General features: G+C 38.2%; 2 protein-coding genes across 6 annotated transcripts; both read right to left on the bottom strand.

The window, feature by feature from the left end:
- Positions 1-23965: 23965 nt before the first annotated feature.
- FYB1 (FYN binding protein 1) lies at positions 23966-190363 on the bottom strand. 5 transcript variants are annotated; one of them, XM_065905610.1, is made up of 20 exons: positions 190031-190363; positions 187487-187537; positions 117690-118851; positions 70809-70965; positions 59617-59663; positions 57416-57435; positions 56932-56966; positions 55863-55983; positions 53099-53258; positions 52439-52583; positions 47840-47862; positions 46726-46792; positions 45576-45713; positions 43963-43988; positions 41962-42028; positions 38994-39084; positions 37842-38004; positions 29502-29535; positions 27026-27057; positions 23966-26245 (listed from the first exon to the last, which is right to left on the bottom strand). In XM_065905610.1, the coding sequence occupies exons 2-20, from the start codon at positions 187487-187489 to the stop codon at positions 26223-26225; spliced, it is 2514 nt and encodes an 837-aa protein (XP_065761682.1). In that variant the 5' UTR covers positions 187490-187537; positions 190031-190363; the 3' UTR covers positions 23966-26222. The 5 variants fall into 5 exon arrangements, with proteins under 5 accessions (XP_065761682.1, XP_065761684.1, XP_065761681.1 ...); XM_065905612.1 differs by lacking the exon at positions 187487-187537; XM_065905609.1 differs by lacking the exon at positions 190031-190363 and having other exon boundaries at positions 187487-187570.
- Positions 190364-205409: 15046 nt separating this feature from the next.
- On the bottom strand, positions 205410-252697 carry C9 (complement C9). Its single transcript, XM_065905638.1, has 10 exons — positions 252545-252697; positions 251980-252124; positions 251606-251753; positions 244647-244785; positions 233173-233448; positions 225276-225516; positions 222338-222463; positions 219761-219939; positions 210640-210868; positions 205410-206327 (listed from the first exon to the last, which is right to left on the bottom strand). Exons 1-9 carry the CDS (start codon positions 252659-252661, stop codon positions 210653-210655), a joined length of 1587 nt encoding a protein of 528 aa, XP_065761710.1. The 5' UTR covers positions 252662-252697; the 3' UTR covers positions 205410-206327; positions 210640-210652.
- Positions 252698-255793: the final 3096 nt, after the last annotated feature.

The following is a 255793-nucleotide window of genomic DNA, read 5'->3' on the forward strand; positions in this document are numbered from 1 at the left end:
TCAGGGGTGCAGGGTGGTGGTCCCTGGCTGTGGGTGGGATTGTTCCCGCGCACGCGCGGGCGCCTGCAGGCCCGGGGAGAGGGTTTCCTCTCTTCCTGGAACCAAGAGTAGTGGCTGAAGCCTCTGTCTGGGTTTTCCCTCTGTGTAGCTCCTGAAACAGTGTCTAGTGCAGATGTTGTGGACCAATATTTTTTATAGATGAACTTAATACTTACTAAGTGTAGAGACTTTAATCACTGTATATGCATCTGGCCACAGACCCAGCAACTTTGTTTTACACTAGACTCACTTTGTTTTTTATAAACTTTTTATTTGGTATTGGGGCACAGCTGATTAAAAACTAGATTAACTTTAAAGAGAGGGGTGAACGTTTTGCCTCTTCCTATTCCTCAGCGCTTTCCTTTCTGTTCTATAAGACTGGGGGTTGATTAAGAGTAGAGATCTTGCTGTCTTTTCCCAGCTACCGGTTAATGCATTGTCCGTAATAAATAAGTGTTCAATAAATAATGAATTATCAGAGTAAATGCCCTAGATTCCTTGTTTCAACGCTCTTTTTGCTGTTTAAAAACAAAAAAGCTATTTGTAGATACCAATTGCAGTCGTTAATAATAGGGAACAATGGAAAAAAATAACTAAAGTAGGGATTATGCAAATTATTGCAGCGTTTGAAAATGACGATGCAGGTCTAGTGTATTTGTAGGAAATAATGTTCATGATATTAAATCAAGAGATTAGTTCTCTTTTTTATAAGCACTTAAAATACATAAAAGTATATAAAATATTTTACATATCTATGTATGGAGAGAAAAGTCTGATATATACATCAAAATGTTAACTTTTTTCCCTTTTAAGTGGTGGGATTAGACATATGGTTTATCTTCTTGTCTGCTTGTCTGTACTTTTAAAATGTCCTAGAATCAGTATCTATCGACTGTAAAATAAGTAAAAATTTTAACGAGAAAAATAAAAGCAGCATAGAGTGGCATCATCAAGAAAATAAAAGAGGAATACTTTTTCCTTAAGATACTATTTTCTGTATATTCCGGGTCCTTTTCTTAGGAGATCTGCAGTCAGATATCTGCTGCTGATACTCTTCTTAGATTCAAGGATGTGATACAATTAGCCTACTTTTTAAAAATACACCCTGACATTTTAGTTACAGCTTAAGGCAAAACTTGAAGTCTAGTTAGGATATTAACATTTTGTATTTCATCTCGTTATGTAGCACATTTCACCATTTTAGAAAACTAGAAATCTAGCAATGAAATTCTACCAGCTTCTTAGGATTGTTCCAATTTTCAACCACCTTTTAAACCAATTTCTGAAATTCTCATCTATTTTGAATTAACTATTTCCCAGTATAATTTAACTTCGTTTTCTTTCTCAGTCTTCCATGAAAATTGAGTACAACCGATACAGTTTTAAGTGACTTAAGATACTTGGGAACCTGAATCTAACAGTCTTTTATCTTTATGACTGTCCATATATGTTCCTATTTAAAGATCATTATTCAATTACTCCATCTCTTTCAGGAGAAAAAAACTCATCTTTCTCCAAGACTTACATCTTAACAATGAAACTAGTTTTTTCCTGTGTTACTATCTCAATCATTTGACTGGCTGTGTTTTCCATGTTTGTTCTTAAGGTGAATGGCATTTCTGGTAAACACAGATTCTTAGTGTTTGCAAATGACATTCATCTAGGAAGCAGGAGTTTTGGTAAATTTTAGTAGAAAATATATTTTACATTGTTATGTTTGCTCTTTAAACTGTAATACTACATTATTAATCTTAGGTTGTTTTAAAATCTCTAAGTTATTTTCTAAACTTGCCAATAGTTAGCCATTTCTCCTTTTGAAACTTGTTTTTCTTCCCTGTTTATTTTAGCTCATCCCTCTGTCTTACTCATTTTGTTTACTTCTTACTACTTCTCCAATTTTCCAGGTCATTTTGATTCTAATCTGGCCATTGAGAATGTGACTTCCTCTTCTTAGTTTTCATTTCCCAACTAAGTTTCATTTACTGTGTGAATGACTGTTTTTTTCTTGTAGTATTAGTCATTGATAAAAAATGTTACATGAGATTAGGTTCAGGACCACGCCTCTGAAAGATAACTGCTTGATTCCAAAGATACAATGACTTCACTGGTAGTCATTCTCTGGGTTCTATTTCTATCCAATTACACACAGTTAATAATTCTAGTTATACACCAAATTGTATCAGTTTCAGATACAGTGGTAACACTGAACAGAAATGAAGCCTTGCCAAAATCTTAGTTCCCTTTATCTATCTGCTTTATTACACAGGCCATATGAAGATAAGTAAGTCAAAAACCACAACATTTGATCAGTCTATTTTTTGGTAATTTCATCCCTTAGTTAAACCACAATTTAACATCCAGATAAAGGCTATTAAAATGACAGATGGTGGTCTAAAATAGATTTTATAATCCTACACAGAATTGACAACTACAAATTGACCTTCCCTCACTACCGCTTTGGAACAGTTCTCAGAGCTATCTGGGATGCTATCTCCCAGGCTGCAGTCCTCATTTTGCCCAAAATAAAACTCACATTGTGCATCATTTTAGTTGACAGGATTAATTATGAAGATTCAGCCTTGTCAATGCACAAAGTTGCTTCTTAGTATTATTCCTTTCAATTTCGATCTCTGTTCCAAAACGTAATGTAAATTTCATTTTTTTAAAAAAATTCTGTAAAGTATAAAGGCCCTCAATGAAAACAGCTTTAAATGAAATTAAGAGTATGTTTGTGAAAGAAGATGAATAAATTCATAAAATCTGGAAGGGTATGGGCTAAAGTTTCAACAGTGATTATCTCTGGTTGGTAGAATTTTGAGTGATTTTATTTTTCTTTTTCTCATTTTAATTGTTCTAAAACAAATTATTACTTATGAAAAACTTTTTTAAAGAAAACTTTTAGAGAAATTTTGTTGGCTTTCTTAACCACAATTATAAACATTTGATTGTAAAAATTTTTTAAGCGTGGACCTATCAAAATTGTTTATGTATCTCATTATATAAAAAGAACATTTCTACACATACTCTAATACATGTATATTAGCTTTTTATTAACTAAAATATAAAGCATAAAGATGAAATTAAAATGGCTCAAAGTAATTTTTAATGTTACTTTACTAATGGCACATGTAAAAGCAAAGGAGCTTGAATATACTTCAGTATTTTATTTTATTTATTTTTTATTTATTATTTTTTTACTTCAGTATTTTAAAAATCTCATGTTAAAATCTTTGTGGTATAGCAAGTCAAAAGTCTAATTCTAAGAAGAGTGTATTTGTATATTGAGTTCTAGTGGCTGGAATCTCACAAAAAAGAAGTCAAAAGTCGAAGAACTATTCTATTGGTTGCAGTTTCTGAATCATAATCCTCGTTTTTTTCAAATTCATCCAAATTCCATTCATTCAAAACTTTTAAAATGTAATTTAGCTAATGAATGTCCATCTCCCCTCATGTCAATTCGTTTTCACAGCAAACAGGAAGACATAACATTTAGAAATATTTATCAATTTCAAAATGGTTTCAAAAATCTTTACCAAAAGATTCTAAGTATGTTAGTAACTCTGTTTCTATGATTTTTAAGTGTGTAGATATAAAATTTGTTTAGGTTACGTATTTATATTTGTTTTCAGAAGAAAAAAAGAATCACAAAGCTATGAGCTTCCAAATACCTGTTATTTAAATGCTCTCTCCCTAGCCCACAGTTCTCTGAAAATCAATAGCTTTATTAGTTAGTCTCATCATGTCTACCTTAAAGGAAAAGATTAAATTTAATGTTTTTTAAAATTTCTGATAGATACAATGCTACTGGACATAATCAATCATCACACACAAAAAAAAAAACAGTTTGGCACTAAATAGATATCAAACACCTGCATGATACAAAAGCTCTTCATAGTCACTCCACTTCTTGTTTCAAAGCGTGTGAGAACCAAACTGTATTTTTCTGTTTATGTGTGAATTCCTTTAAAATTATAATTTATAGAAACCTCTCTTGCTTTGTTCATAAAACATTGGTTTTTTTAAGGTAGTTGTTTACTGATAAGGATATATGTTCTTTGGTACATCTTTGCTTTGGTGCTGCAAAAAAAAGAGCAGTTATTGGTGTGTTTTACCAATGAGCAGAATTTAGCAAACAACATAAGCTGAGACAAGTGTCATTTATGCTTCCATCCAAGTGCACAGGAAAACTTCCATAATTCCTATTTGTTCAAGTACCTTTTTCTTCAAATTGTCAGTTTGTTTTTTCTTTTCCTTTTTTTGTTTTGGTTGGCCAATAGGACTGCATTTAAGTTTTTTCAACAAATTATTTTCACTGTGTGTTTTTTAAGCTTTTTTTTTTTAAACCATTGCAGGAAATGCCACTATATGATATGGACCTCTTTGTTGCTAAAAAGAACTATTTTTTGCAAAGCAATGAATTCAGTGCTTTGTTGTTGTGTTCAGTTGCTCTGTCATGTCTGATTCTTTGTGGCTTCATGGACTGCAGTATGCCAGGGTTCCCTGTCCTTTGCTGTTTCCCAGATTTTGCTCACTCATGTCCATTGAATCAGTAATGCCATCCAACCATGTCATCCTCTGTCACCGCCTTCTCTTCCCACCCTCAATCTTTCCCAGCATCAGGATCTTTTCCAATGAGTCGACTCTTTGAATTCAACAATGTATAACTTCTAACATTACTGAAAACAAAATAGAAAATTATTTTCATAATATCTTCAATTATCTGCATAATATTTTTTGAAATATTTTTCTAATCAGATAGCTTTATACTATAATTAGTTAACATCCCAAGGAACAGTGTACACTTAGATTTAAATAATATTAAAGGATAATGTGCATAAATTCATATTTCACATAATCTTAATCATTTCAATTTTTTTAAATGTTGACTGACACTGATATCCGATTACATTCAGTTCCGCTCACTCAGTCTTGTCTGACTCTTTGCAGTGCCATGGACTGCAGTACACCAGGCTTCCCTGTCCATCACCAACTTCTGGAGCTTGCTCAGACTCATGTCCATCGGATCAGTGATGCCATCCAACCATCTCATCTGATTACATTATCATTGGTTTTTCCTTATAATGATGTTGATAAAGTGCTAGTATCAGGAGTGGGAATATCTGATCTTCCATATTTTAAAGTCTTGTGCTGTGCTTTCACTCTTTGTCTTATATACACACAGGTCCTTTGCAAGATTCATTGTAAACCATGTATCCACTTTGTGAAAGATAGTTTAAAATATACTCCTTAAATCCACTTATCTGGACGTAATATATGGACATATGATGCCCAAGTGAAAGACTTCATAGGGGAGTAGTGTTGTGAACTCCTCTGAGTTTCAAAACACCTAGTCTTCCCTCAGAATACCTTATATGACTCATGCCAATTTAACCTACTAACCAAATGACAGCTTGATTGTTAATCTGCATAATAAATACCAATAGTTTAATTTATTTTATCTTTTCTTGTTCTTTTCCTAAAAAAAAAAATAATCTCCCAAACTTCCCCACCAAAAGCCTAACAGTGTACTAAAATTAGAGCAACAGTGAACAAATGGAGAACTGGAAAAGCCAAGCTCTCTAGAGGGCAAATGCCAATAGCATACCAGGGCTTTGAAGGCCAAACCACTAGCAGAAGGTAGAAAAGCAGAACATTGACACTTCTGCTTTAAGCCCAAGATCCCAGAAGTGGACCAAAGTGGACTCAGGTTGGTAGTGCCCTCTGGCTTCCAGAAGTAGCAATTACAAATCCTTTCTGGGAAAAAGATATGCTCTATCTAACTCCTAAGCTCTTCTTCACATTTAAGATCAAACAAATAAAAGTCCATTTTAAAAGTTCATTAAAATCATAGGAAAAAGTCACCATGAGTAAGAATCAACAGAAATAAAAATCAGAATTGTATCCCATCAGCTTCAGATATTGATGATCAGAAATGGAATAAAAGGTCATACCTACTTAGATGATAGGTAGATGGATAGATAGATAATTTTTTAATTAAGAATTTCTGATTCCATCCATGATGGACAATAGGTGTTGAGTTTACTTTCCCACAATAAATATTAATCTAGATAGAATATATGAACAACTGTTTTTAGGCATAGGACAATATATATAGTGTGGACCATGACCTTGAGATTAAGAAAGAAAGTGAAGTGGCTCAGTCATGTCCAATTCTTTGCGACCCCATGGACTGTAGTCTGCCAGGCTCCTCCGCCCATGGGATTTTCCAGGCAAGAATACTGGAGTGGGTTGCCATTTCCTTCTCCAGGGAATCTTCCCGACCCAGAGATTGAACCTGGGTCTCCCACGCAGATTCTTTATCATCCGAGCCATCAGGAAAGCCCAAGATTCAGGAGGATATTAAGAAACAAAGTCAACTCAACATTCTCTCTTGCTTTTTGCCTGCTGACACCTTTCAAAATAAAACACAAATCTGTGGCAACAGAATAGAGAACAGCAGTCTCTGAAAGGAGGAAAGAAAGATTAAAATTCAGAAATAATGAAGCAATTGAAATTTGAGGGACAAAATACCAGGAAGGAGGGAGCTGTACAGAGTAGGAATTCCAGAAATCTGTACATGAATCCTTTTGATTATTTAGCTGAACTGAAAGCTGCATAAGTATTGGTACTTTGTGAAACCTGGCAGAGAACAACTCCTAGGGACTCTGAACTAAACAGAGTAGATCCAGAGTTTGCAGGCTGGTGAAAGACAGTATGAGTTCCAGCCAGGAAGTAGAGACTGGTGAACACTCTGAGCATTCAGTTAGAACTTCCCAAATGGCTATTATTTAGGGAAAGGGGTGAGTGGAGAGCCCCCAACACTTATAACTTAGGGAAAAACCTGCACCAATCCTAAGATAAAGAATACTATAGATGCATCCAAACAAAACATGAAACCAAGTCTGAACAGGATCAAACTGATTTGCCAATATATTAGCTAATGACTCGGGGGAAAAAATCACAAAGCCATTAAAAAGAAAACAATATCCCGGTTCTCAAACACATACCTTTTACAATGTCCAACATATAATAAAAATTCTTTTAGATGTGAAAAACCAGGAAAATATCAGTCATCAGAAAAAAAGTCAATTAAAACAGACCCAGAAATAACACAGATGTTGACACTAGTAGAATTTTATAAATATAGTAAAATATTTTACAGTTGGACATAATAAATAGACAAATGGGGACTTTGACTAAAGAAATGTATACTGCTAGAAAGAACCAAGTGAAAACTCTAGAAAGGAAAAATACAAAATTAAAATTGTAAAAATCCATTAAGTGATGACACATTAGATACTAAAAAATAAAGGACCAATGAATCTGAAGAGAGAACAATAAAATGACTAGAGAAGAAAAAGACGAGAAAGAAAGACAAAAGAAGGAAGAGCAAATTTCTGTAATCCACGTTAAAAAAAAAACAAGCACAGAGCCTGAAACATATGTTGTTGGTTTTTTTTTTGAAATCTATGTTAATTGAAGTCCCAAGAGAAGTAGAAAGAGATTGGGACAGAAAAACAATGTTTGAAGAAATAATGCTGAAATGTTCCAAACATTATGAAAATAAAAACACACATCCAAGAAGCTAAAAGAATCAAAAGCAAAGAAAATCATTCCCAGATATATCATAGTCAAATTGTCAAAAATCAAAGATAAAGAGAAGGACTTTCCTGGTGGTTCAGAGGTTAAGAGTCCACCTGCCAATGCAGGGCAACGAGTTTGACTCCTGGTTTGGGAAGAGTCTACATTTTTCCCTGACTTAGGAGGAATCTGTGGGGCAGTTAAGCCCATGTGCCAGTACTGAGCCCATGTGCTTCAATTATTAAAGCCCACATGCCAAAGCCCATGCTCTGCAACAAGTGAAACCACTGCAATGAGAAGCCCATACACCTCAACTAGAGAGTAGCCCCCACTTGCTGCAATTAGAGAAAAGCCTGCAGGCAGCAACAAAGACCCAGTGCAGCCAAAGATAAAATAAATAAATTTTTAAAAAATTAGCAAAGAGAAAAATCGTTGTACCATGCAGCTTGAAAGTGAAAGTGAAGTCGCTCAGTCATATCCGACTCTTTGTGACCCCATGGACTGTAACCTACCAGGCTCCTCCATCTGTGGGGTTCTCCAGACAAGAATACTGGAGTGGGTTGCCATTTCCTTCTCCAGGGGATCTTCCCAACCCAGGGATCAAACCCAGGTCTCCCACATTGCAGGCAGACGCTTTACCCTCTGACCCACCAGGGAAGGATTTTAATTCCCTGACCAGGGATTGAAACCTTAACCTTGGCAGTGAAAGCTCAGAGTCCTAACAACTGGACTGCCATGGAATTCCCAAGAGAAAAATCTTAAAAGCAGAGAAGAGAACCAAAAGCAAATTAACTACAAGGAATAACAATAAGAATTACTGGTGACTTCCAGTCAGAAAAAATGTAAGCCAGGCAGAAAGAATATAAGATATCAATTAAATGACATCTTTAAAGTGAGATAGGAAAGAAATGTCTACAGTCTAGAATTCTGTATCTAGTAAAATCAATTTTAAAAAAATGAAATGGAGACATGTTAAGACTTTAAAAATTTTGAAAGAATTTTTCATGAACAGGTGTATTCTACAGTAAATTTTGAAGGTAGTTCTGCAGACAAGAGAAATAATTCCAGATGGAAATTCAGATCTATATGAAGAGACAAAGAATGCAGACAACAATGGTTAATATACACATAAATGCAAAAGATGCTTTTTAAAAGATAATTTCTTATTTAAAGCAAAGGCAACAACAGTGTATTGTGGGTTTAAATTATAGAAGTAAAATGTATGACAAAACTGACTGTTAAAATGTTCTTGTAGTATGTATGAAATGATGCAATATTAGTTCTAAATATACAGTGATTAGTTAAGATTGTATATAATATAAATAGCTACCTAGGCGATTTCTGCCCTTCCATGTCAATTATTATAGTAAAAGTATGTAAATTATACACTTCCTGACTTTAACACTTCCTGCAAACCAACAGTAATTAAGGCAATGTAGGACTGGCATAAGGATAGATGAAAACAAGAGGCAAAAGCCAAAAGAACTGCAAGGATAAAGAGATAAATACACATTTGCAGTCGAAGACTTCAACTTTCCTTCATCAGTATTTAAGAGAACAAACACACAGAAAATCAGAATACACATTCTTTTTAATGCAATCAGAATAGATACAAGAGAGAGCACAGTCTGGGCCATAAAACTAATTCTAAGAAATCTGAAAAATTGAAATCATATGAAACATATTCTTGGACCATACAAAGTTAAACTAGAAACCAATAACACAAAAAGGTCTAGAAAAATTCCAAATATTTAGAAATTAAACAGAAAAGAAAGAATCAAAGAAGAAAGAGTCAAAAGGTAAATTAAAATGTAAAAATGACAACTTAGTATACCAAAATTTTTGCATGAAGCTAAAGCAGAGGAATTAACAGTATTAAGTGTTTTTATCAAAAAAGAGAAAGATCTCATATCAATTGTTTAAACTATTACCTTAAAAAACTAGAGAAAGAACAACAAATTCAACCCAAACTGAGCAGAGGGCAATAAAAAAGTTAAGTGCGGAAATTAATGAGGACAGGAAAACAGAGAAAAACAATGAAATCAAAAGTCGTTTCTTTGAAATAAATGAGTGATAAACTTCTAGCCAGATTGGTCAAGAAAAAAGAGAGAAGCTGCAAATTACAAATATCAAAAGTGAAAGATGGGACATTACTGTTGAACCTCCAGATATTAAAAGACTACAAAAGGAATATTAACAGCTTGGTGCCAGCTAATTTGACAACTTAGATGAAAAATGAACCAGTTCCTTGAAAGATACAAAATACTAACGGTTATTCAAGAATCTCATTTATAGGTATTAACAAAATGACACTAAAGTTTAGAAGGAAAGGCAAAAATATAGAATAGCCAAGACAATACTGAAGAAGAAAAAAAAAATGTCTATTTTTTGGCTGGGCCATACAGCTTCTAGGGTTTTAATTCCCCTACCAGGGGTCACATTGGAGACCTCGGCAGTGTCTTAACCAATGGACCACCAGGGAATTCCCCAAACAGGGTAATTTTAGAGAGAAGGATAGATGTAAATGAAATGAAGGAGCTCAGATATAGGCATATCTTCAGTGAATTTTTTTACAAAGTTGGAAAGACAATTAAATATTGAAAGGATAGTCTTTTCAACAAATGTGTTGAATACATTGGATATCCCCATACAAAATAATAAATTTTGATCTGCATTTCATGCTCTATGTGAAAATTAACTCTGAATGGATCATAAGCCCAAATATAAAGCCTAAAACTCCAAAACTTCTCAAAGTAAAGAGAAGAAAATCTTTGTAATCTTTGGTGAGGCAAGGATTTCTTAGATATGTTGCCAGAAGCATGGTCAATATGAGAGAAAAACTGTTTGGCTTTTACGAAAAAGAAGAATTTCTGCTCTTAGAAAGACGATTTTAAGAGAATAAAAAGATAAATGATAGCCTTTGAGAAAATATTTTCTTTTTTAAAGTAGTGTATAATTAACAAATAAAAGGATTCCTAACATTGAATTAATTAACACATTTCTCACCTCATAGATTTACCTTTTTTGTTATTGTTGGGAACATGTCTACTCTTTTAATAAATGTCTATGACACAATACGGTATTATCAACTATAGTCATGTTACAGATTAGATCCTCAGAATTTATTCCTCTTGTAACTTAAAGTTTGTATCCTTTTACCAACCTCTCTCTTTTTTTTTTTTTTTTTCCAACCTCTCTTTATTTCCCCTACCTTCTGCCCCTGGCAACCACTAAACTGCTCTCTGATTCTATAAGTTCAGTTTTTCAGAGTTCATATATAAATGAGATCATGCAGTATTTGTCTCTCTCTGCCTGTCTTATTTCACTTAGCATAATGCCCTCCAGTTTGACCCATATTGCAAACAGTAGGATTCCTTTCTATTTTTTATTGATAGTGATGGTTATGTGACTGTATGTGTTTGTTAAACTTACAGGATTATATATTAAAAAGGTCAAATTTATCTGTATATAATTTTGACCTTTAAAAAATGGAAGTAAAAATTACCCCAAGATGTAGAAAATATACAGAGTGTAGTGTAAGCTCTAACATACTTTAGAAGGATTCTCAGAAAGAAGGAATTGAGATATTAGAGAAGATTCAATATTTGAAGAAATTAGGGTTTACCTCTTCAGGGACTTATTAAAAATTCAAATTTACAAATACGAGAAGGATAAAGTATGGCAAGCAGGATAAATAAAATGAAATTCACACCTACATAGTTAAAGTATAGAGCATCGAACACAAAGAGTTCTTCAAGGCAGATGTAGAACAAAAACAGATAACCTACAGGAATCCTCAGCAAAAATAATAGATGCCAGAGGAAAGTCTCTTTAAAGTGGTAGTAAATATGGCTGCCAACCAAATGTCTGTACTAAAAAAAAAACCTATCTTTAAAGAATATGGAAAAACAAAGACATTTCTAGATAAACAATGGGAACATTCACCACCAAAAGACTTGACCATAGGACTCTTCATTATATGCATTTCAAGAAGAATAAAATGGCTTTGAAAGGATAGTCTAAGATACAAAAGAATGAAGAGTAAAGAAATTAGTAACTCACATAAACAAATGTAAACAAAAAGTTTGCTTCTGAAAATATTTTAATATTAGGGATTAAAAAGGAAAAAAATTAAATATCGGACAATATTAGTTTCTTATATAGGAGTGGTGATCTGAATTAATCTGTCCAAAAATGCTTATATTGTTCCAAGGGAAGGGATAAGTAATTAACCAACTTTAGACTTCTTGAAGTATGCTGAAAAAAATGCAAGTATAACAACTAAGAGAAGAACAACGGATTACAAAGCTTACACATGAGTGATATGGGATTATGGGGAATGAACTAACAAAAACAGCAAAGGAAGAAATAAATCGGTCTTCAAAAAAAAGACAAGAAGGAGAACAAAGAAGCATAAGACAAAATGGAAACCTGGCAAACAGAAAATATAATGCAAGATTAAAAGCACATCTAATTATATGTATACAGATGGAATGCTTTATCTATATTTAATTGTAAATTGACCAGTTAAAATTCAGAAACAGTTAAATTAATTTTAAAAACTCAATTATGCTATTGCTATACATTAAAATTTTTAAAAAGTTTAAAATTGTACAGATAAAAAAATGAGTGGCTATATGAATATGAGAAAAAATAGACTAAGTCAAAAAGCGTAATTAGTGGCCCAAGTTATCCCAACATAATGAAAAGAGGCTTGGCCATAAGGAAGATTTAAAATTACAAAAGCATATGTACTTAATAAAATAGTAACAATACAAAACAAAACAAAAATAGAAATAAATGAAGAGAACTTGCTGATCATTATAAGGGGAGAGTCCAAAAATACTTCTTTAACTATTGTTAGTTTAGGCAGATTTCTTTCCTGATGAATGCTGTTAAAACTTGATTTTACTGTAAGGAGTCTTATCAGAAAAAGCAAGCACAGAAGAGGAAGTAAGTAGGATTCCTTAGAAAAGAGCTTCAAAGAGGCGATTTGCTTAGGCTTCCATTTACCTTCAGTGCAGACACACAACTCGTCAGACAGAAGAGCCTTGGGACGTGGCTCAGTCAACTTTAAAAACAAATGTCACGATCTGCGAGACTTCATTTTTTCAAAAGAAGGAAAAATACATGATTGGTGCCAGTCGTTTTCAGACCCTATTTTAGGATTTTCTTGAAGATCACGCTAGACATTCATAAGAATTCTTTTGTGTAAGAAAGCAATTTGTTAAATAGAATAGCTCTTCCAGGGACTGACGTGTCTGTTTCTGCTCTGCTGCAGTACCCTCTTTCCAGATTTACCTTGGAAACTGAGGTTACTTTGTCAGCATGAAACCAGAGAAACAGTTTCTTTACTTTTTAATAATTTTGCTTATTTTATTTTTGGCTGTGCTGGGTCTTCATTGCTGCTCGGGCTTTTCTCTAGTTGCAGCAAGCAGAGGCTATCCTCTAGTTGAGGTGCACGGGCTTCTCACCGTGGTGGCGTCCCTCCTTGCTGAGCCGGGGCTCTAGGGGATGCGGGCTTCAGTAGCTGTGGTGCAGTTCCCAGGCTCCAGAGCGCAGGCTCAGTAGTTGTGGCCCATGGGCTTAGTTGCTCCATGGCATGTGGTATCTTCCCGGACCAGGGATCAAACCTGGGTCCCCTGCATTGGCAGGCAAATTCTTTACCACTGAGCCACAAGGGACATCCAATAGTTGGATTTTTTGAAGAATATTTGAATTTTTTAGGTTTTAACAAATTGTGTCTAATATTCCTCATTAACTTTTCTGACTTATGTAAATTTCTAATTTGTATTTATGCTTTTATTAATTTTTTCCTTTAGTATTCCTGCAAATGATTATGAATTCTTTTAATTTGCTACTATAATGGAAATTTTTAAAAATTATTATGGCTTCTTTTTTAATAATATATTGATGCTATTGAATTCTTCGGGCTTCCCTGGTAGCTCAGCTGGTAAAGAATCCGCCTGCAATGTGGGAGAGCTGGATTCAATCACTGGGTTGGGAAGATCCCCTGGAGGACGGCATGGCAAACCACTCTAGTATTCTTGCCTGGAGAATCCCCATGAACAGAGGAGCCTGGTGAGCTACAGTTCACGGGGTTGCAAAGAGTTGGACATGACTGAGCGACTAAGCACAGCACACTGAATTCTTTAAATTTCTTGTAAAAAGTGCTCAGAGTCTTGAAGTTATCTGGTCCGATAGGAAGCAAAGTTCAGCATGAATTTAACGGAAATAAACGTGAAGCCCTGGGAATGAGACTCACAACAGATATAAACGAGACCTTCGCATATGATGGAGAGTTGGTCTTGCATTTAGTGAAGACAGTTGAACCAGGCAAAAGTGGTCTGAAAGAGGAGCTTAATTGGGGTGGGGGAAAGATTCACATTTCCAGGTGGGTTCAAAGAATTAAAAATGGAAAACAAAGCGTTCAGACTTTTAGAAGTATAGAATAGCTTCATGAACTGGTAATGATTAGAGTTTCTAAAATAAGACACGCAAGGACTTCCCTGTGGTCCAGTGGCTAAGACTCTGTGCTCCCAATGCAGGGGGCTGGGGTTCAGTCCCTGGTCAGGGACCTACATCCCACATCCAGAAACTAATGATCTCGCATGCCAGCGCTAAATATTCCACGTGATCCAACTAAGACTTGGTGCAATCAGATGAATAAATAAACATTAAAATCAAAACAAAACCAACTGGAGATACCAAATGGAGGTTTTTCTTGTGGAAGTATCTATTCTTGTGGAGGATGCCCCATTCTAAGATTTAAAAGTATCCCTCCTGGGTATAATGACAGAGAGAACCCTCATATGTTCTCCCACAGAAACTGACATGAATTTCCACAACAGCATTATCTATGATGCCAAAACCTGGGAATAATCAAACTTAGATGGCAGTTTAAAAACAGAAGTATCTATGATTTGTTTATTCAAAGAATGATATACCTCTTCCAAACATAATGAGGAGTGACAAAAGCAGGTTGCAGATAAGTAAATATAGTATGATACTAGTTATATCAAATTTTAACAAATAAAAAATAGTTACTGATAAATTTTGAAAGAAACATAGACATGTAGTGAAAGTATAAAGAAATACTTAGGAATGATGAACACCAAAATCAGGCACTGTTTTTTTTTTTAAGGAGGAAAGGAAGAAATAAAATGTGATGGGAGTGAAGCACACAGGGAGCTTTAAATATATTTACAATATTTTACTTAATGAAAAAATTCATTTTTAAAAGATGGCTGAGGGAGAAATAAAAAACTGTTATACCATTATTGTAAATGTAAGATTTAAATATTCAATGAAATTTATCTTTAGATACTAAGAAAGGTTGGAGGAAATTTATGATGAACAAGAAAATACCATCAATTTATAGTCACAGCTTAATTGTGCATAGAAGCCTTGCTCTGATTGCTTATCCACTTTATACCCTAGATGAAGTTTAAATGGTTTTAGCCTACTTGTGAAAATGAAATCAACTTTCAAAGGATAAACATTTATTGTCTTTTGATAACAAAGATATTAAAAATAATTTGTTCTAAGTTGCCTTGTTCTAAAGGCAAATTTGAAGTGAATTTCTTCCTTTTTTGGCCTAACAACAAATCTTAACCTCAAACAAATAGTTGAAACAAGTGTAGATACCTAAAATTGACTGCTTTGAAAGAAACGAATACTAGGCTGAATGTGTAAGTTTTGGTATGTTTGCTAAAAAGTCCTTCACTATATATTATCTTTTTTTTCCTGAAGTTATTGTAGACTTTACAGTTAATATTCTTCAAGTTTACCTAACAATAACTACATTTATATTTCAGTCTTGTAAGTCTTTCTCTTGAAACTGGACTCTGTAATGCTAAATTTTCTATTTGTCATCTGTTTTATAATAAAAAAGAACCAACAGTGTTTCTAGTTTCTGACTGGTTTGTGTCCTAGTGATAATTTTTATGTCTGCCTTTCTTCCATTTTTTTAGTGTTCAGGAAACAGAAGGAGAAGTATGTATCAGATGCACATGGAAAGCAGGTTATCACAGTAACGAGAACTTGGGTGCAAAGTGCAAGCCTCAGTGGCCATGCAACTTGGGAAAAGCATGAGTCATCTCCAAGCCTTATTTCTTCTAGTTGAATGAGCCAGATGTAGGGTTGATGATGTAGGTTGATAGGGTTGATGTAGGGTTTAAATGGGACAAAGCTCATAGCATTCAGTTCAGTGTATAGCACATGGGAGTCTTTCAATAAATGCTAATGAATGGTGATGATGATGACAATGCAGCATATATATACTGAAAAAGTTGGCTTAAGTTTCAACATTCAGAAAATTAAGATCATGGCATCCAGTCCCATCACTTCATGGCAAATAGATGGGGTAATAGTGGAAACAGTGATTGACTTTATTTTTGGGGTATCCAAAATCACTGCCGATGGAGGTTGCAGCCATGAAATTAAAAGACGCTTACTCCTTGGAAGGAAAGTTGTGAACAACCTAGACAGCATGTTAAAAAGCAGAGACATTACTATGTCAACAAAAGTCTGTCTAGTCAAAGCTATGGTTTTTCCAGTAGTCATGTATGGATGTGAGAGTTGGACTATAAAGAAAGCTGAGCACAGAAGAATTGATGCTTTTGAGCTTTGGTGTTAGAGAAGACTCTTGAGAGTCCCTTGGACTGCAAGGAGATCCAACCAGTCTATCCTAAAGGAGATCAGTCCTGGAAGTTCACTGGAAGGACTAATGTTGAAACTGAAGCTCCAATACTTTGGCCACCTGATGCGAAGAGCTGACTCCGTTGAAAAGACCCTGATGCTGGGAAAGATTGAGGGCAGGAGGAGAACAGGACGACAGAGAATGAGGTGGTTGGATGGCATCACCTACTCAATGGACAAGATTTTGGGTAAACTCCGGGAGTTGGTGATGTACAGGGAGGCCTGGTGTGTTGCGGTTCATGGGGTCACAAAGAGTTGGACACGACTGAGCAACTGAACTGAACTGAAGTCGATCACATACATAATTATATGTAATTATCTCACTCTTTTAAACAGTGAGATTGGATGGCTTTACCATTTGGATGAATGTATAAAAGACAGAATAATAATAAATAGGCTTATAATGAACATTCACCTTTAACTGCCTCTCAACTTATTTACCCAGTGTACATTTGGTGACAGATGATGCTGTAGTTGAACTGATTCAGGGTGCTGACAGGACCCTGACAAGCCAGGACAAGCCCTTAATGATGTGAGGAGGGCTTGCTTTAGCATTTGGCTCATAAAATACACACTTTTGTATCCCTTCCAATTTGATAAGAGAACCACTATCTGGAGAAAACTGATTTTAATCTACTCTTGGTAAATTTTATTGGCAGGTGCACCCATCCCTCAGCTACTTTAAGAAGTGGCTGCCATAAAAAAGAATGCAACAATACCATTTACATGGATGAAACTAGAGATGATCATGCTAAGATATGATGCAAACAAACTTATCTACAAAACAGAAACAGATTCACAGACACAGAGAACAGACTTGTGGTGCCAGAGGGCGGGTCAGGGGAGGGTTGGATTCGGAGTTTGGGACTAGAAGATGCAAACTATTACACACAGAATGGATAAACAGCAAGGTCCTCCTGTATGGTACAGGGAACTATACTCAATATCCTGCAAAAAACTATACTGGAAAAAATATACAAAAAATGGAATTGCTTTGCTGTCCACCAGAAACTAACACAACATTCTAAGTCAACTATACTTCAAAAACAAAAACAAAAATTTTTAAGTGGCTGCTGAAGTTCACAGCTGTACCTTACTCCAGGGAGTCACCCTCAGCCTGAAGGAACAATGTTCCCCAGAGATACTTTGGAGAATGAGATTGGGAGAGGAGGAAACCTCTGATAGCCAAAGACTGTTGACAGGTGAACACAAGCCCAGATCCCTTGCTTCAGTGAGGGATGAGCACTGCTTCAGCACTTCCTTGTGGCATCCAGCTAAGCCTGGGCTGCACCTGTATCCATCCGTGTCTTTGCCTGCCTTCTTTTCCTGCACTATCCTGTTTCCTTTTCCCTTACAGATTTCTCCTGAGAGATCTCCCTCAACAGATACCTCACAGAAGAATTCCAGTCTCAAGTTCTGTTTCCAGAGGACCCATCTTAAGAAACCTTCCTAGTAAGTCTACCTCGATAGCCATGTTAGGAACAGGAGAGATTTTTGTCTTCTTTCTCTTCTAGATGAATGCACAAAAAACTATGTGTCCTTGAAAGGTTTGGGGTTTTGGTTTCCTAGTCCTGTATGTTTATTTAGTTCTTGGAGGTTAGTAACCAGCATAGCTTAGCATACCTCTTTTAGATCTATACATATTAAAGACGAGAAAGCAAAAGAACTTTGGTCCCCTGCGGTGTGTGGGTGGCAACAGCATTTCAGTGCTTTTCTTAACAGAGCTTCTACCATTTAGGGTGAAACTCTGACAAGCATATCATATTAAAGTACAACAACCTAACTTTCATCATAACTTTAAAGTTTACTTTCAATAGAGCTGCTAGCAATATGATGGTGAGTGAAGCTTCAGTAGCTCATGGCCTGTGTTTGTTAAATCATAGCTTTGAAAGGGAAGAGAGAATGTACATGCCTGAATAAAATTCTTCATCAACTTAAAGTTTTGGAAAAAATGTTAACAGTATTTCAAAGATCTATTTCTGAGAACTGAGATAAGAGGGTTGACATTGGTGGTCATAGAAAGTATTTCTTTGCTCACCTTTGTTTATAAGAATCTGACCACAAATGAAGAAAATAGCTTATATTAGAAATTGAATGTCAGTCTCAGCTGGGCAAATCCCAAGCCACAATTTTGACCAGATTTCCATTCCAGGGCACAGCATTGGCAGTATATCAGAGGCTAGGGAATTTGCATGTGGCAGCATTAGTTTTTTTATGATTGTATTCCTATTAGACCTCTCAATGGCATTTGGTGTTATAATGGAATCTGGCTGTAACAGACACTAAATAAATTTAGTCCACCATTTACACAAAAAGACTCATTATTGGCAAGTTGGGTAGCTATACAGTGGCCTGTGTTCCAACTCATTGATTTCTCATCATAAATGGCTGACATTGCAGATGGACCATATGGGTCAAATCTGGCCCATAATAATTTGGGATAAAAATTAGGGTTAATTTGTTAGGTCTGAATAGTGCTTTTAAGAAAACTTGAATCAAAAGTTTAAAAAAAAAACACAAAAAACCTAGGAAGTATATAAACCTTGACATCACTTCTTTTGAAAAATTGAAGACTCTGTTGACACCAGACTCACAATCCATGGGACTTGAGCCATACCTCAGTAGTGCCCAGGTGAAGATCAGATGTTGCTGTTCAGTTGCTCAGTCATGTCCGAATCTTTATGACCCCATGGACTGCAGCATGCCAAGCTTCCCGGTCCATCACCATCACCTGAAGTTTTCTCAAACTCATATCCATTGAGTCGGTGATGCCATCCAACTATCTCACCCTCTGTTGTCCCCTTCTCCTCCTGCCTTCAATTTTTCCTACCATCAGGGTTTTTTCCAGTGAGTCAGCTCTTTGCATCAGGTGGCCAAAGTATTGGAGCTTCAACTTCAGCATCTGCCCTTCCAGTGAATATTCAGGGTTGATTTCCTTTAGGATTGGCTGGTTTGATCTTGCAGTTCAAGGGACTCTCAAGAGTCTTCTCCAGCATCACGGTTCAAAGGCATCAATTCTTCAGTGCTTAGCCTTTTTTATTGTCCAGGCCTCACATCCATACATGACTACTGGAAAAACCATAGCTTTGACTATACAGACCTTTGTAGGCAAAGTAATATCTCTGCTTTTTAATACACTGTCTAGGTTTGTCATTGCTTTTCTTCCACAGAGAAAGCATCTGTTAATTTCATGGCTGCAGTCACTGTCCACAGTGATGAAACTCCAATTGGGAAATTGGAGGAAAACTTTAAAAATGGATTGATTACACATGTGTGGACAGTGTGTGTGTATGGCAGGGGTAGGGGGACCATAAATTAAGGAGCAGTACCCTAAAACCAGTTACCTTAGGGAGTGACTACAGTCTTGGAGGAAGGAGAGGGAGAAACAGTGGAGCCATTGAGGCAGCACGATGGAGAAGCCTGTCTGGCAGAGCTGTGACTTCTCATGAAGGACACAACGGGCTTGTGGACAATGCCTCAGGGAGGAAACCACAGGAATAAACAGCTGAAGTTCACTCTCTGTCCCTCTGAGTGTCTGCTAGTGCTCCTCATTGGGTGAATGAAGCTACAAGTCAAGGGAGCAGCCCATAAAGGGTAGTCCTGAGGGACACAGAGCAGAATGGAGAAGATTGGAGCAGGAATTTGGATGGCCAAGTAGGAGATACTCGATATAATTAGCAACTCACCCCTGTAAACAGGAGATTCCCCTGTAGCTCAGTCAGTAAAGAATCTGCCTGCAAAGCAGGAGACCCAGGTTCAATTCCTGGGTGGGAAAGATCCCCTGGAGAAAGAAATGGCACCCCACTCCAGTATTCTTGCCTGGAGAATCCCATGGACAGAGGAGCCTGGCAGGCTATAGTCCATGGGGTTGCAAGAGTCAGACATGACTTAGCAACTAAACCACCACCACCTGTGGGCAGAGCTTATATTCCATTATTTGCCACAGGCCCCACCATTCTTTATTGTCCTCACACCAAAGATAAGTATCAGTTGCCAGTGATCAGCATGTTGACATCATGGTGTTTCTTATAGGATAGAACCATTTCTCTATGCCTCTATCAAAAGTGAACAAGGAAAGATAGAAGAGCAAATTCTTCAAGAGAACTTAGAATATACAAATATCTATCTATACATTTCTTATAGAGAAATATTGCTAATGTGTTTAATATGCAAACAAAATACACAGTTGTCTTTTGTATATATAAATGCACACATACATACCATGGCTGCTTTACTCATGAGGTCAGGTTTCCTTTTCTTGGTAGCACTCTGATTTTTGTATTGGGAAATTATCTTCCCCCCATTGAATATAGTCTTGTTCGAGAGGATGATTTTTGGTGACTTTCTTTAAATTGGGAGTCAAAGAAGTAAGAGCCTCCCTGCCCCTACCCTGTAAGCAAGTACACGACTTAACCACAGTCAATGGTTTTCTCTCTGTAGGGACTTTGACTCCATGAGTGAGTTATGCAAAGGCAACAGTTAATTTATGTTGCTTGCAGCCAGGAACTCTAAATTTTTATCTAAACTCGAGTAGGAAAACCATTAACAAGTTGTCATTTAAACATGCCTTAAAAAAAAATTATTCAGTCATTTTTAGCTGCGGTTGGTCTTTGTTGCTGAGCACAAGCTTTCACTAGTTGCAGCAAGTGGGGGCTACTCTCTAGATGCAATGCACAGGGTTTTCCTTGTGGTGGCTTCTCTCATTGTGGAGTATGGGCTGTCGGCTGTATGGGCTCAGTGGTTGTGGCACACAGGTTTAGTTGCTCTGTGGCTTGTAGGATCTTCCCCGACCAAGGATTGAACCAGTGTCTGCTGCATTGCAAGGCGGACTCTGAACCACTGGACCATCAGGGAAGCCCCTTTTTGACATTTGGAAAACTCTTCTAATTCAATAAGTTGTGAAGACACTTACAGAGGAATTGTTGCATGTGGAAAACCGTCCAAAGATGAGAGAGGTACCTGTTGCACATTCATTATTTTGCCAAATTTGCAGTTAAAGCTGAAGACTGTGACTATGCCCCAGCCTACTCTAGGAGACCATATACACAGCCTAATGTTTTCCTCAGTTAAATAGAGGAAACTGTCACTGAATTGGAAAATAGACTTTCTGTTCAGTTGCTAAGTCATTTCCCACTCTTTGTGACTCCATAGACTGAAGCATACTAGGCTTCTCTGTCCTCCACTATCTCCTGGAGTTTGCTCAAATTCATGTCCATTGATTAGGTGATGCTATCTAAATCGTCTCATACTCTGCCTCATCCTAGAGAAAGCTGAGCACCAAAGAATTGATGCTTTTGAATTGTGGTGCTAGAGAAAACTCTTGAGAGTCGTTTGGACTCAAGGAGATCAATCCAATCAATCCTAAAGGAAATTAACTCTAAATATCGATTGGGATAACTGATACTGAAACTCCAGTACTTCGGCCACTTGATTTGAAGAGCTGACTCATTGGAAAGACTAGATGCTGGGAAAGATTGAAAGCAAAAGAAAATAGATGCTTCTATTATAAAAACCAGGATGACTACCTCCCTAGGTGTTTCAGGAGATAATAAATTTTAAAAAAAAGATGTCCACCCTGTAACCTGAAACTCAGATGTAGGAACTGGACCTGGTTGAGCCATTGGGTTTATTATTATATTATTTATATTTATTGTGTTAAATCTTAAGTGTTTCAATGTTACTTTCAAATTTGTTGGTGTTGTTTAGTTGCTAAGTCATGTCCGACTCTTGTTACCCCATGGACTGTATCCTGCCAGGCTCTTTTGTTCAAGGGATTTCCCAGGCAAGAATACCGGGTTGGGTTGCCATTTCCTGCTCCAGGGAAACTTCTCAACCCAGGTATAGGAGTATAAAACAAGTAAGACAGATTCTTTACTTTTGAGGGGTTCTGTTTAATGATGAGTCATTGGACATGAAAAGTGAAGGAGCAGAAGCAGAGAAACTTTTGGGTTTCGAGCTTGAGTGAATGGGTGGTTGATTTGTCATGGAAATAGAATCTATAGGAGGAATCATCAGCTGAAAAGGGAAAAGAGGTTGAGTTCAGTTTTGAGTCACGTGAGTTAGAGGTACTTGTGGGATATCCGCATAACTTTGACTTGAGAGTAATTGTAGCAGAGACCAGACTGTGGTAAGTTGAAGACTGAATATAACTTGAGAATGTAGTAGAGGGTGAATAGGGGCCAGGACTTTGCATTAAATTCATATTTAAAGTTAATTAAAAATTGATTGAAACCAACAAGAATCTATTGTATTGCACAGGGGATTGTACCCAATGTTTTATAATAATTATCAAACAATTATTTTGTAATAGATTATATATATGTATAACTGAATCACTTTGCAGTACACCTGAAACTAACACAACATTGTAAATCAACCATACTTCAATTAAAGAAAATTGATGGAAACAATTCTTCACCAGATATTCTGATTCAGTTGATCTGAGGAGGATGTGTAATTTTACAAACTCTCCAGTGCTACTTTGGTCAGTGCAGGTCTTATGGAAAGCAAACACCAAGATGGAGTGAAAATGCAGTAAAATGGGAGATGAAAGTGAAGTCACTCAGTTGTGTCCGACTCTTTGTGACCTCATGGACTGTAGCCTGAAGGCTGTCCGTCCATGAGATTTTCCAGGCAAGAATACTGGAGTGGGTTGCCATTTCCTTCTCCAGGGGATCTTCCTGACCCAGGGATTGAACCCGGGTCTCCCGCATTGTAGGCAGACGCTTTACCATCTGAGCCACCAGGGAAGTCAAAGTAAAAGATGGGAGAGGGGCAAATACATGTGTCAGAGGAAATGGGAGGAAGGCAGGGAAGGCTGGAGGAGTCAACAGCGAGCAAGGCAAGTCTGAACCCAGAAAGGAAGGAGGAAGAGATGGTTGGGGCAGAGCGTCTCAGAGTACTATGATGGTAAGGAAGGGTTAGCCAGGTTGTTGGAAGGTTTCGTATCTTTCAGGAACAGGCCTGCCACACTCAGTTGCTGGGTACCTAGGAGCAGTCCGTAGGAAGGCTGGCATTGGCAGGACTGGGACCTTTGGTTAAGTTAGCTCTCTGTGGTTGAAGGTCCATGAGGCACATTTTCCTGGCTGCCACACATAATCTACTTTTTCAGGGGGTGGGGGGGCCACATCTCATGCGAGGGTCTTTCTTCCTTGACCAGGGACAGAATCCAGGCCCCAAGCAGTGGAAGCATGGAGTCCTAACCACTGGACCACCAGGGAATTCCATATACCATACCATTGAAAGACAACAAAGTGAGGAAAAGAAGATAGAACAGACTGTAGTTAGAAGGGTATTTGGATGGTAGGCAAGATTTCCTGTTTTTCAAGCAGGAAAGACTTGAGTATGTTTGTAAGCCTAACGGAGGGAATTTGCATAATGGGAGAAAAAGAAAAGAGGAAATGTAGGAGGGAAAGAGGGATGGGGAAGAAGTGAGAGAGGGAGGTTGAGAATGAAATAATTGTGAAAGAAGAAGACTCCAGAGAAGGCAGGAAAATGTGAGATAACAGGTTGTGGCTTTGGCTCTGAGTGGTGACATCTTATTTTCTGGGTTGTGTCTGGATATGGATTAAGGCTGCATCTTGTAGGATATTCGAAGCATTTGCACTTGGTTATCTCAATTTCTATCACAAAACAGGAGGCGGATATCAGGGACATCAGTGGTGGAAGGTTTGGTTTGAACTGGAGGTATCTCATCCTCTGAGGCCGAAGCCAAAAGAGATAAGAATGGGCTCAAACAGTCTTATACAGATATGGGATCAAGTTATGGAACAGAAAGCCTGCTAGACTTGATTTCTCGATAAGTAGGAGGCAAAGTTATCTGCTAAAGGTATTATTTATTTGTCACTCTTCTCACATGACAAAATTCCTTATGTAAAACCAAAACAAATAATATTTAGTATATTAAAATTAATACTTCAGATATTTCCTTTATATTAAGGCAATTACCTATTACATAAATCTTTCACAGGCATGTATCTGTTTCTTTGTATATGAACCAAAGTTCTAAAAGATTCTCTTGATATAATTTAGCATTTTTAAAACTGACATTGTATTGAGTTTATGCTACTCTCAATCAGAAGAAAAAGTTACTGGAAACCCACTGTCAGTGTATTCTGTATATTTGTTACCTGATTTAACAAACAAAAACCACATTTGGATGATGTAATTTTATCTGGTTTTAAAGTAAATTCATCACATGAGCAAATACTGGCTCCCTCTATCAAAAATTAGACATCAAAATATTTCATAATTGGAAGGAGCCTTTTAAGATCAGTGTCTTCTAATCTGGGGGCCTCAGACTCCCAGAATGAATACATGGAACTATAGTAGTTGATAATCTACTTTTACATTTCAAAGTACCTAGTAGAAATCCCACTTAACCCATATGAAGACTTGGAATTCTTTTACAATTACTTGGAATTATTTCAATTCAGAGGGGCTACTCTTCAGACTCTCCAATGGGTGGGCCTTTGAAATATTAAACCATGGATAATGCATTAATCATTATTTCATCACTGAGTTTTAAAAATCAGCAAAACTTCTAAAACACAGGGCTAGGGCAGAGGAAGATTATAGAAGATAACTGATAGTGAAAACATTGGGAAAAACTGACTTAGTCTAACCCTGAAATTTGCAAATAAGAGAACTATTAATAGAAGGAAGGTTAATAATTTATCCAATATCACATCAAGGTTCATTAATAGCAGAGCCAGTATTAGGATTTGCTCAATTCATATTTTGTTTTAGTCATTAAGTCCTGTCTGACTCTTTTGCGACCCCATGGACTGTAGCCTGCCAGGCTCCTCTGTCTATGGGATTTTCTAGGCAAGAATACTGGAGTGGGTTGAAGTTGAAAAAGTTTCCTAATATACTTTTTTCTTGAGTGTTAGGTCTCTTCAGTTTGTGTCATGTTTAGTGTTCTTAGCATTTGGAACCCAAATGATTCACATTTTGTTTTGCGGTTGCTTTTGGTTGAGTATGTACTAATATGAAACACAGCCCAAACGCTAAGATTTATTAATTTATATCTCCTCTGTTGGCCAACTTTCCAGTAAAATGGTTTAAATTTTTTTCCATAGAGGTAATTGAAAAACAAAAACCTTTAAAAGAGCCTTCATAGCAAAGAGGTGCATTAAAGGCTGGTTACTTTCAAACTTCATTCTTCATAATTTTAGGGTAGTCTTCATTCATATTCACTCTACTTACAATAGCACTTTAAACAGAATTATACCGTTAGCGTACAATTCTACAAAAAGAAACATTTTAAACTCTTCCACCATTTTAATCTTAGGTGTGTACAAGAAATGCATACATTCTCATCAAATAATTAAAACATATTCACAATTAACAAATAGAGACAAACTTTATACAAAAGTTCCACTACTACTATCATTTTTAAAAACATTTAACCCACCAATAAGAGAGGAGACAGCCCTGCCTTTTAAAAGCTAAGTAATTTGAATGGAGAATATAAGATATGATCATTAAAAGTACAAACAATAGTTTTCCCTCTTAGGAAAAGTCTAAACATTTCTTTCCATATATTTTTTGTTGTTCTTTATGTTTCTTTAGACAACACAGTCATTTCTTTTCAAATGATTCTTTTAGGAAGAGTTGTCTATTGATGGACTAAAAGAAGTGCCTTTGTGGTAGCTGAGGCAGAACTGGGTTTTTAATATTTCTTACATCTCATAAATGCAGTCTTCTAAGATGTTGATTAGGCAGAGCTATCACTTTCCAAGTGCAAAATTTCAAGACGAATAAAAGTAATTGGAATTTTTAACAACAGTACTAAGTAGCTTTGTGCATTCATCTTCTATGATACTCGATAATACAGGCCAGTTAAAACCCAGACTTCACATTGATGTCAAATGAACAAAGCAGAATGCCCAAGCTGAGAACTAGTCATTGTCATAGATACAACCTGAAAGAAGAAAACAGAAATTTAAATTAGTTACACAAAATACATATCCTCTAAGTGTTCACACATTGGAAATGTAAATGATTCATACTCTCCTAGTTTAGGATTAAGAAAAAGTAGCATTGGCTCATTTTATGAAAAAGCAGTTAAATGGAAGGCCATATGTTTATTTAACATTCATTGCTCAGTGTACTTTTCCAAACAAAGTTTCTGGACAAATCTATTCTCTATCAAAATGCGACTCAGGATTATTTAACCTGAAACTTTATTAAATGTATTTTTTGAAAGTAATTCTGGATGAGGAAGAAAATATTAAGCATCAGTAAGACTCGTACATTTAAAAGGAGACTAAAAGGAACATTACACTATGCTTCATTTCAGGTGAGATTAAATTTTTAGATCATAATTTAGAAGTGTTCAATGCTTAGATAATACTAGTGAGTAATACATGTTATGAAATATTTGCCTATTTATTGTCCAAGCACAAATATTTTTTGTGGATAAAAGCAATTCTTATTAATATTCATGGTATAATGAAAAATTCACTAAGTATTTTTATTCTTTTATTTTCAAAGGAAATGAAGAGATTTTCTCTTGATTTCCAGTCATGTACAAAAATAAGTTTTTTTCATTATACCAAGGTATTTACATTTCCTAACATTTTCAGGTGATTCAAATTCTGATCAGATTGGAAGGCTCTTAAATCCAGTAAGCTATTTCCAGCATCTGTAAGAACAGTAAATTCACCGTTCTTCCCTGTGGTGGGTGCCACATGAGACTTACCATCAGCAATATCATCATAAATCTCTCCGTCACTGTAAAGTAGAAAATAAATTTTACTTTAATGACATAATCTTCTTAATATTAAAGTAACATTTAGGTTAAAAGTTTAATAACATTATTTCATGTGATACAAGACATTTAAGGATGAGAAGTATTATGATGATGAGTATTATGTGTTATAGATTTATAAATGGGAAGAAATTTCGTATACATTTGCATCCCCTTTTATTGACTTAATCTAATCTTCTGTTTATTCTTAAACACACATGCACACACACACACACACAACTTATCCCATATCATAGACATACAGAATAGTGAAAACATGCCCCAAGAGCACAGACTAGCATACATCTGTCCTTGGTTAAGAAATGTTTGGGGACTTCCCTGGTGGTCCAGTGGCTAAGACTCTGCACTCCCAGTGCAGGAGACCCGGGTTTGATCCCTGGTCAGGGAACTAAATCCCACATGCTGCAACAAAGACTTAACTCACCCAAATAAATAAATATTAAAAAAAAAAAAAAGAAATGTTTGTTGAACTGAACAAACTGAAAAATCAAGGCACAGTACTCTACTGGGGAGCCTAATCCAAAATTCTGATGAATTCTTTATGTTTGTTAATATCAGATGTATACTACTTTCATATGAACTTCAAGTGTTGAAGGAAATACAAAATTATTTGGTATAGGAAATGTGTATATCATTTTTACAATATTTCTAATTATAATTTGTAAATATTAGAAGTATTGGTTACAAAATAAGCAGCCAGGATATTGTTCATAAAGTGATTCTTATGTTATATAATTTTAAAAATGCTTGTGGTTATAGGCAGCATCCATAATAATAGTTTGTGACTTTTACACATTTTAGGTTTTATCTGATCCTGAATCTTTGTGACATATTCTATTTCACACACACACTGAGTCCCTCCTATGTACCAGGAGATTTATAAGTAAGACGCAGCCTTTATTTCTAGAAGCTTATAAGCTAATGGAGGAGTGAATGACATGCAAGTAATTAAAACAGAATTATAAATATTAATAGAACCTTGAAACGGAGGACACGGTTTTGAAGTGCAGAAATGTGAGGGGAGTTTGTCACTTAGACCAGACCTCCTCTTGGTTCCCGTACTACCCTTGTGCATTTAGAAGCAGCAGGCTTTTCAAATTGCTACCAACCATGGCAGATGCCGTGAGTTCCCTATGTCTTCTGTTTGAATCCTTTTTCTGAGATTGAGGAAGGATTTGGCTAATGGAAATTTGATACAAATGCAAAGAGGACAGATGTTTTTCCTACCATTCATTCAATAAACATTTATTAACTGTTCACTTCAATAGATGGTAAAGCAATAATTACTTAGAGTACACTTTCTGAATTCTCTCTGAATCATCCTGTAATAATCACTGATGAAGATGTGGTCCCATTATTTGTCACACATTCTTTCCTTGAAATTTGTATCTTTCATAGAGTAAAGCCCATTGAAAAGTCCAATGCCTACTACTGTGATTAATGCTCTGAAGAAAACAAAAGTGTTATGATTATTTTTCTCTTGATTCTTTACTAGTTTGCTGACAGAGCACTTAACCTTCGGTTGTCTCTTTCTGATGGTGTCAGGTTGTTTATGGATACAATTTGTGAATCCTCTTTGATTTCTTAATTATGCTGAATTCTGTAAATCTCTGGACTGGTGTATGACCTACTGTAATAATGGAGTTCATTTCTTGCACTGGTTTACTTGGAACAGAATCTTATAACATTGTGGGGGGCAGGGAGGGGGAGGCGAGTGTGACTCTAATAGCATTAGTACCAGACCGTGACAATGTCCTATTCATAAAAATAGAAGAATCATTGACCTCTATCTTTTCTTTTTGGCTTGCTTCCAAAAAAGGCAACTTAATACTCTACGATGCATGGCGTGAGTAAAGAAAAGCCCTCAGTTAGGAGTCAAACTATAAGCTGTTAACAGGTGACATTTGTATCTACTCTGCAGAAGCTACTGATCTCCGATCAATCCAATCAACTGCATTTTTGTTTTGTTTTGTTTTGTTTTGTTTTGGAATCTTCGCTCCCTGATCAGGGATCAAACCCATACCCTCTGCATTGGAAGTTGAAATCTAAACCACTGGAGTGCCAGGGAAGTCCCTCAACTACATTAATAGCTAGTGAAAAGTAAAGTATTAATGAAAATGCTAGCAATTTTGATCTGTACCAATGTTTGCTATGTCTGTCTCCAATGAATATATAAAACCAGCAATGGTATAATCATGAATGAGAAGGACTCCTCCTTTATATTTAAAAGAGTGACACTTAAAACTAACTTCATTATGGATATACCATATTGATATTAGTATATTGTTTTAAAATTTATTTATGATAGCTTAGTAGATTATGTTATTTAAATGATATTAGGAATCCTTCCTAAAGAAAAGAATATCATTCTTTTTGAGAGTATAGTAGGAGGAGAAAATAGGCTTACTTGTCCACCAAGTAGCTCCGAAGGACATAACCATCTAAGAAAGAAAAAGAAAATATATTTTATTAACAATATAAACTTGAAAACTCTCTACTATTTTTAAAGAAATTGAAATAGAATTAATAATTAAAAGAATATCATATAATATATTGAATAATTATATCCATCTCCAAATATGACTCATTTTTATGTGTCCACTTTCCTTTCTTTTTTCTCTCTCTCCTGTTTTCTGCCATTTACAATATTTCCTCCTTCTCCCTTAAATTAAAAACCAATATTTTCCTTTCTAAGCTACTGTATGTTGTAGCTCAAACTTCTTTCTCAGTTTAATCTATTTCTTCAAGGTGTTACCCATATGGCACAATTTTAAGAATTTATTAAGCATAATTTCTCCAGTTACAAGAGTAGGTCACAGGGGTGTGTGCTTAGTCATTCAATCATGTCTGACTCTTTGTGACCCCACGGACTGTAGCCTGCCAGGCTCCTCTGTCCACGGGGATTCTCCATGCAAGAATACTGGAGTGGGTTGCATGCCCTTCTCTGGGTTGGATCTTCCCAACCCAGGAACCAAACCGGGGTCTCCTGTATTGCAGGCGGATTCTTTTATCAACTGATCCACAAGGGAAGACCAGGTCATGGATAGGGATTTTAAATATCTCAAGGTATAAGACTTAACTTTTCAATTTTTTTTACAGTGAACAGTCAAAACTGTATTCCACTCCCCTTTCAGATCTGCAATCTAGTGGTTACTTGGGGGAGTGTGCATTCTAAAAGGTTTCAAAACAGCTCTTTTATAATCAGTGTGAATGATCTTTCACTATTGCTTTTGCCACTTGACAGAATGTCAATGTTTGCATTTTCATCTTTCATGGAACAAATAATTATTAGAAGAACAGATATCAGAGATTCCAGTGATTCCTCTGTTAAATAGAAAATAGACATTTTATACAGGAAAGCAAACAACTTTTTTCCACTTTATTTTTGCCCCTCTTGAGCAAAATATTCCTAAGAAAAAATATGGACTATTTTTCACAAGAAAATGTCTGCTGACATCTAATTAATTTACTAACCTTTATAGCTATTAGTTTTGTTCTAGCACCTAGTCACTATTGCATGCTTGACATTAGTACCATTTATAGTTTTACCAATCAACATCTAAATAATTTCTTTCACTAAGTCAATTTATAGGTTTTGCTCCACCTCAGATCTGGTTTTGGGTTCTAAACCAGAGTAAACGTGTGAAAAATGACAAAGCAGGAAGTCATAAATGAAAATTAATACCAATGCTAATAAACTTACTTAAACATATTAATATATTGCCACTGACTTAGCATGCAAAAATTTTAAGTTAGAATCATATAACTGAAATTGTGCATTAAAATTTAAGGAAACAAACTTTCCCTTGAAATATCCCAGGGTAAAAATACGCCACCAAATATTCTGTCAAGATTCACCACTCTTTGATAAAAATTGTTTATAAGAGTCATATTTGGAAAATAAAGAATCAAAGTTATCTTTGAATTTCTGTAGCATAGAGGTAATAAAGCATGTGTCAAAATGATAAAGACAGACTAAAGTAATATTTTTCTTGGAATATGAAAAAATTAGACCATGTTTTATCTTCCATTTTACTTCAATTAAAGATGTGGAAAAAGTTAATATAAAGGTCATCTAAAATTAATATCTATGATCCTTGAGTTGCCTTTGATTCCACAGTTCTTTCATTTCACATTAACAAACTTTAAAAAATTTAAGGTTAGACATCATCCATTTAGCATGATTTTTAAAGGGGGATAAGCTCATCTTTAATAAATTCAATTCTCTGTGTCTCTCAAAAGAGAAACTTTGTGCAAATAACAGACTTTTAGAACAAATTGCAGATTTTGTATCAGGGTTTCAATAGTGGAAATCTGTCTTTACCTGTATCTGTGTTTAGGGCTAACATAAAGTGTGAACCATTTCTACAGACAGTAAGAGTCAAAAACTTTATTTTTTCATTAGTTAAAAATTGATGGCTATGTTTTCATTTTTAATTTTCTCTTAAAATGAATTGGAAAGTAAAACAACACAAGCTAAGTGTTCCCATGATATTCATGTTTAAATTAATAATTTAAAAATAACGACTGAAGCCTTCAATGATGAAGTCAATCTCTTTGTTAGTTGTCTGGGCTTTGTAAAGTATCTGAACTAAAATTAGAATGTAGACAATTAGGGAAATATATAAGAAATAAGAAAATATTGCCATAGATTGGAATTATTCTGGCATCAAATATATTTGTTGTCATTTGTAAAAAATATTTAGAAAGTCAAAAGAAACAAAATCCAAAGTAAAGAATATAATCCTCATTTTGGAAATTAAGGGTTTTTATTTTCCTGTGCTAGAGGAGTCTGGCAGGCTACAGTCCATGGGGTTTCAAGAGTTGGACATGACTTAGCGACTACAGCACCACCACCATAGGACATCTATTTTTTTAAAACTCAATTATGCTAAAATTGTGTTGACATGGATAAAACACTATCTGTAATTAGGCGTAAAATAGTCCTTTCAGTGATCAAAGTTAATAACTCACAATAGAGTTTAATTACCTAATTCCACAAAATTAATTATAAAAAATATATTTCTTAGCTTCTCAAACCTCTATTACATTTCCTCCTATATCTTGTCTGTTCAAGAGTTCTAACCACTTTTTCTTTTGAGGAAAGCTCTAATGTTGTTGCTGTTTTTGTAGTTGTGAGATACATAAACATCAATGATTGGGAACATTATTTGAGAGCAAACATATTAAGGGGTTGGAGCAGGGTTGGTCCTGCGCTGCTCTATTTTAGTTCCCGGAAATGATGTGATCATTTAGGGCTCATTAGCTATAAAATTACTATTAAATAGCATTTCTACAGGGTGAACAACTTTTAATACAGCATAGGTTTTGCTTTCTAGTAACTTTAAAAATCTCTGCTAAAACTTCATTCTATTAGAAGCATGATTCATGAGTGTCAAAACAAGTGTCTTACTATGAATTTTTATACAATCTCTCCACTATAGTTCCTAGAAACAAATTTTTGTTTGCAGTAGAAAATGTTCTCTTTGCTCACATGTTCCATGTACAACCATCATAGGGAACGTTAATGAAAAATACAAACAATTGAAATAGAAAATATCACCGTAGTTCTAAAACATGCAGAGGAGCTGCTGTGTTTAGTTAGCTCTATAATATGATGGACACTGGAACACCAGGGAGTCTCATATATCATATGAAATTATTATTTGGAAACTTCACATTCACAGAGCAGAACATAGAACACAGTGGCTTGAAACAAATGCTTTGAAATATGTGGTGGGGTAGAGCTAGTTAAGAAAGTCACATCCACCCCCTATACATGCCAGTTAATTTCTTCCCCTAATGTTACTTGTTACAGGGCAGATGTGTCCTAGAAATAATGACTGACCTTTCTGAAGGGCGTTGTGAATGTAAAATTACCAAGGATATACAAAGCCATCTTTGGAATAAAATCAAAGAGATCGTTGTTCTAATATTTTCGAATTATTTACTCAGTAAAAATGAGGAATTGTATTATTTCCTTATCATTTCATTTGTTGTAAGCAAGCCCAGAAATAAAGTTAAAATTACTCAATTTGGCCTCATGAAGTTTAAAAACAATAAAATCATATTGCATACTTTTACCCAGGCAAGTGAAACAATGTCCAACTTCAGGAGAAAATGCTCATAGTGGAATAGAAATTAAAAATGAAATGCAGTGCATAATACTAAATATAAATTATTATCCTAGTGTATTAGAAATGTTCTCTTTCCTCTCTTTTTCTCTCCCTACTTAGTTTTAGGGTTTCAAATCAGAAGAATTATTAAATTTCTGAATAAAATTTTTTTTCTTCAGTTAGCATGTGTTGTTTTAAAATGGAAAACAAAATTACCTAAGCAAAGAAATGATCAATTGGATTGGAGACATTCAAAGTACCTTTAAAATTCCCCTTCCTTCGATGCCCAAAGGAAACGGAGGACATTTTGACCACAAATAACTCAGCTCATTTCTCATTTCACACATTTTTGTAGGAAAATTTTCTCCAGGAGGTGGGAAACTCATAGCTTATGAGGCATTGAGTTAAGGAAAATGCACAAATATTATCAAGAAATTCTAAACATTTGGGAATGTGCCATCAAATATATATTTAAGATCTCAATGCCTCTACAATATGCTCTTCTACAAGTCTGTGGGCGAGACTTTTTCAAATGTGTTAATGCCAGTAAAAATGACTTGTACTCTATTCAACAGTGAGAAGGGATTACTGTTCATGCTTTAGCCTTGGATTTCTATCATTAGAAATTGTGTTTAAGTAAACTATGGTTTTCTCTCTCTCTCTCTTTTTTTTTGCCAGATTAAAAAAGAATAGAAAGTAAGGAAAATGTTAGGATCACAGTGGTGCTGGATTGCAAATGTTATTACTGCGAATTACATGTAGAAAAAGGAACTGAAAGATTTAGAGTCTCTCAAATGATATACAACAAGTGAACTGAATCACTAACGCTAAGACAGAGAACTTGTGTCTTAAAACAAGTTAAACTGTTCAACAGACTTCTTCCCACAAATGTCAGTATGTCAGATTTTCATCTGGTTAAACAATTGCAGTCTCCAAATTCTTCTACTCAATTCAGCAAGTCCCAAACAAGGTACCAGGCAGTGCAGAATGTGTTGGCAATACAATGTTAACATTTCATTGAAGTTACTCTCAAACTCAGAGTCTAATAAGAGTAATATGTTGGTAAAGCAATAAGGACAATTGCAGCAGTAACAATAGTGGTATGGTGGAGCAAGGGAGAGATAATTATGTGTTAGGGAGGCTAGGGAGGAGGGAGTGAGTGTGCTTCCAATTTTAGATGACAACTGGTTTGTTTTTAATACATAATTTATGGGCATTTTAAATAGAATAAAATAGTATAGAAGGATGAAATAGCATAATTTACTCAGGCAATGACAAGTTGGTAGTCTGTATTTCTAAAGTATCAGCTGCAGATGGGAAATAGTTGATAAGGGGAAGGCTAGATCATAAAGGATTTTATATACTAACCGTAAAGACTTCATGTTTTTAAAAATAATATTCGGGTAACAGTGTGGTGAGTTGACTGGTTGAGAGTAATGGTAAGGGAATCATATCTTTTGAAAGGTTATTGGAATAATCCAGATGAGGGAGGGTTAAATCCACACAGCAACTGTCCCAAATCCTATAGTAATATTTGAGGAATGTTTCAGACATTAAGAAAATTAAAAACGTCAAGGATTCAGTTCAGGGAAAGAATAAGGAGCAATTTTGGAAAAATTAAGAAAGATAAGAGATTTGGGGAAAAAAAAGGTAAATGAAACAAATCTGATCATTGAATTGTGGAATAATGCAATTGAAGATGCTTTTGATGGCCCTCCCATGTACTTTCACCCTCATGATTTCAGAGCTTTGTGGTTCGACTTGCAACTGATAGTAATTGCATTTTCTATTTATTTACTGATGGCTTTTTTTTTCCGGCTTCCAGAACTCTCGTTGTCTGCTTTTTCAGTGTTCTGAATGACTGGCCACATGCCCAGGGGTAGGCTTCAATTCCTGATGGACAGGAGTTGATGTATAAATACCCCTGTTTGTTTCCCACTGGATGGGATAACACTGCTGTTTGAGTCTGCCAATGAAGAAATGAGAGATGTGGGTTCAATCCCTGGGCCAGGAAGATCCCCTGGAGGAGGGCGTGGCAACCCACTCCAGTATTCTTGCTGGGAGAATCTCATGGACAGAGGAGCCTGGTAGGCTACAGTCTATAGGGTCACAAAGAGTTGGACACGGCTGAAACAACTGAGCATGCAAGCTCCACCTACCCAAGTGATACCTCTTTTTGATAACAAGGTTTTATTAGCTGCCTTCTCTTCCCAGTCTACTCTGCCACTTGCCCACGGGAGTTTCCCAGGCTCACCTTCCAATTGGGGAGGCCAAACTAAGACAAAGTCCAGGCCAAAGGAAGTTTTTAAATAAACAACAACTAGTATACAAGATATAATAAGATAATTTTCATTCTGTTTGAGATGAACCCCAAACCACCAAAGAATTGAATTAGCTATTCGTGAGCTTGGGAACTGTAAACTGCATTGGTTCTACACCAAGGGGAAAAAAAAAAAGATAAAAGTAACAAGGAACCCTTGATTTTATCATGTAATGTTTTCACTTCTCATTTTTTAACAGATGATAAATTCTTAAGAGGATGAGAACCCTCCACTATTCATACTAGTATTTAGAATGATTGATGTCCAAATAGAAAATGACAGCAGATTACAAATTATCCCTGAATGACTGATTTTTCTCCTGTTTAAGGTCTGTTGATTCCTAGATAGGAGTCTGCTCTGAATTTCAATTTTTGATGCTGAATCTACATCTGCCCATCTGTATCTATACATGTTTGTTGCTGAGGTCATTTACATCCTGTTACTCAGAGTCTGTTCTGTGGACTAGCAGCATGAATTATGTGAGACCTTGGGAAAACTTCTCACCTCAGATCTACTAAATTAAAATCTACATTTTTAATAAGATCTCTGTGAAGTGTATGTACTTTTAAGTCGAGGAGCATTGATCTAGATGGGGTCTGTTGTTAAGGACAGGAATCTCCAGACAGCAGGTCAAAATAAGCCTGAAATTTGTCCTCTGGAGAAAGGTCCATATAACAAGCATTAGAACAATTGTCTGTTGTGAAAAATGTGACATAATTGGAATAGCAGAGGGAAAGAAACAGGCCCATCACCCTGCACATGCGTGCATGCTCATTCACTTCAGTCTTGTCCAACTTGCTGTGACCCTATGAACTGTAGCCCCCAGGCTCCTCGGTCCATGGGATTCTCCAAGCAAGAACACTGCAGTGGGTTGCCATGCCCTCCTCCAGGAGATCTTTCTGACCCAGGGATTGAACCAGTGTCTCTTACGTCTCCTGCATTGGCAAGTGGATTCTTCACCTCTAGCGTCACCTGGGAAGCAACCCCCTCCATCGCCCTCATCAGCCATTATTAACATTTTCGTTTTATTTACATATTTTTTAAACATGGCTGTAAATAAATCCCATCCTTTATTAAGCAGGCTTCTTGTTTCTGTCACTAATGGATCATGAGCATTTCCTCATGTTATCATAATCATCCTGGAAAATATTCGATTTGGTATATTCATCATAACTTTAATAATTTAAAAATCTTGAACATTAAAAAAATATTTTGGCAGCCCTTTAAAGCATGCAGTTATCTGCATTTAAGACTATTCCTTAGGGTGTGTGTTCACAAATCCTGGATTGAATGGGGGTATTCGTCGTCTCCTGCAGCTCTGTCTTCAAATTATCTCCCATGACCTTCTAGTCTAAACACTACATACCCCTGCCTGTTATCCTTTGTACCCACATTCCATTTTTCCCTTTTACAGTCAACCACACCTTGTCCATAAAAACTCTAGATCCATTTTCCCCACCCTTGAGTCACTGTGTTTTATTCTTAAAAGATCCATTTTCGTTCCTGTCCCTGAGTCACCTTCCTGTCATTAAAATTGAACTCAGAGCTCGTGTTTTCCGTGCAGACTTACTGGGCTGATATGGGACAGCCAGGCTGGCTATTCAGTTTTAAATATAGGACAACAGAATTTTGACTTAACACTTCCCCGGACTTTAAACAAAATAAGCTACCTTTTAAAATTGGACAAAAACATTTCCATCTGTCAGCTTAAGTAGCTGTCACAGAGGAAAGGACTGTCTTGTATTTATTTGGAAGAGTAGGTTATATTAAATGTGCCAAATAGGAAATGAAAACAAGTGAATTTGCAAGGTAGGAAAACTGGAAATGCTAGGTGTGACATATGAGATACAATTTTAAAACCAGACCAGAGCAAGAATCACTCAATTCTTTAGCACAGTGGTTCTCACTTTAGTGTACATAGGAACAAACTAGGAAAGACTTACAATCTCTGACCCCCAGAGCTCATGACTCAGCAAGTCAAATGTGGGGCTAGGGTATTGCAACTGCGATAATCGCATCAGAGTTTTCTGATGCTGGGGGTCTGTGGGACCATATTTCCAGAAACATGAATTTGGCATTATCTTTGCAACTCAGTGCCAAATATAGCAGGTGGGAAATGAAAAAAATTAAAATGAAATACATTGATTCCAGCCCAGCAAGATCTCCAGTTTCTTAATGTGAATTTTCCAGAATTTACAAAGCATGGAATTTACAAAGCATGGATCAAAAAGAGTTTGGAGTGATCACTAAAACTTGTTTAGCTGTTAAATGCTGGAGCGTCATATTTCTGAAGAGTATGTAGTGACTTACATTTTCCTTCTTCATTCCTGCAGAGAACTTTTGTATCATCTGTGTTTTGTATAACTTCCAGAGATTCTCCAGGTTTTATCTGTAGATCTCTGTTGCCCCACTTTTTAGAAGATAAGGAGGGTGCGACTTTGGTGGAATAGAGGACTCTAATTTCACCATCATACTGGAAAAATAAGGGAAAACATTTATTATTGATTGATGTGTATTATTAAAGTAATTCAGTTATTGACAGACTTATTAAAAAATTTTGTTTAAAATGCCAGGAAAATTTCAAATTTTGTTAAAAAACTAGTTAAAAAACTAGTTCCTTGTTATCTTTTCAAAAGAAAACATAAGAAGATTAAAGAAAACTTTTTTGGAGAAAAATCACTTGCAACTCACCAACCTAATATAATAATTATTTTAAAAATAAATAAATTAAGATGTACATGTATTTATTTGTCACACTCATTTTCTGCAAAATGATTACCATCAAAACTTCAATTCTGTTGGTTCGATCACTTTACATAATTACCATTGCTTCTTTGTAGCGAGAACATTTAAGATGTACTCTCTTAGGAATTTTCAAGTATGTAATACAGTATTGCTGACTATAATCACCATGCTGTAATTAGACCCCTAAACTTACTCATCTTACAACTGAATATTTGTATCCTTTGACAAACAGCTCCCCCTGCTCTCCACCTCTGGTAACCACCACTTTACTCTTGGTTCCTCTGGGTTTGGTTTTTTTAGATTCTACATATAAATGATATCATATAGTATTTATCTCTGCCTCTTGTCTGACAATTTACTTAGCATAACGCTCTTGAGGTCCATCCACATTGTCACAAATGGCAGGATTTCCTTGTTTTTCATGATTGAATAATATTTCATATATATATATCACACCATTTTTAATCATTCTATTTTTAGCTTACCTTCTTATTCAGTTTCAAAAGACAGCTAAATTTAGATGATTACCACAGTATATATATTGGGCATGTACAAGAGTTTGCTTAATTTCTTATAGGAATAAATCTAAATCTAAAACAAAGTTTGTAGAAAATAAAGGTGTTGTGATGGATAACTGTGATATTGATTGTTACACAGATAATCATCAGTTTTTTCATTTGGGTTTTGAACTTTGTATGATATTTAAATGTAACATACTTTAAATTTTTTCCTGAAGTCTTTTTCTTCTTTTTCTTGCTTTTTTAGCTTCTTAGGGTCTTTTTCTTCGGCTTTGGTCTTGGCTCCTTGACTAGGATGGCAGAACACACATAAAACAACATTTAGTTTCAAAACATAAAAAGAACAGTGTATAATGGAGAATTCATAGCTTTACATTTTTGTTCAATTTCATTTTCAATTAATTATTTTTCTTAGACTCTAGTACATTCATTGTGCTAAATGATGACTTTTCTTAATGTAGAATATTCTTCAAGAGAGTACAGGCTGAGTTAAAATGGAAGCTTGAGATTATCAGGTTGAACAATATAAAATGACCAAAGTGTAGTTTAAACTTTGTTACATATCAGCAATTTCAGATGATCAACCTATTCTTGAATCCTCTATATTTTTCCACCCTTCCTAGGTAATCAAGTGGTTTGACTAATGTCATAGAAAAAACTTTTTTAAAAAGGAACATTAAAAAAAAATTTGACCATGCCATGCATCTTACAGGATCTCAGTTCCCCGACCATTGATTGAACCCGTGCCCCAGCACTGAAGGTGCTAAATCCTAACCACTAGATCATGAGGGAATTCCCCGCCAAAGAACACTTTTGGAAAGATTGATTTTCATGGCTTAAAAATTTATCTATATATTAATTTTTTTATATCTACTTAAAATGAAGCCAAGTTTGTATCTTATGATACCAACTAAAGTCAATTACTATAAGAGAAGTGAACTGGTCTAAGGTAGTGATTCTCCAGCCCGGTCAGAAATAGGATCACCTGGAAAGTTTTTTAAAGATACCACTTTCCTTGTCTAAATCCTAGAAATTTTAATTACATTAAATTAATTAAAAATTCTAATTAATTAGGTTGAGTGAGGTCCAGGTACCGACACATATATTTTAACAGCTCCCAGGTAATTTTATCTGCAACCAAGGTTGTGAACCATTCCCCAGGATTAAATATGGTTGTTAGGAAAAGGCTGTGAATCTCTGTAGGAAGGAATTTTAAAAAGCAGAATATTTGTGAATAATGACAATTTTTAAACACTGATATTAATTTTTATTTTGATTACCTAAGATAAAGCTTTGTTTGTAACTGAGCTATTTAAAATGTTTGAGTCTTTTTTTCAATCTTAGAATTGAGTTTATTCACTGGGAAGTGAATTAGTATACACTGTCCTGCCCTAAGTTCTGCACTGTCCCTCAGCGCCTTTTGTCTGCAGGCTTCCCTGCTGGCTCAGTAGTAAAACATCTGCCTGCTAATGCAGGAGACACAGATTCCACCCTTGGGTTGGAAAGATCCTTGGAGGAGGAAATGGCAACCCATTCCAGTATTCTTGCCTGGGAGATTCCATGGACAGAGGAACCTGGTGGGCTACAGTCCATAGGGTAGGAAAGAGTCGGACCCAACTGAGCAACTAAACGATATAATCTTCTGTCTGCCTGTGTCCTGGGCAGTGATGGAATCTCTGGCCCAGATTAGCACACTGGAGCAATCAGAACACACATGAATGTTAAAAAGGCCCCACAAGTTCTCTTGAAAGATAATTTATTGAAATTTATTTTTAAAAATGCAATGCTATGTTAGAGAATACACAATTGTCTTAAACTCTGAAAACAAGCAATGGGAAAGAAGAGTCCATATTGCATAATGTTGAATCATCTGGGGCTTATTTTGCTTAAAGAAAAGGGCCAGTGGATGACTCTGGGTTCCTAGAGAGCTATTTAATGGAATGTGGTGGCATTTCTACAGTAATATTAAGCACAAAAATGCATTTAAAACTATCAGGGATAGAGGCGACTTCCTTATGGTGAGGACTATTAGATTTTCCTTTCATGGAGCACTAAAAAAGGAGAATGATTCTCCTTTCACATTTCTGGTGTGTTTTGCCTGTGGAACTTGATCATCATATATAAATAACAACATATTTCCCCCTCAGTTTCTTTGATCTTGACACTGCCTCTTGTTCCATAAAATTAGTTTAACAATGTTGGTAAAAAATAAATATTTACTTAGAGTTCCCTCATGCATTTTTTTTTTACCAGTATAGCTCAGAAGACACCACTTACTATATTCCAGTGATGTTACTTTCATCCTTTAACTGATCAATTCTGAGATCTTTTTATTCATCTTTTTTTTTCTTGAAAAAGTTAAAGGTGTTCTTCCTTTTAGCATGTATCAGATCATCTCCCATACTCACTGGAGCACAAGAAAGCATTCTACCCTGTTACATTCAATTTCAGAAGAATTTTCAAAAGGTACTTGATTTTAGATTTTCTTACAATTTTTGTCTAAAATTAAATTGAAGCCTTAGGGAAACTAAAGAATGTCACGATTGACTGTTGACTGTTTTTGTTGTTGTTAGTTTGAATGGAACCTTTGAGAATCTGATGCTTTTGTAAAAATATGACATAACTGTTAAAAGTCCTTTCAAAATACAAATCCTGCTCTCATTTTTTTCACAGAAAGAAACAATCTTCTTGAGGAGGACAGAGGAGGCTTGAAGCAGGTGGGTTAGGATTTGAGATACAAATTAAGCAGTGTCTTCAAGACAAACAGTGTTTGGGAAAAAGTAAAAATAAAGGGAGGGGATGAATTAGTGAGATCAATTGCTACCAGGCTTTCAGATATTTTCCCAGTAAATGAGAGAATACATGAACATAGACATTGGTGAGTCACAGGGCAGAGGATGACCAGGGGACCAGAAGGACCACTGGGGAAGTGGGGGAGGGGAAGGGAGAAAAGTGGGGGAGGGGAGAGAGAGAAAGAGGAGGAGGACCTGGGCTATCCATCCATTCACCAACCTGGCAGAGACGTCAGAGCCGGGATCAGGGAGAGGAGGACAGAGCCAACAGGATGGCACATAGTACAAATGCACCCTGCTGGGGTTTTGTCCAGTTGAATGCTCTTGAACTGTCTGATTTTCATTACTTCACAGTAATGAGAACATTTTAATTACCTTATCTCTATTGGGGGAGGAGGGAAATCAGAGGCATCCACATCGTCATAAACTTCATCTCCCATGTCTAACAAAGACAGAATAGCAAATGGTGAAACACTGTTAGTGGACATTTTGATATGAGCATTTAATGATGTTTTTAATATAAAGATTGTTTTGAGGACAACAAAATATCTTTCCCTGAGGCCTCTGTACATTTCTCCGGATGCATCACCTTTTCTTTAAAGAGGAAAGATTTTTCTCTTCCTTGATGCTTGTGTTAAAGTTCCCTCAGCAACAACAGTGACAATGATTATAACTACTGCTGTCAGGAAAAAACCCTCAAATAGTAACTGAGATTAGCTGAAGATCCACAAGTATGATGAACGGCAGGATCAGTTGATTGTTGACAAACAAGTCAATATTACTGGCCATCAGCAGCAGGTAAAGATATTTAAAAAGTACTCAAGAAACTTACCTTTGGGGTGCTATGATAATATCTATCATTTTACTTAGCCATAGATATATGGCTATGTCTTTATCTTTGTATCTATTACTTATCTATCGATTTGTCTATGACTCTTTTTTACTCACTGATCTGTTCTTCATTAACTTTTACCTTATAGTAATATTATCTGTGGCAGTACCTGAAAATAAAAGGTGCTTGTGATACCAGAAGGTTTTGAGAATCAGTATTGGTGGAAAAGTGGCTATGACCTTAATTGCCTCAAGGATTTTTCCAATCCAGACACTTTTCTTCCTTCTAGACTTCTTGTTATTAAAGTTAGGGGCAGTGCTTCCTTTCTGTACCTATTAAGTTGCCCCACAGCAAATTAAGCTTACGAGATGGCTTGAAAGGAGTACAAACGTTTTAAGGAATGATTAGCACAGAAAGTTTAAAATGCTCTCTAATAGTGGCAAGAATTTGATTTCCTTTAACTCCCCCTTGTTCTGTATATATGTACACACATATACATGCTGTATTTATATGTGCATATTTTCCTTCCACTCAGATTAACTAATTTCACAGTATGAAAACTTGTTAAGCTACATGAACAATCTAGAATAAATATATAAAAAATAATGACATATCATTGATATTCAGAAGAGGAAAAATTACTGTTCCATGCACATGCACTTAGGACAAAATTAAAGGCAAAAGAAATCAAAACGAGCAATACATTTTTTACTTAATTAATCACATTTGTTCCATTTTATACCTACTCTTTGTGGAGCTAACTTTCTTGAGTACTTTTTAAAAATTATAGGTTAAGATATAAGTTTATCATCAGTTATTAATCAATTTGAGCTACAGCCTTACATATTTTCAAATTGTTAGATGAAAACAAAGTCAGATAAACAGCCTGGAAAAATAGATTATCTTTGTGTTTTGTTTGCATTTTCAATTTATTTATAGAATAAAATAAACTTTTTGAAAACCTCTTAATATTCTTGCAAGACATTTTATTTTGTTCAAATGAAATTTAAGAAAAATTCTTTAAGTCTCAGCAGGGGTAAAAAAATAAGATGATCAAAATTGTACAAAAAAAACCCTATTTTACATTTACCAGTGGAAAAATTTCCAAAGATAATATAAATGATACAATTTTAAAAATCAAAGAAATTTAGATTCAGAAGGATCTTGGTTGCACATAGTGTGGCATGTATTTAGAATTCTTTTTGCGGAAATCTAATAACATCAAACTCTGACTAAATTGGGGTGGGATCCATGAGGACTGTTGGGGCCCATCTCTACTCACTTGTCCCTTTCTCCATAGTGATCCTGTGACTGGAAGAACTGTTTAAAAGTCACAGATAGTTAAAAATTTCCTTTCCCCACTATTTTACTGTTGAGAAACTGTGACCATCCCAGGTGCAGTTACTTGACAAAGTTATACAGTTTATTATTTTCAGAGTCAGGACTTTAATTCGAATAGCGTGACTAAAGCGATCACTTCTGCTACCCTATCTGCAAGAAGCGAGATATAAAATATATTAACACAATTAGTTTTTATTACTTACCCACTTGTTTAGGAGGAGAAGGGAAACTGGAAAGAAAATGAGAACTTAATTATAATCAGACCAATATAAAAACAGAAATTGAGTCTTTTATTTAGGAAGGGCATGAATAAATAACAGCCTTGAGGCTTACAAAGGCTAATTAATCTGTTGAGTATTATTCCTTTCTCATCCTCCATTTCTCTGCTGAGTCCCAAGATTTTGTCAGTCAATTTGGAATTTAGCAAGACTTTTCGTGAACTCTGGTATTGGCCAAACAAATCAAGAATCATGACATCCAGTGGCTTATTTTTCTAACAGCCATTGGACCAATGTTTTTGAATTTGTTCTATGAAGTTTGGGCATATTAGCATACCAGAGTAATGAAATGGTCTAAATATTTTAGAGTCAGTGCAGTGTAGCTTCCGATGAAAACTGACCATAATATTGTATGGTCATATGAAGATCATAGTATGACATAATATTGTTTGATAATATCTACACATATATCCCCAAACAGAAGAATGGTGAATAAGAGAGGAATATCCACTGAAACTAGAGAGTGAGAACTTATTAATAGAAGTGATCTGAAATCAGGATTGGGTGACTTTTAGTTGCAACAGAAAAAGACCTTTGTTTTTATTACTTTCTGAACTTTAAACACACATACACACATAACTGGAAGAATGGTGCACAGTTACACTAAAGTGTGACAGGTCATTAGTAAAAGTGATTTAAAATCAGAATTAGCTGGTGTGTTATTGAGTAAAAAAAAAAATTTGCTTTTATTTCTAAGTGAGGACTACATATGAGTAATTATACATGAAGAGAAGATTTGCTATGTTTACTTACAATTTTAAGTATCTCGTTTAATGAGTATTGTTTTAGTGTCTCACAAAAGGATTTAAAATTAGGAATTCTATGTGTAATTGACATCTTATAAAGACTTCTGTTCAAGTGTGGTGAGTCTATTAGCATATATAAAACAATAAAATTTTGGGTATACTTAAGATCCTTCAAATTTACACACATGGAACTTATACTAAAGGATTATTTTTGTATAGAAAGATAAAATGTATGCTTTAATCTTATTTATACAAACTGAAGATAGTTAGAATGATTTTAGTATAGGACAAACATGTAATTCAAGTGGAATTACTATATCATTATTGTGAAAGTTACAAAGACTTTAGATACTGTACTTAGAGTAAAGGAATTCCAAATTTTGTCCTTTTTTTTTTTCCTATAAATTAACTTTTAAAAGAGAATGTATATTTTGAATAGTCAGTATAAAATATTATATAATAAAATGTAGTGTTGGAATTGTGACCTTTTAGATGTGATTTACAGCTTAAAAAAAGGTCCTACTAAATGGAGGTTGAGTGTATGTATGCGTGTGGATTTGTGCATGTTTGAAAGGAAAGCAAAATACATTTTTGACACATATGATGATTTTACGTAAATGCACGAGTTTAAAAGTGACACAATAAATGAGACTAGAATGACTAATGGAAAAACACATTAAAATTTCTTAAGACTGTCAGAATTTGGTTATTGGTTATAAAATATTAGTAGCTTTTGATTAAATTATTAGTGTAGTTATTGTGCACTGGATTTGGTGGTTGGTTGACTCTTACGATGAACCTTCATCATTGTCTGACTCAGAGTCTTTAGGTTTCTCTCGTATACTTTTCTTTCTGTCATCTTTTCCCTTTAACATCTTCAAAATCCCCCAGGACCAGGTGTTACTCTTCTCTTCAACCTGTAGTGTGGAGCTTTGGAGCATGCAGGCATTGATCAGACTTTTTAAAATTATACTGTGTTGATCATTCAGGTTGTAAGCTACTTATTGTATTCAACAAGATGAAGCTATTAAGTTTATAAGTCATGGTCTTTGAATACTGCTGTGACTAGGTAAATAGTAGGCAAGTTATTTTCTCCTATTTGGTAGATTTCTTAAACCTTGTTTCTTAAACCAGTGAGCTGAGTCAAAAGTTTTAAACATCAATTTAGCTTTGCTATGATTAAAAGTAAGTTGCTATTAGATTAAAATTTTAAAATATGTATTTAAATTTTAAAATGCACCACTTCAAAAGTTTAAACACCTAAAGGATTAAGTTTTCAATATTGCCACACACAGCCACAGATAAACATATGATCTCAATTTATTTGGATTGCTTACAACTATGATTATTATACAAGGGCTTCCCTGGTGGTTCAGATGGTAAAGAATCCACCTGCGATGCAGGAGACCTGGGCTCAATTCCTGGGTTGGGAAGATCCTCTGGAGGAGGGTATGGCAACCCACTCCAGTACTCTTGCCTGGAGGATCCCCGTGGACAGAGGAGCCTGGCGGGCTGCAGTCCATGGGGTCGCAAAGAGCTGGACACAACTGAGCGACCAAGCATAGCACAGCACATGATTATTACACAAAGGCTAGCCATGCAACTATTAACTTCCCAGAGATTGTCACAAAAATGAAGTATTGATTGATAAATAAATGATTGGGAAAAGTTGAATACTAGTAACCCTTACCCCTTTTCCATTTCACTCCTTGTGACATAGTTGTCAAGGTTCCAAGTGGTATATTCCAAACAAACATACCACTTCATTTGAAGTGTGGTATAATTACAATTCCTCATTTGCCATTGCTGTTAATCAAACATTTTTGGTTATGTAACAGGGAACGCTACTTTCTGCTTTTTATTCTAACTAGAAATCAAAACCAGTGACAATTTCAGTATATATAATATTTTGCAAAGAGGCAATTAAGCTGATTATTCTTACCCATCAGCAGCATCCTCCTCTTCTATCCCATCATAAATATCATCATCTGGGGGAGGTGGGAACATCCCTTCATGTGAATTAGGGGGGAAAAAATCTGTTAATTTTGTAATTTGGTCACAAATGCTCACTCAAAATTTGATAATAAATGTCTTATGTGAAATAATATGCAGAGAACATCTTATTTTTATAGCAATTATTTAAATTAAAATAGCTTTATTTTCCCACTCTTACACAGAGGTAAATTAATTTTTTAACATTATTTTATAAGGAATTCTTAGAAGTGAACTGTAAAAATATGAGGGATGATATAGAGTACTATGCACTGGAGGTGACAGAAGTGGGGGAAATAACTGAGAAAAAGTAAAATTAAACAGAGGATGGAGTTAAAATTTATGTGGAAAAAGAAGGGAAAAGTTGATAAGAAAAACTTAATACTAAGGAGACATTCAGAAAAAAGCATTGATCAAGATGTAACTAAAGGAAAGCTAATGAAAAGTGACTGTAAACATTGATGGGAGCTGGGACAAAGAAAAGAACGGAAGATGACTTTTTCATTTCTTTATTTCATTTCATCAAAGTAATATTTTAAAAGTTAAACCTTTGCTTGATTTGTTATCCTATGTTTGCTATTTGACAAATATTTATTTAACAAATGTTTACTGACTACCTTCTTTGTAAAAATATGTGCAATAAAGTTGAAATTAGATTTTTAAGATGAGAATTTCAGCACTGCCAGGTATTAGCAACCCTTATTTTGTTGATGGGATAATGAGAAGTCTTTAGGAGTCATACTATAGTGACTGTAAGGTATCATCCAAATAGGGACATTTCTGAAAGTGAAGGGGGATACTACTAGAAATTGTGCTCAGACAACTGGCACAAATCAAGACTGCCCTGAGCACACTGGAAGTGGAGTCACCCCACGTGGAAGAAAGAAGTGACTTGCTCAGGGTCACTCAGTGGCCAGGACTGGACTCCATGTCATTGATTCCCAGTCCATTGTTCTTTCCACCACATTAAGATCCTCCTCACTATTTGCAAACAAGAGCATTTTGTCATTAATATATACAAGAACGTCGAAGACTTGAGAAACTGATAAAAGTGTGTAGCTTACCTCCACTTCCACTCTGACTGTGGCTAGGAGAAAAAGAGTAGACATTAATTGATATCTTAATTATTTAGCTATCAGGAAAGGAAGTACATATTGAGCAGTTAAATGACAGAAAAAATAACATTCCAGTCAACAGTTATCAGGATGTTATTTACAATTGTCAAGATACAAAAACAACCTAAATGTCCACCAACAGATGAGTAGATAAAGAAGACATAGTGTATAAACACGATGGAATGTTATTCAGCCATAAAAGAATGAGATTTTGCTATTTGCAACAATACCAGTGGACCTGTGGGGTATTATATTTAGTGTAATAAGTCAGAGAGACAAATACTGTATGTTGTCACTTACATATGGAATCTAAAAAATAAAACAAATGAATATTACAAAACAAAAAGAGACACAGATATGGAGAACAAACTACTGGTTACCAGTGTTGGGGTGGGGGTGGGGGTTTAAGGAGTACAAACTACTATGTATAAAATAAATAAGCTATATGGATATATTGTACAGTATAGAGAATATAGTCAATATTCTATAATAACTTTAAATGCAGTATAACTTATAAAAACATCAAATCACTTGTATACCTGAAACTAATATAATATTGTAAATCAGCTACTTTTTAATTAGAAAAAAGTTATTAGATGTTATATGTGAAAAGGAATAAAAATTGTTCCTTATTGTAATAGATAAGTAGTACCTAAGCAAAAAAAAAAAAAAAAAACTAATAAGAATCAAGTGAGATTCAGTACTCCATAAAGTTTTCTAAACATGATATTGTTTGTTTCTAGCATTTTACCATAAGGCAATTTTCAGATTATATAGTATTACATCACTCCATACATGGACTTATTAAAAAAAGAGAGTATTATTCTAGAACCATTACTGCATTAAATTCAATTTCCTCTCAATATCTTACAATTACAGCATTTAACTCTTAGTCTAATAGCATTACATTTTTTACAAAGGGGATACTTAAAAAAAAATTTGAAATCCTATTCGTGGGGCCTTTGTAGAGTGTAGCTCCTAATTTTCTAAACCTATATTTCTGCATTTTACATTTCTTTCTATAACATTCCATACCTCCCCTATCTTATAATTGTTTTCTTGCCCATTTCCCCACTAGACTGTGAATTATAGAAAGCAAAGGAAGTCATTTAGTTCATTTTGCCGAAAAAAATTGAGGCTCTGAGAAATGAAGTGACATGACCATGTCCACTTTTGATTAATTGAAAAAATGACACAAGAATCTCAGTGTCCCACTTTCCTGTATGGACGACATCATTTTGACTACACCTCACTGTGCCCGCCGTGTCATCATTTTTGCCTTTTAGATAATCTTCCAAGAACAGATATCTGATATTACAATCATATAGTATATTTATACATCATATGTGATCCTTAGCCTTAAAGTCAGAATAATTTTGAAGTCTACTGTTGATCTAGAAATAAAAAGTACTTTCACTAATGGAATTTTGGAGAAAAACACACTATAAATGTCTTACTATACAAATAGAAGTGATTTTTGATGAAGCTTAAGTATATTTGCTACTTGCTTACAAACTATTTTCACACTCACTGTCTTCAACACTTTCCTCTGAGCATGAAGCAAGCATTTAAAATTATGAGAAAAACTGCCAATTTGGGTTGGCTGCCACTTCTGGCAAATACAACATATTCCACCTTGGAGATTTCATACCCAATTTCCAAAGAACTGCAATCAGGAACAAAGCCACTATATATTATTTGATTTCTAGAGCAGTTCTTCATTTTCTCTTTGGAATATAAACCATTGATCTGGTGAGCTAGAGGGAAGGGAAGGAGAATGTGAGAAAAGACCAGGAAAGAGAAAGAGGAAAGGATAAATGGCAGGAAAAAGGTTGGAAAACACACCTAGAAGAAAAGTTTTTTATATGACAAAGGAGTGGTATTTGCACTTGTAATTTCCTTTTGTTCAACTTTTCACTTTTATTATAAAAAAAAACAAAACCTGCTTCATTGAGAAGGGAGAAGAACAGCTGCCAGGACCTGTGTTTTTTAAGCCTCCTGTCTGCTCTCAGAGTGTGGGGTATACTGTTGATTCTCCTAACCTGGAGAAATTGGGAAAGAACTGGTCAAGAACCTCCTGATAGGAGCCAGGAGGTATCTGGGGGAGGGAGGGGAGAGGATGGTGCTTTCTCTTATTCTTGCCAGGACAAGCTGCCAGCTATACTCAGCATCTTTCCTTGTTCTACTAAGGACAAAGCATGTTCTGTTATAAGATCTCTGCCAGCAGCAGCTGTAGTTTCAAAAAAAAAAAAAAAACAACTTGTGTAGAAGTGATGTCTCTTCTTATTAAATATGCATAAAGAAGGAATAGATGCTAGGAAATATTGTGGTGCTATACTTGTTTAAAATATTAATCAGTAAAGCTATACACTTCCTCTAACCCCATTTTATTAAATAGAAGGTTCCTTTGCTGCTTCATGTTTACTAACTGGAGATGTCTTGTAGAGCTGTGGTATGTATGGTGGTGGTGATTTAGTCACTAAGTCGTGTCCGACTCTTCGCAACCCCTGGACTATATGTAGCCTGCCACGCTCTTCTGTTCATGGGACTCCCCAGGCAAGAATACTGGAGTGGGCTGCCATTTCATCCTCCAGGGGATCTTCCCGACCCAGGGATCAAACCTGGGTCTCCTGCATTGGCAGGTGGATTCTTTACTGCTGAACCATCTGGGAAGCCCTGTGGTATGTACAGACTAGTTAAAATGGAAATGGTAATAGCATTAGTTTTGGGAAACAGTCACTTGTCATGAAGATAATGCTTCATTTTAAGGATATTATCCCTTTTTTGTGGATTTATTTATTTTTTCAGTATTTTCATCAGTGTAAATATATATATATATATATATATATATATACACATATATATATATATATATCTCACTGGAGTTCCTTAATTCCAAAATGAGAGAAATTGTGTTTTTTTTAAAAAGATAAAAGACAAACATAAGGTGCAGTGACATTGTTCAGTCGTGTCCAACACTTTGCAACCCCATGGATTATAGTGTGCTGGGCTCCTCCATCCATGGGATTTTCCAGGCAAGGATACTGGAGTGGGTTGTCGTTTCCTTCTCCAGGGGATCTCAGGCAGACTCTGCCATCTGAGCCACCAGGGAAGCCCAACATAAGGTATATATGCTGATAACATACATGGTAAGACATACTCATGTTTAGAAAATTCTGTAACTCTCAGAATATGGCCATTTGGAACTCTGACATCAAATTTGACATTTGCTAACTTCAAAGTAGGTCAAGGTGTTTCTTATTACTAAGGTCAATTTACAATCTGTAAACTCCAGTGCATACATGGTATGTTTTGATATATACTGCATAATTTATGATCATAATATGTTAAGACAGCATTGCTATCAGTCATTTTAGAATGATGAACTTCCAGAAAGCAATATAAGTTTAACTGATGCCATAAGCTCAAGACCGTAAAAGGGAAATTTAATTCTTTATATGTTTCATAACTATTAGTATTAATAAATATTAATGTATTTCTATTTTGATCATTTTACATTTTTAGAATGCTTAATCATAAAAACATTTTTTACTTTGAAATTTGACTTATACAGAATGCAGACACATTTTTTTCTCAAATGAAGATCTTGCATAGATCATGTGCGAAGGTTTCCCGGTTTCACCAAGTGGGCATAGAAAAATGAGGATTCTTCGCTGGGTTGGAGATTTTCCTTCTCCTTTTCCTTCCTTTAAGGGGATTATGGCTCTACCAGGAAAGGGAGATATTCGAGGAAAGAAGGAATGAAAGGAAAACAGAAAAGGAAGAAAAAAAAAAAGAACAAGGAAGATCAGAGGTAGGAGAAAGAGACAGAAGAGGAGGCACTATAAAGGGAGCTGGAGACGGAGAAGCAAGAGAAGGAAAGTATGAGAGAGAAGTTTGCCCTCCTCTTTGGTTCCTCTGGAAAGGATGTCTTGATCTGTCCCTCTGCCCCAGAAAGACGGTCCTGTAATTTTTCTGGGGAAGGTCACAAGGTCCAAAGGAAAGTTGAACCCTTAGTTGATTGCTGGAGATCATAGCGGATTGAGCTTTTACATTCTTACTCTTAAAGAGCAAAGATGTCATAAAAAAGCATTTCTATTTGTTATATTTTCAAATAACAATGACAAACATTTATACTCAGATTTCAGAGAAAAATATTTTATATTTTTAGAGCTAACTTTTATATCTCACGCTTCATATTTTACAAAGTCATATGTATTCTAGGCATATCCTTAAAGTCAAATCAGAATGAATATTGCAAAACAGTATATTGTATTGACAACACATCTGCCAATGGCCCATTGCATTTCAAGTAGTGTTCAACACAAATAGCCAAAGAATAAAATGAAAGACTATAGAGTTTCAAATGAGTTATCATCCATATTGAAGTGATTTAATTTAGTGGTAAATTAATTTAATTTACCAGTAGTTTAATTTAGTGATAGAAAGTAGTAGGAAATTAGGAAAATAAAATTCTAGCATCTTAAAACCCACAATCTCTGACAAAGAGATAGTTTGATTTGCTTTCCAATTTGTTTTTACATATACCTGCTGACATTTTCCTGCTCTGCAACGTCATCATACACTTCCTGGTCATCTTCAAAAGGTCTTGATGAAAGAGCACCGAGACAGCCTTTTTTCCGTTTCAAGGAGTCATAGTCAATCTCTACAGCTGTTGTTTTAATATAGCCATCTACCAAAAGGGGAACAATTTATGTTAGATAACTGCAGTTTAAATATCATAGAGTTGTGAATAAAATGTCAATTGTACACTTTCTTTTTAAAATTTCCCTTTATTTCTTTGCTTGCAATTCTGACTTAAAGACTTGCTGACACAATGTCACTGTGCTTTGTCAAAGTCTCATGATGTGCTTTGGGGTAAGTCTAGCCTCTGTTTTCAAGGTTCTAAAGTGATTCAGAAGAAACATTTTTGCTTTTTAACATCAATGAAGAACCTAATACTCTTTGCTCCTCCTTGGGATATTATATTTACATTTTTTCCCAACTAAAAATATTACACCAATGAGGTGAAGATGGAGCTATGTTTGTCATTTAAAATCTCCCTATTTTTGTCTACTCTGTAACATAATGCTACTTATGCTATGTAGCATAACGCAACTTAACACTATGACTAGCTTTGGAAGAATTTTCAGGTTAAGATTGGCTCAAAAGAAAACACTTTGAAGTCATAGAAAAATATGCACTCACATGACCCCCTGGCTGTTCTGCCCAGCCATTTTCCTTCAGGGTTGTCTGTGATGCGAATTATTTCAATATTCTCTCCTTGCTTGAAGCTCAGTTCATTCTTTCCTCCTTTGACATCACAGCAAGCTTTTGCTTGATGGATGACTTGAATAGGACCTGTTAGCTGCAAAGAGGGAAAAAAAAATCACAACCAGCTTCTTACTATTCAGGAAATCCTTAAGGAATGCAGTTTTGAAAGACTAGGTCCACCGCTTGCTAACCTGCTTATTACCAGCATTTACAGGTTTGAACTAGAAGTTGAGGGTGAATGTTATTTCTGGTGAGGGTTCTTATAGGAGGGGCAAGGGGAAAATTGCAGAGGTCAGACAGAACCAGCAAAGAATAGGTACGCACATGCTCAGGGGCCAGGAGAGAACAGCAGTGATCTGTTGACCTCGGGAACTCTGTGAAAGATTTGAAGAGGAAGTGACTGAAAACCAACCACCACTTATGTATGCGACATGCTGGGTGCTATGTGTTTTTATGGGGTATGCTGGTGTTCTGCTTACTAGACAGAGGTTACTTCCCTCTCTGCTTTGTGCAGTTATTCTGATGGTTCTCTGCAGGCTTAAAATAACAAGAGAGAGAAGGATTAGTAGTGGTGGTAGGTCGTACTTGTGAGAAAAACATTTTCTTTCCTTTTTTCGACTTCATGGTACTTGCTATCTATAAACTTGGAGTAGACGTTACCTGCTATAAACAAGGTAACACTTTAGAAATAGCTTTGTGAATAAAAAAAATAGCAAACCAATATTATGTGATGTTTTTATAATTAATATCCTGAATAGTACAGTGGTTTCTTGACAGCAGAGGAGTAATCTAGTTTAGAGTCCATGAATCCTAAAGTCCTAATTTCCTAATCTTTTGTCTTTCAACAGAATTTCTTGAATCTTTTGATATGCAAATATGCATCATGATTTTTGAAGAAGCTCTACTTTATTTATTGAACTTGTGATGTGATGAACTGTGAGATACCATCATTAATTATATACTACCAAGAAAGTAAACTAGCTTGATTTAAACTTTGATGTGCCAACAATGTTACAATGCATCCTAATTTCAGAATTTTAAAATGTGAAATATTTTGTCATAGAATTAATGAAATGTGGAACTGTATAACAGTTCTCACATTTATTTATTTAATTTGAACAACTATCAACAATTTTGTGGAAGGAATATAGCATGTAAAGTCCTAGTCTTGACAAATGTTTGAGTTCATGTTTGGTGGTGTGATTTCATATCTTATCTTTTTCTTACTAACAAGTATTATTTGAATAAATGAGTGAAACCATCCAAAATTGGCTTCTCCAAAAAAAAAAAAAAAAAAACAACCCCACAAGGAAAAGCTTCACCTAATTCCTTCAAAACTATAAACAATCTCTTCATAAAAAGTATCTTATAAAGATTTTCATTTAAGAAATTAACTTTCCACATTTTCCACTTGAAAACTATGAACATTGGTAGCCATACATTCTGTATGAGTAAAATATTTTAATATTCGTATTGCAACCTTACTTTTGCTTATATATAGTAAGCAAAACTGAATGAGAACCTATAATAGACACCATGTATTATTTTATTTAATCCCATAGCAAACTTTCAGGAGAAATATCATCTACTCACTTTAAAAATAAGAATCTGAGGTTCAGAGAAGTTTAGCAATTTGCCCATGATTATATAACTCACAAATGTAGCTGGAATTTGAATCCACATCTGTCCAACTGAGTCTAAGTTTTACATTTTCCCTGCACCCCGCTGTTGCATCTTTGTTTCACTATAATCAATACACTGGGAAATTATATATAAGCCAGATTTTTATAATTCAAACCATATATTAAATGTTCTGGAGGAACTAAATATTTAAAGGAAACTTGATATGAATCCTTTTCAAAGTGAAGAATAGTTTTGTGACTAGATAATCACTCTAAATATAGCTGACATACCAGACCCATACCAGATGGGCCATGTCATCAAAGCCTATCCAAGAGAGTATAGCCAGCAAGTACAGTGGTAGCGGTGGTAGTAATAGGAGTCATTCAGTTAGAATGAAAGATCAGAGAAGACAGAGGTCAATGAGGAAGGAGAAACAGAAGGTATGAGAAGTCAGCATGTACATAGGCTTAAAGTAAAGGCATAGATGTGCATCAGGTCTAGACAGCATCGGTCAGGGTGACTCACGGAGTTTTATTGAGACAGGTCTGCTTAATCCAGAGGCACTTCTGTCCCATGCACCATGATAATACATGCCACAGGGATATGTATGCGTGTAGTCCTGAGCCCATGTTATGAGTAGGTTAATATGAAATGCTCAGTCGTGTCTGACTCTTCGTAACCCCTCGGACTGTAGCCCATTAGGCTCCTTCATCCATGGAATTTTCCAGGTACGATGAAGTGCATAACGAGGAGAATCAGAATGGATTTGAGTAACTGAGTATTCATTCACTCAACTGACATAAAATTTCCTGAGCTTCCACCATACTTTGTTTAGATTTTATCCAAATTATAAGCCATATATTTTATTTGGATTTTATTGTATTGCATTTTTAGTGCAGGGATAATGGAGTGTAGTAGACAAAGACATTACTGTTATGAAGGAAGTTACTCTATAGAAAACAATGATTAAGTAGTTGTCCAACCATGTAAGGTTTCAAAAAATGGTGCCCCTTTTGTACGAAAGTTATAAAAAGAGAGGTTACTCTTTTTCACCCATCAGCAAGCAAGCTCTTACTTTAAATTTCTTCTTTATTTCTTGTTCTTTCTTTTCTCTCTCTTTCTGTTCTTTTTTCTCCAGCTCTAATCTCTTCTTTTCCTCCTTTTCCCTTTTCTTCTCTTTTTCTTTGGATGTGTCTCTGTGGATAAAAATTTGGCTGTTTCAGTATCTGCAGGCATTTATGTGTTAGGGCTCACTATTCAGAGAGGTTCCTACCCCAAACAGAAGATAGTATGTGGAATAGAGGTGAAGGCACAAAGCTAAGTCTTGTCAAAATTCCTCGGTGTGTGAGACTGTTTTTAAAACCTGCCGGAGGCATTCAAAGGAGGATGTCTTCCAAAGGCCCCGCTACCTTTACAAGCCCTGAGGGCAAGTGGAAGTCATTGTTATAAAGGTTCCCGCGGCCTGTCAGCAAGAGTACACTCACTGGTCAAGTTCACATACACATATTCACTTATACTCATAGGTACAAATCTTCGTTTAGAAACTTTACTCAGAATTAGCTGAATTCTGGGTAGGGAAGATTAACATATTTGAATCAACAAAAGCTAAAATAAGAGAACATGCTCATTTTTATTTTCACTCATTTGCTAAGAAATTTCTTAATCCTGGGCCACCCAGAAACCCACTTGGAAACTCTTTTTAACGTCTTTCTTCTTAAGCAGGTTAAAACTTTGGGATTCAGTGCTGTGTTAAATCATCTCTCAGAGGAGAATTTTGAGATAAAGTACTGCCTAGGTGAGGACATTGTAATATACACACAAACTCACTTGCCCAAAGACACAATGAGAGCAAGAAATACAGATTTCTGGCCCTGTAATTCCCTGCCTGTGGGCTGTCTAGTGGGTTGCAGGACTCTGACCTCTCACACAATGGCATTTTAACAGAGTCCTCTGTAAAATCCTTTGACAAGAAAGGAATCTTTAGTCCTTTGTATTGAAGTAAAGGTTATCATTATATGCCTGTCATTTAAACAGTTGAACTTTCCCCCTCCTAGTATTGAATATCCATTCATTTTCCCTCATACAAATTAGTATATTCATCTTAGAAGAAAAATATCATGGTAAAAAAAAAATGTAATTCATACATGTCTTCATATGTTTCTCCTTCACTCTCTTGTTCCTGTCGAGAAAAACATTAATAATGATTAATTGCAATTATTCAATAAAGGAACAAATATATACTACACTGCTCAAATACTCAGTAAAACAAACATAAATTTGTGTGTATGTTTGGCGTGTTTAATTTTTTTTTTTTTTTTTTCCTTTTTGGAGACAGACTGGGAAAGGAAGCACAGGAAGATTTCATTTTATATCTTGCTATGTAATTCAGAGTTATAGCCAGACTTCAGTTTCTGTTTAGCATAACAAAATTACCGAGTCAGTGAAATGACTGGTGCTTAATGTCTCAAGCATTTCAGGTGAAATAAGATTGCAAACGGAAAAATATCACCATTATTCTTAAGAGTTTTCATTTGTTGGTTTATGTCAGTAGAAAATAAATCTCAGCAATTGTTACATGTTCTAGTTACAGCAATATAATATGAGAAGAATAAAAAAAGAGAAACTAACCTCATCTAGATTTCCAGTACCTGAAGTGTTTAAAAAAAGGGATAGTAATTAAGAAGTGCTTTAATAGAGGATTGTTAGATGTAACATAATACTCAGAACAGTTCATAATGTTAACAGAATCTATACTTTACCAAAGGTTTAGAAGTACACAATAGAATATGTGGTTTAGATCCTTACTATGGCTTTTCTAAACCTTGTAACTTATTATAAAATCATTTCATTAGCTTTCACAAAATGCAAAAGTGAAAAAAACTGAAGACACTCTTTAGTCTCTTTACAAATGGACACTGAAAGCACCCATATTTAGTTTTGCGGGCTTGTGTGGAACACAGGCTTTACCAGAAAATCACAAGTTCACACTTTTTGACTCATTTGTTCCTAAGGATCTGCTTTCATGTATCAAACAAATCAAGTTAATTAGATTTTTTTAAAGATATTTTACTGCTCAAGTAAGTGTTTTAATTATATCAACAAATTTTCAGGTATTAAGACATCATCTAAAACAATAACAATAAAAACCATGTGGAACTGATACATGAATGAATAGACCAGTAGACTAGAACAGAGAGCTCAGAGATAAAATTTAAATACACACAAATAGGAACACACATTTGTTGTTGTTTAGTTTCTAAGTCTTGTCTGACTCTTTTGCAGCCCCAGGGACTGTAACCTGTCAGGCTCCTCTGTCTGTGAGATTTCCCAGCAAGAATACTGGAGTGGGTTGCCGTTTCCTTCTCCAGGGGAGAAAAAAAAAACCTAGGTTCCTACTAATTCCTCAAAAGTGGACTGCAAACAATCAAAGACTAACTATAAAGGATAAAGTTCATAGAAGAAAATATTTTTATTTCCTAAGGATAGGAATTCTTAAACAAAACTTTAAAAGTACAAATTACAAAATAACTATTTAATAAATTTGATTATATCAAAACATATTTATGTTCAATGAAGGACAGTATGGACTAAGTTAATAGACAATGGACAAAATGAGAGAAGATATTTGCAGATATTTGCAATCCCTACAATTGCTGCTGCTGCTAAGTTGCTTCATTCGTGTCCGACTCCGTGTGACTCCATAGATGGCAGCCCACCAGGCTTCCCCGTCCCTGGGATTCTCTAGGCAAGAACACTGGAGTGAGTTGCCATTTCCTTCTCCAATGCATGAAAATGAAAAGTGAAAGTGAAGTCGCTCAGTCGAGTTCGACTCTTAGCGACCCCATGGACCACAGCCTACCAGGCTCCTCCGTCCATGGGATTTTTCAGGCAAGAGCACTGGAGTGGGGTGCCATTGCCTTCTCCACCCTACAACTGACATGGTATTAATATCTGGAATACAAAGGAACTCCTGCAAGTCATCCAGAAAAAGACACCAACCCCAAGAAAAAATGGTCAAGGAATTGGAGTTGGCCACTTACAGAAGAGAAAACCACAAAGGCTAATAAACAAATCAAGGTTTTGAACTCAATAGTAAGCTGAGATGTGAAATTGAAACAAGACATTTTATAAACAGAAGATTGGAAACAACTGGAAATCTGCCTCTGCACTGGTGAAAGGCAAGCATCTTGGAATCCTCATGCCCTGGGATGGGACTACACACAGATGCCGCTCTTCTAGAAAGTACTCCAGTACTACTCAGTCAAAATGAATATGCCATAGCTTACAAGCAGTCACTCTACTCCTTGATACACATCTTAAAGGAAGGCTCTCAGGGGTTCACATGGGGATATGGACAAGAAGGTGCATTGAACTATTAATATCATTTTCAGTAATAGTGAGTTGGAGGTGAAATATGCATAGGATGCATACCATGGAGAGCTGTGCAGTAGTTAACAGAAATAAATTAAATATACATATAGTCATGGATGAGCCTCACAAAACAATTAGTCTGAGTGTTAAAGAAAAAGACCAGAATGAGCTATAATATACTGTTTATGTAAATTGAAATATATACATATACACACACAACAATATACAAAGAATGTGTACAAAATACATATACACACTAAGTGCATTAAAATATTTCACTCTGGTAAGAGAAAGAAGGAAAGAGAGTGGGTCGTGAAGAGAAAAGGGAATAAATAAGTAAAACGAGAGGACTTGCATGGACTGATGATGATAATGACTCATTAATGACCCTATGAGAACAATTAACTCTAACTGTCATATCTGAGGGAACAAAAAATAAAACAGCATTTGCCTCTTACCATCAGAGTGCATGACACTATCTTGATTTTCTTCATTTACAGGGCCTCTGAAAACAAGAGAGAGGAAAAAGTGAAAATGGGATAAGTAGATGCTCTTTTTACAATGAAAAAGGAAAAAAAATAAAAGGATTATTTAAAAATAACTCTTGGGCTTCCCTGGTGGTCCAGTGGTTGGGAATCTGGCAGGGGCACATGTTTGGTCTGGGAAGATCCCACATGTTGCGGGCAACTAAGCCTGTATGCCACAACTACTGAAGCCATGCCCCACAACAAGAAAAACCACCACAAGAAGCCCATGCACTGCACTAGAGAGGAGCCTCCACTTGCCACAAGTAGAGAAAGGCTGCGAGCAGCAACAAAGACCCAGTGCAGGCAATAGTAATAATAAAAATAAAAATAATAAAATTTAAAAAATAAGGTAAAAATAACTCTTTTCTCTTTCACATCTACTCTGCTTTAAAACTTCAGAAGTCAGTAGAACAGGTTTTAGCTCTGTACTGATGCTGCTACTGCTGCAAAAAAGTGGAGAATTGGGGAACTTGTGTCCAGCACTGTCCATTCAAAGTGAGCACCTACAATTAATCCATAGTTTCAGGGCAGTAATATGTTTGTCTGTTAAAAATGACAGTATATCAATAAGTCAATTCTGGGTTCTGATGGCAGATAATTGGCCATACGGTATAGATTTCAAAGGCAATTGGTTTCAGTCCTGGCTCCGCCCCCCGTTCTAGGTATTCTCCACCTGCCTTTGCTTCCATCCGTTGTGGCTTGGACTCCAAGGTGCTTCATTTCAAACCACTTCACTCCAACTGCTCATCAGTTCAGTTCAGTTCAGTTCAGTCGCTCAGTCGTGTCCGACTCTTTGCAGTTATCAATACCTGGGCCCCACGAATCCTTAATGATTTATGGACCCATCTATATTTTCTATTTCTATTCTTGGGTTGATCAGCATAGCTGGGGAAAATTGTCATCTTACTGATTTGGGAGATTACAAATAATTGACATTCAGTCTCAGCTGCACTCCCAACACTATCCTATAATCTCATTACACCTTTTTCCTAGTCAATCTTCTCTTACATCATTCTTCTCGATAACTATTCAAGACCTTCACTTCTTCCCTTAAAACTCCTATTTCTCTCCTTCCCTTTATCATTATATGATTTTGTTTCTTATTTCACTATTTAGCTGTTATTGGGAGTGAACTCTCTTAAGAAAATGCATTCCTTTAACTTCCAAGTTTATCTACAATTACATCCATCCTTACATCTCCTGACCAAAGTTCTTCTTTCCATCTGTGTTCTGAATGCTATCTGAATGATCAGCTATTTCACTCCTTTTATTTGTTTTCTTCTGTGTGTCATCATATCATTTATTTTTTTTATTATTGTTCTTCTTTCCCTCCCCATCCCTAAATATCTCACTATAGTAAGTTCTCTACAAACAAATCTTCAAGTTGCAAGCTTTCAAAGATGCAAATGTGTGTATGTGTTTGCATATCCAACTACGTCAGGAGTAAATGAAATTGCAGCTTGCCCTCCATCTCCTATTGCTGATGATCCTTCAGTTCTGCTATCTCCCACCTCTTCCCCCCCCCCCCATTAGTATCTCTCCTTGCCTGTTCACTCAACACCAGCCCCTGTATGCTAGCTATTGTCATGTTCTAGTGTATTTTGAAGATATTGTACCATAAGAGTAAAAATATTTTCTTTTTGTGTTTGTTTTTCTATGTATTATTTATGTGAAAAGTATTATAAACCTATTACAGTAGGTACTATATAGCCCATTGTGTTAGTTGGGTACCGAGGCTTGTAGTTACAGCCTAAGCAGTACTTACAACCTAGGTTAGAACAAATGAACTTATGAGCTTCCTCTTGGAATGGATCTTGTTCATATGTAAGGGACTTATTGTACTGTTTCCTCCCTCGGCCCAAGTTACTCTCATTCATAAAGAACACACGTTTCTCTTCACTTTTCTGAATTCCACACATCGCCACAAGAACATCCTCCTCTTCCCAGTCCGAGTAGGAAAAACTGTCCACGCTCACTATACTTGCTCTCCTCCCCTTGTTTCTTCATTGACTGCAAGCTAACTTCCTTTGCTAGTCCTTCACTGAGACTACTCTTAAGAGGTTTAATTATTGAATCCACTAAACACTTCTCAGCCTGCAGCTTCCGTGATTGCTTTGTGGCCCTTAACACCGTATCGGCTATTTTGCCTTCCTGGAGCCTCTTTTGGTTCCACGAGAAAGCTCTTCTGGCTCACGTCTTGTCTCTCTGGTCTTGATCCCACAATTTTCTTTGTGGGTTAGTTTCCTCTGACTTCTCTTTTAAGTGATGGTGTTCTTTTGTGTTCTTGTCTTGGCTTCCTCATTTTTTTCCTTCTACCTTTGCCCCTAGATGGTCTTATATTCTCATATACTTCCTTACCTTCACAAAGTATCTTAATGTTGGTGACTTCACATTGAAATTTCTAACCCATAGAGAATCTCACATTCTTTGTTTCAGACACATCTATCTATCTATCATCTGCCTATCTATATATTCATTTTTCTATCTGTGTTTATAGGTCCCACTGATGGTTCTACATTAACATCCCTGAAGCTGAGGTTTTCCTTTCTCATTTCAGCCTAAATCTATTTTTCCTGCTCAGTTTCTTACCTTGGTGACTGGCACCAAAAATTCACTTCACCACCCAAGCCTCACTCAAAAAGTGAGAGCCTTTATTTCTCACTCTTTTACAATGCTATGTCAAATTAATCAAGTTCTGTCAGTTCTACATATTTAATATCTCCTGTAATACACTTCCCCTTCCATCTCTCTCCCCTGTCCTGCTAGACACAAGAGCAGGATTCTACCATCACTAGTGTGGACCCCTGTAGTGGCCTTCTGGATAGTCTTCTAGTAACGAGCGACTCAACTAAAGTGAACTGAACTGAACGAGAATTGTGCTTCATCTTTTCTACCCTTAAAGTCCCTTCTTTGTGCAGCTGCCAAAGTGATCTTTCTAACGTGAAATAATACCATTTAAAGAATGTGAACAGGAAAAGCCTTGCTATCACTAAGGCCATAAAAAAGGCTTAGTGGGTGTCCTTGTGACTCTGGAAGAGATACCTTAGATACATATATGTAGTCATAAACTTTTATCTAATAAAGTCACTCAAAAAATTGAACATTTAAATATTAACATATATGCCTAGCTTACTATCTAGGTAAGTGTGAACGGCCAGTGAGATTGATAATGACACTTGTTTTTCTTAGTTGGCGTTTTTAGATCTTAGAAGATTCAGAATTAGACAGAAAGGATGAAGTAATTCAAATCCATGATACAAAAATCTGTGAAATAAATTTTCTAATCATTGGGACAATAATGTATGTTCAATATTTTAAGTGTTTGTTATGTTTAAGAAATTTGTTACATTAGATATTCATGAGTTAGGCTTATTGTTTTAGTTGAAAAGTAAGGACTCTTAAGTGTTGAATGTCTATGATTGCTGGCCTTGCAAAACAGAGTCAGCTAAAACTGTGAGCTCCTGATAAAAAAAATCCACCGTCACCTAGGAAGGAGTCTTATGTCTTACCTAAACAAAGAAAGAAACACATTTAGAAAATAGAACGAAATTTGATCAAACACTTGTCTATATCCAACAGCCAGTTTACAGGGGAATGGGGAGCACATAAGCTTACTCTAAGGAAGCCATCAGCACAGTGTAGACTGTGGGCAACTGTAATGCCCACCAACGACTTGATGTGTTCAACAAATAAGCTGCAACAAGCAAAAAGAAAGTAATACAAGGGGAACCTATAGCTTGAAAGAGAATTGCAAAACATATAAGCCATAGACTTTGCTTGGATTCTTACTCAAACAAAAAAACCCACACAGGATTTAAGAGACAACTGAATAGTGGCTTGATGTTTTATATTAATACAAAGGGTCTATTTTTAGGAATATCTACTGAAATATTTACCAATGTAATTATATGATGCTTGATATTAGTTTCAAAATGACATGAGACGAGGGAAGTGGGTAGTGTATAGATAAAGCAAGATTGGTAGTGAGCTTATAATTGTTGAAATTGGGGAGGGGTATATGGGTACTCATTATATTATTCTCCTTGCTTTTTATATGCCTAATATTTTTTAACGTAAATATGTTTCTTTAAAAGTATCTGAAAAATCCAATTGTAAATGCAATTGGATTATTTAAAGGAACTGGATATGATTTAATGGATTTATGAGTTGTTTACAAGTTCTTGGGAGGGTTTTGCTGAGTAAAGTTATGAAATTTGTTCAGTCAGGCATCAGAAATGCTTAAAAATAATATTCAGTATGTAAATTCATACATGCAATGTCAAACATGTAAAGGAGTTTAATTACTTAAGTTTATTATGAGCACAAGTATTGATATGAAAGAATTTAGTCTGAGTTGTCCAATCATTTATCAAAGATCCCCCTGAAAATAATCAGTTTTATTGAAATAAAAATTACTAGGTGTATAAATAGCATAGCAAGTTATGTGAATTTAAGTACTTAAGATAAATTAGGCCTTTGCACTATTAACTTTAGTGAATTGAGTATTAATTTAAAGCATAAGATGTAAAACACCTCAGACATCAAAATATATTGACATTGTTTTTTTTTTTTTTTTACAATGGAATATTATTCAGTTTTATTTTTTTATTTATTTTTTTCCAGTGGGTTTTGTCATACATTGATATGAACATTGAGATTCTATAGAATAAAGTCTATTATCCTTTCATAGTGTACAGGTCCGTAAGATCAGTCCTGCCCTTTTACAGTTTTATTTTTCATATTTTCTCTTCTTACAGCATCTTCTTTTCAGATATTAACACTGAATTCACTTATTCTCTGAACACTGGTTTCATGTTCCTCCATGCTTAGCCCACGCTGTTGGCTTTCTCTGGAGTAATCCTCCCTTCTAATCATCCGCTGCCGAGGCCCTCCTTAATCTTTAAGATTCTCCTTTAACACTCCCCCCTCTGTGAAGTTATCTCAACTCTCCCAAGCTCATGCAGTTGCTACTTCCATATGTCATACATTGCTCAGTACAGAGGCTATTCTGGATTACTATAATTATACAGCGATTACTTGCAGGTCTCTATTCTTACTATAAGATCATAAACCCTTAGTATGACGAGATTATGTCTTTGTTAGTTAATTTATTATTATGACTGTCATTTTTAGGAAGCTGTTAGAATAATTCTTGTCAGGTATAGGACTTTTGACTAAATTAATGCTGCCTTAGTAACACTAAGAAACTAGCATTTATTACTAAAGCAAACTGTTTATTATTTTTGAAAATAATATTAAGTTAAAAAGACTACTGGACTTGCAGTTAACTTCCTGAAACACAAGGAAGAGTAACAAATATTTGCAAAATGAAGTTCTGTGTAGCATGCTCGTACATATGTACTTGCACTTAATGCAAACCATTTATTATTTGTAGGTAATGTTTACATGCATATATATATTCATGGACCCAACATTATAGCATCTAACTTTTAGTTTTATATAGATCTGAATTCAACACATATAGAACAGCAACATATTCACTAAGTATGAAATAATGTTAAGAATAGGAATAACAGTGAAGAATAAAGGGAAGAAAGATGAGGGGGAGAAGGAGGTGAGTGTCATCGATAGACCCAGATCAAACTGTCACCAATTGTTAAAAAAAAAAAAAAAGTATTACAAGCATTGAGAAAAGCCAAACAGAGAGAAATAGACAATCAACGAAACCAGTCACAACTCAAGTCCTAGAAAATGAAACAGAAGGAGTGGGTGAAAAAGAAAAGGAGGCTTATCAGTTGTGACAGTAAAGACATCTATTCAAGAAGGTCTTTCACTATAGTTCTCTGTGTTTCTACGTTAGCATAAGGAATTAAAAAAGAAAAGCAAAATTAATTTAATGTTATGACTGTCATGCTCAGAAAGCTATTAGAGCTCTATATCCTGACTTTTAAAGATGGGAAGCTATTGACCTTTATACCTTATTTGCCACTCATGACCTTTATTCCGTGACTCTAGCATTTGTCAGTTTGATTTTTAGACAGAGGAAATCTAAGTGACACTTTGTTCCATGCCTGCCCTCACTGAAAATGAAATCCAGTGAATTTTTCTCTGGAACACGTCTTCCTGTATTTAACGCATGAGAAATTATACAACTATGATGACTTGTTTAAGCCAATGGACTTAGGTAAGTCTGTCTGGGAGTGCATGACTGATATGGCAAGTCTCAAATTTCAGAAAATGTTAAATATTTCTAACTAATAAAAAAGTTTACAATGGTGAATAGTTACATTTCCTCTAATTTTAGAGCCAGAAAAATCTCACACTGAGTAAGAATGACCTCAAGGTAAGATCTGGTTAAGCTTTCCTTTTTCAACCTTAGTCATTTCCATTAGTTGTTATTTCTTATTACTTCACTTTTCCTGTCTCATTACTATTAATAACCATGTAATTTGCTTTTTATACTAAAATATTCAACTATTGGTTCTATATTCATATGAAGAAATAGTTACATTGTTAAAATTATAATTAATTTTTTAAACTGGCACCAAGAAATATGTTACCCTAAAGAAGTTGATTTGAACAAAATGATAAACGAGCTCTTCTGACCCATTTCAGTTCCTCTTCAGACAATCTGAATAAAGTAGAAAATGGAGCTAGCTGCTTTCTGACCACTAGGTGGGGAAACAATACAATTTAAAATGCAATATAACTTTGGCTTCAACTACTTTTAAAAAAAATATGTTTATTATTTTAAATTCTCACCTGCCTCCAATTCTTTACATTCTTAAGGCATTCTGACCTGAATGATATAATTACAAGTGACTTCAGGTAATAAAGGCCATGTGATCTCCTGAAATTCTTCCTTTGATCCACATTAGAAGTTCTTTTCCTTGCCTTAAGCAACACAGACTCCACACCCTGGGGGGAAATGTTAACGTTATCAGTCATTTATGCCTCTGGGGAGCTGGTCCCTCACCTGAGCACTGGTTCTTGTTCTAATCCTTTGTTCTAGGAATGCACTTTCTCTGTGATCCTAACAATGTCTGACTTGAAGCATGGGGTATACACCCACGACAAACATATCTTTATAACTCAGAGCTCCCTTCCAGCTCTTCACTTCTCAACATCTCTGCCTGTATGCACACCACAAGCTTTGCGCAGCTGTGCGTTCCCGATTTCCCCCACGCCCAAACTTGCTCACCTTCAGTCAATCTCATTCAGTCATGGACCATCCTTGGAGTTACTCAGGCTCAGAACCTTGGAGCTGCCCTGGCTCCTCTTTTCCTTTCACACCCTAAGTCCAGATTCTGTGGTCTCTACCTTCAAAGTACATCCTGAATCTGGACCCCTGTCATCATCTCCACTGCACCATCCTGGTTAGAATATCTTGCCTGCATTTCTGTAGGATCTGCCTAACTGATTTTCCTTCTTCAACATTTGCCTACTACCTTTTTTCAGACAGTGATTAAGGTAATACTCACAAAACGTGAGCCTGAAAACATCACTGCTCCACTCAAGCTCTTCTGCATTTCCCACGTCACTTAGGATAAGAGTCATCATCTCTATCACGACCTGCAGGGTCTGCATGAGTCTGTCTCTACTACACCTTCCATCTACTCCAGCCTCAGTTACCTCTTTCGGAGCCCCTAGACATTCGAGGACTTTGTTCTGTCTGTCCTCGCTGACTAGAATGGTCTTCCCCCAGATACCTGCATGCTTTAACGCCTTCACTTCCTTGAGTCTTTTCCCAAGTATAACTTCCTATAAGGGGAGCGACCCTCATCTCTCCTTTTAAAACTGCAACACACTGTCCCCAGCACTCACACTGCACCACCTAACCTGCTCTACTTCATCCCATATCACTCGATATTTCCTAACATTCTATACTCTTTACTAGTTTATTATTTTTTCCCTTTTGTCTCTTGCCCCCTGCTTTATGTTAGTAGGGGTCTTTATTTTGTTCACTGATATTTCCTGAACTTCTATTACAAAGGCACAGCGTGGTGCCTCACAAAATAATTACTAGAAGGGTGGTGATGCAAAGAAAAAGCACAGAGACACCCATCTTTCACAATTTTACTTAAAGATCATTCCATAAATTTCCCTCTCACATGAAATATAAATTTGTGAGCCTGACTATCAAGACCCATTTTACTTTCATTTCCTCTTTGTGTCTTTTCTAGCTTCCCCTACTTGGGGGGAAAGTTTCCAATTTAGATATTTCTTCATTTTGGATTTTACTTGGGCTCTCTGATGGAAGACTGAAAGTCTTACACCATATACCACATTTTTACTTTTGAAAAAATAATCATCTTACAGATATCCCTTAGCTTTCATCTTCATCTGACATTTAACTTTTAGATGCGACAGTTCCAGTGAATCTAGGCAATGTAACATCTAAATTCTTGTTTCTCAGCATCTTTTTTTTTCTGAGAGTATACATTTTGAGGAGTTGGTAACTCTTAAATGAATCAGACTTTTGAATTAGGAGTCCTTAATAAAATGGAAATAAGGATGAAGTTAAGTTGATTACAACTGATGCATTTTGCTAATTTCTGATGTAAGCAATGTTACAAGCAAAAATTTGAACCTGATTGGTTGGTGGACTCTTTTTCGACTTTGTAAGAATTTCCTACAAATGTGGGAAATTGACCAGCATCAGTAGGACACAGTAGTCTAGGCTACTGGTCTCTTTGAAATTCTCTTTTCTTTCTATAGCTTTGTATTCCTCACCTTATCACGGTGGATTCTAGGGGGCAGGTTTACAGAAAAGAGTTAACATAACAGGCCTGAAGCTGCTATTTTAAAAAGAATCTTCTACTAAGATAGTCTGTTGGCTTATATCTGGGAACTCAGCTTCTAAAGCATTCCTTGCACTGATAGGAAAAGTTGCCTAATGATAAGAGTGCTTTGCTGTGCCTAGACTGTATAAACAACACGACTTATGGTGAAGACCTGCTTTACTTCTAGAAGTCTGATATTTTGGTAGTTGCTAGGCTGGCTCAGAGATTAAAGTGTCTGCCTGCGTCTGCCTGCAACGTGGGAGACCTGGGTTTGATCCCTGGGTCGGGAAGATCCCCTGGAGAAGGAAACGGCAACCCACTCCAGTATTCTTGCCTGGAGAATCCCATGAACGGAGGAGCCTGATGGGCTACAGTCCACGGGGTCGCAAAGAGTCGGACACGACTGAGCGACTTCACTTTCAGGCAGAAGGTGCCTAGGCGGCAGCTTTCAATAGAAAGATGACTCTAATAGGCTTCCCTGGGAAACAATACCATACATGTATTGCATTTTTGTAGCTAGAGAAAGAAGCAGTTTTACTCTGTCCACTGCCAAGTTTAGAAGAAGAGTATGACCAGGATAAATCTTAGCCACGAGTACTCCTGTATGCTAAGTCTGTGTGTCCTTGCGGTTGATCACCAAACCTAGGACTGGTCTTGAGGACTCTCAAACAACAGGAATAGTGATAAACCCTCCTCCATGATTTCTTCAGTCAAAGAATTACCAATCTTTTTGCCTTATAAATTATCAGGAATTCATACTCAATGTATTTACTGAAATTTCTCACTAGAATTACACAGGATCCAGAAGCCTAATTAAAGCCAGCTGCTGGGATAGAGTCATATAATAAGCCTCAAAAGTATTGAGATCAAAATCTAATGGGTTAAATTCTTCAGAGTAGGATAAAGACACAGGATTTAATACATGTGAAAAGAAACTCATTTATACGGAAATCAAGTTTATATAAGAGCACATATTAGTTATTTTAATTAAGTTAATATTTTTTGACACTCATACGTTAGTAGGCAAATGGCTTATATTCTCCTTTGGTAGCTGGTTGTCATAAACTAGGATTCATAAACTCAAATGCATGGAAGGGCATGTGGTTAACATAAATGTAAAATGCTGGTTTTATGTAAGATAGTAAACTGCTCTAATATCTCCTAGTCAGTTGGAGTTCTGCTTTTAACCAATAGCGCCCCCTTACCCCCCATCAAAGCCTAATAAAGTGAAACGTAGCACTGGCTACCCATGACAAGTGTGTTTTCAACTCCTGCTCTAAATTGTAATTATCAGTATTGAAGGAATGCTGTCAATCAGACATGATATTAATTGAGTCTATCATAAGGATTATGGATATTAAGTACTTTAGATGTAATGAACATCAATCTGGTAGGCGATTAAAGTAAAGGAAAAGCAACTGTAGCTAAATATTTTTTGGCATATTTGTGGTAAAGGATAATCATGCAAAACAATATTTTAGGAGAAGAAATAGAAGATCTACTCTGATTTGCAAACAGAGTCTATGCTTGCCATTGTCTATTTCTCTTTAAAACAATATTTCATTCTATCCGAGTCTTCTGCTTGCTTTTTTCTCAACCAGTTCTTCTGGTAAATCATGGATAAAGAGCTTATGCATAACAACCTACACAATTTTGACATTTCTAAAAAGTACCATCTAAGAAAAGTGAGAGTGGGCTTGAATAAGTTTCCTATTTTTTTAATACACAGTCAGAAATCTGATTACTCAGAAAAAACCTCCATTTTTTTTTTTTTAACTTATAGGAGGTTATTTAGCAGAGTGGTTAAAAGTATACAGTGGACTCAGACTACTACTGACAGTCTTCTATTGAGAATTACTTAACCTCTGTAAAGTTCCATTTACTTATCTGTGAAATGACGAAAACACTATCCACTCAATGAAGTCATAAGGATTATATATGTTAAGTGCCTAGCATATTACAGGCAACCAATAAAATACGGTGGTGGTGATGATAGTGGTGGTGGTATTGGTAATGATGGTGGTGATGAAAATGATGGTGGCAGTGATGCTAATGGTAATGGTGGTGGAAATGATGATGAAGGTTAACGAGATGGTGGTTGTGTTGATCTGAAGAGTGTCTCAGAACTTCTAAAAAGGCTCTAGAAATTTTCCTCAAATGAATTCTTAAGGAAAAACCATTGCCAAAACAGATAAATAAGAATTGCTAAAGGATATGGAGGTGTGAGAGCAGCTTGCCAAGCCATCTCTTCTCCCTGCTCACTGACCACTTTTGTGTTTCCCCCAGAGTCACGTGGAACCCTCAGCACTCAGCCAAGCATAGTTTGAAAATTTCTGACAAGAGATTGACAAAGTAATGGCAAAATAATATTTTGCTTACTTGAGGTCTAAGGGAGGTTTAATGTTTCTGGGAGGTAGACTTGGGGCTGGCAATTGTGTTGGGTGAGACGCTGGCAATGGTGGTTGGCTGGCTGGATGGGACGGTGGAGGTGGTGGTAGGGCAGTTGTTGAGAAAGCCATTGGTCCTTTGTTGGTACCTAAGAAGCAAAATAAAAAAACACTGTGAATTAAGACAAATCTTCATCATGCAAGAACTAACAATTCCAAGTATACAGAAATGAGGATTTTAAACATAATAATGAAGGAAATGCACTGTAATTTGAATTAATGCTTTAAAGAATTCAATACTCTCAGTATCACGGGATATAGATTTTTAAATGTTCCATTTCTCCTCACCTCCCACCACCCAGCTTACTGATGTATAAAAGACAAAATTTTAAGATATTTAAACTGTATAATGTGATGATCTGATGCACATATATCAAAGATTTCACATATGTGAAAGGTTTCTTCCCACCAAGTTAATTAATGTATCTATCACTTCACATATTTGTCTTTTTGGGAAGAGTGGCAAGAATACTTAAGTTCTACTCTTTTAACAAATTTCAATTATACAATATAATGTTATCAACTGTAGTCATCATGTTCTGTTTTAGGTCCTCAAACTTTATACATCTTATAAATGAAAGTTTTTACCCTTTGACCAAACACCTCTCCTTTCCCCCCCAAACTCAGCCCCTGGCAACCACTTTTCTACTGCTTAAATATTATACAAAAAGTTTCCTATTTCCTTTTAGATATTTTTGCCTCTCATATTAGAAATAATACCCTCTCAGGAGCCTGGCTACAGTCCATGTGGTTGCAAAGAGTCAGACACGACTGAGCAACTTCACTTCACTTCACTCTCTCCTCACTATCATAGTCCTCTTGGAGTTTTAAAAATTGTCCAGTCCCTATACCCCTGACTTGTGACATTCCTTGACAGGAGAAAATCTCACAGGATTAGCTCATGTTTTCTATTGCCAGCCATTTTTTGGGGGGTTGAGGTAGGAATAATTAGTTCTCTTATAAATCTGATAAATGAAAATTTCTGATTACATTTATATATTAGAAATATTTTTGTCTTTTTGTCATAAAGTTAAAGTTTTCTGATATTTAAGGCTAGATACTTTTTCTTGAATTCAATTAGCAAATTTTTTCATGGATAATTTGTCACTAGAGTTACATTTAGGAAGCCCTTCCCTACCCTGAGAACACATAATTATTAAACTTATATTTTCTCCTATTTCTCATTGAATTCATTTTTTTGCATTTAACTTTTAAAAATTATTAGTAATTTATTTTGAAATTAGATGTGAAATCAAGATCTATTTTTATGGGTTTATTATTGTTCTTAAATCATTTACCAATGTCCCAGGACCATTTGTCTAATAAGGTATTATTACTTACCTCTTCTTTCATAAAACAAATATTAAAAATCCTAGTGAATGAGACAGATGGAAATGCAGCTTGTTATTTTAATTTATAAATAATATGGTTTGATAGAATCATAAGTGACTTGAAAGCTTTACACAAAGAGAGTAAGCCACTGTGAATGGATATTAATAAACCATTGGTGGTTTAGTCACTAAGTCGAGTCTGATTCTTGCAACCTCATGGACTGTAGGCTGCCAGGCTCCTCTGCCCATGGGATTTCCGAGGAGAGAATGCTGCAGTGAGTAGCCACTTCCTTCTCCAGGGTATCTTCCTAACTCAGGGATCGAACCTGGGTCTCTTGCACTGCAAGCAGATTCTTTACCGACTGAGCTACCAGGGAAGCCCAAAGAGAAGAAAAATTATTTATTAGTCATTTGTGACATCTTTTCACGGGATATGTTTTGACAAGTGGGAGACTCCACCACATGAGTGATCTAAGGCCTGAAGGTGAGAAATCATAGACATGGTTTGGGGAACGCTGAACTGGGTAGACTAGAACCCAACCTACCCTGAACTCCGTGGCTACAGGTTTGTCTTCACACAGGATTAGGAGGCTTTCTGATGGGGCCGCTGGGGCGACCCCCTGCTCTTCTTCTTGCCGGGCATCTACTTTCCCTTCCCTGGTTATATTAACTTGAGCTGTTCAGAAAGTGGTGTGATTGCCTGGACTTGTAACTCCAAGGGGTCTTCAGGGAACTATGACAGCCATCTCACCACCACCCCAGAGGGTGTGCCTGAGAGCGCAGTCAAGCCAGAGGAAAGGAGAGCTGGGAGATGGAGAAGAATTGGATGGGTTGTTTTTTCAAATTACTTTCGGAAAATTGTTAGAGATAATCTGACAGACTAAATGAGAAACTAGACTATAAGTGTCTTGTTCTTCTTTAAGCTTGAGGGAACACACACTAAAGTATTCCTATGTTACAATAGTATTTAGCAATGGGATATTTTGCTTTGCAAATCTATGGTCACTTTCAAATACTACAAGGAATATATTTGCATGCATACAAAATAATACTAAGGAAAAGCATCTTAGTTTTTCAGGGAGGCAAAAAACAGGTAGACTGGCCTTACTGTAATAGGATTGGCTCTAAAATCTTAATGCAAACTTCAAAAATTGTGCCAAAATATAATTAATAATATTGGAATTCTCAAAAGCAAAAATCTAGACTGATGTGATGTAAGAAAAGAATGGATATTGAATTATAATAAAGCAAATAAAGAAGAAATGGAAACAATCTATAGGAAATTTCTGAGATTAATTATAACATTAATAAATCATTTTTTGCTTAGGAACCATTTTAGGTATTTTGCATATGGAATTTTATCTAACTTATATAAAACTTCTTTGGGTATTTGTTATCTAGTTTCCATTTGATAAGTAAGAAAACTACCCAACTTCAGAGAGTCAGTAAGCAACAGAGGTGGAATTCAAACTTAGCCAGAATATAAAACTTAGTTGATATCTTCTGATGTTTGTGCCCTTTCTGCTATGTTCTGTCCATGCTCTTAAAGTCATTAGCTGGAAATTATTGATAAGTTCAAATGGACATACTAACACATTTTCATAAGTCCAGCTTTTCTAATTGGTGCTTTGCCTTTTAGGGAAATATTGAACAACTGTTTTCAGTTTTATTAGGGCAATATTAACTCTGCCGACTATGAAATAATCTATAAAGGAGTTCAAATAAAGTGGTGTTTTGGATATATGTTTCAGAATTTGGCAATCAGATAGCAGGAAAGTAGACATCCAGGAGTTAGTGGAAAATGGGCCCCCAAAGATGGATGACTGATACAGGTTGACAGGGAAAAAAAATGTCTGATGATTTGCAATTGAGGAGTTTGAAATAAAATCATGAAAAGATCTAAAATATATGAAATAAAACAAAGGGAAAGAACAAGTTTAGAATTTAGTTGGTATCAAGAATTAGAAATGTAAAAGTTGAGAGTTAACAACCAAAACTCTGATCAATCCATCTATTTATCTATATATTTGGGTCTTATCCCTCAAGTCTCAGGGATATCAATATTGCCTAGGTAGTCTGTGGCTTTACAAGAATTGAAAAGACCATTTGGAATTTCTTCCTCAGAGAAATGTGCAAGGATATGGGCCTCATAGTAGCAGACAGAGCAAGACTACTGGACAGTACAGGATAGCTCAGTTGCAGTGAGCTAAGCAGGTAAATTTATATCCTACTGCCCACTCTCATCCCAAGTCAGATTCAGGAATTATGTTCCTGGGCCTTTTAATAGGAACTTAAGGCTTAAGGTCTTAAGTATGTTTTCACCCTGCTTATTTAACTTATATGCAGAGCACATCATGAGAAATGCTGGGCTGCAGGAAGCACAAGCTGGAATCAAGATTGCCAGGAGAAATATCCATGACCTCAGATATGCAGATGACACCACCCTTATGGCAGAAAGTGAAGAACTAAAGAGCCTCCTGATGAAAGTGAAAGAGGAGAGTGGAAAAAGTTGGCTTAAAGCTCAACATTCAGAAAACTAAGATCATGGCATCCAGTCCCATCACTTCATGGCCAAAATAGGTGGGGAAACAATGGAAACAGTGACAGACTTTATTTTCTTGGGCTCCAAAATCACTGCAGATGGTGACTGCAGCCATGAAATTAAAAGACACTTGCTCCTTGGAAGGAAAAGTTATGACGAACATAGACAGCATGTTAAAAAGCAAAGACATTACTTTGCCAGCAAAGGTCCATCTGGTCAAAGCTATGGTTTTTCCAGTAGTCATGTATGAATGTGAGAGTTGGACTATAAAGAAAGCTGAGCGCCAAAGAACTGATGCTTTTGAACTGTGGTGTTGGAGAAGACTCTTGAGAGTCCCTTGGACTGCAAGGAGATCCAACCAGTCCATCCTAAAGGAAATACCATCCTGAATATTCATTGGAAGGACTGATGCGGAAGCTGAAGCCCCAATACTCTGGCCACCTGACGTGAAGAACTGACTTATTTGAAAAGACCCTGATGCTGGGAAAGATTGAAGGTGGGAGGAGAAGGGGTCGACAGAGGATGAGATGGTTGGATGGCATCACTGACTCAATGGACATGAGTTTGAGTAAGCTGTGGGAGTTGGTGATGGACAGGGAGGCCTGGCGTGCTGCAGTCCATGTGGTCACAAAGAGTTGGACATGACTGAGGGACTGCATTGAACTGAACTAAGGCTTCAAGTAGATGCTGGCCATTTTGCTAAAAAGCTGAATGGAAGTTTGACTGAGACCTAGTTGTAACACTTGAACTTCCACAAGAGATGTAATAAATTTGATAATAAAATTCTTAATCATAATTTTAAAGTATGACTAATAACAAAAGAGAACTGACTGTACTTACAGTAGGGAGCAGTTCATACCAGTTACAAAAAAATGGGAAGAGTTGTGAACGAAGGGGAGAGAAATTGCAAAACTGTCTAGAACATGAAAACAGCTCTCAAGAATCTGGGAAGTTAACAACCTCTGATTTGAATTTTTCATTCTCTTTAATTTTGGGAGCTTAGTAGAGGCCTTACACAAGGCATGTTCTCTGACACATGGGTGGAACACTCGGGTCATTTTACTAGTAGGAGGAAATGCCTGGCAGGGGCCTGCATGAGTCTGCAAGCAGTGCCCAGGGATTATCTGCCTGAACCTTAAGGGTGGTCCCAGGTTCACTGAAACACCAGCTACCCAAAGTGGTGACATTATGTCGGGATCTAAAACTATAGATGGAAAAGCAGAATTGAGGGGGGAGGGAAGAATGAGTGAGGAGAAGGGGAGGGGATAATTAACGAAGAAACTTTGACAGTGGTAGTATACTTATATAATAGAAAATGGAAATTGTATTATTTCACAAACTTTGTACTTGAGTTTTTTTGTTTTTTTTTTTAAATAAATACTAGTTCCTGGTATTGTGACAATACTCTTGTAACATAAAGATCTATGAGGACTCAGGAAATCTACCCCTTAGATTCTGACATTGATGACTTTGATTAAAAAGGTGCTTGTAACCTTTATGGTCCACAAGGTCTAAGGAGTATCTTGAGTTGTGGTTCTGGATTTCCTTTTCAATCCATGGATTCCTTAAGAAAACCAAAGATACTATGAGGACTTCCCTGGTGGTCCAGTGGCTAAGACACCACACTCCCAATGCAGGGGGCCCGGGCTTGATCCCTGATTAGGGAACTAGATCCCGTATGCCACAACGGAAAGGTCAAAGATCACATGTGCTGCAACTAAGTCCCAGTACAGCCAAATAAATAAAATAAACATTAAAACATCCCGAAAAACAATATATCATATCATCCCTAACTGCCATAAAACCTTGACTGTAGACTTAATTTCTAATTATGATTTTGTTGGGATGTCTTAGAATTGAGTCAGACGTTAGAAAACTTGATTTTACCACCAGTTTTACACCAAACAGTCCTTTGTCTTCAGCAAATCATTTAATTTCTGTGTGATTTAGTTTTTCTAACTGTCAAATGGGAGTGGTATGACCCCAAGTACTTCATAAAGGTTTAAAGATTAGATGAGCTGATATGTATCGACAGCATCTTGAAAAGTCTGAAGCATAGTATAAACATAAAAGATGATCACATAAGGATGAGGGATGCGACAAATAAAAATCATTACTGAGCTATCCTGACTTGAGTTATTCTGAAATCATATTTTGAATTTTTATAAGATCTTCAGTTATTTATTGTGGAACTATTATGTGCCTGCCCCAAGAATTGATGCTTTTGAACTGTGGTGCTGGAGACGACTCTTGAGAGTCCCTTGGACTGCAAGGAGATCCAACCAGTCCATCCTAAAGGAGATCAGTCCTGGGTGTTCATTGGAAGGACTGATGTTGAATCTGAAACTCCAATACTTTGGCCACCTGATGCGAAGAGCTGACTCATTTGAAAAGACCCTGATGCTGGGAAAGATTGAAGGTGGGAGGAGAAGGGGACGACAGAGGATGAGATGGTTGGATGGCATCACTGACTTGATGGACATAGGTTTTGGTGGACTCCGGGAGTTGGTGATGGACAGGGAGGCCTGGCGTGCTGTGGTTCATGGGTTCACAAAGAGTCGGACACGACTGAGCGACTGAACTGATCTGAACTGCTCCAAGATTTAGCCATTGAACTGGCAATGTGGAATATAAACTTTTATCTTCTCTACACTTGCGTAGGGCGACCATGGCTATTGTTCATCCAAATGGGACAAAAAGCTCTAGCAATTGTCTGGTATTTCCTGAGTCTGGGCTGATAAACTCTGCACTAAGAACAATCTAAGTGTATATTTGATGGAATCACTAGCAATGGTCTGCCCATGTACAGTCATTTAAACCTAACTAAATACAGGCTCCTTCAGAATCTGGTCTCACTGAGACCTTATCACGTTTCCCATAATAGTTGTTTAAAAGCTCCCCACATTCCTGGACCCTCTCACTCTGTCCTCGTTCACCATGGATACTTTACCTTTTATTTTACCAAGACCATGGAGAACACTCTACTTGACCATCCCCATTTACCTTTTGTTCTAACTTAAAACCTCCTTACATCTTGCTACCCTTATTTCCTTTGCCTCTGATTTTCTGGAAAATGTCATTCTTACTAATACTAACTGCTGTTCTTGGTTCATGACATGCCTGCTTTCTTATAGACCCTGCTCCATTAATCAATAACTCCTTCACTCTCATCAAGTAAGAAACGATTATTAAGAACTTACTCTGCGCTCTGGATTGTGTTTAAGCCTTTATGATGCACTTCCCATCTTAAATGTGGTTTGATCTCCTGTACGCTAAAGAAACACAAAAATATCCTTCCTCCTTTGTTCCTCACTCTAGTTAACAGCTGCTGTTTCTCGTTCCCTTCATAGCCACACTTCTTGAAACACATGTCTTATGTTTGCCACTTCTATATCTTTATTGTGCTTCAGTGGCTTCATGGCCGAGGGAAGAATGAAAAGTTCTGGAATAGAGAGTCTTGAGTTTGAATTCAGACTTCACCACTCATATTCATTTAATTGTTTATCAGTTTTGGGCCACGAGTAAGCTGCTTGACATCCCCAAGTCTTTATTTTCTCATCTGTGAAATGGTCATATACACCCACCTTGCAGAAGCATCTGAACATTATAGTTCTTAATAAACATTCCTATTCTTAGTTATCACTTAATCTGGCTACATCATTGATACATGGCAGTCATCCCATCTCTCAACTGTAAAAACCCAAACCTTTTCCAAAAACAAATCATCCATACTTTTGGTTCATGTAGGATATCTTAGAATGGAGTAAGAATCAGGAAGTTTAACTCCTTATCCAGCCCTTCAGGTAACGAACAAACAAACGTTGCTTTTACTTTCTTGATTCCTGTGTGTGTGTGTGCTCAGTCATGTCTGACTCTTTGTGATGCCATGGACGATAGCCTGCCAGGCTCCTCTGTCCATGGAATTTTCCAGGCAAGAATACTGGAGTGGGTTGCCATTTCCTTCTCAATTCTTGATTCCTGAACAACACCAGAAGTAAGTTTTCAGCAAGGGAAGTGGAATGGTTTGATAGAAAGAATACTTGTGCTGGAATCATTCAGACCTAGGTTTGACTACCAATCCCAGCTTGTAGTAGCTGTAGGGCATTGGGTAATGTATTTTGCTTTTCTGGGTTTTATATTCCCTGCATGGTAAAATGACACTACTGCTGCCTAACATGCAGGATGGCTATGAGAATTAGAAATAGTATGTACCTACTATTTCTACCCAACACAGTGGGTGTTTTGCTTAAGAAGTATCCTAGCACCTAGAACCATTTTTTTTTTTTTTTTTCTACATGGGACAGGCTCTTATTAAACCTCTAAGGGCACATTTATGTCTCTATGTGTAGAGAGACCAGGATAATCAAACTTACTATGCTTTTTTTCCTTTTAATTTTTGTTGAAACATAGTTGATTTCTAATATTGTGTTAGTTTCAGGTATAGCTTAGTATGATTTCTTTAAAAAGTTTTCTAGGGGCTTCCTTGGCAGTGCAGTGGTTAAGACTCTGAGCTCCCAATGCAGGGGGCATGGGTTCAATCCTTGGTAGGGAAACTAAGATCTGCATGCATGCGTGCTCAGTCATTTCACCCGTGTCCAACTCTTTGTGACCCTACGGACCATAATTTGCCAAGCTCCTCTGTCCATAGGATTCTCCAGGTGAGAATACTGGAGCGAGTTGCCACGCCCTTCCCCAGGGGATCTTCCTGACCCAGGGATCAAACCCTCGTCTCCGGTGTCTGCTGCAGATTCTTCACTGCCGAGGCACCCGGGAAGCCCAAAGATCTACATGGTAAGGCCACACACACAAAAAGTTTTCTAAACTTCCACTTGTGCCTGAAACAACATGCTATGCTGCACTTGTGACCATTTTGCTACAAGCAAGCTTCTGACAAGCCACCTGTTTTTTTGAAGTGTCGTGTGGCTGCCCTGCTTACCCTCTGGCTTGACACCATGCAGCCGAGTGCTGCTGGGAGAACTCTCATCTGTATATAGAGCACTCACACATGGTTTCTTATGCTAATTTTATGTTTTTTAAAGTTCCCATAAATTACTTTGTCACTTTTTAATTTAATCTCTTCTTAGTTAAATGGTAAACCGAGGGTGGGTCTGCTTTGTCGCCATCTGTGTTTGCCCCACAACACTTTACGTCTATCATACGTAGCAGAGTATTTCATGTCTTACTGGTTTGGACTTTCTTTTTCCCTCTCTTTTCCCTTTAGGAAAAAAAAACAAAACTAGTTTAAAATGGTTTATTGTGAGATAAATATATGCCCTTAAGGAAAGATAAGAGGGAATACTGAAAAGAAAAATCTCACATTCTATATCCCATCTCCCATTTCCCAAAGACAACTGTTACCAGTCTCATATGTGTCTTTCAAGAAATATTCCATGCATTTTGTCACATAAATTGGACCTTGGTACAGTATTCTGCACTTTGCTCTTATAACAATTTTTTTGGGAAGATCTCTCTTTACTGGCACGAAGAGGGCAATGAAATTTTCATAACTGTGGCATTCTCCATTGCATAGATTTAGCATAATTTATTTGACCCATTTGATTTATTTGATTTAATTTATTTGATTCCATCTCATAATCGATGAAAATTTTGATTAATTTTTTGAAAATCATTTTATCAAGTAAGAAATATATTGGTTTAAAGAGTACACTTCAGGGACTTTCCTGACGGCCCTGTGGTTAAGACTACCCCCTCCCAAGGCAGGGGGCACAGGTTCAATCCCTGGTTGGGGAACTAAGGTCTGTGTGTGTGGTGCAGACAAAAAAAAAAAAAAAAAAGTACAATTCAGTGGAATCAGTATGTTTGTACTAGTGCAATCATCACCCTAATCTAATTTTAGGATGCATGAATCACCACAAAAATAAAGCTGACCTATTATTTTCCTCACCCCATCCTCTCCCCCTTACTCCTGCCTTAGGCAACCTCTAATTTACTTTTGGTCTCAGTGGATTTGTTTATTCTGTGTTCTTTAGATTAATAGAATCATACAATATGTGGCCTCTTGTGACTGCTTTTTTCTCTTAGTTGTTTTTGAGGTTCAATCATGTTGCAGATATCAGGACTTCATTCTTTCTATGGCTGGTTTATATCCCACTGTATGGATACCACATCTACTTACCTATTTTTCAGTTGATGGACTTTTGAGTTGTTTTCATTTTTTAGCTGTTACAAATAATGTTGGTGTGAACATTTGTGTACAAGTCTTTGTGTGGACATATGTTTTCATTTCTTTTTACTATTAATATATGCCCAGCATAGAATTGCTTAGTAACTGTTTACTATTGGGAACTTTAGTTCGTTTTGTATTTTTTGATATCTTTGGATTACTAGACAAGTACAATTACAAAATTATTCTTGTACTTGTATGTTTGATCACAAGTCTAAATATATCTGTAAGGTAAATTCTTAGAAAGTGGGATTCGTGGATCAAAAAATAGAACTTTAAAACATTTTGGTAAACAGTGTCATTTGGTAAGAGTTTATCAGTTCATGTGTCTTCTAACACAAGAGGATTACACCTGTTTTACTGTAACCTCACTAACAGTGAGGTATTATCACACTGTTTTGGTCTTAATTCTGATATATAAAAAGATGCTATGACATTTTAACTTGCATTTCAATGTTTGCAAGTGATGTTAAGGATCTTTTCATATATGGTTATAAGACAATTTGTGTGTATGTGTGTTTCCTTAATATAGTATGTTAGTGATACAGCACCCTATTTAATTAAATTGCTGAAAAAAAGAATTTATCTTTTCTATGATTGACAGTTGATCTAATACATTGCTGTTTGATCTAAATAGAATATAACTTACAATCTAGGCATTCAAGTAGATATTACCATTTATGTCAAAGCATCTTACAAGTTTTCAGAAGATCTTCAGTAGCTTTCAAAGGTACGGATTTGAAAGTGTTTTTGAGCCTATCTGGGTCATAGGCTTAGAAAATCTAGTTTTACAGAAATTTTTTTCTTGCCTAATTCAAAGTCATCTATTCTTATCTTCAAAGAATTTATAAGACCATAGTGGATGTAAACCCACAGAGGATGGGAAATTTTGAAAACCAATTTAGTTGAAAACAAAGTACTGTAACTATATTAGTGAAAAACTCTTTGCTTTGAAAGCAAGCTACCAAGAAAATGTTGATCAACTTAGAATATTCCATCAACATGGAAAGAAAAGTAATACTGAAACGTTCATGTTTGCATAGATAATTAAGCAGAAATTAAAATGAAGGTGAAGAAGTAGAGATCAAAACAAATACAATCAGTTAGAGGAAAATAAGTAAAGAAAGGCTTTGATCACTATCTTAAACTTCCCCCATCTCACATCTAACTTTAACATTCAATGTCTCTGAATCTTTTTTAATTCTTAAAAATTCACTTCCACAATAACTTTGTTGGATATTCATAATTTATGTAGTTATTTTTATAATTAGATGTAATCATGAAGTGTTAAAAGTTTTTATTTATTTTCAGTTCATAAAATGACATGAAATTCAAATCAGGCAGTAATTTGACTGCAGGTTGCTGACTTCTGAATCTTTCTTTTTTAAAAAAGGTTAAGGGATTTCCCTGGTGGTTCAGAGGTTAAGACTTGTGGCTTTTACTGCCAACCCCCGGGTTTGATCCCTGGTCAGGCAGCTAAGATCCTGCAAGTAGTGTGTGTGTGTTAGTCATTCATTCGTGTCCAACTCTTTTGTGATGCTGTGGACTATAGTCCACAAGGCTCCTCTGTCCATGGAAATTCCCAGGCAAGAATACTAGAGTGGGTTGCCATTTCCTTCTACAAAATATTATCTTAAAAGGAAAAAAGTCAATGTATAGGAAAAGTTTTTTGTCAGAAGCTGGTATTTACAGAGTATCTTTCTTGTTTCTAAGATAGAGTGTATTGGTGCAGAAGACAATGATTGAATTTCTTTTCTTCAAATGCTAAATTAAAAAAAAAATATACTTAAACTTATATAGGAGTAAAGGAAGTCCTACTAGAACTCAAGGTTTAGAAAAGCCTCATATGAACTGGTTGATATGTTGAAAGGATAGTGAATGTTTTGAGTCAATCAACATTTTTAAAATAAAAATCAATATAACCCAGAAACATAACATCTATGAGCAGAGAAGGAGTAAACATTGGTGATGTAGAGATAATAATATAGCTTCAGAATATGAGCAAATAGAGGGACATCTAAAGCGGATGCTCCAAACTCAACTTTCAGAGGAAGCCAGGCAGCAAAATGCATTTGTATGTACTGCTGGGAATTGACTGGTGAGCAGGAAATTCATACTGTCTTGATGGGGTCACTGCTATAAGACTCCAAACTACTGTAAATATATGGAGAACAAGTCTAGATTTTTCCGTGAAATCTTCCAATTTTTTAATGTTGGCAACTAACGAAACAAAACAAAACAGCACATCAAACATACATCCCCCCCCCAAACTCTACACACCAAACAAAGCACATTTTTGGATTATTTTGTGATAGATGTGAAATACTTTGTGAAAACTACTTTTCGATAGATACCTTTTTTTTTTTTTAAATGAGAGGAAGTGTCATGAAGAAAAGGACTATTAAGGGAAATTGCCTGATCATAGGTTCATCCAGGAAGCCAGATTTTTCCAGTTAAAACTGTAAGGTTTTGAAAGGGGTAAATTAGACCATCAGACCAAGTAGATGTGAATTGAGGAAAGAGAACCAGAACAGCCAGTGAAGAAGACAGAACTTCCTTGTAGTGCATGGGCAGAGCATGAAGTGACCAAGATCCAGGATTGCTGTAAGCACCGCTGGGTAGACAGACTGACTGGTTTAAACAGAAAGTTCAATTCAGTTGCATGCTCAGTCTCTCAGTCTTGTCTGACTCTTTGTGATCCCATGGACTGTAGCCTGCCAGGTTCCTCTGTCCATGGGATATCCCAAGCAAGAATACTGGAGTGGGTTGCCATTTCCTATGGGGCTTCCCAGGTGGCACTAGTGGTAAAGAACCTGCTTGCCAATGCAGATGTAAGAGACACAGATTTGATCCCTGGGTTCGGAAGATCCCCTGGAGGAGTACATGGCAATCCACTCCAGTATTCTTGCTTGGAAAATTCCATGGACAGAGGAGCCTGGCAGGCTACAGTCCATAGGGTCACAAAGAGATGGACATGACTGAAGTGACTTAGCATGCCATTTTCTACTCCAGGGGATCTTCCCAATGCAGGGATTGAATGCACGTCTCCTGTGTCTCCTGTATTGACAGGCAGCTTCTGTACCAACTACGCCGCCTGGGAAGCCCCTCAATTCAACTAATGTTTGCTATGACTCTTTTTGTCATTGCTATCTTGGAAGATCACCAACAGAGAAGAGAGGAGGATCCCTGAGTCAAGAGACAGCGGGAAAATATCTTGTGATAAATCAAGACCTGGGGGTGGGGGTGGGGGTGGGGGTAAAGACATAGAAGAAGAGGAGATCCAGGAGAGAAAATATAAAAGCCACAGAGAATCTCCTACTAGAGGTGTGACCTTAGGCAGGTCTTTCCCTCTTTATTCTTTAAAAAAAAAAAATTTTTAATTTACTCAGGGGGCTTCCTGAGTAGCAGATGGTAAAAAATCTTCTTACAATGCAGGACACCCAGATCCATCCCTGTGTTGGGAAGATCCCCTGGAGTAGGAAATGGCAATCCACTCCAGTATTCTTGCCTGGAGAATTCCATGGACAGAGGAGCCTGGTTGGCTACAGTCCATGGGTTCGCAAACAGTCAGACATGACTGATTGACTAACACTTTCATGCTTACATTAATTTTTTTTAGATTTTCACTAAAATGATAATATAATTAAAAATGTATATAGAAGATCTAAGCGACTCTGAGAACGTCCAAAGGCCTCAGGTTGAAATATACTACCTTGACAGTTCACAACTCAGTCAGATTTGGGAATTGCAGATTTGGGAATTCCTCCACCTCATTTATCGCATCTGTATGCTTTGCTTAATGATTCTAACTGATCAAACAATACCAAGTTTTACTGTTCCTAAATCTAATTCATAAATTTCTTCACTATTTTATGCAAAGTAAATAATATATCACATTTACATTGTGCATCTAATTTTGTATGAAGTCCAAATATAATAGTAAATTGGTGAAATTAATGTAATCAATATAATATTTAACAACCACTTATACCGATTCCTATTTTGTGTTTTCTTACTCCATATACCTAGCATGTGAACAATTTCTATCAGTGTTACCCATGAAACATATTCTGAATTCATCTCCTGTCTCTTCCACCCTAGTCCAAGCCATGTCATTTCTCATCTGAAAGTCTTCTAATCAGTCTTCACATTTATTCTTATGTGCCTACATTTTATGCTCCACACAGCAAAGAGAAGTCCCAAAATGTAAACTAGATTATAATATTCTTCTTCATAACGCCTCCAATTTCAGTTGCTTCCTATTACACATTTTGAACTATGACCTTCTAGAACCCAAGGAGTTTGGTCAGTGCCTACTATTACAGCCTCATCTTGAATCACTCTCCCTTCACATAGGTATTCTAGCTGACATAAGGGCTTGCTATTTCTTTAACCACATCATGCTGATTCTTGCCAAAGTAATTTGCACTAACTCCTTTCTGCTCAGATACTCCTCTCCCATATCACTGTGTAATTGGATCCTTTCATCATTCATGACTCTGCTTAAATATTATCTGCTCAGAGACTTCTTCACTGACAATCTCTTCTAAAATCACTTCACCTTGTCTGCTACCTTCTCAATCACTTGGTTGCATTATTGGTTTTATTTTATTCACAACACTAAGCATTCTCTGAATTTGTTTATCCATTTATTTGTGCTTTATCTGCTCTTCCAACTAGCATGTAGGCTATATGAAAGCAAAAATTATATACATCATTCTTATTGTTGTATTCCCAGGCATAAAACTATGGCAGTCAACTCACTAAATATTTGCTGAATAGATAAATGAATAAATAAGAGATCTTCTGCTGAAAAAAAATAGGAAATGTCAAATTCTCTTGCATGTTGCTGTTATTAGAACAAAAGCAAAGATTAAACATAATAATAAAGAATTTATTTTGTAATTCATGTTTATCACTAATATTCATACTAAAGATCATCATCATTTTCAGCATGAAGCAGTGAAATTGAATGCTACAGGGCACTGAACAGAAAGAATGACAGGCAAATATAGGCATAAATAGCATAATTAGTATAAAGAGTAACATTTAACATCAGACTTAGAGCTGGGATAAGAAGTCATCCAGTAAAAAAATTCACTAGGTCAAAGTACAATTAAATTTTAAATCAGTGATTGATTGAAAGACGGTAAGTCTTTGGTAATAAGAGAGTCAGGCCAGTCAGGAGTGCAGGACCGAAAGAAATGATTCTGAACAGATAAGAAATGGACTGGTCAAAAACCATCTAGATTAGGGATATTTATCCCAGTCGGTGCTGGTGCCTGCCAGTGAAGGAGATGTAAGAGATGTAAATTCCTGGGTCAGGAAGATCCCTTGGAGGAGGAAATGGCAACCCACTCTGGTATTCTTGCCTAGAGATTCCCGTGGACAGAGGAGCCTGCAGGCTATGGTCCATAGCATCGCAAAGAGTCAAACATGACTAAAGCAACAGCACACACAGGCACACACATCCTAGAAATAAAAAGGGATTGAGGTGAGGAAACAGGTGGGATTATAGCTGGCTTCAAATACATGAAAGGCTAATTTGAGGATGAGTCACATATTTGAACATACTACAGAGGCAGTATGAACACCAAAGGAATTTATAGAAAGATTTCAGTGGAAAATAAGATTAAAATTTCTAGGAGACAGAACACGCTAAGAAGTGGATTCTCTAGTCACAGAAATTTCAAGTGTAAGATGATGCTTCCAGGGACTTCCCTGGTGGTCCAGTGGTTAACAATCTGCCTTCTAATGCAAAAGATGCAGGTTCGATCCTTGGTTGGGAAACTAAGATCCCACATGCCATGAGGCAAAGAAGCCCATGCTGCAAGTACAAATTCATACAGAAAGATCAGCTGGGAAGGAGAAAAGAGTTCAATATAGGCAGTCAATGTAGAGTTCCAGTCAAAACCATGTATTTGGAGTTAGTACTTGACTTGGAGTCAAGTGCCCTTGACCTTGCCCATAAGTGCTCCTCTAGTCCATTGACTGAGTAATCATTGTTACTTGGCTGCAGTGTGCCTATATATATATCTGTAATAGTTAATCATTGTTATATAACTTGTGGACAATGAAGCAAGATAGTATTGGTAGCCTAGTAAGAAGCCATATGTAAAAAAGTGATACTAGATGCAGATAATATGACTTGCTAAATGCAGATTTTGCAACCATGAAAGTTAGTGATACTGGAGTTTTAGCATGATGAGACTGGGGAGGGAAGGGTAAGGGGTTTAGTAAAGCTCCATTTTGCTCTTTCTACATGTGTCAAGAATTCACAGGTGAAATATTTTATGTCCAACGTATAATGGACACCAACCCAAAGTTATCGTGAGGAACTAGGAGATATAAGAAGTTATGCTCATCTAAACTCCCCCGGTCTGATTTCTTCCGATATGTTTTGCTAACACTGTATTACTTATACTTATCTTGGTAAACTTTAACATTTACAACTTGTGTGATAGTGTTCATTTTGACTAAACTTCTAATGCAGTCTTTTGCAGGACTGTGTCAAAACGGCATACTTAACCAAAAAGTTAGTACACGATGGGGAAGAATCAAGGTATGTACAGCAATCACAGAAAAACTTTCAGGGTACCCTTATTTCATTATAGGCGATACATTAATAAGTTATATAGCATAGCTATATATTTATATATATTTATATCACATGGCTATATATTTATATTGCATAGTTATATATTTATATCACATGGCTATAGTTTAATAAGACCCGGCTATGTTGGGTCTAAGTTGTGGCATGCGGAATCTCTTTTTTTAGTCGCAGCATGTTGGGATCTAGGGATCTACCAGAGATCAAACCAGGCCCCCTGCACTGGGAGCATGGAGTCTTAGCCACTGGACCACCAGTGAAGTCCCTATTATAGCTATTTTGAAACTTAAAATAGTTAATATTTTTAGATGTTTCAACTTAAATATCATCCCTAGTTCTAAAAAGAAATCACCTTTTAGGCTGTTATTAATTTGTCAGAATTTTCCTGTTCAAAAATTGAGTATAAGGCTGACTATTGAACTTGGATCTATAGCAGTAGTTTTCAAAATTTAAGAATAACTTGGTGCATATTTAATAAACAGGTTCTAGGAACCCATTTTTAGAGATTCTGATTCAGATGCTCTTAGATGGGGCTCAGGGGTCTGCATTCTTGCCTAGAATCTCAGGGAATTTTGATGCATGTAGACTATGGACCATGCTTTAAGAAACACTAGTTTTGCTATCTTCTCCTTTAAAGAAATAGTGAAACTCAAGCAAGCTAATGTTGATACTACTGATGCGGTAAAAGGTTTAGATTAAGATAGGAAGAAATGGTTTAAGTAGATTGCCTGAAGAATCTTGAAAAATAACTTAGAGATAGTATTTATGCATTTTTTTCTGCTTAACATTGAACAGTATTTCTTAAAGTGTAGACCCAACACCAGTAGTATCAGCATCATTTGAGAACTAGTTAGAAATATAAATTCCTCAGGCCCCATCCCAGATCTAATGAATTCAGAGATTCTGGAGCTGGGTTCCAGAAATCTGAATCTTAACAAGCTCTCCAGGTTGTTCTGATGCACAATCAAGTGTGAGAATCACTGGTGCAGACTAAATGGTGGCCGACCTGGTGTGATTTGAAGGACAACAGAGTAACGTAGAAGGCTGTGAAGAGTCTGCTAACTTGAAGCAGTCATTGTGCTACTGAGGTGTGCAACCTGTTGCCTGAAGTGTGCTATTACCACAAATTCTCTTTCTTAAAGCACAACTCGCTTATTTTGTTTTTGACCCTCATATTGGCTACTAGCTGATGCTTTCAGTTTGTTCTTTATTTTCAGTTCCTTCTGGTTATTTCTTGTCCTTTCTATGGGAACCAAACCTTATAGGATCCAGCCATAGTTGAAATAAGAGAACCTGGTGATTATAAAACAGGGAAAATCTCATTAAGAGGATACCACACTGAATTAAGAGGTTGGGATTAACATATACACACCATTAAATGCAAAATAGGTAACCACAAAATCACTGTGGATGGTGACTACAGGCATGAAATTAAAAGACTTTTGCTCCTTGGAAGGAAAACTATGACAAACCTAGACTGCAAATCAAAAAGCAGAGATATCACTTTGTTGAAAAAGGTTCATATAGTCAAAGCTATGGTTTTTCCAGTAGTCATGTATGGATGTGAGACTTGGTCCATAAAGAAGGCTAAGCCACAAAGAATTGATGCTTTCAAACTGTGGTGATGGAGAAGACTCTTAAGAGTCCCTTGAACATCAAGGAGATCCAACCAGTCCATCCTAAAGGAAATCAGTCCTGAATATTCATTGTAAGGACTAATACTGAAGCTGGAGCTCCAATATTTTGGCCACCTGATGTGAAGAGTCAACTCATTTGAAAAGACTCTGATGCTGAAAAAGATTGCAGGCAGGAGGAGAAGGGGATGACAGAGGATGAGACGGTTGAATGGTATCACTGACTCAATGGATATGAGTTTGAGTAAAGTTGGGGAGATATTGAAGCACAGGGAAGCCTGGTGTGCTGCAGTCCATGGGGATTCAAAGAGTTGGACATGACTTAGTGACAGAACAACAACAGCTAACCAGGACCTACTGTATAGCACAGGGAACAATGCTTGAAATTTCGAAGTAGCCTATAAGAGAAAAAAATCTGAAAAAGTATATATATATATATATATATGAATCACTGTGCTATACACCTGAAATTAACATGACATTGTAAATCAACCATACTTCAATTAAAGGAAAAAAACCTTAAAAAAATGATGACACCACACTACTCCTTTTATAATTGGATGGATGGAAAGTGAGAAGTAGGGGTAGAGGGTGATAATCACAAAGGCGAAGATCAGCAGATAACTTTAGAAGATGGCAGATTGAAAAGATTGGAGAAAGGAAGGCAAAGTGATTAGGATCAATCTTTAAAGTACAGTTATAGAATACTGACTACCAGTCTTCTCTCCGTAAAGGAAACAGAACCAGGCAAAGGTAGATTCACAAAGGAGATGGAATTTATTTTGACTGCCTACCCTATACCTTTCTGGAGCAAATAGCCTAAGAATTAGACTCTCTGTTTCTCAAGACAGCCATAAAATTGTAGGACTGTAAGTTCTTGTGAGTTTACTATTTTTGTGCCTTTCACATAATTTGGCAAAGAAAATCTATTGATTCTTTATGAAGCTATCTTCCTGCTTCTGCGTAGACTTTGAAGCAGAGAATAAGCGAATCACGTAGCCTTGTGGGTGACAAAGCACAGGATATTCTTTTAAAATATCCTCAATTCTGATCAAAGATAAGAAATCTGAGGTCCAGATAAGTTTAGTGATTCATGAAGGAATGCAAATCTTAAAATCAGGAGGTCCTGATAAAAGAATCTTGTTTTCCTTATTCGAGTCTCATGTTCTTTCTACCATCCCTGGAAACAAAATCTCTCTCTATATATATGTCATTTGTTTCTAAAGCCTAAAGTGATAAAAGTTTAGCATCTTCTTTTTGAAAGTTTTTTCAGTATCTCAATATTGAAATAACCAAAAATGTACATGTTACTATCTGGATGAAAGAAGCAACTAAGGAGACAAAATAGAAAGTCAACAACTAACAGACTTAAAGGCCAACACAGCAGGCAGAACTATTCCCCAGTAAAGAAACAGTCTCCCAGTTGTTTTTTGTGAAAGGGAGGAGTGTTATAATTCCCCAAAGTCGTGAGAATATAGTTGCTCACTCACATGTATGTGTGTGCATGTGCGTGCAGAGATGATTCTGGGCATGAGCAAGACTGATAAATAACTTGCAGGAAAGAAGGGAATTATTCATAGCTAGATCTCTGAGTTGGAAGAAGGAAGGAGGAGCTTAGGACTGGAAGATAGAACGGAGTGGAAATTGACCCAGGCAAACTCTATGTTGAAATGTTGAGCCTTCTTTGTGGATAATCCAAGAAAACGTCAAAGAAGGGACTAGGTTGGTGGGGAGAAGGCCATGTGTCAACAGCAATCTATTTGATGGAGTTTGGAGAAGACCTCAGTTGATCGATGTTGCTGATATAAGCAGTGAGCTGGGTTTGAATGAGTTGAAATTGTTCTGAGTTGAGAATGTCTCACATGGGCTGGAGCATAGGTATGTGATGGTTGGAAATAGTGAGGGACTTCTTTTGACTTTATTGAGCAAAACCCCTGCCTTCTGGAGACAAAAATAAGTACGACAAAAGTTGCTGTGATAGTATATTATGTGGAATTGCCACTCTATAATTTCATAATGAGTTCAACTATTAGTGTGTCTTTTACGTGCAGGTTTCCTACTACATAGGATGTTTCCAAAAGATTTTAAACTGAAGACTCAGACTTAGACTGAAGACAGCAAAGTACTCTTCTTGACCATCCTGATAGGATGCTAGATAGAAGAGAATATCCACATGCATCTGCTCAAGGGTCCAAATGGGGGTGGTTGGGCAGTACCAGCTTCCAAGGAAGCATTTGGAATTGGGCATGGGGGTGGGAGAGGAGGGGTTGATTTTGGCTGTTCCAGCTACTAGTCAGTGCTACTGGCTTTTCAGTAGTTAGAGATCAAGGAGGCTAAAATTCTTGTCCTAGGCAAGACTGTTCTACTTGAGGAGGAATAGTGTGTCTCAGGCTGCTGGTGGCATTCCAAAATTCTGAAGACTTCATTTTATACATGAGATCCAGGGGTCTCCAGAGGCTGGTGCAGAGTACAGAGCAGCCTCCTCTAAATACAGCAGTGTAGCTTCTCTGCCCCATAGTGGCCCCCTCATGGCTGTCCTCTTTCACTCACAAAATCTCAAGTCACGTCTATATCCACCCAAGGATGGTATAAATATAAAGGCACACTGCCACTGCTATGCTCCCATAATCAGCAAAAGCAAATCTATATTTTCAAACAACTAAACATATAATAACTCCCCACTCTGGATGATCATACAATTAGTCTTCATTTGGCATCAATGATTAGGAGTGGCTTTACTATGAAAGTGCCAATTTTTGAAAAGATAAACCCCTCTTATCTCTCCAAATAGTCATAAATAGGAAAAGAAAGTTGGAAACTTGAGAGTTTTTCAGAAGTGAGGCTTTTTGCTCGAATTAAAAATAAAATAGAAATAGCGACACAACTTCCTGATTTTCAGATTCAAGTCATTTCATGTGCTAGTCATTTGGTTTGCCTTCCCAAGTCTACTTTAATTGAGATGGTGTAGGCAGTGAAAAGTGTACCCGTAAAACCACGATGAAGTTTCACCTTGAGAGACAGGAGCAAAAACAGGAAGGTAAGAAGTCAGCCTAATTTCCAGAGGCTGAGTAGTTACAATTTTAATGAGGCATTATGCACCCATGGGAGGGAGGTTGTAATCCTCCTTCTCTTATGTAGTATTTGTGACTTTAAAAAATGTGGACTCTGGCTCAGGAGCTCTGGCCCTGGAAACCCTAGAAGATCACTTTGTGACAGCTGTCATTATTTCCAGCCATTCATGGCCTACACTTACTATTTCAGGCCCATCCTGAATTTAGTAACATGACACAGAAGCCTGCAGACTGGAGCCTAGACACCTATCTGGTTTCCTGAGGGCTGTGGCTAACCTCTGTCGTTTGTTATTTCTGTTGCTGCCTTTTTACTGCCATACCCCTGCTATCCAGACAGGTCCTATTTTCCTTGAGGAATTAACAACCAGTTCTGACATCTGAGACCCATCTGTTCCTTTAATGTCACAGATTTCCAGAGCTGCAAGGTACCTTAGGGATGATCCAGTTCTACCCTCTCCTTTTGCATATGAGAAGGTGGTCAAAGAAATTACTTGTCCAAGATCAACTGAAGTTGATAGAGTTGAAGGGAACTCTTGACATTAAACCCAATTGTTTACTAACTGCAGGTTGATCACAGTCCCTACTACGTACGGTGCTGAAACTGCTGGGCATCATAGAATCAGGGAGCCATTTAGCATGCAAAACTACTTTTTTTCCAGTAAGTTTTTAGCCATTAGCATTGCTTTACTTCCAGCCTTTGAACCTCAAATTTTATATTGAAAATCACTCGCCTCTCTCCTGTCCCTGAGTTTGTGTGTGCACGTGTGTGTTCTCTGAGAGAAGGTGTCTTACAGAGCTGGCTCTGAACAACAGAGTTGCTGAAGCTGTTAGAAGCTGCAAGAATACCCACTTCCTACTTTACTGGTCACATATTTTTGCAAAGTCGTTCTCACTCAGCTTCCCCATCTCAAGCAAATTAAGAGTTAGAACAGTGACTTCAAATTCCTTTTTATGAAGTTTCTGCTCTGTATAGTAAAACAACTTAGCAAACAAAATATTTTTCACCAGTGAATTTGAATTTTAAGTATGGTGTTACTCTGCATTTATCTCATGCAACATTTCCTTCAAAGCAATGTTCCTGGGAACATTGGTCCTACTGAGCTATTTTGAGAGAGGAGGGGGAGAAAAAAGAGGTCTGTGTTCAAATATGGTTTAGAAATTGCTGTAAACTATATTCTCTGCTTGATATTCATAGTGCTCAGTAGTATGTTAAAGATCTGACATTAAAAAATTGCCTTTCCTTGCAATATTTCCCAAGAACACTTGAATTTCTTTTCCCCATAACATTTATTAAATCCTGCAGAACTCTCAGTAAATGGGCAATTCTGAGAAAATATTAACCTTTCAGTATATCTCAGTGTTCCAAGCACTGAATGGGAATTAAATTTTTTTTTAAGGCTCAAATATCAGAATGCAAAATAAGATTCTGTAGTCAAAAGCCTCAGGGTTCAATTTTGGCTGCATCTCTTCTTACTAGTTACATAATTTTGGGTAAATTACTTATTTCTGCTTTATTGACTATGTCAAAGTCTTTGTGTGGATCACAACAAACTGTGGAAAATTCTGAAAGAGATGGGAATACCAAACCACCTGACCTGCCTCTTGAGAAATCTGTATGCAGGTCAGGAAGCAACAGTTAGAACTGGACATGGAACAACAGACTGGTTCCAAATTGGGAAAGGAGTATGTCAAGGCTGTACATTGTCACCCTGCTTATTTAACTTATATGCAGAGTACATCATGAGAAACACTGGACTGGAAGAAGCACAAGCTGGAATCAAGATTGCCGGGAGAAATATCAATAACCTCTGATATGCAGATGACACCACCCTTACGGCAGAAAGTGAAGAAGAACTAAAGAGCCTCTTGATGAAAGTGAAAGAGGAGAGTGAAAAAGTTGGCTTAAAGCTCAACATTCAGAAAACTAAGATCTTGGCATCCAGTCCCATCACTTCATGGCAAATAGATGGGGAAACAGTGGAAACAGTGGCTGACTTTATTTTTTTGGGCTCCAAAATTACTGCAGATGGTGATTGCAGCCATGAAATTAAAAGATGCATACTCCTTGGACGGAAAGTTATGACCAACCTAGACAGCATGTTAAAAAGCAGAGACATTACTACGTCAACAAAGGTCTGTCTAGTCAGGGCTATGGTTTTTCCAGTAGTCATGTATGAATGTGAGAGTTGGACTATAAAGAAAGCTGAGCGCCGAAGAATTGATGCTTTTGAACTGTGGTGTTGGAGAAGACTCTTGAGAGTCCTCTGGACAGCAAGGAGATCCAACCAGTCCATCCTAAAGGAGATCAGGCCTGTGTGTTCATTGGAAGGACTGATGCTGATGCTGAAACTCCAATACTTTGGCCACCTGATGCGAAGAGCTAACTCATCGGAAAAGACCCTGATGCTGGGAGGGATTGGGGGCAGGAGGAGAAGAGGACGACAGAGGATGAGATGGTTGGATGGTATCACCGACTCAACGGACATGAGTTTGAGTAAACTCCGGGAGTTGGTGATGGACAGGGAGGCCTTGCGTGCTACAGTCCATGGGGTCGCAAAGACTCAGACATGACTGAGTGACTGAACTGAACTGAACTTATTTTCTGAGCCTCAGTGTCTTCATTGCAAAGTGGGAAAAATTGGAATGGATTATAATATAATATTGGGAGAAAAGGGAAAAAATAACTGGTAGAATATCCAAATAAAATAAAGGAACATGAGCAATACTTGGGTTTTTTAAACTACATGTTTGCATGCCAAGCTGCTTCAGTTGTGTCTGATTCTTTGCTACCCGTGGACTGCACCCCAGCAGGCTCCTCTGTCCATGGGATTCTCCAGGCAAGAATACTGGAGTGGGTTTCCATGCCTTCCTCCAGGGGATCTTCCAGACCTAGGGATCGAACCCATGTCTCTTATATCTCCTGCAATGGCAGGTGGGTTCTTTACCAGTAGCACCACCTGGGAAGCCCCCCCCCCCCCCTACTTTTTTTAACTACACCAAGATTAAAAAAAATACAGAAGTCCTGTCATTATGTTTCCAATAATTATTTTTAATCTTTAAAGAAATATTTCTTGGGAATTTATTGTTGGATGTGATAAGACAGATTTTTCCCCCCTCAAATCTTTTACCATATTGTAATAGCTTTCTAACAGATAGCTGATAATTTTCTCAAAATTTTAAGAAATCTCTAGGAAAAATATTATCTGTAGAAAATACAGAAAGTTTGCCTAAATCTTAAAAAAAAGAAAATCTCCCTAGTTCTGACTCCTAGTGAATTGGTTCACAGAGAAGGTTGTAAGTCGTTTCCCATGGAAGTGTAGGTTAAACACTTATTTCCATGCTATCTAACAAGAGTCTTTTTACCCAGGCTGATAGCAAATAACATTTGTAGGGTATTTCCTATGGGCCAGGCATATATATTCTCAAAGCTCTGCTTTTGGAAATATTCCTATAATTCCTCAAAAACCTTAGAGGTAGGTAGCATTATTGTTCTGATTTGTAGATGAGGAAACATGCAGATTATTACAACTTGTCCAACGTCTGACAGCTACTGGTGGGCAGCACTGGGACTCACACTCGCATAGCCTGGCTCCAGAAAGCGTGTGTCTAACTGCTGTGCCCCGGCTGAAGGGCAAATTCCTGTCGGAGAGCAAGAAACATGGGGTAGAGTAGGAAAAGAGAGAAGAAAGAGATGAGATCGTTTCCATTTCTAGGGAACCAAGAGCAGTGTGTAGGATTTAATCTCTTCAGTACTTTTCTTGTATTTTCCACACCTCGTCACTTCTCCCACGGATACTCTTTGAGTTACAGAAAAGTCCACTGTGGGGACCCCATCAGCTTTCACTTCTCTCCAGATATCTATATGTGCTCGATCTCCCTCTCCACCAGCCCTTCTTTTCAGCCCCTTTCCTCTTCCCTCACTGACCCGATTGCCACTCTTTCCTGAGAGGGGTGGGGGTGTCTGCGTAGGCGTCAGTTCCGATAGGAAGCCTCCTCCTTTAATTCCCAGGAATGTACGGCTCACAGTACCCAGCAGCCTGGGCTTTCCTCTCCTTAGCGCTTATCAGGGATGGTATATGTGCCCACTGGCTTGTCCATGGCTCCTAGCACAAGACTAGTGTCAGGAGGACAGTGCGGCATTTGTCACCTCTCTGGCAGGTCCCTAGGGTCCCACCCAGCACCCAGCACATGCTTGGTACTAAAGAACTCTTTGTGGCTGTCCACAACTATTGTTATTGTTGTCTAGTTCCTAAGTCCTCTCTGACTCTCTTGTGACCCCATGGACTGTGGCCTGCCAGTCTTCTCTGTCCATGGGATTCTCCAGGCAAGAATACTGGAGTGGGTTGCCATTTCCTACTCTAGGGGATCTTCCTGACCCAGGGATTGAACCCGCATCTCCAACATTGGCAGGTGGATTCTTTACTGCTGAGCCATCAGGGATGCCCCATTCCCCAATGATTTACCATGTCCAAAATAATTATCCCTCACCTACAATTTCCTTCTTCTTTGTGCTTAAACAGAAAAATCATGTTTGACCTTGCATGCCACTGGGATAAAGAGGGTGAGTACGCGTCTACTCAAGTTTTGCCTCTTTTGTCGTGTTCCATTTCATGTGCCTCATCACGCCTCCTGGGCCCTTCACTGATGCTTCCTTTCTATTCTGACCCTCCCATCCTTCTGTGTGACAAGGCAATCCCTTGTAGAAACACTGAGGAACAAATACAGGTTGGGTGTTGACTAAGACTCTTGGGAAAGTTCCTATAGTGACCAGTCCCAGAAAGACTATGTGGCCAGAAGGCTCAACAACATCACGGTTATCTGGCCAGGTATTCTGGCCCTTGAGGGATCGAAACACAGATGCTATAGCAACAGATGCTATCTTTTGCTGTTACTGTCTCCGTGAAGTGGTACATGGTGGTGGGTGCTACCCGCTGAACGCTGGTCTCATTAAAGCTGAGTGTAGTAGAGACAGAAGGCAACTCGGGAGGACACCGTCTCCTTTCTGCCACTCCTGCCTTTCCTCTGATTATGTCCTGATTATGGGTAATAAACCCTCTTACTGAAGCTGTCTTATAAACCAGATTACATTATTCTCTGTTTCCAAATTTCAGTAGTTATCTCACCAGTATAAGAGATTACATAAGTGATTTTTTTCTACATGTTTTTGGAACAGAATTTTAGATATTACCTCGCTCAGTTACTCGTTCATTTAAGCAGTCCTTGCCAAGCACATAGCACAAAGACCTTTGGCTGAGTGTGAGGGCACTTGAGGATGAAGGGTATGGTACTAGCTTTCATAGAAGTCACAGTACACAAGAGTTCAGGTACAGAAATAACTAGCACCATGTAACACGTAACTGGTGTGATACTGTTGGTGATATTAATTCAGTTTTGGAGATGTAACTAAGGCACCATTAGATCAGCATGTTCAGCAGAATGTTCTGGGATGATGAAAATTTTAAAATCTGTGCTGTGTTATACTATAGCCACTAGCCACAGATGGCTACTTAACATTCAAAATGTGATGATTGCAACTAAATAACTGAATTTTAGATTTATTTGGTTAATTTCAAGTTAAATTGCTCCCTGTGACTAATGGCTACTGTCTTAGGCAGCACAGATCTAGATAACAGCATGTCAGACAAGCAGAAATATAAACAGACAGAAAAGCACTGGGCCCCAAGAGTCATATTGAACTATCAACAATGTAGAGAGAGAACTGAAACTGTTATGAGCACCAGACCCTTGTAACTATCTGCCTTTGTGAGGGTTCAAGGACTCTTCTGATTGAAGGTGTTCAAGAGAAAGATCATGGTCTTCTCACATAGCTAACCCATCTTTTTCTAGTCTATATGTCTCTCCAATCCACTCTCTTTTTCCACGTCTATTGCCACCTTTTTAGTCGAAGCTCCTGCCTGGATTAATGCAATGATCTCTTACTTCTTTATATTGCTTCTAGAACCATTATTCCCAAACATCAAATCTAGCCAGGTCACACTCATATTTAGGTAAAAGTCCCAAGTCCTTCACATGGTCTATAAATATAAAGTCAGATCCCTGCCTACCTCCCTGGTCCCCTCTTTCACTGCTCTTATTCCTTCCTTATTATTACTGCTCTTATTCCTCTCCATTGCAATTTCACTTATCCTCTTTTCTTTTTTTTTGCATTCTTTTTTTTTTTGATCAAAATATTTTAAAATAGCATCATTCACTCATTAAAAATGTTTCTTTGATTTTTTGCCTTTTAAAAGGTATTTTGCTTTTTAAAAGGAGTAGCCAAAAACTTAATATTTAGCTACTAGCTGTTTTACACACTTAGGAGCATGTGTCAGAAATCTTTTCTTTTTTATTTTATTTTTTTAAAACTTGAAGTTTTATTTATTGTGGTAAAATGCATATAACACAAACTTTACCATTTAAACCACTTTTTCCCCTTTTTTAAAAGGTTGAAGATTTACAATGCTTTAGTTTCAGGAGTTCAACACAGCAATTCAGTCATACATATCTATATATACATAAAAGATATATATATATATATTTTTTCCAGATTCTTTCCCCTTATGCATGCATGCAGGTTGATTTGCTTTAGTTGTGTTGGACTCTTTGTGACTCTATGGACTGTAGTCCACCAGGCTCCTCTGTCTATGGGATTCTCCAGGCAGGAATGCTAGAGTCAGTTGCTGCTCTCTCCTCCAGGGGATCTTCCAGGACCAGCGATTGAACCTGCATCTCTTACTTCTCTTGCATTGGCAGGAGTGTTCTTTACCACTAGTGCCATCTGGGAAACCATCTTTTCCCTTATGGGAAGTTATAAAACAGGTCTTTCTCACTTACCTTCTTACTGTCCATTAAACAATGCTAGTGTGAATGGAGAGCAGGTGGCCTGTACAGATGCTATTAATATGTGTGTGTGTGTGTGTGTGTGTGTGTGTGGTTAAATTATTATCTCCCACAGCCATTTGGTTTCACTAAAATTTGAGGAAGCTCCCAGAGGCATCATGCAGGTGCCTCTAAGCAATAAAAATAGATGCTTTTATTTAGGCCTAAGGTCTATCTCTGTTTAAAACAAGTTTTAATTAAACAGAAGGCTTTCAAAGAGATTCAGGTCATATACATCATTTTAACTAGGTTAGTGTGACCTATGCAGGAACAATGTGGGAAAAGTGACCTATCTGAGCACCATCGTATCCCTCACTAACTTGTTCATCACAGACCTGCTACTGCTAAGTCACTTCAGTCGTGTCCGACTCTGTGCGACCCCATAGACGGCAGCCCACCAGGCTCCCCCGCTGGGATTCTCCAGGCAAGAACACTGGAGTGGGTTGCCATTTCCTTCTCCAGTGCATGAAAGTGAAAAATGAAAGCGAAGCCGCTCAGTCGTGTCCAACTCCTAGCGACCCCAAGGACTGCAGCCCACCAGGCTCCTCCGTCCAAGGGATTTTCCAGGTAAGGGTACTGGAGTGGGGTGCCATTGCCTTCTCTGTCATCACAGACCTAAATCAAGGTGAAAACAAGGAGCCATAATTTAAGATCTTTGAAGGTCAGAGTATGTAGCATGTGGGTGATGTGAAATATTTAATAAAATAAAGTACCCAGCTGGAGGCAGAAAAATGATTAAGAGAAGACTTTCTTCACAGCACTTCTCTACAGTAGTTGGCACCTTGGTTTGACGTATTTTGTGCTATTGTTTCTTTTATGTTTGTAGTTGTTATTAATTTTTGGGTGCTTCAGGAAATTTTCATTATCCTCAAAAGTTACTCAGAACAAAATTGTCTTCTTAGGCAAAAGGAAACAAGTGTAGGCAGGCCTAGTTTTAAAGCAAAACTGAGTTCACAAAGTTCATCTTCAAAGGTCCCTGTGTCTCCTCTTTGCAACTGTTTCTCCTTTTAGGTACTCTCAAACTCTGGTCCATGAAGAGAAGTTGTTATATCGAAGGTGTCTTTTGCCACAACCAAAATCAAGCATAGTCTATGCCTTTACCTGTTTGGGCCTATCCTAAGAGCACTTGACTCTTTTAGGAAGATTGGCTGAAACTCCTAGCAGGATGGGAGAATAAATGTTGTCCAGAAGTTTTCTCTGATTCTACACAAGCTAACTGGCAAATGCCAGCTCTAGCAGCACTTCCGGCCAGCCCAGCAACTATGACAAGGTGGTGTGGAGTGACGGTTCAGGCCAACTGCCTGGCTTACCAGGTGTCCTTTTCTTTGATGTCTCTACCTTTCCATTTCTACTCTATCTGGGACTTACTTAAGGAAAATGAGTTTCTAACACTGCTCAAAACAAGTCATTGTTTACTTTATAACACCAAAAAAGGCATTTGCCAGTTAAAAAAGGGCTGAATTAAAAAAAAAAAGAGAAAAAACGAAACAAAAAAGAAGGGCTGATTTAAGTTTTCTCTATCGTCAATGTGCATAAGCATTTCCTGGGCAGTCATTAAAAATGGAGATAACTTGGCCTCAAAGCCAGAAGTTCTGATTCAGAAAGGTGGCTATGGTGGTGGTAGAATTGTGAGGAAGCAGTGATTTTGAGTTGGCAACCCACTCTAGTACTCTTGCCAGGAAAATCCCATGGACAGAGGAGCTGGGTAGGCTGCAGCCCCTGGGGTCTCTGAGTCAGACACGACTGAGCGACTTCACTTTCACTTTTCACTTTCATGCATTGGAGAAGGAAATGGCAACCCACTCCAGTGTTCTTGCCTGGAGAATCCCAGGGATGGGGGAGCCTGGTGGGCTGCTGTCCATGGGGTCGCACAGAGTCGGACACGACTGAAGCAACTTAGTAGCTGCAGCAGCAAAGTGTCTAAACCTGTTCTGATGCAGATGGTCAACAGGCCACACCTTAAGAAGTGATGGGTAAAAAGAAAATTTTGTAACAGTTGTCAGGTGAGCTATTCTGAGAAGGTGAAAATTTACTTCTAATGGAAGACCCAGTCTACCACTTAGCAACTTAGAAGAAAACCAAATTTTCAATTATTAGAGAAAACAGTAATGCATTATAAACTGATTTGCTAGGCTAATTTTGTGACCATATGAGAAAATGTGATTATATTATTCATAAAACTATCTAAGGCAGATAGCTGCCTAAGTTTTGAGGTGAATTATAATTTGACAAATTGATCAATGAAGTCTAAAACATTTTGCAATATTGTATGTGAAATAGAATAACAATAAGTTAAAATAATAAACAATTCAAGCATTTTAATCAAAAGAAAGTTTGGTGAGCTTTCTTCTACAGGGAGGTATACTTATCCTAATTAAATCAGTAATGTGGTTACCTGTTTAAATTATTTTAAATTACCAAAAGGTAAAAATTTGAAAACAAAAGTTAAATGGGTTATTTTGGTGAATTTGAATATGAAAATAAACAATTAGATAGTATAGTTAATTCAGCTCTCTCTCTTTTTTCTCTTCACTCACAGAAAACAAAAAATGCCAAGGAAATTTCCAAAAAACTTTTCCGTTGGGTGATTAGTCCATTTGAAGACTATGAAAAGACTCTTCATATTTGCAGAGAATACTAACAAATATGCTACTGCTATTGCAAACTGGGCTTTTACTTAAATATTCTTTGTTGAATCAAGATGCTGAAGTAATTCACATCAGTTCACTGCTGTAACTTAGGGGAAAAAAAATCTTTAGTAAATGCATATATTTTTAGACAGCTCATCCTGTGCCCTAAATTTGTTTAATAGTGCTATAGAGAGATACCTGCTGAATATATGTTTTGAATCAGTGCTCATTTAAAAGTGACAGACTGGGGGGAAAGGCAAGCAGGGATAAACTGAGAGATTGGAATTAACATATGCAAACTACTATATATAAAATAGATAACTAGAAAAGAGCTAATGTATAGCACAGGGAATTCTACTCAATACTCTGTAATGCCCTATACGGGAAAAGAATCTGAAAAACAGTGGATATATGTACATGTATATATAGCTGATTCATTTTGCTGTATATCTGAAACTAACACAACATTGTAAATCAGCTATATACTCCAATAGAAATTTTAAAAATTCCCCACCAAAATAAAAGTGAGAGATGATGCACAACCTATTTTGATCTATACACCTATAAAATCTTAAAGAAATTGTGTCGATTTTACTTACCAAAGATTGATTAATCTATATCCCATGGACATCTTTTGACTTTAATTTGTATGATTTTCCCCCAAGTAAATGGAAAGCACTTCAAGTAAAAACAATTTTGACCCAGCTTTAATTAACCTTAATTCCAGATTATATACTGTTAGCATTTATACCTTAAGTCTGGAATCTAAGTAAAAATCCATTTTTGGAGACTATGTAATTTTTACAATGCCAAATAATGAATTATGTGTCCCTTTAAGGTGCTCAGATATATTTCTCAAAGCTCTTTCTTTAGATCTTATAAGTCCTTATAATAGGGAAGAGTACTTATTATACGTAAACATTGTTTTTCTTGTAAGATAATTCAAGAAGTGAAAGCCGATGTAAACAATTATCTTCTTTAAGATGGTTGTCATTTATTATTACCAGGTGCAAGCTCTAACACATACATACTATCAACACATGAGGATGGTTGAATTTTTCATTGTTTTCTACACTGTGTAAATTCAAACTTTAGATGATTCTTTTTTTTTTTTAGATGATTCTTTTAAGACAACCCATTAAGCACTTTTTCTGATCCTAATGCTTTACGACAGTTAAATGGCTTACTAATGTTTTCCCCTTAGATATATGAGTAAACGTTCCTAGTCAAGTGGCTGGTGGGTTACACAGTCTAGCAACTCTGCTCACCTCAAATCTCTAGAAATGATGGACAAGATTACTGATGAAAACAAAGAAACTATAAACATACTGTAAAGCAAGAAAGTAAATCCACAATGGACCAGCCATGAGCAATCCCTAAAAGCCACGAGGAATCCCTAAAAACAGATTTGAAGAAGAGATCTACTTAAAGAAGAAACAGAGCTCAAATGGACTACCAGAGAGAGGGCTATGAAAGAGTGGGACCCCACTCAGAGAGCTCTTGGCTCAAAAGACGGAGATTGCTGGGAGCAAGAAGGGTCTTTGGGGGAACACCTGGAGGGAATGAAGCGGTATAAGTTATGACCAGAAATCATGGAAACAATGACGGAGTCCTTGGGTGGGAGAAGCCGAGCAGAGCTCCAGAGGCGCAATACCCAGGAGGAAAGGGGTGTCCTGGTGGAGAGCCATCAAGGCCCTTTCCCCCAGCATCAGCTACTCCCACTCCACTGAACTCTGTCTTCCCCCAGAGCCCGCTGCACAACCAGAAACAGCAGTCTAACAAATCTCCACTACCGACCTGCGCACAAAGATTCTCCCTAAATTCAAGAAAAGCCAATGCCAAGAAAGGAGGACTCTATAATGAACAAATAGTAGAACTCACACCTAAGAAGACAGCAATAGTTGGATGCAGGATGATAACTGCATCTCAAAGAGAACTAAGTTAAAACTGTGATAATGAAAATCTTGCATGTTGCATTGAAACAAAATAAAAAGCGATTTACACTCTGCAACAACTGGATGATGTTCTTATTAGTACTGGTTGATACCTGAGGTGACTGCTGATGGCTGCCATCTATTACTCATCTATTTTTCAATGAGGTCTTTATTTGAATATTATCTTCATTTCTCCTTTAATAAATGTAAGTAAATTGCTGCTAATGATCTGAATCTTCAGAATACACCAGGAACTTTAATAGTATATTTTATACCTTTTCATCAAATCCTCACAACAATCCCATGACACAAAATTGATTTCTTATCTCCATTAACAGATGAGAAAACCGGAGGCTTGAGAAGCTAAAACTCTCCTTAGGGTCACAGTAATTAGTGGAGCTTGTACTAGACCCTGAGTCTTGAGCAACAGATCATCTGCTCTGAATTCTCTGTGATGAAAAACAATTGTGTAAACGCTTGCATTTTTCAAAACCAAAAAAGCACTACTGTCTTTAGAATGCATCTCACTTTCTCATAGATCAGAGTGTTCACAGCGTTTTCTGCAAGCTCACGTACCAACTTCAACAGTGAGATTAAAAAAGAAAGTTTCCAGCTTACAAAAATATAGTGACAAGATTGAAAGAAAATCTGTGTGTTTCTTTTTTTTTCATGCCATATCTACCGTTTCTTCTCTCATTAGGCTTACATGAGCAGGAATCTGTCTGCAACATGAAAACTTGAGACAACTTTGCTCCAAACTTGCATGGCTTTGAACATCAACTAAAACAGCATTACAGAGGAAAGACATCCTTTATTTTAGGACAAACGTTTAATTTTCTTTTGCATTGGCTAAAATTCTAAGTACTATGTGAACATAGGCTTATTTTGAAGGTTAGCAAGTTAACATATTAAACATTGGCAAAGAAAAAGATGAACATTGTTACCAAGCAGTTAATTATTTATTAACAGATAAGGTGAGTAACTGGGCTTCCCAGGTGGTGTTAGCAGTAAAGAATCCGCCTGCCAGTGTGGGAGACATAGAGACACGGGTTCGATCCCTGGGTCAGGAACATTCCCTGGAGGAAGGCATGGAAACCCACTCCAGTATTCTTGCCTGGAGAATCCCATGGACAGAGGAGCCTGGCAGGCTACAGTCCATCGGGTCCCACAAAGTCGTGAGGGATGACTGAAGTGACTCAGCATACATAGTATGCACAAGGGGTAAGCAGGCCAGTCCAGTTGCACTTGGGCACGAATCAGATTCAGCGCATAGAAACACCCAATGCTTTTAACTCTGCTCATTCCTTGGCCCTCCTGGTCAGTTTTAGCGGAGGGGACCCCCAGTCTCCAAGCATGGATATCTCCCAAGGAAACAAGTGTGGCCACCTTGGGCAGGACTGTAGGCTCCCCTGTAATTCTGGCCGCCAACAATATAGTGGTAGTTCTTACAGTGATACACAATTATTCAGGTTTCCAAAGTCCCTTTATCTGAGCACTTACATTTTTTCCTCTGCCTTGAGTACCACCAATGGGGCTTCCCAGGTGGTGCGGTGGTTAAAAAAAAAACAATAACAAAAAAAACAGGCCTGCCAAGGCAGGAGATGCAAGAGATGTGGGTTTGATCCTTGGATCAGGAAGATCCCCAGAGTAGGGAACGGTAACCCACTCCAGTATTCTTGCCTGGAGAATCCCATGAACAGAAGACTACTGGGCTACAGTCCATGGGCTCACAGAGCCAGTATGACTAGAACACGCACACACATACACATACCACCAGTAGTGCTAAGTATGGTTTTTTAATTTGTTGAATAGTAACTGTAAGTGCCACGTGAAACACACTGCTGAACTAACCTGATGGTCACTGCAGGGCAGAGGGAAGAAAAGAAGTGGAAAGAGAGGAGAATTGAGAGCAGAAAAAAGGAAGAAAGGAGAGAGAGGGAGCAAGTGGCAAGAGTCCTTGATGACGGGTGTTCTGTGGGGGCGCACTGCACTCCTCCAGGCTGGCCAGCAGCTGGGGTGTACCAGCCAACTGGTGTGTGTGATTTAACCACCAGCCTTTAAAACAGTCTAACTAGTTGAAGCTCCTGAGGGTTCCAAAACCCCCCAGTCACCCCTGGATACCTCTGTTATCCAGCATCACACAGGTTAATGCCCGATACAGCAAAAGACTTTCAAAACTCCAGTACCAGCCACCTAGATGGTAGATATTTGAATAGCACCTTCTCACTTTCCCTAACTAAGCAAATTTTTAAGATCAACACTTGGATACTATTTGTTTACTTAAACAGATCATTCAGTCATTTCCATGTTTTGATGTAATCACTAACTTCTAATATCCTATCTCATTGTTTCAGTATTTCTTTCATTTACAGGAAAATACCTCTGGTTTAGAAATCCTTCCTCTTCCGTTATTCCCCTTACCCCTCCCCTACTGGAACAGTTCTCATAAACCGCGGTAAACCTTAACTGTGGTTCAGAAACAACTTGCAACAGAACCACTTGGTAATGTTGATAACTATTCTGATTCTTGGGTTCCATTTCAGGCTTCTTGAACTAGAAGTTTAAGGGGCATTCCTAAGCATTTAAAGTTTGAGAAACTTTGAAGGACTAAGACCCAACTTTGATGTTCTCTTCGCTTCTTCTGAATATATGACATATCCACTGTTGATCAGAAAGCCTATCCATTTTGGTCGTCTTTTTCTTTAGGACCCATTTAGTATCACAAAGATCTGGAAGGCGTGTAAGGGACATTGGTTTCCATGGCTGTCCTTGTAATATTTTAATTCAGGCAGAAGTCTGAAAACTTGCAAATCCCAGATCTCATAGAAGAAAACCACTCTCTAGCACTCTTAATTTTTAAAGAATCCCTGGTTATTAGACACTGAAAGTAAACAAAAGAAAAAAACAACCTGACTATAATACCAATTTGGAACAATTCAGTTCCTGTACTTCTATAAGGACCAACCAAACTCTCCTGGATATATTCTATTCATCATCAGTTTTTTAAATCTAGTAATAAAATGGGTATCAACTGCAATATAAAATAAAACCATTTCCACTCTCCCCACCCCTGGCCATCCCTCCCTGCAAACTCCTTCCACTCTCAAGAGATGGTGAGATGGCCTTTGAATATGAAACTCCTGCTTATGTGCAAGGGAAGACCCCAGCTGAGTTCCAGACTTTGGGTTAGAGACAACTGAACTTTTCAACTTGAATAAGAAAATGGAAAGAGTGTTCCCATTTTTCTTTGCCATTGAGAAAGAGGAGTCAAAGAAGTGAGGAAAAGAAAGAAGAAGGTGAGTCACTGTGGTGGGGACAGAAGGTTGAGTTGCAAAATGCCCAGCTGTTCTTGAAGAATGATGGTTGCCGAAGTTCCATCTTACACCTCTAGCCTCAAGCAATGTTAACTCCTGTCTCCACACACCTTTACTGAAGTCTGTCAGTCATGCACACTCTTGCCTTCAGTGAGTGATTCACAGTGAAAATTAAAGGAAAGAGCCAGGTCTTGTTTGGGTGTTGCAGTATGGAACAGGGTCAGGGCGGCAGTTGCTAAATGATCCCAGTTAGACTCAGGAGCTTAAAGCAAGAAATGACCTTGAGAATTCAGGTCACATGGTTATTCATTTATCTTCTGTGGGGACCATTAAATTTGTCCAGAAACCTAGGCTGGCGTTTGGAATGAACTTTATCCAGGTTTTTCAGGAGAATGTTAGCAACTTTTTTTATTTCCTACTTTAGCTTTTCCACTTCAAAATCATGTTGACGCATGTATTTAGCCATACTTTCTTAGTAGTTTAGAATTCAGCCACCTCTTTGAGCCTCATGCCTCCATAAATCTCAGTTTTTCTGCAGGTTTTACTCCCCAGGCTTCACTGTCCCCAAAATAAAGAGATTTGTGGTGATGGTGGAGAGGGATGGAAAAGAATAAGATTTTTACAGAGGAAACATAGCTTAGAAGAAGAGAATGAAGAACAAAGCAAGAAAATAGGAGGGAAGCTGATGGCTGGGGGCGCAGTGGGCTCTCATTTGCAAATTTGAGTGGCAAAGAATGTTTGTATTCCTCCAAAATTTACATGAAACCTAATCCCTATTGTGATGATGTTGGAAACTTTGGGAGGTAATTAGGTTAAGAGAGTGAAGCCCTCGTGAATGGGACTAATGCCTTTAAGAAAGAGACCCAAGAGTGTTTTCTAGCTCCTTCTGCCATGTAAGGACACAGAGAGAAAACAGCCACCTATGAACCAGGAAGTGGGCTCTCACCAGACACTGAATCTGTTGGTGCTTTGATCTTGGACTTTCCATCCTCCAGAATTGTGAGCAATAAATGTCTGTTGTTGCAAAGTCACCAGTTGATGATATTTTTGTAATAGCAGGCTGTAATGCCTAAGAAACTATGATCACTCAAAGCGAGGGTCCATTAGACAATCACTCAGAGTCAGTGGAGAAATCAGGCGTTCCTAAGTGGTAGATAGAGATCGAGCAGAAGATAGTGATCTAGAAACCTTGCATGCCACTCAGCCAGAGCAAGACTAACTCCTCCTCTTGAGGCCTGAGAACTCAAGTCTTCAGAGGAATCAAAGACAGCTTCTTAAAGCGTGAGATTTCCTGCTTGTCAAACTGTTCATATCTGGTTTACAAAATCCTCTTTAACTGAGAGTAACATGAATGACTGAACTGTATTTTACAGACTTGCTTAAAATTCCTTCCATATAAAGCAGCATTTGAAAGAAAATGGCTGAGGAGCCAGTCAAGGCTATATTGTGGTGTGTGTGTGTGTGTGTGTGTGTGTGTGGCCTTCTTATCCCTTCTAGATGAACCAGAAGCTAAAGACTGGAGAACAGGGAAAAGTTGTAGACTAGACCCTCGATAACTGAGAACACGTGATGTATCTCAACTTGTTTAAGGTGACAATTTGGAAGAGAAATAGGAACTGTTGTAGGATTTAAAAACAAACCACTGAGAGGGACTCTTTTGGGCATTACTAGAGTAATGCCTAGAAGCTTCTTTCCCCACCTAACAACAGTTGAACAACTTTCATTCTAGATGAGGAGAACAAACACTGAAACACTCCTTGGATCTCTGTGATATTTATCTGCCTTGCTGTTTTGTGGGGACAGATTTTTATCTGCCTGGTTGCAGTAACCCGATCACCACAGGGGTTGCTTTGGAAAATCAGATGAGCTATCTTATTGCTCTAAGAAACGAAAACCAAGAAAAGAGAGTGGTGGGCATTATGTGGCAAGAACTTCCCTGTGCCCCTTTCTACCTCAACAGACCCACTGTGGCCCCTGGAGAAACACCTGCCCGGTTCCTGGGAGCACGCTGGCCAAAAGAGCTGTTGTGGTGTTCAGGAGCTCAGCTGCAGAGAGATGCAGACTTCTGTTAACAAATGCAAACAGCTGATTCTACAATGCAAGTTCTTACTTTGGGGAAAGAAAAACCTCAATTGGGTTTTTATACAGATTGTTTTTTTCTACAACAGATGTCTCATCTTCGGTTACTTTTTCTTGATAGCATCTTTGGGTGTTTTTTTCTACCTGTGCTTTGCCAGACAACATGAAGTATAATCTTTTTTCTTTAGTGGCAATTTAAATGGAAGAGAAATAGGTTTCTTGCCTACGTATTTACTAGTTAATATAGCAATTGGATTCTCCTGCATATGGACTTTTTTTTCTCTTCCTTGTTTCTCATATGTTGGAAAAACAATCTATTGTTCTAGATGGTTCTCTGGGCTTTAGAGCCATGCCAAACCATCATGATTGTGCTTCAGTTCACTTCAGTCGCTCAGTCGATTGTGCTTACTCTATCAATAAAAGGATAAAATATTTTCAGGTACTTTTTTACAAAATCAAGTAGCTGGATTTCTGTTTCTGAGGCATATTTTGCTCTTCTAATAATTGGAGTTATTCTTGTGTTATCAAAGTTAATTCATTTTGTTTTGAGAATAAAATACACATGCACAAAGAGGTATTTTTTGCATTCGAACTCATCATATTCAAAAATAGCTATTATTGGGAGTTAAAAAAGGAGCCTCCAGTGGCAAATGAATATCGTGAAATTCCAATTCTTTGAAAAAAATAAAAAGGGTTTTCTTTGGCTTGGATTGGAAATTATTTTAGCAGATTATATGAAGCAAGAGATCTCTTGTCCAGTAACTGGACTGAATGTAAGTCTGTCCCAATCTTCCTATCTAAGGTTCTTAAAAACTTTAAAGTACAAGTACAATTGAAATTAAGGAAAAGCTGGCAGGTATTTGATTATGAGACTCATATATATTTGTATTTGACTCTTAGCTGTGACTTTCTTTTTTACCCCCTTCTGTCCTCAACTAAACTGCAATTTCATTTTATTGTTTTTATCTCTATGGGTTGCATGTCTAACTTTTGTCTGTTTTATTGAAATATAATTGACATACAGTACTGTGTAGGTTTAAGGAGTCCAACAAAATAATTAGACATATACAGCATGAAAAGATTACCAAAATAGGTCTAATGAACATCCATCATGGAATATAGATAAAAATTAAAGAAATAGAAAAATAGTTTGTCCTTGTGATGAGAACTCTTAGGATTTACTCTCTTAACAGCTTTGTATGTTTATTTAAAGAATTAAATACTGTTGACCAAATTTGTTATATATTAAATCATCTTGTATGCATTTCATACTTTAAGAGTAATGGAGCCAGTCAGTCATTGTAAAACAATATATTCATTTATGTTATAAGTGGCCATAGCTTTTCTGATATAGCACATATATTACGTGAATGCTAATATAATGCCAGTTGATTGGGCAATATTTCCATATTTTGCTTTGTAAGTGGCTTTAAAATGTGCCAATTCCTGCCCCTTGGTCACCGGAAGAGTTATTATATCAGGGTAAGTCATGGCATGTTGCCTCAAACTGGGTTTTACCGAAATTTCTCTTCTCATAACGAGGAAAAGCAACAGTCCGTCTTATAAGCATGGTGACTGTCACTGAAAGGAAAGTTTTTCCTGTGAGTTAAAGGATAAAATTGGATAATTGTGTCAAAATTAACATTAAAAGACTAGCTGGTGCCTGAGCCATTAAGAATGAATTTTGATGGCCAAATGAATTTTGATGCCCCAGCAAGAAAACAGGAACTTCAAGATTCTGAGGGGATTTTACTGGTGACAGTGACCCTGGAGGGGGGACTCTGCCCTCCCCAGGAGTCAGCCTGGTGGGCCTTTCCTTTCCCTGGCTCATCTTCCTAGCCAGTATCTAATTCCTGTCCTAGTCTAAGTATAAACTGATTGGATGGTAAAGGCTTAAAATATGACCGCTCTCAGGGTTTTGTAGTCGGTAGAGGTCAGACGCTATCAACTGTCTGAGGGGAAGCCCCCATCGGGTAGCCCCCTCACCTCTTCTTGAGTGTGTCCTGAAGACTCCTCAGAATAGGAAGCCTGGGGAGGCAGGAGGGAGTGGTCATACGAGTGTCCATGCCAGTGAGCCCAGTCCAGAGGGTCCACAGCAAAGCTCTCCGTAGGCACTCCGAGTCACATGAGTTTCCTTTCTGCCGTCTTGCTGCCTGTCTTGCCAAGGGGTGAACTTCACAAGGTCCCTTTGGAAATACTGCTGACCCCTGGATTACAGCTGAAATACTTAGTTGGTATTGAACAATGAGGGAGGGACTTACAGGGTGTCTCTCTTCTAATTACCAAATAAAATAGGAAAAATGAAATAAAGCAAGATAAATATTCTCCCAAACTCAGTTGCAGCCAGCGCACAAGAAAAGGAAAAGAACTTCATTGAATAAACTTCAAAAAATTAGTGACTAAGGGAAGAAACAGAGTCTGGTGCCACAGGAGGCAAGTGAGGCGTTCCACTTGTTATGTGGGCTCAGAGCGGGATGGCGTGGTGGGGTGGGGGAGACAGTTATTCTAGGGAAATCTGTGGATGCTCCCTGATACACACCAGGTTGGAGAAGTGGACTCGGGGTGAATGAATAGCCTGGGGAAGGTCAAGGCAAAATCTATAGTATGAAAGCCCTAAATACCACAACCGGATTTTCCCAGAGACAGAGTGGGGAATGAGTTGCCATGGTTGGCCTTGCCTGTGCACACGCCCTAAACAAGAGGTCAGAAAATGGAACAGCATTCGTGTCCCCAGCAAGGACTGCCCTCAAGACCAGCACAGCTCACCTTCATTTTGCAGGTGAGCTGATTAAAAGCAATACTCAGAACTCAAATCACAGCTCTGAGGGGAAGAAACATTAATCACACTGGATTAAAGTGAGAAGATGCATTTGTCATCCATTAATCAGATCAAAAGAAGTGGTGACCCCTCCATGTACATGGACCAGAAAATCTCTGAGAACTAAGAGGAATATCATCTCAGAAAATACTGGTGATAGAATGACTGACACAGATACATCTGGGCTAAGTTTTAAACCTTAGTAAAGACAGAAATTCCTTTGGGAATTCAGACAGAAAAGCAAGCCATTTTCAAAGAGGGGAGTTCAGGGTGGTTTCAGATTTCTCTAAAGCAAAATTATATGCCAGGATATAAAAACAAAGACCATGAAAATTGTTTATAATAGTGATAAAAATTTGGATAAAAACACAGAAAGCATGCTGGTGGAATATAATACAGCAGGGAATAGGTTATTCAAGAGAACAGGGATTAGACTGAGGAGCTGGTTTATTTTAGAAGAACGAAAGAGGTTTAGACCTTGGAGAGGAAAGACGAAGAATGAGAAGATCATAGTATTTGATTCAGCTTTTTCAGTGTTCTGAAATAACTCAATTTGTGAAATGTTTCAGAGAAATCGTCCTGGGATGTTTTTAAGTACCTTGTTCTTAGATTCCAAGCACAAAGCAGTGTAGTAATGCTTCTAGAAATCCTGCTGAAAGGATCCACTCAGCCTCACACTTCTTAAATGTGCTTGAGCATTGAATCCCTTTTTCATGCAGTAGTTAGGATCAACACACACCGACACCAAACATTTTTCAAATATACAATCTAATAAGGTGATTTTAAGAGAATACATGTAAAAGGAGAGAGAAAGAGAAGAGACATGAGAGTTTCAGAGCCTGTGATGGGAAATCTTGCCCCTCCTAGAAACAAGCGAGTTGCTGATGAAAATAACCCAAGCACCTTTCGGTTCCAAGTTGGTGCAGGATGGATTAGTTAAAGTGATACAAACGGAGAGGGAATGGGTCAGCCACATCATTAGCCGTTTGTTAATTGCCCACTGGTACCCTGGCCTTACCCCTTCAGTTGTCAAGATGATGAGCTAATCATTCTCTCTCACTCTCTTTTTTTATTTTATTTTTTTTTATGTTTAAAGAGAACTTTATTATGACAGTGAGTTTTGACTTGAAAATCATTCTGTGAAGTGGAAGTGAAAGTGGCTCAGACCTGTCTGATTCTTTAAGACCCCTTGGACTGTAGCCTTCCTGGCTCCTCTGCCCATGGGATTCTCCAGGCAAGAATAATGGAGTGGGTTGCCATTTCCTTCTCCACACTCTATTTTTTTAATATTTATTTATTTGACTGCACTGAGTCTTAGTTGTCACATGAGGGATCTTTGATTTTTGTTGCAGAATCTTTTAGTTGTAGCATTTAAACTCTCAGATGTGGCATGTGGGGTCTAGATCCCCAACCAGGGATCGAACTTGGCCCCCCAGCACTGGGAGAATGGAGTCTTAGCCACTGGACCACCAGGAAAGTCCCTGGGCTGATCATTCTTGAAGCTGACGTGTGGAAAGATGAGTTTTAGTTTCTCTCTAGCTTTAAAAACAAGTCCAGAAAAAGGGTTGGATTGAGTGTTTCCCGGTAGGTTTTATCAACTCCTACATGCACACCTACAGTCAGGCTAGGGGTCCTTAGCAACTCACACTTTGCTGTGAGGCACACACATTGGTGTCTGGGAGGAAGGCCTTTCACTACTGCTCAGGAACCAAAAGGAACCAGAGAAGAGGTTAGTTCAGAGAACATTTTGATATTTGGATTTTTTTTTTTTTAAGTTTAGGCCTTTGTACCTTCAATGATTCAGGAGAAAAGAAAAGCTGTTCATTCCATGCTCAGAAAAGTAACAGGTTATATTCAAGCTGTGGTTACAAGTAAGTAACGGAATAGATCTACAATATGGGCCATTTTGTATAGATATAATATTTACTTTGTATCGAAGCATCATTCAATTGAGAATAATTCTATTGGGATGGGTTATATAGTTTATTAAAAGTAATTGCTAAGCTATAGAGAGTATGAATACTGAATTCCTATTAGACTTTGGTGGGAAGACAAATCTAAACAACTAACAAGAATATATTATTTCTGTGCTCCAAATAGATAATGTTAAACAGACTGTTCTCTGTCTACATGGATCTTATTTCTGGTATTTATAATATTTATGGTGGTATTTATAGCAAAACAAAAAAATGACAATTTTCGACCAAAGGACAGAGAAAGGGAGAAGGATGAAGATTCTGTGGGTTTCATTTATGCTTGATTTATTATTTCATAATATCTTATGTTTCAAGAGAGGGAAAGTAGCAGGGAGGGTAATGAGGGGGTCACAGGCTCTGAAATCACAGAGACAGGGGGACTGTGCCCAATGCCCAGGAGCAATTTCCCTGCCTAGTCACATTGTGGATTTGGGCAAGTCCCCTAACCCCCTGAGCTTTAGTTTCCATGTAGAATTCCCATTTCCATTGGTTTCTTAGGAGGAATAAACAGGGGTAACATGTATCTAATATGTAACAAGGCCTCAATCAATGATAAGCATTCTTTTTATTTTTAAAGGTTTTTTTTTTTTTTTTTTCGATGAGGAACATTTTTAAAATTTTTATTGAATTTGTTACAATATTGCTTGTGCTTTATGATTTGGCTTTTTGGCCATGCGGCATATGGGATTTTAGCTTCCCTAACAGGGATTAAATCCGTGTCCCCCTGCGTTGGAAAGCATAGTCTTAACCACTGGACCACCAGGGAAGTCCCCTTACTGGCTGATATATTGGACAAAGATGATAAAAGATAGAAGGTAGATTTGGAAAAGAGGTTTAAGGAATTAAATGTGAACCTGGAAAGGAAGGAATCAGGTAGAAGGCTAGGAAAAATGTTCTAGAGTTTTGAAAACCTACAGAGTTAGATGAGGTTTCAATTAATTTGAATACTATGATACACTTTCAAATTCTGGTATTCTTTTAACCTTCCTAAACAGAATGCCAAACTACTTAGTGTGGTTTTGGAACAATAGCAGTGGTGGGTTTAGGAGTCAGCAGACCTGACTTTTAAGAAATTCTCTGTGTTCAGGAAATAAGTGTTCATTTTTGTGGCACATATACAAAGTTGTTTTCTGCAGCACTGTTTTGAGGAGCAAAAGTTTGGAAATAATACAAACTGTTACATCAATTAGGCAAGTCATCCATTTACCTGAATATCATGCAGCTCAACAGTAACCTCTTATTAAAATGTGGAAAGATAGACAGGAATTGTATTTTTATTTTAAAAATACAATCAAAGGATCAAAGCAATGCATACTGTATTTTAGTTCTTCAGTAAAAGGCAAGAAGATTAATATCTATATATTTGCTTGGGTAAGCATATAGAAATTTTGGACAGATAGAGCAATTAAGAGGAGTCGTTTCTGTGGACACCCAGCAAATGGTGGAGACTGACTAAAAGTATTTTTCACTATATTTCATTTTATAGTTGTTGTTTTTGAGCCAGATATAATTTCTACTTAAAAAATCAGTTAAAAATTAAATGCTTTTAAAAATCATGAATGCTGTAAAGGGGTGTTACTCAGAATTAGTTATGAACTGGATTGCTTTATACTGACAACAACTCGATGTCAGTTCAAATTAAGAAGATTGAGTTTTGAATTTATGGTTACCTTGGGGAAAAAGCAGCTAGGGAGTTTGGGACTGACATGTATATATACACTGCTATATTTAAAATAGATAACCAATAAGGACCTACTGTATTAGGATAGGGAACTCTGCTCAATGTTATGGGGCAGCCTGGATGGGAGGGGAGTTTGGGGGAGAATGGATACACATATATTTATGGCTGAGTCCCTTTGCCATTCGTCTGAAACTATCACAACATTGTTAATCGACTGCACTCCAACATAAAATATATTTTTTTAAAAATTCAGAATCCCACCTGCCACCAAAAAAAAAAAAAAAGATTGAGTTTTGACTTCTGGAAGAGTTGAATAAAGAAGGAACAGTTTGAAGCATAATATGTATCAAGGGATCAGAGGGTAGAGCTGGAGTATATTGATGAGAAGACTTAGAATCTTAACTGTGTCATGGGACACTTGAGCAGTGGGGAGGCACATCGAATGGGGACAGGGTGGCAAGGAGAAGGAGAAAGAGGGCAAGGATCAACTTGGCTTCCTAAGCAATTTTGCTTGAGTCTCTTGGAGCTGTATTTCACTGAAAATCAGCTCCAGGTTGACCTTGCTGGGACTACAGAGCCAAAAGAGAGCTTCACGGGCATGTCAATAGCACAGCAGCAGACATTGAGTACCACCATTCAAACCAGGTAGTGCACTGGAAATAAAGATGGAGGACATGGAAGAAACCTCTCAAGGATTTCTATTTTGCCCCAGGACATTTTCTTTGGCATGAAGTCAGTGACATAAAATGGTGGTTATGATAGCTCATTTTTACTTGAGGCACAGAAAAATTAAGACAGGAAATTAGAAAGGGTCCTTTAGAAGATTAAAAAAAAAAATCTCTGAGTTATGGATCAGTATTAGAACTAGCACATGATGGATGACATATGAGGACATAAGTGGAACAAGACTGACTCTCTCTAGAAAACAGATGATCGTGGGGTCATTCCAAATGTTTCTATGTGAGTGATTAATGGGGCATTTGATTACTAATCTGTGGTTTGACATAGAGAATATTGATCTCAGGGAAATGACATATTGCAAAATGTTTCTACAGGACCAAAATAAAACAAACTACCTTTATACTCAGAATTGCTTTAAATAGATCACACTCTTGTAAGTAAAAAAAGATATATCTAGTAGTGGTGTGGTCACTTGTAACCATCCTTTTCCTTTTCTCATGATAAACAACAATTGCACATTATTTGCCTAAAGTCTTGATCATTTCAAGCACAAGTGAGCTTCTTTCATCACTTGGAGGGTTCCCAAGCTTTACCAAGTCATTCAGGATCAACTTTTAATGTATGCTATAGCAGGGTGGGAACATCTCTGATAGAAAATTAAACTGTTTACCCAGAAGGAAAATAATGTGTCCCTCTGTCTGGCTTATTATCCTAAAGTACTACTTTAGCAATCAGGAATGTTCAGAAAACTACGCTGACTGAAAAACAGCAGCTAAAATATACAACAGTAAGTGCCATTTCACAAGTCCTGGGCATCTCTTATTTGAATACTGGACTTACGAGACACATGATAAGTTTGTGGACATTTAAAATCATTTGTCACAAGGTTCTCAACCTCTGCACTGTTGACACTCGGGCCTGGATAATTCTTTCTTGGGAGGAGCTGTCCTGTGTGCTGTGGGGTGTTTAGCAGCGTCTCTGGCCTCTACTCGCTGGATGCCAGGAGCACCCTGCAACCGAGAGAGTCAAATGTCCCCCGGGCTCCATCACTTGACTCGGAGGTTTGCTCACCTTCTAATGCCTTTGTGGTACTAGAGGGAACACACCTCATTCTTAATTCAACAGAAATGAAACCCAACAAAGGAAATAAAGGAAATGGTCATCATTAAGCAAAACTACCTAGTAATCAAACGGATGTATTCCTCCTCAAGACCACAAAGCAGACCCCTCAAGGCGCTTCCTCACAGAATAGAACTAAGGATTTCAACTCCCTCAGACGTCCAACACCAGAAAAAAAAAAAAAAGAAACCTGCCAAGGAAAAGTCGTCATACACACAGGAGTACTAGTGATGGAATCATTCCTTGTTACAGATTTTTACCCAGAAGCTATAACACCCTCTGATGGGAAGCAAAACATATGAAATAACAAAGGAGAGAAGAACTCACTGTTTCCAGATGTGGCTTTTCGGAATTTCGACAGGTCAACGTGGGGTGGTCTGCTGGGTTTTGGTGGAGGGGGTCCCAGGGTTAACAAGGAAGGCAGAGGTTTCTGCTTGGGGGTCGCTGAATTTTTGTCCCCCTTTTCCTTGTCTTGACTTTGGCTCCAGGGCCCTGTCGTTGTCAGCTTTGAAGGGGTCTTTGAGAACTTGACAGGAGGAGCCCCAGAGGCCAACTCTTCCTGAGTAATTTTGCTCAGGAAGACATTCTTAGCAGCGTCCATCTTCCTATCTTCTCTCTTCTCTTCAGTATTTTTGGGGAGGCCTCCAGGAGCCCCTCTGTTTGCAGCAGGTTTCAGAACAACTCCAGGAAAAGGAGATACTGGCATCTCACCCCCATGCTCTTTATTCTCTGGGTCTTCCCTGGCTGGTTTCAAAGGGCCAGGCTTGGCCTTGGCTGCCAGGGGGGCCAGGGGCCCTCTCTGGGGAGCCGCAGTCTTGGAGTGGCTCTCGTCTTCCTGGGCATCCTCTGTGTTCAGGGGTGGCTTCTGGCCAAAGACAGGTTTGGGGAAGAGAGGCTTGGGGTCCAGATCTTGTGAGGCTGACAGAAATTTGCCTTTTGCCCCAGCCAACTTTGACAGGACTTGTTTTGGTTCACTCTCCAGGGCTGGAGGCATTGAGCCTGGCTTGGGGCCTGGTTTTAAGTCATGGTCTTGGTTTACACTGGGAAGTGAAGGTTTAGTCCCAGGAGGCCAGGGAAATGCAGGTTTGGCGTCTTCTTTTGGTAAGTTGATGGGCTTGGGGCCTACAGGTTTCAGAAATCCTGCTTTCACCTCAAGGTCTCTGGTGGCCGAGTTAGCCTGCGGTCCAAACCTGGGACTCACTCCCGTTGGCTTTAGAAATGGGGGCTTGGGCTCCTTGTCAGGCTTTTCCTCAGGAGAAGGTTTCACCCCCACAGGTGGCTTGGGGGATCCAAATTTGGGCACGTTGCTGAGTCCTGCAGGAGGGCTTGCATTTCCTTGGTTGTTGAACAAGTTCTTTTTGGCCTGGACTCCTGAAGGGGAGTTTTGTCCCGGGACCTTGAAGGGCCGGCTGTTGACTGAGACCTCCTCCGTGGGGTTGCCCCCGCTGTTAAACTTCGCCATGAGGGACTTCACATCTGCTTTTCCATCCTGCAAGCACAGGGAAGAAACACTCACTGAGAACCTGAAGTCTCACTTGCACAATTTAAAATACTACACTTTAAAGGTTTCCTGGTTTGAGTCCTTCAGCGTCGCTGATTGGTTCACGAGATATTGTAACATTTATCTTCCTCTATGGCAAAATAAGCTGTGAGACTTTCTTCAAAGGGGAGGGCTGTGATACACAGACTTTTTTCTTTTTTTGGTTGTCTTAGACTGACTTGATATTTTGTTGTTGTTGTTAAGTCACAACTTATCTTTCCTTCTTTCCTCTCACTGTTTCTCTAGCTCTCTTGTGGGATTTACTCTGAACTTGGTATTTATCTGTTTTGTTGAACTTGAAAAAAATGTGAAAGTAACTAACAAAAGACTTCTTCCATATTTTACAGCTGAGGCTCTTAAAGAGAAACTGCGTTTCAAAAATGAAAGCAAGCTCTTCTGTAAATTTAGGTTGCATACTTTATACAGCATAGCCACATTTGACATCTCTGTGGTTTGCGAGCCTGTGCTTGTTTTTATATATATTTAAAGTCTGTTTGTTTGTTCACAGGGAGATGTGACAGAAAAACCAATTCATTTTTATATATAAGCAATAAAACAAGTTTTGTTCTACTTATCGATACATATTTAGTGTAAATGATTCAGCTGGAACCAGACTAGCAGGCCGGCTGCACTCGTTTTCAAGGGATATAGAGTCTGGGACACTGGAAAGGTGATGAGGAAGGGGCTGGAGATTCTCATTTCCAGAAGCTGGTTTCTCCAAGTCTCCTCTTTGTCCCTCTTGTCTAGAATCAGGGTGTTACCTAGGAAAGAGGGCGGGCTGTCACCTTCTTTGAGACTATAATCCTATGTAACCTGGAAAAATTCATGGTGGGTTTCCTTTTTTCTCTCAAAAGCTGGGAGTTGAACTTTTGTAGTTCTTTCAGGAAATTGAAAAACAAAAAACAAAAAACACAGGTAACCAGGACAGTTTCCATTTCTGTGCTTTATAAATTCACCTAGAAAGGTTTTCTTGTTTCCCACACTCACCTATCATTGACACATGCCCGAGCATATTTCTTCTTTCAAGGCCCCACTCAGATACCAAGAAACCAGAGATGCTCTCTGGTTGGAAAGAACTGCTTTCTCCTCTTAACTCATATAGCTGTGAAGGCGCTGTGATATACCCCTGTGTTACTTTCTTTCATGATAATAAGAGCCACTGTTTAATGTGTAAACACATGTGCTTGATTCTGAACCAGGCATGTTATCTATGTTGCCCCATGTCATTCTTTTGAAGGATGGCATCATTTAATTCCATTTCATAGGAAAGAGGACTGAGGTTGAAACTGGCAAGAGGATGTGATGGTAAAAGCATGGGAACTTGGTTGGAATCCTCGTTGATTCACAGGGCCTCGGTGATACAATCTATACAATGGGGATAATAGCCAGTATCTGCCAGAACTGTCATGTGCGTTAAAGATGGAGTTTGTGAAGTGCCTCCCTGACCCTCAGCCTGGGCTCAATGAAAGGAAACTACTCTTATTAGAAATGTTAAGTAGCATATTCAAGGGCTCACAGCCAGAAACTGTAAGACCAGAGACTCAGATTCAGGTCTGTCTTGGGCTACAAAGTCCAGAAACTGTCTCATTTTCCTTTGTATAGAACCCTTGGGGTTCTAATATATTTGCGGAATTGTTCAGGCTGGCACTGAGCTGAATTCTGTGAATGGTGATTTTTAAAAGAAATGGTCCTTTCATTAAGAATTTCTCTCTGTACTAACCTATAATGTATGTGTACTTGCAAGATGGGAGTAAGGAACCTAGACAGCAGGAGAAAAACAAGTGAAAGTAGCATTTTCCAGGTTGATTTTGCTCCTTTCACTTATTACGCTATATCCAAGTTGCTGCGAATATTTTGCTTTCTACCTTGCCTCCTTTGACCATTTTTTAAATCCACATGATTTTCTCAAATCCTCAAGCAATCCCTGGGGGTAACAGGCAGGAAGACCAGAGAACCAGGGAGAGTCTGGTTGTTGGAAGAGGGAACAGGTGAAGACAAGTTTTGCCTTTGCCTCCTGAAATCATAGCTGTAGAAGACTTTAAATCTTAACACAAAATGCAAAAAGAATTATCAATACAAAAATTTCCTCAGTTTGCTTTCCTCTATTATGGGACTAGTAAAGGCATGTCATAGGGCTGTTAGGAAGATAAAACAAATCAATATCTGTAGGACATTTTAAAGAGTATCTGGAACTTGGGAGGGTTTCCTATTTTTACAAAGCAAGTGAAGCCTTGGAAATATATAGTTCACCTCTCTCACTGCATTGGTGACAGAACAGAAACCAAAGGATTTCAGTGACATCCTTTTTAGTCACAGTAACTTCACATCTTGAATTTTGGCTGGAGTGGGGGAGGGGTTGGGGGAATCCACGAAACACACTAACCCATTCTCAAACCGCATGCCCTGATTTTACTTTAAAAATATGGAAGTGGTTGATTTGGAGTTGGAATTTAAGTCCCACGTGCCAACCCAGACCCAGGAGGCAATGTAACATCAGGGTGAATAGCCCTAGGTCTGAAATTACTGACTTGGGTTCAAAGTTTGATTCGACTACTTACTTACTGTGTGATCTAGCAAGTTACCTAACCTCTCTGAAACTCAGTTTTCTTCATCTATAAAATGAGAATTGTAACAGTATCTATTCCTCATTGGGTTTTATTTTTTAAAAAGTAAAAGGATTAAATGAGTTAATGCATGTAAATTTTCTTAGACAAAGAATTGCAATATAATATACATTCTATGATTATCTGCCACTGTGATTTTTTTTTTCTAATTCACTAGTTACATAACATCATTTTCTCCAAGTGACCAAATTCTGAAGTTACAATCATTAATGTTACGTCCTAATTTTATACCAATGTGACTGAAACCAGCATACTGCTGGGTAACATTGTAAAGTTATGATGTTTGAGTTTGGCTTACCTCCCCCCCATCCCACGCCTCCAAAACTTTAACTGGTTGTTGAAGGACAAGGAAAGAAAGAGCCACAGATTAGCAACAGCACCTGTGTTTACTAATACTTCCCTGGTGGCTCAGTGGTAAAGAATCTGCCTGCAATGCAGGAGACCCAGGTTCAATCCCTGGGACAGGAAGATCCCCTGGAGTAGGAAATGGCAACCCGTTCCAGTATTCTTGCTTGGAGAATTACATGGACAGAGGAGCCTGGTGGGCTATAATCCATGGGGTCACAAAGAGTTGGACACAACTGAATGACTAATATGTTCACTTCCTGAATGGCTCGAAATCCACAACTATTAATCTATTATATGGACTACTTAGGTTTAGAAGTTTTGGTTGTTATCACTCTTAGTAAGTTTATTAGCTAAAATTTTCAACACCCAGGTTCACCCTTCATCTTAACAATAATAGTTGAATTTCTTCCTTAATAATAATGATAGAAAGGCAAAAATGGCTAAATTTTTTTTTTGAACATTCTCCCATTCTGATTTCATTGTAGACTAAATATTCATTCCATTTTCTAGGGCTCTTTTTACTTTGAAAAAGTTAAGAAGAGGATAAGAACAATTTATCTTATGATAGAGGGAAAAGTAATCCTGCTCCGAACACTGACTCTCTAAACCCTCCTGCCCCAGGTCTAGGAGGGTCATATACCTAACTTAACAGTACAACACAAGTTTATGCTTATTGTTCTGGAATAATTATAAATAATGCTCCCTTTTATTCTCAAAATTGACCTGCTTTAAACAATAAATTGCATGGAGAGTTTATTCAACTCCTCTCTAGAGTCAGTCAACCACTGTTATCAGTTTCTTACGTTTATTTCTAAGCTATGCCTATATTGATAAAAATGTATATAAATAAACACACATACATCTTTTCTGTCCCTACATTTTATACGCATGGGAAGCTCTGCTTTGCACTTTACTTTTTTCCTGTGTACACCAGCTCAGCAAGATAAACTATCAGCAGCCATTCTGATTGGTCCCTAAGCAATTCTAGTTGTTAAATACTTTCAGTATCAATTTTGCTTTTTTCCCTTAACAATTGATCCATATCAGTGCCTATTATTTACACAATTTTTAAAGCCTTACTTTATTTTTTACAACAATTTTAGATTTATGGAAGAATTCAGAAGATAATATAGAGAATTCTCACCAATTTACATATTTTTTCCCGTTATTAACATCTTACATTAGTTTGCAGGACTTTTTTAGCTTTTAATGATTTAAGGATCAGGCTTCTGCTTATCCTTAAGAAAAGGTATTTCACAATCTACTGTAGAAGATTTCAGAGTTTAAGATATTTTAAGTAAAACAAACATTTCATCTCAAATTACTCAAAACTTATTGTCCAAAGTTATTTGATGTAATTTGCTATTTTTTTTCCATCTGTTAATGAATTTGTGCAGATCTTTCTCCACTTATGATGGGGTTTGTTGTTGCTGCTGTTAGTTGCTAAGTCTCGTGCAACTCTTTTGAGATCTTATGGACTGTGGCCCTCCAGACTTCTCTGTCCAAGGGATTTCCCAGGCAGAGATTCTGGAGTGGGTTGCCATTTTCTCCTCCAGGGGATCTTCTTGACCCAGGGGTCAAACCCATGTCTCCTGTGGCTCCTGCCTTGGCAGGCAGATTCTTTACCACTGAGCCACCTGGAAAGCCCTATGATAGCCCTATGATAGGGTTACATCCCAATAAATCCATAATAAACTGAAAATACCTTAAGTAGAAAGTGCATGTAATTCACCTCACCTAGCGCACATTCTGGCTTAGCCCAGTCTCCCTTAAATGTGCTTGGAATCCTTACATTAGCCTTTAGTTAAGCTAAAGCATCCAACACAAAACCTATCTTATAATAAAGTGTTGAATATATCATGTAATTTATTGAATACCATGCTGAAAGGAAAACAGGATGGCTGTCTAGGTACAGAGTGGTTGTAAGTGTACTGGTGTTTAACCTTGTTTACCCTCCTGATTGCTCAGCTGACTGGGAGCTCTGAGCATCACCTGAGAGTACAGTACCACATATCACTAGCCTAGAGAAAGGTCAAAAATCAAAGTTTGGTTTCTGCTAGATGCATCATTATAATGTTGAAAAATCTTAAATTGAACCATCTTAGTTCAAGGAATATCTGCATAAATATTTAGCCAAAACTATTACCCATTGCACTATAATTACATAGATATAATTGTAGAAATGCCCTTGATAGAAGTGAATTTCCTTTAGATCTCATATTTTCCCCTTCCTGAGAATTATACATCTTCACTGATATAAACTTAACATGTTTTCCACAGTCGCTGGGAAGATGCAAAAATACTTTAGCTACATCCTCTGAACTTCTAGTTAACAACTCCAGGTTCCAGAAAATCTTTTTTTGCTTTCAGCAACTTACATAAAGGCAGCAAATCAAGTATATATATTTAAACAAAGACTGAGATGGCATTTAGGACACATATCAGGAAATTACACATCAAGAAAATGTTTTCTTTTGTAGCTAGTTCATCTACATATTTTCATATGGAAAAATTAGTAATGCCCTATCACTGTTAGTGGCAACTGGATTTTGCTTGGTTTTAAGTACATCTTGGATATTAGGTTAATCCAGTGATTCTCATATTGGGGCAGTTTTTGCAGTGTCTGCAAATGCCTTTGATTGAAATGGCTAACTGAGAAAGTGCTCTTGACAACTCTTGAATAGAGGCCAGAGCTGCTGTTAATCCTACAATACCCAGGACTGACCCCTGAAACTAAGAATTATCAGTCCCAACAGTGCTAAGACTGAGAAGCTTTGAGTTAATCTTCTTACTCCTGGATTATTAGAAACATCTTACCAGAAAGCCAGTTTTTAATTTTTATAATGCAATACACTCTAAAACCTAGAAAAAACTGGTAGAGAAACGAAATAACACAAAAGACTATCACTAGATTGTTTTCAAAGTTTCTTGTCTTTCAAGTCTCATCTTTGTAAAGTTTCACTTGTAAAACACAAACGAAATAAAATACCCACAAATCTTGGGTAACTAATGGATTTAAAATAATTTTGAGGATTTCTTTGGTGATGCAGTGGATAAGAATCCTCCTGCCAGTGCAGGGGACACAGGTTTGATCCCTGGTTCGAGAAGATTCCACATGCCACAGAGCAACTAAGACCTTAAGCCACAACTACTGAGCCTGCATGCTGCAACTACTGTAGCCCGAGTGCCTAGAGCCTGTGCCCCTCACCAAGAGAAGCCACTGCAATAAGCCCATGCACTGCAACTAGAGAGTAGCTTCTGGTCACCACAACCAGAGATAGCCTGCATAGAGCGACTAAGATCCAGTGCAGCCAATAAATAAACAAAATATAAAATAACTTTGAGCTTGATTTTGCTTCCTGAAGATGTGGTAGTGTCACTTTTGTAATTAAATCATGAGGAAAATGAACCCCTCTTATGGATTCTCTTATTCTTTTCTAAATGGAGACCATGGAATAAGAAAAGAAAATGATTTTACTTGATTGCATATAATGCTTTTATTTATGAGGAAGTTGGCAAATAACAATAGTTTATTCAAATCTTTCTCTATGTCTCCGGTTCTCTTTGTTCTTTCTTTAATCACTGATCAATTTTACCACTGTATTTAATGTAAATACCACTATATTTACCAATATAGATTTTCTTTTTTTATTTCTATGTTGAGATAACATATCATTGCTCAAATATGGTCTGAATTGTTGGTTCTACCTGTAGAACAAAATTAGTTCCTACCACTGTCACTACTGCCCAGAACAGAACCCCATATAAAGTGACATCAGAGGATAATCTGAGGCTGAGATGAGATGCATATGTAATGGGAAAGTATTCCAGAGAGTCAGCCCTACTCCTGCCCAGCGAAGAGGGAAGGAGGCAGATGAGGAGTGGTGCACTACACGGGAGAGCCCGGTTCCTGCCAAAGTGATGGCTCATAGTGTTCAATTTTAGGATTCACTCAGCCCAGGACTGACCAGAAGTATAGCAAAAAGACTGAAAAGATAGCACATTCTTCTATAAGCCAATAAATTTACCATCCCTGAGGTAAGAATAGGCTGGTGAAAATTTGGATTAGACTCAAGCAATTCAAACTTTCATAGAGCAATAGTAGTATTTAGCCTCATTGATTTCTGTTGCTTAAAGAAAATAAAAATATATTCTTCATGACCAAGCCAAGCCCTCCCCAACTTCACACACACACACACACACACACACACACACACACACATACACACACACACACACAGAGTGATAAGTTGTCTTTTCTCTTAAAAGAGACTTGATCTGCTACACCCAGTAAACTTGGAAAAGAGAATTGTTTCTTTTTTTTTGTGGGAGTGCAGTTATTATAGTCTGAAAATAAAATGTCTTAAAACCCCTTTTTGTTAGAAATTATATAATAAAATGACTTTCATTGCTTTTGATTGTCAGAATAGAGTTCATTGGCAGCTGACTGAAAATACAGTACTTATGACACAGCTTCTCAAGACGGTAGATGGCAAGTTCCACAATAGACATTGAAACCGCAGTAGAGTCTTCTCATCTCTGTTAACACTGTCTAAATATTTAGGTACATAATGAATCATAGTTTATGTATTTAATGTGTGTCCTCTGTTTCCTTAAGGAGATGAAAAATCAGGGACCTGTTTGTTTTTTTTTTCCTCAAAAATGTTCCCCCTCTGTCACTCCCCACCCAAATAAGCACTCCCATATTTCCTAATGCATTTCTTTTCATAATTGCTAATTCTAATTTATTTTTATTTAAATATTTAAAATATTTTTACAATGTTGTGTTGAAAACTGAAACTTTTAGTCACTCAGTTGTGTTTAACTCTTTGTGACCCCGTGGACTGTAGCCCTCTAGGCTGCTCTGTCCATGAAATTGTCCAGGCAAGAATATTGGAGTGGGTAGCCATTCCCTTCACCAGGGAATCTTCCTGACCCAGGGATCAGACTCAGATCTCCTATACTGCCAGAAGACTCTTTACCATCTGAGCCACCAGGGAAGGACCTAATGTTGTGTTGGTTTCTGCCACACAGCAATGCAAATCATCCATAATTATATATACATAAACATACTAACTGATGGGATGAATTTGTTTGAATTTCTCCATGATTGATCAGACAGACGATAGTAGGAAAAAAGATTTTCTAAGCTTCTTAAGGAGCGTCGAACCCAGCCATGAATCTATTCTCAAGAGCTCCCTGTCTACTTCACGGCAAATGGGCTGTTATGGATTCCAACTGGCTGAGCCTCTGATGCTGAAGGGAGCATTAAGCTCCTCTTTAACAGGATGTGGGAACGTGCCTCTCACCACAAATTGAGTTCCTGGGGCAGGAGAGGGCTGCTACAGGCTGGTCAAAACCCAGGGAGGAGGGGCTGGCAGCGGAAGAAGCAGTGACAGCCCCCACTGTGACAACCCCTTACATTTTTGTCAGCGACTTGAGAAGGTGGAGAGGGAACGGTGGATGACCCAGCTCAGGCTCATGCTGAGAGGTATAATGTGGCAAGAAAACACCTGGTGCCAGCAGGGTATCTAGTAGCTGTGTGTGCCTGGCTTCCCCCTGGGGGCTAGACTGAGCACCTTGGCAGTGAACGTCTATAGACGCCACTGTGCATCGTCACTCCCTCTTCTGTGATCTCAGGCACCTGCTGCTCTGCACTCCTTCCTGGTTCCCACTGGGTTCTCCCTTCTGGGTTGAACTGAAGTGGGGGAAGCCAGGTTACTCAGCAACCGGTAAAGTTTAGCCAGCGAAGGCTCACCTCCCAAATGCTGAGTCACCTTGAACTCTCCAGGTATATTGATCGGTTCAACTTTTGTGTTCCCTTTGTCCTGAAAGATCAGGTCTGAAAACCACCATCACTTTACAAATTAGAACCTTCAAACATCTTCCTGGTTATCTGACCAAATAGCTTCTGCATAAGTATAATTTTGTCTTTGGCATGGCCTCTGATGGCTTAACCATTAACGGATGAGGAAATTAAATATGACTCTTTAAGTAATTCTCAAGTTTGCTCCTCTGTAAATTTTTGATTTCTTGATGTTAGTGGAATGCTGATAGGATGTTGATAATAAGTAGTTCTGAAACCATAGGTTTTTGTTATTCTGTTTCATATAGTTTTTACAGCAAATTTAGCTTACATTTGCTTAGGATATAATTCACTTCAGTTCAGTCACTCAGTCATATCCGACTCTTTGTGACCCCATGGACTGCAGCATGCCAGGCTTCTCTGTCTATCACCAACTCCTGGAGCTTACTCAAATTCATGTCCATCGAGTCAGTGATGCCACCCAGCCATCTCATCCTCTGCCGTCCCCTTCTCCTCCTGCCCCCAGTCCCTCCCAGCATCATGGTCTTTTCCAATGAGTCAACTCTTCACATCAGGTGGCCAAAGTACTGGAGTTTCAGCTTCAGCATCAGTCCTTCCAATGAACACCCAGGACTGGTCTCCTTTAAGATGGACTGGCTGGATCTCCTTGCAGTCCAAGGGACTCTCAAGAGTCTTCTCCAACACCAAAGTACAAAAGCATCAATACTTTGGCACTCAGCTTTCTTTATAGTCCAACTCTCACATACATACATGACCACTGGAAAAACCATAGCTTTGACTAGACGGACCTTTGTTGGTAAAGTATTGTCTCTGTTTTTTAATATAATGTCTAGTTTGGTCATGGTTTTTCTTCCAAGGAGCAAGCGTCTTTTAATTTCATGGCTGCAGTTACCATCTGAAGTAATTTTGGAGCCCCGAAAAATAAAGTCTGCACTATTTCCCCATGTATTTGCCATGTAGTGATGGGATCAGATGCTATGATCTTAGTTTTCTGAATGTTGAGCTTTAAGCCAACTTTTTCACTCTCCTCTTTCACTTTCAAGAAGAAGCTCTTTAGTTCTTCTTCGCTTTCTGCCATAAGGGTGGTGTCATTTGCATATCTGAGGTTATTGATATTTCTTCTGGCAATCTTGATTCCAGTGTGTGCTTCATCTAGCCTGGCATTTCAAATAATGTACTCTGCATATAAATTAAATAAGCAGGGTGACAATATATAGCATTGATGTACTCCTGTCTCGACTAGGAACCAGTCTGTTGTTCCATGTTCAGATCTAACTGTTACTTCTTGGCCTGCATACAGATTTCTCAGGAGGCAGGTCAGATGGTCTGATATTCTCATCTCTTTAAGAATTTTTCACAGTTTTTTGTGATCCACACAACAAAGGCTTTGGCGTAGTCAATAAAGCAAAAGTAGATAATTCACTTAGCCTGCATTAACTATATGAAATCAGAGGGTAATCTCTGAGGAATTTACATTTTGTCTAATGCACTTATAGATAATTGAAGCGCTTTTATAGATCTCTTTCTAGGGGCTTATTTGGATCTTAGGATAATATTTAATGTCCACATGGTAATACAACATAAGTCATTTTATTTTTCTGTATTTTCAAGTATCACCCCAAAGAAATTTTATCTTCATCTACTATTTCTAATTTTCTATTTTCATATAAAAAAAGAGTATGAACCAGCAAAAGAGAACTCACTTTGCCAAACACATGAAATTGGAAACAAAACGATGGCTGAGAAAGATACTCCTTGGCATAAGAAAAACAGGACAGAAATATTCTGTTGTTTTTTTTCTCAGCCCCCACATCCCTCTCAACACACTTAAACACACGTTGACACCAAGCCTGGCAGGTCCTTTCTGCCCTTGACGGGAAGTTAGAAACTGAAAGGGTAAGGTCTACATGGAGTGGGTGGGGGTGGGGCGAGGAGGCCATCTGTGGGGTTTTCTAGAGACTTCCTTCCCAGCATGTGAGTAGTTCTGTGTGACAAGAACCACTTAGAAGAAGGAGATTTCAACAGGCTCATCAAGACAGATAGCAGCTAGCTGCTGGTCAGTGAGGGAGCCAGAGTGTGATTTGAGAGGAAAAAAAACTAGACGTTAGAAATGGAAGGTTATGGGAGATTCACATTCATCCTCAGAGAGATGGATGATTTTTGGAACCTCATTTTACAGAATATGTGGAATCCTTCCCCCATACCTCTTTCTTCTCAACCCATTTCTGTTCCATTTCTTCTTTTGAACTTGAAAAAAAAATGCACTCACTATTTCTTAATCAGGATTAGATAATATAATCACTCCACAGTCCCGACTTCACTTGTTTTCCTCTCCTGGAAGTCACAGCAGCAAGACTCTGCCATGAAATGAGCAATTTCTCTCACCTTTGTTGTCATGGGGCTCTTTAATGTTGATTGCACCTTTCCTCGTTAAAACTGTGATGTTCTCAATTTCAACCTTTCCATGGTGTATATCCTGCTCTTAACACCTAGCCACTCTCTTTTCTCAGGCGCCCTCAATTTTCCAAGGTGCTACATGACTGCAGGTGCTCTGGGTTTTCACATACCCACTCATTCATGCATTTCTTTATTTTCTCCAGAGTGTCCTAGTGATTCCTTGCTAATGTGTTAGTTCTGATATGTGGCACTTTGCCACTATCTAGTTCAAAATCTGTGCTTTACTAAGATTGCTTATTCCAGGGTACAGATGATCTCAGTACTTTTCTTTATTGGCTTGTATATATGGCAAAAAACATTCTGGAGTTTGGTATTTTGCACCCATAACTAACTCTATTATTAGAACTAATAATCACACTTAAAAATAAAAATTCCACGTATAATATCTCATTTGATCCTCCCAAAGCCTGGTAAATTCTTGCCGTTATAGAAAGGTATACAGAGTTCAAGCACATGGTAGAACAGAGGTCTAAACCCAGATTTTCTAAGTCTCATGTTATCCTCAATATATCATAGAATCATGACATGAACAAGGAGACAGAATGTGACAAAGCGGATGTAGGTCTCTGGCCAGAATATCCTGACTGGTTTTGCAATATCACAGGTCACCTGGAAAGGGGAAACAACTAAGAGAAGACAAACAATGCTGCCTGCTTTTTTTGATGTTTGGTCTAAGTGTGTCTGGTGTAGGAGTCGGGGTTTAAGTAGATGACTATATTAGATCTCTTTGCTCTCAAAGAGCTGTTCTCTAGAGTCAGTGACGTGAGTCATGTAACTGTCAGTCTAGGGATCTGGAGCACCGTTCAGGTTTATCCATTATCCCCTGGGGTTAGTGTTGATTGTTCAGCTGACTGCAACTTCAAGTTTACTACCAGATGGAAGTTGAAGAAGGATATGAACCAATATGAAAAAAATTGCTTTTATATTTTCACACAGTGAGATATATTTTTTCTTTTTTTCTAAGTTACAGTGATTGAAAGAGCAAAATTAAAATGACTCAATCCCTCACATCATACACAAAAATAAATTCAAAATGGCTTGAAGACTTAAATATAAGATGAAAAGTAAGAAAAGTGTTAGTTGCTTAGTTGTGTCTGACTCCTTGTGACCCCATGGACTATAGCCTGCCAGATTCCTCTGTCCATGGAATTCTCCAGGCAAGAATACAAGAGTGAGTAGCCATTCCCTTCTCCATGAGATCTTTCCAACAAAGAAATGGAATCTGCATCTCCTGCATTGGCAGGCAGATTCTTTACCACCGAGCCACCAGGGAAACCCTCCAAAATATACAAAAAGTTCATACAACTCAATAAAAACAACAACAAAAAATCAAAAAACCCAATCAAAAGACCTAAATAGACATTTCTCCAAAGAAGACATACAGATGGCCAACAGGTACATGAAAAGGTGCTCAAGATCACTATTAGAGAAATACAAACCAAAACTACAAAGAGGTATCACTTCATATCAGTTGAAATGACCATCATTAAAAAGTTTACAAATAATAAATACTGGAGTGGATGGAGAGAAAAAGGAATCCTCAAACACTGTTGGTGGGAATGTAATTTGGTGCAGCCAATATGAAAAACAGTGTGGAGGTTTCTTAAAAAGCTAAAAATAGTTACTATATGATCCTCCAAACCCACACCTGGGCATATATCCGGAAAAGATGACAACTCTTAATTTGAAAAGATACAAGCACCTCGGTGTTCACTGCAGTGCTATTTATAATAGGCAAGATGTGGAGGCAACCTGAGTGCTCGTTAATAGATGAATGGATAAAGAAGATGTGATATATATATATATATATATATAGCTGTATATATATATTCTAATGTATATATAATGGAATATAGCTTAGCCATAAAAAAGAATAAAATAATGCCATTTGCAGCAACATGGATGTACCTAGAGATTTTTATACTGAGTGAATTCTGTCAAACATCATATGACAGTGCTTATAGATGGAATCTAAAAAATAATGAAAATGAACTTATTTATAGAACAGAAACAAACTCGCAGACATAGGAAGCAAATACATGGTTACCAAAGGAGAAAGAGGGGGAAGAGATTCATTAAGAGTACAGGCTTTCCTGGTGGCTCAGTGGTAAACAATCTGCCTGCTAATGCAAGATAGGGGGTTTGATCCCTGGGTCAGGAAGATTCCCTGGAGAAGAAAATGGCAACCCACTCCAGTATCTTGCCTGGGAAATCCCATGGACAGAGGCACCTGGTGGGCTATAGTCCATTGGGTCACAAAACAGTTGGACCTGACTTAGTGAGTAAGCAACAATAACAATGGAATTAACAGATACACACTACTGTATACAAAACAGATAAACAACAAGGCTTTACTGTATGGCACAGGGAACTATATCCAATGTCTTATAATAAACTATAATGAAAAATTATATATTTGTGTGTGTATATATATATCTGAATCAATTTTCTAACACAGTATTATAAATCAAGTATACTTCATTAAAAAAAAAGAAAATGTCTCAAAAGGGAAGAAAAATGGTATTTCAATAATATCAAGCTTATATGGTAACATCTTACTGCTCAGAAGAAATTTCGATTCAAATTTTTTTTTTAACTTCTAGAATATTTTAAACGACACATGTAAGTGTGACTAACACAAAACAGTGGGCCAGTGTCAAATTTCTAATATGAATAAAAACAAAAATGACTTGAGAGGTATAAGCACATTTGTCACTGACTAAAGCTATTTTTTGACTGATGAAGTAAATACAGATATTTTGAATGGTCTACGTTGAGGTTAAGATAAGGAAAGAGGAAGGTAAGAGGCACAGGGTGTGGTGGAATCACCCTGGGGAGTTTTTCAAGCTGCACATGCTAAATGTCCCAATGCATCCTGTTTTGTTTCTTCAAAGATTTCTTTATGGAGAATGACCAGCCCAGCCAGTACAAATGGGAAGGTGTGGCATCACCTGGTGTATTTGGGTACAAAAATGATTCAAAACCATTGGGACCTTGGATCCCTCTTGCTCTTATCCTCACATGTTTATTGAGTTGCTGAAATTCAGTGGCAAGGACTGGAATGTCTTTGGGGGCTACCGTGATTCAGCATGTGCTTCCCTAGTAGCCCAGATGGTAAAGTAACTGCCTATAATGCAGGAAACCCAGGTTTGATCTCTGGGTCAGGAAGATCCCCTGAAGAAGGGAATGGCAACCCACTGCAGTGTTCTTGCCTGGAGAATTCCAGGGACAGAAGAGCCTGGTGGGCTACAGTCCATGGACTCTAAATAGTCAGACATGACTGAGTGACTTTCGCTTGTTTTCACTGACTCAGCATGGTTGAATGGAACTGGGGTGCAGAAGCTGACTGCTTGTCTTTCTCAATTTCTGCCCTGTCTTCTCTGCTCCCCACTAAGTAGTTTCAATGGTAGCAACCTCGAAATATATGTTCATGTCTCAGAACCTGTGCACGTGACCTTATTTGAAACAGAGGATTTTATAATTAGGGTCAGATGAGATCATCCTGATCTACCAGGTGGCACTAAATCCAAGGACTAGTGTCCCTGTAAGATAAGATACAGAGGAGGAAAAGACCAGAGAGGAGGAGAATGCCATGTGGAGGAGGAGGCAGTCTTGGAGTGATGCAGCCACAGGCCAAAGAATGCTGGAGGCCGCCAGGAGTTCTGTGTGTGAGTGGGCGCATTGCTCAGTCGAGTCTGACTCTTTGCAACTCCATGAACTGTAGCCTGCCAGGCTCCTCAGTCCATGGAATTCTCTAGGCGAGGATACTGGAGGGGGTAGCCATTCCCTTCTCCAGGGGATCTTCCTGACCCAGGGACCGAACTCTGGTCTCCTGTACCGTGGGCAGATTCTTTACTATCTGAGCCTCTAGGGAAGCCCCAGAAGTTTCCAGAAGTTGGAAAAGGCAAAAACTGGATTTTTCTCTAGAGCCTTTGGGGACAATGTGGCCTTGTGGACACCCTGATTTTAGAACTCCAGACTCCAAAACTCTAAGAGAATGAATTTCTGCTGTTGTTAGTCACCTAGTTTGTGATTTGTTATGGGAACCACAAGGAATTAATACACCCACCCTCACAAAGATCCAGGATGCCTTTGTTCTAATTTCTCTAAATGTCCGAGCACCTGCATGGGTGCTGTTTAGGATGAAGGGCAGGAAGCATTGCTCCATAATTATCTTTTCTGGGCCACCATCGTTATCATCCCAGAGCAGGGTGTTTCTAGTGGGATGGTCCCTGGCTTGGAACAACAGAATGGGGAATTATTAATACTTATGTGCAGTAGGTGAGTTTTGGTGGCATTTATGGGTTCTCGGAAGCAAGATCAGATACTAGTTCGACCATCACGGGTGGCACAGACTTAGCAACACTACTAATAAAGTGTATATTGAATTTGTACAGCTCAAAGGTTTTGTTGGTTTCCTGTCATGCTAAGGAGTCTAGTTAGCAGAGATAAAAAAACAAAACAAAACACGTTCTGAGCTCTTCAAATATATGAGAAATCCTAGACCAGCTTCTGACGGGGGAATATTCTTCAGTTTCTATGACCTTCCATTGAGTTCTCATCCTGACCAAATATATACTTGGTCTATTCCTTGTGACTGATACAGCAAAAACTGCATCGGTAGTTGTATCTATAGTTGCTGGCTATTTCTCATCCGCCAGCAACTATAGAAATAAATGCCTGCGACACGCTTGACTCTGGGCTTTGGTAAAAAGAAAGATCAAAATGAGCCTTAAAGGTGGGTCAGCTTTAATGGGAAGACTTGCCTTAGATTTAGTGTTTGAGAAAGAAAAAATAACCTTAATGACCAGTGAATTCAAGCTCTTCATTTGCAGGAAAGGAAACAGGATATGTGATCCACCCGAGGTCACCCGGCTATTTATTGGCAGAACCAGAATCTGGTTGTCCTGTTTGCTCAACCATTGGGCCCACTGTCCTGCACTGCCTGACCTGTGAGATAGCAGCTTCTATAGTATCTTTCTCTTAAAAACAGTCACAACAGTAGATAATGCTGTGGATTGCCTTCTTTGCTGGGAGCTCATAATAAACCAAGAAGAAGTTATTGTTATCCCCATTTTACAGACAACGAAACTAAGGCATGGGACAGTTCAGTAATTCACTCAAGGTCCATAGTCGGTGAATGGCAGAGGCCCCATTCAAACCCATTTCTTGATTCTGGAACCATGGTCTCAACTAAAACCCCTGGGACCACAATCTTAACTTTGCCAGCGAACCACAGTCCTCTTCCACATTCTTGGTGTTGGAAATTTTCACCTAGAAGCAGCCGCTACTAACGCCTCAGACCAGTGAAAGATCTTGTCTACTTCCCCTGATTTTCTCCACTTCTCTTTTTCTCTCTCACCCACCTCACTTCTCTCATTAACATGGGATTCCAATAGTAGAAAGAAAACATGATTTTTAAGCGACAGTAAGGCTAGAGGGCTTCCCTGGTGGCTCAGCGGTAAAGAATCCGCTTGCCATGAGGGAGACCTGGGTTCGATCCCTGGGTCCTGCCCCTGGAGGAGGGCATGGCAACCCACTCCAGTATTCTTGCCTGGAGAATGCCGATAGACAGAGGAGCCCCGTGGGCTACAGTCCAGGGGGTCACACAGAGTCAGACGCGACTGAGCGGCTGTAAGGAGGCGAGAACAAGCTTCAAGGCAATCGCTTGCACCTATTTGGCCTTTGCGCCACTAGGTGGCAGTGTGACTACTCAATGAGGCTGCCGGAGCTTTTAGAATTTCCCCCCCAAACAGCCTTTACTAAACGCTGAGTCCAGAGAAGGGGCCTCTGGATTCCTACAGGAGCTGGGAAGCCTTTGAAGTGAGCTGGTAGTTAAATGGATGGAAATAACACGCAGAAAGCATGGATTTGCATTTTTAAAATAATTTTCCAAGATAAATGGAGTCCTTCCCAGACATTTCTGTTTGAAACAGAAGCCTAACTTCTCCAGTGTGTCCCATGAATTTACACTACAATTCCTTTGATATTCATGATCATCTTTAATGGAGCATTTTAAAAGATATAGTTTTATTGAAAGGAACCATCTAGTCCTCCTGCCCCTCATTTATCATTAATTTCTAGGAGCATCAGAATATCTAAAGTTTGTGTCCTGCCTTGTATATGAATGTTTCGATCAACCTAAAGTTATTCCCAACAATCTCTCAGCCTGTACATAAAAGCAAAGGCATGATTTTGCCTTATGTTCATAAACCCATCTATGTTTCTACACAGAGTAATCTCTAATGTCAAAAATATTAAAAGTGGCAAATATTAGTGATCTCTAATAATATTTATTACTATTAATATTAATACCCAATAAGTATGTATAATTTTATACTCACAACAAACCTAGGAGGTAAGTACTATTATTATTCTCATTGTTTTAGTGGAGGAAACTGAGGCACAGAGAGGTTAAGTGGCTGACCCAGATTCATGCAGTTGGTAGGAGGCAGAGTAAGAGGTCCATTTTAATTACCTCATTGTAAGTTTAGTTAAAAGGGGGGAAGGTGGGCAAAAGACACTGTAATATTTTCATGAGAGACCCCAACTCATACAAGTGGGCCAAAGGCACCAACTAAATTTTGGATTTCCTCAGATGACTTGTAGCCATTGTCACTGGTCCCACTTTGCTAGAATTCCTTCTGAGAAGGCAGGGTTGATGGTAGCAGAGCCCCCTTTCTCTAGTCTGTGTAGGAATTTCACATGGATCCCCACTTCCTGTCAGCTCTTAAGCTTTGAGGAAAAAAATGAAATTTGCTCCTCTTCATCAAAAGGGTAAAACTAGGCTTGTCAGGAGCCAAGACTGAAATCAATCATCTGTGCTCAATTAGGACCATGGTTCCGGTTTTGTTGCAAGACTTCATTTAATGCTAGCAACAGCAGACGTTGGACCAGCCGTGTGTGAGAAGCCCCATCTAGAGCAAATGACACATGTGTTTTTATCTGCTTATCACCCTCTGGCTACAGTGAAATTGAGCTGTGGTGTCTGATGTCCACCTCTTCTGCTGTTTGCCAACAAAACATGCCTTTCTGTCAATGATTGCAGACAGCACAATCTGTGCTGCCAGAATTTGGAGGCGGTACATTTTCCTGCCGGAAAAAAAAAAAAATCCCATGTTGATTTGAAAGAGGAAACCTGGGCAGAGCTGTTACCTGACTCCTGCAGAATGAAGTGGGAGGGTTGTCTCATTGAGGAGGTCTTCCAGGGGCCAGGGACTGGACCACTCCCCTCTTTGGGCTGTCGTGTCTGTTCAGGATGGAGACTCCAAGCCCTGTGGCACTTTCTGAGCCCTGGCAAGGAGACGTCCAGGGGAACGGTTGAGTGATCCACGCTTCCCCCCACCCCGCCCCACCAGGCTGACTTAGACAAGAAAAGTCCTCTTATGCCCTCAGGATATTGAGTAAGAAGGAAGAGGAAGAGGGGAACTAAAAAGTGTGTACTCAGCCTGAAGGCTTCTGCTGACATTCCCACCAAGCATGTGATATTTAAAAGGGTGAAACCAAGTCAGGCTCTCCTGCTGCGCCCCTGGCTGTCAAAGGGAGGAGCCTGGAAGGCCTTTGGTTCCGTAACCTCCTTGCACTCCTGGGATTGTCCACCTGCAGAGGAGGTCGAGGATGGGGAGCTGTGATTAGGGAGGTCCTCTCTATCCTGTGCCATATTTGGGACCCAATTGCCTCTGTGGTTGGGAGGTAAAGTGGGCTGCTTGACTCTAGGAACCTAAGGGGGTGAAGCAGGTGGAAAACCCAGTGGATTCACTCGTCTGCTCTTGGCTAGAGTTTTTTTCAAACTCTGGAGAAAATGGGGTCTTCAAATGACAATCTATGTCAAGAGACTATCATTGGCACAAAGTGGGGTTATAAGAAATGGTAGCTATTAATCTCCCCTATCTTCCATCTATTCATTCATTCATTCATCACTCATTCACATTAAGCATCTACTCTGCGGACCAAGCACTGTGCTAGCCTCTAAAGGTGAATGAGGCAAATCTCTTCCTCCAAGTGGTTTATAATCTTGTAGAGTTCATGCTGGGATTGGGCACTTTTCTTCTTAAATAATTTTCTTTTCTTCCATAGGCTTGTCACACTCTGTGTGCCCAATCTGACTTATGACCTGTTTTACAGAGCCTCAAACTAAGAATGGGTTTCACATTTTTAAAGAGTTGTAAGAAAACAGAAAAGAAGAAGAAGAACAACAATACATGACAAAGACTGTGATTGAGTGACTGATAGTTTCTCAGTCGTGTCCGACTCTTTGTGACCCTATGGACTGTAGTCTGCCAGGCTCCTCTGTCCGTGGAATTCTCTAGGCAAGAATACTGGAGTGGGTTGACATTTCCTTCTCCAGGGGATCTCCCCCACCAAGGGATGGAACACTGGTCTCCTGCATTGCAGACAGATTCTTTACCATCTGAGTCATCAGGGAAGCCCTGACAAAGACTGTGTGTGGTCTGAAATATTTACTATTTGGCCCTTTGCAGAAAAAATTTGCCAACACCTGTTCTATAGGAAGAGCATTCTTGCTTTTCAGCCAGGCATACAACTACACCAAATAGGATATTTTCCGGCCCCTCTTGACACTAGCTGTGGCCATGTGACTGAGTTCAGGCCAAGTGGGATTGAGGTGGAAGAGATCTGTAGAGCTTCAGCCTAGTGCTCTTAAGTTGCGCCTGTGATGCTTTTCTCTCCCAGAAGGATGTTCAGGCCTAAGCAGTTCAGGTTCATTGATAACTAGGGCTTATTAATGCCCTAGCAATGGCAGAGCCAGAGGTGGAAGGAGGCTGGACCCTGGCACCAGGGAGCACCTTGACCATCCCTGGATTTTACTGGATGGTTATGAAGGAGAGAAAGAGAGAGAAGAAAAATGTTAACTTTTTAATTAATTTATTTATTTTGGGCTGCACTGCATGGCATGTGGGATCTTAGTTCCCTGACGAGGGATCGAACCTAAGTCCCCTGCCTTGGAAGCTCAGAGTCTTGAATCGCTGAGAAGTCCCCCAAAGCGTTAACTTTTAAAAGTCAGTCTTATGTTTCCTCTCCCCATCAACTTCTTCCTGATACCCAAAACAAAACAAAATCTGCCATGACCCAGAAAGTGCCCTGTCTTCTTGGAAGATGCGCCCTTTCTTTTCGTTTACCTGCTTCATTCCTGGTGGTGATTCAAAGCCCAGTGTAGATTGACCACGTCTAACCTCAGTCCCTAAAGATCAAAGAAGGCGGCCTGCTTTCCTTTGTCTTCAGAGCTTTTAGTTGTTGGAATCTGTTTCTCTTTGAGGGTGGACTGTGGCTTCTTTGTCTTTGAATCCAAGCTTCTGGTACAGTGTCTGTCACGCAGAAGGCACTTTATAAATATTGTGAAATGAATTAATTTATTAGAGGCTGAGGATGGCTTCTTGGGGCGGATGCTTTTTTAATGCATTTATCTCAGGAAAAGATGTGTAGCAATATCTGCCTCTGAGGGGTAGACATAAATTTAGCTTTCCAAAATAAGGAGAAATATACACATTTAGAAAGGTTTTATTTTAAAAATTGAATGTTTGATTGGATTTGGAGGGTAACTGTGCTTGCTGATAGTGTCTGAATAGGTTTGAAGATTTAATGCTAAAAAGCCATGAAGCCAGTTTAGTAACATGATGATTTGTTCCTGAAATTAAGGGAAGTATAGATACTTACTCAAATCTATCTTATTTGAGATGATCTTATCATTATTATGTAATAATAAACACTCAATTTCCCCCTATTTTTATAAAGTCCTGTGGTGTTGGAGAAGACTCTTGAGAGTCCCTTGGACTGCAAGGAGATCCAACCAGTCCATCCTAAAGGAGATCAGTCCTGAGTGTTCATTGGAAGGACTGATGCTGAAGCTGAAACTCCAATACTTTGGCCACCTCATGTGAAGAGTTGACTTGTTGGAAAAGACCCTGATGCTGGGAGGGATTGGGGGCAGGAGTAGAAGGGGATGACAGAGAATGAGATGGCTGGATGGTATCACCGACTCGATGGGCATGAGTTTGAGTAAACTCCGGAAGTTTGTGATGGACAGGGAGGCCTGGCGTGCTGCGATTCATGGGGTTGCAGAGTCAGACACGACTGAGCAACCAAACTGAACTGAACTATAAAGGAAAATATGTGCAAGAATATATTATTATTTGCCAACAATAACATAATAATGATGATAAAAATTTTGTTTACTTCTCCCTTTTCCCCCTTCTATCTTATGTAGTTTACAATCAATAAGTGCAAAAGCAAAAACCACTGTTTTTGGTGTAAACCTCTTACCATATGCTCTTGGTATATGTGACTAATTTTCTGAACCAGAAAATTAATATAAGGCTTTCAAGACATCATATAGCAGTAGTATTTTTCCTCTTCATTTAGAGGAAAGAATACAAGATAAGAGGGGCCTATTTTTCTTCACATATAGTCCTTCTTGAGATGGGATTAACAGAGTTGGAAAGAATTCGTTGTACAATTTACTTTTTCTTTCTTTTTTCAATTTTCTTTTTTTTAAGAAACCAATAATGACATGTTGATGTTTGGCAGAAACCAGCACAATATTGTAAATAATTATCCTTCTATTAAAAATAAATAAATAAAACTAAACTAAAAAAATAGAAGTCAGTAATGCAACATGGGGTTTGTATTTGAATGCCTATTTTTCCTTATTTTAGTACCTACTCCCTAAAGCTTTCCATAAATTATAATCATTTAAACATTTCTTAAATCATATGTTTGATCTTACATTACATCTGCTACAGAATCATAGCTAACACCTCAGTACTTCTGGATGTTATAATAAATGTTTAGAGCTCTGCTCCTCCCCTAGCAAGAACAATTCTAAGCAAATGATGAAGGATTCAATGAATAGCTCATTCTTTGTGCACTTGAATACCAGGCTTTTTCTTCCCCATCCTGGGCAATTTTGTTGTGCAACACAAGGAAATAAAATACTGCAGGAGGAAAATTAGTGAGTTGGGAGGTAATGTGATAAGAATGGGGGAATTCAGCTTTCTCAACTCATTATTTCTAGTAGCAGTACCTAGTTTGGAGAAGGAAAGGGCAACCCACTCCAGTATTCTTGCCTAGAGAATCCTGTGGACAGAGGAGCCTGGTAGGCTGCTGTCTATGGGGTCGCACAGAGTTGGACACGACTGAAGCGACTTAGCATGCATGCATGCATTGGAGAAGGAAATGGTAACCCACTCCACTATTCTTGCCTGGAGAATCCCAGGGACAGAGAAGCCTGGTGGCTGCCATCTATGGGGTCACACAGAGTCAGACACGACTGAAGTGTCTTAGCAGCAGCAGCAGCAGCACCTAGTTAGGATATCAGAATTTCTGTCCTTTTAATCCAGGCACATTCTTCTACTATCCCTATCTCATCCCATCCTCACCTCTACCCCAGGCTGAGCAACCTTACCCTATCTCCATTTGGTAATTACCGCCTATAGCACTGGCCTGTTTATACATGTAGCCTGGGAGCAAGCTTGCTTTTCTGATTCTAAATTAAAATGTTTATGTTGTTGTTTGGTTGCTAAGTCATGTCTGACTCCTTTGAGACCCCATGAACTGTAGCCTGCCAGGCTCTTCTGTCCATGGGATTTCCCAAGCAAGAAGATTGGAGTGGGTTATCATTTCCTTCTCCAGGGGACCTCCCCAACCCGGGTATGGAGCCCATGTTTCCTGTATTGGCAGGCGGATTCTTTCCCACTGAACCACCAGGGAAGTCCCCTAAATTAAAATGCTGTGTGTATTATTGTTGTTACACTTTAGCAAATATGACTCTTATTGTCCCTCAGTTTTAAAAAAATGATGCATCATATATTAGTGCATGTTTATGGCATCTAGAAAAATAATACTGATGAGCTTATTTGCAAGGAAGGAATAGAGACCCAGACATAGAGATCAGACTTATGGACACAGCGGGGGAAAGAAAGGTTAGGACAAATTGAGAGAATAACATTGACATATATACACTAACATGTATAATAGATAGGTAGTGGGAGTCTGCTATTTAACATAGGGAGCCCAGCCTGATACTCTGTGAAGACCTAGAAGGGTAGGATGGGATGAGAGTGGGAGGCTCAAGAGAGAGGGCACATGTATATATAGTTATGACTGATTCATGTTTTTGTGTGGAATTAATAAAAATGGCTCAGACAGTAAAGAATCTGCCTGCAATGAAGGGGACCCGGGTTCAATCCCTGGGTCAAGAAGATTCTCTGGAGAAGGAGATGGCAACCCACTCCAGTATTCTTGCCTGGACAATCCCATGGACAGAGGTATAGTCCATGGTATTGCAAAGAATCAGACATGACCAAATGACTAACACTTTCACATTTCACAATAGAAGCCAATGCAACATTATAAAGCAATTATCCTCAATTAAAAAAAAAATGATGAACTCCACAGTCTAGTTCTGAGGGGAATGAGTGAAACAAAGCCAAAGGGCCAGTCCCGCTGCATCTCAAGGAGAGGTATTCTGGTTCTGATAGCTGTGTTGACTCTGCTGTGCCTTTTAAAGCCTCTTGAGATTTACTCAGGACACAAGTCAGAACGTGTTTGGGAGTGCAAATGATTTGGCCTGAAGCTGGGCTTTGGTACAATCCCCAGGCTTCCCTTCCCAGGAGGGTCTGGGTATAGTGTGAAGACAGAATGCACAGGCTTCTACCTTCTGTTTGCTCAGCACACGGCTGCCTTTGGCAGGAGAGCCCAAGCCTCGCTCTGCTCCACGCTGAGGAGCACGAGATGAAGCACAAATGAATTCAAAGCTCGGGGCTGCCCTGCTGACAACATATGCCTGGGCATCAGGAGTTCTGTCTCTGAGCCAGCGACGTACGATCACAGGTCGTCAAGGGTGGGTATTCCTGGAGTGAGGTCATCGCCTGCTGTCAGAAACCACTGTTACTCCCAGACACACTGGCAGTTAGGATGAGAGTGGATCACCTAGCAAGCAAGTCAAAAGACAGATTCTACTTATTTTCCTTGACTTTAACAGCTAACCCTCAATGCCACCCTTCCTCCCCGCCCACCAAAACGCCTGCACACAAGTCAGAGAACCAGAGAAACAATATAACCTGCAAGATTCAGGACTAGTTCCAGGTTAATGTGTGAAGAAAGGGTGGCTTTCTTCTCCTCTTTCTCTCTCAGACCCCAACTTTCTTCTCAAACCTGCCCTTTTCTTTTCGCTTCTCAGGAAAGCAGAAAACGAGTTAATCAACCTCAAAGATTTTTCCAACACTGAGTGTCCAAGATTCTAAACATATGTTTGAAACAGGAAAAGGCAGGAGACTTGAATACCTTCCAAGTTTTCTGTCACTTGGGGTTCTATCAGTGGGCAGAATCATTTGAAAGCAGCCAATGATCTCTGAGCAGTGGGCCTGCAAGACCCTCACACATATTCCCTCATCTCCTTCTTGAGTCCTTTCCTGAGTTTTGTCTTGCAGAAAAGTAGTCATTCAAGATTTTTCACTGTTGTAGGTAGCAAAAAATATAGATTTGAGCATGTGCTCCTAATATCTGAGGGTTTGTTAGTGATATCTATCGATCGATCAATCCATCCATCCATCCATCCATCCATCTACATTACTTTGGGAATATACTTTATCTATCATGAAATGTAAACAAATGTGAAAAAGATGAGATTTAAAAAAATATATAGCATGTGTAACAATTTCTCTTCATCTTCAACAAACTGTCTTGAAGCCTCCTTTGTAGGGTCCTCCACTTAGGAGACCACTGGAGAGAGGATGTTGGCAAAGGACCCAGAGCGGCAATAAAACCTGCATCCCCTGTGGTTGGTTCCACCCATTCAAATGGGTTAACCACTTGCTTTCTTTAACAGGCAAATCCAGCCACGCCCTCTGTCTGATCCACAGCCATCTCCTCACCCCATTCTGAGCTCACTGCATCGCCTCCCCTGGGTCTGAGGCTCTCACCACGGCTCTCCTGGCCAGGTAACCAGCTAAGGAACGTTATCACCTAAATGTCCAACAGGCACCACAGTCGCCAATTCACAGGAGACTGAATCGAGAGCCCAGAAACAGCTTTAGCCTCCTTTCTCTGACTCCCAGGTCCACACCTCCCCGGAACATCCTGATGCTTCCCTATCCTGAGCACTTCGGCTCCTGCCCCAGTGCATTGCCCCCCTCACTTCCTGCCTCTGTAGCTGCAGTGGCCTCTTATGGAATTGCTCTGCCTTCAATCCTCTCTTCTCAGGCCTGTCGAGCATGCTCTTCCTTTGATCCACTGGATCATGGTTGCTTAAAGCCCTTCAGTGGCTCTCCAATCCTTCAGAAAAAAAACAAAAGCAAAAATGGAAACCCTTCACCACGGATGAGATGAGACTCTCCATCCTCTTTGCCAGACCTGCAGGACGTCACATAGCAGAACATCTTCTTCTCTCATTTCTGTAGGTTTCCCCCTCCTTCTCCATTGGTTAACCCATATCATCATCCAACTCCACTCAGAATCCGTGTCCCCCCATGAAGCCTTCTCTGATCTTCCCTCTGGGCTTCAAGAGGATTTATTGTCTCAGTGATAACATTTTATGGTTTGGTTTCACTAGAAGTTGCCAGGACTAGGCCCAATTCTAAATTTATCTGTGGGTCTTTAGAATAGTAGTCCTCATACTTTAATATTCAGACTAATAGCTGGAGATGTTTTTAAAATACGTGCATTTCCAGATTGAGTAGGTTTGGGGTGGAGCCCAGCCATGGGCCTTTGTAACTAGATTCTTCTTCCAAGTGTCTCTCATCCAACTCCTCCTCAGAGTTTAGCACGGAGGCAGTGCTAAGACCTTCCATTAATAGCAGTGAGAAAAGGAATTCCATTTCCTTCTTTTATCTTTCCATCCCTGATAAGTGAATGCACTAACATGGGCCAGTGTTAGTTGCTCAGACGTTTCTGACTCTTGGCAACCCATGGACTGTAGCCTGCCAGGCTCCTCTGTCCATGGGATTTCCCAGGCAAGAATACTGGAGTGGGTTGCTATTCCCTTCTCCAAGGGATCTTCCTAACCCAGGGATCAAATCTGGGTCTCCTGCCTTGCGGGCGGATTCTTAACCTCTGAGCCACCAGGGAGGCCCATAATATGGGCCAAGACAGACCATATTGACTCTGCTTTTGAAAGTGGGACCTTTGACCTTTGCACCAGGGTGCAGAGATACACCCTGCCCACACACACACAGTATGAAGCTGACCTGTGGATCTGCTTTTGTTGCCTATGGGTGAGTGTGTGGGTGTGTACACACACATACACAAATTCATATAAATCATATTTATTACTAACAATTAACAATAGTTAAAAAAAACACAGCAGGATCTTTTCATGTGCCTCTTAGCCATCTGTATGTCTTTGGAGAAGTACCTATTTAGGTCTTCCACCCATTTTTTGGATTGGGTTGTTTGTATTTTTGATATTGAGCTGTACATGTATGCATGCTAAGTCACTTTAGTCATGTCCTATGACCCTATGGACTGTAGCCTGCCAGGCTCCTCGTTCCATGGCATTCTCTAGACAAGAGTACTGGAATGGGTTTGGCCTCCTCCAGGGGATCTTCCTGACCCAGGGATTGAAGCCTGGTATCCCACATTACAGGTGGAGTCTTTACTACTGAGCCTCTGGGGAAGCTCCTGATATTAAGTAGCATGAGCTGTTTGTCTGTTTTGGAAATTAACCCCTTATCATTTGCATATATTTTCTCCCATTCAGAGAGTTATCTTATCTTGGTTACAGTTTCTTTTGCTGTGTAAAAGCTTTAGGTTTAATTAGGTCCCATTTGTTTATTTTTGTTTTTATTTTCATTACTCAAGGAGGTGAGTCAAAAAAGATCTTGCTGCAATTTATGTCCAAGAGTGTTCAGAAAATAACAACATTGTAAAGCAACTGTCCTCCAATAAAAATTAAAAAAAAAAAAAGAGGGTAGGAGAAGTCTTCTAGATTAAAAATACCAAAGAGACATAACAATGAAATGCAATATGTAAATCTTAATTGGATCCTGATTTGAGCAAAAAATTATAAAATAATGCAGGGGTAATTGGAGAAATTCTCCAATTGATAAAGACATTATAGTTAAAAATGGAGAAGGCGCTTACTCTTAGGAGACACATGGTTAAATTTTCAGAGATGAATTGTCATGATTTGCATAACTTACTTTCATTAGTTCAGGAAATTATTTATACATATACATAGAAAGAAAGCAGGATGGTGATAAGTCATGTCTGACTCTTTCGATCCCATGAACTGTAGCCTGCCAGGCTCCTCTGTCCATGGGATTCTCCAGGCAAGGATACTGGAGTGGGTTGCCGTTTCCTTCTCCAGGGGAACTTCCTGACCCAGGAATTGAACCCAGCTCTCTTGCACTGCTAGCAGATGCTTTACCAACTGAGTTATGTGGAAGGTAGCATACATATACATAAAACATGACAAAAAGTTAACAACTGGGTGAGTCTAGCTGGAGGGAATACAGTTGCTTGCTGTAGTGTTGCTTAAGCTTTTCTGTAGATGCAAAACTTAAAAAAAAAGGGAACATGTAAATACTAGAGTGATTTCACATAATTATTCAGATTTATGACTTTCCTTGAAAAGTCTGAAAACCTGATACAAAAATTAACTGAAGTTTCACTGAGCCTCTATGATTTGCTATAACTATACTTACATAGGAGGCTTCCCTGGTAGTTCAGTGGTAAAGAATCTGCCTGTAATGCAGATCCAGGTTCGATCCTTGGGTTGAGAAGATCCTCTGGAGGAGGGCATGGCAACCCACTCCAGTACGCTTGCCTGGAGAATCCCATGGACTGAGGGTCCATAGAGTTGCAAAGAGTTGGACACAACTGAAGCCTACTGAGCACTCACGCACAGCTCATACTTAGATGGGGCTTCCAAGGTGGTGCTAGCGGTAAAGAAAACCCACCTGCCAGTGCAGGAGACACCAGAGACAAAGGTTCAGTCCCTGGGTTAGGAAAATTCCCCTGGAAGAGGGCATGGCAGCCCACTCCAGTACTCTTGCCTGGGGAATCCCATGGACTGTGGATCCTGGCAGGCTACCAAGCATAGGGTCACAAAGAATCAGTCACGACTGAAGTGACTTAGCGTGCAGGCATGCATACTTAGATCATTAAAATCACCTCCCTGGCCAGAGGAGGCATTTTATTTGCAATTCATGAGATGGAGGTCAAGAACTCTTGAAATGCTCCTCCTGGATTCTCTTGCAGGGTTGTGTCTCTTAAATCCAACAAGACTGATCTAAAGTGTCTTTTGTTGGGGAAAGCTTTCACCTTGAGGAGGCCAAATGGGAACTAGGGAACAGAAGGCTTGGGCTTGCCATGTAGGCTGTGTCTGTTCTTGACACACACAGAGCCTAGAGTGACCAGATCAGGTCATCAGGATATGAGGTGAAAGATCCAGTGAGCAGCAGTGGGTGACTCTTAACTGGAGGCGTTATCATCTCCATCTTCTGAAATTTGGGATACTGGCCACACAAATCAGGACAGACCACCACTGACTTTGGTGGGCAGAGAATCACAGTGAAATCATGATGGAGACTGTCTTTGGGAAGCCATGGTGGGAAAATGACCTGAGGAGGAATGATCACTGATTTCAAATTTCTGTACACAGTTTACTCTTTACATATTAAAAAAGACTTCAAGCAAATGTAACAAAAGTCTTGGATCCATTGGTATTTGTTGTATACTTCTGTGTGCTCCCCACCCCCTCATTTTAAACATTTCTCAAAACTAAACAAAGCAAAATATTACTTCTACCTCCCAAAAGTGTTCCATGTCCTGGACATGAAAACTTTGGAATTGTTGTCCCCTGGTGGCTCAGACGGTAAAGCGTCTGTCTACAATGTGGGAGACCCGGGTATGATCCCTGGTTCGGGAAGATCCCCTGGAGAAGGAAATGGCGACCCACTCCAGTACTCTTGCCTGGAAAATCCCGTGGACGGAGGAGCCTGGAAGGCTGCAGTCCATGGGGTCGCTACGAGTTGGACACGACTGAGCGACTTCACTTTTTCTTTCACAGACCTGAAGAAAGCAGAAGTATAAGCTCTCATTTTCTTGAAGATGAAGAACCACAGATTTAATATTAAGTCACTAGAGTCAATGTTTTTTGTTATGGTGAGTTTCCCCTTAATTTCCCAGCAGTTAAATAAAGAGGTTATGAAAGAAAAATACAAGGCAGAAAATGTGTGAGATCTTTTTTATGTATGATATAATTTCCCTTTTCTTTTTTCTGACTCTGGAAGCTAATAAAGCAAGATCCCTCCCTTATGATGTAATCTCCCCTCTTTTTTGATTTTGGAAGCTAATAAAATTTAAACACACAGTTCTAGTACTACAATTGATGAGTCTTTGGGGATTTTAGCTAAATACAGCCTTTTCTCACTATGAAATTAAGTATGTTCTTTTGGCCCACTCTAGTCCTTAGTAATGCATGAGAATAAAGCAGGATAGTAAAGAGGTTCTGTCTTGTGGTGATGTCATGCAGAGGGTCTCATCTCTCTGTGAGGGAGGGTATGGCTGCCACAAAAGACTGGGTTCAGTTCGGACTGAATATCCTGCTTCATGGACTCGTATGTGGCTGGGGCTGATGGAAACAATCTGGGGTTTAGGATCCCAGGCATGGGGAGCTGAATCCTTTAGAAGATGAGGACTGATACTCTTTTACTAATGGCAGAACTTAAAACACTAGTAGGACGATGAGCCTTATTGGGATGGGCCTGAGTTTATGTTTTTCCACATGGAGCAGCTGGTTGTGTGCACAAGATGCTAAGCTGATTTGTCCTGCAGGCTCTGCAGTGTGAATGGAGAAAGCCCAAGGAGAAACCAGCCTTCACCCAGAACCAAATGAAAGGACACCAGAAACTATGAACTCTCCTATCGGTTTACAGGCAATCTCAGCAGAATCAGTCGGAACCCTAAACTCCTTTAAGTCTGATGAAGAGGAGTGAGTTTGGGATATATTCTTGGAGATTCACTTTTCATATTTATATTTTCCATCACTTAGCAATATAGTTTGGCCTGCTTTGTAAAATTGATAATTATGGCTACCTTTTATTGAAGGATTAACATGTTTCAGGAAAGGCACATGAGACTTCCTATAAATTATCTAATTTAGTCCTTATATGACTGCTATGTCTTCCCTGATGGTTCAGCAGGTAAAGAATCCACCTGCAATGCAGGAGACATGGGTTAGATCCCCAGGTCGGGACGATCCCCTGGAGAAGGAAATGGCAACCCACTCCAGGTATTCTTGCCTGGAGAATCCCATGGACAGAGGAGCCTTGCGGGCTACAGTCCATAGGGTTGCACAGAGTCAAGACACGACTGAGCATGAGCACAAGGATGATTATTACGTTGATCTTATAGATAAGGGCTCTCAGGTTGAGTAATACAAAGTGAGTGATCTAAGGGCTGAAGAGAGCCTCTCCAAAGAGGTATATGGGTAATACCTCAAGGTAATACCTCAAGGGCTTCCCTTGTGGCTCAACTGGAAAAGAATCTGCCTGCAATGTGGGACACCTGGGTTCAGTCCCTGGGTTGAGAAGATCCCTTGGAAAAGGGAAAGGCTACCCACTCCAGTAAACTGGCCTGGAGAATTCCATGGACTGTATAGTCCATGGGGTTGCCAAGAGTCAGACATGACTGAGTGACTTTCACTTTCAGGCCCTGTGGGTAAGCATTCAGATATGGCCATTGCTGATCTAAAGCAGAAACATTTTGGTGCATGTCAATTTCTGTAGCATCTTTCAAGTTATAAAGTTGGTGAAGTGAATTTGCCCTTCACAGCTGTATGGCTGGCTCTGGGGCAGTCCTGCCTAGATCAGTGTTTCCTCTGACCTCTATAACGTGGGACACCTAGCAATGACTAGGCCATGTTTTGACCACTTTCTGAGACTGGTGCCTGTAACAGCACAGCACCCAAGGTCCAAGACTGGGCTGTAGCTGATTTTAAAAGTTTTAAAAGCTGTAAAAGACTTTCTTTTAAATGAAATTTGTGTTAATAGTAGACATAAGTTAAAATCACTCTAGTAGAGACTGCGGTGTCAGAAACTCATTTCTCCTATCCCAACCTATGGATGCATCTCCTTGAAATTCCCAAGACATCTCGGAGCAATCTGAAATTACTTTGCTATAGTATTAGTGGAAGGAATGGGATTCCAGCTTGCCCCAGGATAGCCATACTAAGAATGCAACATAATCTTGTACAAATATATTTTCATTTTAAGAGGAAAACATACTTATTTTACATCATGATATTGATTGATATTGATTAGGAAGAGGAGGAAGATAAAGATGAGGAGGAGTAAGAACTATTAATCAAGAAATATTTACTAAGGGAGACAGTATGATGAAATAGATAACGGTGTTTGGCTCAGAGCCAAACAGCTCTAGTTTCCAGCCACAACAATTGTTGCTCTTGGATTTCTGTTTTATCTTGGATGTGTCACTTCTTAATTTTGAGCCTCAAGTTCAAGAATTAAATTAGATGATTTTTGCAAAAGCACTTAGCACGGTGCTTGGCACATGGGATGTATGGACTAAATGTTGGGTCCATCTCTTGCATCTGTACTGAGTACTTTTTAGGCTACAAGCCATTCTATAATCAAAGATGAATAAGGTGAAATCTCCATTCTTGAGAAACTCAAGGCTATTTGGGGAAGAACAACACATTTTTTGAAAATTTGTAGCATAATGATTGTTACAGGCAGTGCATTTCAAGCACCAAATAAGTCCAGACAAGAAAAATTATTGTGCACTTGGAGTGATCCTGAAATACTGCCTGAGGCACAGGCAGGGTTTGGTGGTATGAAAGATGAGAATGGTGGAAACAAGGGGAGAAAGCATGCTAATAAGGAGGATCTCAGAAGCTACATAATTCTGGGAGATGAACAGACAAACAGATAAGTATTTCTCTTCACTGAGTGGGGAACTGAGACAGAGAAATCTATATTCTCACAGAGTCAGCAGTTCCCAGTAGCACCCTGTCTGACTGGGTGACAGTCATTAGACCACATAACTGTCAGTGTGGTCTTTGAAGGCGGGTAAGACAAGGTTGGTTCCCCAAAATAATAACACATCTTTTACTTAGGTGATGAGACTTGAAAAGTGGTTTTAAGCAGTAGACAAGCCAGAAGACAAGCTTCAGGAAGCAGAGAAGTACATCATCAGTTTGACTTAGTCTGGAGTCTTGGAACATGGATTAGTGTAGAGCAATTAGCAGTGACAAACTTTCTCTGAGCCTAAGATAAGACTGATTAAAAAAAGGAGTCTGAAAGATATCTATTTGAGAACGTGCACATACATGTGCGTGCACACACATGCACACACAGGCACATGTAGATGAATACCAATGCTCTTCAATAGCCAGTCTTTATTAAAATGAACACTGCATTCTTGTATATAAGGGATTAATTTAATATAAATGTTCCTAATAGCCCATTTTACCTAAAAGTACATCCTGTGAAGCTAAACAGACTAATAAGCCATTGGAAAGATAGTCAGGGTTAATTTAGGCACCAGTCTATCCTTTCTCTTTGCAATAACCCACAGCTGCAGCAAGTCTCACAAGTAGCAACCATATGCTGTGACCACACTCAGCCCAAGTTGCCAACAGATATGCCATGTTCTCAAATTAATATTGAATTGTCATTACCTACTGTAAGGCACAGGGATCTCTACTCAGTACTCTGTAGTGATCTATGTGGGAAAAGAATCTTAAAAAGAATGAATATATGTATATGTATAACTGATTCACTTTATTATAACACTACACTATAAATCAACTGCACTACAGTAAAAATCAATTTAAAATCTGAATTGTAATTGAAAACCATTGTAGGTGTGACATTTTAAATATCTTATGAAATAAAACAATTTGCATGCAACTGGAAAGATTTGGCAACTGTTTGTCAAATAAATGGTTTGGTTTATGAGAAAACAGTAAACACTTAGATGCAACTTCCAAAGAGCTATGGGTAATTAATTGATTGGATAAATAACAATGGTCAGCATTTTAAGTAAAGCTTTCCGGTCAAACTTAGAAACAGGTTTCAATTTGCTCTTTTCTTTCTTCAGTTAATCATTATCTAGAGGTCATTAATTTTGCTTATACTCACCATATTCTAGTACAAAGATTCTCAAGCTTTTGATTTCAAAACTACATTGCATACCTAAAAATGTTCACTGCAACACTATTTACAATACCTAAGACATGGAAAAATGTCCATCAACAGATGAGTGGATAATGGATAAAAATGTGGTACATATATATAATGGAATACTACTCAACCATAAAATAGAATGAAATAATGCCATTTGCAGCAGCATGGATGGACACAGAGATTATCATACTTAGTGAAGTAAGCCAGGGAAAGACAAATGAGACAAATGTCATATGATATCACATATTTGTGGAATCTAAATATACATACCTATGTATATATACAAATGAACCTATTTACAAAGCAGAAATAAACTCACAGACATAGAGAACAAACTTATGGTTACAAAACAGGAAAGGGGTGAGTAGGGATAAACTAGGAGTTTGGGACTAACACATACATACCACACACTATAGATAAGATAGATAACCAACAAGGACCTACTGCACAGCACAGAGAACTGTACTTCACATTTTGTAATAACCTATGAAAGAAAAGAATCTGGAAAAGAATATATATATATATACACACAACTGAATCACTGAGCTCATATACCTGAAAGTAATACAACATTGTAAATCAACTGTACTTAAAAAAAGAAAAAATTGAAAGATCCTAAATAGTTTTCACTAATGTGGATAGTAGCTGAGAACATTTTCATGTATTAATTCATTTAAAATGACAATAGTAAATTATTACATGGATATTGCATGGAAAAAGCTTTTATAAAAAATATGTTTTCTAAAACAAAAAATTTAATGAGAAGCATAGCACTGTTTTACATTTTTGTAAATGTCTTCAGTGTATGGGGTAATAGCAAACAGCTATATTCTTCTATTTGGTCTACATTCAATCTGCGGTGACATATTCTTTTTTTGGGGGGGTGAAATATGGCCTCATACAGATATGTATTTGGAAAAGGGAAATATAACTTAATAGCTTTTTTGTATAATTTTGGAGTCTCTGAAAAATTCCACTGAACATTCATGAGAGAATGAGAAAGAAAAAGGCGAATAACATCTTAGTAGTATTATGTAGATAGCATTGAGCCTGTAGAGTCCATGAAAAGGATTTGGTGATTCCCAGGGGTCTTCAGACTATACATTGAGAATCTCTGCTCTAGCCTTTCTCTGGCTTTGTGTGGGGCAGATGTATTTCCAGGGGATGTGGGGTTTCCTGTTATGTATAGATGATTCTTCAGGTTAACTAAATAGACACTTCAAATGTATGATATTCAGGCTTCCCAGCTTGTTTCTAGGTATTCTAATAGAATCTTCTACCTGGTTCCATTATAAAGGCCCCATGATCCGCACACATATGTCAGATAGTCTGATTTTGCATGGAGCTAGGAGGAATCTGGGCTTCCCTGATAGCTCAGTTGGTAAAGAATCTGCCTGCAATGTAGGAGACCCCAGTTCAATTCCTGGGTTGGGAAGATCTGCTGGAGAAGGGATGGGCTACCCATTCCAGTATTCTTGGGCTTCCCTGGTGGCTCAGCTAGTAAAGAATCTGCCTGCAATGTGGGAGACCTGGGTTTGATCCCTGGGTTGGGAAGATTCCCTGGAGAAGGGAAAGGCTACACACTCCAGTATTCTGGCCTAGAGAATTCCATTGACTCTATAGTCTGTGGGGTTGCAAAGAGTCAAACGTGACTGAGCAACTTTCAATTATGGGTTTCCCCTGTGGCTCAGCTGGTAAAGAATCCACCTGCAATGTGGGAGACCTGGGTTTGATGCCTGGGTTGGGAAGAGCCCCTGGATAAGGGGAAGAAAGAAAGAAATAGAGGGAAACAATAGAATGGGAAAGACTAGAGATCACTTCAAGAAAATTAGAGATACCAAGGGAATATTTCATGCAAAGATGGGTACAATAAAGGGCAGAAATGGTATGGATCTAACAGAAGCAGAAGCTATTAAGAAGAGGTGGCAAGAAAACATGGAAGAAATATACAAAAAAGATCTTCATGACCCAGATAATCACAATGGTCTGATCACTCATCTAGAGCCAGACATCTTGGAATGTGAAGTCAAGTGGGCTTTAGGAAGCATCACTACAAACAAAGCTAGCAGAGGTTATGGGATTCCAGTTGAGCTATTTCAAATCCTAAAAGATGATGCTGTGAAAGTGCTGCACTCAATATGCCAGCAAATTTGGAAAACTCAACAGTGGTCCCAGTACTGGAAAAGGTCAGTTTTCATTCCAATCCCTAAGAAAGGCAATACCAAAGAATGCTCAAACTACCAAACAATTGCACTCATCTCACACGCTAGTAAAGTAATGGTCAAAATTCTCCAAGGCAGGCTTCAACAGTACATGAACCATGAACCTCCAGATGGTCAAGCTGGATTTAGAAAAGGCAGAGGTCAAATTGCCAACATCTGTTGGATCATTGAAAAAGCAAGAGAGTTCCAGAAAAACATCCACTTCTGTTTTATTGAATATGCCAAAACCTTTGACTGTGTGGATCATGACAAACTATTGAAAATTCTTCAAGAGATGGGAATACCAGACCTGACCTGCCTCCTGAGAAATCTGTATGCAGGTCAAGAAGCAACAGTTAGAACTAGACATGGAACAACAGACTGGTTCCAAATAGGCAAAGGAGTACATCAAGTATATTGCCACTCTGCTTATTTAACTTATATGCAGAGTACATCATGAGAAATGCTGGGCTGGAGGAAGCACAAGCTGGAATCAAGATTGCCAGGAGAAATATCAATTACCTCAGATATGCAGATGACAACACCCTTATGGCAGAAAGTGAAGAGGAACTAAAGAGCTTCTTGATGAAAGTGAAAGAGGAGAGTGAAAGATTTGGCTTACAACTCAACATTCAGAAAACTAAGATCATGGCATCTGGTCCCATCACTTCATGGCAAATAGATGGGGAAACAATGGAAATAGTGAGAGACTTTATTTTTTGGGCCTCCAAAATCACTGCAGATGGTGACTGCAGCCATGAAATTAAGACACTTAATCCTTAGAAGAAAAGTTATGACCAACCTAGACATCATATTAAAAAGCAGAGACATTACTTTGCCAACAAAGGTCCATCTAGTCAAGGCTATGGTTTTTCCAATAGTCATGTATGGATGTGAGTGTTGGACTATAAAGAAAGCTGAACACTGAAGTATTGATGCTTTTGAACTGTGGTGTTGGAGAAGACTCTTGAGAGTCTCTTGGACAGCATGGGGATCCAGCCAGTCCATCCTAAGCGAAATCAGTCCTGAATATTCATTGGAAGGACTGATGTTGAAGCTGAAACTCCAATAGTTTGGCCACCTGATGCGAAGAACTGACTCATTGGAAAATCTGCAATGCTGGGAAAGATTGAAGGTGGGAGGAAAAGAGAACGACAGAGGATAAGATGGTTGGATGGCAGCACCAACTCAATGGACATGAGTTTGAGTAAGCTGCGGGAGTTGGTGATGGACAGGGAAGCCTGGTATGCTTCAGTCCATGGGTTCACCAAGAGTCGGACATGACTGAGCAACTGAACTGAAATGAACTAAGGAGGAATTTGAAAAAAGGTCACTCATAGAGGTTGTTTTATTATTAATATGACTTAGACTTAATTTCAGGCAAGGAGACATATTAATCTTAGACACATTTGATAATTAGCACATATATTAGTTTAGTTTATCCATTTAAAAATATTTATTGATAAACAAACGAACTTAATGGTTATCTCCTATGGGACCTTGTCCCAGGAAATGGGATTATAAAACTGAATCAAACAGTCCTATTGTGCCAAGAAGCTCACAGTCCTTGAAATATGAACAAGTAATCACAAAACCACAGAGTTCATAAACACAAATTGAATAATCAATTTAAATTCTATGGCAGAAAAGAAGCCAATTGGCTGGTGAAGCAATGGAATTGCTTTTCTGTTTGTATTATAACTAGCAATGGAGGCAAGAAGTGATGACTGTCAGAAAGCTTTAAATGAAGAGGGAATTATGGATAAGATCCCAAAGAACAGCTTTTTCTTTCCCAGTCAGCGCTGGATCTTAAAAATATTTTTCTTGAGAAGCGAACAAAGGTGACATTTCTACCCTTTGGTCTTAGAAGTGGGTCAGTGCACATTTCGAAAATAAATAACACCTGGGTGATTTGATGCAGATGTCATTCACAGCTGTCCAAGTAGGGGCACAGGGATTGTCAACAATTTGCCACAAATCTGCATTTAGAATTTGGCAGAACTCATGAAATGTAGATTTCTTGTGTATAGAAAAGCTTGCTTCCTCATACATTGCTTAAATATTTAGGTTTTTTTTTTTTTTTTTAATATTGTGGTGACAGACAACTGAGTGTCCCTACAGGAGCTGCCATCTTTATTCTACACGCACTCCTTAAACATTTCTGAGCACTTATTAAGCACCAGGTGTTGAATAAAGTGTTGAATAAAATCCTAAATTAGCTTCTTATTTGCCAGAACTTGTAGTTAATATATCATTTGTTGCTGCTGCTGCTGCTAAGTTGCTTCAGTCGTGGCTGACTCTGTGCGACCCCATAGATGACAGCCCACCAGGCTCCTCCGTCCCTGGGATTCTCCAGGCAAGAATACTGGAGTGGGTTACCATTTCCTTCTCCAATACATGCATGCATGCTAAGTCACTTCAGTTGTGTCCAACTCTGTGCGACCCCATGGACAGCAGCCCATTGGGCTCCTCTGTCCACATGATTCTCCAGGCAACAATACTGGAGTGGGTTGTCATTTCCTTCTCCATAATATATCATCAGTTGGTATGAATTGCATGAAACATATATTTTTCCACAGAACTACTTATAAACTTTTAGAGGAGTGCTGTCTAATAGGTTTTTTTTTTTTTTGTAATGTAGAAATGCTGTATATCTGTGCTATCTTATGTGTAGCCACTAACCATATTCCACTACTGAGCACTGAAATGTGGTTAGTGCAGCTGAGGAACTGAAGTTTAAATTTTATTTACATCTCATGAATTAAAATTTAAATAACCACATGTGGCTAGTGGCTACAAAATTGGGTAGCACCATTCTAGAGGGCCAGAATCACACACCATACCTTTGTTTTCTAAACCTGTCAGCATCATGAATTCTGGGCATGTAATGGAATTTTAAAAGATACTTTTATATGAAATTATATTAGTCATATTGTTATTAAGGCCCAAATCTGGGTTAATGAGAATTTAACTCACTACTTACTCTGTTCAGAAGTTAAGAATAGATTTGGAAATAATTACTAGAAGATTTATGGAACTAGATCTTTCATTTAAAGTGATCAATTTTCTTGGAAAATCTGCTGGACAGCCTGGACTATCATAAGCAAAAGGATGCATTGGGGCTTTTTGATATTATAATCTATGAACTGAAAAATTAAGCTATTAAATAACTGGGCAAAAGAGTAAAGGCAAATGCAGAAAATAAAGGCCATTAATGTAAATTAAATTACTTGGACACAGTGTGACATAGCACATGTGGGCCAAAGGTACTATGATGCTTTGAAATTGAGATGTCATATCCACAGAAATGAGTGACACCTAAGATCTATAAGGGATCCGGGTTTTTCAGTCAAAGGTTCTCAGCACAGTTGGACAGATGACAGAAGACAAACAAGCAGGCAGCTACATAAAATTGTAAGAATCAGAGACCAGCAAAGAGCAATCAAAATATTATCACATGATAGGAAAATTTTAATTGCCCAATTGGGAGTTTGGAAAGAAATGTTGTGAGTTCAACATAAGCTAAACTCACATTGGACAAAGGCAGTAGAAAGAGTGTGTTGTCTGAAGTTAGGCTGAGATTTGAAGGCTTAGCTCCTCACTTAATGATCAATTTTTCTTTTTGACCAAGTTAGTTATGTTTCAACTTTCTTATTTAAATAAATGAAAAAATATTAGCTAACTTGAAAGACTGCTGTGAAAGCTGGCACAGGGCCTAACACATAGTAGGTCCTCAAGACTGTCAAACTACTCAAGGAATTTTGAATTCACTACTACCACCAGGATTTGGAAGTAGAACAAATATAAGAAATCTGATGCTGTTCGTGATAGGCAGTGAATATGTGAATTTAAATTGAATTGAGGTTGTTGGAAAAATTTGTAAGAGATAAGTTTAACAGGTAAGACGGGCCTAAATAATTTCTTTTCCTTAATGAAATATTGACAAAAGAATTTAGGTTTGACTGTCATTGGTGATGGGAAACAATTGCAGGTTCATGCAGAAGCAGTGGGGAAATAGATTAGTCAGTGACACCACCAACGACAAACTTGGGGGAAGGGCAAGGGTAGCAGTTAAGACGATGTTACAAAAATCCAAGTGTGAGATAACGCCCTTGATTGATTAAGATGATAACTGCAGAAATGGAAGTAAAAGGGCAAATATGAGACATTTTGAAAAAAGAATGGACTAAATTTGAACTTCCCAGCTGTGTGTGCCCAGGTGTTACAGGTCAGCTGAGATACTGGTCCACAAAGCCTTCGGGGCTGTGGGACACTCCTTCTCCATCAGCAGGCAGTAACTTTCAGACACAAGCAGCCTCTTTAGTTTACCCAACCTATGTGGGACATGACATACAAATTTCTGAGCTAAAATGTTTAGTGCCAGTCAGGATATAGGGAAAGAAGGGAAGAGAGAGTTAAAATGACTTTAGCACTTTTCATTCTCCAAGACAAGATAGGGAGGTGTTGATGAAAATGGCATAGGTAGGGGAGGGAATTGGTTTAGAGAATTTTGTTTTGGGTATTTCAGGGGCTGTGCATGTGAAATATTTGTGTGAACAGGTTGTTGGGAAAACAGGATTGGAATAAAGATGAGACTTATCTTTTTTTTTTTTTTTGCCACACAGCACGGCATATGGGATCTTATTTCCCCCACCAGGGATTGAACCCATGCTCCCTGCAGTGGAAGTACAGAATCTTAATTACTGGACTCCCAGGGAAGTCTTGAGACCTAACTTACAGAAATTATTTGAATTGATAATGCAGTGGTGGTTTAGTCACTCAGTTGTGTCTGACTCTTGAGACCCCATGGACTGTAGCCCACTAGACTCTGTTCATAGGCAAGAATATTGGAATGGGTTGCCATTTTTCTTCTCCAAAGGATCTTCCCAACCCAGGGATCAAACCCTGGTCTCCTGAATTGCCAGCAGACTCTTTAAAGACTGAGACTCCAGGAAAGCCCCCATTGATAATGGAATATAGTCAACTGCATTAATAGAATGGGCCTAAAAACAAAGGAATTGAAAGAGGTTGATAACAAACCATTAATTGACATCCTCTGAGTAGGGTTTTAATCAAATGCAATCGATAATGACATATAGTCAACTGCATTTGTTTAAAATCCTACTCAGAGGATGTCAATTAATGGTTTGCTACCAACTTGTCTCAATCTCCATTGTCTTTAGGCTTGTCCTATTTATTTTAATCTTCATGTTAGGCAAAGATATGGAAGGATTCTGCTATTTACAAATCATACAAATATGGGAGAACTAACTAAAAACAGTGGTTGATATAATCAAGGTTTGGAATGATTTGCTGACCCTAAACTAAGAAGATAAAAATAAAACAAGTACACCCAACAATGCAAATGTACTTAATGCTACTAAACTGTATGTGTACATACAAAATTACTGTGGTTGGGGGTGGGGTGGGGAAGGTAAATCATAAGGAAACCTTAGAAGAAGATAAGAATGCTTTGCCCTTTTCTAGGTAAATATTTTAGTTTCGTCCTTTGGATCTCTCTTAAATAAGTCACTCCTACTATGGCAAAGATCACAATATTTAATTAAGCCAAGATCAATTTGTTTGCGGGGCCTCCTTGATGACCCAGAGGTAAAAGAATTTGCCTGCACTGCAGGAGACCTGGCTTTGATCCCCGGTCAGGAAGATCCCCTGGAGGAGGGCATGGCAGCCCACTCGAGTGTTCTTGCCTAGAGAATCCCATGGACAAAGTCTGGCGGACTGCAGTCCATGGGGTCGCAGAGCGTCAGACACAACTGAAGCTGATGAGCAGTAGCAGAGGCAGCAACTTGTTTGCATCACTGCTGGCGGCCAGTCCACCTGCCTCCTGAGGAAGGGGCAATAAAAAGCAGCTATTGCATGATCAGAAAGCTAGACAAGGACAGTGCTGTCTCTGTGGTCAGACAGAACTCTTACCAGGGCTCAAGAAGAGAAAACAAGGAGTTCTCAAACCTTCTCATGATCTGTGCGTAAGGTCTACAGCAGCCCCCATCCAATCGGCAGAAAGTATGTCTAGCGGCTTCTCCAGAACAATTAAACAAACAAAAATGAAGGAGCACGGCTGAGAAAGTTTTTTTAAGAACATGGCAAAGGTGAAAGTATATCAGAATGAGGCTTTGAGTTTTGTTTACTTCTTGATCCGACAACTAGGCTTTCACACCACTTCCCCTTTAACACGTAAAAATCTTTGTTGCCTTAGATTGTGCTGAAGATTTCTGCAATGCCGATGTGTCTTATTGGTCAGCCCAACTTGTTTAAGGAGCCTTGGGCGTAAGTGGAGTTACTCTAATGGATGAGTTACCAGCTGGGGGTTCTCATAGGCTTGGCTTGGGGAGATGGGCAAAGTAGAAGGGACATGGGCTTCAGTTTTGCTCCCGGACTTTGGAGCTACATGTTCTCAGCTCACTGTTTTCCCCTCCAATTTCCCATTTATTTCCACCTCCTTCTCTTCCACTTCCCCTTTACTCTTGTTCCTCAAAACCTGGAGTGATGAAGAGGTGGTGAAAATGAAGGGAAATGAGTTCCCTGGGATTTCCACCTTATTTCCATTTTTCTCTCATTTCTAAGGGCGGCTCTGTGCAGGCAAAGCACCAGGTATAGTTGAGTTGATTGTGCTCTGTACAACCTCAGGGAGCACCGTTCATAGTGCGGCATGCAATGCGAAGCACTCGCCAGTGAGAATGGAAAGGAGACTTATCACTTTGGCTCATCTGATTTGTTCCTTCTACATTTAACTGCTGGAGGGTATCTGTTTATAACCCTGTTCAGAGAATGTTATTTAAAGTGTAATTCTCTTGTAAATTTACATTAAAACCCCAAAGGAAGTTTTATCAGGCCAAGAATTTTGCATTATGCTCCCTCTTGGCCGTAATTCACCCCCAGCCCCCTACTTTTTTAGTCATCCTGAGGTTATCCTGTTAAGATCCTTCAGCACGCTTACATATTATTTTTTGTACTCCAGAAGTTGTTAAATCATTCCCCTGTTGGTTTTTCACCACGCTCTGGTTCAAATAATCCCAACTCTCCTAGGTTGCCCCAAAGTTTTTCTTTTCAATCGACTTCAACAATTTTCTTAAAGCTGTCAAATGCTGGGAGCCAGAGTTAATTTCCTTAAAAATTAATTTTTAAAAAGGGTAATGTGTGTGCATGAATTGGGGGAGGGGATGCACCTAATTTGTACAGAAATATTTTCCCAACTCAAAATGAGACATGTGATCATAATAGCTATAAATTTCTGCACTACAGTTGTTAGTAATTATATTTGTCAGTGTGTGTGTGTGTGTGTGTGTGTGTGTGTATGTGTGTGTGTGTGTGTGTGTTTGGAAGAGGGAGGTGAAGGAGATGGAAAACATAATTTATCAGGTTTTTTTTGAGAAGGAAGCAAGAATAAGATGATGGTTAGATGATTATTCCTGTGAATTTTTGAGAGAGTTCTAGCTGAGAATTCACTATGGTCTCATATGATCCACCAGTTCCTTATTTTTTTGGCTGTGCTGCTAGGCTTATGGAATCTTAGCCTCTCAATCACCAAGGATCAAACCCTGGTGGTCTTAACCACTGGGCCACAAGGGAAGTCCTCTGCAACAGCCCCTTAGGCCAGAGACAGCAGAGCTGGGAGTTGCATTTAGGACCACGTGGGAGAAGAGGCTTCCTTGACTAGGATGTCCCAGCAGGAGGAGGAGGGATAGGCTTTCCTACAGCTTGACAAGCAAGGTTCTTAGCTCCTAGACTGTCCTTCTTCAAAGAACACCACATGTAAGACTTGGAGGGGGCCATTTTGTTTGCTTCCACTAGAATTCTAATTTCTTCTTTAGAAATTTCACAGCAACTCTGTGTGTAGAATAAAGAAAATATTTTTCCCTTCTGTTTTGTTTTGTCCATGCCTAATATATAGAGAAAAAAATACAGTGGTGTACCTTTCTTTGGGGTGGACAGGTAGCTCAGAGGACAAACATGGGAAAACCCTAAATTAAAGGATGAAGCATAAAGGCAAATGGAAAAGTGTTCCTGTGGGAAAGAGAGACTTAACCTCAGAACTGTTCTATGAGCACATCACTGTGTCTCCCAAATCACAAAGCTGTCGTTTTTATTTTTATTTCTTCTCTGACTGTGCCATGTGACTGGTGCGATCCTTAGTTCCTTGACCAGGGATTGAACCTGGACCCTTGACAGTGAGAGCACAGAGTCCTAACCACTGGACCACCAGAGAATTCCCCCATTTGTCATTTGTAAAAGCCCAAGTATAAGAACTATCTTTCCCCTTGTATGATAACCAAATAAATGTGTGGGAATATAGTATATAATAAACATAATTGTATGATTACAAATCAGCTTAGGTCTATTGTCTACCAGTTTCATTTTTATCTTAGTGATGACTTCAAATGATCAGGCAATTTTTCCACATCAATGTTTCTAACCCTGCTAAGTTCCTGTCACACAAAATATCATTTCCTCCTAGGAGAGCTCTAAGTTACACTGTCCACATACTCTTTTCACTTGGTTCTTCTCTTATGTCACACAGGCAATTGTTCTGAGTTAAAAATAGTGAAAAAATTAAAATTCAAAATCTACATAGAGGGAAAAGGTTAAACGACATGTAGTATTATCGAGATAAGGGAATATTATTTGTCTATTAAAAAGATGCTACAAGGGTTTCCCTGGTGGCTAAGATGGTCAAGAATCTGCCTACAAAGCAGGAGACCTGGGTTCAACCCCTGGATTGGAAATATCCCCCAGAGAAGAGAATGGCAACCCACTCCATTCTCCATTGTCTGGAGAATCCCATAGACAGAGGAGCCTGGAGGGCTACAGTCCTTAAGGTCACAAAGAGTTGGACATGACTCAAGTGACTTAGCACATATCACATATGCTAGGATCATACTGTGTGTTTAGTACAGTTCATACTTGGGTGGCTCAGGAGAACTGAGTTTGATCCCTGGGTCGGGAAGCTCCCCTGGAGAAGCAAATGGCAACCCACTGCAGTATTCTTGCCTGGAAAATCCCATAGATAGAGAAGCCTGGTGCGCTACAGTCCATAGGGTCTCCAAGAGTACTTAGGAACATTTGAAAGTTGGATCCACTAGCAATGTTTCCTTTTCTAAGCTCTGGGTGTACTTTTCTATATTTTTTCAGAGAGACTTTCATCCCTTTTCTGAGGTTTTGGGAATTTGATCTGGCAACTTAGAAGTGGTCAAAACACACCTCTTTGGTAGCTCCTGTGTAGCAGGAGTAAAATTGTTCCTGTTTAATGGGGTCCCTACTCTGTCACCACTCTCTGGGTAGATCAGGGGTCAGCTAGAAATATGCCACAGCAATAATTCATTTTCTAAAACTCAAAGCCTCCTACTCAAGTTCACTGTTAATATTTGGTTCTGTCTTCCACATCCCCCAAGACATCCCAGCTGTTTTTGAGCATTGTTAGAAAGTATGCTATTGACCTTTTTAAGAAGAATTTTGAACCTTCAAAACCATTTTGAAGGGAATCAAGAACTTTCTGACTTTAAGGTTGTGAAAGTATTTGCATTTGAGGTTTGAAGCATTTTAAACAGGACAAAATATCAAATGTCCCATAAGTGCCCATTCTGGGGTAGGCTCAGTGCTAAGTGCTTTTGCAGTGTTGGCTCATTTGATGCTCACTGGCATCCACAGGGAAGGCTATCCTTGCCCCTATTTTACAGAGGGGAAACTGGATCATTGATGGTGAAGCAGTTTGCAAAAGGGGAAGGAGGTAGCAGAAGGTAACGCTTGGATTTGTGCATAGACTGTCCGACCCTGGAGACCATTCACTGTGCTGATCCAGGAGGAAGATGATCCCTAGGAGTGCATATGGGCAACACTGACTATTTGGTGAGAGGATAAAAAGAGAAGTGATCTGCTAAACAAATTGCACCCTCATCGTGCAGTACTTTATCCTTTTTCTCTATATTCTTGATCCTATGGGGATACGATATTAGACTATAAATAAGATAGTAGAGCCTTAAGAAACCATTTGAAATGGATTAAAATCTTCTGATTTTAAACCTCAACAAATGAAAACATGTCAGTGTTGAGACAGTGTAAATCACCTTAAAGTAATTTGTCTTAAAGCGCTCTTAATTCTACACAAGCCAAAAGGAGTTCCTAAAGTTGTCAATATTTATGGTGGAACCTCAAAAGGAAATGTGTGGAAGCTTTGTTTTGATATTCTGAACACTGAGAATGTGTCGAGTTGTAGACTTTTGGCTGACTTTGAAATCCACCTGACTGGGCTACATTCTCCAACATTCTCAGAACTGATACTGACATTTTTTGTCTGCTCCTTTTAAGGACTGTTGAATGTCATTGTCATTTGTGTCACAGACACAACTCAACACACTGGGCTCATGTTGGTAGAAAACTCAAACTCTAGTTTCTTGACATCCTTAGTTTAGATCATGTTAAAATATGCTACAACTAAATAAAAATCCAGTTAGCTACCGTAGCTAAGGGGTCACAGAAGGCACAAGTAACCAGTGTGTTCTCAAAAAAGGCCCAATGAACAGATTTCATAGAGGTCAAACAAGTAGGTTGGCGGAACGGACATGGATTGTTCATCACTACTTTTAGAAGAATGTGGCATTTCTGACTCTAAGTCTCAAAGATGCTATTATGAAAGTGAACTTTAAAATGTGTAAACAAAGTCAGGTGGCTGAGAGGATTGTAATCAGCTATTTTTCCCAGAGAGAAGTCAACATGTCATGGGGGAGGAGGGGTTTCTAGGATATTTTAGCACTTGTACAAGCAGCCATTCTTCATTTGTCAAAGAGCTATCAGTGAAGAAAAGAGATTGACATGTTGAAAAATCAGTTTGAATGTGGAATTAATCTATTTGACCAGTATTAATTAAGCTTCTGGCACACACCAGCCATTGGATTAGGGGCTTTTTAGGCAGACAAAGATGAGTTGGGCCAGGTTCTGCATTCAGGGACTGTTACTGTGGATAGGGGAGATAGATTAGAGTTAAAATTTTTTTTCCTGATCATATGAATAAATATGAGGATACAGTACAACAGGGCTTAGAAAACAGAAAAGCCTCCTTAGAAAAGGTGAGCCTTAATTCACTGTTGAAATGTGTTTCCCAGATAGACAGGGTATTCTAAGTATTTTAAATATTCCCGTTAGAGTGAGCAAATATATTGTTGGTGACACAGTCTAGAATAATTCTGTCTGACGTAGTAGACACTAGTCACATGTGGCTTTACTTAAACTTATGTTAATTACAGTGGAATACAGTGTAACATTTAGTTATTCAGTTTCCTTAGCCACATTTTAAGCACTCAATAGCCACACGTGGCTAGTGGATATCACATTGGACAATGCAGGCACACCTGCATTACCGCAGAAATGTCTCCAACACCACAGAAATTTCTATTTTCAGTGCTGGGAAACTGCAAGCAGACGGTCACTGCTGGAGGGTCAATTTTAAGGGGTGTGTGGCAAGAGCTAAGCCTGGAGGTAGGGGTTGCAGGTAAAAGATGGAGGTCTCACGTGTCATATCTCAGAGTTCAGTCTGTACCCACTGGGTTAGGCATGAGCAAAAAAGGGCCAGATTGTAAATATTCTTGGCTCCTGGGACCACATAGTATTTGTTGAAACTGTACAACTCTACTGTTGTCGCCTGAGATCAACCACAGTCAATATAGAAATGAACGAGTGTGACTGTGTTCCAATAACACTTGATTTGTGAAAACTGAAAATGGGTTGTATTCAGCCCACAGACCACAGTTTGCTGACCCTGCACTAAAGTATTAGGAAACCCCCTGAAGAGATTGAAGCCATAGAGTTGCATAATTAGATGTTTGCTATAGAAAGACCATTCTAGTAGCACAGTAAAAAGGATTTAAGGAGTGTGAAATGCAAAACTAATAGTCTGGTGGAAAAGGATAAGGGCCTGAATTCTGAATGCAGCCTATGGACTATGGTTGGAGAGAAGGGAATGGGTATGTGCTTTTAAGTTAGGTGGCAATGGAGAGATATCAAACAACATAGAAATATAAGGCAGGGGTGGTTAAGAAGATGGTGGTACACTATCTTGGCTGCACCAAATTATACAACATAAGAAGAAGAACAGATTTGGGGAAGGGTGATGACTTCAGACTGGGTCAGGTGGCATTTGAGATGCCACACATGTGAGTCATTTGCAGAGAGTAGTAGCTGAAGCCTGGAAAGTGGCAGAAAATACCCAGGAGGTAGGGCAGGCAGAGTGCCTGCAAATGATGGTGCCTTGAGTGTTACCAAATGGAAGACACGTTCAAAGGGAATTGAGAAGGAATTGTTACTGGCACAGCGAGGAAAACCAGGGAAGGATGGTATTGCAGAAATCAAGGGAAGACTTCAAGTGCTATTGAGAAGATTAAAAAGATTCCATTGCATTTGGCAACTAGGGAGTCATTTTTCGAATGCTTTCCAGAATAGATTTCACAGAAGGAAATAAGATATATTAGGTTGGCCAAAAAGTTCATTTTGGTTTTTCCATAAGATGTTATGGGAAAACCCCAATCCAATATATCTTATTTCTTATTACCCCCAATAATAAGGAAACTCCTTTTAAATATGATTAAGTGGGATAATAGCTATGACTTCTCATGTTCTTGGTTTTCGTGTGTGTGTTTGTGTGTGTGTGTGTGTGTGTGTGTGTGTGTGCATGTGTGTGTGCACAAGGGACCCTGGAGTTCTATGTAATAAACACTTGGTTCATATAATACTAATAGAAAAATGAAATAGCAACAGTTTTAAGACAGAATCATGTGATTTGGGAGTGCTCCATTTCACAATTTAATGGTCAAAGAATTAGTCACCCCTTCAATGGAGGAGTGTCAAATGATGATTTATAGCCACCTCATAGAGGTTTATATTAGGAAAATATTTTACATGCCTAGTGGATAATATAACCTACTCAAACTTTGCATGATTTGTTGTTTAAAATTTTGTCTTAAAATACGGAAAAACTGACAAAAACATGCTTGTGGTTTTTAAGAGTATTTCATGAGAGAATAAGAGTTGGTATTTGTTCCTGAAGGAATTGCTTTAAAGAGCATGAAAATCTAAGGAACACACATTTCTCTTTGCTTTAAATGACTTTTACCTCTCAGCAAGGGAAAAGTGAAGTGGAATGACAATAATACAACAATAATAACAATAACAACACAATTAAAAGAAGGAGCCTCTTCATCACCAGTGATTATTTGGCTCACTGGGTAGACGGAAATAGTTTCATCATTTCTTTTTTTAGGCTGCATTAGGCAGCTTGCGGGATCTTAGTTTCTTGACCAAAGATGGAACCCGTGCCCCCTGCAGTGGAAGTACTGAGTCCTAACCACTGGATCACCCGGGAAGTCCCTGGAGTACGGTTTTATCTAGCACTAGAGTTTTAGTGAAGGTTAACTTTATTCTCTGTTCAGACTGCTCTCTATTCTTTGGCAAGACTCTGCCCCGAACGGAAAAGTCATTTTGAGAATATGTAGGTCTACTTGAAAAGACAGGAACATCTCTAAAATGTGATATATGAAAAGTAAATTGAACTCTATACAGAACTACATTGAAAAGGAAAGCTGGATACTGTACACTATTTTTTTTTTTTTGATACTGAAAGAGTGACAGAATCACAACAGTAATGTTTGAAGAACTTAATTAAAAACTTTACTTAGAAAAATACATGGGCATAAACATCAATGAATATTGTGACAAAAGAGGAGCAATGATGGAGGGCATGAAGGAGATTAGCTCTATTAGATATCAGAATATATTATACAATAATAATTGAAAAGGTATAATAATACAAGCATAGACATAGATGGCTCAAAAGAGAGCCATTATATGCAATAATCTAAAAATAACAAAAACAGGGAAATAGAATATTCACATAAGTATTATTTTAACTTCACACTGAATTTCGTCTCTAAGTCATAGTACATTGCAAATAGAGAGTAGAGTTAAAAGGAAAATCAGCAGAGTATCGATTATAGTTTTTAATCCAGAAAGGTGTTGGCTTCTATAGAATTTACAGCAGAGGAGACCAGCTCATAAAGGAGATAAACCTGCCATGTGACAATGGACAACAGCAATAAAATAAATAGAAAACAAAATATATAAATTATTTGCACAAATGTGATCAAAATTTAATATATTCTAAATTAAGAATTTAAATATGAAGATAACATTAAATGTCAATAGATAGCCCCTCACTCCCTGTACACCCATAAATCCTCTATGAGAGGAAATAGTAACCTAAGGTAATTGAAAGTGTTCAACAGCAACTAAAGAAAATTTATTTAAAATGGTTCTTTCATATTGTCTTACTATTAAGTAATTAATGTGAAGAAATTAAGAATCTTATTCTTTCAGTGTTTATATATCCATAAAGAACCAATAAATTTATTTTTTAATTACCTTTATGACTTTAAGGAAATCATCCAAATTAAGAAAATAACCAACATTATTATATGCAAGAAAATGTTTAATACAATTTTCTAGTTGGAAAAATCCTGGCAGCAAACAAAATGTCTAAGTAAATTATGCTATCTTAACTTAAATCAGTAAAAGAACTATGAGCAGCAGGTAACAGCATGGAAGAATGCTCATGAATTAACCTTAGGTGAAAAAATGCTAAGAAAATTATATTAAAATATTTATGTATTTACTAGTGGATAAAGAATGAATGGTCATACAACATGAGGGAAATAGTTTTGACTGTGGATTATTTCTCTTTTTGAATTTCCTTTAATATATTTTGCTTAACAGACACAAAAAGAAAAAAAGTCTGTTGTGCACAGAAGAGGGAAGGAAGCAGAAGGCGACTTGATGTTTTTCATAAAAGGTTAAAGCATTTTTAAATAGAAGGTTAAAGCATATGTCTTAAAAGAAGGGCTCACAGCATCCATTTAGCACAGTTAACTAGTAATCTGATACTAACTGAGTAACACCCACCTAGAGAAAGATAAACTCATTTTAGTTTATGAAACAATAAGTTCTATCATGCCCTACCTCTAGGCTATTCTAGTGCCATTTCTTTGTAGTCTAGAGTCAGTCAAGTGGAATAGTTCAAGCACAGGCTCTGGAGAAAGTCTGGGTTTTGATCTTAGTTCTACCACTTATTTATTGGTTGTGGGTTATTTAGCCTTTGGTTTCCAGATCCATAAAATGGAGTAAAGTAGTATATCTCACAGAATTGTAAGAATTTACTGAACTGATATTTTTAAAACATACCATTGTCTGGTATACAGGAAGCACTTAGTAAAATGTTAGCCATTGTTACTATGTTCCTTATTTCCTTAGTACAAAGTTTGAAAAGTGATTCAAATATCCATATAGCTCAGGACAGTACTATACTAAAAGGAGGGAGATAGGAAAAAAATCCATTTTTATAATTCTAAAGAAAAGTATACTTTTTATCACCCAGGTTATCTAGCCGATGAATCTATTATTTGAGATTCCCTGAAAGTTTTTAATAGGAATAAGATGTTTCTATGAAATAGGAAACCATTAAAAAATTTACAGTGCAAAAAGGTGAACTCAAGGAAACTCCTTGAAGTAGATTTACTAAAGACAATTTTCAAATATGAGAAAAGAATATTTCTTTTTGCTCTTAAAGAATCAAAAATCTAGTTTTATTTCCATGAAATAAAAATAGCCATAAAAACTGCCAATACCCATCTAGGGAGCCTTCCTAGAAGGCTTCCCTGCTCTGTTAGAGACTGTACCAATAATTCATTATCAGCCCTTGGGAAATGTCAATGACAAAATCTAAGATAAAACTTGCAGAGAGGTTGGCTTATATTTTCTGAAATAAGAATTCTATGTGTTGTAATCTCTGTGTTTTCCATGATTTAGCTGAAATGGATTGGCATAGATATCCTTATTTTTGAATCAAGTGAGAATTTTGTTTTAAACTACAAAGTTACTCATTAAATGAGGAGGACAGTTTGCCTTAATCAGATTAGGCTCCAGTAAAATTGTGAGTCTGACAGCAAACATGTACTGGCAGCTTGGGGTATGCAAGATAGCATGGTAGGATACAAAATAATTGGGGAGAAAACACATTTGAATATTAGAGGAGCTTGATGAGAATTTCAAGGCATTGACAAGAGAAATGCTGAAGGTGGGACATGGCAAGTCAAGGGATGTAAGACTGGGGCGAGAGTGAAAAGTGGAAGGTTTCTCAAAGGAAAAAAAATTAGAGCCATGCATTAAACGAAGGGTCAGAGCTGGGTGGGCAGAGAAGAAAATGGAGAAGTAGCAACAGTTTAGCTACAAGAGGCATATATGGGCGATCTTAAACATTCTCTAGTGGTATGTCTTGAAAAATTATTACTAAAATGTTAACTGTGATTTTCTTCAGATAGTGGAACTTTCACTGTCTGTACATTTTACTTTCTCAAATTTTTGAAAAATATTCATCATCATGCATATCATTTTTATAAGAGGGGAGAACAATAAGGCTATATACATTTAGAGGGGAAAAGACTTTTTGCTCATTCTCAGTAGATAAATGGAAACTGTATAAATAAACGCCCCAGTTAAGAATATAGGACATGGAGTATTTTATGAAAATTCCCAACTCTGTTTGCTCAGTCTATTTGACACTTAAACTTTTTACCCCACTTTTCATTATGAAATATTACAAGCATATCTGAAAGTTTTTTGAAAGTGAATACCAAAATACACCCCCCTCTCCTCAGAGTCTACATTTTTTAGCATTTTTCCATTCCTGTTTTTGCTTTCTATCTGTTTATCCATTCATCTTTTTCTTTTTCTTTTTTGGTGCATTTCAAAGTGAGTTGCAGACATCAATACCCTGTTTGATACTAAATTTTAACTGCTCCCCAGTTTCCTCTGTACACACACACACTAGTCCAGAACCTTTCAGCTGGTTGTTATGCACTGAAATCTGATTGCACTTCCCTTATCTAGATACAGCTTCCAATCCAAACACATCCCATATCAGCTGCCTACCCAGAAGGCCATTTACCAAACTTAACCCTGATTCTATATGCTCAGAACTATGGAATTTATTCAACTCATAGAATATTAAAGCCAGAAAGGAAATTATCTGATCTGGGGTCACCAACTCCAGTGTTTCCTGGAATTAAGCAGGTAGCTTAAAAAGTGGGTGTCTCCTGTAAAATAATCCAATGGATTTGGTAATGGAGGCTCATTGTGGGGAAGCAACAAGGAGGAACAGTACAACCTAGGGAGCTTGAGAAAACAAAACTGACCCTGGGGCAACTCTCAGCCTCAGCCTACGGTTCTAATGGCCCAGCATTTCAACCACAGCTCTTTCTGTCTCCTCTGTGGGTCTAGCACACTTAGAGAAACGTATTTGCTAGATATAACTGAAAGAGTACACTGCTAAGTAGAATCTTCCTTTAATTAAAAGTACTTACAGATGCAGACTTCATAGCCTACAGTTAAATACAGATCTTAACAGTGCAAACAGTAGCATGCATATTACAAATGTAAAGATGTGATATATTTCTAGTTTTTCCACACTGCTTGCCCAAAAAGGGAATATTCCTTCATCTCTGGTGGATTGACTACCTGTCTGTGTGTCCATAATGAACCCAAAGAAGAGAACAACCAGTTTTCTCATTGATCAAATATAGTGTCATTTCTCAGGAATGTGCCTGCAGATTTCTTTTCTTCTTTCTTTTTGGTTTGTGTGGCTTGCAAATTAAATAGAAGGAGTTACTGTGTGGAAGGGAAGAAAAATGGGGATGTAGGAGGGTCAGGACGTATAGATATTATGCCTGCTTTTTCACGCCCATTAGCCACATAGATGTGGTTATTTGGCCTGCATTCTGAAACTTCCTCTCTCCTTGCCCTGCTTATCAAATTCAATCAATGTTTGCTCAGGTTAGCTAACTTTTACTTCTATGGAGAATTGAAAACATCTACTTTTCATTTGTGCAGTAGCTACAGGTGGACTTTGCTTAGAAATCAGAAGGTACAACAAATTTGCCTTCATGGTCTTTCTTTTGTATGCTTGATAATTAAGGACAGATAGTTTGGAAACTCACCCCTCCCCCAACCCCATCCCCTAGGGAACTAATTTATTAAACAGTATGTATCTCAGCCTTACTGTGTTGGGATAGCTAGTTCTGCTATTTAAAAAAAAAAAAAAAAGAATCCACCCAGGCCTGAAATGCTGTCTCATGCAGTTGTGAATACATGTGATAAAATTAGGTTCTTTCGGGTGAATGTCCTTTTGTGATAAAGTCAATTCAACTACTTTCAAAGTTATAAAGAATAAAATTGCCAGTAGTTCTTTTGGGGTATGCCTGTACACTGACAAACCAAAATGTATTAATGTAAGTTAAGCCTCCTAAACCTCCTATTTAAGAGTTTTTACTAGATTTCACATAAATTCTTTCAACTAAATGTCTGTTATAGATCAAATTCGGCAGATGTTTATTTCAACCTCTTTTGATCTCTGTCAGTACTTACATAAGGATTCAATTTATTGTTGGCTTATCAGTGATTCTGAGTTCTGGTTTTACAGTTCCACTAGCTGGTTTTAAAAGGTATATAGTAAAATTCTGAAAAGTTTTAATAAAATTAGTTTTTACTGAATTAATATTTTAAAGAGCATATAGCATTTTTTGTGGGGGGTGGGGGTGGGAAATGCTTTAAAGGAAAAGGTCCCAACATGAAAGAAAAAGAGAAAAAAATTTGAATGCTTTTAAAATTCCCATTCTCAAAACACTTAATTTGACTAAATTTTGTTTTGCAAGTTCTTTGCACATTTTCCTTATGAGACAGATAATCATTTTAGAAAAATTTTGTATAGCTTTTGTTATGCAACAGGCATTACTCTGAAGACATTCATATGTAAAACTACATAAGCCTTTTAACAACCTTAATAAGTAGTAGGTATAGTTATTCATCTCTTTTTATACACAGGGAAACTGAGGCACAGAGAGGGTAAACTGATCAAAATCACATGGCTGAAAATGGGCAGCACTGAGATTCAAATCCTGGAAGTCCAACTCTAAAGCAGACTCACTTTAAACTCTATTCACAAAAAATTTATCAATTTTCACTTAGGGCTCCTGTTACACTGGGTTAGACTTGGTGTACATGATCATCAACATGGGTTAAGCAGTAAATAAATAACTAAAGCAAACTTTGGATGTTTGAATCTTTTGAGGGAGCTTAAAAGTAAAAAGTACCTGAGCCCCAGCCCAGACCAGCTGAATCAGTATCTCCGGGGGTGGGGCTCAGGCAACTGTGTATTTTAAAGTTAAACAGCCAGTTCCAATGTGCTGCCAGATTGAGAGCCACTGGTTCAAGTTTCTAGCCAAGTTTTGTTATAGGGAATCTTAAACTAGAGCAGGCATCAGCATCACATGGAGGTCTGGGTCCAACTCCCAGAACATATTCAGTCAGTCTTGGGTGGAGCCCAACAATTTCCGTTAAGTATCCAGTTCAATGAAGCTGGTGTTGCTGGTTTAATGACCACATTTTGAAAAATACTGTCTTAATAAGTTGGGACAGGGATAAGGGTGGTAATAGAGACCTAGAAGAAACTGGACTAATTCTCCAAGTATCTCATCTCTGATGCTGACACATTTCCTCTAGTTTGTTGATTTATGCAATAACATTGATTGAGGATGAGAGAGAAAAGAAAAAGGAAAGATATGACCCTAAAGGGAAGTGAGGAACATGAGATAGAGAAGAAGAATCCACGTCTTCAGTAAACTAGACTTTGTAACTCTAACCACATGTCAGTGACAGAATATGAAATGAGAAAATTTAGCAATAGCAACCCTCAGAAAGAAATGCTCCGTTCTGTGTCAGAAACAGAACAGAATTGACTGAGAGCAAGACTGGAGGGGTGGTCAGGTGGGCTGTTGCTTTAGGGTATAGAAGTATTTATTAATTCAGCTCTTATAGGTAATCTGAGAATCTGAGCTATGGCTGATCTTTGAAACCAAGGGTGAGGACAGATATGCTTTTTCCCAGCCTCAGCGCCATGAAAGATGACCAAATGATCAACGCTAAGAACTGCTTGAGGATAGAGCAGCAATTCTCAACTGGGGATGTGAACTTGGTAAGGGGAGCAAGAAGCACATTTTGTAATATCCGGAAATGCTTTGTGTTGTCACAATGAAGGGGGACAGAGGTGCTACTAGAGCTAGTGGATTGGGACCAGAGATGCTGTTAAACATCCTTCAATGTACAACATTGCTAAAGTTGAGAAATGCTGGGCTAGACATAGTCCTAGAACCAGAATCTGGGCCAAGATGCCAGTTGACTTAGAAATGAATATACTAGATGTGCAAAAGTATTGGGGGCCTGGATCAGTTATCAATATAGACCTGTTTCTGGGCTGGAGGAACCTCATAAAGAAGTAGAAGTAAGTACAACATTGGAGACAGCAAAAGCTAAGCAATCTACCAACAAAACCATCTCAAATGGGTTACCACATTGTTCCAAAACACAGAAAGAAGACTATTAACAAAAAATAAAAGCACAACAAAATCAACAATTGAAAGATGGATTTGCCTCAGTTTAAGCTAAAATAATAGGACAATCTGAAAGTGACCTTAAGAATTTAGGATACATCAAGTAAAAAAATAAATGAATAACATCCGTAGGAGAGTATAAGAATACTTGAAACAAAACTGGGCAGATATTAGGCAATCACAGGTGATAACAAAAAGAACCAATTTTAAAAATTAGAAATAAAAACTTAACCATTGAAACATAAATTCAATATATGGAATGAACTATGGCTTGGACATAGGTAAGGTGAACAAGTATCTTGGTCTGTCAGGGACTGAGCAGTTTCTGGGACATGGGACTTCAGTGCTAAAACTGGGAAAGTGCTGGGCAAACTGAGACTGTTGGTCACCCTAGACATAGATGAAGTGAATGGGAAGATGAAGTTGATAAACTGATTCAGGATTCATCACAGAGGCATAGAGATAAAAAAAATGTGAAAAATCAGTTAAAATCACATAGGATAGATTGAATCTATCCAGCTTTCTCTAGAGTAACAGGGATGCTAGAGAAAAAAAACTAGGAAGGAGGAAATGATAGAGTAATGGTTTTTGAAGAAATAATAGCTGAGAATCTTATATAGAGTTAAAGAAAATCATTAGGCTTTACATCAGGGGTTGGCAACTATAGCCCATGGACCAAAGTCAGCCTGCCACCAATGTTTGTGAATAAAGTTTTATTGGAATGCAGCCACAGCCATTTGTTTATACATTGTCTGCAGCAGCTTTCATGCTACAAAGTTAGAGCTGAATAGTTGTAACAGAGACCACAAAACCTAAAAAACCTAAAATATTTACTATTGGCTCTTCACAGAAATATTGTCGATCCCTGCTTTAACTTGCAGCTCTGAGTATCAAGCAGAATAAATAAAAATCAATTCACATGTCTATGAAGCACAGTAAAGCTATGAAACATAAAGGCAAAGAAATATCTTGAAAGGAATGACAGAATTTCACCTACAGGGTAAGACAATTAGATTTATATAGCACATGATTCAGCAACACTAGAAGTCAATGAGGTAAGTCTGTAAAGTGCTGAGGAAAAGTAATATCAATTTAGAATATTTATATATGGCTAAGCTATCATTTAAGATTGAAATTAAAATGAAACAGCTTTCAGTCATACAAAACTCAATATACATTGTAGTATATAATATTATTCTTCTTTCAAATGGGTGCCCATCTCTGCCATTACTCTGAATGCATAAAGATTATACATCCCTACATTTCTGTCCTTTTTAGCTGAGGCATGACTATGCAATGTATTCTGGCTGATTAAATGTGAGTAAAAGTGGAGTACATTTCTTCCAAGTAAAAGTGTTAAGAACTAGGAATTGGATTGGAAGGTTATGTTCCATGGGTAATTGTATTGTATTAAGATTCTCGTTGTGTTTGAGAGAACAGAAATACTAAATAGCAGTAGAAGTTGTTAAACAGTAAGTAAGAGTGTGTGTACTTGGGTAAGAAGATACATGAATCCAGAGCCCAAGAGTAAGATGTGAGGAATAATGCTATATATGGAGTTTTATGGAGCATACAGGTTGAACAATATATCAGACTTAAGAGCTTAGAAACAGAGTCACACATATATGGGAACTGGACATAACGACAAAGGAAGCTACAGAAGGAAGTAGGTGATAAAAAAGACTGAGCTAGATAGTACTTGACAATCAGTTGTCCACAGGTATAAAGACCTGATTATTAAAGACCTAAAGGTGAAAAGAAAATCTTTAAAATATTTAGAGGAAAGGTGAGGAAAATAGCTTTAATATTTGAGAGTAGAGAATAACTGTTTAAAACTGACATCAAAGCAGAAACGATAGACTGATTTTAAAATTTGACAGCATTAAGATTTAAAACTTGTGTATAAAACAGGGACACTAAAAATAAAATAAAAAAGAAGCCATAGATTCAAAGCATAAAATTAGCAATGCATATAACTGACATGAGCTTCCCTGATGGCTCAGATGGTAAAGAATCTGCCTGCAATACAGGAGAACCAACACCTGGGTTGGGAAGATCTCCTGGAGAAGGAAATGGCAACCTACTCCAGTATTCTTGCCTGGGAAATTCCATGGACAGAGGAGCCTGGCAGGCTACAGCAAGTCAATGGGTTTGCAAAAAGTTGGACATGACTGGGTGACTAACACATTCCCTTCATAAATGACATAGAGTCAACGCCTAGAATATATAAGGAATTACTATAAATCAACATGAAAAGATAATTCATAAGAAATGAACAAAGCACATGAGGGGAATTTACAGAATAGGTTACCTGAACGGTTAATAAACTTACAAAAACAAGTTCCATCTTAGTAGTAATCAGGAAAATTGAAACAAAAATGAGTTTTGCTATGCCAACAAGGGTTTAGTTTCCAAAATATACAGACAGCTCATACAAGTCAATATACAAAAATGAACAATTCAATCAAAAAATGAGCAGAAGGCCTAAACAAACATTTCTCCAAAGAAGACATTCAGATGACCAACAAGCATGTGAAAAGAAGCTCGATATCAATAATTACTAAAGAAATGCAAATCAAAACTATAATGAGGAATCACCTCATACCCAACAGAATGGCCATCATCAAGTCTACAGGGGAGTTCTCTGGTGGCCCAGTGGTTGAGAATCCACCTTCAAATGCAGGAGACACAAGTTTGATCCCTGGTCAGGGATCTAAGATCTCACATACCAAAGGGCAACTAAGCCTGAGGGACACAACTAGAGAGGTATGTGCACCACAACTAGAGAAAGCTTGCACATAGCAACAACGACAGGGCACAGTCGAGATAAATAAATAAAAAGAAAGAAAAAGGGTCTGCAAGTAAAGCATTCTGGAAAGGGTGTGGAGAAAATGGAACCCTCCTACACTGGTGGTGCTGCCACTGTGAAAAACAGTATGGAGTTTTCTTTAAAAACTAAAAACAGAGTTACCATATCATCCAGCAGCCCCATTCCTGGGCAAATATCCAGAAAAGACAAAACCTAGTTAAAAAATCACACATAAAAACCAATGTTCATAGTAGCACTATTTGCAATAGCCAAGACATGGAAACATGTTTCCAAACATGGAAACGGCATAAATGTCCATGAACAGATGAGTCAACAATGAAGATGTGACATATCTGTATCTATAATTTATATTTAATAGAATATTACTCAATATTACAAAAAAGAATTAAGCAATGTCATTTACAGCAATATGGATGGACCTAGAGATTATTATACTAAGTGAAGTAAGTCAGTGAAAGAAAGACAATTATTATGTGATGTCACTTACTTGTGAAATCTAAAAAAATAATGCAAATCAACTTATTTACAAAACATCCTCACAGACATAGAAAGCAAACTTACGGTTACCATAAGGGGAAAGGAGGGGAAGGAATAAACTAGGAGTTTGGGATGAACAGATATACACCACTATGTATAAAATTGATAGACAGTAAGGATTTACCATATAGCACAAGGAACTATACTCAATATCTTGAGATGACCTATAATGTAAAAAAATCTGAAAAAGAATATATAGATATATCACTGGGCAGCAAACCAGAAACAACAGTATTGTAAATCAAGTACAGTTTAATTTAAAAATCTGTAAATGAATAAAGTTTTGTATATAATAATAAATTCTCAAAACTCTATCAGTAAATCTGGCAATACCAAGTTTTAGGGATGATGTAGAGAAATGGGAAATGTCATAAAAGATGAGCAAGAGATAAATTGTTACAATGATTTCAGAGAAAAATTTGCTAAATTCAGTAAATTTAAAGGTGCCCAGATCCCTTATGCAAAAGAATATTTATTCTAGTACTGTTTGAAATGGAAAATAATGACAACAAATTCAACATCAGATAATAGATGACTAAATAGTAAATAACATATATAATAAGAAACAATTATTTATTTATTATAATAAATAATAAATATAATATATTTAATATAATATATAATAAATAATAAATAAATATTATAATTACAAATAAATAAAATAGGTGAAACTAGAGCTGCATGTGTCCAAATGCATATGTACTGAAAACATACCAATGTCAAGATAAAAGAATGCAAATGCAGAAATGATAAAAAAGCAAAGCGGGCAATCACTATTATATGGTATCTTATGGATACAGGCAGATTAAATAAAAATATAAAAACATGCTAGGGAAGATGAGGTGTCACTCTCAGAGCTGACATTCCTCTACCTGTAGAGGGAAGGGCATGGAACTGGGGAGGTTAAAATGAGGGCTTCAACTTTGCCTTTTTAATTTTTTGAAAAGATGGCAAAATGGCAATAATATGACAAATGGTACAATAATATGCATGAACTCTGGGTGTGAGTATGTGAACATTTGTCACGTTGTTTCCTAACATGCTACAGTATTTTAAGAAGAGAAGGGTGCAGGAGGAAAGAAAGGGCAGATGAAATGCATCTCCAAGAATTAGGGAAGTGATATTGAAGTTACCAAACCTGGAGCTGGAGCTCCCACCCATTTGCTTCAAGAGCAAGGCTGCTGAGCATTTAGTGTTTGCGCTAATGTGCTCTAAAGTGCCTCTCATTTCCTCCTCTGTGCATTGACATGTGCATGAATGAGATCTCATAGAATTTGAACTTTTCAATCTTGGCTCAAAACTTGCTTGTCATAACAGAGGAGCTTTTTTTTTTTTTTTTTTTTTTTTTTTAACACATTGGTACAGATCTTGCAGCAAAAGGGAGGTAGTCCGTTTTGCAGAAGCAGAGGACATACAGACCAAGAGTAGAGAGTAGGCGTGCATGTGAAGGGAGTGTGTGGAGGAATGTGGACTTCTATTTGGGGACAGTAGCCTGTCATTCAGAACTATGACTCACCCCCTCCAGCTTACATGATAAAGACAAGAACTGCTGCTCTCCCTCTCCATGAAAGGACTGGGTAGGAGCCCTCGTTCTCAGAGGGATTCTTGTAGCTCAGATTTCATACTCTAATTTGCCTGGGATACCAGCTCTCAACTGAGCCTCCATTGCAGCCCCTCAAATTATTTGTGGCATCACAAACTAACCCCCCTCAGAAATCCTTCACAATTTAAACTCTTGGCTGTGTTTAAATCTGGGGCTCACAGTTTTAAAGGATGAGGGAGAAAAAGTCAGTATTGACTTTTTGAAGTCAATTCAAAAAGTTGAATTAATGAAGCCCCCTATCATGGTCAAGGACATCTAAAACGGAAAAAGCCCTCCTCTCAAAATGTGACTCGGACAATGACACGGACTCCTTTGCTTGGGAGTCTCCAGTGGTTGCCAGAGGGGAACAGAATACAATCAAATTCCTTGTCATGACCCTGGAAACCCAGCAACCTGTGAAAGTTGCCTCTTTCTAGAAGCCACCTCTTTGCCCCGCTCCCCTCCTCCTGCCTCGGGTATTCTTGCAGATCCAAGCTCTCTCCGGCCTCTTGTCTTTTGTACCTGCCATTTCCTGTGTCTGAAATGGTCTTTACTGCCACATTCCCCGTGCCCAGCTTATTTTCAATCTTTGGTGCCATAATTCTCAACCTATACCAGGCCCCACTTTATACATTAAGGTTTCGATTAACCAGTCTAGGCTGGGGCCTTGAGAATAGGTATGATTTATAAGGTACTCCTGTGATTTCAATGTGCAACCAGGGTTGAGAACCAAGGCTTTAGTTTAAACATCACTGCATCAAAGACCAGACTGGTATCTAAAGAGGATGTTTCCTTCTTATGTCCTGTCTCAGCTCCTTGTTTACCTCCTTCAGAGCTCACTACCTGGTATTTTACTTACATGTTTACTCGAATTGGTGGCTCAGATGGTAAAGAATCTGCCTGCAATGCAGGAGACCTGGGTTTGATCCCTGGGTTGGGAAGATCCCCTGGAATGTCTACTCACTCCAGTATTCTTGCCGGGAGAATTCCATGGACAGAGGAGCCTGGTAGGTTACAGTCCATGGGGTCACAAAGAGCCAGACACGACTGGGCAACTAACATTTTCACTTGACTTTACTTGAATTAGCTTTCCATCTTCCAGGGAACAGTGGTCCTCCAAGTGTAGTCCCTGAACTAGCAGCATCAGCATCACCTGAAAATATCACCTAGAAATGCAAATTTCCAGGCTCCATCTCCGACCCTTCAGGATATTCAGATGTGTGCTAAAGTTAGATCCACCACATTCAGTGTGAGCTCCAAGAAGTCAGGCCCTCACCATCTTTTTCACCCTGCATTCTTTCTTGTCCAGCAGAGTCCAACAAGGAACAAGGGCTCAATGAGCCTTCATTAAATAAAAAGTGATAACACATTTCTTCTGTAAGTAGCTTACATGCAAATTGTGAGCTGACTGAAAGGAGCAAAACAAACTAATAAAACCCTCAAACCAATTTTATACTTCATTTCTTAAACATTCTAAGGTTTATTGGTAAAAGATGTTTCCCCTCACTAACTGTGAACATACAAAAATCTGTGTGTGATTCACTATTTTCTCCTCACTATCTTTCAGGAAATCTACGACTTGAAATGTGCCTAAAAGTATTTATCATGTGGACAGTTATCATTCTATCATTTCAATTTCGGGCTGTGAAGTGAGATAATTTGTTTAAAGTTTCAGATTATGTTAATTTCCACAGGATCAGATATTTGAGAAGTAGAATCTTACTTTTTTGTCCTTCTGCTTCTAAAATGTAGAATCATATTATAAAGAACATCAAGGAACCCATAACCAACCCTCTACCCTTACTAAGCAACTTGAGGAAGAACTGGCAAGACCGAGTCAAGATCCCACTGCAAAGCCAGCACTCCCTGCCACCAGGTAGCTAAAATCCATCGTTCATTATAGCTTATGTCCTTGTCCTCACAAAACCCCATGTACTTTTCTACCTAATTCCCACAAGTTTCTACAGTTCCTCTACCAATAAGTTATAGGAAGAGAGTGATAACAGGTGATTTCTCAATAACCACTTGGGCCACCATGTGGTTCCACTTTCTAATACCCGCTTCCGGCACTCAGCCTGGAAGAGGAGGGTTTAGTTACACCAGTAACACAGAACTTAGAGAAAGGCTAAGCATTTGATCATTGAATCCCTTTTTCTGAGCCCTGGGGTGGAGAGCCACAAAGCCAGTGACCCCTTCAGTCTCCCACCCCAACAGCTCTGCAAGAAGATTTCTGTAAACTGATCACTCTGAAAATAGGATAATTCATAATGGTACTAGCAGAAGTTACAAGCAGTGCCTCCCAGATCTAACAGAGGTGGTCACCAGCCTCAGGAAAGGTCCTTGGCACTCCTAAAAACCAGTCCCAGGCTTTTCTTGAACCACTATCTTCCTTGGTACCTACTTTTTCTCAGATGCAGCATAAAACAGAAAAACTCAGGCCCCGAGAGCAGACAGAACTGTGCTCAAATTCCAGTCCCAGTATTCAACAGCTGTGTGACTGTGAGTAAGGGAATCACCCTCCCCAAGAGTCAGTTTTCTCAGCTAGAGAACAGGAACAATAGCAGTAACTGTTTGCAAGGAGGTGATAGGGATTTTATGGCAGAAAGTGAGGAAGAACTAAAGAGCCTCTTGATGAAAGTGAAAGAGCAGAGTGAAAAAGTTGGCTTAAAACTCAACATTCAGAAAACTGAGAATATGGCATCCGGTCTCATCTCTTCATGGCAAATAGATGGGGAAACAGTAGAAACAGTGGCAAACTTTATTTTGGGGGGTTCCAAAGTCACTGCAGATGATGACTGCAGCCATGAAATTAAAAGACGCTTACTCCTTGGAAGGAAAGTTATGACCAAACTAGATAGCATATTAGAAAGCAGAGACATTACTTTACCAACAAAGATCTGTCTAGTCAAGGCTGTGGTTTTTCCAGTAGTCATATGTGGATGTGAGAGTTGGACTGCAAAGAAAGCTGAGCACCAAAGAACTGATGCTTTTAAACTGTGGTTTTGGAGAAGACTTGTAGGAGATCCTTGGATTGCAAGGAGATCCAACTAGTACATCCTAAAGGAAATCAGTCCTGAATATTCATTGGAAGGACAGATGCTCAAGCTGAAACTCTAATACTTTGGCTACCTGATGAGAAGAACTGACTCATTTGAAAAGACCCTGATGCTGGGAAGGAGGAAGGAGAAGGGGACGACAGAGGATGAGACAGCTGGATGGCAGCACCAACTCAAGGGACATGAGTTTGAGTAAACTCCAGGAGATGGTGATGGACAGGGAGGGCTGGCATGCTGTGGTCCATTGGGTTGCAAGGAGTCGGACACGACTGAGCAACTGAACTGAACTGAACTGATAAGGATTTAATGAGATGGTGGATGTCAAGGCTTGGGCTTTCCTGGTGGCTGAGATGGTAAAGAATCTAGCTGCAATGCAGGAGACCTGTATTTGATCCCTGGTTTGGGAAGATCCCTTGGAGAAGGGAATGGCAACCAACTCCAGTATTCTTGCCTGGAGAAAGCCATGGGCAAAGGAGCCTGGTGGGCTATAGTCTACAGGGTTACAAAGAGTTGGACACAACTGAGTGACTAATACTTTCACTACTTTTTCATGCCAAGGCTCACAAATGTTAATGGCCATTATTATTATCTTCCTGTGTTCACTAGGAGTCTTTATACCTCCTTAGGAAATCATTTTTATTTGGGGCTGGAAAGAAAGAAACCAACAGCCTGGTGGGTGCCTGCACTTTTATAGGTGCTTTATAATTACAGTATTATTCACTCTTTAAAACAACCTTTCAAGATACTGTCATCGTCGTCTTCATCATTGTTGGACAAGGAAACAAACTCAGAGCTTAAGTGACTTATGAAAGAATCATGCAACAAGAAAGCAAAGAATAAGTGGGTAGAAATACAGCCTTTGACTGATCTATGATGTCTCCCAAGGAGAGAAAGTAGAAGAGTCTTTTCCCTTCCTTTTATATGCTACCTGCCGTTCTGCAACTTGTTATAGAATGTCAAAGGCAATGTTGGGGAGAGAGAAACTAAAGGAAATCTACTTCCTTTTTAAGTATAAGCTTGATAAGCTACAAAGGCATCCTATACCATTATTGCAACTGGGAAATTCGTGCACCATGCCACTATAGAGTTTATAGTTTCGTTGTTTTTGTTGTTTAGTTGCTAAGCTGTGTCCAACTCTTTTTCAACTCCATGGACTGTAGCCCATCAAGCTTCTCCATCCATGGGATTTCCCAGGCAAGAGTACTGGAGTGGATTGCCATTTCCTTCTCCAGGAGACCTTTCTGACCCAGGGATTGAACCTGCATCTCCAGCATTGGCAGGAGGATTCTGTACTACTGAGTCACTAGGGAAGCCCTCACTATATAGCAGGTAAAACTAAAATGTGTTGTTTTACAAGAGGGCAACTTGGTTAAAAATCTAAATATATCTGTTTTTTTAATCTACCTATTCTTTTAGCATTTCTTGCAATGGAAAATAATTAGGCAACAAACGTAAATGAATGTTTATGATAGTCTTACCTGTATGACCATAAAGAAAGAAAAATAAAAAACAATCTAAATGTTCAACTATATGGAACCGATTAAAATAAACTACTGGTTCCAAACAGGAAAAGGAGTACATCAAGGCTGTTTATTGTCACCCTGTTTATTTAACTTATATGCAGAGTACATCATGAGAAACACTGGGCTGGAAGAAGCACAAGCTGGAATCAAGATTGCCGGGAGAAATATCAATAACCTCAGATATGCAGGTAACACCACACTTATGGCAGCAAGTGAAGAGGAACTAAAAAACCTCTTGATGAAAGTGAAAGAGGAGAGTGAAAAGTTGGCTTAAAGCTCAACATTCAGAAAACTAAGATCATGGCATCTGGTCACATCACTTCATGGCAAATAGATGGAGAAGCAGTGGAAACTGGCTGACTTTACTTTTCTGGGCTCCGAAATCACTGCAGATGGTGATTGCAGCCATGAAATTAAAAGATGCTTACTTTTTGGAAGGAAAGTTATGACCAATCTAGATAGCATATTAAAAAGCAGAGACAATACTTTGCCAACAAAGGTCCGTCTGGTCAAGGCTATGGTTTTTCCAGTGATCATGTATGGATGTGAGAGTTGGACTGTGAAGAAAGCTGAGCACCGAAAAATTGATGACTTTGAACTGTGGTGTTGAAGAAGACTCTTGAGAGTCCTTTGACTGCAGGGAGATCTAACCAGTCCATCCTAAAGGAGATCAGTCCTGGGTCTTCATTGGACGGACTGATGCTGAAGCTGAAACTCCAGTACTTTGGCCACCTCATGCGAAGAGTTGACTCATTGGAAAAGACCCTGATGCTGGGAGGGATTGGGGGCAGGAGGAGAAGAGGACAACAGAGGATGAGATGGTTGGATGGCATCACCAACTCAATGGGCATGAGTTTGAGTAAAATCCGGGAGTTTGTGATGGACAGGGAGGCCTGGCGTGCTGTGATTCATAGGGTTGCATGAGTCGGACACAACTGAGCAACTGAACTGAACGGAATACAATACAGTCATTAAAAATGATTCATTATTAAAAATGCTTTCATAACTCATATATTATTCAAGATATTTTAAATTAAAAAGCAGATAAGGGAATGGCTTATAAAGTATGATAGCACTTATAGAAAATTATATTTATAAAATACATTTTAAATGACAAAATTCTAGAAGAATCTATACTAATTTAGCAACGATTGCCCCAGGTGATAGGACTATAGGAAATATGTATTGTGTCATTTCTGCATGTCTATATTTCTAAGAAATTTTCTTTAATAATGTGTTACTTTTACAATAAGATTGTGTTCTTTTAAGAAAACATTATGTAAGACATCAAACAATTATCCAATTAATTATTAATTATCCAATTAAACCTTTCTTTTTTCTTCTATTACCATCTTGTGTTCCCTAAGAAAATTCAAATAACCCTGTAAACCACAATGCCCTGACGTATTTTTGAAAAGAATATGGCAATTAAGGTCAAGATCTTTTCTAAGAATCCTAGATCTGCAGGTCAAGTATGGAAACATTAGTGAAAGTGATGGTCGCTCAGTAGTATCTTTGCGACCCCATGGACTGAAGCCCGCCAGGCTCCTCTGTCCATAGAATTTCCCAGGCAAGAATACTGGAGTGGGTAGCCATTCTCTTCTGCAGATCTTCCCTCCCCAAGGATCAAACCCAGGTCTCTTGCATTGCAGGCAGATTCTTCACCATCTGAGCCACCTCTGCACTTTCCCCACTTTGGCTCACAAGATTTCAGACTACAAACTCGTGCCATGCATTCTTTACCCTGTCCATTCCAGTGCCTGCAGGGTGCACTCTCTTCCCCCACCAAGTACCTGTAGGGATCATTGCTTCAGTCCCCATTTTCCCACTGGGAGGCGGCAAGTCAGTCATCTTCTCCATAAGGAGAGATTTCTCAGTCACAAAGTCGTGTTTGACTCTGTGACCCCATGGACTGTAGCCCACCAGGCTCCTCTGTCCATGGAATTCTCTAGGCAAGAATACTGGAGTGGGTTGCCATTTCCTTCTCCATAAGGAGAGAAGGGGTGACCAATTTCTAGTCTTACAGGACCTGGAGAGTTGGGGAAAGTTGCATGGAATTAAAAAAGCTATCTCTCTTATGGACTTTGGGAGCCTAAGAACACCACATGTATGAGAACACAATCGATTATACAGAGAAATAATAGGAAACTAGCAGAATATTAATGCTGTAGTTAAGGTTCATTATGAGTTAAGCTAGTTTTTATGGCACACTGGGAACCCAGTCACGATTTTAAGTGTGCTCCACATAAGGATTTTCTATTAACTTTGGAACACAACCTGTCCCTAAGATTTGGACTGTTTGGATTTTGTTTGCTTCTCTTAATTAACATAATAAGCTTCATTTTTTTCTCTTTCTTTTTTTAAATTTTAATTTTTCTCTATGTTGTAGGGGCATGTGGGCTCTTAGTTTCTAGACCAGGGACTGAACGGGCACCTAGAAGTGTGTAGTCTTTACAACTGGACCACCAGGGAAATCCCCTAACCTGCATTTTTCTAAACAAAAGAACTCCTCGTGTAAAACTTCACTATGTTGTCAAAATGACACTCATGCTCAGCAATATTGCCCAATGTATATCACTGGCGTTTTCTTCAGTTTTCCAACGTGCTCATGAGAGGAGACTTGACTGCCCCGTGGTTCTAAACGAACCATCTTAAGAAGCAAAGACTAAAGAATGTAGCTTTTCTTTCTTTAAGGCATAACTCTTCCTCTGTTCGGAAGGCTAGAGTCAGAAAAGGGAACTCCTGCAGCCACAGTCTCTCAACTGGTATAATAACGCCTTAGCAACTTTATTAACAAAGGGAACGACGATGAGATAAGCAAAAATTCCAGCGGCTTGGAGGACCTGCCCGTGAGGCACACCCACCCCTCTTGCTCTATGTAGAAAAGATCAGATGTTTGCCAGGAGATGAAAGAGTCATAAAATCTATTACTTACCATTTTTTATGAACGAGTTGATGTGGGTGGCACACAGCGACTCCGAAGATGCTGTAACTCGGACAGTGAATGTGCAAGTTAGCTACGCAGACAGTACTTCCTTTTTTGAACCCCGTGGTCTGTCCAGTTTTCACACATTGATATATAAGGTTTATTTGCATGTTATCTCAGCCCTCAGAACATTTGTGTAACTGGCCATGTTTATCCAGTTACTCTGCCTTACTGATATGAAAACAGCTACAGGTAGAGCTTTGAAGTCTTAAAGATTGACACAGAAGTTTTTAAAAAGTGTCTGAATAGTAAATTTTGTGTATGTTATTAATCCGTTTTATATATAAAATGAGTTTGTAGAGGATTCATATTAACATGTTAACAGTGGTTGACTTCGGTGGAGATATTAATATAAATCCTTGTTTCGTACTTTGCTGAGTTTTTGACTTTTCAATTTTGAGTATATAATACCTGTTTAAAACAGAACTATAATCTTAAAAAGAACAAAATGATAATGATAATTTTAACCATCAATTTCAATGCATTTAAATCTATCTCATCAATATTTAAATATAGGACATGTTTTAACCTTATCATAAGATGTTATTCATTTCATTAAAAATATTAAGTACATGACAGTCTAGGTTCATGTGTTAATTTTTTGGTAATATTTGTTAGCAACTGACATCTTAATTTGAGGTTGCAGATTTCTAAATCTTGTAAGTATTACCACATTAACCTAATAGAGGGGCACCAATTTTTTTTGTTTGATCCTGAGTTAATACTAATTACTACCATGACGATAAAAATTCTTTAGTAAATGGATGTTTCCTTTTATTTATTTCTTAAACAAAAATGTTTTTCAAAGTTGAGATGTGGTTAGAAATATGGATAGAACCATTGCCAGGACAAGACAGAAAGGCAGAGGAGGGGTCAGTTCCCAGAAGTAGAAAGGAATTTGAGATTGCCTTGAAATTGTAGGTATTTTTAAAATGGGGCTTGAGGTTACTCAGGAGCTAGGAGAGTAGTCAGAAATTAAACTGTCTCTAGCACATCATAAGTGTTCAATGAATGAATGGAGGAGGAGGGTCAAGGTAAGGCAAGTATGAGAAAACTAGGCATTTTTTTAGACAAAGACATTGCCAGAAAACCTCGAAATGGAGACATTCTTTAGCATAACCAGAAAGCCTCTCATCCACTATCTGTTGGAACAGTACAAATTAGGGTCGAAAGCAGAAGCTTTTCACCTGGCAGCCCATTAAAATCACCTGGGAAGTTTTAAAAAATCCAAGTTTTCAGGTTTAACCTGAGACCATTAAACAAAGACCTCTAGTTTTGAGTTCCAAGCATCAGTGTTTTTTAATACAGTTCCCCAGGTAGTTTCAAGGTACAGGCAAGCCTGGGCTCTAAAAGGAGGAGCAAGTGACATGTGAGGGAGATGACAAACAGATTAGCAGGCAAGATTCACCAGTGGAAATAATCCTGATGTTCTGACACTGTTTACTACTAAGTTTATCAACATATTTTCACCATACACTACATAATAATTACTTTTTCTTGATCATTCCATGACTTTTCTCTCTGGGTCAGTCAGTTGGACAAAAATCACATGATAAATAAAAAGTGAACAATTTCCGTTAACAATTTAGCACAAGTCTCTGCTTAAATGAACACTGAGTTTCAATTTATTCATTTGAGTTCCATTTCAGTTTGTGTTTATTTAATATTTCTAAATGTAGTATATTTAAGAGAAGTATTTTGGCTAAGAAGAAACAGGCTAAAGCTCCCATCCGTAATTCATAATCCACCAATAAGTTTTTAGTTTTTGGAGCATAATCATTTTACTTCAAAAAACATGTATTTCAATCATCACTTATGTGAGTACATTTCCTGTGAGGTCAATTAAGTATGCAAATCCTTGAGTAGGAAGATGAAACAGGAAATGCAAGAAAGCTGACACACAATAGAATGATACCATCTGACGAAGATAAATTTTTTTTTTTTTTGGTGGTATAGGCACTGAAATTATTCCTGCTAGCAGAAGGGTGAAGTACCTTAGAGAATGCAAATGTGGTTATAATTCTTCAGATCTCTTTTCATAAATTTGCATTCTGGAGAACTATTTACGGTCAGGCAATGGTAAAATTAGGCTGTCTCCCTGGTACACAGTGACAGCTAGATGGAGACTGTGAGGCTCAGAGACAAAGTCGGGGGTGGAGGGGCTGGCAAATCCAGCTTTGTTTTTTTTTTTAAGTCAGTTTACAAGATGGAAGCAGGGACCTCTAATAACAATGTAAGTCACACTGCTTATGCTCCTTATTTAAAAACATCGTCGTTGTTGTATCTATCAGGTTTTAAAAGGAGCATGGTTGAAGCTGTTAGCATAGAGGGTTAGAAATACTTAGAAACTCTTACATGATTGATTTCAGCTTTGTAACCTGAATGGCTAACATTTTAGAAAAGAAACAAATGGTCATCTACTTTACGTGTTCAACATTCACAGGACCGGACAAGACCCCTGAGATAGGAGAACAAGAGGATGTTGAGTCTCACCTCTTCCAGGAAGCTTTCTCTGCTGCTGGCTCATTCATCTCCCCCTTTCCTGGATTCCTGTAGAGTGAACCTGGAAATGAAGCTCTTTGATATCTTTGCCTTTTATGGTGCTCCCATTGTATTGGCTGCATTAAGTTTGGCTCCCTAACCAGATCTGAAATTCCTCCAGTGTGAATTATTTTTTGTACTTCCTTCTGTCACCCTAAGAGCATAGAGTAGCTTTTACTCTTTTTAAAGCTTTTTTGGCTTATGTGTTCTTTTCAGAATCTGATAAAAGCAGTATATAGTTTGCACATTAATTATGCATGTGCACAGTCTTCCTTGAAGCCCATCATTTCTGGGAAGCTGTAGAAGAACTCTTGACTAAAATATCTTCAAATACTAGGAGATAGTCACTATATTGGCGCTTTTCAATGATGAAATGAAAGCACAGAAATGTTCAGTGATCCCTTAAGTTTCCAAATTAGGGAACTGGTCAGCTGAAACTTCATTATTTTGTAAACTTGTCTCCTTTTATCAACATGCATTTGAACCTTGCCAGGAAAGAACAACTCAAACTCACAAAATAGATTCATAGAAATTCAAGGAAGTTCTAGTCTCCCTGTGTGTGGAGATATGGAGTAGCCAAATGAAAACTAACAGGAAAAAAGCAGGATAAGAACAGGCACGCTTTAAAACACTGTGCAGGAGGAAATGGGTAGCTGCTTGATTTGGCTTATTTCTCTTTCACTTTTCGTTTTGAAAACAAAATGGGTGTTTTTCACTCTTGTACTTTCTATTTTTGATGAAAGAAGGCCTTAACCCTTTCAGAACATCCATGCGCTGGGAAGAAATAACATGTTACACCAGTGAAAAATCAATTTCTCTTTCGAGAAATCCTATATTTCAATAGGATCATTACCTGAAAACTGGGTTTGCCTCTTGGTGAGTGTCGAGCCAAAAGACACACCAAGCCAAAGCATAGGAGAAGGAAGGATGTTTTTACTTGCAACAAGTAAGGAGAACACTAGATATCTTTCCCAAAGCAGTATCAGCTGGAACAGCAACATTGGGGAAGTTTTAAGTTAAGTGTATATGCATATTCATGAAGCGACTTGGACAGTTAGCAGTCCAAACTTTAATTGGCTGAAGTCACTAGAGTCATCAAAGGTCAACATCATTTTCTCTTGTTGTTGTTCAGTCGCTCAGTCATGTCCAACTCTTTACAACCCCAAGGACTGCAGCATGCCAGGCTTCCCTGTCCTTCACAATCTCTTGGAGTTTGTTCAAACTCATGTCCATTGAATCGGTGATGCCATCCAACCATCTCATCCTCTGTCGTCCCCTTCTCCTCCTGCCTTGAATCTTTCCCAGCATCAAAGCCTTTACCGATGAGTTGACTTCGCATCAGGTGGCCAAAGTATTGGAGCTTCAATATCAGTCCGTCCAATGAATATTCAGGGTTGATTTTCTTTGGGATTGACTTGTTTGATCTCCTTGCAGTCCAAGGGACTCTCAAGAATCCCTCTTAGATGATCTGGTGGTTGAGGGCTTCAGGCTGATCTTTAGCACTCTCAGTGAAAGACTCCCACTGAACTGCATTCTTTTGTTCCCTTAATTGTTCCCTTAATTTGTTCTCATTAATTACTGAGACTTGTTCAAGGACAAGCATTGTGGCCAGGCTTAGAGCACAAAATGGTTAAGGCAGAAAATGACTTCTCTTGTGTCAAGAAAGTCATACAGCATGCTAAGTCCCTTCAGTCGTGTCTGACTCTGTGTGACCCCATGGACTGCAGCCTGCCAGGCTCCTCTGTCCATGGGATTCTCCAGACTAGAATCCTAGAGTGTGTTGCCATGCCCTCCTCCAGGGGAACTTCCCAACCCAGGGTCGAACCTGCACCTCTTAGCTCTCCTTCATTGGCAGGTGGGTTCTTTATCACTAGTGCCACCTGGGAAGCCCCTGGAAGTGTTCTATGTTATATATTAATTTACTTACAACTTTCCTATTTTGCATATAATTTGTATCTTACCCTCTCTTGAGATTTGGGCACTCCTAAAGTTTTGCAGGGGCTTCCTTGGTGGCTCAGATGGTAAAGAATTTGCCTGCAATGTGAGACACCTGGGTTCAATCCCTGGGTCGGGAAGATCCCCTGGAAAAAGAGATGACAACCCACTCTAGGATTCTTTCCAGGAGAATTTCATGAACAGAGCCCTGGTGGGCTACAGGCCACAGAGTTGGACACAACTGAGTGCCTAACAAATACAGAGCTCTGTAGGATTCTGCTGAGTCTTGTAATCCTTTTATCTTACTGGGTCTCTAAGAAAACATTTAACCAACACCATCAAAATATACACCTTCATTGGGTTGATCATTACCTTTGAAAATGTGTTAATGATAATTGCACTTTAATGAATAAAAGAAAAAAAAGGTCCTACATGAAAATAGATCTGTTTTCCTTTTTGTCCTTCCCCATTCATTCATTTGTTCCCATTTTCCTTCCAAACAGGAAAGTGATGCCAGAACAATTTGGAAAATAAGCTGATAGGCTTTGGGAATGAATAGACTCAGAGATGATGACAAAGGGGAAAATGGATCACTATCCCATTCTAGAGTTGTTATCCTGTCCCACTGTTGATTAACTGCAGGTGTGAATATTCTCATTTTCTCAGTCTGTTGTTTAACTTTTAAAATTTATTTTTAATTGGAGGATAATTGCTTTACAATATTCTGTTGATTTCTGCCATACAACAACATGAATCAGCCATAAGTATACATTTATCCCCTCCCTTTTGAGCCTCTCTCCCATTCTCCCTGTTTAATTTTAAAACAGAAATATTTCCATTTTCAGTCAGTTCAGTTCAGCCACTCAGTCGTGTCCAACTCTTTGCGACCCCATGAATCGCAGCACGCCAGGCCTTCCTGTCCATCACCAACTCCCGAAGTTTACTCAAACTCATGTCCATCGAGTCAGTGATGCCATCGAGCCATCTCATCCTCTGTCGTCCCCTTCTCTCCTGCCCCCAATCCCTCCCAGCATCAGGGTCTTTTCAAATGAGTCAGCTCTTCACATCAGGTGGCCAAAGTATTGGCATTTCAGCTTCAGCATCAGTCCCTCCAATGAACACCCAGGACTGATCTCCTTTAGGATGGACTGGTTGGATCTCCTTGCAGTCCAAGGGACTATCAAGAGTCTTCTCCAACACCACAGTTCAAAAGCATCAATTTTTCGGCACTCAGCTTTCTTCACAGTCCAACTCTCACATCCATACATGACCGGTGGAAAAACCATAACCTTGACCAGACAGAGCTTTGTTGACAAAGTGATGTCTCTGCTTTTTAATATGCTATCTAGGTTGGTCATAACTTTCCTCCCAAGGAGTAAGCGTCTTTTAATTTCATGGCTGCAGTCACCATCTGCAGTAATTTTGGAGCCCCCAAAAATAAAGTCTGACACTGTTTCCACTGTCTCCCCATCTATTTCCCATGAGGTGATGGGACCAGATGCCATGATCTTAGTTTTCTGAATGTTGAGCTTTAAGCCAACTTTTTCACTCTTCTCTTTCACTTTCATCAAGAGGCTTTTTAATTCCTCTTCACTTTCTGCCATAAGGGTGGTGTCATCTGCATATCTGAGGTTATTGATATTTCTCCCGGCAATCTTGATTCCAGCTTGTGCTTCTTCCAGCCCAGTGTTTCTCATGATGTACTCTGCATATAAGTTAAATAAGCAGGGTGACAATATACAGCCTTGACGTACTCCTTTCCCAATTTGGAACCAGTCTGTTGTTCCATGTCCAGTTCTAACTGTTGCTTCCTGACCTGCATACAGGTTCCTCAAGAAGCAGGTCAGGTGGTCTGGTATTCCCATCTCTTTCAGAATTTTCCACAGTTTATTGTGATCCATTTAGTATGGGATAAATAATGATGAAGTCATACAGCTTTTTTTTGGGTGCACTCTTAGAATATATTTCAAAATTGTTTATAATAATAGATTTAATAGCATCCCCAGTTTATACTCTTTTTCCTTGAGTTTCTTTCTTTTCTCCTTTTTTTTAACTTTAGAATTACTCTATTCTCTCCATTTGAAAGATTACTCAACCTTAGTCTTTTTTGCACCCTATTGGTCAAATCAGGATTTGTCAGACTAGAAATCTTCCTAAATACAAAACTATTTATGACTTAATGCAAAATTGGCCATACCTGAGTTAAACTAGTGACAATTTTCTTTTTGGTCAGAAGGATAGTAATATTTCTATTTTCAACTCTATAGTACTTTTCAGAACAAAATACTACTACTTCATAATGCTATATGGAGGATGTAAGAATATCTATAATATAGCTATGAAAATAAACATATTAGAACACAATCTGTGAAATGATTCAGTGTCTTCCTGATCCTCTTTTCTCTTGTCCTTTCCATGTAGATTGACTTTAGCAGGCTAGCACATGGTTAAAAAAAATCATTGATCAACAAATGATACTGGGATATTCACATTGCAAAAGAATGAAATTGGAACCTTACCTTATACCATATACAAAAATTAACTCAAAATGAATCAAAAACCTAAACATAAGAACTAATAAAGTATAAGACTCTTAGAAGAAAACATAGGGGGAAAGCTTTATATGGATTGACTTGGATTCAATGACACCAAAAGCACAGGCAACAAAAGGAAAAGTAGGTGAATTAGACTTCAACTTTAAAAACTTCCTGCAAATCATATATCTGATAAGGAATTACTTCCCAGAATATATAAAGATCTCATACAACTCAGCAGCAATGATAACAGCAAACAGGCAAAGGACTTAAACAGAAATTTCTCCAAAGAAAAAAATACTAAAAATCAATAACCACATGAAGAGATGCTCAACATCATTAATAATTAATTAGGGATGTATAAATTGAAACCACAATGAGACACCACTTCATACCCCACTAGGATGGCTATTATTTAAAAAAAAAAAAGTCAAAGTCACAGAGATAGAAAGTAAAATAGTGGCTACCAGGTTGGGGTGGTAGGGAATGGAGAGTTACTCTTTAATGAGAGTTTCAGTTTGGGATGATGAAAAACGTCTGCAGATGGATAGTGGTGATGGTTGCACAACATGAATGTACTTAATGCCACAAAACTCTATTGTTAAAAATTGATCAAATGGCAAATTTTGTATAGTGTATATTTTGCCTCACACACACAAAACAGCCTCCCTTAAAAAAAAAAATCACTGAATCCACCAATTAGATAAAGGAGAGTACTAAGCTACTCTGCCATATATTATCCTCCATTTTCAGGTTTAATCCTCTTGGCTGTCTAATGTCACATACATTAGAGTCAAATTTGAAAAGATTTATATCAAAAGCCTTGCATGATAACATAACAACAGCAATTATTTATTGCTCTTTGGTGCCAAGGTCTTTATATGCATTATCTCAGTGAATCAACCTACCAATTCTGTGAAGGAGATATTATTATCCCTGGGTGTATCTTGGGGTTTAAGAGTTCAGTAAATGATCTACTATTAAAAAGCCACACCATTCCATTCTCTTGAACCATTTCACTGCTCTCAGTAGAGTAGTTGGTAATGACCGTGAGGTGAGGGTGGAGGGGCTGGAAGGTGGACTGGTGAACAGAAGGATAGATGGTTATTCTATAAATTACTTGTGTGTGTTTGTGTATGAGAGAGAGACACATTCACAAGCAGAGACTGAGAGACAAAAAGTTTTATTTTCTTTTAAACTAAACTTAAGCTTGAGTCTAGTCTTTATTCACCATTTTGGACAGTTTTTCATAAATATCGAGACACTAACTCAGGAGCTGTTCTTGTGAGGTTTTGGATGTAGTATTCTGCTGTATTTGCAATCAAATACACACTCAAAAGGCCTTGGGGAGATAATGATGTAAAACAAGACAGCTCTTGGCAGTGATATATGTCTGTCGTATCATAAGTAGAGTAAATAAGCAACTGGAGTTTTATGTATAAAAAAGGAAAACAAAAAAACGTAGTATTTCTCTGAAGCTTTCTTTCCTATTAGGCCCAAGGAAACATGAATGCCCATCCAGCTTCCCCAGGTCATTTGATAATGGCTGGAGTTCAGTAAAATGAACTGAACATAAAGTCTGAGTGTCAGAAGGCTATTCCCCCCACACATCCTTCTCTCTGAATTTGTGGGGTGGCCTCTCAGAAGGCTGGTTATACTGTGCTCAGTCTGGCAGGACCAAGTCAGGACTTCCCTTCTCAGGAAACTTCAATCCAAGTTGAACCATGTAAGCCTTAGCCTCCAGAGCTCTTCCTCTCCCCCAGTTTCTGGTGCTAATTCCTGTTGGGCAGTTTCTGGTGTCTCAATGGTGCACCCTGCTGGAAATGCTCTACCAGATACACACCACCTCTGGAGGAAGTTGGAGAGTATCATTGTCAACAGTCAACCTACATTGTTTCCCCATTTCCAGCAAAGGGACTCTGATAAATCATTATGCTAACCCTCAGGGATCTCATCAAGGCTCAGCTCTTTTCCTGTTTGACATTTATAATTCACAAGGATGCAAGGAATTCTCAGTAGTTAGTGTGGTAACTCTTCCTTGATTCAAAGGCTCTACATCAGAAACTCTTTCAACAGTGGATTGTCTAGGAACAGAGGGTAGTGTTTCTATGCACTGAACATCCTAATTCTTTCTGATTGACTCAGACTTCTAGGGGAAGGAAATAGGTATTCTTGAGTGCCAGTGCTATTTTATACCCTAAAGGGTTGGACATTGTTATTTTTAGAACACCATCTCTGTGTCCTACCTAGTATTAAAATACATGTCATATCCAACAGGCTTTTTGTTTGCTAGGGGAAAAAAAAACACTTGAAAATTGCTTCTTAAATTTTTCTTTTGAGGAGAGACAAGATGGCAGAGGAATAGGTACAGCTCTCTTCACAGTACATCTCTCTCCACAAAGATGTCAGGAATATATCTTCAGATGCAGAGGATCTCACAGAGAATCAGTTGAGTACTGGCAGGAGTCCCTGACCACCAGAAAGGAAAATATAGTTTTGTGCAAAACTTGGTAGGATGAAGGAAGGAAGTGGGTGGGTGGGGAAGGGAGGAGAGAGTGAGTGGCATCTGATCTGTACCTGGGGGTGGGTGAGCTGAAGCAGGAGAGACACTTGCATCCAGGTCAATCAGTTGGGACAGAAAGGGAAACATTTGAGGCTGTCAGAGAGTGAAGCAGCCGATCTGTGACAGTCTGAATGGATTGAGGATCACAGAAACAATTCGTGTTGTGGTCCTACATACCCTGAACAGGGAGGCAAGTCCACTGAAATGCACCGTGGCTGGGAGCAGGAGCATGGGGATTGGGGAGCAATCCCAAGGTGAGGACAGTTGTTGATTGTGGGAAGATGACCAGAGGGGATGGGAGCGAGGAAGTCCATGGTGAGGAGTGCCTTTGGAGGAATGCTGGGCAGCTATGGAGGCAGAGTGTTGAGTCATCACAAGGGGTGGAGCCATCATGAATACCTCTCTCTCCCCACTCACTAGCAACCAATAGAAAAAGACCTCAGCAAGGGTGGACTTTTGAACGCCTAACACGCTGAGCAATAGTAAAGGACCCCCCAGGGGTGCCTTTTGAGTGCCTCCTGTGCTGAATAATAGAGAAGGACCAGTCAGGGAGGCCCTTTGACCACCACCTACCAGAGACTAGAAGAGAATTCTAATAGTGCTGTATCTTCTGCACCTGTTACTGATGGCTTTCCTATACGCCTAGAGCTACTGGGGTCCCTGCAATACAAGCAGCGGTACCATCTCCACGCTAGGTCCTCACTGGGGCAGCGCTGCCAGAGGCTAGAAAAGGATCCTCATGGCACCATATCTCCAGTGCCTGTGGTGCTCGCTTCCCTGAGCACTTGGTGCCACTGGGATCCCCGCTATACAAGCAGCCACGCCACCTTCACAACCAGTCCTCACTGGAGCAGACCCAAGTCCTCCAGGGAAGCCTCAGGAGCAAGCTTCTGTGGAGGACTCACATAAAGAAAGGGGAAGGGAAAGTGTTAGTCGCTCAATGGGTCTGAGTCTTTGCAACCCCATGGACTATAGCCCTCCAGGCTCCTCTTTCCGTAGAATTTTCCAGGTGCAAATACTGGTTTGGGTTGCCATTCTCTTCTTCAGGGATTTTGATAACCCAGGGATCAAACCTGACTCTCCCACATTGCAGGCAGATTCGTCACTGTCTGACCCATGAGTGAAGCACCCCCACGATTGGGATCCAGGGATGGAATGGCTAAGGAAGAGGTTGGAAAACCTTTCCACCAGCTGTACAAGGTGAAGATTAAATCCACACAATCACCTAGGCAAACTCTGTGCCTATGTCATAAATATATGAGCATTCCCAGAAAAGAAAATGCCCTAGCTCTGGCAGCTGTGGACATTGGAGGCTAGAACACGCAGGAGTAGGGTCAGATAAGTGAGCTAATTAGTCCCACAGCAGGTCCAAAGACCAGACCTCCAATGCCATATTGGAGGGCTTCCTAGATAGATGGCGGTGTGCTATGGCCCACAGCTGGGAAAAGGACACTGACTGTGTTTTATGGAACACATAAAAGACAGTTATTAGTATTCTTATATTTTGATTTGTCCTATAGTTCTGGATTTTTTTCTCTGTTGCTGTGATTGATGATTTATTACTGTTATCTCTATTCAGGCATTTGAGAGCTTTTTCTTGTTTTTGTTTTTTTTTAAGCACACTTTTTATTTCCTTTATATATTTCTACTTCAACTTTGGCTTTCTACAGATCTGCGTTTTTATGTTTCTTTTTATTTTGTTCTTGTTCTTTCCTTGTTATTATACATATATATATATACACACATAGATCTTTTTAATATACTTTTATTTAACTTTGCTTTTCCACTTTTCTTGTTTTTCATTATGCTTGTTTGTTTGTTTTCTTTTCTTTGCTTTATTCCTCACCTGGCATTCTGCTTTGGTCTTTTTTCTGTTTTAGTTAGTTTTGTTTTTAATTGTTTGATATTTTTGGTTTCCTTTACTCACTGGGTCACTCTCTTGTACTTTGTTTTCTTAGGTCTGTTTTGGTTTTTTGTGTGTGTGTGTTCGTTTGTTTTTGTTGTTATTTGTCTGAATTTGCTTTTACCATTTGTCTGGGGCTTGTTTTTTGTTTCTTGTTATTTTGTTTGTTTATTAGTTTTTTGTTTGTTTATTACCCTTTATTGCCATAACAGATGGCTTGTTCGGTCTTCATTCTCTGACCAGAGGTTGGGCTTGAGACTCTGGGATGGAAGCACTGAGTTCAGGGCACAAGACTTCTGAAGAAATACTGACCTCAAGGAATATTAATCAATGAGAACTCCCACAAAGACTTTCATCTGTATCCAAGACCTGGCACCACCCCAACTGCTGGCAGCACCCACCTCAAGATGCCTCACTCAAACAAGAATACAAGAACACAAACTCAATCATCAACAGATATCCCAAAACACACCACCTCACACAACTCTGTCCATCAGAGGGGGATAAACTCACCTCCTTCCACCAGAACACAGGCACAGTCCCTCCCAACATGAAGCCTTCATAAGCCACTGGACCAACCTCACTCACTGAGGACAGAGACCAAAAACAAAGGGAACTATGACCCTATAGCCTGGGGAAAGAGACTTCAAAGACAGTAAGTTAAGAAAATGGAAAGACAGAGAAGTATTGTGCAAAGGAAGGAAAAAGGTAAAAATCCACAAGATCAACAAATGAAATAGGCAAACCACCTGAGAAAGAACACAAAGTAATAATAGTAAAGATCCAAAATCTTGAAAACAAAATGGAGAAAATGCAAGAATACTTAACACACTTAACAAGAACCAAGAAGAAATAAAGAAAAAACAAACAGTGAAAAACAACGCAATGATTGAAATTAAAAATACTGTGGAAGGAATCAAGAGCAGAATAACTGTGGCAGAGGAATGGATAAGTGAGCTGGAAGCTAGAATGATGAAAATAACTGCTGAAGAGCAGAATAAAGAAAAACAAATTAAAAATATTGAGGACAGTCTCACACACTTCTAGGATAACATTAAGTGCACCAACATTCAAATTACAGGGGGCTCAGAAGAAGAAGAGAAAAAGATAGGGTCTGAGAAAATTTTTGAAGAGATTATAGTTGAAAACTTTCCTAACTTGGGAAAGTAGTCAATCAACTCCAAGAAGCTCAGAGAGTCCCATCAGAATAAAACCAAGGAGAAACAAACTAAGACACATATTAATCAAACTAACAAAAATTAAACACAAAGGAAAAAATATTAAAAGCAGCAAGAGGAAAGCAGCAAGTAACATCCAAGGGAAACCCCATAAGCTTAATAGCTGATCTTTCATCAGAAACTCTACAAAGGAGAGTTTCCAGAAAGGAGTGGCGGGATGTACTGCTGGGGGTGACAAAGAGTCAGACATGACTTAGTGACTGAACAATAACAACAGCAATGAAAGGGAAAAATCTACAAGATTGCTCTACTCAGCAAGGATCTCATTCAAAATTGATGGAAGAATCAAAAGCTTTACAGACAAGTAAAAGTTAACAGAATTCACCACCATCAAATCAGCTTTAGAACAAATGCTAAAGGAATTTCTTTAAGTAGGAAGCATAAGAGAAGGAAAAGACCAACAAAAACAAATCCAAAATAATTAAAATGCCAATAGGAATATATATATGAATAATTGTTTTAAATGTAAGTGGGTTAAACACTCTAACCAAAAGACAGAGACTGGCTGAATGGATACAGAGACTTACTTACAAAAGTAAGACCTATATTTATGCTGTCTATAAGAGACCCACTTCATATCTAGAGGCACATACACACTGAAACTGAGAAGAAATTCCATGCAAATAGAAATCCAAAGAAAGTTGGAGAAGCAATTCTCATATCAGACAAAATAGACCTTAAAAGTAGAGACTTACAAGAGATAAGGAAGGACGCTACATAGTGATCAAGAGATCAAAACAAGAAGGCATGACAATTGTAAATATGTATGCAGCCAACGTAGGGGCACCTCAATAAATAAGGTGAACACTAGCAGAAATAAAAGGCAAAAATTGAAAGAGGTTAGCAGAACCAATTTGTCATGTGAATGCTTACATGTGTCTGACTCTTTGTGATCCCATGGACTGTGGCCTGCCAGACTCCTCTGTCCATGGGATTTTCCAAGCAGAAATACTGAAATGGCTTGCTATTTCCTACTCCAGGGCATCTTCCTGACCCAGGGATTGAACTGTGTCTCCTGTGTCCCCTGCATTGCAGGTGGATTCTTTACCACTGAACCACCAGGGAAGCCTCATCCAAGAGGAAGACATAACAACTGTAAATATTTATGTACATTGGGGCACCTCAATACATAAGGCAAACACTAACAGACATAGAAGGGGAAACTGACAGTAACACAATAATATTTGGGGACTTTAACACTCCAATAACACCAATGGACAGAGCATCAAGACAGAAAATTAATAAGGGCACACAAGCCTTAAATGACACATTGCCTTAGATGGACCAGTTGATATCGTCAGGATGTTACATCCAAAAGCAGAAGAATACACTTTTTTTCTCATGTGCACATGGAACATTCTCCATTATAGATCACATCTTGGGTCACAAATCAAGCCTCAGTAAATTAAAAAAAACTGAAATTATCAAGCATCTTTTCTGACCATAATGCTATGAGACTAGATATCAATTATAGGGAAAAAAAAAACCTGTAAAAAACACAAACACATGGAGATTAAATAATATACTCATAAATAACCAACATGTTACTGAAGAAATCAAAGAGGAGATGAAAGATACCTAGAATAAATGACAATGAAACATGATGACTGAAAACCTATTGGATGCAGTAAAAGCAGTTCTAAGAGGGAAGTTTATAGGAATAGAATCCTATCTCCAGAAACAATAAAGACATTGAAAAAACAGCCTAACCTTACACCTAAATCAACTGAAAAAAGGACAGAAAAGCCCCAAAGTCAGTAAAAGGAAAGAAATAATAAAAATCAGATCAAAAATAAATTTAAAAAAATGAAAGAAACAATAGTAATGATCAATAAATCTAAAAGCTGGTCTGAGAAGATAAAAAAAATTGACAAACCATTAGCCAGACTCATGAAGAAGAAAAGAGAGAAGACTCAAATAAACAAAATTAGAAATGCAAAAGGAGAAGTTACAATAGACAATAAAGAAATACAAAATAAGAGACTATTATGAGCAACTATATGCCAATAAAATGGACAACCTGAAAGAAATGGACAGATTCTTAGAAAAGTTCAACCTTCTAAGACTGAATCAGGAAGAAATAGGAATTTTGAACAGACCAATCACAATCACTGAAATCAAAACTGTGATAGAAGAAAAAAAAGTCTCCCCAAAGCAAAATCCCAGGGCTTCACAGCTGAATTCTATCAAATAGTTTTTGATAGAATTCTATCAAAGAATCCTTAGAGAAGAGCCAATGCCTGTTCTTCTCAAGCACTTCCAAAAAAATTGCAGATGCAGGAACCCTTCCAAATTCATTCTACAAGGCCGCCATCACCGTGATACCAAAGCTAAAGACATCACACACAAAAAAGAAAATTATAGGCCAATATCGCTGATGAACATAAATGCAAAAATCTTTAACAAAATTCTAGCAAACGGAATCTAACAACACATTAAAAGGATCATACACCATGTTCAAGCTGAGTTTATTCCAGGGATGCAAGGACTGTTCAATATTTTCAAATCAATAAAAAATGATGTGATATTTCATATTAACAAATTGAAAGATAAAAATCATATCAAAATCTCAACAGAATGCAGAAAAAGCTCTCAACAAAATTCAACACCCATTTATGAAAAAAAAAACTCTTCAAAAAATAGGCATAGAAGGAACCTACCTCAACATAATAAAGGACATATATAACAAACCCACAGCAAACATTTTCTCAATGGTGAAAAACTGAAAGCATTTCCTCTGAACTGAAAGCATTTCCTCTGAGATCAGGAACAAGACAATGGTGCTGACTCTTGCCACTATTATTCAACATAGTTTTGGAAGTCCTAACGATGGTAGTCAGAGAAGAAAAAGAAATAGAAGGAATTCAGATTGATAATGAAGTAAAATTCTCACTGTTTGCAAACAACATGATACTATCATAGAAAATTCTAAAGATGTTATATTACTAGAGCTTATCAGTGAATTTAGTAATGTTTCGGGATACAAAATCAATACACAGAAATCCCTTGCATTCCTGTACAGTAACAATAAGATATCAGAGAAATTAAGGAATCAATCCAATTCATCATTGCAACTAAAAGAATAAAATACCTAGGAATAAACCTACTTAAGAAGACAAAAGACCTGTATACACAAAACTATGACACTGATGAAAGAAATCAAAGACAACATAATCAGATGGAGAGATATACAATGTTCTTGGGTTGGAACAATTAATATTGTGAAAATGACTATACTACCCAAATAATCTACAGATTCAGTGCAATCCCTATCAAGTTACCAATTGCATTGTTCACAGAACTAGAATAAAAAAAATCACAATTTGTGTGGAAACACTAAAGATCCCCAAATAGGAAAAAAAAAAAAAAATCCTGAGAGAGAAAAATGCAGCTGGAAGACTCAATCTTCCTGTCTTCAGGTTAACTACAAAGCTACAGTCATTAAGACAGTATGATACTGACACAAAGCAAAAATATAGACCAATGGAATAAGATAGAAAGCCCAGAGAGAAACCCATGCCCCTGTGGGCACCTAATCTTTGACAAAAGATACAAGAATACATAATGGAGAAAAGACAGTCTCTTCAATAAGTGGTTCTGGGAAAACTGGACTTCTACATGTAAAAGAAAGAAATTAAAACACTTCCAAACACCATACATAAAAATGAACTCAAAATGGCTTAAAGACCTAAATATAAGGCCAGAAAATATAAAAATCTTAGAGGAAAATATAGGCAGAACACTCTTTGACATAAATCACAGCAAGATCCTCTATGACTTGCCTCCTACAGTAATGGAAATAAAAATGAAAATAAATCTTTGTACCTAATTAAATTTAAAAGCTTTTGCATAGCAAAAGAAGCCATAATCAAGATGAAAAGACAACTCTCAGAATGGGAGAAATTAATTGCAAATAAAGCCACCAACAAAGTATTAATCTTCAAAATATACAAACAGCTCATGCAGTTCAATATCAAAAAAATAAACAACTCAATGAAAAAATGGACAGAAGACCTAAACAGACATCCAAAGAAGGCATACACATGGCCAATAAACACATGACAAAATGCTCAGCATAGCTTATTATTAGAGAAATGCAATGAGATATCACTTCACACTGGTGAGGATGGCCATCATCAAAAAAATCCACAAACGATAAATTCTGGAGAGGATGTGGAGAAAAGAAGATCCTCTTGAACTCTTGTCGGGAATGTAAAATGATACAGCCACTGTGGAGAACAGTGCAGAGATTTCTTTAAAAACTAGGAATTAAACTACCACAGGACCCAGCAATCCCACTACTGGGCATAATACCTTAAGAAAACCACAATACTAAAAGACACATGTACTGCAGTGTTCATTGCAGCACTATTTACAGTACCCAGGACATGGAAACAGCCTAGATGTCCCTTGAGAGACAAATGGATAAAGAGGTTGTGGTAAATATATACAATGGAATATTACTCAGCCATAAGAAAGAATGAATTTGAATCAGTTCTAGTGAGGTGGGTGAATCTAGAGCCTGTTATACAAAGTAAGTCAAAAAGAGAAAGACAAATATCTTATATTAATGCATATATATGGAATCTAGGAAAACGGTACTGACGAACCTATTTGCAGAGTAGCAATAGAGAGACGCACATAGAGAACAGACTTTGGACAAAGCGGGGGAAGGAGAGGGTGGACAAATTGAGAGGGTAGCATGGAAACATATACATTACCATATGGAAAATAGACAGTGGGAACTTGCTATATAACACAGGGAGCTCAATTTGGTGCTGTGTGACAACCTAGCGGGGTGGGAGGGAGGTTTAAGAGGGAAGGGACGTATGTATATCAATGGCTGATTCATGTTGATGTATGGCAGAAATGAGCACAACATTGTGTTGATTATCCTCCAATTAAACAGTAAATGAAGCAGTGAAAAAAATGTGCTTTTGAAATTATTTGTATTGTGATCTCTCAACAACCATGTTCATTCTTGAGAATTTCTGGTAAGTGAGGAAAACTAACTTAAATTTATTTACAAAAGTGTGAGAAGTTTATTAATAAAAAGAATAAAAATTAGTGAAGACATGAGAATTGACATTTAATTAAATTTATTAGTTATAAATTAGGATTTTAATAATTAAATTAACATTTAATTATTGACATTTAATTAAAATTTATCAATATTGAGTTTGCATTTTTCCCTTGTACTTTGAGCCTTTCTTTCTTCTTTTTCTCCTCCTTCTCCTTCTTCTCCTCTTTCTGTTTAAGGATTGTCAGACCTCTTCAAAAACTCTCAGATCTTAAGTACCATGCTATCTAATGAATAAAAGTGTACAATCAGCTCTGTTAATTAGCTTATTATGTTGGTTGACTTATCTTACACAATTCATAAGGCTTGGTATTAAATTTGGCTGTATGAAATTCCTGGGTTTTGGGTTTTTTGTTGTTTTTTGGTAAAATATGACTTAATAGAGACAATTTCACATGATTTAACTTAATGGTTTTTGGTTACAAATACATTTTCCCCTCTGGAGGTGTAGAGTTAAATCACAAAGCTAAGACTTAAAAAGCAGAGGTCTGTGTTTGTGGCAGATGTTCGGCAAGTATTTGCAGAATGAATGCGTGCGCGTATTCACCAATGACTGAACAAGACACAGGAATGTGGACAAGAGCAAAACTGCATGGTACAGACTCGTGGTAATGGAACTGGCAGAGCGTATTCATCATGTGAAGAACTGTGACAATTACTTTAAAGTCTTTTTAACATTCTCTTTTTAGTTCAATTTTGTTTTGCTAGCCAGAGATTGGCATTAGCTGTGTGAGAAAGAAGTCCTGGCATACCTCACTGCTGATTCTCCTCATTAGGGAATAACAAATGGAAACATCATGGGAATTGAAGGAGAAAAAGAAGCATTGTGGATTTAAGAGAGAGACTTCAGAGGTTGGTAGGCTTTTCATGAAGCATGTTGCTTTTCATTTGGCAGCAAGAACTATCTCTGGAAGGTGATGGTGTTTTTCTTTCCATATGATCCCAGGGAAACCAACAACTCTATTTTCTTTTTTTTTTTGTTTTTTGACTGCAATCCTAGAGAAAAACAAAAGATTATCAAGTCTTAATGATTAATAGAGCTTCAATGTTGGGTCAGTTCACCCATCCATTTACTCATCCTTTTATCCTGCTGAACTATGATACACCAGATACTGTCAAGGTGTTGGGAAGACAGTGAGGTTTAAGATATAAGATGCATTTCCAAACTAGAGGGGATGTTCATCTGGTGTTGGGAGAGTAAATGTGATTAGTGCTGAAAGAGCAAGGGGGGACGTGCTCAGCACGTAGAAAGAGAACGGATGCCTGGAGATGCTGGAGGAGATTTCATCAGAGGTGTTAATTGACCTGGGTCCAGAATAGATGTTTGTAACCTTGGTTAAATAGATTAGAATAACCAGAGGATTTAAAAGAAGAGAGAAAGAAAGAGAGAAAAAGAAAAGAAAAGGTAGAGAGGGAGAGAAAGAAGAAAAAAAGAACCATGGCAGCCCAGGATCCACCACACAGGTTCCAGTTTAATTGATTTGGGGGTGGATATCTGTTTTGTTCTATTTCTATTTTGCCCTTAAAAAAAGCTAATAGGTTAATATCAGGTTAATATTGATAGAGTTAGCAACTAGATTGAGAACCAGTGGTCTGAGAGAAGTAGAAACACATAAGGAGAGGGAGGTTGGATTGGTTGAAGGAGGAGAAAGTTGCAGAGTCTTCCACCCTAAGTACATAGTATGCAAAAAGAAAGATGACGTCCTAAGGTTTTCAGCCTCATGATGGGGGTCAGTCCAGTGTATGTGGAAATGTGGAATGGAATGTTCTGTAGAAAACTGGATGCCTGGAAGTGCTTCCATGAGGGAAAGAATCAGCAAGAAAGGTTTCACTGTGGTCTAGTGTCTCAGCGAGGGACTCATGGTCAGGTGTGAAAAGTCAGCCAGAAGACACCAGTGTTTTCAAGCATGTGATGTATATAGGAGGAGGGACCTTGATTGTCATTATCCATGAATACAAAATGTAGAATTCAAATAAAGAAATTTACATGAAAAACTGGTGCAAAGTGATAAAAATAACAGGATATCCCTAGAGACAAACAACCCTGGGATTATCATCTCTACCCAGAATATACAAGGTTCCCACAGAAAACAAATTTTACTGAAGACTAGGCCTGAGATTAAAAAAAAAAAAAAAACTATTAATACTCAAGGGAGGAAAAAATGCCATGAGAATGAGTACATGTGGAAACCATATATTCTAGGCCAATCTGAGAGAGACTTTTATAGGAACATGTTCAGCATGTTCAAAGGGCTTCCCTGGTAGCCAGTAGGTAAAGATTCTACTTGCAATGCAGGAGATCTGGGTTTGATCCCTGTGTCGGGAAGATCCTCTGGAGAAGGAAATGATAACCCACTTCAGTATCCTTGCCTGGAAAATCCCACGGGCAGAGGAACCTGGCAGGCTATAGTCCGTGGGGCCACAAGAGTTGGACATGACTTAGTGACTAAACCACCACCAGTATGTTTAAAGAAATAGAAATAGGAAACATCCAGTAGGCCAGGAAAGAAAAAAATAAAAAAAAAACCACTCAAACAAATAGAAATTAAATTTATTTATAATTAATTATAATTAGTTTATAATTAAAATAAATTTGAGAAAATTCTCATTCATTATAGGGTATAGTCTATATGTAGCTGAAAAGTTAGAAGACAGAGCTGAATAAATTACAGAAAGCTGAAGGATATTCCACATATAGAGAAACAGGTAGAAAACAGAGGTCCTGAGTATGAATTTTTTGCTACAAATGCTGCTTGGAATACAGAACATAGTATTGACATTTTAGATAGGTGAGAGACAGAGTCAGTATATAGGATAAATCAGTTATCCTAAAATTTCTGAGAAATATTAACATGTATATTGTCAGCATATTCTTGAGTTTCTGTGTTTGCTAAGGAGGGCAAAAAACACTTGTATGCAAAAACTTTAAAATTTTCTTTGTAAATACAAAAATATTTTCTGTCAGTTCAGTAGCATCTGACTCTTTGCCACTCCATGGACTGCAGCACACCAACTTCCCTGTCCATCATCAACTCTCAGAGCTTACTCAAACTCATGTCCATTGAGTCAGTGATGCCATCCAACCATCTTATCCTCTGTCATCCCCTTCTCCTCCCACTTTCAATCTTTCCCAGCACCAGGGTCTTTTCAAATGACAGTTCTTCACAGCAGGTGGCCAAAAGTATTGGCATTTCAGCTTCAGCATCAGTCCTTCCAATGAATATTCAAGGCTGACTTCCTTTAGCATGGACTGGTGGGTTCTCCTTGCAGTCCAAGGGATTCTCAAGAGTCTTCTCCAATATCACACTTCAAAAGCATCAATTCTTTGGCACTCAGTATTCTTTATAGTCCAACTCTCACATCCATATATGACTACTGGAACAACCATAGCTTTGACTAGACGGACCTTTGTTGAAAGGTTGATTGAATGATGAACTTGAGGCTGTGAAATCTTTGAGGAAACTGCATAACTGTTTCAGACATTTTGTTGTAGGAAACTGCTTATTCAATAAAAAAAGTAAGTTATGATTTTCAAAAGAAATTAATCTAGCTAATCTTGTGATAATTAACAGTTGAGCTGAAACTTACTTTTCTATTAGGATTCTAATTAAAATCCTCAGTTTTAGAAAGATGGCTAAAGTCACTCCTCCTTGAAAAAAGCAAAATATTGAAATACAATTTCAGATGATTAGCTGTAAAAAGTGAAGAATCTCAGTTTTCTTGGTCTAGAGCCTGCCAGACTCCTCTGTCCATGGGATTCTCCAGGCAAGAATACTGGAGTGGTTGACATTTCCTTCTCCAGGGGATCTTCGCAACCCAGGGATGGAACCTGGGTCTCCTGCATTGCAGGCCAACTCTACCATCTGAGCCACCAGGGAGGATAGTAAAGTTAAAATTAAAAAATTAAAATTCAGTAAATACCATTTATGTAAATTAAAAAAGCATCCAAAACAGCATTGGATATTTTCCCATTGGCACAGATGTATTTGGGAAAAGTGAAAAATATGAACCAGAAGGAAACACTCCTAATTTAATGAAAGTGACTGTAAGGGGAGGAGGGTAAAAGAAGGCGAGGAATAGGTGAGGGAGATTAAGAAGTGCAAAGTCTGAGTCGGGGTACGGAATGTACAGTGTAAGGAATGTAGTCAATAACTATTTAATCTTTGTAGGGTGACTGATGATAACTAGACGTATCATCATGGTGATCCTTTTGAAACGTATAGAAATATCGAATAACTATATTGTGTATCAGGAACTAACATAGTGTTATAGGTTGATTACACTTCAAAATCAACAAAATAAACAAACAAACTCATAGGGAAAGAGATCACATTTGTGGTGACCTGAGAATGGGGGTTGGAATAGGGGAAATTGAATGAAGATGGTCAAAAAGGTAAAATTTCCAATTATAAGATAAATAACTACTTTATGTTTCCATTTCCTTCTCCAGGGGATCTTCCTGACCCAAGGATCGAACCCAGGTCTCCTGCATTGCAGGCAGTTTCTCTACCATTTGAGCTATAGGGAGGGCCTCGGGATATAAGGTACAACATGGTAAATATAATTAATACTGCTGCACATTATATGCAACTTGTTAATGGAGTAGATCCTGAGTTCTCATCATAAGGAAAACATATTTTTTTTCTAATTCTTTAATCTTGTATTAATAGATGAGATGATGGGTGTTTACCTAATTTACTGTGATAATCAGGTAAGTGAAATGTAAGTCAAATAATTATGCTATACTCAAATTTATACTATGCTGTACATCAATTACATACCAATCAAACGGGAAGAAAAAGACAGTAACTGTATCTGAGTTCTGTGGGAGACAAGAATCAACCTGGGATTTTTGCAGGGAGATGATGTGATACAAAGTAATCTATTGTATCTGTGATTGTTTTTCTTATAAAGGGGTTCTGAAGTATTTATTGTATATGTATATTTACACACACACACACACACACACACACACACACACACATATCCACATGGTGAGTTCCGGGATGTTTGTTATACTTCTGTAAACTTATCCCTTTATGTAAAATTTTTATAACTAAAAAAGTAACACAATCATTACAATTTATTGTCTATAGCTCTACTTAGAGGAAGAGGGGGAGGTTAACTGTGTGCTAAATGACACATAAAGGTTGATCTGTCCATTTCCATTATTCATTCCATTTTTATCCTCTATTTATATGGCTAATCTAGAAATTTAGTGCAAATTAATTGAAGAACTAGCTTTCAAATTAAATAACTCCCAAATGCATATTTTTGTCCTTAATGATGTTAACGAGGTTGTTCTCACCTTTAGAAATTTTCTATTTTTTTATTTCACAGGCCACTCCCTTGAACTCTTTTGGGCAGGAACACACGCATTCTCCGTCCAGCAGAACCACAGTCCCTCCATTTTGGCACGGTTGGCATTTCCTTGAACTGAATTCATCGATGTAGTCTTCAATGGCTCTTTCCAAATTTTGTTTCTTGAGGTGGGCGTCTTTCATTTTCACTGGAATCAGATCATATATCGGAGCCAGCTGCAAGAGAGAAAAACATTTAATTTTAGGTCTTTTCCTACTGACTGATATTTTAGTTTATGTAATATTTTTGACTAAATTATTTATTCTTTGATTCATTAATTCAACAAAGGCTTATCGAATGATTATTATTGTCAGCTATGATGTTAGCTTTTAAGACCTGGTGGCTCAGATGGCAAAGAGCCTGCCTGCAATGCGGGAAACCTGGGTTCAATCCCTGGGTTGGATAGATCCCTTGGAGAAGTAAATGGCAACCCACTCCAGTAATCTTGCCTGGAAAATGCCATGGATGGAGGAGCATGACAGGGGGTTGTGAAGAGTCGGACACAACTGAGTGGATGACAACAACAACATGATGTTAGCTTTTAAGCCTATACTAGCCATGATCTCTGTAATCATGGAGATCCCATTATAGAGATAAAGTGTGTTAGTCACTCAGTCATGTCCGACTCTGTGTGACCCCATGGACTGTAGCCTGCCAGGCTCCTCTGTCCATGGGATATTCCAGGCAAGAATACTAGAGTGGGTTGCCATTTTCTTCTCTGGGTTGGAGGTGGGGGGTCTTCCCGATCCATGGATCAAACCTGGGTCACCTGTACTGCAAGTGGATTCTTTACCATCTGAGCCACCAGGGAAGCCCATTACTGAGGAAGGCAGACTGATACTGCAAGATAGTTTACTGACATGTTTATTGTGAATCCTTTTTGCTGCCTTTTTTCTGTCTCCCCCTTCTGGAAGGTAGACAAGCACTTGCAATCTCTTGTCTAAGAGGAGGTTTATGTGTGATGCCAAGTCCAGAATGTCCCTAAAAACAATTTTTTTATTACCTTTGAAGGAGAGCTTTCCTCCAGTCCAGGAAGGAGATAGAGTTAGCATATACTTCAAGTAGCAGGAACCATAACTAGATCTCTAACAGCTGTTTTGGCAAGTAGCAAAATCTTTGAAGGGCCCCTAGAGAAGGTGGCTATCAGGGAACAGGCTACAGGTTTGTCAATGTCTCCAATGCACAATCTTGGCATGGAAAGTTTGAAACCACTTGATGTCAAGTAAACTTGTAAACTTGAACCATGAGGTCATCAGGGTGACCACAATGGACTAAATACTTACATATATCATATCCTTAATTCCCAAAGAGAAACATCTGGACAAGCAAGAACCACCCTGAATCCATCCAACAAATGAATGATGGATGGATTTTCCAGCAGCATGGAAGGGTGGAAATCTCAAATTTAATTATACTCAAATAAATGAAGCAAAGTGATTTATTTTGTACCCTTAAATTCCTGGAGTAAGATACATAGTTGTCACAATTGAATCAGGGAAGTTTGGAAAAGTTTTCCTGAGAAAATGAGTATGAAGTTGAGATTTGAGGGTATAAAGACAAAAAGACTACTCTAGTAATATAGTGAAGAATTTAAAAAATTCTTACAGTAGAGTTATGTTACATATATAACACGTATAGAATATATAGAGTTATGTTTTAAAAATCTATATAAACCATATATGGGCTTCCCAAGTGGCACTAGTGGTAAAGACCCAACCTGCCAATGTAGAAGACATCAGAGACTTGGGTTCAATCCCTGGATTGGGGAGATTCCCTGGAGGAGGGCATGGCAACCCACTCCAGTAATCTTGCCTGGAGAATCCCATGGACTATAGTCCATAGGGTTGCAAATGAGACCCTTTGATGGCATAGTACTTTGAAATGAGATAGCAAAATTTAGAAGAAATTAGAATCTGAAGACTCAAGAAAGATGAGATTAAAAAATATACCACAAATTCCTGCAGAAGAGTAATGATAGATTAAATAATGTTAACCAATCCTTTTTCTGAGGACAGTGAGAAAAGCTGAACAAGTAAATAAAAGGGAAATTTAAAAATCCCCTAGAAGACCCTGGAGAACTAACAAGATAACAAAAACAATGGCTAGGCTAAGACCAGGGAGGTGGTGTAAATTCAGTGAGGCGAGATCAGTATTTTGGGTCAACAGTCCCCTTGACACATTTCCTAAATCAGAAAGAGGAGTTAAGAGGTAGGGCAGCATATTACTAGGCTGGGAAAAAAATTGGAATTCAGAAACAACAAAGGTAAACAAGTTGTGTTTTTGGTTGAGACTCAAGGACCAGAGCCCTAGAAGTAAGAGGGAATTGGAACTGAGGAAGCCCTGGCAAAGACTGCAGCCAGTTTAAACATAATCCTGAGTCAATACCCCAGAAGCTTTTAAAATATAAATATGTAGTTTCTTTGGAAGAAAATAAAATCACCTCAAGCCTTAAGCTACTCTGATAGAATCCCTTGCAATGTGGGAGATATGAGTTGGATATCTGGTCAGGGAGTTAAGATTCCACATGCCATGGGGCAACTAAGCTTGTGTGCCTCAGCTACAGAGAAGCCCGCATGCCACTACGAATGTTCCTGCATGCTGCAATTGAGACTGGACACAGCCCAAAAGAAGTAAATAAATTATATAAAAAAATAAAATAGAAAACTAGAAAAGGGACTTCCCTGGTGGTCTGTGCTTCTACTGCAGGAGATGCAGGTTTGATCCCTGGTTGGGGAACAAAGATCCCCACAAGCCACACAGCACAGCCAATAAAAACAAAAAAGAATGCCACTCAAGGGTGAAAGTCCTCAATGAAAGAAGACATCTGTAACACTGTTATATAAGAGAATAGGCTCATATCCTGAATACATCAAGAACTTCTACAAAGTTCCCACAGCTGTCCCGCAGCAGAGTCTTTTATGAATTTAGCATGTAGGATTCAGATCCCAACTCTGACATATTTAACTGGAAGAAAGAAACCTCTTACCAGTGTTGCCACATTAGCACAAACAGCATAAGTATGTGGTAGAGTTATTTTGATTTTCAAGAAAAGAAATCCTTCTTGTTTTTACCCTTCAAAGGAAAGTCAAGGCCAGATAACTGAAGATACAGGACTAGAGGGTCACAGAGAAAATACTGTTTGGATGAAATTCATAAACAGTGTTTAAAGAGATAAAAAGAAATGACGTGCAATGGCAAATAGTTTCAGAGGAGCCCCTGGAGTCAAGAATCCTAAAAGAAGACAAAGAACAATGAAAATGCACTTCTTGAAGTTTGCTTTAAGAGCCGCATTTTTTTTCCCTGGTTGAACTTTGGCCTTCTGTTAAGTAAGAAAACAGTTTTCATTGTTCTCCCATACTAACTAACTGTTCTCTTTCTACCAGTTTCAGTAGAGGTTTCTTTCTCCCAAGTAAAGATGTCAAAGTTAAAATCTGAATCCTATGTGCTAATTCATAAAAATTATGAATTTTCAGTAGATGTAATCTATCATGTGACATGCTAAAATACAATGAATTCACAATACAGTTTAATATTAACTACACTTAAGTTTCTTAATGTCAACTTAATGAAACTATGTGAACAAAATTTAGTTTGTTGAAAAAGTGTTTTGTTTTAAACTGCTGTACAAGAGAGTTAGAGATGATTTTTACTATGTCACTGTAACTGTAATGACCACAGTGTAGAACACTGGTGCCACACCTCTTTAAAATTCTTCTGATGTTTTTTAACATCTGGTGCATCGTTCTAAGAATTGCATGATAAACAAAAATGGTAGATCAATTAACTCATTCTTACTTAAAGTTGTTCCCGAAAGAGCTTAATAAAACTTGACATGTGGGTGGATAAGAGCTGCTGAGGGAAATGAGGGAAAGGAGAATTGAGACTGCATGGCGAAGGCGAGATGAAGGCAAAAGCAACAAAAATGCACAGAAGTCATGCAGGAGGCCCCATCAGTGCACAAAGTGAGTCAAAAATTTGGTTATGTTTCTACTGAGTTGAATAAGACAACTGAATTTTAATAATTACATGCATGTAAGAAAAGTTCACCTTGATTCCCAAGAGAAACAAAATGATCCTTGAAACTGAGAATGAAGAGTAATATCTCCCATGAGTTCTCATAAAGGGGATGTTGTATTATGTAACATCCTTTCAGTAAATAAAGCAAGCATAAATTCACTTTTATAATGCAAAAATAAAACTCTGTAGGAAGTCAATATACTATATGCCACCTATACCGATCGATCTCTACTGCTGCTGCTCTAGAGGAAATCATAAACTTTATATCTTTCAGGCAATCCTTACTAAATGTAATTTTGCTCAGCTGACATTTTAATAACTAGTTTGTGGCAGTAAGCTAAAGAAACCACAGTTCAGGTATTCTATTGAGGCAAAACATAGGGCCATTTGTGTTAATATTCAGGCAAGTGGGAAATTGAAATAGTTTATTTTCATGAAAGCTGAAGACTACGACAAACCCAGTACTGGAAGGGTGACCTAGCTTATCTCCTCTGCAGAGAAGGGCTGAAGGACAATTCTTGGGCTGGGCCAAGACATTCCTCAAGAAGTGATCTGGGGTCTGCTGAAACACACACAAACAAAAGGGTAATCAAAGCCACTGTATTTTACTTAATATAGCATGGGCATAGTTACTTTGGTGTGGAAAATAAATATAAATAAAACTAAGTGCTTTGCTTAGAAAATCTCAGTAATATATTTAAGCAGCTTTTAATTTAGACTGATGTAACTTCCTCATGTTTCCTCCAAGAGAAACTCTTTGCAACATAAATACCTAGGTAATTGATGTAAACTGCTACAGAGAATTAAATATAAACCAATTTAATACGGGTAGGGAGGGGATTTTCCCATTTTTTGCATAATTGAATAGACAGGCCAATTATTTTATTATGGTCATCCCAATATTTGGACATGTCATCATACACAGACAATGGAATGCTTCAATTACCGAAGAATAAACCCATGACTATAGATTGTTCAGTTATCTCATGGAAATGCCAATTAACCGAAGGACTTTGCATTTATAGGAGCGAAATAATTTTGAATCTATTTCAAGATTAAATTAAGCGTTATCTCAAATCTCTTTAGAGATTTAAAAGCCAAACAGAGTCAATAAATTTCATATTATTTTACTATTCTCTGAATTTATTCTATAATAAGATGAATTTAAGAAGTGTTTCATGGTGGACTCACTATGGTTGACTTTTTCTCAGGTAGAGCATTAATATGAAAAATCCAAGCTCCCAATTCTTGAAGAAAGAAACATACAGATATTTTAGATTAAATGCCTGCATGAAAGTGAAAGTCAGTCATATCTGACTCTTTGCAACCACATGGACTATAAAGTGCGTGGAATACTCCAGGCCAGAATACCAGAGTGGGTAGCTTTTCCCTTCTCCAGGGGATCTTCCCAACCCAGGGATTGAATCCAGGTCTCCCACATTGCAGGTGGATTCTTTACCAACTGAGCTATCAGGAAGATGAAATACCTATTAGTCTAGAAATATGGGAGTCAATAGCTGTCCTTAAAAATAGGATAAACTGTATTTTGCATCCAGCCAGTAGTACTGAGTCAACAGAGCTATGAAGGTCTTTGAATAGTTCTAGTAAATTCAGTAGTAAGTCTTCAGCAGATACTTTATTGACTTGAGATTTAAAAAATCAGCAGCTCTAGGACATTCTGGAGTGTGATGCCAAGTAGGTCTTAGGAAGCATTACTATGAACAAAGTTATTGGAGGTGATGGAATTCCAGCTGAACTATTTAAAATCCCAAAGATGATGCTGTTAAAGTGCTGCACTCAACATGCCAGCAAAATTGGAAAACTCAGCAGTGGCCACAGGACTAGAAAAGGTCAGTTTTCATTCCAAACCCAAAGAAGGGTAGTGCAAAAAAATGTTCAAACTACTGTGCAATTGCTCTCATCTCACATGCTAGCAAGGCTATGCTCAAAATCCTTCAAGCCAGGCTTCAGCAGTACATGAAGTGAGAACTTCCAGTTGTACAAGCTGGGTTTCAAAGAGGCGGAGGAACCAGTGATCAAATTGGTGACACTTGTTGAATCATGTAGAAAGCAAGGGAGTTGCAGAATAACATCTCTTTCTGCTTCTTTGACTATGTAAAGCCTTTGTGTGGATCACAACAAACTGGAAAATTCTTAAAGAATGGGGAGTACCAGACCACCTTACCTGACTCCTGAGAAACCTGTATGCCTGTCAAGAAGCAACAGTCAGAACTGGACATGGAACAATGGACTGGTTCAATATTGTCAAGGAGTATGACAAGACTGTATAGTGTCACCCTGCTTATTTAACTTATACGCAGAGGACATCTTGCAAAACAGCAGACTGGATGACTCACAAGCTGGAATCAAGACTGCCAGAGGGAATATCAGCAATCTCAGATATACAGATGATACCATTCTAATGGCAGAATGTAAAGAGGAATTAAAAGAGTCTCTAGATGAGGGTTAATAAAGAGAGTAAAAAAGCTGGCTTGAAACTCAATATGAAAAAAAACTAAGGTTATTGCATCTGGTCCCATCACTTAATGGCAAGTAGAAGGGGAAAAAGTGGAAGCAGTGACAGATTTTCTTTTCTCAGACTCTAAAATCACTGCAGATGGTGACTGCAGCCATGAAATTAAAAGACACTTGCTCCTTGGAAGGAAAGCTATGACAAACCTAGATAGCATATGAAAAAGCAGAGACATCACTTTACTGACAAATGTCCATAGAGTCAAAGCTATGGTTTTTCCAGTAGTCATGTATGGATGTGAGAGTTGGACCATAAGGAAGACTGAGTGTCGAAAAATTGATGCTTTCGAACTGTGGTGCTGGAGAAGACTCTTGAGAGTCCCTTGGAGAGCAAGGAAATCAAACCAGTCAATCCTGAAGGAAATCAATCCTGACTATTCACTGAAAGGACTGATGTTGTAACTCCAAAACTTTGGCCATCTAATGTGATCAGCCAACTCATTGGGAAAGAACCTGATGCTGGAAAAGATTGAACGCAGAAGGAGAAGCAGGTGGTAGAAGGTGAGATGGCTGGATAGCATCACTGACTCAATGGACATGAAACTGAGTAAATTCCGGGAGATAATGGAGGATAGGGGAGCGTGGCATGCTGCAGTCCATGGGGTTGCAAAGAGCTGGACATGACTTAGTGACTGAACAACAACAGTGATAGAATATGATAAATTATTATTAGGACCTCCTCAGAGAACAATTTCGGATTCATACAAGAACAGTTGAACTTTCTTTGTAGAGATGAGAAGACAAGTCACTTTAGGTGTCCATCTGAATGTAAGGGCTTCACAGGTAGTGCAGTGGGAAAGACTTCATCTGCCAATGCAGAAGACATAAGAGATAGGTTTGATCCCAGGGAAGATCCCCTGGAGGAGTAAATGGCAACTTATTGCAGTATTCTTGCCTGGAGAATTCCATGGACAGTGGAGTCTGGTGGACTACAGTCCATAGGGTCATAGAGTCAGACATGACTGAGCATGAATGAATGCATGAATTGAATGTAAACTTCTACCTAAATCAATTCTTTTCTTGTTTGTTTTGGCCAATCAGCTTGTAGAATCTTAGTTCCCACACCAGAGATCAGACATAGGCCCTTGTCAGTGAAAGTATAGCGTTCTAACCTACTAGACCACCAGGGAATTCTCAACCAATTATTTTCCTATTTGAGATCTTCTGACAGATTTATTTCACTGAGTTCAAGATAATGAATATAAATACTATTTAAATATGACAAAATAAAAGTGGCCTCTTCTGATTTTAATTTTGGTTAGCTTGTTTCTTCTCTTTATCCTAGCTATTGAACAAAAATTTGAAGTCTTTCATGGATGTGTTTGCACATTTACAGCTGGCTGGATTTTCAGATTTCCATTACAGTTTTGCAGTTTCTGAGTTTCTCAATCACGTAAACGAGGTAGCTTTGGTGGTTTCACTCCCTCTTTAAATACAGTAATGAAGATTGAAGAAACCCAATTCCCCAATAACTAATCCTATCAAAAATGTCAACAACTTTATAGCTCATTAATAAAATGGAAGTATGGGGTCAATCAAAGATAAATTTGACCTGAGGGAAGAAATTTGTGAAACTGACAGGGAAAAAGAGCTCAGACAGTAAAGAATCTGCCTGCAAAGCAGGAGACCTGGGTTTAATTCCTGGGTTGGGAAGATTCCCTGGAGAAGGGAATGGCTACCCACTCAAGTATTCTTACCTGGAGAATTCCATGGACAGAGGAGACTGGTGAGTTACAGTCCATGGGGTTGCAAAGAGTCAGGACTGAGCAACTAAAACTTTTCCTTTTCACTTTTATAGAAGATAGTAGGAAAAATACTTTCTAACAATATCAGGAACAAAATAAGCAGTAAAGGAAAACAGATACCTTTTTAGTTAGTTTGGGGAGAGAATGATGAGGCTAAATAACATTGGCAGTTATATTTTTATATTAATAGTTAATTAATGTCATTAATGTCATTTTTTTTCCTTAGGAATAAGCACCAGACTGTAAAGTCACAAAAGGTTTATAAACTGAAGACTATTATGATCAAGAAACAAAAAGGAATGGATTGCCTAACCATGGGAATTTCTCATCCTTGGTCTTACTTTCTGAGAACGTATAAACTTTTCTTTCACAAAGGCCCCTGATAAATACGATTCTCCTGTGTCGAAAAGGGTGGTATGATGTCACCTGAAGGTGAGGAAAAACTTGCACAGATGGAAGGGCGCTGACAATTCCTGGGCAGCTATTTTGCACCAATCTGTGCTGTAGTGTCTATATAAGCGATCATACTAGGTCCTCAGAGTAAAACGGAGCCCTGGAGAGCTCAGCGTTGCAGAAGTTCCTCATCTAGTGCGGAACAGAGACTGACACTCAGTCCGCGAGGGTCTGATGCCCATTCCCCACCTTTCTTCTATGCCACGCTGCTTTCAGGGATGGGTGTGAGTGAGTGACTTTGATACTCACATGTCTTTCAGATGAAGTTACATTTAGTCAGAAAATGACAATATCTTCTATTTGAAAAGAAGTATTTCTTACTTTTTGGCTTATGAGCACCGGAGCATCATTTAAGGAAGAGGCCCAGTTTACAAAGTCAGTCACATTAATCATTCTGGCTCCTTTGAGAAGTTTCTCTTTCAGCTCAGTTGCATATTTTCTGGTTCCTCCTCTTATGAATGTAATAACATCATCGAAGAGGTCAGACTCTGGGTTCGCGTCTGAGAAGACAAACAAGACATAAGTAAAGCATGTATAGTTCTGTGATATTTGATAAATATTTATTGAACCCTTTAACAAGGTATAGTTCTAGTACATTTATTGAATTTTACTTATAAATATTACTTAGATAATTTTTTCACCCCAAATCTCCAAGGGTAATTTTTACACTTGATCTTAGCCAAAAGGCCAAGAAGAGATCCAAGGATAATTTTTATTAGACAATTATAGATTTCAATCCTTGTAAAGAAAATATAAATGGAATGATATTTGAGATACATTAATAATTTAAATGAACATGAACTTGGGCAAACTCCAGAAGATTGTGAGGGACAGAGGTACCTGGCGTGCTGTAGTCATGGGGTTGCAAAGAGTTGGACACGACTGGGTGACTGAACACACACAACACAATAATTGCAGTTCATCACCTAAGCATGGGCACACATGGGGACATGAGGATGAATTTTTTATTATTTTTATTAAAAAAAATAAATTTATTTATTTTTGGCTGCACTGGGTCTTCATTGCTGCATGGGCTTTCCCTAGTTGTGGTGAGCAGAGGCTAATGTCCAGTTGCAATGCATGGGCTTCTGATTGCAGTGGCTTTTCTCGTTGTGGAGCAGGGGCTCTAGGGCACATGGGCTTCAGTAGTTGTGGTGCATAGGTTTAGCTGCCCCACAGCATGTGAAGTCTTCCCAGACCAGGAATAGAACCCATATCCCCTGCACTGGCGGGTAGATTCTTAACTACTGGACCACCAGGGAAGTCCAACATGAACCTTGACTGCATGCATTTTTTGTTGAAGACTTACTTTCAAAATTATATTTTATATTTTGTATAAATATGCTTTAAGACTATTTTATTATTATAAAATATCAAAGAATATAAAAAAGAATAAAATAAAAAGCAAACTTTTTTTCCACCACATTTTTTTTTTTTGCACGTTTCTTCCTCAGTCTCTCCCAGACCAAACCACTTTTAAAAAGATTTGGGTGAATCATTTAGAGTTGTGAATTTTTTGAACTAAAAATCTAATTTCAAGAAGGTATTTTTATCCTTCCTTATTGTTATAGATGAGAAAACTGAACCTCAGAGAGGTGGAGTGACTAGCCCAAGATCACACAGTAAGCTTCAGGGTCAAGTTTTGAAATTATGACATTTGATGGCAAGGTCAGCTTTCTTCTCACTTCAGCAGTAGTTTCCATTCATGACCACATGTTCGTGACTGGTATGCTTTTAAAAATATTAGGCTTTCCTCTCCTCTATTTCTCCACTGTCAGCTGACTCTTTAAAGGTGAGCCTTAGGCATTTGCATTTCTGAGAATGCTCTTAAGTATTTCTGGTCAGAATGAAAAATTGAGAATTCCAGCACCACTCTTGATTATAAATCTGCCAATGATTAGCAACATAATATTTATACCAAGCAATTTGTATTTCTTTAAAAAGTTATGTACTGACTTAACGTTAAGGATGGGTTAGGGATTTTCCCATTTTCACCCAGTTTTATTGAGATATAATTGACATACAACAGTGTGTAAGTTTAAGGTGGACAACATAATGACTTGACATACACACATATATATTACAAAATGATTGTCACAAAGTTTAGTTAACATACATCACCTCATATGGTTACAAAAATGGTTTTTTCCTTGTGATGGGAACTTTTAGGATCTATTCTCTTAGCAACTGTCAAACACATCACACAGCAGTGTTAACCAGAGTCATCATGTTGTATATTACATTCATAGTATGTACTTATCTTATAACTGGAAGTTTGTACTTTTTGACCAGTTGGGTGAGGATGAATTAGGGGTTTTGAGTCAGGTGGAAAATTAGAGTGTTAAGGAGATGGCTTTGGCCTTCTCCTCTCTTGATGGACACAGACAGCACTTCCGCTAGGCCATTCAGAAGCTTTGTTAAAATCAGGGGAAAATAAAGAAAACTTTCCTCAAGATATTTTTCTACCATTGGTATTCTACCATTGCCATGATAAACATACAAATCTTCAATGACCACTGCCAGAGTTGTGCACTTCAGGGTCCAGCCATTGAATACATGTCCCCAAGTTACTTGTGTTTATAGCCATTTGGGGAACACTATAAAGATAAAATAGTTTTGGGGAATTTCCTGGCAGTCCAGGGGTAGGGACTATATGCTTTTACCACCAAGGGCCCAGGTTGGATCCCTAGCCAGAGAACTAAGATCCCACAAGCTGGTGTGGCTCAGCCAAAAAAAAATAAAAAGAAAGAAAAAAATGTAAAATAGCTTTAAACACTTTTAGTTTTTTGTTTTGTTTTTAAATAAAGAATCGAGACAATAAAGAAGACTCAAGTGACAGGGCAATTCTCATGGGCATTTCTTCCTTCTTTTTACCCAAGTAAGTTAGATCATACTTACCCATTTTACCCGTACCCTTCTTTGAGCAAGGGTTTACACTAATATTTCCTGTAACTTCAACTCCAAACCTCACAGACAAATCCAGATTAAACCCGAGGCATCGCTGTACGTCCCTCAGTTCAATACCTGTTTAATATATTTAGTTAGAAATTATTAGATAATATCTATCAATATCATCAATAAATTCCAATTTTGTTATTTTGTAAGAAACATACTGACTTAGATTCCTAGACATTATTACTGAACTCAACTGTAAGGTTATATCTGCCCTGCTTTGCCCTCATTCTAGAATCTAGTGGTCTCCTTTGACTTTGCTTGTCAACTTAATGATAAAGGACAAATATATTTACTGCTTGTGAAAAGGGACATGAGTCAGACAAGGGTGGTTATTGTGAAGACCTTTATCTTTAATACCATAAAAAGGAGACAATGTCTAACATGTACTGAATGATTATGTGCCCAGCATCATTCTAAGTATTTTGTGGAATTAACTAACTTAATCCTCACATTAACCTCTTGAGGTAAGCTTTATCATTATCCTCATTTTACAGATGAGGGTACAGAATCATGAAACAGTTAAGGAACCAGCTTTGGACAGATGGTTTAAATACATGACACTTAGTTCTAGTCCTATGAATGCTCTTTAGTAGACACTGGTCTTGGGAGCTGACTCATTGTGGTGTGTGGATGCTCCAGTAATAAGGAAGAAAAATCCTAATATTTACTTGAGTATATAATTTATCATCTCTTCCCCTGTTTAAAAGAGGAAATTATTTCTTTAAGAGTAACTGTCCAGGCCTCAGCTCATTGACCTTATAGCTTTTGCTCTTATTTATCATTTCTGATCACACACACATATATAAACATGTAGTTATTTGTTCTGGAAGCCAAAATACTTTATGAAAAGGAAAGGGATAGGCTAAACTAATCCCATGGTGGATTAGAATCTCAAAGTGAGATTTAGAAGTAGATACCTAGGGCATTTAGTCATTCATTCATTCAACAAGTGTCTTTGGTGTACCCACAATTAGTGAGAATTTAAGAAATGTTCTGTGGAATTTTCAATGGGGAAGGAGGAAGGAGAATAAAAATGGAAGACAATGCTAGAAATTCAGAATACTAAATTTCCAACCTTAACCTAAGAAGCATGAGAATTCTAAGATGAGGATGAAAATACCTAAGAGACCCCCAAAGCTTAGATTCTCTACCTCAGCTGTGGATCTTTCTATGACCAGACAGAGTCTGGACATCCCACACAGAGGTGGAGGATGTGATTTGTTCCTTGGGTGTGGCAAAGTGGAAAAGTAAGAAGAGTGACTTGCTCTTCAAAGACCCAGGATTGACCTAATCATCTTTGTCTACTAAGGCTAGAAGGTACATAGATGTAAGCAGGTAGCTCTGAGTTATCCATGATGAAAGATTTCAACCTGTGGGGTTTTTCACCAAAGCAACTCTTAGCCTGAAGGGCCCTTTGTGATTTGATCACCCTTCTCTTCTGATTTTCAGGTTATTTAAGACACATCCCTTTTGTGCCCTTTCTCCATATGATATCTATCAATATAGCCTATCAGTCAGGCCTCCTAGAGACCTATTTACACCATCTCTCAGAAATAGCCTTGTGAGGCAATATAAGCCAAGAAACATCATGCTCCACTTCCCCTGGCAATGCTTCTACTGGTCCAAGACTGAGGCATCAAAAACAATTGGTTCTGGCCATTCAGATTTGTTTCATCTACAAAATGTTTATCCACTGTGGGGACAGGTCAGGCTTTAGGATCAGAACTGAGCCCCCCTTTTATTTTCACTTGACACAGAGGTTAAGGATAAGAAGCCATAGAAGTGGTTTTGGCAACATTTCCTTTGCTAAGAGATACACCCCAAAACTTTGAGAACAGAGAAAAAAGATATGCTGACCTCTATCACCTCTTTAAAGAGTATTGTAATTAGCTATAATAACCCACAAAATCAATAATTAAAATTTATTAACATATAAAATTTGCATTTAGTTTATTTTTAAAAGGCTTTGAGGAAGTCTTTAGGCTAAGATTTTAATTATGTAGATCACAGACCTATTCTGTACATATGGCAGACATTGAGGGTCAATAAGAGTCTTTTCTATGATTTCAACTGTGGTCAGAAACCTACTTAATATGGACCCAATTCAACTACCACTTTATGGTTAGAATTGTTATCATATGAGGTAAAACTAATTTTCCACACTTGCTTTAGACTTATATGATGTTACCACTGCTTCTTCCTTGTACTCTCGGAGAAACTTTACAACATTTTCTTTCCAATTCTCAAGAATACTTTGAAGATAATTGGCACAAATATAATTGAACCAGTCTACAGATTAAGCAAGAGGTTATATAAATGATGTCTCTTGTACTTTCTTTCACCTTGTAAATAGTGCTGTAGACTGTGTTAAGTTGCTTCTGTCAGGTCCAACTCTTTGTGACCCAATGGACTGCAGCCCACCAGGCTCCTCTGTTCTTGGGATTCTCTAGGCAAGAATACTGGAGTGGGTTGCCATGCCTTACTCGGTCTATTCCCAGCTCAGGGATAGAACATGCATCTCTTAGGTCTCCTGCATTGGTGGCTGGGTACTTTACCCACTAGCCGCAACTGGGAAGCCGTTTGTAAATAGTGCTTCACTAAAAGCAGCATCACCAAATAACATTATATTGCAATATGAATTTGTGCATTTCTCAGTAGCCTTGCTGAGTAGTACATGGCCAAGTTATCTTGTCTGAGGTGGAAGTCAACTTGCTGTTTGATAGGATTTTAGAGGCCAAAAGGCAGGGAAAGAATTTTTTCAAAGACTCAGGTTATAGAACTCTACCACTATTTTTAGTGCTAAACACTGGAAGAGGTTAGTGCTAGAAATAGTGGTTGATTCAAACAACATTGGAAGCTAGAGCTCTATTTCTCAGTATACCTTTCCGCTCCATGGACTTTTTATCCAAAACATATATTAGTTCATAGAATCCTCCAAGAGACCCAGAGCTACTGTAGTGGGTTCCATAGGTTTCCAAAAATGCAAAATATTCCCCTTTTTCATAAGTAGTTGGCAGAGTATTTATAGAATCCAAGAAAGTTGTTTGCAGCATGACATCCCGACTTCTCATCACAAATCTTCCCAGGTGAACTTTTCCTTTTACGTGCAGATACATTTTTTCCTTTATTGCAGAGCAGAAGAAAAGAAACATGAATTTTATCACCCTTATTTCAAATTCAAAACTCACAAAATTTAGACTTTCCATAGTCAATACCTTTTTCAGCCATGACTGCAAGGTAACACTCTAACCCATATGAACGACAAACTAAAAATCCTATCAAAAGTGTTGATGAAGAGGTACAGAAAATGGAACTCTCACGTATTACTGGTGGAAGGGTAAAATGGTACAACCACTTTGGAGAACTGTTTGGCAGTTTCTTAAAAAAAGTCAACACTTCCATGGCCAGCAAATTCATTTCTACATAAGATCAGTAAAAGCAGTTCACAAAAAGATCTGTAAGAGGCTTTTATAGCAACTTAGGGCAGAATAGCTTAAAATGGAAAATGAGAAATGTCCACTGACAGGAGAATTAATAGACAAATTGTAGTCTATTCACACAAAAGAATACTAGTGAGCAATAAAAGGGAATGAACTACCGATACAGCAACAATACAAATAAATCTCAGAAATATTTTCCTGAGTGAAATATACACCAAAGAATTTATACTGTATGTGTGCATGTGTGTATGGTTGTTTCAGTCATGTCCAACTCTTTGCAACCCTGTGGACTAAAGCCCGCAAAGCTTCTCTGTCCATGGGATTCTCCAGGCAAGAACACTGGAGTGGGTTGTCATACCCTCCTCCTGGGGATCTTCCCAACCCAGGGATTGAGCTTGTCTCTTATGCTCCTGCATTGGCAGGAGGGTTCTTTACCACCAGTGACACCTGGGAAGCCCATATACTATATGACTCTATTGTATTTATATAAAGTTCTAGAAGAGGTGAAACTAAGCTGTGGTCAGAGAAATCTGGTCAGCAGTTGCTTTCTAGGTGGTAGGGGATTGATTCAAAGGGCATGAGGGAATTTTCTTGAGGAGATGGATATATTTTGCATTTGTTTGAGGAGGTGCTTACAAAGGTGGATATAACAGTCAAAACACATGGAACTATATGCTAAAATATTTTCATTTTATTTTATGTAAATTATACCTCACTAAGTTGACTTAAAATGTTAACAATGGAAGGATATGTAGGCATTATATATGAAGCCCAATCTTATTTTACATACAAGGAAACTGGAATACAAAGGTATCAAATTATTTTCCCCAAATCTGTGGCAAAGATTGGTCCTGAAAACCAAGGTCTCAGGCCTTTCTGTGCCTTCTCCTAAGTCCTCTGAAGCTTTGATAACAGGGAAAGACAGATAATGTTTTAAGAAGTAGTTTTTAAGTCAATCTAAACACCTTGGCACTTAAATGTTCCCAGGGATGATGGCTTACATTTCCCAAGGAAAACTGGGGCAGTGACAAAGAACTATGTGATTCAATGCTATAGACTGTCCCAGGCAAAACTAAACCACAATTGAGAACCCATCATTTTGTGGAAGGTTCTTTTAAAATTTTCCTGCTGTAGTTGTGGTGAACACATGTTGATTGCATAGGAGTTTAAAACATTTTATTATTTTTTTTTAAAGGTGAATCTTGGTATGTATAAACATCACAGCAAACATTTTATGTTTTAGAAGCTCAACTGTTTACACTGTAGGACTTAACTTCAACTGATACTGGATAATTCAGTATCTAACAAGAATCTTAAAAAAACTTATTCCATATTTATATGTTTTCCATTTGGTTAATTGCACAATAATTCTTAACAAAATCTCAAAGATGCACAAAATATGTTTGAATTTCTTTTCATTTGCTAATATTGAGAGGTGTATCTTGTCAGAAAGACATTATATTCTTTGGTTCAGCTTATTTTAGAGATAGATCATTCCCATCCAAATCCATTCTTGTTTCTTCCATCTTAAGGGAATAAAATAATTTCTTGGTTTTACTTGTCTGACCACTTGCCATCTGTTTCTTTGCCCTCATTGTGTTCAGTCTCTCAGTCATGTCCACCTCTTAGTCACCCCATGGACTGTAGACCACCAGGCTCCTCTGTCCATGAGGATTCTCCAGGCAAGAATTCTGGAATGGCTGCCACGCCCTCTTCCGGGGATCTTCCCAACCCAGATAATGAACCCATGTCTCCCACATTGCGGGTGGATTCTTTACCATCTGAGCCACCAGGGAAGCTCAAGAATACTGGAGTGGGTAGTATTTTATCTTCTCCAGGAACTCTCCCCAGCCCAGAAATTGATCCTGCATTCAGATCTGAATGCAGGGGGTCTCCTGCATTGCAGGCAGATTCCTTACCAGCTGAACTACCAGGGAAGCCCAATTAGAAGTAAAATTCCTTTAAAGAGTTTTCTAGTCTGGTTGTTTCCAATTCTTTCCCCATTTTCTCTTAAATCTAAACCAGTCATGCTGCTGCCCTCTCCACTCCCAACAAAACTTCTCTTTTATTCAAAACCTCTTCTGAAGGTGCCAGTGATCTTCATAATGCTAAAGCCAGTGGTCACTTCTACATATCCTCTTACATATATTAGAACATTTAACACAGTTCATCACTCCTCTTTTTTGTCATCTAGGATAGTGCTTCTCAAATCATACAGTATAAACATCTAGAGAATCTTGTCAAAATGCAGTTCTGACTCAGTAGGTTTGTTGTAGGGTCTGAGATCCTAACTTCCCAGTGACATTGCTTCTACTGGTCACAGAACACACTTTGAGTAATTAGGTTCTATGCCATTACCCTGGCTACATTCTCTTTCCTTCACTCCTCGTTCCTCAGACCACTTTCTATTGAAGTTTCTTGAGTTTAGTCTTTGATTTTCCCTTTTCTAATCACACTAATTTTTTAGTGGTCTCACCAAGGCCTACAACTTGAAGCAACCATCTATATATTTTGTTATTCAGTTGCTTAATTGCATCTTACTCTATGGGACCCATGGATTGCAGCACACCAGACTCCTCTGTCTTCCACCATCTCCCACAGTTAGCTCAAATTCATGAGCTATCTAACCATCTTATCCTCTGCCACCTACTTTTTCTATTGAACTCAATCTTTCCCAGCATCAGGGAAATGAGTAGGCTCTTCACATCAGGTGGCCAAAGTATTGGAGCTTCAACTTCACCAACTGCCCTTCCAACATATGTTCAGGATTTATTTCTTTTAGGATTGACTGGTTTGATCTTCTTGCTGTCTCAAGAGTCATCTGCAGCACCACAATTCCAAAATATCAATTCTTTGGCTCTCAGCCTCCTCTATGGTCGAACTCTCACATTCATACATCACTACTGGAAAAATCATAGCTTTGACTATATGGACCTTTGTCAGCACAGTGATGTCTCTATGCTGTCTAGGTTTGTCATAGTTTACTTCCCAAGGAGCAAGCATCTTTTAATTTTATGGCTGCAGTCACCTTTTGCAGTGATTTTGGAGGCCAAAGAAAGATAATCTATCACTTCTCCTTCTTTTCCCCCTTCTATTTGCCATGCAGTGATGAGACCAGATGCAATGATCTTAGCTTTTTCATGTTGAGAGTTCAAACCAGCTTTTTTACTCTCCTTTTCATCCCCATCAAGAAGCTCTTTATTTCCTCTTCACTTTCTGCTCTTATAGTGGTATCATCTGCATATCTGAGGTTGTTGATATTTCTCCCAACAATCTTGATTCCAGCTTGTGAGTTATCTAGCCCAGCATTTCACATGATGTACTCTGCATATAAGTTAAATAAGCAGGGTAACAATATATAGCCTTTTTTTTTACTCCTTTCCCAATTTTCAACCAGTCAGCTTTTCCATGTAAAGTTCTAACTCTTGCTGCTTGACACATGTACAGGTTTCTCAGGAGATGGGTAGAGTGGTCTGGTATTCCCAACTATATAAGAATTTCCCACAGTTTGCTGTGATCTACACAGTCAAAGGCTTTAGCATAGTCAATGAAGGAGAAATAGATGTTTTTCTAGAACTCCCTTGCTTTCTCCATGATCCAAAGGATGTTGGCAATTTGATCTCTGGTTCCTCTGCCTCTTTGAAACCCAGCTTGTTTATCTGGAATTTCTCAGTTCATGGACTGCTGAAACCTAGCTTGAAGGATTTTTTAGTATAACCTTGCTAGCATGTGAAATGAGTGCAATTTTACAGTAGTTTCAACATTCTTTTGCATTGTCCTTCTTTGGGATTGGAATGAAAAATGACATTTTCCAGTACCGTGGGCACTACTGAGTCTCCTGAATTTGCTGACATGCTGAGTGCAGCACTTTAACAACAACATCTTTTAGGACTTGAAATAACTCAGCTGGAATTCCATCACCTCCACTAGCTTTTTTGTAGTAATGCTTCCTAAATTTCACTTGACTTCACACTCCAAGATGTCCAGCCTTAGATGAGTGACCACACCATCATGGTTATCTGGGTTATTAAGGCCTTTTTTGTATAGTTCTTTTCTGTATTCTTGCCACCTCTTCTTAATCTCTTCTGCTTCTGTTAAGCCCTTATCATTTCTGTCCTTTATTGTGCCCACCCTTGCATGAAATGTTCCCTTGATTTCTCCAATTTTCCTGAATAGATTTCTAGTCTTTCCCATTCTATTGTTTTCCTCTATTTCTTTGCATTGTTCATTTAAGAAGATCTTCTTATCTCACCTTTCTATTCTCTGGAACTCTGAATTCAGTTGGATATATCTTTCCCCTTCTCCTTTGCCTTTATCTTCTCTTCTTTCCTCAGCTTTGTGAAGCCTCCTCAGACAAACAGTTCATCTTCTTGCATTTCTTTTTCTTTGGAATGGTTTTGGTCACTGCCTCCTGTACAATGTTATGAGCCTCCATCCATAGTTCTTCAGGGGCTATATCAGACCTAATCCCTTGAATCTATTCATCACCTCCACTGTGTAATCATAAGGGATTTGATTCAGGTCATACCTGAATGGCCTAGTGGTTTTCTCTACTTTCTTCTTTTTAAACCTGAATTTTGCAATAAGGAACTCATGATTTGAGTCACAGTCAGCTCCAGGTCTTGTTTTTGCTGACTGTATAGAGCTTCTCTATCTTTGGTTGCAAAGAACATAATCAATCTGATTCCAGTACTGACCATCTGGTGATGTCCATGTGTAGAGTCATCTCTTGAGTTGCTGTAAAAGGGTGTTTGCTATGACCAATGTGTTCTCTTGTCAAAACTCTGTTAGCCTTTGCCCTGCTTCATTTTGTACTCCAAGGCTAAACTTGCCTGTTATTCTGGACGTCTCTTGACTTCCTACTTTTGCCTTCTAAACCCCTATGATGAAAAGGAGATCAAACCAAACAATCCTAAAGGAAATCAGTCCTGATTATTCATTGGACAGACTGATGCTGAAGCTGAAGCTCCAATACTTTGGCCAACTGATGCAAAGAACTGACTCATTAGAAAAGACCCTGAAGCGGGAAAGATTGAAGGCAGGAGGAGAAGAGGATGACAAAGGATGAGTTGGTTGGATGGCATCATTGACTCAATGGACATGTGTTTGAGCAAGTTCCAGGTGTTGGTGATGGACAGGGAAGCCTGTTGTGCTACAGTCCATGGGGTTGCAAAGAGTTGAACATGACTAAGCAACTGAACTAATGATGAAAAGGACACCTGACATTAAGTGTCAGTTCTAAGAAGGCATTGTAGGTCTTCACAGAACCAGTAATCTTCAATTTCTTTGGCATTAATGGTTGGGGCACAGACTTGGATTACTCTGATGGTGAATGGTTTGCCTTTGAAACAAACTGAGATTATTCTATTGGTTTTGAGATTGTACCCAAGTACTGCATTTCAAACTCTTTTGTTGACTATTTGGTCTACTTCATTTCTACTAAGGGTTTCTTGTCCACAGTAGTAGATATAATGGTCATCTGAATTAAATTTGCCCATTCCCATCCATTTTAGTTCACTCATTCCTAAGATGTCAGTGTTCAACCTTGTCCTCTTCTGTTTGACCACGTCCTATTTACCTTAATTCATTGAACCTAACATTCCTTGTCCCTATGCAATATTAAATCCTATGACTTTAGGAACCATCTATTTATTAACAGCTTGTGACTCAGTTGGTAAAGAAACTGCCTGCAATGTGGGAGACCTGGATTCGATCCCTGGGTTGGGAAGATCCCCTGGAGAAGAGAAAGGCTACCCACTCTAGTATTCTGACCTGGAGAATTTCATGGACTGTATAGTCCATGGGGTCACAAAGAGTCAGACATGACTGAGAGACTTTCATGTTTTCTCAAACTTTAAGCTTAATTCCAGACCTCCTTCCCAAATGTCAGACTCATAACATCAACTTACTACTTTATGTCTCCAAAGGAATGTCAAATAGATGTCTCAAACATAACCTGAAACTTAACTACTGGTCTTCTTCTCCAAACCTGCTCTACCTGAAGTTTTCTCCATCTCAGCTGATAGCAACTCCATTCTTCTGGTTGTTCAGACCAAAAACTGAGTCATGTTTGACTCTACAACTTCCTTTTCTGAACTGCCATCATCTCTCACCTAGATTCTTGCAGTAGGTTTTAACAAATCTTCTTGCTTTTGCTACTAACTTTCATAATCTTGTCCCAACAATATCCACAGTAGTCATTTAAAATATATGAAAATATGTCAATCTCCTATTCAAAACATTCCATGTATACATATATAGTTAGGGAGTTTGGGATGGACACGTACACACTGCTATATTTAAAATGGATAATCAACAAGGACGTACTGTATAGCACATGGAACTCTGCTCAATGTTATGTGGCAGCCTGGATGGCAGGGTAGTTTGGGGGAGAATGGATACATGTATATATGTATGGCTGAGTACCTTCACTGTTGACTTGAAACTATCACAACATTGTTAATAGGCTATACCACAATACAAAAGTTTAAAAAAACCAATTGTACAATTAGGCATAATATAAATACTAAGAGTAAAGGAGTATTATTTTTTAAGTGGTAGGAGGATATTTAAACAGGTGACTGTGATATCAGAAAAGGGAGGTGAGAATTTTACCAGCATCATACTGATTACGGAAAGTATATTCTATATTTATTCCAAAGATGAAACAAACCACTAAATCTGGATTAAATATTAAAAAACAAACACATTTTCAAAGTCTCAGATTAAATGTATGATTACAAAGTAAGCAGACAATTTCATATGCAATGTATATAATTTCATGGCGTTGTTACTTTAGAAGTACACTTTATAGTAAGTAGTCATCATTTTAAGACATTGCAATGAATTACCAAAAAATTCCTGAGCATGATTTTTCATTGTAATTCTGAAAAGAATATAGATTAAACAGTCTGTTACCACAATCTCAGTCAGAAAGAATGCTCTGAATTCTTCTATCTCTTTTTGGCTGTACCACAGGCATGTGGGATCTTAGCTACTCCTAACTAGGAATCGAACCTGTGCCCATTGCAGTGGAAGCACAAAGTCTTAACCACTGTATTGCCAGGGGAGTCCCAAAAAGTATGCTCTGAATTCTTAATATGCTTGTTCTATTTGTAACCACAAACACTCACATTACTACTGAATTGAAGCGATTTTTCTCCAGTTAACTTTCTTCCTCTGGATCCTCTAGCTACCTACACATTTGAAGATTTGTTGAGTATTATTTTTCTTTATCTTATGAGCACTATCTGTTCTAAACAATTAAACTTAAAAAAGGATGCTTGGTTAGTTTGCAAAATACTCCATTATATTTTCTATGCTAAAGTTTGATCTTACCTGCTTAGAAGAAAATGATGACAACAGTCTGTAAATTTCTTCTTTGGAATATGTAAATCGAAATGCAGCCTCAACACCCTTGTTGGAAGGACTTGAGATGTATTCTTTCTCAGAATGTCCACAAGCCATACATTTATGCTTTTCAATTGCTTCAACAGGTGTATATTTTATACTTAAACCTGCATTAAAATTTAATTTCTTCTCTTCCATAATAGTTCTGAGTACCTGTATCTCTTCTTCACGATTTTCAGTTCTGAAGTTCTTATCCGCTTTGGTCTAAGAGAAAATATACAAAAAACCACCCACAATAAACATGAAAAGACAAAAATCAGACAATTTATTTGAAAGAGAGTAGAGCAAAGAAGTTAAGAGTGAAGGCACAAAAGTGAGACTGCCAGTATTTAAATACAAATTCGATAACCTTGAGAACATTGCACAATAACCTCTCTGTGCCCAGTCTGATTCCTAGTCTATAAAATAGTGATAATCATCACACCTGGCCCAAAGGTTGTTATGAGAAATCAATGAAATAATGTATATGAAGGGCTTAGAACATAGCAAGCTTTCAAAACTTAACATATTAATAATTAAAAAGCAAGTTGCATAATAGATCAGATGTACAATATATTTCTATTTGTGTAAAAATAGAAAGAAAAGAAACGATAAAGCTAACCCTTCAGAAGCATTATATACCAGGCACTATTTTGAGCATTTTACACATGTCAATTAATCTAAGTAGAAATTTCAAGACTTGAGCCCTGTCTGCCTCTTAATCTTTTCACTCCACTGCCTAATCGAAAAAAGAAAAAAGAGAAAAACTTCTATATGCATAGAAAGTTACTGGAAAAATAGACAACCCACCGAGTGTTCACCCTTGAGAAGGCAAACAAGAGACAGATCTCTGGAGTAGTGGCAGGTTTGCTTTTTCTTGCATTATCTTTTATGTTGTTTGGACTTTTTGATTTTTTTAACCGCGCTCATTTTTGCATGAAAAAGACTGAAGTAAACAACCTAGTTGTTTAGTTAAAACTAGCTGTTTAATTAAAACAACCTGGTTGTTACTAGTTAAAACTAGTTGTTTAGCTAAAACAACCTAGATGTTTAGTTAGCTGTTTAATTAAAACTTTCAATTAAAACACATGAACTTATTTACAAAACAGACTTACAGACATAGAAAAGAAACTTCTGACTACCAAAGAGGAAAGGATGGGAGAGGGATAAATTAGGAGCTTGGGCTTAACAGATAACAAGCTACTATATGTAAAATAGATAATCACAAGGTCTTACTGTATAGCACAAGAAACTATATTTAATATCTTGTAATCAATAATAGAAAAGAATTTTAAAAAGAATATATGTATATATATACATTTGAAATAGCTTTCTGTTCACCAGAAATTAACATAACACTGTAAACCTACTATACTTCAATAAAACAAAACTTTCTTTGCCAACTTGGTTACTGTCAGGCGTCAGTAGGAGAGCTGTTAATCTCGACAATTAAGCTCTCTTTCCAGAGGTCCCCTGAAGCAGGCTGCAACTCTTGTCTGGAAAGAGACACTCATCTCTTTAGTCAGTGACACAGGTGGGACTTCGTAGCATACATTGAGTGACTTTTATGCACGGTGAATGCTGAGACCTGAATGTGTAGGTCTCCCCTTAAATACATGTGTTAAAATCCTAATGCCCAATGGGATGGCATTATTAATAGAAGGTGGGGCCTGTGGAAGGAGCCGTCATGAAAAGACTAGCGCTTTTATAAAAGTGACTCCACAGAACTCCCCAGTCCCTGGAAACCATGTGAGGATACAGCAAGAAGTCTGTAACCCAGAAGAGCGCGCTCCCCTGACCCTGCTAGCCCTCTGATCTGAGATGCCCAGTCTCCTGGACTGTGAGCAGTAAATTTCTGTTGTTTCAAAGCTACCTGGTCCCTGGTATTTCATTATAGCAACCCAAGAAGACTAAGACAAGAAACCCAAAGTTATCATCTAATGGGAAAGATTGAAATGTATGTAATTTTCTTTAAAGGAAGGTGCTCAATGAAAAGGGGAAGAGTAACCTAACCATGTCACTTCCCTGCTTAAAATCTTTGTCTTCCCACTGCCTTTGAGATAAAGTCTAAACTAGATTTGTTCCAAGTTAGTCTCTCCCTATCTATACTCCAGCCCGCTGATCTTTCCATTTCCACCGCCTATGTTTCCTCCCACCACAGGGCTCGTTTATGTTGTGTTTACTCTCTGGAAACTTCTTTACTTCCCCTGCCTCCTCCACCTTCCCATAACACAAACATTATACACACTCATACACACATACGTACTATATATCCCTTGGTCTGGTGAATCCCCACTACTATTTCAAGTCTGAGCTTAAACATTACTTCTTTAGGGAGATGTTTATACACACTCATACACACATACGTACTACATATCCCTTGGTCTGGTGAATCCCCACTACTATTTCAAGTCTGAGCTTAAACATTACTTCTTTAGGGAGATGTTTCTTCATCCCACTGACTAACAAATCTGTTTCCCATAAGCTCTCATGGTTCTTTTTACAAAATGAAAAACTCTTCCCTTTTATAATTGTTTATTTAATAGACTTTCAGAAGGTAAACTCCTAGAAGTCAGGGACCATACCCATCTTATCCACATGCCACTGTAGTTTCACCATTTAGTAAATTGCCTGCTGAAAAGTGGATGACAATAAAAAATTTATTAAATTTAATATGCAGCTTCAATATAGCTAACATAACATAAGTTTTGAGTGCTTACTCTGTGTCAATAGTTGCTAAAAGTATTTTACATAAATATTTAATTTCCTAACTTTTAATTTCTCAAATAATCCCCATTTTACAGATAAGAAGATAAAAGTTAAAAAATGCATTCAAGGTCACACAGCTAGGGAGTGGTCCAGTCAGCAATGAAACCCAGGAAGTCTGATTACAGGGCAGAATTGTTCATTTTTATGTTACACTGCCAAAGAGGGCTTGACAAATTCTCTGCGGTAAATAAAGAAAAGGTTCATGGAAAAGGTTTTCTTGAACATTTGGCCTTGAAAAACTAATACATATATACATCATGCAATAATATTGTATGTTATATTAAACTGAATCACTTTATTGTACACCAGAAACTAACACAACATTGTTAATCAACTATACTTCAATTAACAAAAAGAGAGCAAGATGAATAAATTTCTATTGCCTTGAAATCTAAGAAGCAATTGAAGACAATTCCACTCTTTCCACAATTTCCATGCTGAGAAGTGCCAAAGCTGAATAAAATGGCACTGGAAAACTCTCTCTCTCTAGCTCTTCTAGAAGGCTAAGTTCTTCCTAGTTCATTGTCTTCTAATTGGTTGTTGGATCAGAGTGGCATAATTTGTAGGCTCTTGTGCTTACATCTGAATTGGCTAGAAAGGAACCAGCCCTGGGCAAGGATCAACTTAGCTGTGTGAAGCACTGCTTGCTGGTATAAAGGAATATTAGTCAGGGTGTCAGTTAGAATGCTGTTGAATGGTCCTGTTTCACTATGCTAGAATGGTAGTAGTGAGTAAAGCCTGAAATAGTGAGGGTTGGGTCATCCCCCAGAAAGCCTAGAGACAAGAGCTAGATTGAAAAGCCCCCAATCCATCCATTCAAAAATAAGTCTGAGCTCAATGATAGGCATTCAGAGATGGGCCAACATGTGGGATCATTCTGAAGAGAACAAAAGCCTTTGAAGAGAGGTCAAGAGGCATGATTACAGAAAGCAGGAAGACACAAAGATGGAAGTAAGTTTCTTTATGAGAATCAAATAAACAGATGTTGGAGAAGCTGAAATCAGAGAGGGGGCAAGTGTGGCTGTGTCTTCCAGAAGGTCTTTATAGGAGTTAGAGAAATCTATCCTGCTTAAAAATTTATCAACTGATGCTTCTTGAATAGAAATAAACATTACTTGTGGCCCTGGGAATGGAAGAGATAGAACACCTCAGAAAATACTTCATAGTTCAAACTGAGGAGGTTTGGAGAGAGAATGGAAATAAAAAGTAAAGAGAAAAGATTATTAGAAGTTTCACTAAAAGTTTGTATGTACAAATAAAGAATAAAAAATACATTACTTACTATTATTATTAAAGGCATCTCTCACTAATTGACAAAAGGAACCTGGAAAGAGCAGATTGCTGAAACCTTATGAGTCATCCTCAGCTAAGGTACCTAGCCAAACCACATCCCCTTTTAACTGTTAAATTTCAGGATAATTTGAAAGATAACAGTAGATAATGAATATAGTTCTCTATTATCTTCAAAAGATCATCTTCTCTGCCTAGGTCTTCAATATTGGCATGTTCTAGAATTCCATTCTCTCTGTTCTTTCCTCTCTCATTATACACCTCCTGGACTGGCCTTAAGCACTCTCAAGACTTCAGTGATGCTCTGGTATATGCTGTTGGTACCTAAATTTCTGTCTCCAGTTCAAACTCCACCCTCACATTTATATATTTTATATAATCTATTTTGGGCAAGATAACTCTATCCAGAGATCAATCGTTATCTTCTTGGAATTAACTCTTCTTTGGGAACATTCCCCATCTCCCCTTCCAACACACACACACACACATGCACACACACCCACACACACATCTCAGGTCTTCTCTGATGGCCTACCATCCACTGGAGGTCTCCTTTGACTTCATGTGTCCATATTTTTCATCTATGGTGAGTTTACTTTGCATTGGACCCTGTTCTAAGCACTTTGTACTTATTAACACATTTAATCTTTTCCAAATTCCTATGAAGTATATATTATTATTACCCCACTTTATGATAAGAAACTGAGATTCAGGAAAGATAATTAAGTTGCCTGGAGTCATGTAAGTGATAAGTGAAGGAATTTATCAGAATTCAAACCCAAGGAGTCTTATTCAGAACTGAGCACTTGACCTTATGCTCTACTGTCTCCAATTCATTACTGAACTGTTGGGTCTTAAGACTGAGCTGCATCTCATATCTCCTTCTAGGCCTCTAGAATTACAGACGCAGTTCAGTTTTTCATCATCTCCTTTGACCATAAAATAGCCTTCTTCACTTATTATCTCTGTTGTTGTCTCCTCAAAATTCATCTCCACAAAACACAAAGATTTCAAATGCAACTCTGACCATGTTATGATCCTCAGAGATTCCTTTATCATCTTCAGGATTATGCCCAAGTTACTTAGTATGGCATATGAGTATCTTCATAATTTGACTCCTACCTATGACTCCAAATTTGAATCCATAATAAGTTCATTGCAGACTATAGTTCCTATCAAGATAGCAACTTCTATAGGCATAGTCTTACTTGTTCCCCAAGAATATCAATATATAACAGATAAACTAACATGTAAATATACAATAAATTTTATTTGTTCACTGCCAAGTTTTCTAAATGCATGTAGAGAGAGTAGTTGGAATGTTTATTAAGCCTGTTTTCTCTTCCTGTCAACTTTAATGGCAATTCCAATTATATGTTCACTTGAATATGGGTTATTCCCTCCATTAAAAAAAGCATTTGCTTTCTAAAGCAAGAGTGTCAGTATTCTGCATGCATTTTGTTACTATTTCAGTAATCATTTATTTCCCTGGAGAAGGAAATGCAACCCACTACACTATTCTTATCTGGAAAATCTCATGTACAGAGGAGTCTGGTGGGCAATAGTCCATGGGGTTGCAAAGAGTCAGACATGACTGAATGACTGAACACACAATTATTTATTTAGCATGATATATGATGTTAGTTTCTTAGGATTCCATGGTAGATAAAATGACTAGAAACTCGACTAAAGGTAGATATGATACAGCAAAATCAACACCTGAACAGAAAGAAAAAGCAAAGGCAATTGCATAATTTGCAGAAGAGGCATCTAACCAAAATAAAAGATTCAGAGGAGAAAGCGGAGGGTGGTGTAGCAATTAAAAGCCAGATGAAGAATGACCTTTTCCTCCCTGTTAAGGAGATTGATCGTTATTCAGAAGGCTATAGGGAGACAACACCAAATTTAAGCAACAGTGTGATAAGGTCAGATTTATCATATATCTTCATACTGAAGTGTGTGGAATGAATTGAAATTGAGCAAAACTAGAGGTCTCAGACTGATAGGAGGACTAACATAGTAGCCCAGATGGAAATGATGAGAGCCCAAGGCAGAGGGCATGGCAGTGGGAATGGAGAAGAAGAAACAGAGATAAGAGACTTTATAAAATAACGGAACTTGAGGATTGATTGGATGTTGTGGGCTTTGAGAGAGATGGACCTGTAGAGGGCTTTAGGAAGATTTACAGATTTTTGCGTTTAATGATTAGGAAGATATTGTTTCAATTACCAAGCAGAGAATTCAAGAGAAGAAACAGAGGATTGGCAATGAGATGGGATATAAGGTTTGGATATGTGAACTGTGATGTTTGCAGTCAACTAGCTACACAGACCAACCTGAAAGTGAAAGTGAAAGTCACTCAGTCGTGTCTGACTCTTTGTGACCCCATGGACACAGTCCATGGAATTCTCCAGGCCAGAATACTGGAGTGCGTAGCCTTTCCCTTTTCCAGGGGATCTTCTCAACCCAGGGATCGAAACCAGGTCTCCCACATTGCAGGTGGATTCTTTACCAGCTGAGCCACAACACAGACCAACCTAGACAGCATATTATAAAGCAGAGACATTACTTTGCTCACAAAGATCCATCTAGTCAAAGCTATGGTCTTTCTAATAGTCATGTATGGATGTGAGAGTTGGACCATAAAGAAAGCTGAGTGCTGAAGAATTGATGCTTTTGAACTGTGGTGTTGGAGAAGACTCTTGAGAGTCCCTTGGACAGCAAGGAGATCCAACCAGTCCATCCTAAAGAAGATAAGTCCTGGGTGTTCATTGGAAGGACTAATGCTGAAGCTGAAGCTCCAATACTTTGGCCACCTCATGCGAAGAGTTGACTCATTGGAAAAGACCCTGATGCTGGGAGGGATTGGGGGCAGGAGAAGGGGAGACAGAGGATGAGATGGCTGAATGGCATCACCGACTTGATGGACATGAGTTTGAGTAAGCTCTGGGAGTTTGTGATGGACAGGGAAGCCTGGCATGTTGCTGTCTATGGGGTTGCAAAGAGTCAGACACTACTGAGTGACTGAACTGAGTTACACAGATATCCAGTTCAGAGGGAGACCTGGGCTATAAATGCAGTATTTGTAAGCCATCTGGATGGAGGGGAAATCTAAAGCCACAGGAGGGAATGAAATCACCCAATGTAGAGAGAGATTGTGAAACAAGATGGAAACTCTGGTAGCAGCAATATTTAAGGGCTGTTTCAAGTAAAGGGAACTCAATGAAGCTTAAGATGAACTTTGGTGAAAACAGTTTGGCTAACAAGATAACAGAGGTTTGGTGTTAAGGGCTGAACTGTGACCACCCCCCCCCCCACCCCGCAAAATCCACGTGCTGAAATTCCTGATTTCAGTTACCTCAAAATGTGATGGCATTTTGAGACAGAATCTTCAAAAAGGTTGTTAAGTTAAAATGAGGTCATTAGGATGGGCTGTAATCCAGTATGACGAGTGACGTTATAAGAAGGGGAGATTAGAATCAGTCCAGCATGGAGGGAAGACCACGTGGAGATATAGGAGATAGCCCCCTACTGTCAAGGAGAGGGACCTCAGGGGAAACCAACCCTGCCAACATCTTGATCTTAGACTTTCAGCCTCCGGAACTGTGAGAAAATAAATGTCTGCTGTTTAAACCATCCAACTTGGGGTACTTTGTGATGGTAGCCCTAGGAAACAAATCCAGTTGGGAAATTCATGGGAAGTACAAAAATTGAGATAGCAAGTGTAGATGAGAAGAATATGTAGAGATGAGGACATCCTTTCTGTGTTTTTGTTTTTTAAACGAAAATCTTAAAGATACTTACATATTAAGGACAGGGTGGAAAATGAGGGAGACAGAGATTGAACTGAGCATCAAATAAGTTTGTACATAAGTACAACTTTGAGGAAAAAAAAAACCTGAGAAGATTCTTATCTGTGGCTTGGATATTCTCTGTCCAGTTGGAGCTCCTGCCATCCAGTAAGACAGGCAGAATAATAAGTTAAAGAGCTGGAGGAGGTTGTCTAACATTTAAGCTACCCTGTGGAGACAGGGGAGGTGTGGGGACCTGCTGAGACGGGTGGAAGATCTGGTTGTGGTTATAATGCTACCTGTTCCTGAATGATTAGCATGATTTTCTCTACGGTGCCCAGTAAGGTAAGTTTACGTAGAAAAATAATAGGGTTCATCCAAAGATGGAGTTTTTCTAGAAGGAATAGAAAGCAAGGACAATGATAACACTATCAAGAGTGGTCAAAAATGGATGTAGATTGATTAGAGGAAAAAACTGGACACAGGAGGAGCAAAACAGACTGGAAGGAAAATAGATGCCCCCAAACTGGGTCTGCTGCTGCTGCTGCTGCTAAGTTGCTTCAGTCGTGTCCGACTCTCTGCGACCCCATAGACGGCAGCCCACCAGGCTCCCCCGTCCCTGGGATTCTCCAGGCAAGAACACCGGAGTGGGTTGCCATTTCCTTCTCCCAAAACTGGGTCTAGATGGGGTTTAAGACTACATTAGTGGTCACAAGTGAGGATGGGAACTGAGAGACTGAATAGTTGTGATGAGGCAAAACATAAAATGTTTCAGATTTCAGAGGCAGCATGGTTCTGGTGAATACAAGGTTAAGGATGTGTCTAGAAAATTAGTGACTCTACTAGAGTAGATATAGGAAGTTAAGAGGCAGCAAGAAATTACTGGCAATGTACATGATATAAAATCGCTCAATATTTTGTTAGGATTTGGGGTGGAAAGGATGATTAGGTGCACTTTCCAAACCTTTGTTGACCTGCAAAATCTTACATTCTCATGGAGATTCAGGTTTAAAAAGAATTGTAATGAAAACCTGAAACCTGATTTACAAATTGTTACTTTCAACAACAAAAGTAGAAATGACTAAAGATAGACAAGTGAAAAGGAACTAATTCATTCAAGTAATCATCACTTCTGATTTACGGTAACCAATAAACCTTGAGTGAGAATGTAACTGCTAATCAACCAGAACTGCATTTAACCAGAACTAAGTCTTCTTCTGTTTGTACTTTTAAAAAGAATAGCAAATATTTATTGAGTGTTTGCTATGTGTCAGTAACCTGAATGTTTCACCTATTTAGACTCATTTATCTTTACAGGGTAGGCATTATTATTTCTATTTTACAGATGAGGAAACTGAGGCACGATGAGGAGAAGTAATCTTCCCAAGGGCTAGGATTCCAAACTCTGCAGTGTACTCTGGAGCCAAAGCTGCCTTTGAGCGAAGAGGCATTGAGTGAAAGTGAATGTGTCAGAGTAAGATGTCATTATTAAGGGATATTCCCCATGGAATGATAGGTTCATAGAATTCTCTCAAAAAATGAAAGGTAGTAAATTATTGCCCATAAGTAACTAAAACAAGTTTTTAAAAATTGTCATCCAGTACAATTTTGTTGAGCACTTATCCTACACATACATTGAGTGACAACTGGTAATAGGTTATAAGGAAGTAAAATATGCATTCTCTGCCTTTAGGCACTATCATAAGAATATACATGAAAAAGTAGGCAAAATATGCCAAAGAGTATTAGAAGGTGTAGAAAATAACCCTTTCCTAAGAAGTAAAAATAGAGATTTCCACTCAGTAAACTCAAGTTCTTTAATGTTGAGCTAGTTGTGGACCTTAACAGATTAGGATACTGGAAGCATTAGCATTACTAGCACCAAGGTGGGGGGGGGGGATGATTTGGGGACTTTTACAGGCCCCCAGCCAACTCTGTCAGCATCCTTCTTCAGGTGGCATGAAATAAACACTCAGGTCCACAATCCCTATCAACTTTTTTATAAGCTTGATGCCAAAACTCATTTGGAGGCATTAATCTGATCTGAACTGAGAAAAAGTTATTTATGGTCTTCATTTCTCCCACTTTTTGTAAATATCAGTTAATTTTGCCATAGATATGTCAATGTGTTTGATTCTAAGATGCTGCTCCCAACTCCACGTCGGATGTAAGTAATATACAGGATAAGCACCACATCCTCGTAAAATTCAAATCCTTCTGAATTAGGAATCACATCTATTTTCAGAGTTGTAGATAAGGGACAACAGTTTGCTTACTTTCCAAATGTAGCTTCAAGATCAGTCCTGAGCAACCCTCTAGCCCTCATCTCTGTTACTAACCTTACAGAGAAGCTAACAGGCTAGTGACAGTGTCAAAGAAAAACTGTACAACACAGACCTGAGAAATAAAAAAAACAAAACAAAACAAAACCAATAACCCTTCTTGCATCAGCAATGACAAAGCTTCCCTTCTTTGGTATACTCTTTCAAAGAAAGTAGAACATGTGTAATACTTCTTAGAAAGATGAAAACTCCCCTTCAAAAAATATGCTTAAAGAAGGTTAACCTGGCATGATGGAAAACATCAATAATGTTCCCTTAGATTTGTGGAAAACATTTTTTTTTCTGGACTTACAGGTACCAAAAATATGACAGTGTGCACATGGGGGAAAGAATGCCAGTCAAATATTTGAGACATTAAGCATCTTTAGCATTCACAAGACAGGATGATCACTTCAGGCTGCAATGGGTAGGGACTGATTTATAACATTGTTAGAGATAAAAGGAATACTAACTACAATTATGGAAAAGTAATATGTTTCTCAAACTGATGGGATTGACAGCAATAATAAAGGACATTGTTGTGACTAAATAAAGTAAACTTTATGGGTCACCAGTGGAACCATTTAAAGAAACAGATTGTTGTAGTTCCTGGATCAGAGTAAGTTATTTACTATTCTTTATTATATCTCATTTAAGTCAAAAATGAATCTCTAAAGGAGATAAATGCTATTCCTTTGAATACAGCTTGTAGATCATTTTAGAGAATTTAGGTGACTTATAGAGAGGCAGTAGGCTTGAGCTGGCATTTTATAGAGTAAAAATCACTCTAGGAAATAATTTCACTAAAACTGGGGATGGGGGGTTTTGAGGTGAGTGAGAATAACCACTCACATTAGTCAAGCAGGTGTTAAAAAGGGGACAAGAAGGAAAAGAAATCTAGACATGTTCCTGGTAGTTTAGCCAAAACCGAACCTCGAGAGTGTGGCAGCAGTGTGCTCAGTCCTTAAGTCAGCACTAATTTAATTTTCAGTTTCATCAGAACCTCAGATGATTCTTTTCACAGAGATGAGATATTTGCCAAAACTCTACCACTAACTGCATGCTACTGAGGATTGATCATAGACTGCTGTATATTACCTAAAGAGACTCAGGCTACACCTCTTCTTTAAGTCAATCTTATGTTTACATTGAATTTTCATTCTACTGCATTTTTCACATCATTTAGAATGAAGCTATGGAAACAATTGGTCAGCTGAAGTTGAACAATGGATTGTCTTCTAAGAAGACTTACGTCATAGGTCAGCGAAGCCACGTTCCAGGGCCTGCGGTAGTGCGTCAAGGTGTTGCCATCCCAAACTCGGTCACAGAGTCCATTGTAGTACTGGTTGTCAAAAGGAGTGCTGAGTGGATCCATGCCTAAGATGTTGATCCTGAGAGTGAACAGAGTAGCTTCAGGTATGGAGATACCTGTAGCGAATGCCAGGTAGCCCTCAAGAACCGGGAGAAGAGAGCTTCAGCTCATCGTGTCCCCAAAACCCGTGTGATGGTGTGATAGAATCAGGAACAGAAGCAAGAGCCTGGTCACCTCTGCTCTGCGTCTGGGTGGGAGGTACACCTTAGGAAGGTCTTATAAACTCTTTTAGGCAACTAGGCCACTGTTGAGCCCAATGAAAGAAATTCAATAAGTAGGAAGCAAAGGACCATCTGGCTGTTAGAGTTGAATTCTCACTGATGTAACTCTTAGCTAACTTCCCTTGGTGAACTATAAGCCAATGCTACAATATCACCTCTTAAAATTAAGAACAGAGCATCTCAGGGGGAGGAGTATAACGTATGCATATGATTTTTAATCTATGAATCAACATGGGGCCTCTTTCTCTCCCCATTCTCTTTAAACTTAAACCTTTTCCTCCAGCTGTCTCATTGTTTGTCACAAACCTTGTTCCCTCCAGACTTATTTTACTCTTATCACACTTTCCAAGAGGAACACAAAAATGTCATCATCCGGCAAGGCGTTCTCAAAGGTACTCCTTTTTTCTCCTAGCAAAATATTGTTATTTGGCAAACTTTAATTCAGAAATAGGAAGCTTGTTTAGCCTAAAATATATTGACTTTGATTTGTAGGCCAAAAATCAATATATGAATAAGAAACAGTTCATTCTTTGTGAAGTGCTAATTGGTGAAACAATCCTTGCTGTCTAGACTGTATCTGGAATAAATGGCCCCAGGGCAGAGAGGCCAAAATAGAGGTTTGCTTCTCATATCCATAATGTAGCTTGGCACAAAAGCATAAATATGCTCTAAGCAAAACTCTAAGCAAAAGCTATTGCTCTGAACCATATCCCTGAGTCCAATGAGTTGGATTACAAATCTGGATGTTGGTTTCAAGAGCAATTTGTCAAAGGGTTTGGATCACAAACCCATTGCTAATGCAAGAAAAATAATTTGAAAAGTATCCTATTTCCAATGGGTTAAAAACAACATCTTTATATAAACAGCACATTCTTAATAAACTTTGAATCTACAAAGAAGATGAACATTATAGTTCAACTCAATGAAAGGCAAATTAAAGAAATGATTTGGCAATATCTTTCTTAAAGCTGATTGTATAGTTAGAATTAACTCCTTCTCACTATTTGCCCCACCAAAAGTACCTTTCATGAAAAATGCTATAGCACTAAATTTCCAGTAAAGGGCCAAATAGTAGACTTAGTCAGTTGAACAAGAAAGAGAGGAAAAAAGAAACGCTATATATCTAGTTTACATTCTTCAACATCTTATGCTAGATGGGAGATTAAAATTTTGGCTTCAGCTTTTCACCCATCCCTGTATTCACAGACATGTGAGCAATAAATATTTTAAAAAATATTGCTAAGGTTTTGATATAAATACATAGCATACTGGAAATAAGTGATCTGTGTTTGTTTCTTAAACAAGACCTCAAGTACTTTTTCTTTATTCTGTCGTGAACTTGTCTTCCATATATTTTACTAACAATGACCCCGTACCTCTTTGTATTAAGTGAATAATGACATTAATCTTGGCTTATAATGACGCAAAGAGTCAACTCATTGGAAAAGACCCTGATGCTAGGAAATATTGAAGACAAAAGGAGAAGAGGGCAGCAGGGGATGAGATGGTTAGATAGCATCACCGACTCAATGGACATACACTTGAGCCAAATCTAGGAAAGAGTAAAGAACAGAGAAATCTGGCATGCTGCAGTTCATGGAGTTCACAAAGTTCATGCAGTTCATAAAGAGTAGGACATGATTTAGCAACTGAACAACACAATAATGGTGATGTACTCTTAGGTGACTGTTGTATCTGTTTTATCTATGAGTAGTGTAGTGTTTGTAATAAACAATGGGTAATATTAAGATAGTTAATATAGTCTTTGATTTCATTAAAATTATATTCAAGGTAGGGGTTGGATACAATTACCAATTTCAAACAATAGTCCAAGGATGAATGTGCACATACAAAATGGGTAGTACAGGTAAGCGATATACAAAGTTCCCAAGAGAAAGAGGTCCCCATGGCAGGGTCATAAAAATGGTTTTAGAAGGAGTATCATGATTTGATTTGAGTTTTGAAGATGGGGTCTGGAGGGCAGAAGGAATGAGTGTACGAAATACTGTAAGTGGAAGGACTGCTCTGGTAGTCCAGTGGCTAAGACTCTGCACTCTCAATGCAGAGGTTCCAGGTTTGAATCCAGGTCAGGGAACTAGATTCCACATGCTGCAACTAAGAGTTCTTGTGCCACAACTAAAGATCTCAGAGTGCCGCAACTAAGACCTACTGCAGCCAAGTACATTTAAAATATTAAAAATGTTCTGTAAGTGGAAATACATATAGCATATTTTTGGGCGGTAGTCTTCAGATTTTCTGGTTGTCTACTCTAATAAATCATGCCTCCTTATATGGTTTTAGGTTAACATCTAAAATGTTTCCTTTTAAGTTTAAGTAGTTGCAAAGGATAAATTGGTGAAAGTGAAAGAGGAGAGTGAAAATGTTGGCATATTAAAAAGCAGAGACATTACTTTGCCAACAAAGGGCCGTCTAGTCAAGGCTATGGTTTTTCCAGTGGTCATGTATGGATCTGAGAGTTGGACTATAAAGAAACCTTAGAGCCAAAGAATTGATGCTTTTGAGCTGTGGTGTTGGAGAAGACTCTTGAGAGTCCCTGGGACTGCAAGGAGATCCAACCAGTCAATCCTAAAGGAAATCAGTCCTAAATATTCATTGGAAGGACTCATGCTGAAGCTGAAACTCCACTTGGCCACCTTATGTGAAGAACTGACCCATTTGAAAAGACCCTGATGCTGGGAAAGATTGAAGGCAGGAGGAGAAGGGGACAACAGAGGATGAGATGGTTGGATGGCATCACTGACTCAATGGACATGAGTTTGAGCAAGCTCTGGGTGTTGGTGATGGACAGGGAAGCTGGTGTGCTGCAGTTCATTGGGTCACAAAGAGTCAGACATGACTGAGCGACTGAACTGGACTAAAGGATAAGTTTCCCAGCATGCTGTAAATATTTACACTTTAAAATATAATTATTGTGCTTCTTTAAAAAATAAATCCAATGGCATATAAATTCTGTAGTGATAGCAGGTATCAAGTAATGACAATGTTTATATTTCTTTAGCAGCTGAATGCTTTATGTTATTCCTTTTGTTTCTTCTTTTTTAAAAAATAAACTTTATTTCTTAGAGCAGTTTTAGGTTCATGGCAAAATGAGTAGATAATAGAGTTCTTATATTCCCTCACTCCCTTTTATGCTTGAATCTATATTTCTATTTCACTTCTGCTATAAAATTTTAACCTGAGATGGCTGGATGGCATCACCGACTCAATGGACATGAATTTGAGTAAACTCCGGGAGTTGGTGATGGACAAGGAGGCCTGGCGTGCTGAGATTCATGGGGTCGCAAAGAGTCGGACACAACTGAGTGACTGAACTGAACCGAACTGAATGGACTTTCAGGCATGGAAGTTTTGATTGATCACTTTTTCACACTTTTCTGTACTCAAAAGATATTAATTGAAGTTTTAAAAACATTAGATATTCTTTGACCATAAGGTCTAAGTGTTTAATAAATTCTTCTGGATTGAGTTACCATTTTTAGTAGTACATTTAAACATATTAAAATTTATCAATACTTAAACATAAAATTTTTATTGGAAAAGCATCTCTCAGTGAAGTGAATGGGGCTTCTTTTTAATTAGTTGATTAGTTACTATACCCATGGACGAATATTACTTACTGCTTGAAAAAACACTGGGCTCAGCATCAATTTCATTTTTACTTTCCATTTGTATAGATGTAACTGCTGAGAAATTTTATGCACATAAATAAGTAGATAAGAATAGAAGGAATTTTGTCACAGCAATATTACTCAATTCCTCGATCTTCTGAGTTTTATGCTAAAAAAAGAACACATACTAGTCTTTAGTTAAATGTTATTTTTATAGTCCATTACCTGACAATTGATTAGGACATCTTTAAATGCTGTTGGTAATAAGAATTGGAGACCACTTGACTTACAAGGCCTTAGAGTCCAAGTCCAGCTGAATACAAAATTTGGAATTGATTCTTGGTTTTTCTATCTCATAGGGAAATATGAGATGGGTGAGGGATGTACCCTTCTTTTGGGAAGTGGGAGTTAGACGATTGTGAAAGAAGAGGTGAGACAGGAGAATGGATTTGACAACTGGATGAATGATCCTGAATCTTCAATCTTATCAGTTGAAAAATCTGTATGTATGGAATCAAAGATTTATTATTAGTTACATTAGCTAAGTAACTAATTGGGGAAACTGTTATTGTAAAACTCACCTATCTCCCCCCCTGGAGAGTCTTTTTGCACCCTACAGTAAGATTACCCCAGTTTGAAGGGTTTTGTTCTAGGGAACAGCAAATTGCCCAGTTGGCTGGATCCATTTGGAAAGTTACAATGAAGCTGATCCACAGACTAAAGGACCGCTAAGGAAGAAATATTTCAAAACTTTTGACTTGGTTCCACTGCTACAGAGACAGCCAGTCTAGTCTAGTATGAGCCAATTTTTTTTTTCTGCCAAGAAACATGAAAACTTCTCATGGATGGAATGTCATCGCTTGGGAAATAAAAAGCATGTGTTCTTTGGCAGCACTTGGAGATGGCTGTTTTCACACCTGCACCTAAAACCCAGGGCAGTTCCAATTTACCAGGTGAGCAGAAGAGCAGGCTCCCACCACAGAAGTGGTGTTATGCTTAGATCACACAGAAGTAACTCCTTGTGTATAGCGTATCATTTACAGCTGGTATGGATTTTTTTTTTCCAATGGATGCAAGATGGGTTGGGGATTTCCCTTAAACACTTCTGAAGAATCTCAGATACCAACAAGAGGCTGAAATATTTGTGATACAAGTGAATTCTCCTGGCATGAGAATTTAAATGAAGAGTCCTTCAAATGAAAACAACTATAAATTTAATTAATTTATGAGTACTTGTGACTTTCATGTGTAAAAGAATCTGACTGTATGTGACTGCTATGACTTGTTGAGGTTTTCCAAACTGGAGAGTTTATAAGCATGTAGCTGTGATTAGTTTGTTTATTCCTATTATCTCTATTTCAATATAGTCTCATAGCCCCATATAAGCATAATGGAGATATATAGTATAGATACATAAATATGTAACATCAATGGTATTGAAAAAATCATGATTATTGATATAACAAGGCATGCTATTTTGAAATCTCTTGTTAAATATTAATTACTGATTTTTAGTACTCTCCATAGTCTTAATTCAGATATTTGGGTAATAAATAACTACTTAAGGAGTTTCATTTTCCAAGGTTAGCTAGGCTTTGAAGTTAGGGAGCTGACTTATGGGCTTTGTAGTGATGTGGGAGGAGTGATGTGAGTAGTGAGGGGAATGTGGGAAGAAAGAGGGTTAGGTGACATGGTGAAAAAAAAAACACATAGTTTTCTATCAGTCAGGGAAACTTGGGTTTTAGTTCTGCTAGCAACTAACGTGCCAAAAGGCCTTGTTTATTTTACTTAGTTCTTATCTATAAAGTGAATATAATGTCGCCCCTAACTATCTCACAGGATTTTTATGAATAGCTAAGAGAGGGAATGCACAAAAAGATTTGGAAAAATTCAAAGTTACTATGCAAATGAAAGCTGTCAGAGAACAATAGCTTTATGAAGACTAAATTAGCTACAGGTGATTGCTCATGGTAATGAGGATCTTAAAATGGTTGATGGACAGATTCTATCAGAGCCGACCTCATTTTCCACCTCTTAGCCAACTTTCCATATAGCTCAGACTCCACCCTCTAACTTAGTCCCGCAAGCTCGGCTCTGTGATGTCATTAACAGCCGTGATCAAGGTAAGGTAGGAGGTATTTAAGGAGACTTGGCTGCTCTCTGGGATGCCTCATTGGGAAACTCCCTGGCAGATACCATAGAATGAATTTTCTCTTCGTGTACAAAAGAAACCTATAGATTGCAAATGATTGTTTTTCAGCCAAGAGGGCTATGATTTCTGTATCCTTTTCCTATAAAATCAGATGTAGATTTACATCAAATGAGAATCCATAACACAAGTAATGCCCTGCTTTGAGCCTGTTTGTTTAGTTCAGAGAGAAAACTTCCTTAGATTCCACATAAAGCAATAATTGTATGGAAACAAGTGAAACTTCAGCTCTGTAATGAGAAGCAGAGTCCCAACATCAGCCCCACATGGCATCAGAACTGCTGCCTCTGATCTTTACCTCTTGGGCAAACTCCAGAATGTTGGGACCCCCTGAGAACTTATATCCAGGTAGAGATCCAAGAAAAGTTCCAACAGAACATTTTCAGCCTTCCTAGGCATTCAAATATTTGAATCGAATTAGACCTAATACTGGCAATTCAAGTTCAAAGGTTAATGTGTCATTTTAATCTTGCTTTCATCTTCCAGAGGTTGATGACCAAGGGGTCTCCTCTCCTATTGAGCTCAGAAGTAATCACCTATTATCCTGATAGACTAATCTATTCCACGGACACCTACTGAAGACAGGCAGTTTGTCCAAATTATCTTGAGCTGCTGATTCAGCAGTTAACGTCTTTCAAGCTCAAATGTAACTCAAACAGAATACAGACCCGTAGGCTACTCTCTGTACCAGCTCAAACCACCTAGCACTCTAGCACAGCAAGAGAGGTGGGGACCATTTTCACTCATCCTCATCTACAAGGGCCCAAGCGGAGTACAGACCCATATCCTGCTGTGCGTGCCAGCTCTGACTCTTTCACCACTCTGTCGCGGCAAGGGGGGCGAGGATCACGTTCACAGTTATCCTCATCTGAATAGTCTCCGCAGTCGTTGTCGTCATTACACAGAAGTCGATTCTTTATGCATCTGCCTGCAATCAAAGTCAGGAAAGGCAGAAAGACACTGTGTATCTCATGCCAGATTTCCTTTCTTTCTGAAGTTATCAAACATACTTTAAAGTGAGGGAGGAGTGACCACACATTATATTGGGATTTTGTTTGTATCCACACTTGGAAGTATGAGGGTCAGGAAGCACATTTCCTTCTTTTGGCTTATAAAGGCACCCAGAAACCCACACTAGGCAATGGGAGGATTACCTGTACCACACTGAAAGTCGCTGCCACAGTCATCCTCGGGGTCTTCGCAGGCCTCCGTGGGCACACACTGCCGTCGGTCTCCCACGGCGTCCACACACTTTCGCCCGTTAAATTGTCCAAAGATCTCAATGCTCCTCGAACGAAACTGCACAGAAACAGCTGGAAATGTTAGCATTTCTAAGGCTGAAAAGGGCTTCTGATCTAAAACTGCATCCATACCACTGCAGACCTCCAACCCCCAGTTGAGTCAAAGGTTTTAAGATGGAAGTCTAAAACACAGTCCCTGACATCACTTGAAGGAACACCTCATGTGGTGGGGCTGGCAGGTTCTTGTATAGAACATGGTTCCTCATGACAATTGTTCAGTCAGCTGTGCAGCATTCAGGTTTCCCAGTAAGGTTAGCCTAATGCATTTAGAGATTTTCCTTTCATTCTGAGTTCACAACGCAGCTGGTGGTGGTGGCGTGGGGAGGGAAGGTTCCTACCTCTTTGTCATTTTCCTGGCAATGCTGGCAATACAGTTGCCATCTGGGGACACCAGTGGGGAATGGCAAAGAATACTTACCATTTGTTTGAGGCAAGGGTCACATTTCGACCACGCACTCCAGGAGCTCATCCTGCAGTCTATGGGCAATGGTGTGCCGCTTTCTTCTACCCACTCGTAACTAAGATAATAAAACATACCCGTTAATAATGACCATTATGTGTGCTTGCTTCCAAGAAGTCTTCACAAACCAGATTAATTTATTTACTCCTTTCTCTCTTTTGAACCTCAGTACTTATCCTTTTTACTCCATCTCTCATTTGACACTTGATCACATGCTGTATTGTATTTTAACTCAACATTTTGGCTTAATTCTTGTATCGCGTTATAATTTAACCTTAGGCTTAAGGTGAAGAAAACTAGTAAGTCATCCAACTCAGGAATTTCTCATTGATTAGTCTTATTTTTTCAAATAGTGTGAAGCTAGGAACAGTCTTTCACTCTGTGCCCCTCAGAGAGTCTGGCAAAACTTCAAGTTGCCCTATTTCTTTGCAAATTTAAGCCAGTCCACCCAGCGATTCCTGCAACACCTCATAAATCAAGATTTCCCACCCCTGCAATTAGTGTGTCCTGAACTTACAGCATCACACTCCACATCAGGACTTATTCCTCATTCTTTTTGAATTTCAATGTATATTTTTTGGCACTTTTAACCTTCCCTCCCACCCCTAGCTGTGCTTTTCTGGCTTTGAACTTTTCTCTCTGTCTTGGTTCACCATTTCAGGCTCTTCAGGTTGAAACACCACCTTGAATTACTATCTTATTGAATGGCCGAAAGAAAACCAAGAACAGAAGGTATGAAACAATAACCCTATAAACTTCCTGCCCTGTTTTCCTAAAGTGGCACCTGTCCTTTTCATAATGCAGCTTTTAATTTTTATTTTGGAGGGATGGTAAGGCCAATCCCTCCTCCAAAGCTCTAGTTGTCAGCATCTCTTTGAGCCCTTGTTAACTGAGTATTTCCTCCATTAAAAACTCACCTTCACCACCAACTCCTTTCCATTTGTAGTAGAATGTATTCAAGTCCTTGACATTAAACATAAACAAATGGATGAACAAATAGAACACTCTTTCTGAACTTAACTTTTCCTTCTGTCTATACCCGCTTCCCCCTGGCCTTCACAATGACACTTGAAGGAATTCTTAGAGATATATTTCTGTTTCTTTCTGTTCCAAAATAATAATATGTCTCAGTTCCCCCTTTTAACTACCTCCCAAATTCTCTCATCTTTTTTAGGTCAACTTTCTGGAAAAAGTAGTTTGCATTCTGGTATTTTGTTCCTTACCTTCCAATCACAGCTCAACTCTCCTGTCCTAAGGTCATTGCTCTTGCCAAAGTCAACAGTGACTCCAAGAGGCCTGCTCCCTTGATCCCCTTCAGTCCTTATCTCACTGACCACTTCACAGCCATCAGTGAGGTTGACCACTCTTGCTCTTTAAAACAGTCTCTTTCCCTGGACTGAATGACACCAGGCCCCTTTCATTGTTTCTTTCCCCTCTGTCCTTTGCTCCTACTCTCCTGGGTGGATTCCGTGTCTTTTGGCAGTCTCAGAAATGCTGTTTTTTCTCTAGTTGCTGTCTTTGGATTTCTTTTTCTTTCTACATTTTACCCAAGGGTTTGGTGTTCATGTATATGTTAAGGATACCCAGAGATAAGTCTGCAGCCCAGAAATCGCTTCTGAAATTTAAACCCTTGGATATAACCCCTAATTGGATATCTACATGTGAATGTCTTCATGGCTCATGAACTTAAGAATATATGTTTTCTATGTGTCCAACTCTTTGCGACCCCATGGACTGTAGCCCACCAGGCTCCTCTGTCCATGGGATTCTCCAGGCAAGAATACTGGAGTAGATTGCCACTCCCTTCTCCAGATGATCTTCCCTACCCAGGGATCCAACCCTGGTCTCCTACATTGCAAGCAGATTCTCTACCGTCTGAGTTACAGGGAAGATCCCATGAACTTAATGTTTCTCCAAACAAACCTAGTACATCTTCTTTCAAGGTTGTTCCTCCTGTATTTATTGCCTTGGTAAACAGTGCCTCCATTTACGCAGTCACCCTAACCAGAGTGGTATTTTTGTTGTCGAACCTCATCCCCCAAAGAGAATCAACCACTAAAACATTTTCTTTATCTTTGTAAATGACTCCCAAATCCTTTTACCCTTCATCTTTTCCAGACATTTCTCCGGTCTACACAAACATTTTAACTCTCTTAGATGACAGCAATTTTTTCTAATCTGGTTTCCAGAAATCATCAAGAGAGAAATTTTTAAAATGCAAAGCTGATCATTCATTCCCCTACGGAAACTCTTTAATAGTTTCTCTCTGTTTTGAAGAGAAAGTCTGAATTTCTTGACATGATACGGTAGGCAGAGTAACAAACCCAAAGACATCTATGTCTTAATCCCCAGAATCAGTGAATATGTTACTTCACATGGCAAAACTCTGAGCATGCGATTAAGAGGAGATTATTCTGTATTTAATCTGGATGAGCCCATTCTAATCATGTGAGCTCTTAAAAGCAGAAGAGTGGTTCAGAGAGATACGTAATCTGAGTGGCAAGAAAAATTCAAAGCATGAAGAAGGACTCCACCCACTGTTGCTGGATCTGAAGATAGGAGTTTCACCAAGGAATGCAAGCAGCCCCTGGAAGCTGGAAGATGCAGGGAAATATATTCTCCCCATGAACCTCTAGAGCGGATTCTAGCTCCACGAGAGCCTTGATTTTAGCCCAGTGAGACCCGATTCAGACGTCTGACCTATACAACTGTAAGATAATAAACCTATGTTGTTTTAAGCCACTAGTATGTGGTCATTTGCTATAACTGTAATAGGAAACTAAGACATATAGTTTAGAGTACTCTATGCAGCCCATCTTCTTTCTAATTCTTCAACTTCACTTTTCCCTGTAGCCACACTGAACTTGAAATGCCCAAGATAAGCACATTTTTTTACATCTTTAGGCCTTTAAATCTACTCTTTCCTCTTCACCACACTGATCTTACTTTCACATAACTTTTTCCCCAGAGAACTTCCCCTAACCCTTCATGTAATTTACTTTTCCATGTACATACTCATTGTTCTTCCCTGTATCATAAGTGCCTTTGCAATGACATATTTCATCTAATCAATTTATCTATTCACTTATATATTCATTCATCAAATATTTATTGTCAACTATTTGCTAGGCTTTAAGGATACAATGGTATGCAAAACAATCAAACAAAATAAAACAGAATCCATGATCCTCCAACTAACAGAACTTA

Source organism: Muntiacus reevesi, chromosome 14 (genome assembly GCF_963930625.1).
Source record: "Muntiacus reevesi chromosome 14, mMunRee1.1, whole genome shotgun sequence".
NCBI classification, from domain to species: Eukaryota; Metazoa; Chordata; class Mammalia; order Artiodactyla; family Cervidae; genus Muntiacus; species Muntiacus reevesi.

What these genes read in the sequence shown, in the direction of transcription:
- C9 (XM_065905638.1), bottom strand. Translation starts at nt 252,661, where the DNA reads ATGTTTTATTATCTTAGTTACGAGTGGGTAGAAGAAAGCGGCACACCA. An exon ending in CATCATTTTCTTCTAAGCAG is followed by an intron (nt 225,517 to 233,172) that starts GTAAGATCAAAC and finishes TCTGCAATAAAG; the next exon opens with GAAAAAATGTATCTGCACGT. An exon ending in CGGTGCTCATAAGCCAAAAA is followed by an intron (nt 210,869 to 219,760) that starts GTAAGAAATACT and finishes TCTCTCTTGCAG; the next exon opens with CTGGCTCCGATATATGATCT.
- FYB1 (XM_065905610.1), bottom strand. An exon ending in GAGCAGGAAAATGTCAGCAG is followed by an intron (nt 47,863 to 52,438) that starts GTATATGTAAAA and finishes TTTTTCTCCTAG; the next exon opens with CCACAGTCAGAGTGGAAGTG. An exon ending in CCTCCCCCAATAGAGATAAG is followed by an intron (nt 39,085 to 41,961) that starts GTAATTAAAATG and finishes CTGCCATCCTAG; the next exon opens with TCAAGGAGCCAAGACCAAAG.